Source organism: Gadus morhua, chromosome 16, assembly GCF_902167405.1.
Source record: "Gadus morhua chromosome 16, gadMor3.0, whole genome shotgun sequence".
Taxonomy (NCBI): Eukaryota; Metazoa; Chordata; class Actinopteri; order Gadiformes; family Gadidae; genus Gadus; species Gadus morhua.
Window position 1 is genome coordinate 12331262 of NC_044063.1, and position 210503 is coordinate 12541764.

At 42.4% G+C, this 210503-nt stretch overlaps 18 protein-coding genes and 2 long non-coding RNA genes across 20 annotated transcripts in view; 10 read left to right on the forward strand and 10 right to left on the reverse strand.

The window, feature by feature from the left end:
- The first annotated feature begins 325 nt into the window (after positions 1-325).
- Positions 326-6617, forward strand: LOC115561391 (extracellular calcium-sensing receptor-like). Its single transcript, XM_030381425.1, has 11 exons — positions 326-359; positions 995-1037; positions 2864-2992; positions 3197-3491; positions 3638-3724; positions 3832-4101; positions 4446-4652; positions 4777-5055; positions 5180-5407; positions 5491-5614; positions 5704-6617. Exons 3-11 carry the CDS (start codon positions 2883-2885, stop codon positions 6615-6617), a joined length of 2514 nt encoding a protein of 837 aa, XP_030237285.1. The 5' UTR covers positions 326-359; positions 995-1037; positions 2864-2882.
- Positions 6618-13485: 6868 nt separating this feature from the next.
- On the forward strand, positions 13486-21317 carry LOC115561159 (extracellular calcium-sensing receptor-like). The gene is made up of 13 exons (XM_030380979.1): positions 13486-13763; positions 13811-14168; positions 14231-14494; positions 14579-14694; positions 17790-17945; positions 18043-18337; positions 18485-18571; positions 18677-18946; positions 19100-19306; positions 19433-19711; positions 19837-20064; positions 20155-20278; positions 20370-21317. The coding sequence occupies exons 1-13, from the start codon at positions 13486-13488 to the stop codon at positions 21281-21283; spliced, it is 3576 nt and encodes a 1191-aa protein (XP_030236839.1). The 3' UTR covers positions 21284-21317.
- Positions 21318-30534: 9217 nt separating this feature from the next.
- LOC115561164 (extracellular calcium-sensing receptor-like) lies at positions 30535-34022 on the forward strand. Its single transcript, XM_030380990.1, has 9 exons — positions 30535-30538; positions 30650-30930; positions 31082-31168; positions 31333-31602; positions 31737-31943; positions 32088-32366; positions 32566-32793; positions 32891-33014; positions 33136-34022. Exons 1-9 carry the CDS (start codon positions 30535-30537, stop codon positions 34020-34022), a joined length of 2367 nt encoding a protein of 788 aa, XP_030236850.1.
- Positions 34023-35694: 1672 nt separating this feature from the next.
- On the reverse strand, positions 35695-37460 carry LOC115528792 (piggyBac transposable element-derived protein 4-like). Its single transcript, XM_030337101.1, has 2 exons — positions 36482-37460; positions 35695-36359 (listed from the first exon to the last, which is right to left on the reverse strand). The coding sequence occupies exons 1-2, from the start codon at positions 36737-36739 to the stop codon at positions 36033-36035; spliced, it is 585 nt and encodes a 194-aa protein (XP_030192961.1). The 5' UTR covers positions 36740-37460; the 3' UTR covers positions 35695-36032.
- Positions 37461-54158: 16698 nt separating this feature from the next.
- Positions 54159-54822, forward strand: LOC115528793 (uncharacterized). Its single transcript, XR_003973375.1, has 3 exons — positions 54159-54272; positions 54358-54431; positions 54688-54822. It is a non-coding gene; the product is annotated as an uncharacterized LOC115528793 (long non-coding RNA).
- Positions 54823-68606: 13784 nt separating this feature from the next.
- Positions 68607-70254, forward strand: LOC115561166 (extracellular calcium-sensing receptor-like). Its single transcript, XM_030380992.1, has 5 exons — positions 68607-68610; positions 68720-69000; positions 69164-69250; positions 69402-69671; positions 69807-70254. The coding sequence occupies exons 1-5, from the start codon at positions 68607-68609 to the stop codon at positions 70125-70127; spliced, it is 963 nt and encodes a 320-aa protein (XP_030236852.1). The 3' UTR covers positions 70128-70254.
- Positions 70255-81038: 10784 nt separating this feature from the next.
- On the forward strand, positions 81039-91376 carry LOC115561167 (extracellular calcium-sensing receptor-like). The gene is made up of 15 exons (XM_030380993.1): positions 81039-81274; positions 81469-81763; positions 81925-82011; positions 82166-82435; positions 82547-82753; positions 82893-83171; positions 83332-83559; positions 83657-83780; positions 83882-84075; positions 88502-88588; positions 89123-89335; positions 89475-89747; positions 89913-90140; positions 90238-90361; positions 90463-91376. Exons 1-15 carry the CDS (start codon positions 81039-81041, stop codon positions 91374-91376), a joined length of 3759 nt encoding a protein of 1252 aa, XP_030236853.1.
- Positions 91377-94748: 3372 nt separating this feature from the next.
- Positions 94749-114980, forward strand: LOC115561171 (extracellular calcium-sensing receptor-like). Its single transcript, XM_030380998.1, has 15 exons — positions 94749-94915; positions 94997-95291; positions 95460-95546; positions 95704-95973; positions 96122-96328; positions 96467-96745; positions 96880-97107; positions 97204-97327; positions 97422-97615; positions 112181-112267; positions 112777-112989; positions 113119-113391; positions 113522-113749; positions 113848-113971; positions 114067-114980. The coding sequence occupies exons 1-15, from the start codon at positions 94749-94751 to the stop codon at positions 114978-114980; spliced, it is 3690 nt and encodes a 1229-aa protein (XP_030236858.1).
- A 2414-nt stretch (positions 114981-117394) lies between these two features.
- LOC115561172 (extracellular calcium-sensing receptor-like) lies at positions 117395-124556 on the forward strand. Its single transcript, XM_030380999.1, has 9 exons — positions 117395-117539; positions 121350-121630; positions 121781-121867; positions 121948-122217; positions 122353-122559; positions 122685-122963; positions 123096-123323; positions 123422-123545; positions 123661-124556. The coding sequence occupies exons 1-9, from the start codon at positions 117395-117397 to the stop codon at positions 124545-124547; spliced, it is 2508 nt and encodes an 835-aa protein (XP_030236859.1). The 3' UTR covers positions 124548-124556.
- Positions 124557-125207: 651 nt separating this feature from the next.
- On the reverse strand, positions 125208-129088 carry LOC115528929 (extracellular calcium-sensing receptor-like). Its single transcript, XM_030337352.1, is given in 9 exon segments — positions 125208-125441; positions 125444-126013; positions 126095-126218; positions 126303-126524; positions 126633-126838; positions 127648-127943; positions 128096-128385; positions 128483-128777; positions 128946-129088. Coding segments are annotated over 9 exon segments (2238 nt in total). The 3' UTR covers positions 125208-125349.
- Positions 129089-130643: 1555 nt separating this feature from the next.
- Positions 130644-134462, forward strand: LOC115528928 (extracellular calcium-sensing receptor-like). Its single transcript, XM_030337351.1, has 9 exons — positions 130644-130849; positions 130960-131254; positions 131405-131491; positions 131622-131891; positions 132134-132340; positions 132492-132770; positions 132968-133195; positions 133283-133406; positions 133555-134462. Exons 1-9 carry the CDS (start codon positions 130683-130685, stop codon positions 134460-134462), a joined length of 2565 nt encoding a protein of 854 aa, XP_030193211.1. The 5' UTR covers positions 130644-130682.
- A 10757-nt stretch (positions 134463-145219) lies between these two features.
- LOC115561654 (uncharacterized) lies at positions 145220-147285 on the forward strand. The gene is made up of 2 exons (XR_003979949.1): positions 145220-146780; positions 146944-147285. It is a non-coding gene; the product is annotated as an uncharacterized LOC115561654 (long non-coding RNA).
- A 5312-nt stretch (positions 147286-152597) lies between these two features.
- On the reverse strand, positions 152598-157123 carry LOC115561173 (extracellular calcium-sensing receptor-like). Its single transcript, XM_030381000.1, has 12 exons — positions 156855-157123; positions 156391-156632; positions 156210-156301; positions 155908-156087; positions 155575-155763; positions 155232-155482; positions 154946-155174; positions 154599-154808; positions 154401-154524; positions 153959-154152; positions 153115-153396; positions 152598-153020 (listed from the first exon to the last, which is right to left on the reverse strand). Exons 1-12 carry the CDS (start codon positions 157121-157123, stop codon positions 152598-152600), a joined length of 2685 nt encoding a protein of 894 aa, XP_030236860.1.
- A 1699-nt stretch (positions 157124-158822) lies between these two features.
- On the reverse strand, positions 158823-162237 carry LOC115561655 (extracellular calcium-sensing receptor). Its single transcript, XM_030381807.1, has 11 exons — positions 162076-162237; positions 161838-161929; positions 161553-161732; positions 161243-161431; positions 160860-161133; positions 160603-160817; positions 160258-160467; positions 160045-160168; positions 159708-159901; positions 159329-159610; positions 158823-159245 (listed from the first exon to the last, which is right to left on the reverse strand). The coding sequence occupies exons 1-11, from the start codon at positions 162218-162220 to the stop codon at positions 158823-158825; spliced, it is 2328 nt and encodes a 775-aa protein (XP_030237667.1). The 5' UTR covers positions 162221-162237.
- Positions 162238-163863: 1626 nt separating this feature from the next.
- LOC115561174 (extracellular calcium-sensing receptor-like) lies at positions 163864-167755 on the reverse strand. The gene is made up of 12 exons (XM_030381001.1): positions 167463-167755; positions 167107-167285; positions 166865-166956; positions 166554-166733; positions 166251-166439; positions 165938-166149; positions 165622-165817; positions 165245-165454; positions 165029-165152; positions 164740-164933; positions 164370-164651; positions 163864-164286 (listed from the first exon to the last, which is right to left on the reverse strand). Exons 1-12 carry the CDS (start codon positions 167753-167755, stop codon positions 163864-163866), a joined length of 2574 nt encoding a protein of 857 aa, XP_030236861.1.
- A 1203-nt stretch (positions 167756-168958) lies between these two features.
- On the reverse strand, positions 168959-172975 carry LOC115561175 (extracellular calcium-sensing receptor-like). The gene is made up of 12 exons (XM_030381002.1): positions 172683-172975; positions 172336-172511; positions 172091-172182; positions 171770-171949; positions 171465-171653; positions 171147-171358; positions 170831-171026; positions 170450-170659; positions 170235-170358; positions 169900-170093; positions 169466-169747; positions 168959-169381 (listed from the first exon to the last, which is right to left on the reverse strand). Exons 1-12 carry the CDS (start codon positions 172973-172975, stop codon positions 168959-168961), a joined length of 2571 nt encoding a protein of 856 aa, XP_030236862.1.
- Positions 172976-174120: 1145 nt separating this feature from the next.
- LOC115561176 (extracellular calcium-sensing receptor-like) lies at positions 174121-178063 on the reverse strand. Its single transcript, XM_030381003.1, has 12 exons — positions 177771-178063; positions 177440-177615; positions 177200-177291; positions 176890-177069; positions 176588-176776; positions 176275-176486; positions 175965-176160; positions 175588-175797; positions 175372-175495; positions 175083-175276; positions 174649-174930; positions 174121-174565 (listed from the first exon to the last, which is right to left on the reverse strand). The coding sequence occupies exons 1-12, from the start codon at positions 178061-178063 to the stop codon at positions 174143-174145; spliced, it is 2571 nt and encodes an 856-aa protein (XP_030236863.1). The 3' UTR covers positions 174121-174142.
- A 1660-nt stretch (positions 178064-179723) lies between these two features.
- Positions 179724-184938, reverse strand: LOC115561177 (extracellular calcium-sensing receptor-like). The gene is made up of 12 exons (XM_030381004.1): positions 184646-184938; positions 184319-184497; positions 184081-184172; positions 183770-183949; positions 183466-183654; positions 183148-183359; positions 182832-183027; positions 182463-182672; positions 182248-182371; positions 181913-182106; positions 180230-180511; positions 179724-180146 (listed from the first exon to the last, which is right to left on the reverse strand). Exons 1-12 carry the CDS (start codon positions 184936-184938, stop codon positions 179724-179726), a joined length of 2574 nt encoding a protein of 857 aa, XP_030236864.1.
- A 1143-nt stretch (positions 184939-186081) lies between these two features.
- Positions 186082-194540, reverse strand: LOC115561179 (extracellular calcium-sensing receptor-like). Its single transcript, XM_030381005.1, has 13 exons — positions 194245-194540; positions 189936-190163; positions 189564-189739; positions 189324-189415; positions 189014-189193; positions 188747-188935; positions 188434-188645; positions 188118-188313; positions 187586-187795; positions 187370-187493; positions 187081-187274; positions 186647-186928; positions 186082-186562 (listed from the first exon to the last, which is right to left on the reverse strand). Exons 1-13 carry the CDS (start codon positions 194538-194540, stop codon positions 186140-186142), a joined length of 2802 nt encoding a protein of 933 aa, XP_030236865.1. The 3' UTR covers positions 186082-186139.
- A 909-nt stretch (positions 194541-195449) lies between these two features.
- plch1 (phospholipase C, eta 1) overlaps positions 195450-210503 on the reverse strand; it is a gene marked incomplete in the record, with an annotated part of 54645 nt that continues 39591 nt past the window's right edge. The window contains 12 exon segments of the mRNA XM_030382010.1: positions 195450-199302; positions 200366-200762; positions 201325-201384; positions 201570-201649; positions 202678-202824; positions 203703-203787; positions 204592-204716; positions 205141-205248; positions 206007-206186; positions 206875-206972; positions 208180-208274; positions 209674-209736. Of these exon segments, the coding sequence (XP_030237870.1) occupies positions 196520-199302; positions 200366-200762; positions 201325-201384; positions 201570-201649; positions 202678-202824; positions 203703-203787; positions 204592-204716; positions 205141-205248; positions 206007-206186; positions 206875-206972; positions 208180-208274; positions 209674-209736 (4221 nt within the window).

The window sequence follows — 210503 nt, forward strand, 5'->3', positions numbered from 1 at the left end:
TATGGCAGATCCAGAGTGGCAATGGGCAGATCCATTAGTTTTAAACTTTAACAGACGCCCGCCTTCAAGTGAGTTAACGTTTGTCAATTGAGTAGGTCCAGACTCTCTGTACAAATGAAATGAAGTACGAGAGTCTGGTAGGACCAGGCTAATATGTGGCGACATGTCTCGTTTAAAATACTATTAAAAAATCTTTACAGATCTATGATAAGAACAGCAGTTCTTTTGAATAACTAAAATTATAAGTATGACCAACATCCGTCGAAAGAAAGAATGAATCTTGTTTTCAACATCGTAATGAGATTTCTTATTTTTCTCTATTTTGAAAGCTTCTTCCCAAGTTTCGTTGGTGATGAGTGGTATGAGCCCCAATATCCTAGCCCCCGTTTTCTATCCGCTTCTCCTTCACTCAGCATATCAATAGAACACTGAAATCAAATCAATTGCACTAAGTTGCCACAGTATGGGCAGGTTGGATGCGCACCGGATCAGCTGGGGGGATTGGGCCTGATTGCGGGCACCTGCTCGCAATCAGGCCAATTAGGGAGTGTGTATTTATGTGCCTGCTTTGTTTGGTAGTGGAAGGATCGGGAGCAGAGATGAAGGACTGGAGTACATGGACTACCATTGTGAGAAAGTCTCTTGGAACGCTCCCTGTGACCGCGGCGGCGGGTTTATGATTTCTGGATTGATGGAAAATAAATACATGGAAATAAATTCATGGAAATAAAAGACTTGCTTGTGATTCAAAGCAACCCGGTGTCCATTCGCTCTGTGAACCTGCTACAAATACAAACGGATATATATTAGCCAAATACAGATTACAATTTGTTTGGAAGTATTGTCACCCAAATTGGGGACTCTTTGACCAAGAACGGACTCTGAAGGGCTCCCGAGGCCACCCATTGAACCCAGCAGTGTTAAAAGACAGCCACCTCCCAGCACTAGCCCTTTAACCAATGACAGTAAAATTCGTTGGTAGTGCCCAGCGGAGGAAGCACAGCATAGTCCAAGAGCAGCAGCTTGCAGCTAGCACAGCAGTCCAAGGCCCCAGGCTACCAGAAGGAGCTGGAGATTATGCCCTGTCATCTTGGTTGAGGGTGGCCCTACATAGGGCTGTTCCAGGACCTCAGTTGAGCTTTCAACAGGGTAAAGCCTCCTCCCAGACCGTCCAGAAGCCATGCAATGGCCAGACTCAGCAACACCTACGTCAGTCAAGGCACCAGGCCTCCAGTCTCAGAGATGGAGGGGGAGGGCGGTTGGCTTGTCAGGCTGGGGAGGTGTGGGGACAGTGGCAGTTTGGGGTTGTTTATGCTAGGAATGGTATCATTTTCAGAGTTCAGTGCATAGTATTTTTATACTTTTTTTGGTGAGGGGTATTCGAAGTATGTGTTGTTGATGGCTGGTTTGAACTGCTATACCTGGGCCAAGTCAGACTGATTAGACACTCTGGCTAGGTGAGGCTACACACCAGTAGATTTGAGGCAATCAAGGCACACAGGATGAATCGCATATTTCCACCCACACTCAGGACGATAGATATGACTAGGGGTGGGAATCTCTTGGCACCTCACGATTCGATTCCGATGAGGTCAACAATTCGATTCTGAAGCAATTATCGATGCAAAAAAAAAATCATGTACTGTTCCATGCGTGATTTTCAAAAATATATACATACATCTGGGTTTGCTACTCAAAGTTTGCTAATCACTTCCTACTTTTGTGATGATCATTAAAGACATCAACAGATGAATTAACTTATTTAATATTTTATAAGAGAGAAAGCTTTTGTCACAAATATGACTTTCTATGAACAATGCAATAATCAATGCAGCTTGCATTATAACACAATATGGAAGCATGCAAAAAACAGGTTTCAGTTTTATTTTCTTTCTAATCTTTCTTTTCTATGTCATTAAAGGAAAAGGTGCTCTTGAATCAGAAGGAGTTCTTGTGTCTGGCTGTGAGTTTGCGTGCATGCTATGCGTAGGCTGAATCACAATCGTGTCAAGACAAATCAGATTGGCCAATACACACCGAAGATAAATTCAATAATTTTAAAATTACAAAGATTATCTCTCTCTGGCGAACAGAATGTTGCAGCAGGCAAATTATATATATTTTTTTTAATTCCGATTATTAATTTATCTGTATCGAGACAGAATCGTTCTAGCGAGAATCGCGATGCATCGCATAATCTATTATTTTTCCCACCCCTAGATATGACATGTAAGTATTCAACACCTGCTATGCATGCAATAAACCTGTTTTTCGACAACGTCTACCTGTGGCTTGGTGACAGAAAAAAAAAAAAAAGCAAAGGTGTAAAGCCACCTAGGTAGGTAGCCGGGTCAATTTATACAATATCCAAAAAGGTATGTGGACCAAATAAAACAATTCAAGAATTCCTCATCCTAAGAAGCTCTAGATTTTTAGACTCTTCAAAAAATGTCTATCATTCAAAAGACAATGCACACCAAAAAAAACAATTAGCCTGTTTTAGTGCAGAAAAACAACATGAAATGGAATTATACAAGATAACGAAAAAAGCCTTTCAAATTTTTAATTTTCGTATGTTTAGAATTGTTATAATAATTATGTTTATTATTTGGTCATAGAATCGTGATGGTGTATAATTCCCACCCCAAAATTTCTGCTTTGTAGTGATAGGCTCAGTAAAAAATAAAATTAAAATAAGGGGAGGGCATTTGAGTGTTCATAAAGCTGTGCTCTAGAAAATCATATGTTTGAGAAAGGTGGGTTCAGATTGGAGGGCAGTCATGTTCATATGTGTATGTTTGTTTGTGTTCTCTTTCTCTTCCCATATGTCTTCAACAGGACCCTTCAATTGTACATCCAAGAGAAAATTAAATCGAGATGGAATGCACAAGTTTGGGGATGTTATTCTAGGAGGGATCTTTCCGATAAACTATTACACTGCATCTTCTGAACAGTATTTTACTACAGAGCCTAAAGATCCAATCTGTTATGGGTGAGTATATTGAGGATTGTTGAATAAGGCATTTTAACTTTTAAAAATTGTATGTTTAACAATGTTTTTATACTGTTTATTTTTTAATGATCCCATGTGCCATGGGTGAGTCCGTCTAGGATGGTTTTGCTCAAAGCTATTTACTATCCGATGACATGTAATACTTTGCTTATACACTGATTTTGTTTTATTATTATTTTTCAGCTTTGATATTCAAGGTTTCAGACAGGCCCAGACCATGGCCTTTGCTGTGGATGAAATTAACAGAAACTCCAAACTGCTTCCTAATATATCGTTGGGATACAGCTTATATGATAGCTGTGTCAATCTAGGGATCTCATTCCATGCAGCTCTGTCTATGACCAGTGGCAGAGGAGAGCCGTTTCAATTAAATGAGCGCTGTTACGGGTATCCTCCGCTGTTGGGTATTGTGGCAGGATCTACTTCAACGTATACTATTGCCATTTCTAGTATCCTAAGCTTGTACAGTTTACCAATGGTAAGTCAAATTTTTGAAAAGCTTCTAGTTGATAATGTCATAACCTGTTCAATTATGAATCTGAAATGTTCAACATGAAGGGTTAAAAATATGTTTGAAATTATAAGTATCGGCCATGACAATAAATTATATCTTTGCTCTCAAAGGTCAGTTATTTTGCCACATGTTCTTGTCTGAGTGACAGGAGGCAGTTCCCATCATTCTTTAGAACTATTCCAAGTGATGCATTTCAGGTACTTTAATTACCACAGGAACATTATTTGTCTACATGTAATGCTAATGAAATAAATGTTTCTCCTAAATGTTCCAAAATGTATTTTTCAAAAAAATGTTGAACTAGGTGCGAGGTATTCTCCAGATTCTGAGGAGGTTTGGCTGGACCTGGGTTGGTCTTGTGATCAGTGATGACGACTACGGTCGCCACACGGCCCAATCATTCCAGTCAGACCTGGCCAAGTCTGGTGGAGGCTGTCTGGCTTATCTAGAGGTTCTGCCCTGGGGACACAATGTTGCTGAAATAAAGGAGATTGTTGGCAGAATAAAGAAATCCACATCCCGTGTGGTTATTGTTTTTGCACATCCAAGCAACATGCTTGATCTCATGGAAGAGGTTATTAATTTAGTTATAGATAGTTATAGGAATGTAGCGCAAATTTTTCAATGCTAGAATAAAATTAGGGAAAAAACATGAATGTTTCCATAGATGCAATATATATATATATATATATATATATATATATATATCTTGTTAATGTATATATATATCTATCTTGTTAATGTATATATATATATATATCTTGTTAATGTATATATATATATATATATATATATATATCTTGTTAATGTGTGTATATATATATATATATATATATATATATATATATATATATATCTTGTTAATGTATATATATATATCTTGTTAATGTATTATACTTTGTACAATGTGTTCAACAGGTTGTAAAACAAAATGTGACCGGCCTACAATGGATTGCCAGTGAAGCCTGGAGTACAGCCAAAGTGCTCCATACTCCCAGCTACATGCCTTTTCTTGCAGGCACTCTGGGCATTGCCATCCGCCGGGGGGAAATACCAGGACTCAGGGACTTCCTATTGACCATACGCCCAGACAATGACACACTCAGCACCCAGGAAAACACCTTAGTGCGGACACCTAACAGACTGAGTCTTTTATCTGCCTTGTAGAAACAATCAATATAAATGTGATCTCAAGGCTGCTTATGTTTGCTCATTAGTCCCCCTTATTTATGAATCCCCCCTTCATTAGGTGAAGCAGTTTTGGGAGCACATATTTCGGTGTAAATTTGTATCTGGTTGGATGGAGATGGAAGGTCAGACTCAAGAACGACTATGTACAGGGAATGAGCTTCTAAGGAATGAAGATACTGAATTCTTGGACCTGTCTAACCTCAGGCCAGAGTATAATGCGTACAAAGCTGTATATGCGCTAGCACATGCCCTACATGAACATCTGCAGTGTGTTCCAGGGAGTGGGCCTTTCAAAGGGCAAAGCTGTGCCCGTTTGCAGGGACTAGAGCCATGGCAGGTCTGTTTTCTATTGAATTCCATTATATTATTTATTTTCCTGTGATTTATTAAAATGTAGTTTTCTGAGCTCAATAGTGCAATCCTGATGTTTTCACTCTTTATACTTCTGTCCTGCCGTTTAGCTTGTATATTATTTGCAAAGAGTCAATTTCACTACAGATTTTGGGGATCAAGTGTCATTTGATGCGAATGGTGATGTTTTACCAATCTATGATGTGATGAACTGGAGGTGGATCTCAGACGGAAGCACAGAGGTTACAAATGTGGGAGACGTTAAACAAATGGCTGCAAAAGTCATTGATCTTAACCTTGATGAAGACAAAATCTTTTGGAATTTTGAATCAAAAAAGGTCTGCTTTCAAACTATTAATTGCCAGTGATATGTTTTATAATAGGAATTTGGTTTTAATTTAATCAAATTGTTCCCCATTAGCCTCCCAGGTCAGTGTGTAGTGAGAGCTGTCCCCCAGGCACTCGCATGGCCATAAAGAAAGGTGAACCTGTCTGCTGCTTTGACTGCATCCCCTGTTCAGATGGAAAAATAAGCAACGTGACAGGTTTGTTTGCAATGTATATATTTATAAACTGTACATCTTTTTGAAAAAGCCCTGACAAAAAGTATGAATGACTTCTGAATGTTTGTTAGATTCAACCGAATGTACAAGCTGTCCAGAGGATTTTTGGTCCAACATCCAGCGGGATCAATGTGTCCCCAAAAGCAAGGAATTTCTTTCCTATGTTGAACCCTTGGGAATCTCCTTCACAACAGCATCATTATTTGGAGCACTCTTATGCACCATTGTTTTGGGAATATTCACCAATCATCGGACCACGCCAGTGGTTAGGGCTAACAACTCAGAGCTTAGCTTCCTCATTCTGCTGTCACTCAAATTATGCTTTTTGTGTTCCTTGTTTTTCATTGGTAAACCAAGGCTGTGGACTTGCCAGTTGAGGCATGCAGCATTTGGGATCAGCTTTGTTCTGTGTGTTTCGTGTATCCTGGTGAAGACCATGGTAGTTCTGGCAGTATTCAAGGCCTCCAAACCAGGTGGTGACCGTGGCCTGAAGTGGTTTGGAGTAATGCAACAGAGAGGGACTGTTGTATTTCTGACTTTAATACAAGCAGCAGTTTGTATAACATGGCTTGTGTCTTCCTCACCAGCTCCTAATGAAAACACAGAGTACTACAGCGACAGGATAGTAGTTGAGTGTCTAGTGGGGTCCACAGTAGGATTTGGAGTATTACTGGGCTATATTGGCTTACTGGCTATTCTCAGTTTCCTGCTTGCATTCTTGGCACGAAATCTACCAGATAACTTCAATGAGGCCAAGTTTATCACCTTCAGCACGCTGGTCTTCTGTGCTGTTTGGATAGCCTTTATCCCAGCTTATATTAACTCCCCTGGTAAATATGCCGATGCTGTAGAGGTATTTGCCATTCTAGCTTCTAGTTTTGTGCTGTTACTGGCCCTATTTGGACCAAAGTGTTACATTATTCTCCTTAAGCCTGAGAAAAACACAAAAAAAGCTTTAATGGGACGAGGCTCACCAAGATCATAGAAACAGTGCATTGATTTGTCATGGTTGTTTTTCATAAATTCATTGAGTCAGTGAGATATATAGAATTAAGACAACATTGCCTGCATTTTATAATAACTTAATATCCTCAATCAAATTGTAGCAATTTTAAATGTTAATCAGATAGTTTGTCCAACATATATGTTATCGTGAATAAATAAATACACATTTATTTGGTTTTACTGGCTCTTTTCTCAAAGGACAATGCAATAATACTTGATGTTTCATTATGGATAGGTTAGATAGAATATCTCAATAATGTTCTGCAATCTCACCTTTTTCTCCTTGGCCTACATGCATGAAGCAGTCTAGAAAGTGGCCGGGTGACTGGGTGAAATCTGTGATAGTTACGTTGTATAAGAAGGGTGACATGGGTGAATGCTCAAACTACAGAACGTTAAGCATGATCTCGCACTGTTCGAAGATCATTCTTTGGATCATTACTAGAAGGATGTCTGGAAAGATCAAGGAGGAGCTTAGAGACACTGAGTGCGGCTTTAGGGCTGGTCTGGGGACTAGAGATCAGATCTTCAACCTTGGCCAAATTGGTGAGAAATATCTTGAGAAAGGTAAAAGTGTTTCCTCGACTATTCCAAAGCATTTGATTCAGTCAACCACAATAAGTTGTGGGAAGTTTGGGTAGTCTTGGTTTCTCAGAGCACATGATTGACGTCATTCGAGGCCTCTATACGGACAGTACGGTGATCGTAAAACTGACGTGTGGAGAGTCAAGCCCAGTTGAGATCAGGAAGGGAGTCAGACAAGGGTTTCTGATTTCACCTTCAATCTTCAACTTATACACCGAGAAGGTGCTGAGAGACAGTGCAGACGTGTCTGGTATCGGGGTTACAGTCTCGGGGAGAAGGATAAGTAACCTTCGATACGCAGATGACATTGTTCTAATGGCTGAGAGCCAAGAAGAGTTGCAAGAACTAGTGGATAGTGTTAACAACAAAGGGAAGGAATATGGTCTGAAGATCAACTCAGGGAAAACAAAGGTGATGACTTTTTCGAAGGCTGGAGATCTAAGTTGTCAACTTACGGTCGATGGCACTCTTATAGAGTATGTTGATCGCTTTGTATACCTTGGAGCGGTATTTTCCGCCAACATGGATGGCAGAAACACCATACGAACCAGAGCGGGGATCGCGAAATCTAAGTTCAGAGATTTTGATCACGTCTGGAAAGACCAAAGCCTGTCGTTGTCCCTGAAGAAACAATTTTTAAAGGCGGTCGTGTGGCCAGTTTTTACTTATGCATGTGAGATGTCTACCGGAGGATCCTAATGGTACGGCCACACCAACCGCGTTACTCGCGTTGGATAACGCGAGTAACGCACCTAACCTGACGCTTGATCAGTGTGGTGGTTCAACGCTTCCAACGCGTCAAAGCGCCAACACAGCTAGATGTGTCCATGTCCATGCAGGTGAACGGAGCGTTCCCTCTTCGTCATAACTATCAAACTGATGAAGAGAAAGTTCTCTCGCGGACACGTCGGACAGCGAAATATTTGATTTAATCTTAAGGCATGATCATTGGAAAAGTACTGGCAGCAAAGTTACCAAGGATACATTCGACGAGACAATAGATTCACAAGATTCTTACAGGGAACGTTTTCATTGTGGGTAGGGAGTGGGAGTTACCTTAGGCCAAGTAAATTTGTAATACAATAGGTGGATATTGGACATGTCTGCAGGTCTGTAAGACATGGCTGTAAACAAGTTTACACAACAAAGAAGTCAGTCGATTGGCCTGATCTCAATACCAGACTGACTGGCTCCAGTGGGAACTAAAATCTGAATTACCTTAACCTCTCTCAGTTAAAAAGAGAGGAAGGGATTTGTTTTAAGATACAGGGAGAATGAATACAGTTCCTTCTAATGTAATAATTATATAAACAAGGTTAATATAATTTGTATGTGATTGTATATTTATAGTTATGATTGATATTTCCACGACACAAACCAAACATCCTTCACATTCACAGAGCGAACATTATGAAAGTAAAATGCACATTTCTCGCTAGGCTGAACAATGAAAAAAATAATAATTGGCAAAGCATTTATAAAGTGTAAATTTATAAAGAATCACACTTGCTTGTATGTGTTGGTTTGTTTCTGTTCTCTTCCTCTTCCCATACGTCTTCAACAGGTCCCTTCTCATGTACATCCCAGAGACAATTTAATCTGAATGTAATGCACAAATTTGGGGATGTTATTCTAGGAGGGATCTTAAATATGAACTTTAACACAAATTCTTCTGAACTATATTTTACTTCAGAGACAAAAGATCCAAACTGTTATGGGTGAGTATATTGAGGAGTGTTGAAGGCATTTTAACTGTTAAAAATTGTGTTATGTGTAACATACAATTGTTGTTTATAGACAGTTTTTATTTTTCTAAGATTTGATGCTGAAGCGTTCAGACGGGCCCAGACTATGGCCTTTGCTGTTAATGAAATTAACAGAAACTCCAAACTGCTTCCTAATGTATCTTTAAGATACAATCTTTATAATATCTGTGGCAACCTAGAGATCTCATTACGTGCAGCTCTGTCTATGACCAGTGGCAGAGGAGAGCCATTTCAAATAAATGAGCAGTTACGGGAATCCTCCTGTGCTAGGAATGGTGGGAGAAACTTTCTCAACACGTACTATCGCGATTTCTAGCATAGTAAGCTTGTAGAGAGTACCAATGGTAAGTTGTGACACATTTTCCAATGAGAGTAGGCTTCTGGTAGATAATTGCCTTTACTTTCAATTGTCACAAACGTCTTGCACATAGGGAGACACACACCCCGGCAGCCATGAACACGGCTGGCTCCAATTCCCTCATTAGGACAGTAACACTCTAGCTCCTCCTGCAGGCCAAAGGGAACAGTACCAGACCCAAACAACAATATACAACAATATCCCTATACCCTACAGGGAGAGGGAGGAATTGTCACATCACTCCCCCCCATAAGACAGGAGACCATATCCTGGGCTTCTTGGAAAACATTTCTAAATCCCAATCACCACAACTTATTTTATACTTGCACACATAAACCCCAAAAAACACATCGTTTTGTACACAGACATATAGGCCAACAGTCAAACAGCCTACACAGTCTTACTCACAACCCTATTACCGCCTCCACTCTCTTGCATACCCGGCACTTGGATACACGGCACACCTTAAGCAGAACAAGACATGAGACGGACAGACATTCACCCTCATTCCAATCCCTCCGTGGCTCGAGAAAAGGCGTCAGCCACTACATTTTCCCGGCCGGAATCGGTTTTGCATCTCCCACCCTATATCGTGGTCGATCACGCTGGTACAGGTCGGCGTGTCAGAAAATAAAGATGAAAACTCAAAAATTATCTTTTCAGTTGTCCCAGTTGTTCAACGTCCAAATGGCCGAGAAGACTATCCAAACCAGCTAGCATTACACTCTTATCTAGCCGAGCGTGCAACACTGCATCATCCGACCCACACACGCCATCCTCAGTTGCCACCTGAGATATTTCGGGTGTGGCCAGCCCCGCTGCAAACCCTACTGGTTTCAGCACTGCCCCCTTCCCCTGTAAAGACGAAGAGAAATAAGGCTTGAGCAGGTTGACATGGTAAAGCTGTGTTTTGCGTCTTCTTTCCGGAGTTGACGCAACATAATTTGTATCTGAGACCTGGCGGTTGACAGTGTACGGGCCCAAGTACTTGGCCTCAAAAGGTGAACCTCGTATTGGCAGCAAGGCAAAAACTTCATCACCTGGGCTAAAAGCCCTTACGACTGTCTTACGGACATGAAGTGTCTTCATTTACTTTTGAGCATGACCCAGATTTTCGCTAGCCATCTTCCATGCAAGGAACATTTTGCAAGAAAACCTTGAACGTGGTCGGCCAAGCTCTCTGGTGGTTCTGTACTGCCCAACTCACTGCCCAAGACAGACAGAGGTGTCCGCACCTTGTGGCCAAAGACGAGGTCATTAGGACTAAACCCAGTTCTTTCCTGCACGACTGCACATGCCGCCAGCAAGAGCCATGGTAAGCCCTCCTCCCAATCTCGCTTTAACTCAATAGAATAGGCATGCAACAAAGACTTCAAGGTGGCATGAAAACGTTCCAGCGCCCCCTGGCTTTGCGAATGTTACGCGCTGCTGAGAATGTGCGTAATTGTTTCAACACCTCAGCAAAGGTCTTAGATGTACAATTTTTACCACGGTCGCTCTGGATCACATTCGGCATGCCAAAAATGGAAAATAACTGAGTCAACGACTTCACTGCAGCCTTTGTGTTAATCGACCTCGCTGCATATGCTGCAGGATACCGGATAGCCTGGCACATTACCGTGACCATATACTCCATACCAGACTTTGACTTTGGCAGGGGTCCAACGCAGTCAATAATCAGGTGCTCAAAAGGAGTACCAACAGATTGGATTGGCTTCAAAGGTGCAGGTTTAATTGTCTCATTGGGCTTCCCTGCGACCTGGCAAACATGACATGATTTGACAAATCCTGCAACATCACGTTTGATGCAACGCCAGTAAAAATTTTGCAACACATGTTTAGACGTTTTCTTTACACAAAAATGTCCGGATGTTTTCCCCATGAGTGGCCTTCAATACCAGATCATGATATTTCTCAGGCATTACCACCTGCATCACTTGACCGGTCACGTCAGTACCTGCAAAAGTCAACCAACTGCGAAGCAGCATCCCACCTCGGACAAAATAATCATGCTCCACACCCTGATTATCCAGAACCATTGAAAAATACTTTTTCAAAGTGGTTTCATCTTTCTGAGCCTCAATAACCTTACCCACAGATAACGGCGCTGGTAACTCTGGAATAAACAATTTGGAGAATGTCACAGGAACACCTGATGAACCCTCTACCTGCGCACGAGCCCTAGCACGAGTCACCATGCAGGCAGTGAACACCTCTTGGAACTCCTCAAAACACTTGTCAGACTCAGTTGACAGTTCCACTCCTGTGGGCCTACTGACCACAGGCGGTGGCGGAGATTGAAAAGGAAAAACAGAATCATGTCCCAAATTATTGCCTAAAATCTAATTCAATGCAATCCACAGGCAGCGAAGGATGAACAGCGATAGTCACTTCGACGTTTACAAAACCGGAATTTTGTGCACAATATTTTGACTGGCACTCTACGTGAGTCACTAACAAACGGCATGTAATCAGCGTCAGGAATAGTCCTAGGCACCACACACACAAGCTTTCGCCTTCACCTGCTACAGTAGAACACCCGGAATGTAACAGTTTGCCCGTATCTGCATTAGCACTTTTCACGTGAGCAAAACTCACAGAGGACACACAACCAACCTCTCTCGTGCTGACCGTAGGCTGTTTACGGGCCAAATCAGGACAATTACGTCTGAATTGCCCTGGCTTATGGCACTCACAGCAAATGTCAAAATGACCCTCCTTATTTTTTCCCCCAGATCCGAACTTAAACCTCAGTTGAGGTCCTGTGTTAACATGACTAGAGCGCTGCTGTTCTCGCCGATAATAATCTTTGCGCGGCGAGAATTCATGCAGGTTACTCTTGTGTGTTAAAATATAACCATCGCCAAGAGAGACAGTTGGCGATGGTTATATTTTAACTGTTCAGAGACAGTTTTTACCTTATGTTCGTTTACATAGGTAGCCACCTTTTCGGGCAAGATGTAATCTGCTCCACAATCATTAAATTGCACAACGAATCGAAATCAACAGCCTCAGGTGCGAGCCAACGGTGGAACAAACTGGACTGCTCCCTGGCTGCCTCAGCATATGTTTGTTTATCCGACTTTCGATGATTCTGAAAACGCTGTCGGTAAGCCTCAGGGACAAGCTCGTATGCTTTCAGCACTGCTTCCTTAACAGTTCTATAATCTTTCCGATCGGTAGTGGACAGAGCGACATAAGCTTCTTGGGATTTCCAGTATAAGGCAGTCTGTAACAATAAAACTTGGTCCTCAACATCTTCTGGGTCCCGATTATTGAACTTCGGGAGAAACTTAACCATACTTGCTAGGCCCGATGGCTGCTTGGAATTTCCGTACTTCCCCTCTGCCATCAGGTCCAGTCGAAGACGTTCCAACCGTATTCTTTCCTGCTCCAACAAACGTTCCTGTTCCCCTTCCACCGCGTCAAATCTCTTCTGCTGAAGTTGCATTTGCAAAATATTTTTTTGCTCTTCAAAAGTTAGCACACTGTAAGCCATAGCGGACGCTGTAGCATCAGATGTTTGACTGGGCGACTGCTCCATAACCGGATTAACAATCGGAGAAAAAAGGGCGACACTTCTTTTGCCTTTAAACTCTCGCAAATGAAATCGAGCAAACGGTCCTTCCTGGCAGTTTTAGGCAGTGTAATCTCAATAGAAAACCGTTCTGTAACTTCTATTAACTCTCAGATAGAGCATCCCAAAACGCATCCAATGCGCTCATAACCGGCCTACCATAACCAAATGTGAACGAAAAAGAAATCCGATTGAGGCGGGACGTTTGACGTCTGGCCTGCAGGGGGAGTATGGGCAGGTTGGGTGCGCACCGGATTGGCTGGGGGGATTGGACCTGAGTGCGAGCAGGTGTGAGCACTCAGGCCAATCAGGGAGTGTTTGTACTTATGTGCCTGCTTTGTGTTGTAGTGAGGAGAAAGGAATCCGGGAGAAAACGGACCAGAGAGATCCAGAACGGACCCAAGTGATCCTCTGAGAGAACCTTGTTTATAGTTTAAGTGATTTTGTTTGGCTTTAAAAGACATTAAAACGATCTCCCGCTGAGGGTTGACAACTTTGCCTGCTCGCACTCATTTGGAACCTGCTACAGTGGAGCCCAACGTGGGGCTAGTGTGCAGGAAAAATGGACCAGTCCCCATTGGGAAACGTACTCGGGCACCTGGCCCAGATGGCGGAGAGACAAGGCCAGTTCCACCAGGCGCAGAACGAGGTGCTCTCGGACCTGGCCCAGTCCTTGGCCGCCGATCGGGCCATGCTCCGGGAGCTCCTCGCCTCCGGCGGACGAGGCGAAGGACCCCGAGGGGCGGGAACTGCAGCGCACATACACGTCCCGAAGATGGGCGAGGCAGACGACGCGGAAGCCTTTATCGAGACTTTCCAGGGGGTGGCCGAGGTCTCAGGGTGGCCTCGCCCGGAGTGGGCGCACCGTCTCCTGCCACTCCTAACAGGAGAGGCGCAGCTCGCGGCCCACAGTCTGCCGGCCAGGCCCAGCGAGACTACGACTCCATCACCAGGGCCATCCGAGACCGGCTGGGCCTCTACCCGGAGGAACATCGACGGCGGTTCCGGGCGCTGGCCTTCAGTGAGGGGGACCGACCCTTCGCCTTCGCCCAGCAGCTGAGGGACCAGGCAAGGAGGTGGCTGGTCCCAGACCGGAACACGGCGGAGGACGTGGTGGAGCAGGTGGCCCTGGAGAGGTTCGTGGAGGGGCTGCCGGCTAGGACCTCCGCCTGGGTCCGATACCACCGTCCCGAGAGTCTCTCCGCCGCGGTCGTCCTGGCGGAGAGCCACCTGCAGCCACCACCAGCAAGCCAGCGACCACCGACACCGAGCCCACGTACCGGTGCGGCTGCCCCATGGCGGGATAGGCCAATCCCGGTGCCGAGGGCGAGAGGGAGATTCAGTATCTGGGGTTCCACCTGGGGCGGGGGAAGGTCCGGCCGCAGGTCGGAAAGACCACGGCGGTCGCCGCCTCCCCTCGGCCCAGGACCAAAAAGGAGGTGAGGCGGTTCCTGGGGCTGGTGGGCTACTATCGGCAGTTCGAGCCGAACTTCTCCGACCTGGCCAGCCCCTTGACCGACCTCACACGTAAGAGGGCCCCAGATACAGTCCAGTGGTCGGAGCCATGTCAGGTGTCGTTTGAGGCTATTAAAACAGCCCTCTGTGGAAAGTCGGTCCTGTATGCTCCTAACTTTGATCTCCCTTTCTCCCTGCAGACGGACGCGTCGGATAGGGGGTTGGGCGCGGTCCTGACCCAGCAGTTGGAGGGGGTCGACCGCCCGGTGCTGTACCTGAGCCGGAAATTATCAGACCGGGAGGGTCAGATGGTCCGGTGCGTGTTTGCCTTAACACCCAGCGCGGAGGCGCTCTAAATGGGGACAGCGTTTGCTCTTGTAACTAGCCGCCCAACTATGAAAACCACGATTTCACCCCGCAAAACAAAACCGATTGGACAGTTGAGTCGAGAACTCAAAATCCCCAACGTGCCTAAATTAACGTTACCACTTGAGACAGCGTAGATCTCCCCAAACAACCAGGCGAGTATACAGCAGACTCAAACCACGCCCACTACTACAGCTCCACTCACAAAAACCCTCGCCAGTTAGCAGCACTAGACCTACTCACCTCACGTCACAGGCTCACAGGCCGTGGAAATCAAAGTAGTCTAGCCTAATACACCGCACGTCGCTATCACAGCCAACATGAGCCTTAAACAAGGAAAAGAATGGATGAGCCCCCAAATGTCCCAAACGCCTTGGCTCGAAGGCGTTGCACATAGGGAGACAGACACCGTCGGGTAACGTAAATTACAATAATCTGCATTTATTCACAGGTATTTCCATAACGCAACATAGAAGGTAACGTGCAATGCACAACGCAGAAAAGACATTGCGATCCGCTGCATCCAGCCGTCAAACCTCGTCTATCAGAGAGAGAGAGAGAGAGAATGGACAGGACACCGCCTATATCCCCGGCAGCCATGAACACCGCTGGCTCCAATTCACTCATTAGGACAGGAACACTCTAGCGCCTCCTGCAGGCCAAAGGGAACAGTACCAGACACAAACAACAATATACAACAATATCCCTATACCCTACAGGTAGAGGAAGGAATAGGCCTAGTGCTCAAGCCAGGGCGTCACACTCATGATATGTATTCATGTCAATGGACAAGCGAATCAATTTTAATTAATTTCAGGCAGATGGATCATAAGCATTATTTCTGACTTTACGTTGGACAGGTGAGTTATTTTGCCCTATGTTCCTGTCTAAGTAACAGAAGGCTGTTCTTTAGAACTATTCCAAATGATGCCTTTCAGGTAGAGCGCTTTCCTTACCCCCTGAATTATTTTAGCGCTCATGAAGCATCATACATTATCTGCATGCATGTTATGGCTTTACAATGTGAATAAGATATTCATAAATGTAGGAAAATGTTCCTACTAGATTTTCCAAAAGCTATTAATTTTATTCTACCAGGTAAGAGCTATGCTCTAAATTCTCAGGTGGTTTAACTGGACTTGTTTTTGCCTGTTAATCAGTGATGACGACTACGGACTAAATGCTGCCCGATCCTTCCAGTCAGGCCTGGCCCAGTCTGGGGGAGGCCTGACTGGAAGGTTTTTTTATTAAAATGTTTGTATTTGATACAATTAATATAAAATACAAACGGATATATATTAGCAATTTTTGATTACACTTTGATTGGTAGTATTTCATGTCACACAACTTGGGGACTCTATGACCCAGAACGGACTCAGAAAGGCTGCCGAGGAAACCCCTGGAACCCAGCAGTGTTAACACACAGCCAGCACCAGCCCTTTAACCGACGACAGTAAAAGTCATTGGTAGTGCCCAGCGGAGGAAGTAGATCATAGTGCAAGAGCAGCAGTCTGCAGCTAGCGGCTAGCACAGCAGTCCAAGGCCCCATGCTCCGAGAAGGAGCTGGTGAATATGCCCTGTCATCTTGGTGGAGGGTAGCCCTACATATTGCTGTTCCAGGACCTCAGTTGAGCTATCAACAGGGTCAAGCCTCCTCCCAGACCGTCCAGAAGCCATGCAATGGCCAGACCCAGCAACACCTACGTCAGTCAAGGCACCAGGCCTCCAGTCTGAGAGATGGAGGGGGAGGGCGGTTGGCTTGTCAGGATGGGGAGTTGTGGGGACAGTGGCAGTTTGGGGTTGTTTTTGCTAGGTAGGGTATCATTTTCAGAGTTCAGTTTATAGTATTTTTATACTTTTTTTGGAGAGGGGTATTCGAAGTATGTGTTGATAGCTGGTTTAAACATCTATACCTGGGCCAAGTCCGACTGATTAGACTCTCTGGCTGGGTGAGGCTCCACACCTGTAGTTTTTGAGGCAATCAAGGCACACAGGATAAATCGCATATTTCCACACACTCAGGGCGATAGATATGACATGTAAGTATTCAACACCTGCTATGCATGCAACAAACCTTCCAACTCTGCAATAAACCTGTTTTTCGACAACATCTACCAGTGGCTTGGTGACAGAAAAAAAGCAAAGGTGTAGAAGAGCCACCTAGCCTGGTCAATTTATACAATATCCAAAAAGGTATGTGGACCAAATAAAATAATTCAAGAATTCCTCATCCTTATCAACAAAAGCCTATGTGATAGAGTTGAGGGAGCTCCTATATAGAATTATATAACTGTTAATACGGACCCTCCCATAAATGCTGACTCTTAAGGGCGACGTCATTTACTGCTTCAGTACATTTTATGTGTGTGGAATCCCCTCCCCAACCAAACAAAATAACAATGAAAGATAATCTACTTCCTGTGTCCAGTACATTTGTCATGGTGGTTCACAAGAATGCTTTTAAAATATGTGAACATTTTGGCAGATCTATGGGGGTGGCCTGTTGATGTCTAGATGTAACAAGATATAAATTACTCATTGATTTCTAGATGTGACAAGATATAAATTACTCATTACCTACACTGTGGTAGGTAACTGAGTAGCTCTATATATAGAGAGACTCTTTAAAAAACAATACAAACAAAAAAGAATTGCCTATTTTAGTGCAGAAAATCATAAAAATGAAACTATACAAGATAAAGAAAAAAGCCTCTGAGATTTTTAATTCAGGGCACTTTATAATTTTCAGCAGTTTAGAATTCTTATAATAATTATGTATATTATTTAGTCATAGTATTATGATGCAGTATAATTTCCACCCCAAAATGTCTGCCCTGTCGTGATAGGCTCAGTAAAAGAAAATAAAGAAAAAATAAGGGGAGGGCATTTGACTGTTAAAACACATAAATTTGTGTTCTAGAAAATCATTTGTTTGAGAAAGGTGGGTTCAGATTGGAGGGCAGTCATGAGAGCTCATAATGAATCACATTTGTTCATATGTGTATGTTTGTTTGTGTTCTCTTTCTCTTCCCATATGTCTTTAAGTGGACCCTTCAATTGTACATCCCAGAGAAAATTGAATCTGGAAGGAATGCATAAGTTTGGTGATGTTATTCTAGGAGGGATCTTTGCTATAAACTATTACACTGCATCTTCTGAACTGTATTTCACGTCTGAGCCGAATGATCCCATATGCCATGGGTGAGTCCGTCTAGGATGATCAAGGGTATTTACTATCCAATGACATGTAATACTTTTGCTTACACACTGATTTTGTTTTATTATTATTATTTTTCAGCTTTGATATTCGAGGTTTCAGACAGGCCCAGACCATGGCCTTTGCCGTTGATGAAATTAACAGAAACTCCAAACTGCTTCCTAATATATCGTTGGGGTACAGTATATATGATAGCTGTGTCAAACTAGGGATCTCATTCCGTGCAGCTCTGTCTATGACCAGTGGCAGAGGAGAACCGTTTCAATTAAATGAGAGCTGTTACGGGTATCCTCCTGTTTTGGGTATTGTGGGAGATTCTTCCTCAACGCGTACTATTGCCATTTCTAGCATCCTGAGCTTGTACAGTCTACCAATGGTAAGTCATATTTTAGAAAAAGCTTCTTGTTGATGATTGTCATACCTGTTCAATTATGAATCTCAAATATTCAACATGAAGGGTTAAAAATATGTTAGAAATTATAAATATGGGTCATGACAATAAATGATATCTTTGCCTTCAAAGGTCAGTTATTTTGCCACATGTTCCTGTCTTAGTGACAGAAGGCAGTTCCCTTCATTCTTTAGAACGATTCCAAGTGACGCATTTCAGGTACTTTTATTACCACATAAATGATTTGTCTACATGTAATGTTATTGAAATATATGTTTCTCCTAAATATTACAAAATGTATTCCTCAAAAAATTGTTAAACCAGGTGCGAGCTATGCTACAGATTCTGAGGAGGTTTGGCTGGACCTGGGTTGGTCTTGTGATCAGTGATGACGACTACGGTCGCCACACGGCCCATTCATTCAAGTCAGGCCTGGCCAAGTCTGGTGGAGGCTGTCTGGCTTATCTAGAGGTTCTGCCCTGGGGACACGATGTTAATGAAATACAGAGGATTGTCGGCAGAATGAAGAAATCCACATCCAGTGTGGTTACTGTTTTTGCACATCCAAGCAACATGCTTGATCTCATGGAAGAGGTTAGTGATTTAATTATAGGTAGCTATTGGAATCTAGTGCGGATTTTTCAATGCTAGAATAAAAGCAGGGGAAATACTTAAATGTTTCTGCAGATGCAAAAAAAAAAAAAAAGATCTTGTTAATTTATATACTTTGTACAATCGAATCAACAGGTAGTAAAACAAAATGTGACAGGCCTACAATGGATTGCCAGTGAAGCCTGGAGTACAGCCAAAGTGCTCCATATTCCAGGCTACATGCATTTTCTTGCAGGCACTCTGGGCATTGCCATCCGCCGAGGGGAAATACCAGGACTCAGGGACTTCCTATTGACCATACGCCCTGACAATGACACCCTCAGCACCCAGGACAACACCTTAGTGCGGGTTTCACCTAACAGACTGAGTCTTTTATCTGCCTTGTAGAAACAATCAATATAAATATGATCTCAAGGCTGCTTATGTTTGCTCATTAGTCCCCCTTATTTATGAATCCCCCTTCATTAGGTGAAGCAGTTTTGGGAGCACATATTTCGGTGTAAATTTGTATCTGCTGGAATGGAGGTGGAAGGTCAGACTCAAGAACGACTATGTACAGGGAATGAGGTTCTAAGGAATATAGAGACTGAATTCTTGGATCTGTCTAACCTCAGGCCAGAGTATAATGTGTACAAAGCTGTATATGCGCTAGCACATGCTCTGCATGAAAATCTGCAGTGTGTTCCAGGGAGTGGGCCTTTCCGAGGGCAAAGCTGTGCCCGTTTGCAGGGACTGGAGCCATGGCAGGTCTGTTTTCTAAAAAAAATTCCATTATATCGTTTTTTTCCTGTGATTTATTATAAAGTTGATTCCTGAGCTCAATAGTGCAATATTGATGTTTTCTCTCTTTACACTTCTGTCCTGCCATTCAGCTTGTATATTATTTGCAAAGAGTCAATTTCACTACAGATTTTGGGGATCAAGTATCATTTGATGAGAATGGGGATGTTTTACCAATCTATGATGTGATGAACTGGAGGTGGCTCCCAGACAGAAGCACAGAGGTTACAAATGTGGGAGACGTCAAAGAAATGGCTTCAAAACTCATTGATCTTAACCTTGATGAAGACAAAATCTTTTGGAATTTTGAATCAAAAAAGGTCTGCTTCCCAACTATTTATTGCCAGGGACATGATTCATTCATCATAATAGGAATTTGATTTTAATGCAATCAACTTGTTCCCCCATAGCCTCCCAGGTCAGTGTGTAGCGAGAGCTGTCCCCCAGGCACTCGCATGGCCATAAGGAAAGGTGAACCTGTCTGCTGCTTCGACTGCATCCCTTGTTCAGATGGAAAAATAAGCAATGAGACAGGTTTGTTTGCAATATATACATATTTGTATACTGCACATCTTTTTTCAAAAGCCCTGACCAAAAGTATGAATACCTTCTGATTGTTTGTTAGATTCAACCGAATGTACAAGCTGTCCAGAGGATTTTTGGTCCAACATCCATCGGATTCAATGTGTCCCCAAAAGCAAGGAATTTCTTTCCTATGTTGAACCCCTGGGAATCTCCTTCACAACGGCATCATTATTTGGAGCTCTCTTATGCACCATTGTTTTGGGAATCTTCACCCGTCATCGGTCCACACCAGTGGTTAGGGCCAACAACTCAGAGCTTAGCTTCCTCATTCTGCTGTCACTCAAATTATGCTTTTTGTGCTCCTTGTTTTTCATTGGTAAACCAAGGCTGTGGACTTGCCAGTTGAGGCATGCAGCATTTGGGATCAGCTTTGTTCTATGTGTTTCGTGTATCTTGGTGAAGACCATGGTAGTTCTGGCAGTATTCAAGGCCTCCAAACCAGGTGGTGACCGTGGTCTGAAGTGGTTTGGGGTAATGCAACAGAGAGGGACTGTTGTATTTCTGACTTTAATACAAGCAGCAGTTTGTATAACATGGCTTGTGTCTTCCTCACCTGCTCCTCATGAAAACACAGAGTACTACAGCGACAGGATAGTAGTTGAGTGTGTAGTGGGGTCCACAGTAGGATTTGGAGTATTACTGGGCTATATTGGCTTACTGGCTATTCTCAGTTTCCTGCTTGCATTCTTGGCACGAAATCTACCAGATAACTTCAATGAGGCCAAGTTTATCACCTTCAGCACGCTGGTCTTCTGTGCTGTTTGGATAGCCTTTATCCCAGCTTATATTAACTCCCCTGGTAAATATGCCGATGCTGTAGAAGTATTTGCCATTCTAGCTTCTAGTTTTGGGCTGTTACTGGCCTTATTTGGACCAAAGTGTTACATAATTCTCCTTAAGCCTGAGAAAAACACAAAAAAAGCTTTAATGGGACGAGGCACACCAAGATCATAGAAACAGTGCATTGATTTGTTATGGTTCTTTTTAATAAATGCATTGGGTCAGTGAGATGTATAGAATTTAGACAACATTGCCTGCATTTTGTGATAACTAAATATCCTTGATCAAATTGTAACAAAACTTTAAATGTAAATCAGATAGTTTGTCCAACATATATTCTGAATAAATTAATACACATTTTATTTGTTTTTGATGGCTCTTTTTTCTAAGACTATGCAATAATACTTGACGTTTCATTACAGATAGGTTAGATAGAATATCTAAAAAAAATTCTGCAAACTCACGCTAATTTAAACAAATCTCACCCTTTTCGCCTTGGCCTACCTTCATGTGAAAACAAAATGTTTTTCTCGCATCACGTTTTATCAACAACAAAGTCCACACAAACGTTAAAGGTCCTATGGCATGAAAATCTCACTTCATGAGGTCTTCTAACATAAATATGAGTTCCCGTAGCCTGCCTATTGTCTCCCAGTGGGAAAAGTTGTTTTTGGTGTAAAACGAGCACTAGGTGTTCTGCTCGCCTTTGAAAAAACGGAGGCTCAAGCGCACTGATTTGGAATGTGGTCCCATATGTCGTCGTAAAAGGATCTAAGCTCCTCCCCTTTCTCTGCCTTGAGAATTTGTCCCGCCAATGAGACACGACCGTGTGAGCGCCACGCGTGTGTGTGATTACACACACTGTGACGCAAGTGTTTGCTGTTGGTGTTATGGCGCATAAAACGTCGGACTCTCGCCTGTGGTATTTCCACAACGGGAGTGTGGGTTATCTCAGCCATGGTTGAGAATGAATCCGGGGAAAGGAACTTTGGCTTTGACTCCCTGAAGTACATGAACCACGACATGGAGGGGAAAGGGATTGTTGGCCGCGAATGTCTCCCGCTTGAGCCCCGCATCCCGCTGCCGAGGGACTACCGCCTCGGCGCTGCAGGGGGCCGTGGTGCCTAAGGGCAGCGAGGCTCCGGCGGGAGTCAACCGCGGTCAACAATCGTGGGCAACAATCCCTTTCGCCTCCATGTCGTGGTTCAGTCTACTTCAGAGGGGTATTCCAAGAGTGGAGTTTTAACAAAGAGTTAACGCTGAACTCTAGGTTGATTGACCCTGTGCCAACTAAATCAGAGTCTTCGGTTCCACCGCACGGGTTATGCATTAGTTCAATCAACACGGGGTTGGTTAACACAGGGTTGTGTGCGTCCACGCCAAACCTATAAAGACGTGATGTATGGATCATGGAAACCCTGATCGAAATGGCGAAACGGGCCTCTTATTTCAATGAAATGGAACTCCAGGTTCTCCTGGAGAGCTATGACGAGGAGAAGGACATTATCACGAGAAAAGGGAACATTAAAGCCTCTGCAACCCAGAGAACCAAAGCCTGGCAGCGGATCGCTGACCGCGTAAATGCGTAAGTTACATGTCAAAAGCATGATCCATAATATTTGAGCCATGAATCTATTAATATCCCAGTTAAGCATTCTTAACGTTCCTACCACATAACCCTTTTCTTCTAAAAAAATATGTACTCCGATGGCTCCAAAGCGGTCAGCGGATCAAGTAAAAATGAAGTATAAAAACATCACACAAATGGGTAAGCTTTTCCTACCATCGTATTGGCCTACATAGGCTATATTTTGTCAGTCCAGCATTTAAATTGTCATACCATATTTGTCACTCCTGCATTTAAATAAGCCCTTTTTTTTAAGCCAATTGAAAAAAAGGCTGACAGTCGGCAGACTGGATCTGGCCCTCACATTGTCTTGACCCCGGTGGAGGAGCTGGAAATAGACATAAATTCAGGGCTCCCTGGCATGGAGGGGGTGACAGGAGGTACCTCCTCGGAGAGTCAGGGGCCATGTGAGGGTTCCCACTGGTTGAATGTAGGTTTTTCTGTTTTTCTTGTATTTTAGATTTTGTTTGTCTTCGAAGTAACACATGCAAACCCAACCTGGTCTCACAGGAATCCGTGAAATGACTACGGTCGGACGCTTAACTCGAAATCCGTGGACACATCACGGAAACACGCCGATTTCCGTGATGTGGCCACGGAATTCGCTCCAATGCAAGTTAATGACGCTGATGTTCCGTGGCTCACACACGGATCCCCGTTTCAACGAGCGAGTCGACCACGGGGGCTTAACTCAAAACCCGGTGTGGTCTCACTGAAACACTTAAATTGTCCTTGTTGTGTCCACGGAAGTTGCTCCAATGAAAGTAAATGACAATGATATTCCGTGGCACACACACAGATTCCCGTTTCAATCTGTGTGCGTGCTCCCGTTTCAATCTGTGTGTGTGCCACATTTGACCACAGCGGGGGCTTAACTCAAAATCCGCGGTAGTCTGACGGAATCACTTCAATTGTCCGTGATGTGGCCACGGAAATTGCTCCAATACAAGTAAATGACGCTGTTATTCCGTGGCTCACACACGGATATCGGCGTGTTTCCGTGATGTGGCCACGGATTTCGAGTTAAGCGTCCGACCGTAGTCATTTCACGGATTCCTGTGAGACCATGTGGCAAACCGTGTGCGTGCCACAGCGCAAATGTTCCAAATGTTTTTTTTTGGTAACTGGGCAGAAAACCTAAAAGTGACAATTTATCAACTTCACAGATCAAGATGGATTAGTGCTTGTAATGGAGCTGCCAGCTACGATCGAACATTCTCCAAGGGATGTACAGTCAGGCCCATAAATATTGGGACATCGACACAATTCTAATCTTTTTGGCTCTATACACCACCACAATGAATGACAAAAGCAGCAGGATGAATTCTGAAGTGTTTCGGGCAATATTATCTGCTCATATCCAGCCAAATGTTTCAGAACTCATTGGACGGCACTTCACAGTGCAGATGGACAATGATCCGAAACATACTGCGAAAGCAACCAAAGAATTTTTTAAGGAAAAGAAGTGGGAATGTTATGCAATGGCCAAGTCAATCACCTGACCTGAATCCGATTGAGCATGCGTTTCACTTGCTGAAGACAAAACTGAAGGGAAAATGCCCCAAGAACAAGCAGGAACTGAAGACAGTTGCAGTAGAGGCCTGGCAGAGCATCACCAGGGATGAAACCCAGCGTCTGGTGATGTCTATGCGTTCCAGACTTCAGGCTGTAATTGACTGCAAAGGATTTGCAACCAAGAATTAAAAAGTGAAAGTTTGATTGTTAATTTGTCCCATTACTTTTGGTTACTTAAAAAGTGGGAGGCACATATACAAACTGTTGTAATTCCTACACCGTTCACCTGATTTGGATGTAAATACCCTCAAATTAAAGCTGAAAGACTGCAGTTAAAGCACATCATGTTCGTTTCATTTCAAATCCATTGTGGTGGTGTATAGAGCCAAAAAGATTGGAATCGTGTCGATGTCCCAATATTTATGGACCTGACTGTAAGTCCGTTAGGACTATTTTATACTTTATGTTGTGACATTTTGGAACGGAGAACCTAGGGTTAGCCGCAATGTGAATATGCGGCATATTCCAATATTAAGTGTGCCAGTGAAAAGACGAATGAAATACTCAACCTATATGGTCTAAGGAAGACGAGTTTTTGGTCTGTCCTTTCACCAAAACATTCAATGTATTAAGAGGATTAAATTATATTGGAGGATTACTTTTTAATCCAAGTGTTAAAAAGTGGAGCTAATGACTGCGAATGAGGGGGAATTGATAAGTGGATTTGTTGGTGGCGTCATTTTCCCTGTTCAATAACTAAAATAGGCTATCACCCTTTTCATAGAAAGTTGGCATCCAAAAATAAACTATCGATACACCTTCATGTTATCAAAAACAACCTATATTCACATGCCTCGTTTCAAGTAAACATTAGCTTGTAGCATTGACTGCTATCGAGATGAATGATCAATACATGTAACAGATAGCGATAATTATAGGTCTATGATTGACGTTTAACAATATGATGCAGGCAAAACACTGTTAAGAAACGTAAATAGGCTGTTACCTCCGCCATGATCTATAACTTGTACAGTAGCCAGGATGACCATGACAAATAAAGCTGAATATGATTGGTTATATGTACATATCCGCTGGCGAGCGCCATAAAGAAATCTACCTCAAATGAATGTCGCCATTTGGCAAAAGGAAAATTTAATTGTTAGTTTACAGACTTCCATAAATTGTTATTTTAAAGGAGACATATTATGGTGTTTTCCCAACAAGTAAAAATAGTATATAAGTTCCAGAAAACATCTTATTTTAGCTGTTTGCTGGAAATAGACTACTGCTATTCCCCTCTGTTTCAGTCACTTCAGAATGCGCTGTTTCTGGTGTTTCTAGCTTTAATGCAAATGAGCTGCCCATTGAACAATGAGCTTTCAGAGTTAAGAAGAGAAGAGATTGTTGCCGTTTGCGGACTCCCGGATGTCTTTATCTATATAATATAATTTAATATAATAATAATAATAATATTCTATAACATATGTATGTATTTAGGTCCTCTCCTGGAACCGTCACCTTATCGTGGTGGAGAGGTTTGCGTGTCCCTGTGAACCTGAGAGCTGTGTTGTCTGGAGCCTTGTGCTCCTGGTAGGGTCTCTCTTGGCAGAGTGGTCTCAGGTGAGGGGCCACACTAAGAATGGTTCAAAAAACTCCAATGAATAACGGAAAAAGAGGAGATGTGACCAGACCCGGAGGAAGCCCGGGGCCCCCGTCTGGAGCCAGGCCCAGACGGAGGGCTCGATGGCGAGCGCCTGGTGGCCGGGTTTGCCACGGAGCCCGGTCGGGCACAGCCCGAACAAACTACGTGGCACCCCCCCCTCTCTTCATCCCATGGGCCCACCACCTGTGGGAAGACCCGTTGGGGTCGGGTGCGCAGCCACATGGGTGGCAGCGAAGGTCAGGGGTCTCGACGGACCAGACCCGGGCGGCAGAAGCTGGCTCTGGGGACGTGGAACGTCACCTCGCTGTGGGGAAAGGAACAGGAGCTTGTGAGGGAGGTGGAGCGCTATCAGTTAGATCTGGTGGGGCTTACCTCCACGCACAGTCTCAGCTCTGGTACCGTACTCCTGGATAAGGGTTGGACTCTATTCTTCTCCGGAGTTGTCGAGGGCGTGAGGCGCGGGGATACTCATAAATCCCCGGCTGAGCGCCGCAGTGTTGGAGTTTACCCCGGTAGACGAGAGGGTCGCCTCCCTGCGCCTAAGGGTTGTAGGGGGGAAAACTCTGACTGTTGTTTGTGCGTATGCACCAAACAGCAGCTCAGAGTACTCGGCCTTCTTGGAGACCCTGAATGGAGTCCTGTATGGGGCTCCAGTAGGGGACTCCGTAGTTCTGCTGGGAGACTTCAACGCCCACGTGGGCAACGATGGAGACACCTGGAGAGGCGTGGTGGGGAGGAACGGCCTCCCTGATCTAAACCCGAGCGGTCGTTTGTTATTGGACTTCTGTGCTAGTCATGGATTATCCATAACAAACACCATGTTCGAACATAAGGGTGCTCATAAGTGTACCTGGTACCAGAGTACCCTAGGCCGAAGATCGATGATCGATTTCGTGATCGTGTCATCTGATCTGAGGCCGCATGTTTTGGACACTCGGGTAAAGAGAGGGGCGGAACTGTCAACTGACCACCATCTGGTTGTGAGTTGGATCAGGGAATGGGGGAAATTTCCGGATAGACCTGGTAAGCCCAAACGAGTAGTGCGGGTGAACTGGGAACGTCTGGAGGAGGCCCCCGTCGTAGGTATCTTCAACTCACACCTCCGGCGGAGCTTTTCTGGCATTCCTGTGGAGGTTGGGGGCATTGAGCCGGAGTGGGCGGTGTTCAAAGCCTCCATTGCTGAAGCTGCGGTGGCTAGCTGTGGCCTCAGGGTCTTAGGCTCCTCAAGGGGCGGTAACCCTCGGACACCGTGGTGGACACCGGTGGTCAGGGAAGCCGTCCGACTGAAGAAGGAGGCCTTCCGGGATATGATATCCTGGAGGACTCCTGACTCGGTTGCAGGGTACCGACAGGCTCGAAGGGCTGCAGCGGCTGCCGTGTCGGAGGCTAAGCAGCGGGTGTGGGAGAAGTTCGGAGAGGCCATGGAGAAGGACTTTCGGTCGGCACCAAAGTGTTTCTGGAAGACTATCCGGAGGAGGGGGAAACGGGGAGCCATCCAAGCTGTGTACAGTAAGGATGGGACTCTGTTGACCTCAACTGAGGAGGTCGTCGGACGTTGGAAGGAACACTTTGAGGAACTCCTGAATCCGAATAACACGCCCTCTATGTTGGGGGCAGAGCTCGAGGTTGATGGTGTTTCGTCGTCAATTTCCCTGGTGGAGGTCACTGAGGTAGTCAAACATCTCCGCAGTGGCAAAGCCCCAGGGATTGATGAGATCCAGCCAGAAATGCTAAAGGCTCTGGGTGTTGAGGGGCTGACACGCCAATTCAACATCGCGTGGGAGTCGGGTACAGTGCCAAAGGAGTGGCAAACCGGGGTGGTGGTTCCCCTGTTCAAAAAGGGGGACCAGAGAGTGTGTGCCAATTACCGGGGTATCACACTTCTCAGCCTCCCTGGTAAAGTCTACTCCAAGGTGCTGGAAAGGAGGGTTCGGCCGATCGTCGAACCTCAGATTGAAGAGGAACAATGCGGTTTTCGCCCCGGACGTGGAACTACGGACCAGCTCTTCACTCTCGCAAGGATCCTGGAGGGGGCCTGGGAGTATGCCCATCCGGTCTACATGTTTTGTGGATCTGGAGAAGCCGTATGACCGGGTCCCCCGGGAGAAACTGTGGGAGGTGCTGCGGGAGTATGGGGTAAGGGGGTCTATCCTCAGGGCCATCCAATCTTTGTACTCCCAAAGCGAGAGCTGTGTTCGTGTTCTCGGCAGCCAGTCAGTTTAGTTCTCAGTGGGTGCTGGTCTCCGCCAGGGCTGCGCCTTGTCACCAATCCTGTTTGTGATATACATGGACAGGATATCGAGGCGTAGTCGTGGTGGGGAGGGGTTGCAGTTCGGTGGTCTGAGGATCTCGTCACTGCTTTTTGCAGATGATGTGGTCCTCATTGGATCATCGGCCTGTGACCTTCAGCACTCACTGGATCGGCTGGCGGCCGATTGTGAAGCGGCTGGGATGAGGATCAGCACCGCTAAATCTGAGGCCATGACTCTTAGCAGGAAACCGGTGGATTGCTTACTCCGGGTAGGAAATGAGTCCTTAGCCCAAGTGAAGGAGTTCAAGTACCTCGGGGTCTTGTTTGCGAGTGAGGGTACTATGGAGCGTGAGATTGGCCGGAGAATCGGAGCAGCGGGGGCGGTATTGCGTTCGCTTTACCGCACCGTTGTAACGAAAAGAGAGCTGAGCCACAAGGCAAAGCTCTCGATCTACCGGTCGATCTTCGTTCCTATCCTCACCTATGGTCATGAGGGCTGGGTGATGACCGAAAGGACGAGATCGCGGGTACAAGCGGCCGAGATGAGTTTTCTCAGAAGGGTGGCTGGCGTCTCCCTTAGGGATAGGGTGAGAAGCTCAGCCATCCGTGAGGAACTCGGATTAGAGCCGCTGCTCCTTTACTTAGAAAGGAGTCAGCTGAGGTGGTTCGGGCATCTGGTAAGGATGCCCACAGGGCGCCTTCCTTGGGAGGTGTTTCAGGCACGTCCAGTGGGGAGGAGACCTCGGGGAAGACCCAGGACTAGGGGGAGAGATTATATCTCAACACTGGCCTGGGAACGCCTCGGGATCCCCCCGTCAGAGCTGGTCAATGTGGCCCGGGAAAGGGAAGTCTGGGGCCCCCTGCTTGGCTGCTCCCCCCGCGACCCGACCCCGGATAAGCGGATGACGATGAGGATGAGGATGTATTTAGGGATTTATATAGTATTATATCTAATATCACGGCCAAAAGCTATGTGCGCCTCGGATGATATTAGGAATCAAAAAGACTGCATCTGATGTCTCTGGTACTTCCACAACAACAAGTTATCTCGGTCATGGTTGAGAAGAATTGGGGGAAAGGGACTTTGGCCTTGACTCTCTGAAGTCCATACTGAACCGCGACATGGAGGAGAAAGGGATTGTACTCCCGGAGCTGAGCTGCCGGATTGCCGCCAAACTCCCCCCGCCGAAGCTGCCAAGCCGGAGCTCGGCGATGCTCCCCCGCCGGAGCTGCCGGACTGCCGCCAGAGCTTCGGCGGCAGTCCGGCAGCTCCGGCGGGGGGAGCTTAGTGGCAGCTCCGGCGGGGGGAGCTCGGCGGCAGTCCGGCAGCTCGGGCGGAGAAAGGGATTGTACTCCCTCAGCTGAGCTGCCGGACTGCCGCCGAGCTCCCCCTGCCAGAGCTGCCGGACTGCCGCTAGAACTTTGGCGGCAGTCCGGCAGAATCCCTGCCAGTCACATGGCAAACAGACTAATTAGATATCTATTTTTGTGTGGAATATACCTGGTTCTGAATTGCGCAAACAACTCCGCCCAACGCCCGTCCGCTGGTCTACAAAATCTTAGCTATTTTCGGATTGGAGGGGGCTGGGGAAGTGGGAGGTAATAATCAAATGTGCCCTCTTCCTACGTAGAAGGGGGCGCCGAAACGGACTCGCTCGTTTGGTTACTGTAGGCGGGGTACTTTCAGAAATGCATATCTCACTCAAAAAATCATGTGGAGTTTTTTCAAAGTTTGTATGTGTCTGGGAGCAGCAAAGACCCAAATCCCAGGAAAAGTGTTGTTTTTGTAATGTGTCCACTTTAATGTTGTTTGAAAAATCGCAAAAGAAAAATTGCATTCAATTTAAAAGAACCATCCAATGCAAGTTTAGATTCAGTGCTCTCTATCACCACAGAGATTGCAGCTAATTATAGTTAATTCATATAATATCCTATTCATGTTGAGAATTTTTATGTAAATAATGTATATTATTCTGTCATTCGTGCTCTTCGTATCGTAATGCAATTCAGTTCCATCCCCCAAATTTCTGCCTAGTTTTGATAGGCTGAACAATAAAAAATAAATAAAAAATTGGCAAAGGGGATGGCATTTATAAAGTTGTGTTTGAGAAATGTTGGTTCTGAATAGAGGGCAGTCATGAGAGCTCATAGAGAATCACACTTGCTCGTATGTGTTGGTTTGTTTCTGTTCTCTTTCTCTTCCCATACGTCTTCAACAGGTCCCTTCTCTTGCACATCCCAGAGACAATTTAATCTGAATGGAATGCACAAATTTGGAGATGTTATTCTAGGAGGGATCTTTAAAATGAACTTTTACACAAAATCTTCTGAATTATATTTTACTTCAGAGCCAAAAGATCCAATCTGTTATGGGTGAGTATATTGAGGAGTGTTGATGAAGATATTTTATCAGTTAGAAATTGTATGTTTAACAAGTTGTTAATATATATATATTTTTTCTTTTTTTAAGCTTTGCTCCTGAAGCGTTCAGACGGGCCCAGACTATGGCCTTTGCTGTTAATGAAATTAACAGAAACCCCAAACTGCTTCCTAATATATCTTTAGGATACCATCTTCATAATAGCTGTGGCAACCTAGGGATCTCATTACGTGCAGCTCTGTCTATGACCAGTGGCAGAGGAGAGCCGTTTCAATTAAATGAGAACTGTAACGGGAATCCTCCTGTGCTAGGAATTGTGGGAGATACTTCCTCAACACGTACAATCGCTATTTCTAGCATAGTAAGCTTGTACAGAGTACCAATGGTAAGTTGTCAACCATTCTCCAATGAGAGAAGGCTTCTGTTTGATGATTGCCTTTACTTTTAAAATGACTCAAATAGACACGACCAAATTAATTATATTTAAATTCAGGCAGATGGATCATAACAATTATTTCTGTCTTTACATTGGACAGGTGAGTTATTTTGCCACATGCTCCTGTCTGAGTGACAGGAGGCTGTTCCCATCATTCTTTAGAACTATTCCAAGTGATGCCTTTCAGGTAGAGTGCTTTCCATACCCCCTGAATGATTTGAGTGCTCATGAAGCATCGTATATTATCTGCATGCATGTCATGGCTTTGCAATGTTAATTAGATATTAATACATGTAGGGAAATGTTCCTACTAACTAGATGTTCCACAAGCTATCAATTTTATTCTTCCAGGTACGAGCTATTCTCCAAATTCTACGGCGGTTTAACTGGACTTGGTTTGGCCTGTTAATCAGTGATGACGACTACGGACTACACGCTGCCCGATCTTTCCAGTCAGGCCTAACCCAGTCTGGGGGAGGCTGTCTGGCTTATCTAGAGGTTCTGCCTTGGGGAAGAGATGAAAACGAGCTCCAGAGGATCGTTGGCATAATGAAGAAATCCACATCCCGTGTGGTTATTGTTTTCTCACCTCAAAGCGACATGCTTAAACTCATGCAAGAGGTTAGTTATTTTTGTTATGAAAAGGAACATAGGGACATTTTCCGCAAAATTAAAATTTAAAAGCATAAATATTTTAGAGTAGATACAATACTGGAGGTAACACTTTATATATTTTTTATACATTACATCCACAGGTAGTGAGGCAGAATGTTACAGGCCTGCAGTGGATTGCCAGTGAAGCCTGGACTACAGCAATTGTTCTTCAGACCCCCAGCTACATGCCTTTTCTTGCAGGCACTCTGGGAATTGCCATCCGCCGGGGAGAGATACCTGGACTGAGGGAATACCTACTGCAAATACGCCCTGACATTGACACACTCAGCAGCCAGGAAAACAATTTAGTGCGGGTTTCACCTAACACATCGATTCAGAATCGCAAGCAAATATATTGTAGGAATACTTTTCAATGTATATGTGACCTATACATGAACTTGATACTGATGTTTGCTTATGAATCCCCTTATTCATGATTTCCCCTTCATTAGGTAAAGCAGTTTTGGGAGCACGTATTTCAGTGCAAGTTTGTAACCCCTGACATGGAGTTTGAAGGGGAGACTCAAGAAAGACTATGTACTGGCAATGAGAGTCTAAGGAATATAAAGACTGAATTCCTTGATCTGTCTAACCTCAGGTCAGAGTATAATGTGTACAAGGCAGTTTATGCCCTGGCACATGCCCTACATGACATTCTGCAGTGTGTTCCAGGGAGTGGGCCTTTCCAAGGTCAAAGTTGTGCCAGTTTACAGGGACTAGAGCCATGGCAGGTCTGTTTTCAATAAAATTCCATGATATTCAGTTTATTTCCTGTGATTTATTATGTTTATTATTATTATTATTATTATTTATCGCTATTATATTGTTATTATTTATATTATTGTTTATTATTTACTATGATGTAGATTTGAGAGCTTAAAACTGCAATGTCAATTCTTTCACTCTTTACTCTTCTTTCCTGCCATCCAGCTTGTATATCAATTGCAAAGGGTCAATTTCACTACAAATTTTGGTGATACAGTGTCATTTGATGAGAGTGGGGATGCTTTACCAATCTACGATGTGATAAACTGGATGTGGCACTCAGATGGAAGCACAGAAGTAAAAAATGTGGGCGAGGTGAATGAATTGGCTTCAAAAATCGATAATCTTAATCTTGACGAAGACAAAATCTTTTGGAATTTCGAACCTAAAAAGGTCTGCTTACAATCAACCTATTGCCCTTGACATGTTTATTTATCATCACATGAAATGGGAACAATGTTTGAATGCAGTGACATTGATCCCCATTTAGCCTCCCAAGTCAGTGTGTAGTGAGAGCTGTCCCCCTGGCACCCGCATGGCCAGAAAGAAAGGTGAACCTGTCTGCTGCTTCGACTGCATTGCTTGTTCAGAAGGTGAAATAAGCAATAAAAAAGGTTTGTTTGATACAAATATTTTTCTACATACACATCTATTGTACATGTATTGTCAAACTCAACAGCTGAACAATAACTTTGTGTCGTTTGTTAGACTCAACAAAATGTACCAAATGTCCAGAGGAGTTTTGGTCCAACCACCAACGTGATCACTGTGTACCCAAAAGCATGGAGTTTCTTTCCTATATTGAACCCCTGGGCATCTCCTTGACCACTGCTTCCTTATCGGGAACGCTTTTATGCACTATTGTTTTTGGAATATTCACTTATCATCGTACAACACCAGTTGTTAGGGCCAACAACTCAGAGCTTAGCTTCCTCATTCTGCTGTCACTCAAACTATGCTTCTTGTGCTCCTTGCTTTTCATTGGTCACCCAAGGCTGTCAACTTGTCAGTTGAGGCAAGCAGCCTTTGGGATCAGCTTTGTGCTGTGTGTCTCGTGTATCCTGGTGAAGACCATGGTTGTTCTGGCGGTGTTCAAGGCATCCAAACCAGGAGGTGGTGGTAGTCTGAAGTGGTTTGGGACAATGCAACAGAGAGGGACTGTTGTATTTCTGACTTTAATACAAGCAGCAATATGTACAACCTGGCTTATGTCATCCTCACCAACTCCTCATAAAAACACACAGTACTACAAAGACAAGATAATAGTTGAGTGTGTAATTGGGTCAACAGTTGGTTTTGGAGTTTTACTAGGATATATTGGCTTATTGGCCATTCTCAGTTTCTTACTTGCTTTCTTGGCCCGGAATCTACCAGATAACTTCAATGAGGCCAAGTTTATCACCTTCAGCATGTTGGTCTTCTGTGCTGTTTGGATAGCATTCATCCCAGCTTATATCAACTCCCCTGGAAAATATGCAGATGCTGTAGAGGTATTCGCCATTCTAGCTTCCAGTTTTGGGCTGTTACTGGCCCTATTTGGACCAAAGTGTTACATTATTATCCTGAAGCCTGAGAAAAACACAAAAAAAGCTTTAATGGGACGAGGCACATCAATGTCATAAAATCGTGGTCATCTGGAAATCTTTTTGAAAGAAGAGATTTAGTCTGAGTAGAATTACTACATTACCAACTTTCTGTAATGCCTTCATTTTAAATTTTAGTTTGAAATCATTACAGACATATAATTAGAACAGCAGTTATTTTGTAGATCTGTAGGATTAGTTTGACCAACATTTATGTGAAAAGAGAGAATATATCTTGTTTTCAACATTGTCACCACTTATTTTTTACCAGATTATGCAAGCCTACTTTTTCTTTACATTTCTTTAGAGACTGATATCCTAGCCCACAGGCTGAATCCTTCTCTCTCCTTTACTCCTGTGCATATCCATTGAACACTATAAACAGCACTGAGCTGTGGCTGCTGATGGTATTTGAGGTCTAATTAAAATGTGGCATCTGAGGCGCACACACAAACTAAACTTTTTCTGTACTCGATGTGAAGAAAAGCTACAAAGTCCAGTCTGGATACCAACATCTTTGACAAAGTGGACGTTATGGTTGAAAATTGTTTAGCTGCTGTAGAAATACATTTGTTAAAATATTCTTCATTGTACTGCATTTTGCCACTCTTGAATTAGTTTCTCTACGAGTGTAGACAAATATCTCCTTAACAAAATAATAAACTTTACGTATCTCCTCCCCTCCACTTGTTGGTTCTCAGCAAAGGCACAGTGCAGTTTTCCTCCAGGAGTTCAGCTATAGCATTGTCAAACTTAAGATCTGAGAATATGGATATAGTTTTGATGGTAGCTCAAGCATTGTTGAAGGAAGCTCAAGCATCTTGGAAGTGAGTCCAACTGAAGCTTTACCAGTCGAACGAAATACGAAAACAGAAGAAACTGGGAAGGACAACCAAATATCTCAAATGTTTTCTCAAAATCTCACACTAACATAAGCAAATCTCACCCTTCTCTCCTTGGCCTACCCACATGTGAAGATGAAATGTTTTTCTCATATCACGTCTGATAAACAATAAACAATACACCAATGTTAAAAACTGTTTACATCAGCCTCGAGGCACATATGCGTCATATTCCAGTAACAATCGCATCAGTTAAAAGACGGATGGAATACTCAAAATACATAGCCTATTGAAGACGAGCATATGCTCCACCCTTATATCCTATGATTATTATGATCCTTATTTATTTATTTATTTATTTTTTCCACAATGTCTTGCTTTTTAAAAAATGTATGATGACTATATGCTCTGTAAGGTGACCTTGGGTGTCTTGAAAGGCGCCTCTAAATGAAATGTATTATTATTATATCCTATGAATTTAGAGGATTCAATTATACAGGAGTTTTACTTCTCTTCTAAAAAATAAAGTTGGTATTGTAAAAACAAAACACCTGCACACATTCATGTTATCTAAAGCAAGCTATCTTCACATACCGCAATGCAAGTATGATAAGATATAAAATGAATGATCAAACCAAATAACAGATATCTATGATTCTAGTTTACCACTATATCTGAACTAAGAACACAACAAGCCTTTTTGTCGTGTTTGTTTCTCCCCCCTTACTTTGGTACTCCCAGTCAAATTTGACCGGCCTGTTATTATAACTGCCCTGACATTAACACAAAAACCATTGATCTTCACCAAATTTTATTTAACTCCCTTTTAACCTGTAAACAACGTCTCAGACTACTGGTTAACGTGAATAACTGCAGTGAATAGACACAGAAATTTAAAGTTGTATTCCAAAATTAACATTTATTGTAAAAAATGACAGAAAAATCAAAACAGAGACCAAATTCACAGAAAATCTGAACATCTACATGAACACATCATGTGTGTGTGTGTGTGTGTGTGTGTGTGTGTGTGTGTGTGTGTGTGTGTGTGTGTGTGTGTGTGTGTGTGTGTGTGTGTGTGTGTGTGTGTGTGTGTGTGTGTGTGTGTGTGTGTTCACACACACAGGAGAGGCATTTTGCAATCAGGTCGCAGTGTGCCTTGCAAACGTAGGCATCACATTTGAAACATGTAAGACCTGTCTTATTGTCGCTAGGGGCACAGAACTAGCATCTCTTCTGTTTCTGCCCCTGTTTTGGGGGGAGAGCGGCCAGGGCAGTGGCTGGGGCTTGCAGATTCCTCACCAGACTGCCAGAGGCTGGTGTGCGGGGAAAGTGCTGGTGCCGTTAGAGGAGTCACTAAAGCCTTCCCAAGCTCTGCCAGGAAGAGTCTCCTCTTGAAACATTTCCCCTGATACCAGGCTGGGTCGATCGCTGTCCACACCGCATATGCATTACATGCAGACACGTCAAGGATGTTGTGGAACACCGGCACAGGCCAACGAGCTGTCATTCGCTTGCAGGTGTATGTACCAGTAAGCTGCAATGAAAGAAACAATAATGAATAGATTGGAAACAATATTGAACATGTCTTACACAAAATGCAATGTTTCACATGAATACAAGTAAATCAAATGCTTGACAGATGAAAATATATATGACCTTATCAAGGCAGTCAACGCCTCCTTTGTTTCGGTTGTAGTCCAGGATGATCTGGGGCTTTCTGTGCTCTGCTTCGCTGACAGCGGAGTCTTTGTGTAGAGTGCTCATCAGGATGACATTCTTATTTTTCTTGGGCAAATATGACACAAGACTGTGTGTGTCATTAAAAGCAAATTTGGATGAGAGTGACTCTCTCCCTCTGGTCGACAACAGTGCAGGGGGAAGTTGAGGCTTGTTCATCCTCACTGTCCCCACCATGGTGAGCTTTCTTTTCAGCAGCTACTGACCAAGCCCATGTGATGTGAAAAAGTTATCACATGTGATGTTATGCCCCTTGAGACCGGCTGTCATGTCCAACACAACACGCATGCCTTGTTTTTTTTCTGGCATTCCAGTAACGATCAATTTTATGATTGAACGAAATGGAAATCAGTCAGATTTGACCCGAACACAAGGCTAGTACAGTATCAGTGGTCACTACGACAAAGATGCTCGATTGTGATTGGTTAAATGGATAAATTGCTGACGAGAGCCTTAAAAAAAATCGACCTTTGTGCGATTAAAATTCATGTTGTCACGTTGTATGGGTACAGTCCATTTCAAATCAATGATATTATTTAATTGCCATGAGAAAAAAATCGCACCTAACAATCGCATTCAATGTAAAAGGTCTTTACACCAAGAGTCGTGAGTCAGTGTTCTATATCACAACGAAAACGCGGCAAATTATATTAACGCTGTCGAGCGGCAGTGTTAATATATTAACCTTTTGTGCCTATTACTTACTTGTCAAGAAAGAAATTTTTATTGCTGGAATTCCCTCTAGTGGGCAGAATGTTTAATAGTGGCATTGGCCATGCATATGCCTTTATATGCAGTGAAAAGGAACATGGTAAGCCTTAATACCTGAGCATTAAAGGAGACATATTATGGAGTTTTCACAACAAGTAAACATAGCATTTGAGTTCCAGAAAACATGTTTTTGAAGCAGTTTGCTGGATATAGCTTTTAGGAAAAAAAATCTTCCTACCGCTATTCCCCTCTTTTTCAGTCCCTTCAGATTTTTTTTTCTTTGGCTCAAAACAAAGAAGCAGTAGCCTGACTGCTATGTTCAAGGCAGTATGTTTGTATGTTCATCGTTTAATTGCACTACAGGCTTTTTTTTGTATCTTCCTGTTTTGATCAGTATATGCCAATGTTGTTATCAATAAAAAAACATTTGCACAAAGCAAGCCGATGCACTTCTCCATGTTGATAAGAGCATTACAATGAGAACAATTAATGGGACAAAGAAATCAAGGGATTTTTAGCATAGAAAAAAGATTTGCGATTAATCGTGAGTTAACTATGACAATAATGTGATTAATCGCGATTAAATATTTTAATCGCTTGACAGCCCTAAATATAATATAACAATACTAATATTATCTATGGGTATTTATATAATGTTATATCTAATATCACGGCCAAAAGCTCGGATGATATTATGAATCACAAAGACTGCGTCTGAAGTCTCTGGCCCTTCCACAACAAGTAAAGACTCATAGTGGGGGATATCTCGGCCATGGTTGAGAAGAATTGGGGGAAAGGAACTTTGGCCTTGACTCACTGAAGTCTATGAACTGCGACATGGAGGAGAAAGGGATTGTACTCCGGGAGCTGAGCTGCCAGACTCTCCTCCATGTCTCCTCCTCCGGACTACGGCGGCAGTCCGGCAGCTCCGGTGGGGGGAGGCAGTCCAGCAGAGAAAGGGATTGTACTCCCGGAGCTGAGCTGCAGCCAAGTTCCCCCTGCCGGAGCTGCTCGTCCGCTGGTCCACAAAATCTCTGGCCCTCTCTCAACAGGCTGACCCAAGGCTGCTGTGTGGCGCTGCGGACGCTACTTCCGGGTAGCCGGCTTGGTTTGGTTAGCAGGACGCTTAAGGTCTACCTGCTATTTTCGGTTTATATCTATTTTTCCGCTATTTATATCTGCGTCCTGTTCTGCATACTCTGTATTGTATTCGCTATTTCCTCGTTGGAGCTCTGTCTGCATCAACCAAGGTAAGCATGGACTCCGGTTGCCATTGTTCCGCCTTTCCCATAGATAAGATAGCTCTGTAAGAGAGACATATATGTCAGTTAGAGGATGAAAGGGTAGCGAGCATAAAGAAACGAGATACTCCAGAAAGTATAGAGAATGGAGCCGCCAGGCGGACTTGTAGAGCTAACGCTATCGTTAGCAGTGACACCGTCAAGGCAACCCTGTCGGCAGGACCACTTGCAAAGGCGGACAGCAGCCTGCCTCACAAGTCTTTTTACTGCGGTCAAGTGAGCCGCTATTCGTTCATCCGCGGTTAAGCCAGCCGTCACACAAAATCTTCGTGCGCCTTTACTCTAAACATCCTTTGGTTGGTATCTCGCAACGTTTTCAAAATAAAAGCCTTCACCTACGTGCGTAGATATATAGAACACTAGCTGTCTTACGGCGGCACTTGCGGACATCTTGCCAGTCAGCTGCTCACCCATAACATTGTGTTGGTAGTGGTACATGTACTTTTTAAATAACCATAACTTGCTACATTTTCAAACGGTTTACCAACGGTTTGGTTTCTTACAAACATTATTAACGTGGTTATAATATTGTACCTATTTTAGAACATTTAAACTTCTTAAAAAATCTAACATAATTATTCATCAGTATGAAGTATACAGTGCCGTAACTACATCTCTGATGTTTATAACAAAACAAACTGTTTGAAAATGTAGCAAGGTGGTTATGGTTATTTAAAAAGTGCATGTACCACTACCAAGTCAACACAGTGTTATGGGTGAGCAGCTGACGGTGGCAAGTTGGCCGCCAGTGCGGACCTTCGAATCCATTGACCAGCAGAATATGCATGCGTACGTTTTTCAAATGACATTTTCTCTAAATCTATACAGTAAAATCAAATGGTTCCTTGTGTACAAGTAGTCGGTACACCAGTTAGTATGGTCATATCAGTCAGTGCCTGAACTTATGTGAAATTCGGTCTTTAGCTCACTTCAAAGTGCTGACATGATGCAATAAGGTGAGAATATGCATGTGTACATTTTTCAAATGAATATTTCTCTAAATCTATACAGTAAAATCAAATGGTTCCTTGTGTAAAAGTAGTCGGTACACCAGTTAGTATGGTCATATCAGTCAGTGCCTGAACTTATGTGAAATTCTGTCTTTAGCTCACTTCAAAGTGCTGACATGATGCAATTTGCAAAGGTGAGAATATGCATGTGTACCTTTTTCAAATGACATTTTCTCTAAATCTATACAGTAAAATCAAATGGTTCCGTGTGTACAAGTAGTCGGTACAACAGTTAGTATGGTCATATCAGTCAGTGCCTGAACTTATGTGAAATTCGGTCTATAGCTCACTTCAAAGTGCTGACATAATGCAATTTTTCAATGGCGAGAATATGCATTTGTACGTTTTTCACCTAATGTTCTAGGTAATTGTCTGCTACTGACTTCTCTTTGCGGACCTACATTTCAACAGTAATGGCAACATAGATGAAGCTCGAACCATTGAGGAGGCACGCTACGCTGTTTGCTATTCGCGGTTTCAGAAAGGTGGCTGGGTAGTCCGCCCCATCAAGGAGAAACCATCTTACGGTTAGTCGTTTCACTTAGTTTCTCAATATCTTTTATGTCAATCTATCTTTTTTTATGCAAGTCAATCATGTTCCTGATTGTGTTCTTAACATTTCTCTCCTCAAGGATATGCAACAAATCTTATGGTCTCTCTGGTAGAGGAATACTCTAGATCACCACAGGCCCTACTAGAAAGCAGTGCTGTCTTGTCTTGTGCTGCCCCGCCCCCCCTCACCACTTCCCTCCAGAAGGTTGCCAAGGATGAGGCAGTCAGGCTCCATCTCGCACGACACTCGCGTTTTAACGTGTAATAAAACATACGTGAAAGAAATTGGGAGAAAACGGGTATCGGTACTCTTTAGTTCGTTTATTAGTTACAATGGAACTGAGTTGATGGTATAGTGTATGATGACAACATCAGTGAATGAGATGATGAGAATATATTTTTGGACTATTTATTATGCTACCTTTCTTCTTTTTTAACGACTCCAGTGTGTGAGTGCATTGAATTTCCCGTGCAATGACAAATAAATCGAATCTAATCTAATACATTTTACCAGTACAGTTTTTCACTATGAATTTAGTCATTGTCTTCCAAACGGGGCAATTGGAAACCTTTACATGCTCGTCTTTCTCTTGCAAACTTCCTTTTTGCTGCAACAACACATGAAGGTATGGCTTTAGAGGTAGGATCTTCCTCCCTCTCCTCAATGGAGAAGCCTCCACTGCCGTAACCCTTTAAACACAGCGGTGAGCCCCGTGCGTATATGCTGCACCATGGCACCAGTACCGCGGGAAGTAGGGGTGTTGGGGATGCTGTAGCACCCCCTGTCTGAGGCCCTGTCTTATCACCGAAAACGATCATTTCTAAAAACTCCGGCCCAAGTGGAGATTTCTGAAAACGCCGGTTATGTGTTGTCGTGTCAACGGGGAGAAACGGGATTTTGGGTTCTGAAGAGTCACATTATGCACCAGGAAATGCTTAACGTCATGTGAGCGCCCGCTGTACCGAATTGGTCCGAATATAAACACAAACCCCATTGTAAGACGACCTTTAGGCCTATTTGGAAAAAAGATTTGAGGACCAGATCTTGTTTTTATAAATAAATAAATTGCATTCATTGAAATAATATACGAAAATAAAAAGGCATAGAATAAAACACTGCATTGCCACTAAACAGTAGTGCCAATCGGCCTTAATGATGTGTACACCAAAGACTATTCCTGACCAGACCCGGCGCCAGAGCAAATCTATACAGGGGGCACGTAGATTTTGTGGGAGGGCCCACATCTATATTATGACAGACAGGTGTAGCCTACAAAAAACTCAATTGCAACAGTCCACAGCAGCGCAAACACATCAGCATGGCCAACAACAGCATTGCCTTAAGACGCACGCAGTTCGCAAATAATAGCCTACATTTTAACACAGACAAACAGCCAAATACAAATCACATTTGCATTGTGTGCGCGGCGGCACATTAAATACCACAGACACCAACAGCAATATTCCGCGCCACGCAGACGAGCAAATAAACATAAACATACAAAACTTTCGCAACATTGCATCATGTGCTCGGCCAAAACACTGTCGCATAATCCAATGAAAGCGCCGGTCGGGACCCATGACGTCGGCATGTGAACAGACTCTTTTCACCAGAATTTGTAGGAAATGATTGGTGGAGGCGAGGAGGAGGCGGAGGGTGTTGTTACTCCTGGCGGGTCGGAGTGAGAGGTAAAAGGCGTCTCGGAGGAGAGGGCTAATGGCGGCTGCGTTGTTACAGCTAGCGGCGGGAACTCAAATCCAGCTCCAGCAAGAGGCTCAGCCCGGTCAGGGTTAGAGCTAACTTTACTTGCAGTAACTGCAGGGTTTTTTCCGGATAAGTAGGCCAATTAGTTTTTAACCAGCGTCTGATATCCATTTTCTTTTTAAAACACCAGAGCAGGCTAGGCTACTAATTTGAATTTGCCGGTTAATGCCGTGTTCGGTGTGACGAATTCTGAATAGCGATAGGTTTACACATATGTCAATCACATCTCTATTTTCTACACATTTTTTATTTAGTTTAACAATTATTTTTTGAGATTTTAAATAGTATCTGACATCATAAATATCTTAGCATAAAAAATAAAATAAAAAAGTAAAATACATTTTATTTTTACAAGGGCAAAGACATCAAGTGGGCGGGGGCAAAGACATCAAATGGGCGGGCCCGGCCCGGTCTGGCCCGCCCTTGGCGCCGGGTCTGTTCCTGACACTCCTCTGCCCCGCTGTGTTCGCTCTGGCTGTGGTCGCTCCGCACTGTTTCGGCCCGTGGCAAAGCGAGTCATCCTCGCTGCTGTCCAAGGCATTTTGAGACGCAGCATTTATTTAATGCTCATATGACCTAGTGCTGAAAAAAAGTTAGATGAAAAAGTGTGAGGGGAGCGGTGGTGCGCTAAACTTGTTCTGTGAGCATCTGGATGTGAACCATGGTGTGAACACAACGATCGATGTTCGACTGTGCGCGCATGCACTGGTGTAATTGAGCTGCGCTGCTTTATATCTTTTTTTTATCAATGTAGCGAGTTGCGAGTCTAGTGCAGGCTTTTTTTCCAGCACCCCCTGCTGAGAATACGTTCCCGCGGCTATGCATGGAACTGCAGGCACTGCTGGAGGACCATGCAAATGGCAGGATTTGGAGGGAGAGGGTATTCAGGGGCCATATCGATTTATTGGTACATAAAAAACGAAAAAACGGCTTGTTTTCTGGTTTCTGCTAGTGTCAATTATTCCCAGAAAACAGAGTAGCCTAATAAAACGTACCCTGCTCATTTATGTAGCCTACACGTTCATTCACAGGGGTCTTGAACTTGAAACATGGGCTCCTACCAGGAAAGGCAACCAACAGCAATCATGAGTAATTTCGTTTATTTTTTTCAACTCCCAATTTTTTTACATTGGTATGCTAGACATCCTAAACAATTAAAAATTAATAAAGATATTAATTTATGGATGTCCATTTAAATTAATCAATAATCCCAAGAGGCCGCTTATTGGTCATGGGAGTTGTTTGATGCGATGCGAATTTGGTTTGAAATTTAAACTGTCCGATATAAAACCAACGCTGATCAATGTTTACCAACATTACCAACGGATTGTGCATGGAGCCTCAACGCCACGGTTCGCTGAAAGCTCAAGAATGCCACCTAAAGGGTAAGAATACAATATCATATTTGAGCTTGTATGGTTTTGTCTATGCTTTACTTGAAAGTGCTAACATCGTGCAATTTGCAACAGCTAAAATATGCAATATGCATATTTTTATGTAGCCTAGATGTAGTGTAAAATCTGTACCCGCACGCACTCACTCACTCTATGAAATGTGTATGATGTAAATCTGTGCAATTGGATTTTGAAAAATAAAATCCATTGAAATATAAGCACTGAATTTGTAGGCCTATGCATTGAAATCTGTATTTTGTGCCTCTGAATATAACTCTTTCCAATTTCCAATTTATCATTTTCGCCTTTATTTTTCAATGTTAAAAAATTCAAAATCAAATATTCAACGTTAAAAAACGTTTTTGCCGTGACGAGATAGGGGCCTACGCCTCGTGGCCCACTGCCTCCATCCTTTGACTGATCTCCATTGACTTTGAATGGGGACGGAGGCAGTGGGCACGAGGCGGTAAAAAAATGTCGAGCATTCAGTTACAATTAGTTGGGAGAGATAGCAACCGCTCCACAGGGCCTGCACTGAATCCAATGGCTTGTGTGGATAATTTGGTAAAATAGTATTTTCAGAATCGGGTTGAACAATAAAGAGATCCTCGCTGTTTTAGTGCAGAGCCACAGTGTGGTGTTTAGTGTAAGGACGCTGAAACAGTGTTGCCAATTTAGCGATTTTGTCGCTATATTTAGCTACTTTCAGACCCCTTTGGCGACTTTCTTTTAAAACGGCGACAAGCAACAAATCGAGGTCCTTTTTCAGCTGTTAGTAGTGACTTTTGGCGACTTTTTGAGGTGAAAGCACTATCGCTATTACTTCTTCACAACGAGCACCGGGTGCCTGCGCGGCCCCTCCCCGTCTCAAAGCACTTACAGGCAGCCCAGTCCTCGTGCAGCAGTCCCTCCCAGCTGCTCTGTTAGCAGGAGCTAACAGGAGACGTTCACGCCTCGGCATCCGGGCTGCAAATGAATCCGCGTCCCGCCCTGACGTACAGTCAGGGCGGGAAAATGACAATTTTCTTTGTCTTAATAAAATAATAAATCGCTGTGTTACATTGACTCACACTGCCTCAGGCTCAGTCACCTCGTCCACTGTGTGTGTGTGTGTGTGTGTGTGTGTGTGTGTGTGTGTGTGTGTGTGTGTGTGTGTGTGTGTGTGTGTGTGTGTGTGTGTGTGTGTGTCTTTACCATGTCGCAGTCAAAACTTTACCAACAAAAATAGCTTAATTTACTAGTCGTCACGGCAAAAATATTTTTTTTCTTCATGTGTTGCCCTAATACTCCGTCGTACCAAAGTCACCTGCAAAATTCAATGTATTGTAATGACCATGCATGAAAGCCACTCAGCATGCGTCTCAGCACGCGTTCTGAAGGCACTTCGGCGCGCGTTCCAGAACGTTCAGGAAAGTTCATGACGCTTTCCAGTTATATGCTAATTAGCTCCTCCTCTGGATTTCTAGCTTTGAACTTTTTTCACCCAATCATATGCATGGCTAAACACAGAGACACACTATACACTAAACCAGGGCTATTCAACCTCCTTAACAAGTGGGCCGAAAAGGAAAACCACTGGGGGTTCATGGGCCACAAAGTAAAACTATGTGAATGAATCGCTACAAATAAATCGTACTTAAAGTAGTGTTAATTTAATATATATTGTACTACTACATAGAATAAACTTGTCAGACGCATTCCTTCCTTTCAATCACTTCACTTTTAATCGTATTATTATAAAAGATTTTGCTCTCACATATTTTGGACACTTATTTAGAATTCAACAATGATCACAAAACAGAACTTCTGTACATATGAGACATTTTGAGCCAGTGAGTCAGTGAGAAAGATGCACTGCCTTGTTTGGCTCAGCCTGAGACACTCATGCAGCTTCTCATAGGTCATGGAGCAACGTGCCCTTGTTCTGATGGCATTCATATGAGAAAAGCTAGACTCAAACGTATCGGTTGAGCCAAACATTGTCAGAATAAGTGATGCCAGTTCCTGATTGTGGGGTACTGCTTCTAGCTAGTATCACCGGCTACACACACAAACCTGATTTGCATGCAACTATGTTTCTCCTTTATTTTATTTATTTTTTGCATGCAACCTCTTGCGGGCCAGAAAAAAATTAAGAGGGGCCGCATTTGGCCCACGGGCCGCTAGTTGAATAGGCCTGCATTAAACCATCACCATAAACAAGTAGGCCTGTAGTGTAGAGTAGGTAAGTTTGAGCAAACTTTGCAATAGGGAAGATTTGCGAAAGAAGATCTGTGGAATAGACTGATGTTGTCTGTGTGTTTAGCCACGCATATGATTGGGTGAAAAATGTTCAAAGCTATTGGCTTAGAAATTCAGAGGAGGAGCTAATTAGCATAGAACTGGAACGCGTTCTGAACTTTCCTGAACGTTCTGGAACGCGCGCCGAAGTGCCTTCAGAACAAGTGCTGAGATGCGTGCTGAGTGGCTTTCATGCATGGTCATTACAATACATTGAATTTTGCAGGTGACTTTGGTACGGCGGAGTATTAGGGCAACACAGAAACAGACGTGACGCGGTCTCACTCACGTGCAAGCCCCCACCCTCCTGTTCTTCCAAGGCCCTCCCCCAGCTGACCTAATGATTCGCCCCCACACTGATTGACAAGAAGAGGCCATTGCAATACATGCACATAGAACAACTGGCATAACGGACAACGAAATACAATGCAACATATAACACACAAACTATTTAAATGTCCCAGGGTTGCTACAGTATGGAATTGTGGGCTTCCATACTGCAGGCGAAACGTAGACGGCGTAGCCTACATGAGTTCTGATATTTTATAAAACGGGTGGCTTAAATTCAGCAATCTGATTGGTTCCTAACTGTATAAGATTCAGGATTCAAAGTGTTTATTGTCATTTGCACAAGAGAAACATGTGGGCGTTTACATAACTGCTACGACGTCCAATAATTTTTTGAAAGTTTGCAGAGATTCTTAGGTATGTAATAAATCGCTGTCTAATCAATAGGCCTACATCATTCACTGCTTCTTCCGTGGTCATTACAATATTATGAATCGACTGCGTCGGGTTCTCGGACGTCTCTCCCTCTTCCACAAATAATAACAAAAAAAAAAATTACTCAATTATTTAAAGTGATATTTTTCTTATATTCTTGCTATAAGGTCTGCTGGAATGTTAGAAAGTGTTCAGTATTAAATAAATCTTTTTAAATTGCTATATTTATTCTAGATATTATTGATGATGACGATGATGATGATAATGATGATGATGATGATGATGATGATGATGATGATGATGATGATGATGATGAACACAAGGGGCCCCCAGCGGTGTATTTGGTGCTCACACTGACAGTAAAACTGGTGCACAAAGCAGGAGTCAAAGTTATGCATCTTTTTCTTTTTCTTTTTAACTAGAGTCTTTCACTTCTCCACCTTTGGAAAGGTAAGTTTTAATACAGTTCCACATCCAGACATAATGATGAAATAAATGTCTTATAGTAGACAGTATTGCAATTTAATATAGGTGAAATGTTTCAAATTTAAGATAACAAATGCTATTCATTTCTATTCCAGTCTCGGAAAACGACCAAAACAGCCACATTTATAGTAAAGGCCATTGACCAGCTTATGCACTCCGCTGAGTATGCCCAGAGTGAGGAATTTTGGGCAGCGGCGTGCATGCACCTGGGAATTCCACTATCCAGAGGAAATAAAACGCGACTGAAGCATGCATACGAAATGCATAAAAAGGTATAGTTTAATGGAAAACTTGAATTGGATCTTAGATGGTAATAAAGACATAAAATTGTATATCTTCAACCTAAATATTTAGGAGTAACGCAGCAATGCTGTGTAGACAGCTACCCTCTCTCCCATATCAGTCTAGCATTAAAAAATTACATTGATTATGTTTTGACGTGTCATGACCTGATGACGTGTCAGCATTCCTACATAACATTGCTGCAAATGTTTTCTATCACTTATTTTATTTGCAGTGCATACAGTACTGTCCATCAACAATTGCTCACTGATGACCCAGCAGTGTATACAAATATGGCTGTTTCCCTGTGCCCCTTCTGCTCCATGTGACCCCTTGGGGTCTTTGACAGAAAGAAATCAGTTTGCTCAAACATTCACTCGTTCTGTTTGATCAAGAGGCCCTGGGCTACCAGACAAACACAGGCAAATGGGAGTCATGGAGATTACTGTAACCAATTATCATTTCAGAACAAGATATGATTTTTTTTTATGCTGTTATTCTTATGTACATCAGCCCCAGATGACCAAACCTGAGGTGATGACCACACCTGAGGTGACCACCTCCGGCCACACCAGCCCCTCTGATGGCTCTGCAGGGTCTCCTGCACCCTCCGGCCACACCAGCCCCTCTGATGGCTCTGCAGGGTCTCCTGCACCCTCCGGCCACACCAGCCCCTCTGATGGCTCTGCAGGGTCTCCTGCACCCTCCGGCCACACCAGCCCCTCTGATGGCTCTGCAGGGTCTCCTGCACCCTCCGGCCACACCAGCCCCTCTGATGGCTCTGCAGGGTCTCCTGCACCCTCCGGCCACACCAGCCCCTCTGATGGCTCTGCAGGGTCTCCTGCACCCTCCGGCCACACCAGCCCCTCTGATGGCTCTTCAGGGTCTAGTTTCAAGTTTATTTATTATCTCCTGCACCCTCTGGCCACACCAGCCCCTCTGATGGCTCTGCAGGGTCTCCTGCACCCTCCGGCCACACCAGCCCTTCTAATGGCTCTGCAGGGTCTCCTGCACCCTCCGGCCACACCAGCCCTTCTGATGGCTCTGCAGCGTCTCCTGCACCCTCGCCTCACTCCTGCAACACCACTTGCGCATTGTCACCAGCATCCTCCGCCGCCTTCAGCCCGGACAAATATTTCGTTGATTCTTTGCCTCAGTGTCCTGCCTTCCTTTTTGTTTCCAAAGAAGACTGGAAGGCATTGAGGAAGACCCAGGTGAAGCGGCAGTTCTCCAGCCTCGACTGGACTGCGGTGATGTCAAAGGGCATCAAGGAGGTCAACCCGTACTGCAGCTTTGCCTTCAAGCGGCATGCTGTGAAGACAGTGGGATCGAGGAGGCGTGGGGCCCTGTTCAAGGCTTCCGCGTATTGTGCCTTCGAAGATTGCCCTGTCCAGGTTGAGCTCACCATTGACGATGACTCCCTGAGGGCCAATTTGACCTTCTCAGGGGAATTTGTGAGGCACAGCAGGAGGCAGCTTGTACGCAGGCCTGTTCGTGCCAGCGAAAGGGAGGTCCTGGCGGAGGCACTCCAAAACAAGCTCCCTAGGAGCTTTTTTCTGGAGAAACTCCAGGGGCTTGGTGAGGACATTTATGAGTCAGGCTGCAGGGATGGAGTCCCAACAGCAGGGGTTTTGAAGACTCTGTCTTCTGAGAAGAGAGGACACAATCGCCTGCATGAAGACGACATGCTTTGCTTAAAAATGATGGCGGAGGAGGAGCGGGGGACTGAGTCTGCTGTAATACAGCAGATCTCACAGAAGCCGAAGGCTGTGATGCTCTGGTCTGCAAAGACCATCAATGTATACTTTGACCAATGTAAACACGACATTGTTTACATTGATGCCACTGGCAGTGTGGTCCACAGGTCAATGGGAGACCCTAAACCATATTATAAATATGAGATAGTGGTGAGACACCCACATAAAGGGTCTTCCCCCCTCCCTGTGGCTACATTTGTCACAACTGACCAAACGACAGCATCAGTCTCCCATTTCATTGCAGCCTTCCTGACTGATGCTGTGAGGCAGCATGGGCAGGCAGTGCGAAGAAGGCCAGTGATGGTCATGTGTGATGGCTCATCAGTCCTTCTCCAGTCACTCTCCATGAATTTCTGTGGGATATCCCTCCCAGAGCTCCTGAAGAGGTATTCAATTATACTATACGTACTTTATTCATCCCCAGAGGCAATTTTCAGTATTCACACAGCCATAAAGACAGATTCACAAAACAAATATATATATATATATATATGTAATATAAAAACTGTTTAAATTTAAATGTGCAAAAAATGTAGAGGAATACGGGTGCAATCAAGCTCTGTGTTTTACTCCTCTCCTAGGTATTATGGGATTGTGACTAATAAAGGGACAGGCAGATTGTGCTGAACTCCCCATTCTTCATAGATGCCTAAGCCACATTATGAAGAATGTGAAGAGTCTCTGCAAGAAGCAGTGAGTAACAGTGAAATTGATCATTTATTCTGTTGTATTGTGATAGTGTATTCTTTGTTATACTAATTGCACACGCTTTTCTTTACAGTGCTAGCAAACATTACCATCTAGCCATGCATGTGATCGGGAGAATGACTCAAGCCCGAACCATGCATGAGCTTGATGATGTCTTCATTAGCGCAGCTGTCGTCTTCTCCAGCCCTTGCAGTGCAGTGAATGTTGAAAAACATTTTCAAAACCTGCAGGTCCATCTGCAGGGGATAGACCTAGCCATAGAAGAGGCCAAGATTGAGGAGGAAGAATTTGGGGTATGTACATGAATGGCGGCACCTTTGCGGAGGGCAACACCTTAGGAGAGAGGAGGAAGAATTTGGGATATGTAAATGGCTGGCAGCAGCACCTTTGTGTCTTTCCTAAGTTGGGTATTGGGAGGTGCAGAGCATTTAAGCAACCGATGAGGTCACTCAGATTACATTAAGGTAGAGGGTCTAAGAGAAACCAAAAACAACACTTGAACCAACTGTTACGAATGTTGCATTAGGTCATGTAACAACAACAAGTCCATTATAACACATGTTGTGTAAACATGGTATCAGTAAAAATTGTTTGCTTATCATATCCAAATTAATTAATTGGAGGTGATGTGTGAATTTGCCAAAGTTATCCTAATATCCATTTTTCCTTTTTATAACAGAGTGAATTGGTGCAATCGCCATTTCTTCTGCATTTCCAAAATTTGCTAAGAAATGCAAATGGACAGAGATGGTGACCCAAATCTGTATCGATGCCCAAGCATTATTCCCACTCTTCTGCAGAATCTCCTCCCTCAAGCTCCTTTGTGGACTGGCCTCCTCCTGGGTTAGTCTGTAGTAAACACAGCCTGTTCCCAATTAAAGTCCAAAACCTTTTATTCTAGCTCTGTGGTGTCCTCTACATAAATTCCAATGCATAAATTGGGGTTATTGTCCCATAAATTCATTTCTTTCCCACCTACCCTATCCTCAGGTGACCTGGGACGCCATGGGAAAGGGACAGTTTATTTGCAGCTGTCGAATAAATTTGAGAAAGCAGCAAGTACAGCGAAACAGGTATAATATCAGATCAAAGTTGATAAAAATGTCATCATGTTGCTCATATAGGCATGTTCCTTATGAAATACTGTAATATTATTGAACATGCCACAAGCACAACCACTGCTCCAGTGCTCCCTTTGAGCTGCACTGTGGCTGCCCACTGCTTTGGGTGAGCCAGTGTGTCCTTAATAATGTCACACCTCCGAGTGTGTGTGTTCCAGAAAGGGTGGAAAGCAGAGAAAGCCTCCCCCCCACACCCCTCTTCTTAATTTATTCCTAGTCCTCATTTAGTGTGGGTGCATTGATTTGATGAAAGGGGCGAACATACTAATTATTGACCAAAATGTTTCAATTGGGCACAATTTCTATGTGTCAATCCAGAACTACACACAGGACAACAGGACCCAAGGGATCATGGAGAAGAGCCAGTGGGACTTGAAGAAAGTCAGGCTCCAGGGCAGGCGCTTCAAGAGGATGGACGATTTTGTGGCCATTCATAAAGTCAGCACCAATGCCCTGCTAAGGGAATATGCTGACTCACTGAAGGAAAGGAGGAAGCAGAAGGTGATATGCTATTTCTACTTAAAAACTTATGCATACACTCAGTCTCTGACTCACTCACGCTCACTTACTAATTAACTCACTGGAAGAGGCAGTTTTTATGGACTCATCATACCACTGTAGATGTTTGTATATAAAGCATATAAAGTATGTGTCTATTTCACATGAATGAACACAAAATCCTTGTATGCATGTATTTATGTGTAGACAATGAAATGTGTGTGCAAATTCTAAAGGTTAATTCTGTGAAACCGGCCATTCAAATCCTTGATTGGTTTTGTAGAGACATCAGGTGGAAACTGAGAAATGGAAACACAGAAGCCAAAGGAAACGGGGAGTGTACGTGGCACCAAGGAAGAAGGCATTTACCTTTCAGACAACAAAGGTAAATTAAAAAGTCATTGAAAACATTAGTGAGCATCCCTCCTAAGGATACCAACAATTGTCTTGTGACTCAGTATGCCCATATATTTTTGAAATAAATACAGGCATGTCGGAATCACAGAGTAGTGTAATATTTAAGGAAAGGAATATTTCCCTTAGAGTTTTTTCATTGTTGTGTTCTGTACACTAAATCTCAGAATGCTGAACCTTTGAGCACTGCTGACTGCCCATCTGAAAGCCGCCCATCCTCACCCCTCGGCCCTGTGAACGTCCTTCACCTGTCTTCACCTGAACATGCAAGTGTTCAGGTGAATGCTGATAGGCCAGGTGAAAGCCACTTGTCCTCATCTGACCTGCACGACCAACAGGTGAGGATTAGTACAATGGCATGGAAGGTAATGAACAAGACAGAGCTTACTAGCGCACACACAGACAGACAGACTATATATTTGTTTGCACCTTCACTTTGATTTTTCCCCTAACCCTAAACCTAGGCAGAAGAAAATGAGGATGCAATATAATTGCTTATTTTTTATAGCAGCTCTCATTTCAAATCATACACCATGGATCATAGACCTTAATTGCAGCATTGATTAAATGTTAATCCTGACTTTCAGTTAACCTTACTGTGGAGAAAGAGGTCGACAGAGGTGGTTGTTGCGGTACTGCCTTCTCAAATTAAGGGTCGGAGCATCTATGTACACCACTCAGAGCTGCGTTCACTACGGCCACACCTGTGGTTGACAGGAGAGGTAGGCATCTTTAAACCTCTTCCTCTCACTGCTTGTCTGCACTGCTTACACGCTTAGCAATAGCAATCATACTGACGGGCGAACTAGTGAATAGTTGTTATAAGTAATAAAAGGAAAGTTGTTGGTTGCTGTACAGCTGCTACTCTGAGTGAGTGGTGCGCTCATAATAGGCCAAATACTGTATATATGCCAGAATGACGTTATTTATTTCAATGGCCAAAAAAGTGGTTTGCTTTCATGTGGTGATGCTGTGTGTTAATGTTAATCAAACATTATGTTGTGTTCATCAGATAATTCATGGATTGATGCATCTCAGTGCCTACACACACAATGTGGTAGACACCATCTACCTGATGGACCATTACACGGCAGGTGTGATTTTGTCTGGTGACAGGGCCACAGTACGCCGTCAAAGCTTACCTAAGGTAATATGTTCAGTGTCTGTTTGTGCATGTGATGGTATGTTGTGTGATGGGAATACTTACTATTAGGGATGGGCATAATTAATCGATGATCGATCATTGATCGTTAAGAAATGTGTTGATCAATTTATATTGTTATCGATCAAAAGGACGTTTTTTTATTTGGCATTGAGAAAACCTGTGTAATAAAGCAGACTACACCAACTCTTCTATTCCACATGGAATTCTATTCCGATTGAGCTGTTGTTCCACTTCGAATCGGACCGGAAGTGTCCATAAACGCGGGAGAATTAACAATCAATTTCCATTGCATTTTGAATATAGCATATAAATAGTTAATTTTAATATAAAAATATTAACAAATTATCGATTAATTGATCGTTAATTCTCCCGACGATCAACTAAGACAATTTAATCGAATGCCCATCCCAACTATACAGTCATTCATGAAATAGCTGGGACGAGAAGCTTCAAGTCCACTTCATAAGGAAGCACTATGTATTTTCACTGTCTGAAAGCTTTCTTGTCCATGCCAACATTTCTAACAAATATGGTACCCAAGATAGACATCATGATACTCATAGGTAAACAATTGACTTACATGTTCATTAAATCATCATCAAACATTGTTTTTTCATGCTGTAGGTAAACTTTGAAAACTATGAAGCGATGCTGTCATTCATCCATGTGAATGGGAATCATTGGAACATGCTGGTTTGTTGCCTTCTTAATTTTCACTCAGTAAGATGTTTGTTATCACATCGTGAAATAAAGTATTAATTACAGTATACCCTCTCTTCTTTCACAGTACATTCATGCAAAGTCTGGCACAGTCTTCCAATTGGATCCATCACCAGCATCCTCTGAGCTTGAGGACTCTGCACATGCCGCCACGAAAATACAGTAAATATTCAAGCTAGAATTCTAAACATTTGAAGTCAGTCATGTTCACATTCAACAATGGCAGCTGTTTCTTATTGTATGACCTCAGTAATCAGTGGTATGTTTGAAGATCTGTCCATATGCCTTATAAGTGAATACAAACTTTGCTAAAATGTATCTGTGAATGAAAAATGTTTTGGTAGTGCCTAAAGAAATTATCGCAACATCACGTTTCTTCAGGGAATACTTCAAGATGAGGAGAACATCCCATGGGAAAACGGACTGGGTTGATGTTGAGTGGAAAGGAGGAGTAATGCCCCACCCAGTGCAAAGGGATGGTTGCAGTTGTGGCGTTATTGTTGTTGAAGTAAGTTGAACTATGTATAGTGGAAACATAATGTTTCTTTCATGTTTGCAGTGGTAGAAATAAGGTTCCTTTTAGGTGTTTCTGCACACATGCAAGATTTCTGTAAACCCTCCCCGTCATGCATGAGTTGACATATGCTTAAGTTATCGTTTAAAAGAGGAAGACAATTTTCAATAACTACAGTGTTGTTTATTTAGATGGCCAGAGCAGTAATGGGAGCCTTCCCTCAGTTGCCCCAAATGCAATTTGAAACCACCAGGAAAGCCATGGGAGAATCTAGGAGGAATATGGGTCTCCAAGTCCTTGAGGCATCAGGTACAATAACTTAAATAATGAATAACTTAAAGGCACTCCACTTGAATTCAGATTAAATGTATTATGCAAATACACTTTCTTTCAGTCTTTGATGAAGAGACATGTGCAATGTGTGGAGCTGACAGGCCCCCTGGAGAAGCACCTGCCAACACAAACTGGGTGAGTTGTTGTGAGCAGCAGTTCAATGTGGAATCGTGATGTGACATACAGTGTTAGTAGCAACTTACTAAGTTACTGTAATAAAATTACCCCAATGGTTAACAGCACTTATTCCTCCATGAGTTATATGTAATGCACTACCTTTCTTAAGTGACTTCACCGACGCTTGTGATATACCAGTTAAACTTAAGTGTTGCTACCAACTGACAAAATCATGTGCATGAATAAATCATGAACTCATTTTTTAATCCAACAGATCCAGTGTGATAAATGTGACCGGTGGTTCCATGCCGTCTGTTTAACCATGGACCCCAGGACACTTCAAGAGCTGAAGCAAAAGCAATGGCTGTGTGTGCTGTGCAAATAAATATTTTACCTGTTACCTGTCCTACAAGTGCCTCATGACCTTTATATTACCTTTACATTTCTCTCGTTCCGCTGCTGCAACTTGCACCACATCCCATGAGCCCCAGCCAGCATGTCTCCTCCCCTTCTCTTCGCTGCTGTGTTGGCCTTAGTGCTGTGTGCAAGGCACCGACTGATATGACCACATTAACCGGTGTGCTGACTACGTGTACACAAGGAACCATGTGCTCTTGTGGTCATCCTGAAAAACTAAAATACTATCAACTTTTGGTAGACTTGTACAACTTTACCCTGTAAATAAACACGACAAATTACAAAAAATATTGGCTAAACTTTTATTAAGTAGGACAAATCACAACAGCAGCCGTCTATTCCTGAGACTGCCCCAACGGCTCACTGCCTTGTCAAAATCAAATTGAGCAATTGCAGGCCCCTCAATACTGATCCTGAGGAGGTGGTTCAGGGTAGCGTTAGTCATGGTAGACCTCCTGTGCCATGCCTCTATGGAACAAGTTTTGGGGCTCTAGAGTCAATAATGGCGACGCTATAGAAATGTTACTATTGTTGTCGTTTTCAGTTTTGCACTTTGCAGACGGTCCCTAAGCTCGCGGCTGAAAGCCGACTGCTCGTAGAAGCCAATGCAATTCAGTTTTGCACTTTGCAGACGGTCCCTAAGCTCGCGGCTGAAAGCCGACTGCTCGTAGAAGCCAACGCAATTCACCGTTCGCTAAAGACGGCTCGTTTGGATGAAAACTATGTTGTAGCTGGTTCTCTGGGTTACTACACTTTTATTGGGCTAATTCGGCCGTGCAGCTGCCATTTAGTTCCCTGCTACGGGTTCCCTGGTAACAGGGAACCCTGTTCGACTGTTCGTTTTGCTCTCGCAAAACTCTTGATCAACACTCAGCATTTGTTTATTTCTGTCGTTCATTGAAACCGCTTTGTGCAGAGAGAACTGGAATGGTCTTGTATACTTGCTTAGCATCTTAGCGCCTAGACCAAAAACCCATTCAAATACATAGTAGCTAGCTAGCTTGCTGCTAATAACTTTAACGTTAGCATGTCGACTCGGTCTGGGAAACTCCAATTCGGATCTGAATATTTTTGGAGTAATTATAAGTTATTTGAGGATCAGACACATTGTCAGGTGTTGGTGTTGGGATATTTTCGCGGAGAAAAGATCGTTTTGAGAAATAGTGTATGTTGTACAGCAGCATGTAAGTACAGATCCAAGTCTGACAGGTTCAGTCGGCATTTCGGTAGGATGACGCACGCCGGGAGTATCGGGGCGCAGCGCCCCTGTTCCCTTGTTTAGAAAAAACCCTGTACTGTATAGATTGTGAGAAATTTTCATTTGAAAAACGTACACATGCATATTCTCGCCTTTGCAAATAGCATTATGTCAGCACTTTGAAGTGAGCTATAGACAGAATTTCACATAAGTTCAGGCACTGACTGATATGACCATATTAACCGGTGTGCTGACTACTTGTACACAAGGAACTATGTGATTTTACTGTATAGATTTTGAGAAATGTTCATTTGAAAAACGTACACATTGCATATTCTCGCCTTTGCAAATTGCATTATGTCAGCACTTTGAAGGGAGCTATAGACAGAATTTCACATAAGTTCAGGCACTGGTTGATGTGACCATATTAACCGGTGTGCTGACTTCGTGTACACAAGGAACCATGTGATTTTACTGTATAGATTTTGAGAAATGTTCATTTGAAAAACGTACACATTGCATATTCTCGCCTTTGCAAATTGCATTATGTCAGCACTTTGAAGGGAGCTATAGACAGAATTTCACATAAGTTCAGGCACTGGTTGATGTGACCATATTAACCGGTGTGCTGACTTCGTGTACACAAGGAACCATGTGATTTTACTGTATAGATTTTGAGAAATTTTCATTTGAAAAACGTACACATGCATATTCTCGCCTTTGCAATATTGCATTATGTCAGCACTTTGAAGTGAGCTATAGACAGAATTTCACATAAGTTCAGGCACTGGTTGATATGACCATATTAACCGGTGTGCTAACTACTTGTACACAAGGAACCATGTGATTTTACTGTATAGATTTAGAGAAAATGTCATTTGAAAAACGTACACATGCATATTCTCGCCTTTGCAATATTGCATTATGTCAGCACTTTGAAGTGGGCTATAGACCGAATTTGACATAAGTTCAGGCACTGACGGATATGACCAAATTAACCGGTGTGCTGACTACTTGTACACAAGGAACTATGTGATTTTACTTTATAGATTTTGAGAAATGTTCATTTGAAAAACGTACACATGCATATTCTCGCCTTTGCAAATTGCATTATGTCAGCACTTTGAAGTGAGCTATAGACAGAATTTCACATAAGTTCAGGCACTGGTTGATATGACCATATTAACCGGTGTGCTGACTACCTGTACACAAGGAACCATGTGATTTTACTGTATAGATTTAGAGAAAATGTCATTTGAAAAACGTACACATGCATATTCTCGCCTTTGCAATATTGCATTATGTCATCACTTTGAAGTGGGCTATAGACCGAATTTCACATAAGTTCAGGCACTGACTGATATGACCATGCTAACTGTCGTACTGACTACTTGTACACAAGGAACCATGTGATTTTACTGTATAGATTTAGAGAAAATGTCATTTGAAAAACGTACACATGCATATTCTGCTGGCCAATGGAGTCGAACGTCCGCACTGGCGGCCAACTTGCCAGTCAGCTGCTCACCCATAACACTGTGTTGGTAGTGGTACATGTACTTTTTAAACCATAACCACCTTGCTCCATTTTCAAACGGTTTGTTTTGTTCTAAACGTCAGAGATGTAGTTAAGGCACTGCATATTTGATACTGATGAATAATTATGTTAGATTCTAAAAAAATTGAATAATGTTCTAAAATAGGTACAATATTATAACCACGTTAATAACGTTTGTAAGAAACCAAACCGTTTGTAAACCGGTTGAAAATGTAGCAAGTTATGGTTATTTAAAAAGTACATGTACCAATACCAACACAATGTTATGGGTGAGCAGCTGACTGGCAAGATGGCAGCAAGTGCGGACGTTCTAGACGCCGCCGTAAGACATCTAGTATTCTATATCTCTAGTCTACACACGTAGGTGAAGGCTTTTATTTTGAAAACGTTGCGAGATACCACCCAAAGGCTGTTTAGAGTCAAGGCGCACGAAGATTTTGTGTGACGGCTGGCTTAACCGCGGATGAACGAATAGCGGCTCACTTGACCGCAGTGTCTTTTTCGGGGGTAAAAAAGCTAGTCATAGGCGACTCTGTTACACGTAAAGTTAGACTCGCCAGCGAAAGTTATTTGCCTACCCGGAGCCAGCCTTCCCCCTACTGGTCAGGCGTGACTCATCCACTCACAGCATGCTGGGTTGCAGGAGTTTAGCAAACCTGCTAGCAACATGATAGTTTACGTTGCAGAGTCTAGAACAGCAGGTGGGTTAGCTGAACCAGTTTATCAGGATGATGTATCGATTGCACCAACCCTTTCAGAGCTTAGTGTTAACTGGACGCCCTCTGAAATTAACGCTGTACCTATATGTGCGATGGTACAAAATTGCATGTCAAATCGCATGTTAACAACGCTTTCAGAACAGAGTGTTAACCGGACTCCCTCTGAAAATAATGCTGTACCTATATGTGCGGTGGTGCAAAATTGCATGTCAAATCGCATGTTGAACCGCATGTCAAGTCGTGACACTGTCACGTTATTTAATCTATTGAAACGTGATCAGGATCACGTATTTTCAAAATTTTCGTGTTTTAAAGCACAAATTTCCGGCCGTGGTGCAAACAATATTATTCAAGAGTTATAATCAAGCCCAACACATCAATATTAGTGACAACCCATTAAATACGATATGATTTCTAGATGTCATGGCAACGTCCGCTCGCGACACTGGACTTGCGAGGCGTCGACGCGGACTTTCATTCACATAACCAAAAACAAGACAGTAGATGGCTAGATAAAATAAACATCAAGACATACAGCGCACCTGCATTTAATATATCCGTGAATTGTCACAATTTCTCAGAATCAAAGGTGAAAGTAGAAACGGGTGGCCTAAAGCTGTCATATTGTTCACAGACAAGTTTAAGTAGAAATGGGTGGCCAAAAGCTGTCATATTGTTAGTTATCATTGACTTGAAATACATGGGTTTGAAATTTGTGCTGTAAAACACGAAAATTTTGAAAATACGTGATCCTGATCACGTTTCAATAGATTAAATAACGTGACAGTGTCACGACTTTTCGTGAGACCGGGTTGCAACCTAACAACCCTTTGGAACCGACTCCCTCTGAAAATAACGCTGTACCTATGTGTACGGTGGTGCGGCCTCGCGCTGTCTCGAGGTGTAAAACGTGCAGGCAAAGGCCGCGACCAGTATGTTGAAATCCCTGACCGCTTCAGAGCTGAGTGTTAACCGGACTCCCTCTGAAAATAATAAAATGGAAGCACTTGAGTAGGTTTCAGGAATATAAGGTTGCTTTCATCTAAAGCGCTCTTGATCCAGGACCTAATTGTTGGTAATAAGATTGACATACTGGGCTTTTGTGAAACCTGGTTAAAACCAGATGAGTTTCTAGTCCTAAACGAAGCTACTCCCCCCTATTACGTTAGCGCACAAGTATCTAGAGAAGCAAAGAAAGGTGGTGGAGTAGCCCTGATATCTAATCCTAAAATTCATTTAAAGCCAAAGAATAGATATATATTCAGATCCTTTGAGGTGCTCGCGTTCTGCTCCTCAGTTCCCCGAAAAACAAAACGAGTTCTAGACTCTTACGTGTTAGCTGTTCTATACCGTCCCCCAGGACCGTATTCACTTTTTGTTGAAGAGTTTTCTGATTTTGCAGCTGATCTGGCTACATATTCAGACAATATTTTGCTTATTGGGGATTTCAACATTCATGTTAATAACCCCTCTGATGCCCTTGCAAGGGCTTTTCTGTCCATTACAGATACGCTTGGCTTCAAACAGCTCGTTCAGCACCCAACCCACATCGGTGGAAACAAGCTGGACCTCGTTTTGACCCGCGGTGTAGATATTTCAGACCTAATGGTCTCTTCCTACACCTCAGCTTTATCAGACAATTTTTTGCTCATTTTCCAGGTGGTGGTATCCTGCCCCTGCGACGATCAGCAGGCTACTTTCAGCTGTCGTCGCATCACCCCTGCTCACCTTACAGCTATGGCAGATAAGTTACCCCGTTCACTTGCTCCTCTTTGTAACTATAGGGGTTCTGTAGAGTGCCTTACTGACTTACAGTAAGGCACTTACTTACTTGTAATTAAAAAACAATCATTGAAAAAACCAGCTCCCTGGTTTAATGCAGAAACGCGCACCCTGAAGCGAAACTGCAGAATCCTTGAACGCAAATGGCGCTTGACTAAACTTGAGGACTTTCATCTTGCATGGCACAACAGTCTGCTCACCTGCTTACAAGGGTGCACTGACTACTGCCAGAAACGCCTACTCTTCCAGTATCAAAAACTTGTATAGAAACAATCCCAAGTTTCTTTTCGATACGGTGAAGAGTCTGACTCAGAAACAGACTCGTAGGCATCTCCCTCTTGGCAGGTCAATTCATGGATTTCTTTGAAAATAAGATTAGAGAGGAAATTTATGCTTGCCGTGCAACTTGTCCTACACATCCTGTGGGGCAGGATGGGGTCTTGCAGAGTAGGATGGGGAACTCTTGAGCAGAGTTCCCGATGTCCGCTAATTACCGTTCTTTGACCGGAAAAAAATGAGTAGGACCGAAAATTCTAAATGTCTCCGGTCAGAATGACTGATTGGAAATAAGGCCCCGTCCACACGGAGCCGAAACGGGCGAAAACAATCCGGTTTCGTTTTATGCAGAATATTCAAGGCGCTGGTTCTCCACGGAAAAAGTGGATCGAATCAACCCTGCGCGCATACAGCATGCGCGCTGTATACAAACATTCAGTCACAAGGAGATTCAAACTTTTAAATTGAGCAGAAATACTTTTGAATGCGTTCATTTGAATTGTGTTTAAATATGCTACAGTGGTCATTTGTTTAGCAAATTCATGTAAAACAATGAGGGTTTTGATTGTAGCGTAGCCTGTGTGATAAAATATTTGTTACATTTCGTGCACTCGCTCAAATTGATCGCTATAGAATACCCTAGGTTTATGAAATAAACGGCGGCAAGCTAGCGAAAACCGGCGGCAAGCTTTGCGGAGTACCGGTATTTAACAACCATGGCGAATCAAAATATGATCACACACTTCTTCTTCTTCTTCTTTATACAGCCTGCCTATCAATTTTCTTAAGTGCAATAAACTCGGACGATATTTTTTTCCAATTTGACCGGTAAAATGAAACCTTCCCGGTCACATGACCGGCACCAATTTCTTCTAGCGGAAACACTGCTCTTGAGGCAATTCTCCTGGAGTTCAAGACAATTCGTCTGGTTGAACTTGAAAAGGTGATAAAGGCATCGAAGCCAACAACTTGTATGTTGGGTCCTCTACCTTCCAAGGTTCTGAAGGACCTTCTTCCCACGGTGGGGCCTGCAATGCTCTCGCTCATGAATCTCTCGCTTTCGACAGGAATTGTTCCCTAGAATTTCAAGGCTGCGGTGTTAAAACCACTACTCAAAAAGCCTATCACCCTTTTCGCCTTGCCCTACCTGCATTTGAAAACGAAATGCTTTTCTCGCATCACCTTTTATGAACAATAAAGTCCACACGAACGTTAAAAACTATATAAATCGGCCACAATGGGAATATGCGGCATATTCCAATAATAATCACGCCAGTGAAAAGATGAATGGAATACTCAACCTATATAGTCTAGTGAAGACGAGTTTGTGCTCTGTTCTTGCACCAAAATATTCAATGTATTAAGAGGATTGAATTATACTGGAGTTTTACTTTTTAATCCAAGGGCCCTATCTTGCATCTGGCGCAATTGACTTTGTACACTGACGCATGTGTCATTGCTAGTTTGCAACTGGTGCAGAGCGTTCTTTTCCCTCCACCGCCACGCGCTTGTAAATTAGGGATTGGTCTTGCGCCCCAAGGGGCGGTTCGGCGAAAGGAGGAGGCGTGTTCTGGCGCAAATTTTCCCTGGTGCTATTTTGCAGTTTCAGAAAACATTTGCGCCACAAACCAGGATATACCTGGTTTAGTCAGTGGCGTTGTTCAGATGCTACTTTTAGGGCACATGCATAATGTTGCTTGTGCACCTCGCGCACACACTTTGCTTCTCTCATCTACCTAGCCACAGTACAACTTATTACCGTTGTATCAGCTGTTCTTTCCCAAATAATTTCCCAAGAATGTTTTAAATCAATGCCTCTGCAAACACCGTACAGCAAACACATATTTTCTTGACACAGACATTGTGTACAAGCCCATGACTTTTAGGATCATCTGTTTAAACACACGCAAACTAAAGACGTAACTCATAATACAGACCATGGCAATGTATATTAACGGGGGGACACGTGCATATTAGGAACACAAGTCGATAACGATAATGCATACAATACTGGTAAGAAACGATGTTTGTTAATGTATTGCGTACATCATTAAATATAACCACAGTTACCGCATATCATATGTGTTTTACGTTTTCTTTGCCAACATTTATTTGAGGACTCGGTGTTTGTATAAACTGAGCCATTTGAAGTTTGAAATTCATGTGGCCATGCATATGTCTCATCGGAGACTGCAAACACGATGTCAAAATATCAACTCTTCAGATTCAAATGCGCTCATGGCTCTTAAAGGGGATGGGAGATGGCACTCTCATTGGTTTATTGCACGTTACGCCCAAACCACACCTACGGGTAATTAGGCTACTTCAGACCAACCCTTTTTAGATTTGCGCCGGGCGCAAGAGTCATTTATGCGCCGGTAAAATAGCAACATCACCATAGAACCTCCCACGAAGCTGCGCTTGGGGCTTCTCACTTGCGTTCCTGACCGTAAAAATAGGACCCCAAGTGTTAAAAAGTGGAGCTAATTACTGTTCGCGAATGGAGGGGGATTATGATAAGTGGGTGTGTTGGTGGCGTTAGTTTCCCTGTTCAATAACTAAAATAGGCTATAACCCTTTTCATAGTAATTTGATATCCAAAAATAAACTGTTGCGATAGACCTTCATGTTATCAAAAACAACCTAGTTTCACATGCCACATTTCAAGTAAATATTGGCTTAAAGCACTGACTGCTATGGAGATGAATGATCAATACATATAACAGATAGCGATAATTATAGGTCTATGATTGAAGTTTAGTTGCTCACAGAGAGCAGAGAGAGAGGTCATGTTTCCCGATGTTTTCATCGTTCAGATCTACTTTATCTTATTTTATTTACCTAACAGTATATAGTTTGTTTCCGTCGTCCTCAATCGCTCGATTCAACAATACATTTTGGCACTTTTTACTCCCGGATCAGACCGCAGAAAAAGCCTTGGACTTTCCTATCGCCAACATGCCTCTGTATTCGGATATTTCAGGCACGGAGACTGGGAAATGCACAGACTGCGCCAAACTGAAACAGACATTGGCTTTAATTGAAACGAGACTAGCAGCAGTAGAAAAATGCAAAGGACTATCACAGGATACAGTGCCGATGGGTGAGTTTGCTGAGCTCACTCAGATACAGCAAGATGATCAAAGCTACACTGTATCCTTCCCGAAGCTGGACAAGAGAGAGACAGTTCCAGCTGCGTCTCACTGGCTCAGAGTCGGCGCTAAGCCAAAGCAACATACCAAAGTGAATCAACAAGTTCACTCAACACCAAATGCTAAGCTACCCAAAGCTAAAGTTACATGTATCAGCCGGATTAGCCCGTCACTCAAATCAACCCTGCCACTGAAGAACCGGTTCCTGCCACTTCAAGAGTTCACGAACGCGCCTGTCACCGATGCACCCCTGAGCCCCGAGATGCGTCCGGACGGACAGTGCGGACAGAGACGGAACAACCAGTCGCCACGGAGGCGGGCTGCGCATGTGTCTGCCACCGTCCAACAAGGGCCCATCTCAGAGAAAGCAGATGAACCAGACACTCTGATTATAGGAGACTCAACTATCAAGGATATAACCGGTAAGAAGATCAAAACATGCATCTTCCCATATGGAATGGTTAGTGATATCAACCATAAACTAGCCAAAGTCATATTGGAGAACCCCAAAATCTCACAGATTATTGTGCATGCAGGATTTAATGATGTTCAAAGAGAACAGTCAGAACTTCTGAAGAGGGATTACACTGATCTATTGGATACACTGGACAAAATACACATCAAGTCTTCCATCAGTGGACCCATACCAACAGTTGACAGGGGAATAAACAGATTCAGTCGTCTACTTGCACTGAATACATGGCTTTCCAGAGTCTGCAATGAAAGAGGAAGGGACTTTATTGACAATTTCAACTTATTCTGGGGGCGCAAATATCTTTTCAGAGCAGATGGCCTACACCCAAACAGGTTAGGCTCAAAACTGTTGAGGGACAATCTTCTCTTCTCGCTTTACGCACAGGCCACAATCTTGCCATGGTCTGACGCACAGGCCACAATCAGAGCACAGGTTGAGAAGAAGCGAGACTACAGCCTCCCCCACACAACTACTCTGCCACTATCTGACACACAGATAGCAGACAGCCCACAGACCTTGAAGAGAGACAACAGCCCGCCTGACGCCATCAACACTGTGCCCTCCCCCATCGCTGATGCTGGCTTGGCGAGGAACGGCCACCCCCCTCCTCTGCATTCCCCCATCGACGATGACCTCCAGCCTCATCTCTCCCATAGCCACAACAACAACTCCAGCTCCAATGACTCCCTTTGCGATTTTCCAGCCGAATTTAAGAAACTGGAATATGCTGGCATCAAACTTGCATCTGTGTCAATGATAGCATCGCCACGTCATGGCCGCAGGATGCTAACACCCAGGAGGATGGCGCCCCACCCCCACAACCGTACTGATAGTAGTCCTGAGTATTACTGAGACAAAAAAGGGTTCAGCCGTAGACACAGTATAAAGGAAGTTTCTCATAATCTGCTGAACCCAAGGTTGCCTACGTCAAAGCAGGGCAACTTTCGCATTCATGCTGTAACCACTAAGAGAGTAAACAAAGGGAAACTTAGACACACTGCTAACCTCACAAATCTCATATCTATTGCCTCCAAACCAAAAACAACCTTAAAGCCTATCAACAGCACCATCGGGATGGCTCTACTTAATGTGAGGGCTCTTAATAACAAATCATTTTTAGTTAATGATCTTATTAACACTTCTAAACTGGATTTTATGTTCTTAACTGAAACATGGCTGGAACAAAATAACAGTGTAACCGTTCTGATAGAGACAGCTCCTCCCGACTATAACTTTTTTGATGCATGTAGATCTGGAAAAAGAGGTGGAGGGGTTGCTGCTATATTTAAAAATGTATTTCAGGGGAAACAGATGCTATTTGGTGATTTTCCATCGTTCGAATACCTTAGTGCTGTATTGAAATGCTCCCCCAGAGTTCTCCTATTAATTATTTACAGGCCACCCACATATTCTGCAAATTTTTTCGATGACTTCACAGAATTATTGTCTAGCATCTCCACAGAATTTGACTGTCTAGTTATAACTGGTGACTTCAATTTTCATACTGATGATTTGAATGACAAGTGTGCAAAAAAACTTTTTACCATTTTGGACACATTTGAACTGTCTCAACATGTGAAAGAGGCTACTCATTGTAAGGGGCACACTCTAGACCTGGTTATCACAAAGGGCCTCAATGTTTCTGATCTCTCTGTGACTGATCCTTCCTTGTCTGACCACTTTTGTGTTTTCTTTAACATATCTTTTATTCCCGACATACAGACAAAATCAAACACTGTCAAAAAACGGTATATCAATGAAGATTCTAATGTACTTTTTAAAAAGGCCATCTCCTTGCTACCACCTCTAAACCCATGTTCTGCTGATGATCTTGTAGAAAACTTTAATTTGAAAATTTTGAAAGTCATAGATGTCATTGCACCTTATAAGGTTAAAACGATTTCTGGAAAGCAAAAGGCACCCTGGAGAAAAGCTGCTTCTGTAACAGCACAGAAAAAAGAATGAAGGAAGGTTGAACGCATCTGGCGTAAAACAAAACTTCATATTCACCATGATATCTATAAAGAGAGCCTCCGTGCCTACAATTTAGACTTAAAAAATGCTAGAGAAACATTTTTCTCCAATATCATTGAAACCAACACTAATAATGCAAAAACCCTATTTGCAACTGTTGACAGACTGACCAACCCCCCAACAGAAATTCCACCTGATCTCCATTCCACGCAGAAATGCAATGACTTTGCAGCTTTTTATATTGAAAAAATTGAAGGTATCAGACGCGCCATCAATATCTCCACGTCAAACAAAAATGTTGGACTACCACCCTGTTCAGGCAAAAATTACGTGGCAAGGATGGCATGCTTTGATGTTATAGACTCTCAAAATCTTGTGGAAACTGTGACACAACTAAAGCCATCCACCTGTTGCCTTGATACTATACCTACCAACCTCTTTAAGAATGTTTTCGACTGCCTAGCAGTAGGCATATTGCAGATAGTTAACAACTCTCTCCAGTCAGGCAAGTTCCCAAAAGCTTTGAAAACTGCAGTTATTAAACCCCTTTTAAAAAAGCGGAGCCTAGATGCCTCTATTATTAACAACTACAGACCAATATCAAATCTACCCTTCATAAGTAAAATCATTGAGAAAGTCGTCCTCCAGCAACTAAATCACTTCCTGGCATCAACTGGTTGCTATGACACCTTCCAATCAGGATTTCGACCCCTTCACAGCACTGAGACCGCCCTTATTAAAGTTGTAAACGACATCCGTCTTAACACAGACTCTGGCAAAACCTCAATACTAATGCTACTTGACCTCAGTGCTGCATTCGACACTGTAGACCATACATTACTTCTGGAAAGTTTAGAAAACTGGGTGGGGCTTTCAGGCACTGTCTTAAATTGGTTCAGGTCCTACCTACAAAATAGGAACTACTTTGTTTCCATTGGCGACTTTGTATCAGAATCAACCAACGTGACATGTGGAGTCCCACAAGGTTCGATCTTAGGACCCTCTTTATTCAACATCTACATGCTCCCACTAGGGCAAATCATGCAAAATAACAATATTGACCATCATTGCTATGCTGATGACACGCAAATCTATGTATCGCTATCACCAAATGACTATCGGCCCATAGATCTGCTGTGCCAGTGCATTGAGCAAGTGAAGGAATGGATGTGCCGAAATTTCCTTCAACTAAATGAGGACAAAACAGAGATAATTGTATTTGGTTCTAAAATGGAAAGGCTTAAAGTAACCCAACACCTTCACTCTCTGTCCCTGAAAACCTCAATCAAAGCCAGAAATCTAGGGGTTATCATGGATTCAGATTTACATTTTGACAGTCACATCAAATCAGTTACAAAATCGGCATATTATCACCTTAAAAATGTAGCAAGACTTAGAGGGCTCATGTCCACCGAAGACTTACAAAAACTTGTACATGCCTTTATCACTAGTAAGCTTGATTACTGCAATGGTCTCCTCACAGGTCTCCCAAAACAAACTCTGAGGAAGCTTCAGCTTGTTCAGAATGCTGCTGCTAGAGTTCTAACAAAGACCAAAAAAATTGATCATATTACACCAATTCTGAAATCGTTACATTGGCTTCCTGTAGGTCAGAGAATTGATTTTAAAATCATGTTGCTAACCTATAAATCCCTACATGGTTTAGGCCCAAAATATTTAACTGATATGCTTCCACTACATCAGCCTTCTAGACCACTAAGATCCTCTGAGACCAATCTGTTAATTATCCCCAGAGTAAACACAAAACATGGGAAAGCAGGATTTAGTTACTTGTGTATGAAAAGTGCTATATAAATAAAGTTGCCTTGCCTTGCCTTTACCAATATGATGGAGTAAAAACATTGTTAAGAAATGTAAATAGGCTGTTACCTCAGCCATGTCCTACAACGTGTACAGTAGCCATGTTGACTATGACAAATAAAGTTGAATATGATTGGTTGAACGAATATATACGCTGGCGAGCGTCATTAAAAAAAAACATCAAACTCAAATGAATGTCGCCATTTGGCAAAACGGAAATTGCATTGTTAGTTTAGAGACTTCAATTTATTGTAACTTGAATGTGTGAAAAATTACAAAAGAAAAATTGCGTTCAATTTAAAAGAACCGTACAAGGCAAGTGTAGTTTCAGTGCTCTCTATCACCACAGTCATTGCAGCTCATTATAATTAATTTATATAATGTCCCTTTGATGTTTAGAATTGTTATGTTGATAATGTATATTATTCCGCCATTCATGCTGTTCCATTCGTAATGCAATCCAGTTCCATCCCCCAAATGTCTACCTAGTTTTCATAGGCTGAGCAATGAAAATAATGAAATATTGGCAAAGGGGATGGCATATATAAAGTAGTGTTTGAGAAAGGTCGGTTCAGAATAGAGGACAGTCATGAGAGCTCATAAAGAATCGCACTTGCTCATATGTGTTGGTTTTTTTCTGATCTCTTTCTCTTCCCATATGTCTTCAACAGGTCCCTTCTCTTGTACATCGCAGAGACAATTTAATCTAAATGGAATGCACAAATTTGGGGATGTCATTATAGGAGGGATTTTTAATATGAACTTTTACACAAAATCTTCTGATTTATATTTTACTTCAGAGCCAAAAGACCCAATCTGTTATGGGTGAGTATATTGAGGAGTATTGATGAAGATATTCTAACAGTTAAAAATTTTATGTGTAACAATGTTGTTTAATTATTATTATTTATTTTTTTAAGCTTTGCTCCTGAAGCGTTCAGACGGGCCCAGACTATGGCCTTTGCTGTTAATGAAATTAACAGAAACTCCAAACTGCTTCCTAATATATCTTTAGGATATCATCTTCATAATAGCTGTGGCAACCTAGGGATCTCATTACGTGCAGCTCTGTCTATGACCAGTGGCAGAGGAGAGCCGTTTCAATTAAATGAGAACTGTAACGGGAATCCTCCTGTGCTAGGAATTGTGGGAGATACTTCCTCAACACGTACTATCGCTATTTCTAGCATAGTAAGCTTGTACAGAGTACCAATGGTAAGTTGTCACTCATTTTTCAATGAGAGGTGGCTTCTGGTTGATGATTGCCTTTACATTTAAAATGACTCAAAGAATGAATCAAAGGACTAGACCAAATCAATTCTAAATAAATTCAGGCAGATGGATCATAACAATTATTTCTGTCATTACATTGTGACAGGTGAGTTATTTCGCCACATGCTCCTGTCTGAGTAACAGGAGGCTGTTCCCATCATTCTTTAGAACTATTCCAAGTGATGCCTTTCAGGTAGAGCGCTTTCCTTACCCCCTGAATTATTTTTGTGCTCATGAAGCATCATACATTATCTGCATGCATGTCATTTCTTGTGAATAAGACTGTACATGTAGGGAAATGTTCCTACTAGATGTTCCACAAGCTATTCATTTCATTCTTCCAGGTACGAGCTATGCTCCAAATTCTCAAGTGGTTTAACTGGAGTTGGTTTGGCCTGTTAATCAGTGATGACGACTACGGACTACACGCTGCCCGATCTTTCCAGTCAGGCCTAACCCAGTCTGGGGGAGGCTGTCTGGCTTATCTAGAGGTTCTGCCTTGGGGAAGAGATGAAAACGAGCTCCAGAGGATCGTTGGCATAATGAAGAAATCCACATCCCGTGTGGTTATTGTTTTTTCACATCAAAGCGACATGCTTAAACTAATGGAAGAGGTTAGTTATTTTTGTTATGAGTAGGAACATAGGGACATTTTTCACAAAATTAAGATTTAAAAGCATAAATATGTTGCAGTAGATACAATACTGGAGAAAAAACACTTGATATATTTTAGACATTTCAATCCACAGGTGGTAAGGCAGAATGTTACGGGCCTTCAGTGGATTGCCAGTGAAGCCTGGACTACAGCAATTGTTCTTCAGACCCCCAGCTACATGCCTTTTCTTGCAGGCACTCTGGGCATTGCCATCCGCCGGGGAGAGATACCAGGCCTCAGGGACTTCCTACTGAGAATACACCCTGACAATGACACACTCAGCAACCAGGACAACAATTTAGTGCGGGTTTCACCTAACACACCGATTCAGAATCGCAAGCAAATATCTTGTAGGAATACTTTTCATTGTATATGTGGACTATACATGAAACTTGTTAATGATGTTTGCTTATGAATCCCCCTTATTCATGATTTCCCCTTCATTAGGTCAAGCAGTTTTGGGAGCACGTATTTCAGTGCAAGTTTATAACCCCTGGCATGAAGTTTGAAGGCCAGACTAAAGAAAGACTATGTACAGGCAATGAGAGTCTAAGGAATATAGAGACTGAATTCCTGGATCTGTCTAACCTCAGGCCAGAGTATAATGTGTACAAGGCAGTTTATGCCCTGGCACATGCCCTACATGACATTCTGCAGTGTGTTCCAGGGAGTGGGCCATTCCAAGGTCAAAGTTGTGCCAGTTTACAAGGATTAGAGCCATGGCAGGTCTGTTTTCAATAAAATTCCATGATATTAAGTTATTTTCCTGTGATTTATTATAATTTGGATTTCAGAGCGCAATAGTACAATATCAATTTTTTCACTATTCTTACGTCTTTCCTGCCATCCAGCTTGTATATTACTTGCAAAGGGTAAATTTCACAACAGATTTTGGTGATCATGTGTCATTCGATGAAAGTGGGGATGCTTTACCTATCTACGATGTGATGAACTGGATTTGGCTCTCAGATGGAAGCACAGAAGTAAAAAATGTTGGAGAGGTCAATGAATTGGCTTCAAAAATCGATAATCTTGTTCTTGATGAAGACAAAATCTTTTGGAATTTTGAATCTAAAAAGGTCTGCTTACAATCTAATTAATAATGTCTTTGACATGTTACATTTTTCATAATATGAAATGCAAATTTTTTTAATGCAACCAACTTGTTCCCCCTTTAGCCTCCGAAGTCAGTGTGTAGTGAGAGCTGTCCCCCTGGCACCCGGATGGCCAGAAAGAAAGGTAAACCAGTCTGCTGCTTCGACTGCATCCCTTGTTCAGAAGGAGAAGTTAGCAATGAGACAGGTTTGTTTAAAATACATATATTTCTACAATGCACATCAATTGTTCATATATTGTCAAACACAACGGCTAAATAACGATAATTACTTCTTGTTGTTTGTTAGACTCAACTCAATGTACCAGTTGTCAAAAGGAGTTTTGGTCCAACCGCCAACGTGATCACTGTGTGCCCAAAACCATGGAATATCTTTCCTATACGGAACCCCTAGGCATCTCCTTGACCACTGCTTCATTATCTGGTGCACTTTTATGCACTATTGTTTTTGGAATCTTCACTTATCATCGTACAACGCCAGTGGTTAGGGCCAACAACTCAGAGCTTAGCTTCCTCATTCTGCTGTCACTCAAACTATGCTTCTTGTGCTCCTTGCTTTTCATTGGTCACCCAAGGCTGTCAACTTGTCAGCTGAGGCAAGCAGCCTTTGGTATTAGCTTTGTGCTGTGTGTCTCGTGTATCCTGGTGAAGACCATGGTTGTTCTGGCGGTATTCAAGGCCTCAAAACCAGGAGGTGGAGGTAGTCTGAAGTGGTTTGGGGCAATGCATCAGAGAGGGATTGTTGTATTTCTGACTTTAATACAAGCAGCAATATGTACAACCTGGCTTATGTCGTCCTCACCAACTCCTCATAAAAACACACAGTACTATAAAGACAAGATAATAGTCGAGTGTGTAATTGGGTCATCAGTTGGATTTGGAATTTTACTAGGCTATATTGGCTTACTGGCTATTCTCAGTTTCTTACTAGCTTTCTTGGCCCGGAATCTACCAGATAACTTCAATGAGGCCAAGTTTATTACCTTTAGCATGTTAGTATTCTGTGCTGTTTGGATAGCCTTCATCCCAGCTTATATAAACTCCCCTGGAAAATATGCAGATGCTGTAGAGGTATTTGCCATTCTAGCTTCCAGTTTTGGGCTGTTACTGGCCCTATTTGGACCAAAGTGTTACATAATAATCCTGAAACCTGAGAAAAACACAAAAAAAGCTTTAATGGGACGAGGCACACCAATATCATAAAATCATGGTTATCTGGGAAAAAAAGAGATTTAGTCGGAGTGGATTTACTACATTACAGACTTTCTGTAATGTCTTCATATCAAATTGTAGTTTGAAATCATTACAGACATATAATTGGGACAGTAGTTATTTTGTAGATCTGTATGATTAGTTTGACCAACATTTATGTGAAAAGAGAGAATAAATCTTGTTTTCAACATTGTCACCACTTGTTTTTTACCAGATCATGCAAGACTACTTTTTCTTTACGTTTCTTTAGAGACTGATATCCTAGCCCGCCTGTTGATTCTTCCTCTCTCCTTAACTCCTGTGCATATCCATGGAACACTATAAACAAATGAACAGCACTGAGCTGTGGCAACTGATGGTATTGGAGGTCTAATTAAAATGTGGCATCTTAGGCGCACACACAAACTAAACTTTGAAAATCGTTTAGCTGCTGGAGAAATACATTTTTAAAATATTCTTCTGAAACCTCCATTTTGCCACTCTCGAATTAGTTTCTCTACAAGTCCAGACGAATAGCTCCTTAACAAAATAATAAACCCTACGTAACTCCACCCCTCCATTTGTTAGTCCTCAGCAAAGGCACAGTTTAGACTCCCTCCAGTAGTTCAGCTATAGCTTTGTCGAACTTCGGATCCGAGCTCATGGCTATAGTTTTGGACAATATTCTTAATTTGCTTGAAAAATGTGGAAACATAGCCAAATAATATAATTGTGTATGATACAATTCACTCACATATTTGCTAAACACAATTTCTTCTCGGTTTGGTAATATGTTATGACGCCCAACGTAGGACATCTATGACCCAGAAAGTCTTCCTGGGAAAATACTGAAATACAGCAGTCAACCAGCTACCTCCCACCAACAGCCCTTTCCAAGACGACAGTTGCTGGTGGTAGCCAGCGGAGGACAGGGGAGGCATTATAGCAACTGCCAAGAGCAGCCGCCTGCATCTAGAACCCCTTGGATCATTAACACAGCGGCCCAGTCCCAGTCGCACTTCTGCCAGCAAGCACAGCATCTCAAGGCCCTATGCTCCGAAAGGGGGTCTGAGGAACGCCCTGTCCTCCTGGTGGAGGATGGCCCTACTGAGTGCTGTTCTGGGCCCTCCGTGGAGCTACTATGGTAGAAATGAACCTTACATTCTGTGTTAAACTATGATTATTATTAGGCCTACATGTCATATAGATACTTTAATAGTGGAAAACAGCTGATCACCTTTAGCCTAGATGTTATGTGCCATGTGGCACCAGTGAGTGAGTCCAGTCCATTCCCATCTGATGTTCCATGTGGCACACCAGTGAGTGGGTCCAGTCTATTCCCATTTGATGTACTCTCTGAAGACAATGCTTACATTTACACGTGTGCATCATCTCTGTTTGTATAAGGATAATATATGTTCTAAGGTCACATTGGGATCCAGAAGACATGAGAATATGCTGACATCCACACAGTATGATCCAGAAAAACATTCTATGCACATCAATATTTGATGAAAGTCCAACTTTGTATTGTGTAAGGATTGGGGATATAAGGAGCTGTACGGGATTCATTCAGGAGTGTATTCGCGGATACCATTCAGCTTTGTTGTCTCTCGTTTGCGGGTGGCAATAAACTCTCCATCTATACTTGACCTGGACTCTCCGATTCCTCTTGCCTATAGCTAGTTGAAGTGAATTAGATAAGTTGTTATTATTAATGCTACCACACTACCACCAGGGCCCAGCTGTCAAACCTCCTCCCAGCCCATCCAGAAAACCCTGCAATGGCCAGCCCCTCCACCAGCCAATTCAGCCACCGAGGCCTCCAGCCTCAGAGATGGAGAGGGGGGGTGGGGGGTTGAATGCTCAGACTGGGGAGTTGGTGTTGATTTTTTGCGCACTGTTAAAGAGTCTGGTTGTTTCTGTTAGTTATGGAACCCTGTTTAAGTCCAGTTTATAGTATTTAATTAATTTTTGGAGGGGGGTATGTTGAGTTTGTTAAACAGCTTCATCTGACCTGAGACAGACTAATTAGACTCTGGGGATGGGTGAGGCTGCTCACATGTGGTGCTTTTGGCAAACAAGGCACACAGGATAAACCTTCCATTACCACATACACTCATGAACAACATTGTCTCTCATGCGAGACGTGGCAAAAATTGACAAAGTTAGTGTATATTTACGTTCGTTTTGGATCTGACATTACTACAAATCTCTATGTTCAACACAAAATGATGACCAGGTTACTATCTTCAACATAAAAATCCCATGATGCATTCTGATGTACAAGATGTTGGTCGAGAAATGAACCAAATTTCTGGGCAATTTTTCGGGACGCTGGAGTAACTTAGTAATTGTTTTTAGGGGTCCAAGCCAACAGGTTGGATCCCTATTGTTTTTGTAAGGATTATTATTATTATACTATACGCCTTAGAAGTGGTACCACAGCCCAAACCGTAAATGGTGCCGACACGGCAATTGCATCACTAGATCCAGGTCCGGCACCGCTACTCAGATAACCAAATCCAGACACGCCGGCCACTAGGTGGCGCTATACCAAGGACAGACGCGTTTGGGGCTATAACTCCCACACCGAATCTCCCACATTCAAAAACTTGTACGCACAGATTCACTGGAGTCTGCTGCATCTTTTGGCATAGGCCACGCCCATTTGCGTCTAGGAATATTTTTCGCTAAATCGCGAAAACCGCAATACTGTTTTTTCGCTACTCCTCCCACATTTCTCGACCAATTGACACAAAACTTTGCACACGACATCTTCAGACCTACACGAAAAGAATTCCTGCATTACTTTTTTGATCCGACCTTCGACGACGAAACGGTAGCGTTTTGAATATTGGTTTATTAGCTAAATTAGACGTGGAAAATCCAAAATCCCCAAAAATTCAAAATTACACATCGGATCGACTCCAAGTTTTACACACATGTTGGTGCTAACCTTAATGTCGTACGATAAAAAATTCGGAAAAATTCGCCATTAGGGGGCGCCATAAACAAGGAAATTGTATATCTTCCACATTCAAAAACTTGTACGCACAGATTCACTGGAGTCTGCTGCATCTTTTGGCATAGGCCACGCCCATTTGCGTCTAGGAATATTTTTCGCTAAATCGCGAAAACCGCAATACTGTTTTTTCGCTACTCCTCCCACATTTCTCGACCAATTGACACAAAACTTTGCACACGGCATCTTCAGACCTACACGAAAAGAATTCCTGCATTACTTTTTTGATCCGACCTTCGACGACGAAACGGTAGCGTTTTGAATATTGGTTTATTAGCTAAATTAGACGTGGAAAATCCAAAATCCCCAAAAATTCAAAATTACACATCGGATCGACTCCAAGTTTTACACACATGTTGGTGCTAACCTTAATGTCGTACGATAAAAAATTCGGAAAATTTCGCCATTAGGGGGCGCCATAAACAAGGAAATTGTATATCTTCTACAAAATTTACCCGCGAAAACGCTACACTGACTTCTCGCTACTCCTACCGCAGTCAAATCCTTTGTATCCACAGGTTCAGGGTAGCGTTTTGAACACATGCTTCGCGTTGTGCCGGCGAAACGCACATTTCTTGTCGCGTTGTGCCGGCGAAATGCACACTTCTTGGACCCCTGCATAACTGCTTGCAGTTCTAGTTTTTGTTTATTTTTCAGTAATATTGGTTTTTCAAATTTAAAATTACACTGTTTCCCCTATAATTCTAGAGGACTGGTGGGACGCCATGACAAAGAGGACCCCTACCAGGCCCCCCAAAAATATTAAAACCAAAATAATATATGCAATAAAAATAAAGCAGCGTTATCTTGACACCAATGCAAGGGATTTTGAGTCCCTTTAAATTACTGCGGAGTGAGAGCAAGGGAGCGAGAGTGCAAGCCTATCAAAGACAAAAGGCTCTTACAAGTCATACGATGGGATTCAGGTAGGGATGGATGTAAGATAACATGACATGGCCCCTAATAAGTGAATAGGGCGGGACGGATAACCAAATATTTAGAAAAAATCTCAAACTGTTAAATAACTGATAAAATAACTGATGTGGAAGAAGAGAGAGGGACAGAAGTGTGATAATTGAGAGGGGCGGTTGGAGAGGGGAGGACCATTGATGGTATTTCAATAATTGTTGAAGCAAACTCAAGCAACTTGGACGTGATGCTTTTCTCATGTCACGTCTGATAAACAGTTAAAAACTGTTCATATCAGCATCGATGCGAATATGTGTCATATTCCCATAATAATCGCGTCAGTGCAAAGACGGATGGAGAACTCCAAATACATAGCCTAGTGAAGATGAGCATACTCCGTCCTTTCACCAAAATATCCTTTGTTTTTTCATAGGATTCTGTTATTCAGGATTTTTACTTTTTAACCGAAGAGTTAAATAGTGTAGCGTTGGCTGTTCGAAGATGAGGGGGATTAGTAAGTGCGTTACCCTGTTCAGTAACTAGAATTGGCTATCTCCTAAAGTTGGTATTAAAATACAACGCTGTTGCGATACACCTGCACACATTCATGTTATCTAAAGCAAGCTATATTCACTTACCACAATGCAAGTATGAGAAGATATAAGATGAATGACCAATACATTATGGGCCCTATCTTGCATCCGGCGCAAGTGACTTAGTCACTGGCGCATGTGTCGTTGCTAGTTTACAACTGGCGCAGAGCGTTCTTTTCCCACCACCGCCACTCGCCGGTAAATTAGGGATTGATCATGCGCCCCAAGGGGCGGTTCGGCGGAAGGAGGAGGCGTGTTCTGGCGCAAACGGTATTTTGCCGTTTCTGAATACCATTGCGCTACTGACCAGGAAATACCTGGTTTAAAGTCAGTGGCGCGTTGTTCAGATGCTATTTTAAGGGCGCATGCATACATGCGCATGCGATGCATACGGATTGCTTGTGCACTTCGCGCATACACTTTGCTTCTCCCATCTACCTAGCCGCACATTCTTGGTAAATTATTTGGGAAAGAACAGCTGATGCAGCGGTAATAAGTTGTACTTTTAAATCAATGCATCTGCAAACACCGTACAGCAAACACATATTTTCTTGACACAGACATCGTGCAGGCCTACATGCCCATAACTTTTAGGATTGATGAGTATTTGATCGTGAAAAACATTGTTTTACCGCGAGTGAGTGTTAAAAAGAATGAATGAATGAATGCGGGCGCGCGTGTGTGCTCTGTTTAAACACACGCAAACTAAACACGTAACGCATAATACAATCAATGGCAATGTCTATTACCGCGGGGACACATGCATATTAGCATAGCATACAATACTGATAAGAAACAATGTTTATAATGTATTGCGTATATCATTAAATAGAACCACAGTTACCGCATATCATATGTTATATCATATACGTTTTCTTTGCCGAAATTTATTTGAGGACTCAGTATTTCTGAAGTTGTGGAAGAAAACCCCTTATTCCATGTGTGAATTAGGCCATATTATTTGGCAATAAACTGAACCATTTGCAGTTTGAAATTCATGTGCATCTGTCTCATCGGAGACTGCAGACACGCTGTCAAAATATCAACTCGTCCGATTCAAATGCGCTCATGGCTCTTAAAGGGGATGGGAGCTGGCACTCTCATTGGTTTGTTGGACGTTACGCCCAAACCACACTTACTGGTAACTAGGCTGCTTCAGACCAACCCTTTTGACACTTGCGCCGCGACGCAAGTGTCATTTATCCGCCTGTAAAATAGCGATAGCGCCGTAGAACCGCCCACAAAGCTACTTGCGCTTTGCGCTTCCCACTTGCGTTTTAGACCGTTAAAATAGGGCCCTGTAACAGATATCTATGGTTTTAGTTTACCACTATGGCTGCACTAAGAACACTATGGGCCCTATTTTAACGGTCTGAAACGCAAGTGGGAAGCGCAAAGCGCAAGTAGCTTTGTGGGCGGTTCTACGGCGCTATCGCTATTTTACAGGCGGATAAATGACACGCGTCGCGGCGCAAGTGTCAAAAGGGTTGGTCTGAAGCAGCCTAATTACCCGTAGGTGTGGTTTGGGCGTAACGTCCAACAAACCAATGAGAGTGCCAGCTCCCATCCCCTTTAAGAGCCATGAGCGCATTTGAATCGGACGAGTTGATATTTTGACAGCGCGTCTGCAGTCTCCGATGAGACAGATGCACATGAATTTCAAACTGCAAATGGCTCAGTTTATTGCCAAATAATATGGCCTAATTCACACATGGAATAAGGGGTTTTCTTCCACAACTTCAGAAATACTGAGTCCTCAAATAAATTTCGGCAAATAAAACGTATATGATATAACATATGATATGTGGTAACTGTGGTTCTATTTAATGATATACGCAATACATTATAAACATTGTTTCTTATCAGTATTGTATGCTATCCTAATATGCATGTGTCCCCGCGGTAATAGACATTGCCATTTATTGTATTATGCGTTGCGTGTTTAGTTTGCGTGTGTTTAAACAGAGCACACACGCGCGCCCGCATTCATTCATTCTTTTTAACACTCACTCACGGTAAAACAATGTTTTTCACGATCAAATACTCATCAATCCTAAAAGTTATGGGCATGTAGGCCTACACGATGTCTGTGTCAAGAAAATACGTGTTTGCTGTACGGTGTTTGCAGATGCATTGATTTAAAAGTACAACTTATTACCGCTGCATCAGCTGTTCTTTCCCAAATAATTTACCAAGAATGTGCGGCTAGGTAGCAAAGTGTATGCGTGAGGTGCACAAGCAATCCGTATGCATCGCATGCGCATGCATGTGCCCTTAAAATAGCATCTGAACAACGCGCCACTGACTTTAAACCAGGTATTTCCTGGTCTGTGGCGCAATTGTATTCAGAAACTGCAAAATTTCGTTTGCGCCAGAACACGCCTCCTCCTTTCGCTGAACCGCCCCTTGGGGCGCAAGATCATTCCCTAACTTACCGGCGAGTGGCGGTGGTGGGAAAAGAACGCTCTGCTCCAGTTGTAAACTAGCAACGACACATGCGCCAGTGACTAAGTCACTTGCGCTGGATGCAAGATAGGGCCCTATATGATGAGAAACCTAATTAGGCTGTTACCTCCGCCATGTCCAACGACTAGTACAGTGTACACTATGGTCAATAGGAAAAAAGATAGCCCGTTGTGATAAGTTAAATGGATATATTTTGCTGGCAAGAGCCATAAACTTTTGTGCGATTAAAGACCACTGCTTCATTAAAGTCTTCTTTTCGCAAAACGGAAATCGTGTTGTATGTGTAAAGTCCATTTCAAATCAATGATATTATTTAATTGTCATGAGAAAAAAAACAATGCACAATCAATGTAAAAGGACATTACAACGCAAGTTGTGAGTCAATGCTCTATATCACAACGACAACTAGGCTAATTATATTAACGCTGTCGAGAGGCGGTGTTAAAGGTCCCATGGCATGCTACTTTAAGGATGCTGTAATTTAGATATTAGTGGGCCCCTAACACAGTATTTGAAGACGTTCCCGAAATTCAGTCGTGGTGCAGAATTACAGCCACTACAAGCCAGTCGCACATTGAGCTTTCCCCCCAAACGCGCCGTTTCGGTGTCTGTAGCTTTAATGCAAAAAAAAGTGTTTACAGCTTTTTTTGTTTACAGTGGAAGTATCACAAATGGCGAGGCACACACAGCTTTTGGCCGTGTTCTGTAAATATTCTGGAACACTCCGGGTGCTCTGGCGGGAGTCCTGGAGCTCTATATCTAAATAATATCATATTGTACATAGATATCTATATCATATAATATATATTATCACGGCCAAAAGCTGTGTGCGCCTCCGGACGATATTATGAATCTCAAACGACTGTATCGGGATCTCCGACGTCTCTAGTTCTTCCACTTCCACATCAATCTGAAGTTGACTGAACCGCGACATCGAGGAGAGAGGGATTGTTGCCCGCGATTGTCTCCCGCCGGAGCCCCGCTGCCCACTGTCGAGGAACCACCACCTCGGAAGCGGGCAGCAGGGCTCCTGTGGGAAACAAACGTGGGCAAAAATCCCTTTCTCCTTCATTTCGCGGTTCATGTACTTCAGGGTGGCAAAGCCAAAGTTCATTTACCCCAATTCCTTCTCAACCATGGCTGAGATAACCCCCACTACGTGTCTCGTTGTGGAAATACCAGAGACGTCAGAGAACCTGACATGTTATGCGCCATAAGAACAACAGCAGAACGGTTATCCACATAACAAAGAAGTGTACAACACTTCCGTTAGAGAGTGTGTATTCACACACACACACACACACACGTGGCGCTCGCATGGTCGTAGCTCATTGTCTCTATCGCAATGGCGAGGCGCACACAGCTTTTGGCCGTGTTCTGTTAATATTCTAGAACACTCCGCGTGCTCCGGCAGGTGTCCTGGAGCTCTATATCTAAATAATATCATATCATACATAGATATCTACATCATATAATATCTATTATCATGGCCAAAAGCTGTGTGTGCCTCTGTGTGATTGGTTAAGCAGATATATTCACAAGTGAGAGCAGTAACAAATCAAACTTGGTTTGATTAAAATTAATGTAGCCATTTCACATTGGCGCACAGCCGACCATGCCAATACGCACGTTTTGATAAAACACTGAATTTTATAGTTCAAAAAACACTATACATGCAAGAAATACACATACACGCCCCCCCCCACACACATGCACCTGTATTAATGCTAAACAACCGAATGAAAGTAGAAGTACACAAGATATTTTCTAAAAAGCCTCAAGAAGGAAGCTGTAGAAATGTTGGATGTTTAGAATTGTTACATTAATAATGTATAATATTGAGTGTTTTGTGCTGTTATTATCGTGATGCAATACAGTTCCATCCCCCAAATGTGTGCCTAGTCTTGATAGGCTAAACAATAAAATAAAAAAATGTATTGGCAAGGGGGATGGAATTTGACTGTTTATAAAGTTGTGTTTGAGAAAGAATGTAGTTTGAGAAGGGTTGGTTCATATTACAGGGCAGTCATGAGAGCTCATAAAGAATCACACTTGCTCATATGTGTTGGTTTGTTTCTGTTCTCCTTCTCGTCCTATCTGTCTTCAACAGGTCCCCTCTATTGTAAATCACAGAGACAATTTAATCTGAATGGATTGCACAAGTTTGGAGACGTTATTCTAGGAGGGATCTTTAAGATGAATTTGTACACTGCATCTTCTGAACTTTTCTTTACTTCAGGGCCACAACATCCCATGTGCTTTGGGTAAGTATCTGAGGAGTGTTGAGGCATTCTAACTGTTATAAAATGAAAGCGTAACAATGTTGTTTAGATTGCAAAATTAAACAAAAAAATTCTGCTATGGCTAGGATTTTGTCAATTAAGGCTATTGAACTATTCAGAAAGTACAATTCTGTTTGTGTACAAAGATTTTGAATAATTTAATTATTGTTTTTTAGCTTTGATCCTGTAGGTTTCAGACAGGCCCAGACCATGGCCTTTGCTGTTGAGGAAATTAATAGAAACTCCAAGCTGCTTCCTAATATATCTTTAGGATACCATCTATATGATAGCTGTAGCAATCTAGGGATCTCATTACGTGCAGCTCTGTCTATGACCAGTGGCAGAGGTGAGCCGTTTCAATTAAATGAGAGCTGTAACGGGAAACCTCCTGTGCTAGGGATTGTGGGAGACACTTCCTCAACACGTACTATTGCCATTTCTAGTATAGCAAGCTTGTACAGGCTACCATTGGTAAGTTGACACCCATTTTTCCGATCAGACAAAGCTTCTGGTTGATTATTGGCATTACTTTTAAAATGACTAATAGAAATTTGTCAAGTCAGTCAAGACCAAATCAATTCTAATAAATTCAGGCAGATGGATCATAACAATTGTTTCTTTACGTTGGACAGGTGAGTTATTTTGCCACATGTTCCTGTCTGAGTAACAGGAGGCTGTTCCCATCCTTCTTTAGAACTATTCCAAGTGATGCCTTTCAGGTAGAGCACATTCCTTACCACAGCAACGATTTTAGTTTTCATGAACCATTATCAAATATCTGCATGCATTTTATGGCTCTGCGATGTGTATTAGATATTCAAACATGTAGGGAATTTTCCAATTAGATGTTACACCGGCTATTCTTTTCCACAGGTACGAGCTATACTCCAAATTCTCAGGCGGTTTAATTGGACTTGGTTTGGCCTGTTGATCAGTGACGACGACTATGGGCTCCACGCCGCCCGATCCTTCCAGTCAGGCCTGGCCCAAAATGGGGGAGGCTGCCTGGCTTATCTAGAGGTTCTGCCTTGGGGAAAAGATGAAGAGGTGCTGAAAAGGATTGTTGGCATAATGGAGAAATCCACATCCCGTGTGGTTATTGCTTTTGCACATCAAAGCAACATGCTTCATCTCATGGAAGAGGTTTGTTATTTTTCTTATGAGTAGGGATTTTCGCAAAATTAAGATTGAAAAGCACAAATGTGTTTCAGTAGATAAAACAAATGGATACATTTTATACTTTCCAAAACACAGGTGGTAAGGCAGAAAATGACAGGCCTACAGTGGATTGCCAGTGAAGCCTGGACTACGGCAATTGTTCTTCAGACCCCAAGCTACATGCCTTTTCTTGCAGGCACTCTGGGCATTGCCATCCGCCGGGGGCAGATACCAGGACTCAGGGACTTCCTACTGAGAATACGCCCTGACAATGACAGACAAAGCAGCCAGGACAACAATTTAGTGCGGGTTTCACCTTACACACCGATTCAGAATCGCAAGCTAATATCTTGTAGGAATGCTTTTCAATGTATATGTGACCTATTCATGATGCTTATCTTTGCTTATGAATCCCCCTTATTCATGAATTCCCCTTTATTAGGTGAAGCAGTTTTGGGAGCATGTATTTCAGTGCAAGTTTATAACCCCTGGCATGGAGTTTGAAGGCAAGACTAAAGAAAGACTATGTACAGGCAATGAGAGTCTAAGGAATATAGAGACTGAATTCCTGGATCTGTCTAACCTCAGGTCAGAGTATAATGTGTACAAGGCAGTTTATGCACTGGCACATGCCCTACATGACATTCTGCAGTGTGTTCCAGGGAGTGGGCCTTTCCAAGGTCAAAGTTGTGCCAGTTTACAGGGACTAGAGCCATGGCAGGTCTGTTTTCAATACAATTATATGATATTAATTTCTTTCCTGTGATTTATCATGTTTATTATTTATTAGTATTATTATTGTTCATTATTTATTATGACGTAGATTTGAGAGCTCAATACTGCAATGTTAATGTTTTCACCCCTTCTTTCTCGCCATCCAGCTTGTATATCAATTGCAAAGGGTCAATTTCACTACATATTTTGGTGATCAAGTGTCGTTTGATGAAAGTGGGGATGCTTTACCAATCTACGATGTGATTAACTGGATGTGGCACTCAGATGGAAGCACAGAGGTTAAAAATGTGGGCGAGGTCAATGAATTGGCTTCAAAGATCGATAATCTTAATCTTGACGAAGACAAAATCTTTTGGAATTTCGAACCTAAAAAGGTCTGCTTACAATCAACCTATTGCCCTTGACATGTTTATTTATCATAACATGAAATGGGGAAAAAAATTGAATGCAGTGACATTGTTCCCCTTTCAGCCTCCCAAGTCAGTGTGCAGTGAGAGCTGTCCCCCTGGCACCCGCATGGCCAGAAAGAAAGGTGAACCTGTCTGCTGCTTCGACTGCATCCGATGTTCAGAAGGAGAAGTCAGCAATAAAAAAGGTTTGTTTGATACACATATATTTCTACAATGCACATCTATTGTACATATATTGTGAAACTCAACGGCTAAACAGTTATAATTACTTCATGTTGTTTGTTAGACTCAACAAAATGTACCAGCTGTCCAGAGGAGTTTTGGTCCAATCGCCAACGTGATCACTGTGTACCCAAAAGCATGGAGTTTCTTTCTTATTTTGAACCCCTGGGCATATCCTTGACCACTGCTTCATTATCTGGAACACTCTTATGCACCATTGTTTTTGGAATCTTCACATATCATCGTACCACACCAGTGGTTAGGGCCAACAACTCAGAGCTTAGCTTCCTCATTCTGCTGTCACTCAAACTTTGCTTTTTGTGCTCATTGCTTTTCATTGGTCAACCAAGGCTGTCAACTTGTCAGTTGAGGCAAGCAGCCTTCGGGATCAGCTTTGTTCTGTGTGTCTCATGTATCCTGGTGAAAACCATGGTAGTTCTGGCGGTATTCAAGGCCTCCAAACCAGGTGGTGCCGGTAGTCTGAAGTGGTTTGGGGTAATGCAACAGAGAGGCACTGTTGTATTTCTGACTTTAATACAAGCAGCAATTTGTACAACATGGCTTATTTCATCCTCACCAACTCCTCATAAAAACACACAGTACTACAAAGACAAGATTATAGTTGAGTGTGTAGTGGGGTCCACAGTAGGATTTGGATTATTACTAGGGTATATTGGCTTACTGGCTATTCTCAGTTTCTTACTAGCTTTCTTGGCACGGAATCTACCAGATAACTTCAATGAGGCCAAGTTTATCACCTTCAGCATGTTGGTCTTCTGTGCTGTTTGGATAGCCTTCATTCCAGCTTATATAAACTCTCCTGGAAAATATGCAGATGCTGTAGAGGTATTTGCCATTTTAGCTTCTAGTTTTGGGCTGTTACTGGCCTTATTTGGACCAAAGTGTTACATAATAATCTTGAAGCCTGAGAAAAACACCAAAAAAGCTATAATGGGACGAGGCACAACAAGATCGTAATAAAGGGTTATCTGGGTATTTTATGAAAGAAGAGATTTAGTCAGTGGCTAGAGTCATTATGATACCTACTTTCTATTATAACCTAATTTTCAATTGTAGTTTGAAATCATTACAAATCTATAATTATATCCGCAATACTTTTATAGATCTGTAGGATTAGTTTGTCCAACATATACGTCAAGAGAGAATAAATCTTGTTTTTAACATTGTGACGAAACCACTTAACTTTTACCAGATTATACTAGCCTAATTCTTCTTTAATTCTTTAGAGACTGATAAGAGCCCCGATATCCTAGCAGCCTACCAGCTCAATCCTCCTCAATCCTTCTCTCCTCAACTCCTATGCATATCAATGGAACGCTGTAAACAAGGGAACAGCACTGAGCTGTGGCAGCTGATCGTATTGGAGGTCTAATTCAAATGTGGCATCTGATGCGCACACACAAGCTAAACTTTTTTAGTAGACAATGTTACTATAAGCTCCACTGTACAGTCCGGAAACCAACACACTTTGACTGATGGTTTTAAAATCTAAATCGTTTAGCCCCTGTAGAAATACATTTGTTGAAATAATCTTCTGAAATCTCCATCTGGCCACTCTCAAATCAAGTCTAGACAAATATTTCCGTAGCAAAATAGCAAAAAGAATAAACAAGCCACCAGATGGGGTGGTCTTGGGGACAATGATTTTTTATTTTAGGTACGGTAAAAATGTTAAGCGTCTGGTTGTCTTGTTAGGTATGGTATTGGTGCCTAGCCTGGCACCGCCCACCTACCTACTTCCGCTCAATTTTCATTTCACTTCAGTAGTCAGTCTGGGTCTAAGGCTACGTTTACACGATGACGGTCTGAACAGAAGACGCAAAAGTGGCGTCGCGTCTTCACTTTTTATAGTCTAGTGAAGACGAGTTTGTGCTCTGTTCTTGCACCAAAATATTCAATGTATTAAGAGGATTAAATTATACTGGAGTTTTACTTTTTAATCCAAGGGCACTATCTTGCATCTGGCGCAATTGACTTTGTACACTGACGCATGTGTCATTGCTAGTTTGCAACTGGTGCAGAGCGTTCTTTTCCCTCCACCGCCACACGCTTGTAAATTAGGGATTGGTCTTGCGCCCCAAGGGGCGGTTCGGCGAAAGGAGGAGGCGTGTTCTGGCGCAAATTTTCCCTGGTGCTATTTTGCAGTTTCAGAAAACATTTGCGCCACAAACCAGGAAATACCTGGTTTAGTCAGTGGCGCGTTGTTCAGATGCTACTTCTAGGGCACATGCATAATATTGCTTGTGCACCTCGCGCATACACTTTGCTTCTCTCATCTACCTAGCCACAGTACAACTTATTACCGCTGTATCAGCTGTTCTTTCCCAAATAATTTCCCAAGAATGTTTTAAATCAATGCATCTGCAAACACCGTAGAGCAAACACATATTTTCGTGACACAGACATCGTGTACAAGCCCATGACTTTTAGGATCATCTGTTTAAACACACGCAAACAAAAGACGTAACTCATAATACAGACCATGGCAATGTATATTAACGGGGGGACACGTGCATATTAGGAACACAAGTCGATAACGATAATGCATACAATACTGGTAAGAAACGATGTTTGTTAATGTATTGCGTACATCATTAAAAAGAACCACAGTTGCCGCATATCATATGTGTTTTAAGTTTTCTTTGCCAAAATTAATTTGAGGACTCAGTGTTTGTATAAACTGAGCCATTTTAAGTTTGAAATTCATGTGGCCATGCATATGTCTCATCGGAGCCTGCAAACACAATGACAAAATATCAACTCTTCAGATTCAAATGTGCTCATGGCTCTTAAAGGGGATGGGAGATGCACTCTCATTGGTTTATTGCACGTTACGCCCAAACCACACCTACGGGTAATTAGGCTACTTCAGACCAACCCTTTTTAGATTTGCGCCGGGCGCAAGAGTCATTTATGCGCCGGTAAAATAGCAACATCACCATAGAACCTCCCACGAAGCTACTTGCGCTTGGGGCTTCTCACTTGCGTTCCTGACCGTTAAAATAGGACCCCAAGTGTTAAAAAGTGGAGCTAATTACTGTTCGCGAATGAGGGGGATTATGATAAGTGGGTGTGTTGGTGGCGTTAGTTTCCCTGTTCAATAACTAAAATAGGCTATAACCCTTTTCATAGTAATTTGATATCCAAAAATAAACTGTTGCGATAGACCTTCATGTTATCAAAAACAACCTAGTTTCACATGCCACATTTCAAGTAAATATTGGCTTAAAGCACTGACTTCTATGGAGATGAATGATGAATACATATAACAGATAGCGATAATTATAGGTCTAGGATTGAAGTTTACCAATATGATGGAGTAAAAACATTGTTAAGAAATGTAAATAGGCTGTTACCTCAGCCATGTCCTACAACTTGTACAGTAGCCATGTTGACTATGACAAATAAAGTTGAATATGATTGGTTGAACGAATATATACGCTGGCGAGCGTCATTAAAAAAAAATATCAAACTCAAATGAATGTCGCCATTTGGCAAAACGGAAATTGCATTGTTAGTTTAGAGACTTCAATGAATTGTAACTTGAATGTGTGAAAAATTACAAAAGAAAAATTGCGTTCAATTTAAAAGAATTGAACGCAAGGCAAGTGTAGGTTCAGTGCTCTCTATCACCAGTCATTGCAGCTCATTATAATTAATTTATATAATGTCCCTTTGATGTTTAGAATTGTTATGTTGATAATGTATATTATTCCGCCATTCATGCTGTTCCATTCGTAATGCAATCCAGTTCCATCCCCCAAATGTCTACCTAGTTTTCATAGGCTGAGCAATGAAAATAATGAAATATTGGCAAAGGGGATGGCATTTATAAAGTTGTGTTTGAGAAAGGTCGGTTCAGAATAGAGGGCAGTCATGAGAGCTCATAAAGAATCGCACTTGCTCATATGTGTTGGTTTTTTTCTGATCTCTTTCTCTTCCCATATGTCTTCAACAGGTCCCTTCTCTTGTACATCGCAGAGACAATTTAATCTAAATGGAATGCACAAATTTGGGGATGTCATTATAGGAGGGATTTTTAATATGAACTTTTACACAAAATCTTCTGATTTATATTTTACTTCAGAGCCAAAAGACCCAATCTGTTATGGGTGAGTATATCGAGGAGTTTTGATGAAGATATTCTAACAGTTAAAAATTGTATGGGTAACAATGTTGTTTAATTATTATTATTTATTTTTTCAAGCTTTGTTCCTGAAGCGTTCAGACAGGCCCAGACTATGGCCTTTGCTGTTGAGGAAATTAATAGAAACTCCAAGCTGCTTCCTAATATATCTTTAGGATATCATCTTCATAATAGCTGTGGCAACCTAGGGATCTCATTACGTGCAGCTCTGTCTATGACCAGTGGCAGAGGAGAGCCGTTTCAATTAAATGAGAGCTGTAACGGGAAACCTCCTGTGCTAGGGATTGTGGGAGACACTTCCTCAACACGTACTATTGCCATTTCTAGTATAGCAAGCTTGTACAGGCTACCATTGGTAAGTTGACACCCATTTTTCCGATCAGACAAAGCTTCTGGTTGATTATTGGCATTACTTTTAAAATAACTAATAGAAATTAGTCAAGTCAGTCAAGACCAAATCAATTCTAATAAATTCAGGCAGATGGATCATAACAATTGTTTCTTTACGTTGGACAGGTGAGTTATTTTGCCACATGTTCCTGTCTGAGTAACAGGAGGCTGTTCCCATCCTTCTTTAGAACTATTCCAAGTGATGCCTTTCAGGTAGAGCACATTCCTTACCACAGCAAGGATTTTAGTTTTCATGAAACATTATCAAATATCTGCATGCATATTATGGCTCTGCGATGTGCATTAGATATTCAAACATGTAGGGAATGTTCCAACTAGATGTTACACCGGCTATTCTTTTCCACAGGTACGAGCTATACTCCAAATTCTCAGGCGGTTTAATTGGACTTGGTTTGGCCTGTTGATCAGTGATGACGACTATGGGCTCCACGCCGCCCGATCCTTCCAGTCAGGCCTGGCCCAGAATGGGGGAGGCTGCCTGGCTTACCTCGAGGTTCTGCCTTGGGGAAAAGATGAAGGGGTGCTGAAAAGGATTGTTGGCATAATGGATAAATCCACATCCCGTGTGGTTATTGCTTTTGCACATCAAAGCAACATGCTTAATCTCATGGAAGAGGTTTGTTATTTTTCTTATGAGTAGGGATTTTCGCAAAAGTAAGATTGAAAAGCACAAATGTGTTTCAGTAGATAAAACAAATGGATACATTTATACTTTCCAAAACACAGGTGGTAAGGCAGAAAATGACAGGCCTACAGTGGATTGCCAGTGAAGCCTGGACTACGGCAATTGTTCTTCAGACCCCCAGCTACATGCCTTTTCTTGCAGGCACTCTGGGCATTGCCATCCGTCGGGGGCAGATACCAGGACTCATGGACTTCCTACTGAGAATACGCCCTGACAATGACAGACAAAGCAGCCAGGACAACAATTTAGTGCGGGTTTCACCTTACACACCGATTCAGAATCGCAAGCTAATATCTTGTAGGAATGCTTTTCAATGTATATGTGACCTATTCATGATGCTTATGTTTGCTTATGAATCCCCCTTATTCATGAATTCCCCTTTATTAGGTGAAGCAGTTTTGGGAGCATGTATTTCAGTGCAAGTTTATAACCCCTGGCATGGAGTTTGAAGGCAAGACTAAGGAAAGACTATGTACAGGCAATGAGAGTCTAAGGAATATAGGGACTGAATTCCTGGATCTGTCTAACCTAAGGGCAGAGTATAATGTGTACAAGGCAGTTTATGCTCTGGCACATGCCCTACATGACATTCTGCAGTGTGTTCCAGGGAGTGGGCCTTTCCAAGGTCAAAGTTGTGCCAGTTTACAGGGACTAGAGCCATGGCAGGTCTGTTTTCAATACAATTATATTATATTAATTTCTTTCCTGTGATTTATTATGTTTATTATTTATTATGTATAAGTATTATTATTGTTCATTATTTATTATGACGTAGATTTGAGAGCTCAATACTAACATTAATGTTTTCACCCCTTCTTTCTTGCCATCCAGCTTGTATATCAATTGCAAAGGGTCAATTTCACTACATATTTTGGTGATCAAGTGTCGTTTGATGAAAGTGGGGATGCTTTACCAATCTACGATGTGATGAACTGGATGTGGCACTCAGATGGAAGCACAGAGGTTAAAAATGTGGGCGAGGTCAATGAATTGGCTTCAAAGATCGATAATCTTAATCTTGACGAAGACAAAATCTTTTGGAATTTCGAACCTAAAAAGGTCTGCTTACAATCAACTTATTGCCCTTGACATGTTTATTTATCATAACATGAAATGGGGAAAAAAATTGAATGCAGTGACATTGTTCCCCTTTCAGCCTCCCAAGTCAGTGTGCAGTGAGAGCTGTCCCCCTGGCACCCGCATGGCCAGAAAGAAAGGTGAACCTGTCTGCTGCTTCGACTGCATTCGATGTTCAGAAGGAGAAGTCAGCAATAAAAAAGGTTTGTTTGATACACATATATTTCTACAATGCACATCTATTGTACATATATTGTGAAACTCAACGGCTAAACAGTTATAATTACTTCATGTTGTTTGTTAGACTCAACAAAATGTACCAGCTGTCCAGAGGAGTTTTGGTCCAATCGCCAACGTGATCACTGTGTACCCAAAAGCATGGAGTTTCTTTCTTATTTTGAACCCCTGGGCATATCCTTGACCACTGCTTCATTATCTGGAACACTCTTATGCACCATTGTTTTTGGAATCTTCACATATCATCGTACCACACCAGTGGTTAGGGCCAACAACTCAGAGCTTAGCTTCCTCATTCTGCTGTCACTCAAACTTTGCTTTTTGTGCTCATTGCTTTTCATTGGTCAACCAAGGCTGTCAACTTGTCAGTTGAGGCAAGCAGCCTTCGGGATCAGCTTTGTTCTGTGTGTCTCATGTATCCTGGTGAAAACCATGGTAGTTCTGGCGGTATTCAAGGCCTCCAAACCAGGTGGTGCCGGTAGTCTGAAGTGGTTTGGGGTAATGCAACAGAGAGGCACTGTTGTATTTCTGACTTTAATACAAGCAGCAATTTGTACAACATGGCTTATTTCATCCTCACCAACTCCTCATAAAAACACACAGTACTACAAAGACAAGATAATAGTTGAGTGTGTAGTGGGGTCCACAGTAGGATTTGGATTATTACTAGGGTATATTGGCTTACTGGCTATTCTCAGTTTCTTACTAGCTTTCTTGGCACGGAATCTACCAGATAACTTCAATGAGGCCAAGTTTATCACCTTCAGCATGTTGGTCTTCTGTGCTGTTTGGATAGCCTTCATTCCAGCTTATATAAACTCTCCTGGAAAATATGCAGATGCTGTAGAGGTATTTGCCATTTTAGCTTCTAGTTTTGGGCTGTTACTGGCCTTATTTGGACCAAAGTGTTACATAATAATCTTGAAGCCTGAGAAAAACACCAAAAAAGCTATAATGGGACGAGGCACAACAAGATCGTAATAAAGGGTTATCTGGGTATTTTATGAAAGAAGAGATTTAGTCAGTGACTAGAGTCATTATGATACCTACTTTCTATTATAACCTAATTTTCAATTGTAGTTTGAAATCATTACAAATCTATAATTATATCCGCAATACTTTTATAGATCTGTAGGATTAGTTTGTCCAACATATACGTCAAGAGAGAATAAATCTTGTTTTTAACATTGTGACGAAACCACTTAACTTTTACCAGATTATACAAGCCTAATTCTTCTTTAATTCTTTAGAGACTGATAAGAGCCCCGATATCCTAGCAGCCTACCAGCTCAATCCTCCTCAATCCTTCTCTCCTCAACTCCTATGCATATCAATGGAACGCTGTAAACAAGGGAACAGCACTGAGCTGTGGCAGCTGATCGTATTGGAGGTCTAATTCAAATGTGGCATCTGATGCGCACACACAAGCTAAACTTTTTTAGTAGACAATGTTACTATAAGCTCCACTGTACAGTCCGGAAACCAACACACTTTGACTGATGGTTTTAAAATCTAAATCGTTTAGCCCCTGTAGAAATACATTTGTTGAAATAATCTTCTGAAATCTCTATCTGGCCACTCTCAAATCAAGTCTAGACAAATATTTCCGTAGCAAAATAGCAAAAAGAATAAACAAGCCACCAGATGGGGTGGTCTTGGGGACAATGATTTTTTATTTTAGGTACGGTAAAAATGTTAAGCGTCTGGTTGTCTTGTTAGGTATGGTATTGGTGCCTAGCCTGGCACCGCCCACCTACCTACTTCCGCTCAATTTTCATTTCACTTCAGTAGTCAGTCTGGGTCTAAGGCTACGTTTACACGATGACGGTCTGAACAGAAGACGCAAAAGTGGCGTCGCGTCTTCACTTTTTATTCCGCATTTAGATAAGCGTTTTTGGGAGGAAATCTGCGTGCATACAGTGACGCAAAGGTGTGTGGAATTCAATTGGGTATGCATGCCAGGCATCTAGGTGGTGCTGTGATACACTATCACACAACACCGCCATGTCTGAGCGCATGCGTAGAATCTTCCTTCTTCTCTTATCCGTGCCCCAAAAACCAAAAAGATCCTTCTCTGTTCAGTAATACTATCTGTACATATCCTGTACATTTCGTGGAAAGACTCCTGTACGCTTGTTAGAGCTGCCAGAGCAGCTTGAAGGTCCGACGTATGGAAATAATCTGACAGGTTTGTTTATTTCCTTGTACTGGCACATGTATGGGACGTAAACGCGTACGCGACGTGAGCAGATCTGAACAGTGTTTTGCGTCTTGGCAGTGTAGACGGAAACGCTACGGCGGAGCAGATTCAACTTTTCCACTCTGGAGGGTGGTTTCAGATTTATGCGTTTTCATGCCCCAAAAACGCCGTCACCGTCTAAACGAAAGGCACTTCCGATAAAATATTTGGTCGTTTTTACCCGCAAGCGTCATCGTGTAAAAGAGACCTAAGGTATATTCATGGCTTCCTTCGAAGCCTGATTTTTGGCGGTCCAATCAGCGAACAGAGGGAGTGGCTGAGAACGATGACGTTAAAGTCAGCTCTCGTTGACGGACATCTTTACGCACAGTGTTTGGTTTGTTTACAGCCTGTGCGCAACGTGATTCCCGGCCAAACGTTAGCGATTGGTTATGGCAGATCCAGAGTGGCACTGGGCAGATCAAATAGTTTTAAACTTCAACAGACACCCGCCTTCAAGTGAGTTAACGTTGGTCAATTTAGTAGGTACAGACTCTCTGTACAAATGAAATGAAGTACGAGAGTCTGGTAGGACAAGGCTAATTGGTACCCTGTTCGAAGTTCAGTTTATAGAGTTTGTATTTATTTTTTGGAGGGGGGTATATCGAGTGTTTGTCGATGATGGTTGGTTCAAACAGCCTCACCAGACTTGAGAAAGGCTAATAGACTCTGGGGCTGGTTGAGGTAGCACACCTGTGGTGATTTGGGCAATCAAGGCACACAGGAAAAGCCAGCCATTACCAGATACTCAGGAAGATAGATCTGGCATGTCAGCATTCAATTCCTGTTCTGCTTGCAACAAACATTCCATCTCTAATAAACCGTTTTCCTACTATATTTTCTTGTGTCTTTGCGTATGAGAAGCCCGTGTGGGGGGTCAACTGGAAAAATATCCAAAAAGGTATGTGCACCAAATAAAACAAAAACAGAACTACTAATCCTGTTTCTACATAGGCCTTTTTGATAAAGATGAGTTGGCTCCTACATAGAATTTTAAAAACGTATCTATTGACTCCAATAGGGTCATACGGTCTGTCATTTACTGCTTCAGTACATTTTATGTGTCTAGATCCACTCCTTAACCAAACAAAACAATAACAATGAAAGATAATCCACTTTCACTGTCCAAAGGATGTGCCATTGTTATTCATAGGGTTGCATTTAAAATATGTATATAACTTAGATGTATATTAAACTATTTTACCCTTTACTACTTTATCATGGCCACTCGGAGCTGGAGGCGTGTCTGACAGCAGTAGACCAGTCCGGTCTGCCTGGTAAATCAAGGCCTGGATTTACCAGCACAGTTTTCTCCCGCGGATTCTGTGGACCCTGCTTGTGTACGAGTTCCCAATAACAGCAATGAAGGGGTTTGAGAGGAGGATCAGCTGTTACTTCCGTTGATGGCTGGGCCTGCATGTCGGGACTTGATCAATCCCGGCTGGGTCGCCGGGGTTAGGCTGTATGATGTTGAAAGACCCGAAACACCCAATGACCCAAAGTTCCATCACTGATGATCTGCATAAGTGCATCAAAAGATGTATATTAACCTAGGAGATCTATATAGACTTGGTTGCCAATTTCAGAGCAGACACCAACCAGGTGTGGTGGAAGAAAATCCCCTTCATCCTATAATTATAAGATTAAACCAGTTGAATAAACACATTATTGTAATTACCTTTTATATGATGACTTCTTATTTTTCCTACATTTAAAAGAACAAAAGGGCTTCTACAACGTGCGCATTTTTCATGCGAAAGGGGCACTTCAAATGAGAGTTCACAAGATACCTATAAAAAACACTGTATATTCAAAGCTTTTTTCTTAAGTAAGCAGTAGAATTGTTGTATGCTCAGAATTGTTATCCATTCTTTAATGTAATTATGGTAATGAAGTCCAGTTCCCTCCCCAAAATGTCTGCATAGCCTTGATAGATACAGCAAAAAAAAAGTAAATTGGCAAAGGGGATGGCATTAAACTGTATATAAAGATGTATTTGAGAAATCATTTAGTTAAGAAAGGTGGGGTCAGATTGGAGGGCAGTCATGAGAGCTCATAAAGAATCACACTTGATAATTTGTGTATGTTTATTTTTAGTCTCTTTCTCCTCTCATATGTCCTCAACAGGTCCATCCTCTTGTACATCAAAGAGACAATTTAATCTGAATGGAATGCAAAAGTCTGGTGATGTTATTCTGGGAGGGATCTTTAGTTGTAACTTTTACACTGCATCTTCTGATCTGTATTTTACTTCAGAGCCAAACGATCCCATTTGCTTTGGGTGAGTATGTCTAATATTGTGTTGATCAAGGCATTTTAATAATATAACAATGTTGTAATGCATAATAAATTTGTTTATTAGATTTAGTCATGTAGGTTTCAGACAAGCCCAGACCATGGTATTTGCTGTTGACGAAATTAACAGAAACTCCAAACTTCTTCCTAATATATCATTGGGATACAATCTATATGATAGCTGTGGAAACCTATGGAACGCATTGAGTGCAGCTCTGTCTATGACCAGTGGCAGCGGAGAGCCATTTCAACTAAATGAGACCTGTTACGGTTATCCTCCTGTGCTAGGAATTGTGGGAGATTCTTCCTCAACACGTACTATTGCTATTTCTAGCATAGTAAGCTTGTATAGGGTACCAATGGTAAGTTGTAACCTAATTTATGAACAGACAAGGATTCTGGTTGATGGTTGCCATTACGTTTAAAATGATTAATCGAAGATAATTAAGTCAAATGCCAAAGCCAAATCAATTCTAATGTAATTTAGACAGATAAATGATAACAATTGTTTCTATCTTTACATGGGACAGGTGAGTTATTATTCCACATGTTCCTGTCTGAGTGACAGGAGGCAGTTCCCATCTTTCTTTAGAACTATTCCAAGTGATGCATTTCAGGTAGAGTGCATTCCTTACCGATTTTTGTATCCATGAAGCATCATAAATAATCTGCATGCAACTCAAAGCTTTGAAATGGGAATTAGATATTGAAACATGTCAAAATTATTGAGAATACATGCTCTACAAGCTATACATATTTTTTGTATTCAACCAGGTGCGAGCTATGCTCCAAATTCTGAGGCGGTTTAAGTGGACTTGGTTAGGCCTGTTAGTCAGTGATGATGACTACGGACTCAACGTTGCCCGATCCTTCCAGTCAGACCTGGCCCTCTCTGGGGGAGGCTGTCTGGCTTATCTAGAGGCTCTGCCTAAGAGTAATGATGTAGATGATCTGCAAAGAATTGTTGGCATAATGAAGAAATCCACATCCCGTGTGGTTATTGCTTTTGCACATGCAAGCAACATGCTTAAACTCATGGAAGAGGTTAGTGATTGGTGTTATTGAGAGGGGTGTAGTGAGATTTATTTTTTGCACATTCTGTAAGCAAATCATTCAAATATGACTGAAATTTTTACAGTAGTTGCATTACAGATGTTTAAACCTGATATACTTAATGCATTAAAATCCACAGGTGGTAAGGCAGAATGTTACGGGCCTACAATGGATGGCCAGTGAAGCCTGGACTACAGCCGTTGTTCTTCAGACCCCCAGCTACATGCCTTTTCTTGCAGGCACTCTGGGCATTGCCATCCGCCGGGGAGAGATACCAGGCCTCAGGGACTTCCTACTGAGAATACGCCCTGACATGGACACACTCAGCAACCAGGACAACAATTTAGTGCGGGTTTCACCTTACACACCGATTAAGAATCACAAACAAATATCTTGCATGAATACTTTTAAATATATATGTGACCTATGCATGATACTTATGTTTGATTATGAATCCCCTTATCATGAATTCCCCTTCATTTAGGTGAAGCAGTTTTGGGAGCACGTATTTCACTGCAAGTTTATGACCACTGATATGGAGTTTGATGGGAAGATCCAGGGAAAACGTTGTACAGGGAATGAGATTTTAAAGAATATAGAGACGGAATTCCTGGATCTGTCTAACCTCAGGCCAGAGTACAATGTGTACAAGGCAGTATATGCCCTGGCACATGCCCTACATGACCTTCTACAGTGTGTTCCAGGGAGTGGGCCTTTCAAAGAGCAAAGCTGTGCCCGTTTACAGGGACTAGAGCCATGGCAGGTCTGCTTTCAACTAAATTCCATAATGAAATAAAAATGACATCATGTTACCCTTATTTAATATATTGTCGTTGTGACAACTCAATAGCACAACGTAGATTTTCTCACTCTTTACTCGTGTTTCCCACAAAACAGCTGTTAAATTACTTGCAAAGGGTCAATTTCACAACAGATTTTGGTGATCAAGTCTCATTTGATGAAAGTGGGGATGTTTTACCAATCTACGATGTGATGAACTGGATGTGGCTCTCAGATGGAACCACAGAGGTCAGAAATGTGGGAGAGGTCAACGAATTGGCTTCAAGACTCGATAATCTTATCCTTCAGGAAAAGCAAATCTTTTGGAATTTTGAATCTAAAAAGGTCTGCTTTCAATCATCCTTAAGTCCCTGACATGTTTGATATATCATTGAATGAAAAGTTAAATATTTTCATCATATCAACTTGTTCCCCCATTAGCCTCCCAAGTCAGTCTGTAGTGAGAGCTGTCCCGCAGGCACACGCCTGGCCAGAAAGAACGGGGAACCTGTCTGCTGCTTCGACTGCATTCCTTGTTCGGAAGGACAATTTAGCAATAAGACAGGTTTGTTTGCACAAATACATTTCTACACTGCACATTTATTGTACGTATATTGTGGGAGGCAAGTAATACAACTATTTTAATTATTTCCGGTTAGATTCAACACAATGTACCAGCTGTCCAGAGGAGTTTTGGTCCAACCCCCAACGTGATCACTGCAAACCCAAAATCATCGAGTTTCTTTCCTATATGGAACCCCTGGGCATCTCCTTGACCACTGCTTCATTATCTGGCACACTTTTATGCACAATTGTTTTTGGAATCTTCACTCATCATCGGACAACGCCAGTGGTCAGGGCCAACAACTCAGAGCTTAGCTTCCTCATTCTGCTGTCACTCAAATTATGCTTCTTGTGCTCCTTGCTTTTCATTGGTCACCCAAGGCTATGGACTTGTCAGTTGAGGCAAGCAGCCTTTGGGATCAGCTTTGTGCTCTGTGTCTCGTGTATCCTTGTGAAGACCATGGTTGTTCTGGCGGTATTCAAGGCCTCCAAACCAGGTGGTGGTGGTACTCTGAAGTGGTTTGGGGTAATGCAACAGAGAGGGACTGTTGTATTTCTTACTTTAATACAAGCAGTAATATGTACAACCTGGCTAATGTCGTCCTCACCAACACCTCATAAAAACACACAGTACTACAAAGACAAGATAATAGTCGAGTGTGTAGTGGGATCGACAGTTGGATTTGGAGTTTTACTAGGATATATTGGATTACTAGCTATTCTAAGTTTCTTACTTGCTTTCTTGGCCCGGAATCTACCAGATAACTTCAATGAGGCAAAGTTTATCACATTCAGCATGTTGGTCTTCTGTGCTGTTTGGATAGCCTTCATCCCAGCTTATATCAACTCTCCTGGAAAATATGCAGATGCTGTAGAGGTTTTTGCCATTCTAGCTTCCAGTTTTGGGCTATTACTGGCCCTATTTGGACCGAAGTGTTACATAATAATCCTGAAGCCTGAGAAAAACACAAGAAAAGCTTTAATGGGGCGAGGAACACCAATATCATAAAAACATGGTTATCTGGCAACCCTTTTAAAAGATTACTACATTACCTTCTTTCTATTATAACTTCATTTTAAATTGCAGTTTAAAATCATTTGAGATCTCAAATTATAGCCACTTATTTCATTGATCTGTATTATTAGTTTGACTAATCAACATGTATGTTCAAAAACAATAAATCTTGTTTTCAACATTGTGATGAGACCATATATGTGTATATGTGATTACATATTGTTATTCTAGGGTTTGGGTATTATTATTCCGGATTGGTGATGTCTATATCTCTACTTTGGACTGGTCAACAGTTTTCAAATTTGGGGTATATTTACATATTTGTGTCTCCAAAAGGTTTGGTGCCAAAATTTGTTGGAGATTGGTAAAAAAAATCTAAACTTCATGTACATGCCGCATTTTACATTTTGCGAAAATGTTGTCTAATCCTTCAGAACTAAAGCATGAAATTACTCACAGTTTTAATATCCAGGATCTATGGACTTGTCTGATGATCTGGGAAATGGTACAGATTTAGCAAGAGAGGGGCCATGATCCTGACCAGGTGTATACAAAGTGTGTGCCGATAGCTCAAAGACTGAGGTCACAGCGCCAATGTGAATAATTTGATAAAATGCTCAACTAAGTGCTAATGCTCCTTTTCCATCATCGCAAGTCTGTGTAAGAGGGATGCAGGAACTTGAAACTTTCCAGGAACATAGAGGACCCCTCCCTTAACATGTGTACATAGTTGGTGTGCCTCTCTCTATCTCTGTGTGTGCCTGTCTCTCTGTATGTATGTGTGTGTGTGCACACGTGTGAGTAAATACCATTTATAAGATTTTGCTGACGCTTTTATTGAAAGCAACGTACAACCATTCATTCACACATTCACACACCGACGGTGGAGTCAGCCACGCAGGGCGAGAGCCAGCTCGTTGGGAGCAGTCAGGGTGAGGTGTCTTGCTCAGGGACACTTTTGCCACTCAGCTAGTAGGAGCCGGGGATCAAGCTAGCAACCTTCAGGTTACCAGTCATCCCACTACCTCCTGAGCTACTGCCACCCTCCACCCCTGCCGGACTCTGAATACCTTGTGTGACTACCTGTTTTTCTTTATGTATCTTTAGAAACTGGCAAGAGCCCTGGGGCCGTATTCACAAAGGATTTTAGGGCTAAAAGTAGGTCCTAACTGGCGAATTTAGGAGTAACTCCTAAAAATAATGGGCGTGTCACTCTTAAATTTAGGCCTCCTAACTTTTTTCACTAAAAGCAACTCACAAAGTATTTTAGGCCTAAAAGTAGCACCTAAGTCTAGGAGAGCTTAAAAGTCCTCAAGAGGTCTCCTAACTCAGTAAGACCTATTCACAAAGAATCGTAAATGCCTGCGAGACGAAATGTTAGGGTATTAAACTTGTTGTGGAGTTAATCGCAATGCAATAACATCCCCGACTAACAGGAATAATCCGATTAGTCCCGAAATAAAATGTTTGGCCACACTACGTTATTTAGCAACAGGGCAACAACTTTGCAATGCCGACGATTTAAAAATATCTCAACCATCAGTCAGCCGTGCCATAAACTTTCCTTTGGACATTCAACAATTACACAGGATCAAAGCCAACTTCATGGCAATTGCAGGTATGCCCGGTGTGGTCGGTGCTATTGACGGGACGCACATAAAAATAATTGCGCCATCAAAAGACGAGGACGTGTTCGTCAATAGGAAGAAAGTGCATTCCATCAACACGCAGGTTGTTTTTGATGCAAATTTTAACATAGCCTACTGGATGTTGTTGCAAAGTGGCCTGGATCTTCAGCAGGGCTCCAGACTAACTTTTTCCTTGGGTGCACTGGTGCGCCTAAATTTTTTATTTGGGTGCACCAGCACGTATTTATGGTGCACCCAAGTTTTGAGTTGTTGAGGGGGGGGCGTTGGACCGTGCCTGCCTTGCGCTGAGTTGTTGACGGGGGGCAACCGGGCAGCTGCACCGGTTGCACCGTCGATATTTACGCCATTGATTAATAATATTTTGACCATTAAATAAATGCCTTAAATAAATGCCGAATCTGTATCTCTCATAAAGAATATCGTCAGACAATGCCAAGGGATCGGTTCTGTCCCGAAAAACCCTCTGTCTCCGGAGAGACGCCTGTACGATAAGTGCGCAGAGGTCCATGGGAACACCCACAAATGGTGACGCCATTATCGGAGGAGGGGCTAGGAAGCTGCGCACGCCGATATAAGTAGCCGATCTCCGGGTAGACTCGCTGAAAAGCTGCTCCCGACCAGGTTTGGTTGCGAGCGTAAATCACCATGGTGATATAGCGACGCTTAAAGAGATCGACGTTCATGGTACAGCTAACCCAGGCTTTCAGCTCAACATACCTCGCTAACCCTCTAATCGAGCTTCGTAGTACAGGCCCGGGGCCCCTGGATTGGGCTTTGCGGGTTTGTTTACCGGCGTTGCTATTATTACCGGTCTTGCATGTTCCAACGGTTTATTAGGTATCTAATAAATCGCTGTCTAATCAAAACTTCATTCACTGCCTCTTCCGTGGTCATTACAATATTATGAATAGACTGGTATAATAATAATAATTATACCAGATACATTTTCAGTCGCACCGGTGCGCCCAAATAAAATATTTGGTCGCACTACCCCGAATTCTAGGCGCATGTGCGCCCAAATTAGGCGCACTCTGGAGCCCTGTTCAGCTACCCATGATTCGCGCATTTTAATGGAGAGCGGTCTGAGGCAGCTTTTTGAGATGTAGCCTACCAGTTGGGTGTCACTTGCTGGGAGACAGTGACTATCCATGCAAGACGTGGCTCTAGACACCCTACCTCAATCCACAACTGGGAGCACAGTTAAAGTATAACATGTAAGTGATTACGCATATTACGCTTAGTCCTACGTGTAAAACACATCGTATTGGCTCTTTGACGCCTTTTATTTGTTGAATCCATATTTATTATTGTTTACTGATTTCTTCCATATATGCTAGAGCACACAAACATACACGAAATGTTGTGGAGAGAGGAACTGGGCAGATGAAACGTCGGTTCATGTCCTCCACGGCGAAATGCGCCTCACCCCAGAGAGGGCAAGCACAGTCATTACTGTATGTGCCATTCTACACAACCTCTGCAAGCGGAGGAACATTCCACAGCCAGACGATGATGATGATGATGATGATGATGATGATGATGATGATGATGATGATGATGATGATGGCGATCAACATGACAATGAATTTGGCCGTGTGGAACCGAGTGGACTGGCATTTAGGGATCACTTTGAAAACACATTTTAGATAAACACCTTGGCACAAATCAGTCAACACAAATTTTACGTGTTTTTATTGTTTGCTTTCTCTCTCTCTTGAACGTGCAGGCTACAACGTCATTATCGTGGTCTGCACAAAATTGTCATCATGCATGTATTCTGCTAACTGCACTATAACTACTTAATAGGAATTCATTTCTAGCCTAGGCTATTTCCTTGTTTTTCGGTGATTCAGTGGGCTCGTCTGAACAACCAATCACCGAACTGACTGCTTCTAAACTCGTGCACGAGAATTGACGTAATCCATAGCAACGGCGCGTCACTCTTAGTTCACTCTTTGTGATTTATCCTTAGTAAGAGTAGGTCTCAGCGGCTTTGTGAATAACTTTTAAGAAAAAACTCCTACGTAAAATGTTTTAGCGCGAGTTAGGAGCACTCCTAGCGGTAAGATAAAATGCTTCGTGAATACGGCCCCTGAGATCCAAGCCCCCCGTTTCTTCACTACCGTGCATATCAATGTAACACTGAAAAAAAATTAACAGGAATGAGCAGTGGCAGCTGATCGTAATGGAGTCCTAATTAAAATATGACATCTGAAGCACACAAACTTAACTTTTGCTGTTGCCGATGTGTATACAAGCTACAACATTCAGTCCAGACGCCAGCGTCTAAACAAAGTTCTGGATCCGAGATAATGGCAAATGGGATTCATTTGTTTAGTCCCTTGTTATTTGTACACATATATACACATATATATAAATCAAAAAATATATATATACTGTCCGTCTGACAGACGGACAGACATAGATATAAATATATAGATAAACATACATATATTTATATGTATACAAAAAAAGTATGTGAAAGTTTTTTATTTTGTACTGTTCATATGGAAACAGGGCTCCTGCTTCTGGCTTATTGCTGAGTTAACCTACCTAAAAAGAAGCATATTGCTCTGATTGCATTAGATAAGTGTACATATTATATGCAAGAATATATGCAATATTCTACATTGTTAAGGCAAGGCAATGCAAGGCAACTTTATTTATATAGCACTTTTCATACACAAGGCAGACTCAAAGTGCTTCACATATAAACATTGTCATACAATAAAATAAAATAATAGATAAGTAAAAGAAAACATATGCAAGAAATGAGTAAAATAGAAAGTGCAATGTATTTAAGAGAAAATTAAATTGAAAGTTAAAAAGGCTTTTTAGTAAGTAAAAAGTTAAAAAGGCATTTTAGTAAAATAAAGGTAAAATAGAGGCAAAGTTAAAAAGCTTTTTAGAAATTGCAATGTATTTAAGATTTTAGCAGAAGGCTATAGCAAACATAAAAGTCTTCAGTCTTGTTTTAAAGGTGCTCAGAGTTGGGGCAAGTCTTAAATCCTCTGGGAGTTTATTCCAGCTATTTGTTGCATAGTAACTAAATCCTGCATTCCCATGTTTTGTGTTTACTCTGGGGATAATTGACAGATTGGTCTCAGAGGATCTTAGTGGTCTAGAAGGCTGATGTAGTGGAAGCATATCAGTTAAATATTTTGGGCCTAAACCATGTAGGGATTTATAGGTTAGCAACATGATTTTAAAATCAATTCTCTGACCTACAGGAAGCCAATGTAACGATTTCAGAATTGGTGTAATGTGATCAAATTTTTTGGTCTTTGTTAGAACTCTAGCAGCAGCATTCTGAACAAGCTGAAGCTTCCTCAGAGTTTGTTTTGGGAGACCTGTGAGGAGACCATTGCAGTAATCAACCTTACTAGTGATAAAGGCATGTACAAGTTTTTGTAAGTCTTCGGTGGACATGAGCCCTCTAAGTCTTGCTACATTTTTAAGGTGATAATATGCCGATTTTGTAACTGATTTGATGTGACTGTCAAAATGTAAATCTGAATCCATGATAACCCCTAGATTTCTGGCTTTGATTGAGGTTTTCAGGGACAGAGAGTGAAGGTGTTGGCTTACTTTAAGCCTTTCCATTTTAGAACCAAATACAATTATCTCTGTTTTGTCCTCATTTAGTTGAAGGAAATTTCGGCACATCCATTCCTTCACTTGCTCAATGCACTGGCACAGCAGATCTATGGGCCGATAGTCATTTGGTGATAGCGATACATAGATTTGCGTGTCATCAGCATAGCAATGATGGTCAATATTGTTATTTTGCATGATTTGCCCTAGTGGGAGCATGTAGATGTTGAATAAAGAGGGTCCTAAGATCGAACCTTGTGGGACTCCACATGTCACGTTGGTTGATTCTGATACAAAGTCGCCAATGGAAACAAAGTAGTTCCTATTTTGTAGGTAGGACCTGAACCAATTTAAGACAGTGCCTGAAAGCCCCACCCAGTTTTCTAACCTTTCCAGAAGTAATGTATGGTCTACAGTGTCGAATGCAGCACTGAGGTCAAGTAGCATTAGTATTGAGGTTTTGCCAGAGTCTGTGTTAAGACGGATGTCGTTTACAACTTTAATAAGGGCGGTCTCAGTGCTGTGCAGGGGTCGAAATCCTGATTGGAAGGTGTCATAGCAACCAGTTGATGCCAGGAAGTGATTTAGTTGCTGGAGGACAACTTTCTCAATGATTTTACTTATGAAGGGTAGATTTGATATTGGTCTGTAGTTGTTAATAATGGAGGCATCTAGGCTCCGCTTTAAAAGGGGTTTAATAACTGCAGTTTTCAAAGCTTTTGGGAACTTGCCTGACTGGAGAGAGTTGTTAACTATCTGCAATATGTCTACTGCTAGGCAGTCGAAAACATTCTTAAAGAGGTTGGTAGGTATAGTATCAAGGCAACAGGTGGATGGCTTTAGTTGTGTCACAGTTTCCACAAGATTTTGAGAGTCTATAACATCAAAGCATGCCATCCTTGCCACGTAATTTTTGCCTGAACAGGGTGGTAGTCCAACATTTTTGTTTGACGTGGAGATATTGATGGCGCGTCTGATACCTTCAATTTTTTCAATATAAAAAGCTGCAAACTCATTGCATTTCTGCGTGGAATGGAGATCAGGTGGAATTTCTGTTTGGGGGGTTGGTCAGTCTGTCAACAGTTGCAAATAGGGTTTTTGCATTATAAGTGTTGGTTTTAATGATTTTGGAGAAAAATGTTTCTCTAGCATTTTTTAAGTCTAAATTGTAGGCACGGAGGCTCTCTTTATAGATATCATGGTGAATATGAAGTTTTGTTTTACGCCAGATGCGTTCAACCTTCCTGCATTCTTTTTTCTGTGCTGTTACAGAAGCAGCTTTTCTCCAGGGTGCCTTTTGCTTTCCAGAAATCGTTTTAACCTTATAAGGTGCAATGACATCTATGACTTTCAAAATTTTCAAATTAAAGTTTTCTACAAGATCATCAGCAGAACATGGGTTTAGAGGTGGTAGCAAGGAGATGGCCTTTTTAAAAAGTACATTAGAATCTTCATTGATATACCATTTTTTGACAGTGTTTGATTTTGTCTGTATGTCGGGAATAAAAGATATGTTAAAGAAAACACAAAAGTGGTCAGACAAGGAAGGATCAGTCACAGAGAGATCAGAAACATTGAGGCCCTTTGTGATAACCAGGTCTAGAGTGTGCCCCTTACAATGAGTAGCCTCTTTCACATGTTGAGACAGTTCAAATGTGTCCAAAATGATAAAAAGTTTTTTTGCACACTTGTCATTCAAATCATCAGTATGAAAATTGAAGTCACCAGTTATAACTAGACAGTCAAATTCTGTGGAGATGCTAGACAATAATTCTGTGAAGTCATCGAAAAAATTTGCAGAATATGTGGGTGGCCTGTAAATAATTAATAGGAGAACTCTGGGGGAGCATTTCAATACAGCACTAAGGTATTCGAACGATGGAAAATTACCAAATAGCATCTGTTTCCCCTGAAATACATTTTTAAATATAGCAACAACCCCTCCACCTCTTTTTCCAGATCTACATGCATCAAAAAAGTTATAGTCGGGAGGAGCTGTCTCTATCAGAACGGTTGCACTGTTATTTTGTTCCAGCCATGTTTCAGTTAAGAACATAAAATCCAGTTTAGAAGTGTTAATAAGATCATTAACTAAAAATGATTTGTTATTAAGAGACCTCACATTAAGTAGAGCCATCCTGATGGTGCTGTTGATAGGCTTTAAGGTTGTTTTTGGTTTGGAGGCAATAGATATGAGATTTGTGAGGTTAGCAGTGTGTCTAAGTTTCCCTTTGTTTACTCTCTTAGTGGTTACAGCATGAATGCGAAAGTTGCCCTGCTTTGACGTAGGCAACCTTGGGTTCAGCAGATTATGAGAAACTTCCTTTATACTGTGTCTACGGCTGAACCCTTTTTTGTCTCAGTAATACTCAGGACTACTATCAGTACGGTTGTGGGGGTGGGGCGCCATCCTCCTGGGTGTTAGCATCCTGCGGCCATGACGTGGCGATGCTATCATTGACACAGATGCAAGTTTGATGCCAGCATATTCCAGTTTCTTAAATTCGGCTGGAAAATCGCAAAGGGAGTCATTGGAGCTGGAGTTGTTGTTGTGGCTATGGGAGAGATGAGGCTGGAGGTCATCGTCGATGGGGGAATGCAGAGGAGGGGGGTGGCCGTTCCTCGCCAAGCCAGCATCAGCGATGGGCCCAGTGTTGATGGCGTCGGGCGGGCTGTTGTCTCTCTTCAAGGTCTGTGGGCTGTCTGCTATCTGTGTGTCAGATAGTGGCAGAGTAGTTGTGTGGGGGAGGCTGTAGTCTCGCTTCTTCTCAACCTGTGCTCTGATTGTGGCCTGTGCGTCAGACCATGGCAAGATTGTGGCCTGTGCGTAAAGCGAGAAGAGAAGATTGTCCCTCAACAGTTTTGAGCCTAACCTGTTTGGGTGTAGGCCATCTGCTCTGAAAAGATATTTGCGCCCCCAGAATAAGTTGAAATTGTCAATAAAGTCCCTTCCTCTTTCATTGCAGACTCTGGAAAGCCATGTATTCAGTGCAAGTAGACGACTGAATCTGTTTATTCCCCTGTCAACTGTTGGTATAGGTCCACTGATGGAAGACTTGATGTGTGTTTTGTCCAGTGTATCCAATAGATCAGTGTAATCCCTCTTCAGAAGTTCTGACTGTTCTCTTTGAACATCATTAAATCCTGCATGCACAATAATCTGTGAGATTTTGGGGTTCTCCAATATGACTTTGGCTAGTTTATGGTTGATATCACTAACCATTCCATATGGGAAGATGCATGTTTTGATCTTCTTACCGGTTATATCCTTGATAGTTGAGTCTCCTATAATCAGAGTGTCTGGTTCATCTGCTTTCTCTGAGATGGGCCCTTGTTGGACGGTGGCAGACACATGCGCAGCCCGCCTCCGTGGCGACTGGTTGTTCCGTCTCTGTCCGCACTGTCCGTCCGGACGCATCTCGGGGCTCAGGGGTGCATCGGTGGCAGGCGCGTTCGTGGACTCTTGAAGTGGCAGGAACCGGTTCTTCAGTGGCAGGGTTGATTTGAGTGACGGGCTAATCCGGCTGATACATGTAACTTTAGCTTTGGGTAGCTTAGCATTTGGTGTTGAGTGAACTTGTTGATTCACTTTGGTATGTTGCTTTGGCTTAGCGCCGACTCTGAGCCAGTGAGACGCAGCTGGAACTGTCTCTCTCTTGCCCAGCTTCGGGAAGGATACAGTGTAGCTTTGATCATCTTGCTGTATCTGAGTGAGCTCAGCAAACTCACCCATCGGCACTGTATCCTGTGATAGTCCTTTGCATTTTTCTACTGCTGCTAGTCTCGTTTCAATTAAAGCCAATGTCTGTTTCAGTTTGGCGCAGTCTGTGCATTTCCCAGTCTCCTTGCCTGAGATATCCGAATACAGAGGCATGTTGGCGATAGGAAAGTCCAAGGCTTTTTCTGCGTTCTGATCCGGGAGTAAAAAGTGCCAAAATGTATTGTTGAGGAAGACGGAAACAAACTATATACTGTTAGGTAAATAAAATGAGATAAAGTAGAATTAAGTTGTTTTTTCCAATGCCTAGCGGAGCTTCGGGAAACATGACCTCTCTCTCTGCTCTGCTCTCTCTGCTGATCATTCTTAAATTGTTTAACTATTAAATGTGTAAGGTGTTATAAAAGTGTTGCAGGAAACAAGAAAGAAGATCTGGTTTAAGGCCAGGTCCGGGCCAAGTTTTTACTGTCTTGTCTACGGAAAGGCCTTTTTGTTAAAGGGCCACATGTTCTTTAGAGGTAGAAATATGTGAAATAATTAAGATTTTTTTGTTAATTTATGATTTGCTGTTTGCTTAAAAATAACATAAAATAAATAACAACAAATAAATAAAATCCAACTCAGTACCGTATTGAGTTGTATAGCATCTTATCTTGCATCGTGTTGAATCACATTGAGTTTATTCAAATCGTGTCGAATCACATTGGGAGCTATTCGACACTACCAATGTTTCTTTAATGAATCGAATCATTGGCAATGCATCGAGATGCGCATACATGTCCCCCGTTGGCCCCAGTGATGGGTGCACATTCCTACTGCCTACCCTTTGGCGTGGAATAAAGGGCTTGCGGTTCAAGTCCTTCAACAGAATCCTGAAATCTTCCAACGTTTTGAATGCCATGACAATCCAGGCTGTAGATGTTGAAAATGTTTGGACACTACTTTACACATGTTATAGTTCAATGTCTAAATTCAATACATGTGTCTGATACAATTCACTCGTAAATTAACCAAATGCACTTTTTGATTAAGCTTGGTCTGGCAATATCTCATGTAACCCATGAGGCCTCTATGACCCAGAAGGAACACAGAAAGCACCTCCAGTCCCCTCCGCCAGCAATGGCAGCAGCCCAGGTTTCCGGTCTCAGAGATGGAGGGGGAGGGGGTCAAACTGGGGTGTTGTGGGACAATGGTGGTTTGAGTTTTAATTTCTTTATTTTAGGTTTTGCAATACCGTTAAGTGTACCGTTTGTTTTTGGTAATTATGGTAACATGTTATTGAGTGTGTGTGGATTGGTTTAAAAAGTGTCAGCTGGCCTGAGACGGACTAATTAACCTCTGGGGATGGCTGAGGCTGCACAGCTGTGGTGCTTTGGGCAATCAAGGCACACAGGATAAACCAGCCATTAACACACACACTCAGGAAAATAGATCTGGGCCCAGTTTCCTGAAAGCATCGTTAGCCTAAGTGGATCGTGAAGTGCGTCGTTCGAGCATCGTACAGTTTTCACACCGTTTTCCGAAAGCATTGTTGGTAACGAACGTCGTGAAAACGCTCATAGCAAACAAGGTCTCCAGGGTTACTCGTAGGATGCTAAGAGCATCGTTAGCCTACTATAGCCTCAGTGGCGTCACCAGCAGACATTCCGGGTATTGGATGGGTTTTATTAAAACTCTCTCTCTCTCGCGCTGAATATATTACTCATAGACTGCTGTTAGATTTAAACAGCAAAGATAGAGACATGTTAGAAGTCAACAACAACATCATTTATTGCAGCAATTAAAATTCCAAAAATACATGCACAGCCGAAATGTACCGATCAAACGCCACGTCACAAGGCATATAATAAAATCAAATGATTCCATTGCCCTTGTGTGGGAGGTTGTTTCGAGCTTCACTTGCTGTCTCCCTCTGATTTTAATTCAACCATCGTGGTTAAAATGTCCTCATATTGATCAATGACAGAAGACAGGATACTGTAGACATGAATCATGCTGAGACCAGCGGGTGTCGGATAATTTCTGCAGGCGTTTTTTGTTGCGATTGTTTGTATTAAGCGCTGAAGGCGCTTCGGTGAGGCTGTGATGAAGTTCACTATTTATTGGACTGTGTCTAGACAGTAACAAACATCCCTGACCATAGTTAATCGAGTTTGTAGTCTACACTCAGCCGTGAACTCATTATTGCATGCAGGTGTCTTCATTCATAGAAAAATGTAAACATTCTGGAGTACGCAATACTACAAATTATTCTAAAGAGGTCTAGACTCCGTGCGCAGTCCCGCCTTCTCCAGTGAACCAAGAAAGCCAGTGCCGTGACGACCGGGGGTTGACCCCCTCGGTTCTACACAGTAAACTTGAGATAAGAAGGTGAAATTGCCGGGCGTGCCAAGCTGCGACCGAACCGGCTTGGCGGCGTAAAAAGACCTATAGCCTACATCCTCCTGCCCAACAATATGGGCAGGATCTAGACCAAGCTCTCCTAATCGGGTCAGCAATAGCCGTGTGTCAATGCCTAGCCTCTGCGTTTGAATGATAATGAATGAATGGAGCGTTGCATTTTTAGTCTACAAATATTCTAGACTAGAGAGTGCGCGCCAATCAATGAAACCTTATGCGGAATCAGATAAAGTCGGCTCTCTTTGCTGCGCAAAGCATGCTTCAGAAGTCAACACCTAGTTGTCACACAAGCTTATTTTGATTTTTGTAATATCGAAGGGGGGAAAATGCCGTGAAAAAATGTACGCATTAGGATCGATATATATGTGTCGGCCTAGGCCTAAACAATTGTGTTTTAATATCTTTAGCATTGCAGTCTATTTTTTTTGAAGGCTACTCTGCTGTTGGCCTTGATGGGGAGATATTTTAACGCTTTTCAACACCATTTTCCTGCGTCTCCCTCAGTACGGGGCCCATTTCAGCACCGTGTCAGCAGACAGTTACAATCCTACGAACGTCGTGAGTGCAGTGAAAGCGCGTTCCTGTTGCCGGGAAACGCTCCAAAGAAATTCACGATTCGCACGAGCGAAGATCCATCGTTATCGGGAAACGAGGCCCTGGCATGTCAGTATTCAACAGCTCTCGTGCTACAAACCTTTCAACTCTGTAATACAATTACAAATAGGGCATTTAGCAGACGCTTTTATCCAAAGCGACCTACATCGTTTTAAAACACACATTGACACAGAGTAATCCTCGTCAGGAGCAGTTAGGGTTAAGTGTCTTGCTCAGGGACACATCAACAATCTGCTAGGAGGAGCTGGGGATTGAACTAACAACCTTTCGGTTACAAGACAACTGCTCTACCTCCTGAGCTAATCCCATTTTCTACATATCTTTGTATATGAGAAGCCAAGTAAAGCCAGACGCCTCAGTGGCGTGTGCATGGTCAACTGGTACAATATCCAAAAAGGACAATAACAGAACTCCTCATCCTTTTTCTACACAGGCCTATTTGATAAAAATGAGGTGGCTCCTACATCAGTTTTTACAAGTTTATATAGACTCCAAAAGATATTGACTCTATTACAGTCTAAGTCATTTACTGATTCAGTAATCCCTGGAATCCACTCCCTAACCAAACAAAATAAAATAACTATAACAATGTAAGATTCACTTCCTCTGTCACTTAAATGTTTCATTTAACATTAATATAACTCTCTCAGTTCATCACAAAATACTCAAAAGAAGACACTCCCAAACTAAATATCTCATGATTTTTTTACTGTTATAAGTTTCTGAGTGGCTCTAGATTTATGGCTTTTTCGGAATGTAAAATTGCATCATCAATAAAACATTATGCATGTGCACAAAAAAGATAACACACGACAAGATATCTAAAACAGCCTCTGTAAAGTTAAAGCCATTTCATCAACGAAGCAGTAGAATTTTCGGAAGTTTAGAATTGTTATTTTAATTCTTTCTTATTACTTTAATGTTACTATGGTAATGTACTCTAGTTCCCTCCCCCAAAAGTCTGTCTAGTCTAGATACATACAGCAATAAAAAAAAGAGTAAATTAGCAAAGGGGATGGCATTATACCGCATATAAAATTGTGTTTGAGAAATAATTTAGTTCAGAAAGCGGGGTCAGACTAGAAGGCAGTCATGAGAGCCCATAAGGAATCAAACTTGATAATTTGTGTTTGTTTGTTTTTGGTCTCTTTCTCCTCTCATATGTCTTCAAAAGGTCCCTTCTCTTGTATATCAAAGAGACAATTTAATCTGAATGGAATGCACAAGTTTGGGGATGTCATTCTGGGAGGGATCTTTACTTTCAACTTTTTCACTGAATCTTCTGAACTTTATTTTACTTCAAAGCCAAACCATCCCATTTGCTTTGGGTGAGTGTCTATGAATGTGTTGACGAAGCCATTTTAACTATATAACAATGTTGTTTGTGAATAATTTCCTTTTTTTTTTTTAGCTTTCATCCTCTAGGTTTCAGACAGGCCCAGACCATGGCCTTTGCTGTTGAGGAAATTAACAGAAACTCCATGCTGCTTCCCAATATATCGTTGGGATACAATCTATATGATAGCTGTGGAAACCTATGGAACTCATTGAGTGCAGCTCTGTCTATGACCAGTGGCAGCGGAGAGCATTTTCAATTAAATGATAGCTGTTATGGATATCCTCCTGTGCTAGGAATTGTGGGAGATTCTTCCTCAACACGTACTATTGCTATTTCTAACTTAGTAAGCTTGTACCGGGTTCCAATGGTAAGTTGTGACCTCATTTTTAAACAGACAAGGTTTTTGGTTGATGATTGCCATTACGTTTAAAATTACTTATCAAGAAGAATAAAGTCAAAGGCCAATTCAAAAGAAATTCAGGCAGATAAATCGTAACAATTGTTTCTCCCTTTACATTGGACAGGTGAGTTATTATTCCACTTGTTCCTGTCTGAGTGACAGGAGGCAGTACCCATCCTTCTTTAGAACTATTCCAAGTGATGCATTTCAGGTAGAGCACATTCCTTACCCCAGGGAATATGTAGGGAAATGTTCCGCAAGCTATTTTTATTTTATTTTAAATTTCTAAATTGTATTTTTCATTCAACCAGGTGCGAGCTATGCTCCAAATTGTCAGACGGTTTAAATGGACTTGGTTAGGCCTGTTAATCAGTGATGACGACTATGGACTCAACGTCGCCCGATCCTTCCAGTCAGACCTGGCCGAGTCTGGGAGAGGCTGTCTTGCTTATTTAGAGGCTCTGCCTAAGAGAAACGATTTAGATCAGCTGCAAAGGATTGTTGGCATAATGAAGAAATCCACATCCCGTGTGGTTATTGTATTTGCATATGAAAACCACATGCTTAATCTACTGGAAGAGGTTAGATATTTTCAAAAAACAATGAAAATTGTAGGTGTCTTTTAAGTAAATGCAATTTAAAGTGAAAAGCAAAACTATGTTGCAGCAGATGAATCACTTTGTTTACTTTTTAAAAAAATATATACATTCCAATCCACAGGTGGTGAAGCAGAATGTAACGGGCCTACAATGGATGGCCAGTGAAGCCTGGGCTACAGCCATTAATCTACAGACCCCCAGCTACATGCCTTTTCTTGCAGGCACTCTGGGCATTGCCATCCGCCGGGGAGAGATACCAGGCCTCAGGGAATTCCTTCTGAGAATACGCCCTGACAATGACACACTCAGCACCCAGGACAACAATTTAGTACGGGTTTCATTTTACATATATTCAGAATCAAATATCTTGTAGGAATACTTTTAAATGTATATGTGACCAATAAATGATACTTATGTTTGTTTATGATCCCCCTTATCATAAATTCCCCTTCATTAGGTGAAGCAGTTTTGGGAGCACATATTTAAGTGCAAGTTTGTATCTCCTGGAATGGAGTTTGAAGGGCAGACTCAGGAAAGACTGTGTACAGGGAATGAGATACTAAGGAATGTAGACACTGAATACCTCGAACTGTCCAACCTCAGGCCAGAGTACAATGTGTACAAGGCAGTATATGCCCTGGCACATGCCCTACATGACCTTCTGCAGTGTGTTCCAGGGAGTGGGCCTTTCAAAGGTCAAAGCTGTGCCCGTTTACAGGGACTAGAGTCATGGCAGGTCTGTTTTCATTCAATTCAATAATGAAAATGAATTGACATTTTCCCAAGATTTTAAATAATGTTCATTTGAGAACTCAATAGTAAAACTTACTTTTTTTCACTATTTACTCCTCATTCCTACCATACAGCTTATATATTACATGCAAAAGGTCAATTTCACAACAGATTTTGGTGATCAAGTGTCATTTGATGAAAGTGGGGATGTTTTACCAATCTACGATGTGATGAACTGGATGTGGCTCTCAGATGGAAGCACAGAGGTTAAAATTGTGGGTGAGGTCAAAGAATTGGCTTCAGAAATAGATGATCTTATCCTTAAGGATGACCAAATCTTTTGGAATTTTGAATCTAAAAAGGTCTGCTGACAATCTATCTATTATCCTTGACAAGTTGAATTTGTCATAGTATGAAAGGTGGAATATTTTTAAATGCATTCAACTTGTTCCTCCCTTAGCCTCCCAAGTCAGTGTGTAGTGAGAGCTGTCCCCCTGGCACTCGCATGGCCATAAAGAAAGGTGAACCTGTCTGCTGCTTCGACTGCATTCCTTGTTCAGAAGGAAAAATAAGCAATGAGACAGGTTTGTTTGCAATAAATGTATTTCTTTAATGCAAATCAATTGCACATATATTGTCAAACGCAAAGACTAAAACTACTTTTGTTATTTTATGTTAGATTCAACACAATGTACCAGCTGTCCAGAGGAGTTTTGGTCCAACCCCCAACGTGATCACTGCAAACCCAAAATCATCGAGTTTCTTTCGTATATGGAACCCCTGGGCATCTCCTTGACAACTGCTTCATTATGTGGTGCACTTTTATGTTTAATTGTTTTGGGAATCTTCATCAATCATCGGACCACGCCAGTAGTTAGGGCCAACAACTCAGAGCTCAGTTTCCTCATTCTGCTGTCACTCAAATTATGCTTCATGTGCTCCTTGCTTTTCATTGGTCACCCAAGGCTGTCGACTTGTCAGTTGCGGCAAGCAGCCTTTGGGATCAGCTTTGTGCTGTGTATTTCGTGTATCCTTGTGAAGACCATGGTTGTTCTGGCGGTATTCAAGGCCTCCAAACCAGGTGGTGGTGGTAGTCTGAAGTGGTTTGGGGTAATGCAACAGAGAGGGACTGTTGTAGTTCTTACTTTAATACAAGCAGCAATATGTACAACCTGGATTATGTCGTCCTCACCAACACCTCATAAAAACACACAGTACTACAAAGACAAGATAATAGTCGAGTGTTTAGTGGGATCGACAGTTGGATTTGGAGTTTTACTAGGATATATTGGATTACTGGCTATTCTAAGTTTCTTAATTGCTTTCTTGGCCCGGAATCTACCAGATAACTTCAATGAGGCCAAGTTTATCACCTTCAGCATGTTGGTCTTCTGTGCTGTTTGGGTAGCATTCATCCCAGCTTATATAAACTCTCCTGCAAAATATGCAGATGCTGTAGAGGTGTTTGCCATTCTAGCTTCCGGTTTTGGGCTGTTACTGGCCCTATTTGGACCAAAGTGTTACATAATAATCCTGAAACCTGAGAAAAACACAAAAAAAGCTTTAATGGGGCGAGGAAAACCAATATCATAAAAACATGGTATCTGGCAATCCTTTAAAAAGAAAATAATTAGTTGATGAGTAGAATTACTACACTACCTACCTTCTATTTAAAGTTCATTTTCAATTGTAGTTTGAAATCATTACAGATCTCAAATTGCAACCACAGTTATTTCGTTGATCTGTATTAGTTTGACTTATCAACATGTATGTTAAAGAGAATAAATCTTGTGATGAGACCTCTTCTTTTTTCTACCAGCTTAAAGGGCAACTTCACCCATTTCACATAAGCTTTGTATTTTTAGAACCCCCCGCATATTTTTGAATGGTCTAGCATCATTCCCTTATTTTCTGGAGACTGGAGAGATCCGTATCGACCTCCAACACTTCCTGTTTTCAATGACGCAATATGACGATTTTTGCGTACAAGAAAATAGGAAGTGTAAGAGGGGATGATTCTCGTAAGACTACAACCACTAGTGGGCACTAGTGGGTCCCATCCCCTAGAGGGGGGTGGGACCCACTGACGCTACAGACCTATTAGAGCAGTGCCAGTGGGTGGGACTTCACCAGCAGAAACTAACATCCACAGCGTCTGAAGCTAAGATAACAGAGGCTGTTGATAAAACTGAAGTACATTAGCGGAGGGTACTGGATCTGACATAGAAGATGGCTCCATGCAAAAGTTCACCATTTCGAAAGAAATACAAACGAGGACTACCGTATTTTCCGCATTATAAGGCACACCGGATTATAAGGCGCACCTTTAATGAATGGCCTATTTTAGAACTGTTTTCATTTATAGGGCGCACCTTATTATAAGGCGCATAGAATAGAAGATACTACAGTCAAACGTTTGACTGGGGTTGCGTTATGCATCGTCTAGACCGAGCTGTGCTAAAGGGAATGTCAACAAACAGTCAGATAAAGTCAAACTTTATTAAGCGTTCTGACAACTCCGGTCACTCCCATGGTAACGATGTTCAAACGTTAATGTGCATATTAACAATATCTCATCAATATCTGATCAATATCAATATCTCTTAACAATAAGCTCACTTTTCAGTTCATTCCCCGTCTACGAATCCCTCGAATTCTTGTGTGTCCGAATTGAACAGTTGGGCGAGTACGGCATCCAACATGCCCGGATCCCTCTCGTCATTATCCGAGTCAGTGTCGCTGCTGTTGCCTGGCAGTTCAGTGATTATTCCTTCCTTCGTGAAAGCTTGGACCACAGTTGAGACTGTTATATCAGCCCAGGCATCCACGATCCATTCGCAGATAGTGGCATAAGTCGCCTGGCGCTGTCTTGGTGACTTGGTAACGTGATGTTCGCCTTCTTGGCCCCGTCCACACGAAGCCGATTTTTTGGGCGAAACCGCATAATGCTACGGCCACACCAAACGCGTGTAACGTGCCTAACTTGACGCTTGATCATTGTGTGTCACAAAAATGGTTCAACGCGCCAACGCGCCTGTGGCTGCGCTGGATTTAGGAGTCCGAGGTAGGAAACCCAAACGCCGCCATGTTTGGGTGCATGATAGAGTTTAGATCGGGTTAGATTAAATAATCTCGGATATAAATAACAATAATCGGGTTAAATAACTTCACATGGTGTGTCTTGTGTGTTTCCAGCATTCGTAGTGTTGATCAGCAGATAGTCCGCCAAGACGTTGAGGTTGCTTAGCAACCGGAGACGCTGTCCATGCAAGTGAATGGAGCGTTCCCTCTTCGTCATAACTATCAAACCAAACATCCTTCACATTCAACGAGCGAACATGATGAAAGTATAATGCACATTTCTCGCTAAAAATGTTTACATAAACGCATTTAATGGCGTAACTATGTTACTATTTCCACCCAGAATAAAGAAAGATGTCGGCCGTATGCTTCTGTGCAAGCGTCACTACTCTCTGCCAGTGACGTCGGGTCAAGCTCCACGCTGATTTGTTCCATTAGTAGATGGAACAAGGAGGTGTCCGATAGGCGGAGATGATCAGCGGGAGTGGCCGCCAGCGAAGCTGTGCATGGTGGGAGTTGTTGTCTTCAATCTACAAGCGCCAAAAAGTCACTTTCTGCCTTTTCTCGGTCAAGACGGCACCAAATTAGAATTTTATTTTATTATTCGACTACATATAGGACCCAATTTCAATACATATTCATGCCTCCACCGGTGAAATGCTCCTTTAAGCAAGCCTAATTAGGTATTCTCAGTGTATCTGTGGATACATATTGTTAATCTAGGGTTTGGGTATTATTATTATTCCGGATTGGTAATGCCTACATCTCCACGGAGGACTGGACAAAAGTTGTCAAATTTGGGGTATACATACATATTTCAGTCTCCAAAAGATTTGGTGCCAAAATTTGTTGCCCATAGGTAAAAGAAATCTGAACTTCGTGTACATGCCTCATTTTGCATTTTGCATTCTGTGAGCATTTCAGGGATGGTAGGAGCCGGGGATCCCAGCCGAGGATTGAGCAACGAGCTCTACATCCTGAGCTACTGCCGCCCCCCACCCCTGCTGGACTGTGATTCGCTACTAAAGGGCTGCCGCTGGGATGGGCTGTCCGCCCCCCGTTTCCTGTACTGTAATTAACGGCCTTAAATATGACTACTTTAATGCCTCTGTATATGTAATGTTCGTTTCCCTTGGTAAAGGGACATTAGCACCCCCTATCGCCTATTGACAATTATTTCAGGGAGGACGTTCCTCCCTCACCCTACATTGACTCCCATTCATTTCCTGTGGAGCCCGCGGCCGGGCAGGGCTACCCGTGGCCGGGCTGTGGAGCCCGCGGCCGGGCAGGGCTACCCGTGGCCGGGCTGCGGAGCCCGCGGCCGGGCAGGGCTACCCGTGGCCGGGCTGCGGAACCCGTGGCCGGGCAGGGCTGCCCGCAGCTGGGCTGCGGAGCCTGCGGCCGTGTTGCCCGCTGCCGAGCTGTGGAGCAAGGATTGACTTGATCTATAAATGAAGTCCCCTCAATCTTAATTTGCCTAACACCTTGACCAACATTCTGAAACATCCATTAACATCCACATTTGCCTCAAACAATGTTTTGAAATAATGTTCTTGTTGTTCTTTTAATTGTTTGTTACTCTGACCATTCAGTTTGATATCCTGGAAAGAATGTTAGTGAATGATTCAGAGCATTATGCATTTTAAATGGCATCACTTTTGGTCTTGTGTCTTCGTTTTTCTTAAAACAATTGTAAAAAAAAATAGGCCCAATGATAGGCCCTGATTTTATTTAGCTTTACCAATCAAGAGTAGGTCCGATTTGACTAATTGGCTTTGCATCCATTCCTTCTGCACTTGTAGTCCAAGACATGCTGCCCACCAGCTTTCAAAGTACAATGCTGCCACTAGTGGATTTGTATCAATTCACATAATTATCCCTCCCTGCTATTTGGTAGTTCACCAAAACCCCCTGAAACAACTTGAGTCTCACAAACTTATGCCACCATATGCCACTAACAGTGCAAGCAGTCCAATGGCAACCAAGCACGCAGTCCTTCCTCCCTCACATTAGAAACCAACAGCCGCCATTGCTAAAAGAAGCACATCCCACTGCTTGCATTAGTTGGAGTACATTGCACTATGTTTCATTGTTAATGCAGATCATTCTTAAATTGTTTAACTGATTAATGTGTAAGGTGTTATAAAAGTGTCGCTGGAAAGAAAATCTGGTTTAAGACCAGGTCCGGGCCCAGTTTTACTGTTTTGTCTACGGAAAGGCCTTTTTGTTACAGGGCCAAGTGTTCTTTACAGGTAAAAAAAGTATGTGAAATAATTGTGAACTAAAAATGAAACTTTTTGGGTTAATTTATGATTTTCTGTTTGCTTAAAAATAACCAAAGAAATAAAATCCAACTCTGTATCGTATTGCATTGCATAGCATTTTATTTTGCATCTTATTTTGCATTGTGTTGAATCTCATTAAGTTTATTCAAATCGGGTCGAATCACATTGGTAGTTGCTTCCTATGTTTCTTTAATGTATCGGATCATTGGCAATGCTTCGAGATGCGTATGTCCCCGGTTGGCCCCAGTGATGGGGGCACATTCCTACTGCCTACACATTGGCGTGGAATAAAGGGCTTTCGGTTCAAGTCCTTCAACAGAGGCCTGAAATCTTCCAACGTTTTGAATGCCATGACAATCCAGGCTGTAGATGTTGAAAATGTTTGGACACTACTTTACACATGTCACAGTACAATGTCTAAATTAAATACATGTCTGATACAATTCACTCGTAAATTAACCAAATGCACTTTTTGATTAAGCTTGGTCTGGCAATATCTCATGTAACCCATGAGGCCTCTATGACCCAGAAAGCACCTCCAGTCCCCTCCGCCAGCAATGGCAGCAGCCCAGGTTTCCGGTCTCAGAGATGGAGGGGGAGGGGTTCAGACTCGGGTGTTGTGGGACAATGGTGGTTTTAATTTATTTAATTTAGGTTTTCTAACACTGTTAAGTGTCCAATTGTTTTTGTTAATTATGCTACCATGTTAGACGTTCAAGTATTTGCAGATATATTTTTAGAGGGGCATAAACAAAACAAAACAGCCTCAGCTGACCTGAGACGGACTAATTAACCTCTGGGGATGGATGAGGCTGCACACCTGTGGTGCTTTGGGCAATCAAGGCACACAGGATGAACCAGCCATTAACACGCACACTCAGGGAGATAGATCTGGCATGTCAGTATTCAAATCCTGCTCTGCATGCAACAAACCTTCAAACTCTGCAATAAACCGGTTTTCTACATATCGACCTCTGTCTTTGTGCATGAGAAGCCCAGTAAAACCACATGCCTCAGTGGTGTGTGGATGATCAACTGGTACAATATCTAAAAAGGTATGTTACCAAAATTAAAAAATAACAGAACTCCTCATCCTTTTTCTACACAGGCCTATTTGATAAAATTGAGGTGGCTCCTACATCAGATTTTACAAGTTTATATAGACTCCAAAAGATATTGACTCTCTTACAGTCCAAGTCATTTACTGATTCAGTACTCGTCTCCGGAATCCACTCCCAAACCAAACAAAATAAAATAAATACAACAATGAAAGATAATGCACTTCCTTTGTCCCTTAAATGTTTCATTTTTATTCAGGGGACTACCTCTGAAATGCGTATACATGTGGGATATCTATGTAAAATTGGTTGCCAATATCAGGGCAGACGCTACCCAAGTATAAGGGAAGTCTGACGAGTTGCATAAACACATAATTGTACTTGTACAAAAGTACTTTTTGCATTATGAAAACTAATATATACAGGGCTTGTACATCGAGAAGTCACTTTGCAATGACCACCTCAGTTTTGGGAAGAATAGGAACATAGAAATGTTGTCGTTACTTAGTAATCAATCGTAACATTTCGCTATATGGGGTGACACTGTTGCGTTGGTAAATGTCACAGAATTTCTTATGCAGGGTGGCAAAATAAGCACACGTTAAAGAATATTTACATTTATTATTTAATTAACATTAATACAACTCTCTCAGTTTATCACAAAATACTTAGCAGAAGACAGTCCCAAACTAAATATCCCATGATGTGCTTCTTTTGTTTTACTGTTATAAGTTGAGTCTGGATTTATGGCTTTGTCGGAATGTTGTGCCATAAATATTTGGCCTGTTAAGCCCTTTGAGATTGTAATGGTGATTAAGGGCTATACAAATATAATTGAATTGAAATGAAAAATGTATGTAAAATTTTATAATTAAAAAATTATTATTCATGTGCACAAAAAAATACCACATCAAATGAAAGTTTACAAGATATCTAAAAAAGCCTCAGTCAAGTTAAAGCCATTTCATCAGCGAAGCAGTAGAATTGTTGTATGTTTAGAATTGTTACTTTAATGACATATATTATTCAGTCATTCTGTATCGTTCTATGGTAATGCAGTCCAGTTCCCTCCCCAAATAGTCAGTCTAGTCTCAATACATACAGCAAAAAAAAAATTTAATTGGCAAAGGGGATGGCATTATATCGCATATAAAGTTGTGTTTGAGAAAAAGATTGTTCAGAAAGCGGGGCCAGACTAGAGGGCAGTCATGAGAGCTCATAAGGAATCACACTTGATAATTTGTGTTTGTTTGTTTTTGGTCTCTTTCTCCTCTCATATGTCTTCAACAGGTCCCTTCTCTTGTATATCAAAAAGACAATTTAATCTGAATGGAATGCACAAGTTTGGGGATGTCATTCTGGGAGGGATCTTTACTTTGAACTTTTACACTGAATCTTCTGAACTTTATTTTACTTCAGAGCCAAACCATCCCATTTGCTTTGGGTGAGTATGTCATAGAATGTTGATAAAGCCACTTTAACTATATAACAATGTTGTTTATGGATAATTTCATTTTCTTTTAGCTTTCATCCTCTAGGTTTCAGATTGGCCCAGACCATGGCCTTTGCTGTCGAGGAAATTAACAGAAACTCCATACTGCTTCCTAATACATTGTTGGGATACAATCTATATGATAGCTGTGGAATCCTATGGAACTCATTGAGTGCAGCTCTGTCTATGATTAGCGGCAGCGGAGAGCCATTTCAATTAAATGAGAGCTGTTATGGATATCCTCCTGTGCTAGGAATTGTGGGAGATTCTTCCTCAACACGTACTATTGCTATTTCTAGCTTAGTAAGCTTGTACAGGGTTCCAATGGTAAGTTGTAACCTCATTTTTAAAAAGACAAGGCTTTTGGTTGATGATTGCCATTACATTTAAAATTAATAATCAAAAAGAATGAAGTAAATTCTAAAAAAATTCAGGCAGATAAATGGTAACAATTGTTTCTACCTTTACATTGGACAGGTGAGTTATTATTCCACTTGTTCCTGTCTGACTGACAGGGGGAGGTTCCCGTCCTTCTTTAGAACTATTCCAAGTGATGCATTCCAGGTAGAGCACATTACTTACCACAGGGAAATGTTCTGAAAGGCATTTTTATTTTGTTTTAATTGGATTTTTCATTCAACCAGGTGCGAGCTATGCTCCAAATTGTCAGACGGTTTAAATGGACTTGGTTAGGCCTGTTAATCAGTGATGACGACTATGGACTCAACGTCGCCCGATCCTTCCAGTCAGACCTGGCCGAGTCTGGGAGAGGCTGTCTTGCTTATTTAGAGGCTCTGCCTAAGAGAAACGATTTAGATCAGCTGCAAAGGATTGTTGGTATAATGAAGAAATCCACATCCCGTGTGGTTATTGTATTTGCATATGAAACCCAAATGCTTAATCTAATGGAAGAGGTTAGAAATTTTCAAAGAACAATTACAATTGTAGTTTTTTGTGAAATTTGAAGTAAAAAGCTAAAATATGTTGCAGTAGATGCATTACTGTGCTTACTTTTTTTTAAATATATATATATACATTCCAATCCACAGGTGGTGAGGCAAAATGTTACGGGCCTTCAGTGGATGGCCAGTGAAGCCTGGTCTACAGCTGTTGTTCTTCAGACCCCCAGCTACATGCCTTTTCTTGCAGGCACTCTGGGCATTGCCATCCGCCGGGGAGAGATACCAGGCCTCAGGGACTTCCTCCTTAGAATACGCGCCGACAATGACACACTCAGCAACCAGGACAACAATTTAGTACGGGTTTCATTCTACACAGATTCATAATCAAATATCTTGTAGGAATACTTTTCAATGTATATGTGACCAATACATGATACTTTTGTTTATGATCCCCCTCATCATGAATTCCCCTTCATTAGGTAAAACAGTTTTGGGAGCACATATTTCAGTGCAAGTTTGTATCTCCTGGAACGGAGTTTGAAGGGCAGACTCAGGAAAAACTGTGTACAGGGAATGAGATTCTAAAGAATGTAGACACTGAATTCCTTGATCTGTCCAACCTCAGGCCAGAGTACAATGTGTACAAGGCAGTATATGCCCTGGCACATGCCCTACATGACCTTCTACAGTGTGTTCCAGGGAGTGGGCCTTTCAAAGGTCAAAGCTGTGCCCGTTTACAGGGACTAGAGCCATGGCAGGTCTGTTTTCGATCATTTCCATAATGAAAAAATGAATTGACATTTTCTAATGATTTTATGTAATGTTCATTTGAGAACTCAATAGTCCAACATACTTTTTTTCACTATTTACTCCTCATTCCTACCATACAGCTTTTATATTACATGCAAAAGGTCAATTTCACAACAGATTTTGGTGATCAAGTGTCATTTGATGAAAGTGGGGATGTTTTACCAATCTACGATGTGATGAACTGGATGTGGCTCTCAGATGGAAGCACAGAGGTTAAAAATGTGGGTGAGGTCAAAGAATTGGCTTCAGAAATAGATGATCTTATCCTTAAGGAAGACCAAATCTTTTGGAATTTTGAATCTAAAAAGGTCTGCTGACAATCTATCTATTATCCTTGACAAGTTTAATTTGTCATAGTCTGAAAGGTGGAATATTTTTAAAGGCAATCAACTTGTCCCTCCCTTAGCCTCCCAAGTCAGTGTGTAGTGAGAGCTGTCCCCCTGGCACTCGCATGGCCATAAAGAAAGGTGAACCTGTCTGCTGCTTCGACTGCATTCCTTGTTCAGAAGGAAAAGTTAGCAATAAGACAGGTTTGTTTGCAATACAAATATATTTCAAATCAATTGTACATATATTGTCAAACGCAAAGACTAAAACTATTTAATTGTTTTCTGTTAGATTCAACACAATGTACCAGCTGTTCAGAAGAGTTTTGGTCCAACCCCCAACGTGATCACTGCGAACCCAAAATCATTGAGTTTCTTTCCTTTATAGAACCCCTAGGCATCTCCTTGACCACTGCTTCATTATTTGGTGCACTTTTATGTTTAATTGTTTTTGGAATCTTCATCCATCATCGGACCACGCCAGTAGTTAGGGCCAACAACTCAGAGCTCAGCTTCCTCATTCTGCTGTCACTCAAACTATGCTTCATGTGCTCCTTGCTTTTCATTGGCCACCCAAGGCTGTCGACATGCCAGTTGCGGCAAGCAGCCTTTGGGATCAGCTTTGTGCTGTGTGTCTCGTGTATCCTGGTGAAGACCATGGTAGTTCTTGCAGTTTTCAAGGCCTCCAAACCAGGAGGGGGCAATAGTCTGAAGTGGTTCGGGGTAATGCAACAGAGGGGGACTGTTTTATTTCTTACTTTAATACAAGCAGCAATTTGTACAACCTGGCTTATGTCGTCCTCACCAACTCCTCATAAAAACACACAGTACTACAAGGAAAAAATAACAGTTGAGTGTGTAGTGGGGTCGACAGTTGGATTTGTAGTTTTACTAGGCTATATTGGCTTACTAGCTATTCTCAGTTTCTTGCTGGCTTTCTTAGCAAGGAATCTGCCAGATAACTTCAATGAGGCCAAGTTTATCACCTTCAGCATGTTGGTCTTCTGTGCTGTTTGGATAGCCTTTATCCCAGCATATATCAATTCTCCTGGAAAATATGCAGATGCTGTGGAGGTATTTGCCATTCTAGCTTCAAGTTTTGGGCTGTTACTGGCCCTATTTGGACCAAAGTGTTACATAATTATCCTGAAGCCTGAGAAAAATAATAAAAAAGCTTTGATGGGAAGGGGCACACCAAGATCATAGTAACATGGCTATCCTTTTGAATACATAGAAATAATCAGTGGAGGTCTATGATTGTAGCTAATGTAGATGTAAGTAAGTTATAGATGTTTACTGAATAGTTTGACCAACATATCGGAAGCGAATAAATCTTGTATTCAACATTGTGATTCCTGCATTCATGGTGTTTTATATTGCACAAAGCAAATTTTACTTTACCCAATATCCCATTCCCAACTTCTTTCTTCAGTAACATGGGTATCAATAGCTTTAGAAATTACATGCAATAATGGAATGCTTCCAATTACAACAAATGTTGCAATTAGGACTTTAAACATTTTAGGCATGAATGAATGGCACAATAAATCTTTATTTGAAATTGATGTATTCGTACAATACACTCAAAATCCAACTTACTTATGTTATCTATTAAACAATCGATGGCAGACTAAGTACAGAAATATGCCTATAATACCAAGAAGATCAAAATAAAAAAACGTTTTAGTTATATTATAAAGTTTGCATTCTTTCTTGATTAATTTCTTGATTAATTAACAAAAGCTTGTTAATTAATCAATGAAAATCAACCAGTTATTTTTTAGCCATTACATTTTTCTTGGTGTTTTTCTCTGGTCTAAACAAAATGATAAAACATTTTGGAACAAATATACAGAATATCAACCCAAAACTAGAGGACAATATGGCAAAGATCTCGACAGCTACAGTGAACTTTCCAGGGGAACTGATATATGCTGGGATAAAAGCGATCCAAACAGCACAGAATATAAGCATACTAAATGTAATAAGCTTAGCTTCATTAAAATTGTCAGGTAGTTTTCGGGCCAGAACAGCTAAAACAAAACAAAATACAGCAAGGAGACCGATGTACCCAAGCACAGCCCAGAAACCGATCGCTGAGCCTAATGCACATTCTAGAATTATTTTCTCATTGTAGGTGGTCAGGTTTCTAATAGAGAAAGGAGGCCTAAGAACCAACCAAATAATGCATATCAAGACTTGAACAAATGTAAAAGATACTACAGTCATTCTCTGCTGTGTAGGGCCAAACCATTTAGCAATGTTGCTACCTGGAAGTGTGGCTTTAAATGCCATTAACACAACTATAGTCTTTCCCAGAACACAAGAAATACAGAGGACAAATGTTATCCCAAAGGCTGTGTGGCGAAGCATACAGGACCAGTCCGAGGGACGACCAATGAAAGTAAGAGAACACAGGAAACACAAAGTCAAGGAGAAGAGCAAAAGAAAGCTCAGTTCAGAGTTGTTGGCCCTAACTATTGGAGTATACCTATGATGGAAGAAAACTATGGCTGTAACAATGGTTAAACATGCTCCTCCAACTGAAAATGATGTCAAGATGATTCCCAAAACCTCATGAAAAGAAAGAAACTCAACAGGCTTAGGAAGACATAAGGTCTTCTCTGCATTGGGCCAGAACTCCTTGTGACAAGACAAGCAGTCAGATGAATCTAAGAAAGAGAAATATATAATTAGGGAAGGTTTTGCAGTATGTCTATAGTTGACATTAGGATTAATACCATTGCTTATACCTGAAGTATTACTTATTCCTCCTTCAGCACATGGTACACAGTCATAGCAGCAAATTGGCTTCCCCTTCTGCAGAACCTTGCGTGTTCCTGGTGGACAGCTGTCACTGCATATGGATACAGGCACCTGAGGCATACATAAACATATGAATACCCATTGTCGGTTTTAAAAGTTAAAAGTAAAAAGGATTCAAAGTATACTTCTCCCTGCCTGTGTGCTACTGTCTGTCCAACGGATTTCCCTTTTTATAGTAAACTTCTGTCCAGGAGAAAGAGATTCATCGTAGTTTCCCACTGTTACAAACTCGAGATCCCCTTTTCTATTTTGTTGCCAGTTAATCAGCTCATAGAAGGCCACAGGGTCACCATTGTTATCAAATGAGACGTGGTAACCATTACGAGAGAAATTCACAATTTTCAACTGATCAAGGACCTGTTCAGATGAACATAATAAACAAAACATTTTTTTGTGAGTAAAGTGTGTATCAATGGTAAATGGTTTCATTTTCAATTATCAAGGTACGATATGAATGATAATGACCTGCATTGGCTCTATTTTGATAAATCGGTCACATTGTACTGTGGAGTTTATCTTCTTACACACAATATTGTGTACAGCGTGTGCTATTGCATAAACAGCTTTGTAAACCATGTTTGTGATTCTGAGCTGAGAAGTATCAGTGTATGGGTTTTGGAGCTTCTGTAGATCTTCAGTTCCATCACATACTTTTTCCACTAAGCCAGCTTCTAGAAACAGAGAAACGGGACAATGTGTTGTGACAATAAAAACAATAAAAGACATTGAAAGTATTCTTCTTTCAATAGATAGAATAAGGTAGATTAGGTAGTATTAGGGCAACTATGTGTAAGATTCAATTTAAGATCAATAATGAAAATCAACCAGTTATTTTTTACCCATTACATTTTTCTTGGTGTTTTTCTCTGGTCTAAACAAAATGATAAAACATTTTGGAACAAATATACAGAAAATCAACCCAAAACTAGAGGACAATATGGCAAAGATCTCGACAGCTACAGTCAACTTTCCAGGGGAACTGATATATGCTGGGATAAAAGCGATCAGAACAAAGCAGACTAAATGTAATAAGCTTAGCGGGACAATGTGTTGTCACAATAAAAACAATAAAAGACATTGAAAGTATTCTTCTTTCAATAGATAGAATTAGGTAGCATTAGGGCAACTATGTGTAAGATTCAGGCCCTCCCAGTTAGTAGCCAACCAGAGTACCTTTTCTGGGTGATGTGAGTGTGAGGGGTTTGGGCAAGGGCTGGCCAGGATTTGCATTTTGTTGAATTCATCCATTATAGGATGCGATTTTATGGATATAATTGATATCACTATAGATCAGCATTGAATACAAATGTTTCCAATTAATTTTAAGCTACGAGCCTGTTGAAATGTTACACATTAAAGCTTTAATAATGAAAAAAAACATAACGTTATGCTAATATTAGCTTTTACTCAATGTATTATTTGGTTTGCATTAATTATATATATAGAAATGAAGGATTCTGTTAGGAAGTCTATTTCTCACGTTTTTTTAGCTTGCAGTTGAATGCACCCTCCCAGAACTTGGTAAGCAAGTGGGAAGCAGCCACTTTAGCAGGAGAAAGATCCATAATGTATTCTCTAAAACCTGGTATGACAGATTGTGGAATAGCAAATCCGATGGCTCCTGCACAAATCCTGAAACTCTGAACTTCCGGATCGGTTACCCAGGCCTCACTGCCAATCCACTGGCGAGGAGGAGAGGGATTTCGAGTCAGCTCCTCCAGTAGAAACTTCAAATCACCTGTGGCTGTAAACAATACGACAACCATGGCTGTGGACCTGTAGAAATGTCATAATGTTTAAATTAAATTATAACCCAACTCTTTTTTTCTATGCAACCTACATTTCACAAAGTCTTATGAACATTACATTTGTCAAATTGACATTCACCTTAATATTCTGAATATATTAATAGTATAAAATGTATAAACCTGCGGATAACGTCGGCAACTTGTTGAATTTTGCTTGCTGGATCATTTCGATTGAATGATTCAGAGTATTCCACACATATACCCTCTTTGTGCGCTGCTCGTAGGAAGGACGCCATACCATTGTTGCCATAGTCTGAGTTAGAGTGGACAGTTCCAATCCAAGTCCAACCAAAATATTTCACAAGTTTTGCAAGTGCATCGGCCTGGAACTGGTCACTCGGGATGGTTCGAAAAAATGTTGGGAATTGAGTCTTTTCAGACAAACAAGCGCATGTAGCAAAGTGACTGACCTAAGAAAAATAAATAAACATAGCACATGATTCGTTTTTACTCTAGGCCCTGAAATAAAGATTACATAATTCTGCAGAATAAAAATATATAGCCTACTAAGGGGATGTCAAATGGCGCGACAATGCGTGAAATGCTGATGCACTGTGTGGATCCAGAATCACCAATAATAGCCAGCACGCTTCCAGTTTGTGAACACACTTTACTGTTGTCAGACAACAGCTGAGGGGGATTGGTAAACTGGAATGCCACCTGGACCGTCAATGGAACTGAGGCACAAGTGTCATGGATTTGGTAACCGAGTGTAATGCCCGGCAGAATGCCAGAGCTTTTGTTAATCTCGTCAATGGCAAAGGCCATAGCCCGAGAAATGCGCAGTTCTCGGGTATCCATGCTGCAGACAGACACATACAAATTGAACAGCTAATGTTATATAATTTAATTAATTCAAACTAACTGCACTGAATAAATTGTGCTTTGTATGGTTAATAATATCTATAATCAAAATGTATATATCAGCAATACAATTTTCTTGATCACAGGTCTTTGTCCTCTAACTCACCTCCCTGTACATTCTATGGGCTCTGGTAGGCTGGTGTAGTTATGCTTCACTGTTTTCATGTAGTAATGTATCGAAAAGGCACCTCCTATTAGATAGTCACCGTCCAGTGTGAATACAGGGGGTTGAGGAGTGCCTCGAAGCATACATTTAACAGAATTAGTAGAATTCCCTGTATCAGAAAAATCCCCTATCCCAACCTTACCACCATTCTCAGGTCCTGTAGTGCCAGTTCTCTGTAGATGGCCAACTGCAGACTCATGCAAAGCAAGAGCAAGCCAGAGCACAACCAAACCCAGAAAAGGGGTTGGCCCAGAAGTAATGGTAAAACTGGTCATTCTTAGAATGACCCAATATGTGTTGTGGATCAGGCAGCTCTTCGGTTTAGTTTATATAGACTTTCTAATAGATGCTGTGCCTCTCTTAGAGTATATACGTCATTTAATGCTTCAGTGCTTATTTGTTCACCATCTTGAATCCTCCTTATTATTGTATTAGTATTCTCCACTTCCAATCGCAAGCAACCAGTCTGGTTAAGAAAAATTATGTGCATTTCAACAAACAAAACAAAGATGCAAGAAAATTCATTATTATTACTATTGAGGAGATTACAGGGACGTTGTTTGTCCAATATATTTGCTCAGGGCCGTTTTAGAGTAGTATTTACATAAACCAGGTTGCTTACATCTAGGTGGATGAAGAAAAATCAAGGAAACCAGTTTCTCCTTATTTCCTAGTTTAAAAAAATTATATGTCTGCTGCTTACGTTTAAAAGTAGAAAAGGTCAAACCGTGTTCAAATTATTATCGTTATAACTGATAACAATATAAACCTGGTTTATTTTGGAAAATTGTTAAGTGAATAGGGTTTAACATTGTTTTTACCCTTCATTGTTGTTTTGCCTATTACCTATCAAGGTGGATTGAATAAATAAATATAAACAAGATAGGGCTGTATATCTTGCTGGATAAGAAAGGAGGAATAAAAGGGCAAAGGTCATGACCAGGCTAACCACGAACATAGGAATACAGAGCAAAATAATTTACACCACAATTAAATCTGTAATACACCCATCTAGTGGGAATATCTCTGGATACATGTTGATGACCATCGACCAAGTATGTGCAGTTTAAAAATAATATGTTTGAGATGGAAATGTTTAATCAGGAGGCAATACAGGAAATGAATTAGTGCACATGGATAGTGAAATATTGGAGCCGTCTAACCCCCTGTACAGCCTATTATCACATATATAGATCCCCACCCTGTTAGTTACTTGCTTGGTGCACAATAACAAGAGCTGAACATGTTAACCGAAAAGGGACGACACATAATCAGTGTGATACTACCATCTAGTGGTCATTGCTTGAATGACGGGTTTCTGACTTCAGTTCAAAAGCAATTCAAAGTGAATTTATTTCATAAGACAAATTGGAGCAACTTAATTTCACAAAGCCTCTAATATTTAAATATTTTATATTGTGACTATGTTGAATGGCACTGGTATAATGCAATTCAAGCTCCACCCCTAAAATGTCTGCCCAGTCGTGATAGGAGATGGGTATGATATTAAATAATGACGTCAAATCGCAAAGGGGTTAAACCGTTTATAAAATCAAGTGTTTGGGAAAAAAACATTAGAAGAGGTGGGGAGCATATTAGAGGGCAGTTATGAGAGCCCATAAGGAATCACACTTGCTTATATGTGTATTTTTATTTTTGTTCTCTTTCTCTTCCCAAATGTCTTCAACAGGTCCCTTTTCTTGCATGTTACAGAGACAATTTAATCTGAATGGAATGCACAAGTTTGGTGATGTTATTCTGGGAGGGTTATTTGGAATCAACTTTTACACAACATTTTCTGAACTATCCTTTACTTCAGAACCAAAGGACCCCATCTGCAATGGGTGATTGCTTTGATGAAGATATATTCAGAAAAAAATTTGACACACTCATAATTATACAATAATAATTACACAATAATTATTGTTATCTTGTTAACTTGTCTATTTTACAGCTTTGATGTTCTAGGGTTCAGACAGGCCCAGACCATGGCCTTTGCTGTTGATGAAATTAACAGAAACTCCAAACTGCTACCTAATATATTATTGGGATACAGTCTATATGATAGCTGTGTCAAACTAGGAATCTCATTCCGTGCAGCTCTGTCTATGACCAGTGGCAGAGGAGAGCCCTTGCAATTAAATGAGAGCTGTTTCGGGAAGCCTCCTTTGCTAGGAATTGTGGGAGATTCCTCCTCGACACGTACTATTGCCATTTCTAGCATCGTAAGCTTGTACAATCTACCTTTGGTAGGTTTCTAACCATTACAAATAGACATGGCTACTGTAAAAAAAATAAGAAGAAGAATCTGGTCAAATGAATCCTTATCAGTATGGTGCATGAGTTGCAATAACAAAAAGATGCAGATATACGATGCTAATCATCTTTGCCTTCGACAGGTGAGTTATTTTGCCACATGTTCCTGTTTGAGTGACAGGAAGCGTTTCCCATCATTCTTTAGAACTATTCCAAGTGATGCATTTCAGGTAAAGCGATTCCATTAAAACAATAACAATATCATCTTCATGCATAAGTCAAGAACCCTGTTCATATTTTAATTAGAAACATGCAGGAATATGTTACATAATCCGTTTCAGATTGTTTTTGTCCAACCAGGTGCGAGCTATGCTCCAGATTCTGAGGCGGTTTGGCTGGACCTGGGTTGGAATGTTGATCAGTGATGATGACTATGGCCTCCACGCTGCCCGATACTTACAGTCAGACATGGCACAGTCTGGCAGAGGCTGTCTGGCTTATCTGGAGACTCTGCCAAGGAAGAATTACCGAACTGAATACGAAAGGATAGTTGGCATTATGCGGAAATCTACCAGCCGTGTGGTTATAGTCTTTGCACATGAGACCCACATGCTTAATCTTATGCAAGAGGTTAGGGTTTAAGATATTCCAAAATGTGATTTTGCTTAAGTAATTTGTAAGATCAAGCCCAAAGTTAATTTGGGCTCATGGCATTATGAAGTAGTGATACAATTGATTAAGGAATGACACAATGTGGAAGCCTACTTGGATATTTTTTTACTGTTATCCTATTCAGATATATTACAGTAAAAAAGCATGAAATATATTCATTCTTTTGATTGACATTTTGAATTACACACTTGACTCCTCAGGTGGTAAAGCAGAATGTTACAGGCCTGCAGTGGATCGCCAGCGAAGCATGGACTGCTGCCACTGTGTTACAGACCCCAAGCTATATGCCCTTTCTTGCAGGAGCTCTTGGCATTGCCATCCGCCGGGGGGAGATACCAGGACTAAGGGATTTCCTACTGAGAATACACCCTGACAATGAAACACTCAACAGCCAGGACAACAATTTAGTGCGGGATTCCTCTTACAGACTGATTCAGAATCTCAAGTTTTACACACTGCCTTTAATATATCTCGTAGGAATACTCTTATGTATTCCTACGAGAATCTTATATGTGATTTAAATGCTATTTATGTTTGATTCGATTCCCCATTTATTAGGTGAAGCAGTTTTGGGAGAATATATTTCATTGTAGGTTTGTATCTGCTGGAATGGAGGTGGAAAACCCGACACAGGCAAGACAATGTACAGGGAATGAGGATCTAAGGAATATAAAAGATGAATTCTTTGATATGTCTAACCTCAGGCCAGAGTATAATGTGTACAAGGCAGTATATGCCCTTGCACATGCCCTACAGGACATGCTGCAATGTGTCCCAGGGAATGGTCCATTCAAAGATCAAAGCTGTGCCAGTTTACAAAGTCTAGAAGCATGGCAGGTCAGAGTTCCGCTTTCATTAAACATAACATTAGTACATTTTTGAAAGATTAAATCATCTTTAATAAATTTTACTTTAGAAAAAAGTTATTTTTCCAGACATTGAAAGATTAAGAAGTCAATTATATACCATGGTTTCCAGTTTGCAAAGAGTATTATTATTCTCTATGTATTACCCTTTGTTCTCTTACCTCATAGCTTGTACATTACTTGCAAATGGTGAATTTCACCACACAATTTGGTGATCATGTGTCATTTAATGAAAATGGGGATGCTTTACCAATCTATGATGTGATGAACTGGATGTGGCTTCCAGAGAGAGTCACACAGGTTCAAAATGTAGGAGAAATCAAAGAATTGGCATCGAAAGTCGATGATCTCATCCTTCATGAAGACAAAATCTTTTGGAATTTTGAATCTAAAAAGGTTTGCTTACATTTGGTCAGATAATTATGCTATCTCCGTCATATTACTATGAAATAGTAATAATGCAATAAACTTATCTCCCCTTAGCCACCCAAATCGGTTTGTAGTGACAGCTGTCCCCCTGGCACCCGCATGGCCAGAAAGAAGGGTGAACCCGTCTGCTGCTTCGACTGCATCCCTTGTTCAGCAGGAAAAATTAGTAATGAGACAGGTTTGTTTTCAATACATTGCATGCATATTGTAGATATCTATTTATCTATCGCGAGACACAAACACAGAGATCGACAGAAAGTGACAGACAGAGACGGATATATTATTACGTAATATATACCTGATAGAACCTTGCTATTGTTTGTCAGATTCAACAGAATGTACCAACTGTCCGGAGGATTTTTGGTCCAACTCACAACGTGATCACTGTGTTCCCAAAAGAATGGAATTTCTTTCCTACTTGGAACCACTGGGCATCTCCTTGACCACTGCTTCATTATCCGGTGCACTTTTATGCACTATTGTTATTGGAGTCTTCACCTATCATCGTACCACCCCAGTGGTTAGGGCCAACAACTCAGAGCTCAGCTTCCTCATTCTGCTGTCACTCAAACTGTGCTTCTTGTGCTCATTACTTTTCATTGGTCAGCCAAGGCTGTGGACTTGTCAGTGGAGGCATGCAGTATTTGGGATCAGCTTTGTTCTATGCGTCTCATGTATCCTGGTGAAGACCATGGTAGTTCTGGCGGTATTCAAGGCCTCCAAACCAGGAGGTGGCGGTAGTCTAAAGTGGTTTGGGGCAATGCAACAGAGGGGGACAATTGTATTTCTGACCTTAATCCAAGCAGCAATTTGTACAACCTGGCTTGTGTCTTCCTCACCTATTCCTCATAAAAACACCCAATATCATAGTGACAAGATAATTGTTGAGTGTCTTGTAGGGTCCACAATTGGATTCGGATTATTGCTAGGATATATTGGCTTACTGGCTATTCTCAGCTTCTTGCTTGCATTCTTGGCACGGAATCTACCAGATAACTTCAATGAGGCCAAGTTTATCACCTTCAGCATGCTTGTCTTCTGTGCTGTTTGGATAGCCTTTATCCCAGCCTATATTAACTCCCCTGGAAAATATGCAGATGCTGTAGAGGTATTTGCCATTCTCGCTTCTAGTTTTGGGCTGTTGGCGGCACTGTTTTGTCCTAAGTGTTATATCATTTTGCTTAAACCTGAGAAAAATACCAAAAAAGCAATTATGGGTAGAGGTAAAAACTAAATCATACAATAAACTTTTCTCAAAGAGCCCGGATATTATAACGCAATTGGTTAAGCACACCGATGAAGTTATGATGACAGGTTATTAAGGACTGATTGCAACTTTTCTGAATCAGGCCATCTTAACAGCACCAGCGATGTGACCAGGGCTAAGTTCCCATTTGATTGTTCTCCAAATTGCTGAAAATGTAAGCATTAAATTCAACTGCCCTAATTTGGCAACTTACTTTGTATTTTGGTCACCCTAGGCTTGTTTAAGGATCTCAGGTTTAATGTATGCTGTATATTACTAATGATATATTAGGACTGCAGATACTGTAGTGTTTGATAAAACCATGACAGAACTGTGGATCATACGATAGCCATGTGGTGTGTCCTCTTGTTTTTAAAGAAAATCTTGAAATACTTCACTAAAAAGATGTAACTGATGCATTTTTACTTACAGAAAACAGTTTAGCATAATATAGATAAAAAGGTATATAGGTAACTGCATTTCAACCACCTAAGAAGCAATGCCCTAGTAGCAACCATAGTGCCATAGAGCTGGTTGGGCCTCGGATTAGAGTGGAGCAAGGCAGTGAGCATTTGAAAAAAGAAGATGCATTTTATGATTCAATAGATGGATAGGAAAACCGGACCCAATATCCATCCTAGTCAACTTTAACCTTCAGGCCATTGTCATTATATGGCAATGAGTTGACACATTTACACAAATGTCTACTGTACCTCACAATGTTAATTCAGGTCAACCCATTGACTGTATGGGTCCAACTAAATATTAAATATAGAAGAAATGCTAGATCTGCAAGAACTTTCCTTTTGTTATTCATACTTATCCATTAATTTATTAAATCCGCTACTCAAAACTTTAGCAGAACTGAGTGTTGTTTTTTCAAACTATGGTCGTACAGCACTTCCCCACCCTCTGCTGGACCTAAAGAGTTCAAACACAACATGCCACTATCATGTTCAGACACATTGGCTCCTCCCCATCTAGACAGCCGTTAATTGTGTTTTTCACCTCTGGTCTTACATGAATGGATTACATTTGAGTTAGAGACAGGTTGAGACAAACCGCACAATCTTGTTCAGATGCCAAATAATATTTTAATGAACAACGTTTCGGCCTGAGGCCTTTTTCAAGTTTCACACCCAAACAGTGAAAGAACACACCTTTTATGGTGGACCCTTGTTGTTGATTGGTCTGAAACAACCTGTAATCAATTAGCGCCATAATTTGGTTTCCATTCATCTATACATACAATATACACAATATAACAACAGTCCAACATGATAATTCAAGTAACTTCTAATGTCAATAATTCATTTAAATGGATTAAGTCAGGTAAAAAACATTACAAGTAGGTTAGATTCTTAACAATAATTCGTTCATGTGGAAGATGGTATTCTGTAATGAGTAAGGGTGTTCATCAGTAATTCAACACATTACAATTGTGTTCCTAACAATAACACACACACACACACACACATATATATATATATATATATATAAAGTGCAGTTATGTGCAGTCAAGTGCATATAAAGTGCATTCAAGTGCATATAAAGTGCAGTCAAGTGCGGTCAACAATCAGGGGATATTCACCAAAATCCCTTAAGCCAAAGAACAATGTATGAAAATACCCAAAGAAGTTTATATATTTAAAGGATAATGTACAAGCACATTAGAAGTGACAAGATACATTACTTGTGGTATATCAGGCCACTAGAGGCCGTCATAGACAGTGCAATCTTGTCCAACTAACTAACTGATGATCAAGAGTAGGACCAGGACCCGTAGAAGTAACAGTTTTGCATATTTAATAATCAGAGAAAACATTTCAATTCAAAATCCACGTTTAGACCAAAAGGAGTAAGGGTCTTTAGAGAATGAATATAAAAGTTTGTTTTTACATTTGAGTTATAACAGAGTAAAGTATCGAAGGAAAAGTACCGTTGGGTACTGGTAGCGAATGTGAACGGTACCCAACCCTGCTAACCCATGACATAGCTCAATTTACTTTATTGAGGAATGCATAAACTATAGTTGAAGCAGCAATAACAAAAATAAATCGTGCATACCCATGAATAGCCCCAAATATGAATAACCTCAAAACATAGCATTGGAAGATTTCAGGATTAAAATAACAGAAAAATCGACCTCTACATTAACTAGTCAGATCTATAAAGGAAATGAAGGCGCTCAGATTAGCATGGTGATGGTGAGCCTTTGATCCCCAGCTTCCCCAGCCTTTGGTGCTGGTACCATCGTACAGGTAATTCTTAATTTAGCCTTGCCAAACACAAAAGCATCCATTTAAAAAAATGTATCACAGCAGCATACACATTAAGACATAAAGTACACAATAAAGAAGGTACTTTTAAGTCTTACTGTTCTTTAATCTGAACTACTGCAACATGCGAGACCTGGGTAAATTATTTTAGCTGTTTCTTGTTTTCAGATTGGTACTAACTGACCAGAATATGGTTTCCAAAATGTATTCGGTAGGATGTCTTTCCAAGGCAATAAATCACTGCTCCGCTATTTCGATTTTACACAAGGTGTTAATAGTACCAAAGAACATTAGCAGTACAGATAGTTACTAGTAAGAATAATACAATTATACTTGCCATATTCAGGTGCTGGCTGTTTGAAATATATGGACCGATACAGCATTCAGCAAAATAGAAATGCCAAATCCCTCCACTGTAAAAGGTTTTGCAGCCTTCGATGAATGCTGCATCTACGCAGCAGAAAATGTGCATGCAAATAAAAGGCAGTTCTGTATGCAGCGAGAACTGTCAGTAAAATTTCAGGACAATGCAAGAAGAAATTAGGCAATGCATACAAAATGTCAAATGTGTGCATATGAAATGTGCCCTTTTAGTTTTCGGTACTAGTATGTTTTGTCTGGCTAATGCCAGCCATACTGAGACCAACTCAAGTGATTGACTATATTTTTGGTGGCATGGTGGCACATTCCTGCCTCACACCAAGAAAGTTCCTCCCCCTTAATGCTCACCTTAATGCAATCTACCATCCCCTGAAGGATGCAAAAGACCTTCCAGACTGGAGTCATTCTATTCCAGTATGAACCAACCAAGCAACAACAAAAATAACCACCCCCTCACCTTGAGTTGAACAACGGAAGATCTTGTCATCCTTTGATCATCTTCTCATGTCAAAACACATCCAACAGACTTACCTTTAAGTAGTTTTTTTACTGTTTGTTTTTTGTACTATTCATTTCATTATGACTCTCATGTTTATTTAACAAATAAAAAAGCCAACCATATTACAACATTAACTAAATCTAAGAGTCAACATTTAGAGTTGACAATTTATAGATACTGAGCGGTTAAGAGAAAGATTAGTGTGTAAGTGTGTTTGAGAGAAAATAATAAAAATCATATTTATAACCATATTTCCAGAACTCCTATCTTCCTGATTCCTGCAACCATCGTCCTGATTTACAGAGCTATTGACTATACATGCTTCTCTGATCAAAACCCTTTGTCCCTTTCTTCAGTAGCTACTCTCAAAAACCTTGAAGCTACATCACATGAATGTTGCCATACTTTTGGCAGTATGGTTGGAGTTACCAGAGATTCAGGCTGGGATAGGGTGCTGGCTAAAGTTTGGATTTCTTTAAACGTGCCCATCAGCAAAACCAAGAGTTCAAAAGGCAGTTGTGACTAGGTCTTTATCGATACCACTATCGATACTTTTCTATTAATTGGTGGAAATACTATGCGTTTTTAGTGATGAGGAAAATATTTAGGAAATAAATAATTGTATTTTAAATTTAAATTAAAAATCAGTAGTTTTTATTATTACTAAAATGATTAGAGCACTATACAACTGTATTAGTAATACGGAAACATGAGTAGTACAGTATTACTCATGTTTCTCACCAAGAACTCAATTTACCGTTTCTCGTTACATTTGAATGCATCACGATAACGTAACAGTCGTTTTACTGAGCCAACCTCAACACATCATAACGCAGCACATCTGAAACTTTATTTACTTTTTAAAATAACTAGCTTGTACGTTGCCGATACAACACAGATTTCATAATTTGATTATTATTTTTAACTGACGCGACTAGCGAAAATGTCTGTGTGTGCGATTACCGCTAGTACTTTGAGGGGATGATTAAGAGGGGCCCGTCTGGGGTGCGACAGGAGAAGGAGGAGACAGGAGTCTTTTAGCCTCGGAGACAGTCGAAGCTACTGCAATTGGCCTTTATTTTATGCACAATGCTATTGTGCTTGGCCATTGAGGTTGTGTTCCCCCCTTTACAATAAATGCTTTTCACCCTTTGCCCGTTCAGCCATCCTCGCGAGCAAAGTTAACTGCCAGACTTCACTTGTTTTACTTGTAACACCTATTTGCTTACAATTCCATTCAAAAACATTGGTGGACAAGCTGCAGTGATTGGATTGATTTGACTTAAATGCCGTGAGGCAACTCGAGGGACACAATATTACGTTACAGGACCTACCGGCCAAAAAAATGGGGGGGGGGGGGACTCGATAGTGTTATCGATAACAGTAAGACTCTGTAAGGTTGCTGCGTTAGCATTAGCGAATTTGAATCCGAATCGGACGCTCCCCGGAAATTATCATGGCGGCTGCCTTAGTAGGGAGCACCGCTCCGTTCGACAGTGAGACGCAGACGTGGGAAGAATATTGTGAGGTTCTCCACCATTTTTTTTAAGCTAATGAAATCACAGATGCAATTCGGCAGAAAGCTATATTGCTCAGTTCAGTGGGAAGTCAGACATACAACTTTGTGAGGATTCTTGTCAGTCCCGCCAAGCCCGGAGACAAGGCGTTTGCCGAACTGGTTAAGATTTTAAAGGAACAGTTCAACCCCAGACCCAGCGAGATTGTGCAGTGGTTCAAGTTCAATTCCAGACATAGGAAGCTTGAGGAAACAGTAATGGAATACATCGCTGTGCTAAGGAAGTTAGCACTGGATTGCAACTATGGAGACAAGTCGTCGGAGATGCTACGCGACAGACTGGTTTGTAGGATCGGAGATGATTGCATTCAGCGCCGACTGTTGTCAGAGCCGGATTTGACCTTTGAGAAAGCACTGCAGCTGGCACAAGCCATTGAGACACCCACAAGGATGTAAAGGAGATACAGTCTCTGGAGTCTACACCCTCACACATGAGGGCACCTCAAGCAGTGCACAAAATGTCTACAAAGCAGTTCTCCACTAAGCAGCTGCACCAGTATAACGCTTGTTACAGGTTTGGAGGTGAGCAGCACAGGGCTGGGGACTGTAGGTTTATTAAGGAAACCTGTCATAAGTGTGGTAAAATGGGCCACATTCAAAAAGTGTGTAGGTCAGGTGGCTCGGTTAGCGCTTCACAGGCTAGAGGGGGTGGAGTACCAACAGGGAAGTATGTGAAAACTCAGGGAACACATTATGTCAGCCAGGGGGAGGGCGACATGGACGAAGGTGAAGTCATGTTCACACTGCACAAATTAGATGACTAGACATACCAGCAGAGGAGCCATTTATACAGACATTGTCTGTTAATGGGGATAAACAGCAATTTGAAATGGACTCGGGGTGTGGGGTAACAGTAGTGAACCACTCTGTATGCAAAACCTTATGGGGGAAGAAGGTGTAGATGTCGATGTAGAGTGAGATTAAAAACATATACAGGACATAAATTAAATGTTGTGGGAGCAGCAGTGGTTAAAGTACAGCATTAGGGCTGGCCCGAATTATTCGAATATTCGAATACTCGTTCGGAAAATGAGTATTCGAAGCTTAAATCAGTATTCAGAGTTTCGTTTTTTTTTTTCACATACGTGACGTTACCAGAGCGAGGGGGGCAAACTATTAGCGTCAGCGACACCAAGCAGAGAAGCGGGAGAGGTGGAGGAAGAATAGATATCTTGTTTCCCTTTACTTTATAACACAACATTAGCGGGATCTCTGGAGGAAAAGTAATACTTAGCGAAATGCTAACCTTAGCTTAGTTGTGTGTTTACGTTCGCTTTACAGCGCCGCGCAAATCAACTGTGACTGGCTTGCTGCAGAGCGTGAGCATCTTGGGAATACCCGGTCAATATAATGGATATCATATGGACACATAAGACAATCAATATTCGGTATTTGTTATGGATTTATTGTACAAATTCCCTGAAAAGCACGTTCCAGAATGAATTGAAAAGCTCCCGTAAGGGCTGAGATGGCAGAGGACAGCTGATTTGGAACGGAGCAACAGCTGTTCGCTTTCACGGGGAAAAACTAAGGAATTTCAACCTACTTAGGCCTACTAATTAACGTTCAAAAGCTATTAAATCTTCAACAAAATATGCAGATACTGTCAATATTCGAGTATTCGAATATTTGCTCAGAAAAACCAACGAGTATTCGAAGCCTGAAAATGGCATTCGGGCCAGCCCTATACAGCAGTAGAGAACTTACCATTGGTAGTGGTGGCAGGTTCAAGCCCTAGTCTAGTAGGCAGGTACTGGATTAGGAGGTCAGGTTTACAGTGGAGACCAGAACCACAGATCCACCATGTTCGGACAGAGACCCCAAAGATGGCACAGCGGAGACCAGAGCCACAGATACTTCAGGTTAAAGACGAGACTTTGGGGGAGGTACTGGGGGAGTTTGCGGAGGTTTTCAAAGAAGAACTAGGGAAAAATATATGTGGACAAGGAAGCAGCCCCCAGGTTTCTTAAAGCCAGACCCATCCCATACGCCGTGGGAGGGAGAGCTGAGGGTGAACTCGACCGTCTCCTTGCCGGAAAGATAATTTAACCAGTAAAATATGCTGAGTGGGCAGCGCCGGTGGTCCTTGTGTTGAAGCCAGATGACACAGCAAGGCTATGCGGAGACTACGAACTGACAGTGAACCAGATCTCAAAACTGGACCAGTATTCAATCCTCAAAATTGAGGACCTGTTTGCCATTCTTTCAGGTGGACAGAAATTTACAAAGTTAGATCTGAGTCCCGCTTACCACCAGATTCCATTTGATGAGGAAGCAAAAAAGTATGGAACTATAAATACACACAAAGGCTTGTTCACATACAGAGTGCTACCTTTTTGCGTTTCATCATGTCCGGCTATTTTCCAATGTACCATGGACTGCTGCAGGGCATCCCTCGTGTGGCCATCTTCCTGGATGACATCCTGCTGACGGGAAAAGACGAGAAAAGAGCACCTGCAGACTCTGACCATGGTGCTGAAACGGCTACAGGAGGCCAGTCTAAGGCTCAAGAGGACCAAGTGTGTGTTCATGAGTGAGGAAGTGATTTTTTTGGGTCACAAAGTGGATGCAACAGGACTGCACCCAGTGCATGAGAAGGTGGAAGTGATCAAAGAGGCACCCTCACCGTCAAATGTGACAGAGTTAAGGCATATTTGGGACTGTTAAACTATTACAACAAGTTCCTACCAAATCGGTCTACTGTCCTTGCTCCAGTGCACAAACTGCTACAAAAAGACACAAAGTGGCAGTGGGGAGATGCACAACAAGCAGGCTTTGAAAAATCTAAAGAACTCATGCAGTCAGCTCAGGTGCTGGTGCATTACGTTCCAGAGAAGGACATTGTGCTGTCATGTGACGCGTCACCATACGGGATGGTGCCGTACTGTCACACCACATGCCAGATGGAACTGAAATCCCCATAGGTTTTACCTCACGAATATTAAACACAGCAGAGAAAAAATAGTCACAAATGGATAAGGAAGGGCTTGCTGTGATGTTTGGAATACAACGCTTCCACAAGTACATTTATGGACGGAAATTCACTATAGTGACAGACCGAAAGCCCTTGTTGTGACTTTTCAAGGAGATGAAAGCAGTACCACAAATGGACTCGCCCAGGATCCAAAGGTGGGCTAGGAAGATGGCCACACGAGGGCTGCCCTGCAGCAGTCCCTCCATGGTATGTTGGAAAATAACCGGACATGATGAAACGCCAAAAGGTAGCACTCTGTATGTGAACAAGCCTTTGTGTGTATTTATAGTTACATACTTTTTTGCTTCCTCATCCAATGGAATCTAGCCCACTGAGAGCCTACGAATATTAGTGTATAAAGGAGGAAAACATTACAGCTATGCAGACGCTCTCAGCCGCCTTCCTTTGCCAGATACAGCTAAAGTGGAGACGTCGGAAGAGAGGGTTCTCATGCTGGAGAGCTCTGACATCACACTTGTGACAGTTGATCAAGTGAAAGCATGAACAGACAAAGATCCAGTACTATCGAGAGTGCGAGAAATGGTTCACAACGGCTGGTCAGCAAAAGAAAAAGGGGAGGAGTTTGCCCCTTATGAGGTGAGGAAACTTGAACTTAGTATTCAAAATGGCTGTGTGATGTGGGGGTCGAGAGTGGTTGTGCCAAAACCAGGCCAAGGAAGTGCCATGAGACAACTTCATCAATGCCACCCCGGAGTCTCCAGGATGAAAGCATTGGCTAGGATTTACGTATGGTGGCAGAGGCTTGCCAAGAGGTGGAGGATATGGTAAAGGCCTGTACAACATGCCAGGAGAATCGCAACGTCCCGGCACCAGCTCCGTTACGCCCCTGGGATTGGCCTGATAAGCCCTGGAGTCGTATTCACGTGGATTATGCCGGAAAGTTTTTTGTGCTCATAGATGCACATTCAAAATGGATGGACGTATATCCAGTGAACTCTGGCACTTCAGCCACCACAATTGAGTGCCTGCGTACCAGTTTCAGTAACCACAAACTGCCTTAGTTGTTGGTGTCTGATAATGGCACTTGTTTCATCAGCACAGAGTTCAACGTGTTTCTAAGTAAAAATGGAATCCGTCATGTGACCTCTGCACCCTACCATGCCTCCAGTAACGGGTTAGCAGAGAGAGGGGTACCAACATTTAAGAGAACGATGAATTTTTTTCCAGAAGGCACGCTGACAGCTAAAGTAGCCCGAGTGTTATTCAGCTACAGAGTGACCCCTCACACTACAACAGGCCTTTCACCAGCAGAGCTGCTTCTCGGGAGGAAGCTACGTTGCACTTTGGATTCAATCCACCCAGACCTAAACAATAGAGTGCAGAAAATTCAGTGCTGACCCAGAACTTCAGTTTTGGGCCCAAGTGGATTCCAGGAATCATTGAGTCAGTGACGGGACCAGTGTCATATAAGGTGGTGCTGGGTGATGAGAGGATAGTGAGGAGACATGTGGATCAGATTCATGCTCACCACCAGAGACCAGAAAGAGGCAATGCAAAACAACAGACTGTTTCAACTCAGTCCAACAAAAAAGACGAAGCATGGCTGGGTGCTGAGGAGGCTGTGCTCAGTGGTGACCATTTGGAAGAGCCAGCAGCAACAGAAGCTGTAGGAAGTTCAAGAGCTGTGCAAACCAAACTCCGGTGAAGAGACTGGCCAAAAGGGAAACTAAGTTGCCCAGTCATCTTAGAGACTTCCAGTTGAACTAAGAGAAAGAGACTCATTGATAAGTGGGTCTTAATATGGACACCAAATCAAACAAGAAAAGAAACTGATGTGTTTGTATTGTTAGAATGTTCCTTAAAAAGAAAAGAAAAGGGTATATCGTTTTTTGTGTATAATCTGTTTAAGGAGGGAGGGATGTGATAACTGGAAAGAGTAATTAAAACATGTGAATCCGGTGGTCCACTAGGTGGCAAAAACTCTCTGTTGTTACGTTTTAGTTAGCCTATAGTAAAGCGCAGAACAAGTTCAGTCAGTGAGTTAAGTCAGTTAAGTTAAGCTGCACACTGTGTTCGTCAGGAACGAAATAAAGCTCCTTCAATGTGCAATAAGAAGCCTCCCGTGAGTAACTACAGGTAGCAACTGCCGAGCTGTGCCGAGCTCAATCCCTGAGGAAAAGAGAGCCAAAGAAATCGTCCTGGGTCAAGTACACTTACCAGTAGAAAGAGCATTGGGAGTGCAATGGAACGTGGAGGAGGATACATAAAGGTTTCAAGTGAACATAAAAAACCAAACATCCACAAGATAGGGCTGCACAATTGATCAAATATTTAGAACTTCTTACCAAAAAAAAGTAATAAAATTACCTAATTAAAATAGAACTACTAATTTACTAATCCCAGGCACCAACAAAAAGCCTTACTATTCAGATTAACCCTCTCCCAACATGTCAATTCAACCATCCATGAAGCCAACAAACATGAACAGGCCCAAACATGATAATGGAAAATGGTGACTTACAGTTCGCAGTTTCTTCTTCATAGCCCAATTGTGTGACTCACAGAATCCAAGTTTCTTCTTGAGGTTGACCTAAGGAGGGTGCAACAAGCAATATTAGTTTTGGAGCTCACACACACACACACACACACACACACACACACACACACACACACTCTCTCTCTAACACACACACACACACACACCCCTCAGTCTGAGAATTATCATATGTCCTAATTACATAGGCATTATTTGAATACTCTGTAGTAATTTGACATCTGATGTCCAGTATGATAATCAGCGAGACCAACAAAGAAAGACATAAGTTCGTAGATATACTTTGAAAAGTCTTGTAATCAACCTGCATAAGAGAGGAACATTTTCTACATACTAGGGATGTCAACAGTTAACCGGCTAACCGCCGAGAATATTTCTGACCAGTTGCGCATGTTGGCATTTTTCGGGGTTTTCATTTTTACCTCACAGTTGCGTCACATTCGATATTGTTCGACATTCAACATTGGATAGTGCCAAAACTAAGGCTAACCTGGAAGAGGCGAAGGAGCAGTCTACCCTACGCCGCCGTCAGAACGTGTGAAATTTTGAATGGGATTGATTGGGACTGCAGACGAGAGACCAGCAGCGACGCCACGGCGACTGCATGGAAGTTCCGTCCACCGGCAGCGGTGTCACGGCGACGTGCATACGGAAATTCAGACAAAATGGACGTCTACTCATGGACGTCTGAATAAGTTAGTCGCCACAAAGACGCCTGCTGACCTACCTCGCCGTGAGAACGCCTGAACTAGATATGTGGCCACAAAGCGCTTCAGATTTTATGACTTAGTTTAGGATTTACTAGTGTTTTATACAACCAGCACATTTATATCACTTGGTACAGCAATGTATAATGGTGTAGGACAGATAACGTGTTGTTTAAATGTAGGCTATTTTGATGGTGCCTGTTTTGATACTGTTATTCACTCTCAAAGTAGACCTATTATTGTTTTAGTTGAGATAATGAATTGCTTATTTGTTTGGGTAATTTACTGTAATTAAAATGGGTAGGTCTACAGACTTAGCATTAAACACCACTGAAAGTGTTATCTATTACTACAGTATATCTGTAACATTTATATTTAAAATGTATATTAATGTAATTATCTGCAGGTGTATTATTTTAAGGTGTATTTTGGTTATTGGTTATTGGGTTTATTTATTCAGATTCATACAGAAGAAATTGTGTCGATTATTTATTGATTGAGTAGTTAATTTTGATAACAATGCTAAGAATATCTGATGTGGTGTAAAATAAAAGAGATGACAATGGCAGCCAACATAACCAGTGTTAAATCTCCTTTCTTGCCTGTTTTCATATTTCCCTGTACACACAGGAGACGATAGATCTACCAACACAACAATTTATCATCTGTACAATACCAAGAATCAACAGATGTTCACGAGTATATGATTACATTCATGAATACAATTTGAATTAAGCTCACACTCACAAACAAATATTTTCTAAATGAATACTCTGAGCAAGCATGACAATACTGCAAGCCATTACATCATGTCTTGTACTTGCACTAATGCTACTCAATACCTTTGCAAATACTTCGCAGGAGGGAGAAGCCCAGCACAGTGACCTGACTGCAATCGTGTGTTTGAGGCACTTTTCATCCAACTCTACGAGCAGTACTGTGGATCAAGGCAAGATGTTGAGTTTATAAACACTTTACCCAGCCAATAATAACCTAGTATCTGTGCCATTTCCTGTGTAGCCATGTTGTCATCTGATATTATGCTTTGTTATACAAAAAAGGTAATACTTTTAGGCACTGCACAGGGGAACAAGCACAGGAGAACTACTGTCGTGAGCCCAGAGAGGCTCCATCTTCTGTTCTGAGGCCGGTTCCTGAGCTTCCTCTCCCGTCAACCAAACCAGCACTTCAACCACTTGCCCACACCTCCACCTCGTTTTCCTATTGAAGTAGTAATGTCACTAATACAATCTTCTGGAATTTCTTTAAAAGATTGCGGCAACGGCAAGGTTTGGGGTGCTTGGGGGTGCTGCAGGAGGAAGCACTGAAAGGATCGCAGAAAGGATTTTGCAGGCACCAACAAAGCTCCCCTGCGGTAAAATATTTGAAACATTGTAAATTCATTTGATTGAAAGTGTTGTTTAGAATTTTTAGGTTGATATATTATTCTGTAATGATTATTTCCGGCTAGGTGAAGTGTACAAAAACATTTGCCTTGAGTCATTGTATTGACTTAAGTCCTATCTTTTACATTGCAGGTGGAGATGCTGCATTGGTGTTGGAGGACACAGAGAACAGAGTGACGCTGAACCAGCTCCTCATGTTTGTCACAGGGGCGGACAGAGTTCCTCCCCTACGATTCCCAGGAGAGCCAACATTAAACTTTTTGCACACTGGCACTGTCTTCCCGGAAGCAAACACGTGTGCACTAATTCTGAAGTTGCCTCTTCACACCACCTATGAATCATTAAGTGATTCCATGATTTCAGGAATCATCCAGTCCCCCTGTTTTGGGTATGCTTAATGTAACACTTTTTTTTTGCATCTTCTTGCTTATGTTTTGCATCTTCTTTAAATAAAGAATGTTCCAGTGCCACGTTTTTATGCTTTGCCAGACTCTTATTGGATGACTACAATCAAAGCTTTTGTTTGGCCGTCTGCCAAAATAATACATGTTGGCTTACAACTAGTGTCTCTACAATCAAGCCTTTTATCCGCCCAATAATGTTTTTCTTCTTTCTTGCCTTCTCAAATTCAACATTTGTATGGTTAATTATCTGCTGTCAAAGCACGGATTCTGTTGAATGATGGTTGCTTAAAATTTACTTTGAAACACAGATAAATGCGGTTGTTAATTCACTAATGTTTTCTGTTTCATCAAAGAAATTCCATTGTGATCATTTACATTGTTACATTGATTTATATATAGAGCCCGACCGATATATCGGCAGGCCGATATTATCGGCCGATATTAGGCATTTTTCAAACTATTCGGCATCGGCATTTATAATGGCCGATAAATGGATATAAAAAAATTAAAAAGTTTGTCCACCAGAGGGCGCTCTAACGCCCCAAACCCGCTGATTTAGGCAGAGTGAATGACGGAGATCGACGGAGATCATCGGTGTTGTTCATGTGTGCAAGTGTGTTCATGGTAAGTTGGCAACTGTCATGAGACATACATTGCTTGAATAACAATTAAAAGAACATCCCCATCAATTCTCTAAAGTCGATAAGCATGACTTAATTCATGACTACCATGTCCAGTTTTGCTGTTTTACGTGTTAGCTGAGAGTGAAAAGGATTTAAAGGATAACTACAAATAACCAATGTTAGGGAAATCTGTTTGTTTGTGGCGCGTTTCTGGATTTTTTTTTAATATATATATATCGGCCGATATAACGGCATATCGGAATTTTAAATCACAAAATATTCATATCGGCCTTAAAAATCCTATATCGGTCGGGCTCTAATATTAACTACAACTTTTGAAAAAGAAAGTGAATAATATAGCCTAGATAGAAAACAGAAAATGTCATAGGCCTGCCCTATGAAGTGACATCATGCCCATACAATCATCAAAACATTTTTGAGATCTGTTTTAAAACAGTTTTCGTCTTTTTGACACATAAAAACTAACGTTTTTTATAAAATTGCATCAACTTATTCATCAACAAGTAATTGGATATATTAATACCAGAAAAAAAAAAAAAATAAAAAAAATAAAAAGATTATATATTGTGGCAACCCCACGCCATTGGCCAGGGGCCAGCCGCTTCAGCAAGCTCCCCGTGGACGGGTGGTGGAAGGAAGGTACCTCAGCTGCACGAGAGGGAACCTCAAGCGGGCCCAGGCAATCAAGAACATCGGGAGCACCTGGGGGACGGGAACGAGAGAGGAGCTTTAAGGGCTGGGGACGGGGCAGACCGGGAGGAGGGCTGACCGGGAAGAGACGTGTAGTTGACCCGAAGTTACTTAACAGAACGTTTTCCCAACCAGGAGTAAGCCGGAGGCGTCGGATGCTGTTTCCCAGCAGACCCCGAGGAAGGGCTGGACCAGGAGGTCCCGCACCCTTATTCCCGATTACGGAAGAACCTTAGTTTATGTATGATTTCCCTTTTGTGACTGGACTTATAATAACACCTGTTGCACCGCAACCCTGCTTTAGTCATTAAAGGTTGGGTAGGTGATTTGCGAAACGCCAGCAGATTTTGAAAATACACAACTCAAATGGTCCTACCCCCTCTCCTTCAACGCTGACTCTGACTCCACCCATTCCAAGTACCTGGACGCGCAATCATGCACGAGCGCGAACAGAGATGCGCGAGAGCGAGCCAGGCTAGCGTAGGTTTTCGTTTAACAACATGGCACTACATTCAGCTGTAAGTTGCACCCAGTACCGCGGGAAGTAGGAGTGCTGGGGGTGCTGCAACACCCCTGTCCGAGGCCCTGTCTTATCACAGAAAACGATCATTTCTAAAAAAACTCCGGCCAAAGTGGAGATTTCTGAAAACGCCGGTTATGTGTTGTCGTGTCAACGAGGAGAAACGGGATTTTAGGTTCTGAAGCGTCACATTATGCACCAGGAAATGCTTAACGTCATGTGAGCGCCCGCTGTACCGTATTGGTCCGAATATAAACACAAACCCCATTGTAAGACGACCTATATTTGGAAAAAAGATTTGAAGACCAGATCCGTTTTTTATGAATAAATAAATTGTATTCATTGAAATAATATACGAAAATAAAAAGGCATCGAATAAAACACTGCATTGCCACTAAACAGTAGTGCAAATAGGCCGTAGCCTACTGATGTGTACACCAAAGACTATTCCTGACACTCCTCTGCCCCGCTGTGTTCGCTCTGGCTGTGGTCGCTCCGAACTGTTTCGGCCCGTGGCAAAGCGAGTCATCCTCGCTGCTGTCCAAGGCATTTTGAGACGCAGCATTTATTTAATGCTCATATGACCTAGTGCTGAAAAAAGGTTATATGAAAAAGTGTGAGGGTAGCGGTGGTGCGCTAAACTTGTTCTGTGAGCAGCTGGATGTGAACGATCGATTTTCAACTGTGCGCGCATGCATGCACTGGTGTAATTGAGCTGCGCTGCTATAGGCCTACATCTTTTTTTATCAATGTAACGAGTTGCGAGTCTAGTGCAGGCTAAGTTTTTTTTTTCCCAGCACCCCCTGCTGAGAATACGTTCTCGCTGCTATGGTTGGACCAGATGTTATAAACATTAAACGGTCACATAAATCATTACTATTTTTAGAAAATGTATGTTTGTTTCATATAATTGTATTGGAAGTCCTGGTTTTCACTAGGGTTGCCGCGGTGTGGACATTTTCACACCGAGTAATACACTCGTCTCCACACCGGTATTACCGAGTATAAACGGTATAAACTTTGAAACTAGGTCAACCGCCACACAAGCATCGGTTTTTTAGGATTATTCTTGATTTCAGTTTTTCTCTTTCAGCGTTTTTATTATCAATTACTCTCTGAAAAAGAGTTTTCCTTCTCTTTGCTGGTGGTGGTGGTGGGGATGGTGGCGTCTTGTCTGCCATGGAAATTGTCTTCTACTGCTAGGTCCAAATGTGGATTAACTAGTTCCAGTAGCTACCGCAGGATAACAACAAACAGGAGCTTGCTCTGGGTCACGAGCTCTGGGTCACGAGTACTGCACGAAGGGGTCGCGCGCGGGGCGCGGGGGAGGGGGAGTGCAGTACGACCGTTTGATTGACGTACTTACTGTCCAATGCAACTCGGTGGCAATGGAAATGATTGGCTGGAGTTTTTCGAGCCCTGCCCGTTCCACAGATGATTGACTTGTTTAATTTTCATGTCAGTACTTCTAACTCAGTGGCTGTAAGCGGGTTATGATAAGGATTTCAAGTAATTTTGCAAAAATGGCCAAAAAAGCAAATCACCTATCCAACCTTTAATTCCCGAATCCCCGCCGCCGACGAAAGGGGTTGCCACCATGACCCAAAATAAATAAATAAATAATGGCGACCGCGTGCGTATCCTCTCTGTTATCCTTCTCTTGGTAATCCTGGCACTATCCACTCGCAATATGAATCGGCCTTAAGGCTCCTCTCACCTGTGTCCGCTGTTGGATTGAGGTATTCTCTGCCCCCCCTCTGACATTCACCGCATGTACCTCCTGCTGCTACAGTGGTTAGCTTGTTCGAAGCAGCCAGGTCCAACTTACTCTGGATGCTGAACTTATTTTACATGCTCAGATGTTTTATAATATATGATATATATATATATATATATTAAATTACAACTAAAGCGTCGCCTTTTACAATTCAACTGTGGTATTCTTCATAACATATAAATATAATTCTAATTTGTTCAGGTTCCTAGGATACATGTCTTTCTCCAGACGTGTTCGGCGGCAAAATAATTATGGCAGGGTCCGAGCGGCGCGAAAACTACTATCGCCCGGCCAGTAGAAATGCGCCGCGAGGCGTGCTCGCGCCTCGCGGCGCTTTCCGTTCCACCCACAAAATAAAATGTTACCATCTGTATCTCTGTCATCTAATAAAATGCCTAAACATTGCCATTAGTTCACTTTATGTTTAGTTGGTTATCGGGGTGAACTCAATAAGTAGAATGTATAGAGAGAGGCTTATTCCTACATTTTCATAAGACTAGATGTTGAGTAAACGATGAGGTCTGAAATCGTATATCAAACAAAATAAATAATTATTGTAAGTGAAGGAAATGGTATCCCAATATAGGCTCAAATTATGCAAAGTAGAAAATTGGCTAATATTCTATTTTATTGACGATAAAGTGGTTACTTTTTTGTTTACATAAAGATGCCAGCAGAGACCGCCAGAACTGCATGCTAAATGACAACGCAGTAGGAAGCAGTGATCGACAGAAACGTACATAACGATTGAAGCAAACTATGTATATTGCAAGTCTTTAAAGGCTTTTCGATGAACAGCAATGTGGCTGTAAACTGTACTGTTTGACAACATGTGCGATGTGCAATCACTATATTCTTTGCACATTTCACATATTATTTTTTTACATCATTTTGTTGACGATACTCCACCACTTCAAGAGGATTACAAGCCGTTCCCCACTCCCACACACCACCTGAGTGTCTTAACTAGGGATCTGACATCTGGACACAAGTTGAGGTTGAGAAACCAGTTTATTGTAGAGTTTGAAATGTTTAAAGGTTTGGCCGGCCGAGCAGGTGTTCCATAATGATATTCTCTCTCTCTCTCTCTCTCTCTCTCTCTCTCTCTCTCTCTCTCTCTCTCTCTCTCTCTCTCTCTCTCTCTCTCTCTCTCTCTCTCTCTCTCTCTCTCTCTCTCTCCCCCCCCCCCCCCCCCCCCCCCCCCCCCTGGATAGCCTTACATGGACTCTAGAAGGCTGTTCTACACTCTCCTTAGCCGTATAGTACCATGATCACATCGGTGGTTAAGCACACATTTTCAATTTCAAATGATGGGCTGACTTAAATTAATGTTTTATCTAATTCATAATTTTTTATTGTAATTGAATATTTGCAACATATTCCTGCTTTTCGGTTTTTCTCTATGAACTGTCAATTATAATATTTTACAAAGATAACAAAGACATAGGGTACATTTTTCAGAAGCTTTAATCACATTGCCTTTAAATATAAATTAACATTTTGCATCAAAAAAGTAATGTTACACTAGACGTGAGCACACTATTTTGGTCACAAGCTTTTTTTTTAACAGCAATAATTTATGAAACTAATGTGAGTAAGGATTTGTTTATTTTATGTATTTAAACAGTAAAGATGGATTTAAGCAACAAAGATGGGTCCATTTTACAAAGCGATAAACAGCACATGAATTAAAGATGATATTTGTAAAATATTTTGGTCTTTGCTCTTTGGAAAGTCTAATCTATATTTTTCTATCTGCCCATCAGGTGTTTCTTGGTATTTCTCTCAGGTTTTAAGAGGATGATGAAGCACTTTGGAGCAAAGATGCACAGCAGCAGGCCATAACTAGAAGCCAGGATGGCAAAGATCTCCACAGCCACTGAGTACTTCCCTGGAGAGCTGATGTAGGCTGGAACAAAGGCCACCCAGACAGCACAGAAGATCAGCATGCTGAAGGTGATGAACTTGGCCTCATTGAAGTTATCAGGTAGTTTCCTAGCCAGGAAAGCAAGGAGGAGACAGAGGCAGGCTAGGAAGCCTATGTAGCCTAAGACAACTGCAAAGCCCACCACTGAACTCATGGCACACTCTAGGTTAACCTTTGACCCCTGGAAACCAAGGTCACGATAAGGCACAGGAGGGCTGAGGGACAGCCATATGGTACAGATGATCACCTAATAAAAATACAAACATCAAACTAGTTAAAAACATTACAATATATGTACTTGTACTTATATTATTTTATATTAAGCCTTTCATACTGCTCACCTGTATACAGGTGTAGAAGCAGACGCTACCCCTCTGCTGGCCTGTGCCAAACCACTTCATCAGGCCTCCAGCTCCTGGCCGAGCTGAGCGGAAAGCGGCCAGGACCACTATGGTCTTCACCTGAAGGCAGGAGACGCAGAGGACAAAGCTGATCCCGAAAGCTGCCTGCTGTAAGCGGCAGGACCACACGGAGGGACGACCAATGAACACCAGCGCACACAGGAAGCAGAGCTTGAGTGACAGGAGGAGCAGGAAGCTCAGCTCTGAGTTATTTGCACGCACCTGGAGGTGGATTATGAGAGAAAACAAGATTAACATGAATTAAAACAATTTGTGATGTTTGTCTCAATAATAAAACATTCTTGCTTATGGGATACGTTCTAATTAGTTCACTTGTTTCCTCATTCCCTTTTATGGAAATTAGTGTTTGGGGTATTCAGTGGAAAAAGTTTGCCTTATATGTAAAGCTCATTCCAGTAGTGAGTAAGCTTATTTATTATTCCAGTAGCTTATTTGATGGTGCATTATTGGTATTAGGTAGTGCACCACATGGAGGACACAATGGGTGTGTCCACTGATATCACAAATACTACAAAATAGTGACACCCTAAATAATCCTCAAAATGGGTCAAAATAAGACCAATTCAAACAGGGCCCATGTGTGTGACTTGTGCAAACCATACACCTTTACATCTGCCACCTAGTGGAAATGCATGTAAATATATATAAACATAAAACCCTACACTCAAAATGAATGTGAGGACCTGCACCTGGTGATGATTTGAGGAACCTACGGGGATAATGAGTAACATACAATACCGGTTGTGTTACACAAGGCTCTCACCACAGGAGTGTGTCGATAGTGGAGGAAGACGATAAACACAGCTGCCGTCACCACAGCACCAGACACAGCTGCTGTTGTCAGGACGATACCCATGGTCTCATTAAAAGACAGGAAGTCCACTTTGCGAGGAATACAGGCCGTGTGCCCCAGGTTGGACCAGAACTCAATAGGACATCGCCTGCACTGATGAGAACCTGAGATGACATTGATCAAATTTAAGAGAAAAACATTGCATACATTTTTTGATTTGATATGTGACATATTTGACATATTGTAAATAAATACCGGTACAGTGAATATATATATGTATATATAGTTTGTTATATATATATGCATAGATTTTCATTGACGACACTGCACATACATTACATTACAAGATAGCTGAGTTAAAGCCCATTGGCCTATGCCAACAATGAATCTAAAAAATATAAACCCGCCTTACCAGTCTCATTGTTGACCTCTCCATCAGTGCAGGGGATACAGTCAAAGCAGCAGACAGGCTCTCCTTTCCTATTGGCTCTTCGGGTTCCTGGGGGGCAGCTCTTACTGCATACAGAAATAGGCACCTAAGCCGTGAAATAAACAAATTAATGGTATTCAGTGGAAAATGTACTTGACATATTTTTCTTATTTTTACTACCTGAGTGGAACCTGTACTCCACTGAATGGCTGATTCGTTGAGATGGAGATCAGATCCAACCAAGCGACCAATTGTAAACATTCCCAGTGACCCAGCAGGGGTGCTCTTCCAGTTGACCAGGTCATAAACAGCTGGAATGTCGGCTCCTTCAAAGAAAAACTTCTCCCCGTGTGGAGTAGTGAAATTCACCTTGTTCAGGTGTTCCAATAACTGAAAGGCACATGTTTTAAATATATAAATTACTGGGAAATGTATTTCAACATTATTAACACGTCAAAATAAGCATCACAAAGGGAAATAATATTTAACAGCTTTGTGTCATTTAAAGTCAATTATTTGTCCTATACCTCTTTTGGTGTAATGTTATAAGGTGAGCTACAGGTGGAGCTGTTGTCTGTTGGATCACTGCCTTCATCTGGGCACGACAGAAGGCTGTGCAGGCCGTGGGCCGCAACATACACAGCAAGGTAGGCATTATATGCGGCTCTTAGGTGGGAAGTGTCAGTAAAACGTTTCTTTACGCCTTCTAGGGTCTCTCTGCCACTGCACAGCGGTATGGAAGCTGCCAGTGGAGACCTGTTAGCATGAGACGCAGTCGAGATATTTGTTTTGGTTGAACTGTCAGACATGGACAGAGCTGTAACTTTCGATTGTGTCATTGAAAGGCTACAGCCAAACTCCTTTTCCCAGAATTCCCTTAAAAAGAAATCACTCGGACGATCAGAAGGATGCAACCTTCTCAGAAATTTTTCAAATCCTGGTATATCTGCACTGCGAATAGCCACCCCTAACACACCACTTGCAACTTTAGAGAGGGCAACATTGTGTAAAAGATCAGTGGCGGTGCTCCAAGCCTCGCTGGCTAGGAACTGTCTGTCAGTCACCTACGGTGAGGACAGAAACGTTATTAAACATCCAAAACAATGGAAAACAGTTTTTCCCAAAAAAATATGTGCATTTAATAATAGTGTCTTACATTTATCTTTGCAAGTTGTAGAAACAACTCTGCCACGTCTGTGTACCATGTAAAGATCAGTATCACTCTTGCAGTGGAATGCTGGATAGTGTTTGCAACACGTATTGCATCTTCCTCTATAGTCTCCCTGCTAAGGATTTCGGAAAATGCCACACACACCCCTGACTCCTGAATTTCCTCCTCAAATACCTAGAAACAGTGGCAAAATTAGTTTAAAAGGGAGAAAATAATTTGAATACAATAGGACAATGGATGAACATATGTGATGGTGATGAGAAGAAGAAGTGTTTAAAAAAAAATATATATATATCATATAAAACTTTACCAAGTTACCTGGATGGCCAGACGGCCATAGTCATTATCTGAAAGCACAGCTCCAATCCAAGTCCAATTAAAGCGTATGGCAAGGCGGGCCATGACCTTAGCCTGGTTGATGTCACTGGGAATGGTCCGGAAGAAGTTAGGATACTGTTGTCTGTCACTAAGGCAGGGACAACTAGCAAGGTAGCTGATCTAAAAAGAGAAATGCAAATAAATATAATTTAATATAGACTTAAGTGTAGCAATATGTTTTTGCCAAACATCACACGTTCCTGCATTTATGTAATAAGGAGGCTATCGATGGTGGTTCTCACCATAGGTATGAACAGAGGACCTAGGGTCCGAGACAGAATCATGGCTGATCGGGATGCATCTCCATCAATGATCACAGGGACAGATTGGGCCTCTGATGGAAGCATTATAGGCAAAGTGAGGAAAAGCTTATGTGGCAATCAATGCATTAAGCAACGGGCACAAAACATTCATATTGTATACCTGTCCTTTGCCAAGTTTGGTTCAACCACACATGAGATGATCGCAGAACAGGCATTGTGTTACAGGTCGAGCGGTCTCCCCCGACCAGTGAGAAAGCTCCTAGGAGGGCCCAGGGGTGTCGCCCACAGCTGTCAAGGATACGGTGGCTGAGTCTAACGCCTGGCAGAAGGGAGGGGTTGCTGTTGATTTCCTCCAGCGCAAACTCCATGGCGTACATAGACATCAATGGCTCTATTTGCAAACTGACGTTGCGTGGGAAAAGAATAATTTAATGTGAATATAACTCATCACTCATCATCATCAGGGGGCTTGAAAACAAAGTTTCTCGATCCCACAGCAACAGATGTAATCGTTTGTGGTATGAATACACAGAGACAAAGAAAAGTCCTAATGGTAAATTCAGTATTTGTAATCAATTTGCCAAACTGATTGCACACTAATGCATACAAATAATCAGATTTTACCCAGTGCATGGATTGAAGTGTGGAGGCTTAACAAAATCAATGTCTAAATCCGGCGGTTGGTAATGGAGGGTGAAGAGCCCACCGAGGACAATGTCTCCATCCTGCCCCAGGTTGCTCTCTTCCATCGGTGAGCCCGTGCGAGAGCACATGGAGGTCTGCACCCCCTCCAGACCCACCCTGAGCCCCACATCCCTGCTCACCATCACAACAAGCAGCAGGGAGGGAGACCTGGAGGACCACGCAGTCAAGAGCAGAGACGCCCAAGACATGGAGGCTTGGTGGAAAATACACATTGAGATTGATATTTCAGTAGTATAATAAATTATTGAATGAAGGAAAAACCTGTTCAATTAGACCTAAAATCACACGTAAACACATGAATCCACCAAAAAATCGTAATTGACTAAAACTGCAAATCCATAGAAGAGTTTGCATGTGTTGGTATACGGACCCCTGCGTGTAGAGAAAACTTGCAATTTAGGTGTATATGCATTTTTTCCATTTCATAAATATTCAAACCAGAAGTATCTAAACTGCTACCTCTAAACCCTATGAATAATCAACTATTGGGCTGCCTTTTTATAAACATGATTTAGCCTGAAGCTGTATGACTCTTGGACACGATGCCATGCACAACATCTCTCCAGAGTGAAGGAACAGTTGCATGCTACTCAGTCATTATGTGTAATTATTAGTCAACTCCCAATCCAGTGGTTATGTGTTCAATTCCCTACATCCATGGGTTACCTGGATGCATCCTTAAGCAAGATTTCAAACCCTGTTTATGGAAAGTATATTAACTCAAGTGTCTGCGAAATAGAGAATAGTAAACAATTAAAATAGCAAACATTATTTTAATATACTGTACACTTATACTGTAAACAATGTAAATTTCGCAGACACTTGGGATCATATACATGTCGGGTTATGTTGGGTTATTTTTCGCATTGTATAGTATTGGTATCAATACATTTACACACCAGATGTTCCCTAATTGTAGTTACCCTGGCCAGGGCCATCTCAAAGAGGAGTGGCATGTGAAACACATGGCCTTCTCATTCATGAATCTGGATGGCTTGGCTTCGATGGCGAGGTCCAAAGACTTCTATCCTGTATGAAAAGCATAACATTGTCCCTAGAAGGTTGTTTTGGACTCTCTAAAGCAATATAGTACGATGATCACATCATATGTAAAGGAAAAAATCAAGATAATATAGAAAGTCGAAAGAGTCTGACTCAGCCGGTTGAACCAACCACCCACACACATACCCGTTATTATTTGAATTTATTCGATAACGGAATGCATCATTCTTAAAAAGTCTTTATTTTATACTGTTCACTATGCACTATGTACATTATATTATTTTATAAAGACCTTACAGAAATAGTATTTTTGTCAGAAATGATCGAGCAAGCAATTTTACATGTGAGCACATCATTTTGGTGATAAGCATTCTCAATAATTTAGTTAACTGAACTAATTCAATTAAATTCAAATAACTTTATTTTTCCGTTAGGAACTTCAGATGTGGAGGAGCAGCAGGGTGTGTCCATACCCAACAGTACATACAATAAACACGCACACGCACACGCGCACAACACACCATCAGCCCCGCAAAAAAATCCTTGCCTATGGCTAATGAATGAATAGTATTACCTCCATAGTGGAGGAGAAATAAAGAAATAATTAAAAAAGATTCCAGGCATTAAAACGAGAGGATACAGTTCAAAAAGATTCCAGGTATTAAAATGAGAGGATACAGTTCAAAGAGTGGTTCAACCATTCAAAAGACTCATGGATGTGACTAAGAATGTGTATATTTTTTGTATTTAAGCAGTAAAGATGGATTGTTTTTTACAGTTGAGTTCAGGGCAAAATGAGAGAAATCGATAAACAGCACATGAATTAAAGATGATATTTGTAAAATATTTTAGTCATTGCTTTTGGAGAGTCAAACCTAAACTTTCCTATCTGCCCATCAGCTGTTTCTTTGTGTTCCTTTCAGGCCTCAGAAGGATGATGAAGCACTTTGGAACAAAGATGCACAGCAGCAGGCCATAACTAGAAGCCAGGATGGCAAAGATCTCCACAGCCACTGAGTACTTCCCTGGAGAGCTGATGTAGGCTGGGACAAAGGCCACCCAGACAGCACAGAAGATCAGCATGCTGAAGGTGATGAACTTGGCCTCATTGAAGTTATCAGGTAGTTTCCTAGCCAGGAAAGCAAGGAGGAGACAGAGGCAGGCTAGGAAGCCTATGTAGCCTAAGACAACTATAAAGCCCACCACTGAACTCATGGCACACTCTAGGTTAACCTTTGACCCCTGGAAACCAAGGTCACGATAAGGCACAGGAGGGCTGAGGGATAGCCATATGGTACAGATGATCACCTAGTTAAAAAAAACACATGCACCTCAATATATCTCACACAAAGTATACTATTTTGATGATTAATGGTGTACATATTGCCCACCTGTATGCTGGTGAAGAAACAGACACTGCCTCTCTGCTGGCCCGGACCAAACCACTTCATCAGGCTTCCAGCTCCTGGCCGAGCTGAGCGGAAAGCGGCCAGGACCACTATGGTCTTCACCTGAAGGCAGGAGACGCAGAGGACAAAGCTGATCCCGAAAGCTGCCTGCTGTAAGCGGCAGGACCACACGGAGGGACGACCAATGAACACCAGCGCACACAGGAAGCAGAGCTTGAGTGACAGGAGGAGCAGGAAGCTCAGCTCTGAGTTATTTGCACGCACCTGGAGATTAATTGTGGGACAGAGATGAAAGATATAAAACAGAGGTATTATAGGAGGTTTGTTTGATTTTTGATTAGATCTTACACAAGGCTCTCACCACCGGAGTGTTTCGAAAGTGTAGGAAAACCGCAAACACAGCTGTCGTTACTGCAGCCCCGGACACCGCTGCAGCTGTCAGGATAATTCCCATTGTCTCATTAAAAGACAGGAAGTCCACTTTGCGTGGAATACAGGCCGTGTTCCCCGGGTTGGACCAGAACTCAACAGGACATCGCCTGCACTGATGGGAACCTGAGAAGATCATACAGGAAAGACAATAGAAATAGGATGAGACACATACAGATACATTTATTATGTGGACAGTTAGAACTCTTCAGTAACATTGCATTTTTTGGGTTATCTGAAACAATTAAATCTGTTTTTACTCTCCTTACCAGTCTCATTGCTGACCTCTCCATCAGTACAGGGGATACAGTCAAAGCAGCAGGCAGGCTCCCCTTTCCTATTGGCTCTTCGGGTTCCTGGGGGGCAGCTCTCACTGCATACAGAAATAGGCACCTAAACAATTAAATAAACTCAATGAGTCAGGTGTAAATATTGGATTGTTATTGTAATATTATCCTATTGATGTCAGTTACTTTGACTACCTGATTGGAGCCTGTAGTCCACTGAATAGATGTTTGGTTCAGGTGTAATTCCAGGCCATCCACTCGACCAATCAGAACTAGTTTCAGTGACCCATCAGGGGAGGTCTTCCAGTTGACCAGGTCATAAGCAGCTGGGATGTCGGCTCCTTGGAAGAAGAATTCCTCCCCGTTTGGAGTAGTGAAGTTCACCCTGTTCAGGTGCTCTAACAACTAAGAACAACAAATGGATAATAGTCAAAACGTTTTTTTAGTGAAAAATAGCTTTTATTCTTAAAAGTCCATGACACCAACCTATCCTGAGTAATCACAAGAACTATAACCTATAAAGCACATTCATAATTGCACCTCTTTTCGCTTAATGTTAAAAGGTGAGCTACAAGTGGAGCCGTTGTCTCTTGGAGGACTGTCCTCATCCGGGCACGTGAGATGTTTATGGAGAGCGTGGGCTGCAGCATACACAGCCAGGTATGCGTTATACGTGGCCCTTAAATGGGTAGTGTCAGTAAAAACATTCTCTACCCCTTCGAGAGTTTCGCTCCCACTGCACTGTGGTAGGGGAGCTGTCAGTGGAGACCTGTAGCCAGAAGATGGGCGAGAGATACTTGCTGTAGTTGAACTCTCAGACATGGACTGAGGATGAAATGGTGTCATTGAAAGTCTACATCCAAACTCCTTTTCCCAGAATTCTCTCAAAAGCAGGTCACCAGGACGATCAGAGGGTTTTAAGTGCTGGAGAAAACTTTTAAATCCTGCTATCCTTGCACTTCGTATAGCAACACCTAACACACCACTTGCCACGTTCAAAATGGCAACATCTTGCAAAAGATCGCTGCTAGTACTCCAAGCCTCACTGGCAAGGAACTGCCTATCAGTCACCTACGAAGAGAGAAGATGAAAAATCAACTAAACAGAAAACCAAAGGAATTTAACATCCACACATATTAGTCCATCACATGTTTGTGGGTATTTCATAAAAGCCTCTCACATTTCGCTTGGCCAGTTCAAGAAACAACTCCCCCACGTCTGTAAACCAGCAAAAGATCAGTATCACTCTTGCAGTGGAATGCTGAACAGTGGTAGCTGCACGTTTTGCATCTTCCTCAATAGTCTCCCTGCTAACAGCTTCTGAAAAAGCCAAACAAACCCCTGATCCCTCAATCTCCTCCTGAAATGTCTGAAAAATAGCAAAGAAAATATTAAAAATTACCTTAAAATATGACGAAAATAAAAACAAATGGAAAAAGGTGCACCTCAGATTATATCTTAAATACAAATAATGCATCAATTATATTGACCTGAATTGCCAGTCGGCCGTAATCATTGTCTGCAAAGACTGCTCCAATCCATGTCCAGTTGAAGAGTATTGCAAGTCGGGCCATGGTCTTAGCCTGGTAGACGTCACTGGGAATGGTCCTGAAGAAGTTAGGAAACCGATGTCTGTCACTAAGACAGGGACAGCTAGCAAGGTAGCTAATCTAAGAGAAATAAAACATCACAGTTCTTCCTTATCAACTTTTAAGCAACATTTCGAAATAGACAAGGAATGGGACTCTTTCCATATTACTGACGATGAAACTCACTACTGGAACAGAGAGAGAGGCCAGTGTCCTAGACAGTATTATAGCTGTGGTAGAAGAAGCCCCACCGATGATCAGCGGTACAGATGGGCCCCCTTATGAAAGTAATGCATATAAAGTACAGACAGAAAATCATTCAACAATACATGAGGAGGAGACCTCATCGCAATAATCAGTTTACCTCTCATAGATGAAGATGTTCCAGATACATGTGATTGTGGCGTGATGGCTGTGGAGTTACAACTCTCCATCTCTCCCCCAACCAGCGAGAATGCTCCATGCAGCACCCAGGGGTGTCTTGCACAGCAGTCGAGGATTCTGTAGTTGAGCTTCACACCAGGCAGAATGAGGGGGTTTCTGTTGATTTCTTCCACTGCAAACTCCATGGCATAGGCAGCCTTCAGTGTCTCCACTTGCAACCTAATATCACAAGAAGGAGGCTCACCACCAGCTATTTTCTCAACCAAGCACTGTTCAGATGTATATGTATATACAATAATTATTCAGTATTTAAAGAAAAACAGACAGATCATCAAATGCACCAGATTGATGAATGTTTAAACATATTAACAAATCATTTGAGGTGAGTGCCTTTACCCAGTGCATGGATTGTAGAACGGAGGCTTAATGAACTCCTGGTCTATAACCGGCGGTTGGTAATGAAGGTTAAAGAGCCCACCGATGACAACATCTCCATCCTGACCTTGGTTGAAGTCCTCCACTCTAGAGCCCCAGCGAGAGCACATGGAGGTCTGCACCCCCTCCAGACCCACCCTGAGCCCCACATCCCTGCTCACCATCACAACAAGCAGCAGGGAGGGAGCCCTGGAGGACCACGCAGTTAGGAGCAGAGACACCCAAGACATGGGCGGACCGGAAGCCGAAAACATCAAGGAGCACTATTGAGACTGGAGACTCAATGTCAAATTATGCATCAAACATAATTGGAACTGAATTGTAGAATAGAAAACATGCAGCAGATGTTTCACCTTCTGAGAATAAAAAATATATTATTTTGTATTGACGTCTAAAGCTGTGGCTGTAGAAACATTGAAAACAAGAAAGTATGTAAATATGCAAAATAAATGTGTCTCTCTCAATTCAGAAGTGGCAAATACTTTTCACCATAAAATCCAGTAATATCAAAAGGAGATAAAATGACACTAAATTTAAACCTAAAAGTGAAAAAATGACAATTTAAGCGTTATTCTCATGCTGTATTTAAAAAATAAGGCAATGGCATCTATTGTAACATACAGCAAGTCTGTGCAAATTCAAACTGCCGAACTGGGTATTATAAATGTGGTAACGCCTGGAAGCTTTGTAAACAAGACGATATATTCGCATACATGTAAAGCCACTCCCCTCTCTTTAGAAAAAACAATTATGTCACCAAGTGATTCAGCAGGTGACGATGTTATGTGTAAGAAAAAATGAATCCATAATAAACATCATAACAATGCACAGAACGCTGTTGGAACAATGTTTTGAAAATCAATACATTTTTTAAAGCAATTTTTTAAGAAGTTGAAAACATAATATCCTTTAATATGAGAGTTGAAAGAAATGCAGCATTAACTATTGTGTTGAACCATGTCAATACATAAAACTAAATTTTCTAGGTAAGAAACTTTTGCAAGTCATCATTTTGTATCATGTCATCAAGTACAATTGATAGGTCGGTAAATAATGAATGAAATTTGCGAAAAAAATTAGGTTTTTGTTGACAGCTAACGATATCTTAATAAATGCAACATGTAGTTGCACAATTTTGGTTGGGAGCATCCATCTTAAGAAACAGCGGTACATCTTAAGAAACTAATACTAGCGTTAATTAGAATTAAAATTAAGAATGTGAACAACTATTATTGAAACAATTAAGATGAAATACATTTGACTACATAATAAATAATAGGTCACAAAAATGAATATTTGGAGTCTACTTTTTGAGTCCCTTGGGATCCATGAAATGAGGATTAATTTGCGGCCTTCCCTTGAGCATATGCATATGTGAAATATGCACCTTTTTCTATCTACCCATCAGCTTTTTCTTGGTGTTCCTCTCAGGCCTCAGGAGGATGATGAAGCACTTTGGAGCAAAGATGCACAGCAGCAGGCCATAACTAGAAGCCAGGATGGCAAAGATCTCCACAGCCACTGAGTACTTCCCTGGAGAGCTGATGTAGGCTGGAACAAAGGCCACCCAGACAGCACAGAAGATCAGCATGCTGAAGGTGATGAACTTGGCCTCATTGAAGTTATCAGGTAGTTTCCTAGCCAGGAAAGCAAGTAGGAGACAGAGGCAGGCTAGGAAGCCTATGTAGCCTAAGACAACTGCAAAGCCCACCACTGAACTCATGGCACACTCTAGGTTAACCTTTGACCCCTGGAAACCAAGGTCACGATGAGGGATCGGAGGGCTAAGGGACAGCCATATGGTACAGATGATCACCTAGTTTAGAAAAACACATACACCTCAATATATCTCACACAAAATGAAATATTTTGATGATTAATGGTGTACATATTGCCCACCTGTATGCTGGTGAAGAAACAGACACTGCCTCTCTGCTGGCACGGACCAAACCACTTCATCAGGCCTCCAGCTCCTGGCTGAGCTGAGCGGAAAGCGGCCAGGACCACTATGGTCTTCACCTGAAGGCAGGAGACGCAGAGGACAAAGCTGATCCCGAAAGCTGCCTGCTGTAAGCGGCAGGACCACACGGAGGGACGACCAATGAACACCAGTGCACAAAGGAAGCAGAGCATGAGTGACAGGAGGAGCAGGAAGCTCAGCTCTGAGTTATTTGCACGCACCTGGAGGTGGAATATGGGCGACAACATGGTTAACATGAATAACTTATTGTTTGAAGGTAAAACATTGATGTATGCACTGAGCCCTCACCACAGGAGTGTTATGGTACCATAAAAATATGACAAAAACAGCTGTAGTGACCACAACCCCAGACACAGCTCCAGTTGTCAGGATGATTCCCATCGTCTCATTAAAAGACAGGAAGTCCACTTTGCGTGGAATACAGGCCGTGTTCCCCGGGTTGGACCAGAACTCAACAGGACATCGCCTGCACTGATGGGAACCTGAGAGGGTCATACAGGGAAGGCAACTAAGAAATGTGAAGAGAGCCTCCTGATTTTCCTGAAAACACACCAGTTGAAGTGTTTTTGTCCCTCACCAGTCTCATTGCTGACCTCTCCATCAGTACAGGGGATACAGTCAAAGCAGCAGACAGGCTCTCCTTTTTTATTAGCTCTTCGTGTTCCTGCGGGGCAGCTCTCACTGCATACAGAAATAGGTACCTAAACAATTAAATGAACTCAATGAGTCAAGTGCAGATATTGTATTTTTATTACATTATTATCCTGTTTAAGATGGCTGTACATTTGACTACCTGATTGGAGCCTGTAGTCCACTGAATAGATGTTTTGTTCAGGTGTAATTCCAGGCCATCCACTCGACCAATCAGAACTAGTTTCAGTGACCCATCAGGGGAGGTCTTCCAGTTGACCAGGTCATAAGCAGCTGGGATGTCGGCTCCTTGGAAGAAGAACTCTTCCCCGTTTGGAGTATTGAAGTTCACTTTGTTGAGGTGCTCTAACAACTAAGAACAGTGTATGGACATCAGTAGGATAAAATAGTTTAATAAAACCTTTATGAGATTTCTTTAGATATTATGTGAAACCAATGTGTCCGACATTCAAAGCATAAACCATGCTATTATAAATCCCCACCCTGTGAAAATCATGCTTGGTGTCAAGTTAATAATACCTCTTTCTGTGTAATGTTATAAGGTGAGCTACAGGTGGAGCTGTTGTCTCTTGGGGAACTGTCTTTATCTGGGCATGAGAGAAAGCTGTGAAGAGCGTGGGCTGCAGCATACACAGCCAGGTAGGTATTATACGCGGCCCTTAATTGGGCAGTGTCAGTAAAAATATTCTGTACGCCCTCAAGTGTCTCTCTCCCAGTGCACAGTGAAAGAGTAGCTGACAGTGGAGATTTGGTGGCATGAGAAGCAGTCAAGTTATTTGTAGTTAAACCATCAGACATGGGCTGAGAATTCAATAGTGTTGTTGAAAGGCTACATTCAAACTCCTTTTCCCAGAATTCCCGGAGGTGAAAATCGCCAGGGCGATTTGAGGGTTTTAAGTCCTGGAGGAAACTTTTAAATCCTGGTATCCTTGCACTTCGAATAGCAACACCTAACACACCACTTGCCACGTTCAAAATGGCAACATTTTGTAAAAGATCGCTGCTAGTACTCCAAGCCTCACTGGCTAGGAACTGCCTGTCAGTCACCTACGAAGAGAGAAGAGAATGTCATTCAAAAAACAGAAATTTATGAAGCATTGGTTTTCACATTAACAAATTTATTTGGACATTTCATTATAGCCTCTCACGTTTATCTTGGCCAGTTGTAGAAACAACTCCCTCACGTCTGTGTACCAGGTAAAGATCAGTATCACTCTTGCAGTGGAATGCTGAACAGTTGTAGCTGCACGTTTTGCATCTTCCTCAATAGTCACCCTGCTAACAGCTTCTAGAAATGCCAAACACACTCCTGATCCCTTAATCTCCTCCTGAAATGTCTGAAAATAGCAAAATAACTCAATGTATTAATAGATCAAGGATTCCTTCCAAAGCTTTCTCTAACATTGCTACAAATAAAACATTTTCTAAAAAGTAATAATAAAAATAAAAACCTGGATTGCCAGACGACCATAGTCATTGTTTGCAACTACTGCTCCAATCCAAGTCCAGTTGAAGAGTATTGCAAGTCGGGCCATGGTCTTAGCCTGGTAGACGTCACTGGGAATGGTCCTGAAGAAGTTAGGAAACCGATGTCTGTCGCTAAGACAGGGACAGCTGGCAAGGTAGCTAATCTTAATGGGTGAAATATAAAATGTGAATAGCATAGACTTGATTCAATTGTTGAAGTAAATTGTCATAATCAAACTCAAGCTTAGGAAATATAATTCAACGTTCTTCCTATATTATGGATTGTGAAACTCACTACTGGAACAGAGAGAGAGGCCAGTGTCCTAGACAGTATAATGGCTGTGGTAGAAGAAGCCCCACCGATGATCAGCGGTACAGACGGGCCCCCTGATGAATGTAATGCATACAAAGTACCGGCAGAATATCAATCATCAATAGATGAGGCGTAGACCTCACCGTACCAATCTGTCATTGTACCTCTCATGGCTGAAGATGGTCCGGATACATGTGAATGTGGCAGGATGGCTGTGGAGTCACAACTCTCCGTCCCTCCCCCAACCAGTGAGAATGCTCCTTGCAGCACCCAGGGGTTTAGGCCGCAGTCGTCGAGGATTCTGTAGTTCAGCTTCACACCAGGCAGAATGAGGGGGTTTCTGTTGATTTCTTCCACTGCAAACTCCATGGCATAGGCAGCCTTCAGTGTCTCCACTTGCAACCTAATGCCACAGGAAGGAGGCTCACCACCAGCTATTATCTCAACCACGCACTGTTCAGATGTATATGTATATACAATAATTATTCAGTATTTAAAGAAAAACAGACGGATCATCAAATGCATCAGATTGATGAATGTTTAAACAGATTAACAAATCATTTGAGGTGAGTGCCTTTACCCAGTGCATGGATTGTAGAATGGAGTCTTAATGAACTCCTGGTCTATAACCGGCGGTTGGTAATGAAGGTTAAAGAGCCCACCGATTACAAGGTCTCCATCCTGACCCTGGTTGAACTCCTCCACTCTGGAGCCCCAGCGAGAGCACATGGAGGTCTGCACCCCCTCCAGACCCACCCTGAGCCCCACATCCCTGCTCACCATCACAACAAGCAGCAGGGAGGGAGCCCTGGAGGACCACGCAGTCAGGAGCAGAGACGCCCAAGACATGGGTGGACCGGGGGCCGATAACATCGAGGAGCACTACTGACGCGACACTCAGTGTCAAATTATGTAAACCATTATTGTAACTGAATTGCAGAATTTAAAGAATGACAGATAACATGCAGCAGAAGTATATCTTTCTGAAAATATAAAAACAGATAAGTTTGAATTGATGTCTAAATCTACAGCTGTAGAAATCTAGAATATAAGAAAGTATGTAAATATGCTAAATAAATTTGTCTCTTTCAATTCAGAAGTGACCAGTACCTTTTCACCCACAAATGCTAAACTTTAAAAAGGAGATAGAAAAAGACCCCACATTTAAACCTAAAAGTCAAAAAATTACATTTTAAGTGTTATTCTAATGCTTTATTATAAAAATAAGGCAATGGCGGCTATTGTAACATGCCGCAAGTCTGCGCAAATTCTAACTGCCGAGCTGGGTTTTATAAATGTGGTAACGCCTGGAAGCTTCGTAAACAAGATGACATATTCCCATACATGTAAAGCCACTCCTCTTTAGAAAATACATTCTGTCACGAGCCATTAGCAGGTGACGAGCTTGGTGTGTAAGAAAAGGAATACATTATAAACATCATAAAACTGCACAGAACACTGTTGGACAAATGTTTTGAATTCTCTAACTTTTAATCAATTATGTTAGAAGTGCAAAATATTGGGCACTCAATAACTTGAGAGAACAACTTCTAAAACATAATATCCTTTAATAGAAGAGTTGAAAGAAAAGCAACATTAACTATTGTGTTGAACCAAGTCGATACGTAAAGCTTAAAGTTACTTTTCTTGAAGCTGACATTTAATATGTTATCATTACATTTGATATGTCAATAGAAAATGTCCTGGTCAGATCATGACATTTTAATGAAATTTCATTTACGAACAAATATAGATTTTTGTTCACAGCTAAAGATATCTTAATAAATGTTACATTTGGTTGCGCCACTTTGGTTGGGAGAATCCCTCTTGAGAAACAGTCATACATCTTAAGAAACTAATAATAGCAAAGATAGGATGTAAGAATTCTAAACATTATTATTAAAACAATAACGATGGAATACATTTGACAAGGTACTAAATAATACATCACAAAAATGAATTTAGATATTTGCTAATAATTCAACATTTTGCTCCTTGGAGTCTACTTTTTGTGTCCCTTGAAATCCATGAAATTAAGAATCATTTGCTGCCTACCCTTGTGTATGTGCACATTTTCTATCTACCCATCAGCTGTTTCTTGGTGTTCCTCTCAGGCTTCAGGAGGATAATGAAGCACTTTGGAGCAAAGATGCACAGCAGCAGGCCATAACTAGAAGCCAGGATGGCAAAGATCTCCACAGCCACAGAATACTTCCCTGGAGAGCTGACGTAGGCTGGGACAAAGGCCACCCAGACAGCACAGAAGATAAGCATGCTGAAGGTGATGAACTTGGCCTCATTGAAGTTATCAGGTAGTTTCCTAGCCAGGAAAGCAAGGAGGAGACAGAGGCAGGCTAGGAAGCCTATGTAGCCTAAGACAACTGCAAAGCCCACCACTGAATTCATGGCACACTCTAGGTTAACCTTTGACCCCTGGAAACCAAGGTCGTGATGAGGGATTGGAGGGCTGAAGGACAGCCATATGGTACAGATGATCACCTAGTTTAGAAAAAACACATACACCTCAATATATCTCACACAAAATAAACTATTTTGCTGATTAATGGTGTACAAATTGCCCACCTGTATGCTGGTGAAGAAACAGACACTGCCTCTTTGCTGGCCCGGACCAAACCACTTCATCAGGCCTCCAGCTCCTGGCCGAGCTGAGCGGAAAGCGGCCAGGACCACTATGGTCTTCACCTTAAGGCAGGAGACGCAGAGGACAAAGCTGATCCCGAAAGCTGCCTGCTGTAAGCGGCAGGACCACACGGAGGGACGACCAATGAACACCAGCGCACACAGGAAGCAGAGCATGAGTGACAGGAGGAGCAGAAAGCTCAGCTCTGAGTTATTTGCACGCACCTGGAGGTGGAATATGGGCGACAACACGTTTAACCTTTATTAAACTGATTGTTCCAAGGTAAAACATGGAGGTGGAATATGAGAGACAACATGGTTAGCATGACTAACTTATTGTTTCAAGGTTAAAAATTGATTATGCACGGAGCCCTCACCACAGGAGTGTTATGGTAGCACAAAAAGATGACAAAAACAGCTGTAGTGACAACAACTCCAGACACAGCTCCAGTTGTCAGGACGATTCCCATTGTCTCATTAAAAGACAGGAAGTCAACTTTGCGAGGAATACAGGCCGTGTTACCTGGGTTGGACCAGAACTCAACAGGACATCGCCTGCACTGATGGGATCCTGAGAGGGTCATACAGGGAAGGCAACTAAGAAATGGGAAGGGAGCTTAACTGTGTCTAAAGACATTAACCTACACTATTGTGCAGTAGCAGTAGAATTAGTTTCCTGAAACACACCGATTGAAGTGTTTTTGTCCCTTACCAGTTTCATTGCTGACCTCTCCATCAGTACAGGGGATACAGTCAAAGCAGCAGACAGGCTCTCCTTTCTTATTAGCTCTTCGGGTTCCTGCGGGGCAGCTCTCACTGCATACAGAAATAGGCACCTAAACAATTAAATAACTTAATTAGAAAGGTTTAAGAATAGGAATGTTATTGTTTTATTATCCTATTTAGGATGGCTATCACTTTGACTACCTGACTGGTTCCTGTAGTCCACTGAATAGATGTTTTGTTCAAGTGTAATTCCAAGCCATCCACTCGACCAATCAGAACTAGTTTCAGTGACCCATCAGGGGAGGTCTTCCAGTTGACCAGGTCATAAGCAGCTGGGACGTCGGCTCCTTGGAAGAAGAACTCCTCCCCGTTTGGAGTAGTGAAGTTCACTTTGTTCAGGTGCTCTAACAACTAAGAACAACGAATGGTAATCAGTAGCATAAACTAGTTTAATAAAACCTTAATGAGAACTATTTCTTGAAATAGTATGTGAAACAAATTTGCTAAAATTTGACAGTCTCATCAATTAGATTTTAAGGCCCCACACTATGACATTCATGCTTGGTGTGAAGTTAATAATACCTCTTTCTGTGTAATGTTATAAGGTGAGCTACAGGTAGAGCTGTTGCCGCTTGGGGAACTGTCTTTATCTGGGCACGAGAGAAGGCTGTGCAGAGCGTGGGCTGCAGCATACACAGCCAGGTAGGTGTTATACGCGGCCCTTAAGTGGGCAGTGTCAGTAAAAATATTCTGTACGCCCTGAAGTGTCTCTCTCCCAGTGCACAGTGATAGGATGGCTGACAATGGAGACCTGGTGGCATATGAAGAAGTTGAGATATTTTTAGTTGAACTGTCAGACATGGACTGAGGTTTTGACGGGGTTGTTGGAAGGCTACATCCAAACTCCTTTTCCCAAAATTCCCGTAGAAATAAATCGCCTGGACGATTTGAGGGTTTTAGGCCCTGGAGAAAACTTTTGAATCCAGGAATTCTTGCACTTCGAATAGCAACACCTAACACACCAGTTGCCACGTTCAAAATGGCAACATCTTGTAAAAGATCGCTGCTAGTACTCCAAGCCTCACTGGCTAGGAACTGTCTATCAGTCACCTACGAAGAGAGAAGAGAACGTCATTCAACAAACAGAAAATTATAAAGCATTTATTTTCTCATCAGTCCAGCACATTTATTTGGATATTTCATAACAGCCTCTCACGTTTCTCTTGGTCAGTTGTAGAAACAACTCCCTCACATTTGTATACCAGGTAAAGATCAGTATAACTCTAACAGTGGAATGCTGGATAGTCGTGGCTGCACGTCTTGCATCTTCTTCAAAAGTCTCCCTGTTAAGATATTCTGAAAAGGCCAAACACACTCCTGATCCCTCAATCTCCTCCTGAAATGCCTGAAAATAGCAAGAGGAGTAAATATTTTAAAAGATCTTACCAAATGAATGAGGATTCTTATCAAAGCATTCTCTTTTATCGCTACATACAAGAAATGTTATCTGAATGTAATAACCTGAATTGCCAGACGACCATAATCATTGTTTGCAATGACTGCTCCAATCCAAGTCCAGTGGAAGAGTATTGCAAGTCGGGCCATTGTCTTAGCCTGGTAGACGTCGCTGGGAATGGTCCTGAAGAAGTTTGGAAACCGATGTCTGTCGCTAAGACAGGGACAGCTAGCAAGGGGGCTAATCTAAAACGGGAAAGATGAAATGTAAATAGCAAAGACTTTATATATTAATCAACTGTTGAAGTAAAATGTGTCAAATTCAAGCTTAAGATTATGAAATAGAAAATGTAATGTTCCTCCGATATTATTCATGGTGAAACTCACTATTGGAACAGAGAGAGAGGCCAGTGTCCTAGACAGTATTATGGCTGTGGTAGAAGAAGCCCCACCGATGATCAGCGGTACAGACTGGCCCCCTGATGAAAGTAATGCATATAAAGTACCGGCAGAAAATCAATCAACAATACATGAGGAGGGGACCTCATCATATCAATCTGTTATTGTACCTCTCATAGCTGAAGATGGTCCAGATACATGTGATTGTGGCAGGATGGTAGTGGAGTCACAACTCTCCGTCCCTCCCCCAACCAGTGAGAATGCTCCATGCAGCACCCAGGGGTGTAGGCTACAGTCGTCGAAGATTCGGTAGTTCAACTTCACACCAGGAAGAATTAGGGGGTTTCGGTTGATTTCTTCCACTGCAAACTCCATGGCATAGGCAGCCTTCAAGATCACTGCTTCCAACCTAATATGACAGGGAAGAGGCTCACCACCAGCAATAATATCAACCATGCATTAATCGGATGCATCTACATTCATCTTTCAGTATTTAAAGAAGAACATACGGATCTTCAATTGCATCAGATTGATGATTGTTTAAACAGATTAACAAATCATTTGTGACGAGGGCCTTTACCCAGTGCATGGATTGTAGAAGGGAGGCTTAATGAAAGCCTGGTTGATAACTTGCGGTTGGGAATGGAAGTTAAAGAGCCCACCGATGACAACGTCTCCATCCTGACCCTGGTTGAACTCCTCCACTCTGGAGCCCCAGCGAGAGCACATGGAGGTCTGCACCCCCTCCAGACCCACCCTGAGCCTCACATCCCAGCTCACCATCACAACAAGCAGCAGGGAGGGAGCCCTGGAGGACCACGCAGTCAGGAGAAGAGACGCCCAAGACATGGGCGGACCGGAGGCCGATAACATCAAGGAGCACTACTGAGACTGGACACTCAATGTCATATTATGTAAAGCATAATTGTAACTGAATAGCACAATTTAAAGAATGACAAATAAAATGCAGCAGAAGTATTTCTTCCTGCAAAAATAAAAGCAGATTAAGTATGAATTGATGTCCAAATCTACAGCTGTAGAATTATAGAAAACAAGAAAGCATGTAAATATGCTAAATAAATTAGTCTCTCTCAATTCAGAAGTGGCCAGTACCTTTTCACCCAAAAATGCTAAACTTTGAAAAGGAGATAAAAAAGACCCCACATGGAAACCTGAAAGTAAAAAAAATACAATTTAAGTGTTATTATAATGCTGTATCATAAAAAATAAGGCAATGGCGGCTATTGTAACATACCGCAAGTCTGTGCAAATTCTGACTGCCGAGCTGGGTTTTATAAATGTGGTAACGCCTGGCAGCTTCGTAAACAAGATGACATATTCCCATACATGTAAAGCCACTCCTCTTTAGAAAAAACATTCTGTAACCGAGCCATTAGCAGGTGACAAACTTGGTGTGTAAGAAAAGGAATACATTATAACCATCATAACACTGCACAGAACAATGTTGGACCAATGTTTTAAATTCTATAACTTTTAATCAATTATGTAAGTAGTGCAAAATATTGGGCACTCAATAACTTGAGAGAACAACTTCTAAAACATAAAATCCTTTAATAGAAGAGTTGAAAGAACAGCAACATTAACTATTTTGTTGAACCAAGTCTATACATAAAGCTCAAAGTTAATTTTCTTGATGTTTACATTTTTATTATGTTATCATTACATTTGATATGGCAATAGAAAATGTCCTGGTTAGATCATGAAATTTTAATGAATTACATTTACGAACAAATGTCGATTTCTGTTGACGGATAAAGATATCTTAATAAATGTTACATGTGGTTGCGCAACTTCTTCATCTTAAGAAACTAATAATGGCTATAATAGGACGTAAGAAATCTAAACATTATTATTAAAACAATAAAGATGCAATACATTTGACAAGGTGTTAAATAATGCATTACAAAAATGAATATAGATATTTGCTAATTATTCAACATTTTGCTACTTTTTGTGTCCCTTGAAATCCATGAAATTAAGAATCATTTGCTGCCTACCCTTGTGTATGTGCACATTTTCCTATCTTCCCATCAGCTGTTTCTTGGTGTTCCTCTCAGGCCTCAGGAGGATGATGAAGCACTTTGGAGCAAAAATGCACAGCAGCAGGCCATAACTAGAAGCCAGGATGGCAAAGATCTCCACAGCCACTGAGTACTTCCCGGGTGAGCTGATGTAGGCTGGGACAAAGGCCACCCAGACAGCACAGAAGATCAGCATGCTGAAGGTGATGAACTTGGCCTCATTGAAGTTATCAGGTAGTTTCCTAGCCAGGAAAGCAAGGAGGAGACAGAGGCAGGCTAGGAAGCCTATGTAGCCTAAGACAACGGCAAAGCCCACCACTGAACTCATGGCACACTCTAGGTTAACCTTTGACCCCTGGAAACCAAGGTCACGATGAGGGATCGGAGGGCTGAGGGACAGCCATATGGTACAGATGATCACCTAGTTTAAAAAAACACATACACCTCACTATATCTCAGACACTGTAAACGATTATGATGGCTAATGTTTTAAATAATGCCCACCTGTATGCTGGTGAAGAAACAGACGCTGCCTCTCTGCTGGCCCGGACCAAACCACTTCATCAGGCCTCCAGCTCCTGGCCGAGCTGAGCGGAAAGCGGCCAGGACCACTATGGTCTTCACCTGAAGGCAGGAGACGCAGAGGACAAAGCTGATCCCGAAAGCTGCCTGCTGTAAGCGGCAGGACCACACGGAGGGACGACCAATGAACACCAGCGCACACAGGAAGCAGAGCTTGAGTGACAGGAGGAGCAGGAAGCTCAGCTCTGAGTTATTTGCTCGCACCTGGAGGTGGAATATGAGTGACAACACAGTTAACCTGAATTAAAATGATTAATCCGAGGTAAAACATAGAGGTGAAATATGAGAGACAACATGGTTAAGATGACCAACTTATTGTTTGAAGATAAAACATTGATTATGCACTGAGCCCTCACCACAGGAGTGTTATGGTAGCACAAGAAGATGACAAAAACAGCTGTAGTGACCACAACCCCAGACACAGCTCCAGTTGTCAGGATGATTCCCATTGTCTCATTAAAAGACAGGAAGTCCACTTTGCGTGGAATACAGGCCGTGTTCCCCGTGTTGGACCAGAACTCAACAGGACATCGCCTGCACTGATGGGAACCTGAGAGGGTCATACAGGGAAGGCAACTAAGAAATGTGAAGAGAGCCTCCTGATTTTCCTGAAAACACACCAGTTGTAGTGTTTTTGTCCCTCACCAGTCTCATTGCTGACCTCTCCATCAGTACAGGGGATACAGTCAAAGCAGCAGACAGGCTCTGCTCTCCTATTGGCTCTTCGGGTTCCTGGGGGGCAGCTCTCACTGCATACAGAAATAGGCACCTAAAAAATGTGATCAACACAATTAGTAAGGTATAAATATTTGATTGATATTGTATTATTAACCTGTTTAAGGTGGATGACTCTTTGATTACCTGACTGGAGCCTGTCGTCCACTGAATAGATGTTTTGTTCAAGTGTAATTCCAGGCCATCCACTCGACCAATCAGAACTAGTTTCAGTGACCCATCAGGGGAGGTCTTCCAGTTGACCAGGTCATAAGCAGCTGGGATGTCGGCTCCTTGGAAGAAGAACTCCTCCCCGTTTGGAGTAGTGAAATTCACTTTGTTCAGGTGCTCTAACAACTAAGAACAACGTATGGTAATCAGTAGGATAAACTAGTCTAATAAAACCTTGATGAGATTTCTTTAAATATTATGTGAAACCAATATGTCTGACATTCAAAGCATAAACCATGCTATTATAAATCCCCACCCTGTGAAAATCATGCTTGGTGTGGAGTTTATTATACCTCTTTATGTGTGATGTTATATGGTGAGCTACAGGTGGAGCTGTTGTCTCTTGGGGAACGGTCTTTATCTGGGCATGAGAGAAAGCTGTGAAGAGCGTGGGCTGCAGCATACACAGCCAGGTAGGTGTTATACGCGACCCTTAATTGGGCAGTGTCAGTAAAAATATTCTGTACGCCCTCAAGTGTCTCTCTCCCAGTGCACAATGAAAGAGTAGCTGACAGTGGAGACATGGTGGCATGAGAAGCAGTCAAAATATTTGTAGTTAAACCATCAGACATGGACTTCAACAGTGTCGTTGAAAGGCTACATTCAAACTCCTTTTCCCAGAATTCCCGCAGGTGTAAATCGCCAGGGCGATTTGAGGGTTTTAAGCCCTGGAGGAAACTTTTAAATCCTGGTATCCTTGCACTTCGAATAGCAACACCTAACACACCACTTGCCACGTTCAAAATGGCAACATTTTGTAAAAGATCGCTGCTGGTACTCCAAGCCTCACTGGCTATGAACTGCCTATCGGTCACCTACGAAGAGAGAAGAGAACGTCATTCAACAAACAGAACATTATGAAGCATTGGTTTTCACATTAAGAAATTTATTTGGATATTTCCTAATAGCCTCTCACATTTCTCTTGGCCAGTTGTAGAAACAACTCCCTCACGTCTGTGTACCAGCAAAAGATCAGTATCACTCTTGCAGTGGAATGCTGAACAGTTGTAGCTGCCCGTTTTGCATCTTCCTCAATAGTCTCCCTGCTAACAGCTTCTAGAAATGCCAAACACACTCCTGATCCCTTAATCTCCTCCTGAAATGCCTGAAAATAGCAAAATAACTAAATATATTAAATTATGAAGGAGTCTTTCCAAAGCTTTCTCTAACATTGCTACAAATTAAACATTTGATAAGAAGTAATGATAAAGTAACAACCTGAATTGCCAGACGACCATAGTCATTGTTTTCAATGACTGCTCCAATCCAAGTCCAGTTGAAGAGTAATGCAAGTCGGGCCATGGTTTTAGCCTGGTAGACATCACTGGGAATGGTCCTGAAGAAGTTAGGAAACCGATGTCTGTCACTAAGACAGGGACAGCTGGCAAGGTAGCTAATCTAAAAGGGGAAACATAAAATGTAAATAGCATAGACTTGAATCAATTGTTGAAATAATTTGTCATAATCAAACTCAATCTTAGGAAATATAATTCAATGTTCTTCCGATATCATTGAAGGTGAAACTCACTACCGGAACAGAGAGAGAGGCCAGTGTCCTAGACAGTATTATGGCTGTGGTAGAAGAAGCCCCACCAATGATCAGCGGTACAGACGGGCCCCCTAATGAAAGTAACACATATTAATTACATTAGAAAATCATTCAACAATACATGAGGAGGACACCTCATCATACTAATCAGTTTACCTCTCATTGCTGAAGATGTTCCAGATACATGTGATTGTGGCAGGATGGCTGTAGACTCACAACTCTCCGTCTCTCCCCCAACCAGTGAGAATGCTCCATGCAGCACCCAGGGGTGTAGGCTACAGTCGTCAAGGATTCTGTAGTTGAGCTTTACACCAGGCAGAATGAGGGGGTTTCTGTTGATTTCTTCCACTGCAAACTCCATGGCATAGGCAGCCTTCAGTGTCTCCACTTGCAACCTAATACCACAGGAAGGAGGCTCACCACCAGCAATTATCTCAACCACACACTGTTTAGAAGTATATACATTAATTATCATTGTCAGATCATCAAACGCATCAGATTGATGAATGTTTAAACATTTTAAGAAATCATTTGAGATGGGAGCCTTTACCCAGTGCATGGATTGTAGAACGGAGGCTTAATGAACTCCTGGTCTATAACCGGCGGTTGGTAATGAAGGTTAAAGAGCCCACCGATGACAACATCTCCATCCTGACCCTGGTTGAACTCCTCCACTCTGGAACCCCAGCGAGAGCACATGGAGGTCTGCACCCCCTCCAGACCCACCCTGAGCCCCACATCCCTGCTCACCATCACAACAAGCAGCAGGGAGGGAGCCCTGGAGGACCACTCTGTCAGTAGCAGAGACACCCAAGACATGGGCGGACCGGAGGCCGATAACATCAAGGAGCACTATTGAGACTGGAGACTCAATGTCAAATTATGCATTAAAAAATTATTGAAACTGACAAATGACATGCAGAAGATGCAGATCCTTCTGAGGAAATAAACAGATTAGTTTGAATAGATTTCTAAAGCTACAGCTATGGACACATTGAAAATATGAAAGTAGGTAAATATAGCAAATTAATTAGTCCTTCTCAATTCAAAATTGGCAAAAGAAAATTTTAATTTTTTAAAGAGCATAAATAGATCCGGCATTTAATCCTAAAACTGCAAAAATATATAATTTAAGACTTATTCTCATGCTGTATTTTCAAATTGCGGGGCAATGGTATCGATTGTAACGTACCGCATGTCTGTGCAAATTCTAACTGCCGAGCTGGCTTTTATTAATGTGGTAACGTCTGGAAGCTTCTAAAACAAGATGTCATCTTCACATACACGTAAAGCCACTCCTCTTTAGAAACAACAATTAGGTCACTGATTAGCAGGTGCCAAACTTGGTGTGTAAGAAAAGGAATCAATAGTGAAAATATCCTTGTTTTGAAAATCATTTACTCTCTTCCAAAAAAAGTGTACCACGGTTATTGTGCAAAGTGCAAAGTATTATTCACTGAAAAACTTGAGACAACAATTTAAAAATAATATCCTTTAATATAAGACTTGAAAAAACAGTAAGAAACCTTTCTATATCTTAAGAAACTAATACTAGCGATAATAAGACTTAAGAAAGTGAAACATTATTATTCAAACAATTAAGATGGAATACATTTGACAACATGTTAAACTAGAAAATACATTTCCTGCACAAAATGTGGTGAGTGCTGTAATGCAAAGTAAGGTTGAAAATATATTTTAATACAGCCGCATAGTTTAAAACTGAAAGAAATGTTTAATGGCTTAAATCAAGTGAAAAGATTTGAACAGGGTTCAAAAGTCTAAATGAAATGAACAATGTAAACATGCATACCATTTAAAGAATGCAAAATGTTTGGAAACAAATAAAGTGAAGAGTAAAAAACATTGCCTATGTGATCAAATTCGAATACATTTGAGATAAAATATAGAATAGCTGAGCTCTTAAACGTGTTCAAGTTTGGAATGGTTGAATCAAGTCAGTTTGACGGTCAAATGTTTGTGTGTGTGTGTGTGTCTGTATGTGATCACTTGTTGTAACCAGGAAAAGTGTTATCGACGTTATTCTTTCTCATCTAGTTCATCGAGATAAGCTCACAAAATGAAACGACCAGTGAAACAAGAAATACCGTAAGCGTTGAAGCTTAGCATTGTGTTTCTCGGTTAAATGTTTACATTGTTAGGCTCAGGAAAATCAGAAATGGTTAGCGTTTGAGATAGCCACAAGTGTGGCTATTACAATTCCAAGCTAATATGATTTCAAGCTAATATGAACATTTTAAAAGTGGAATGGATTCTCTAGGGGGAAATTGTGGAAGGAATAGGGTCACAGATTTTTTGAAAGAAAGAAGAAAGCTTAAGAGGAACATAGTTGAGGGCTGCATGTAGCACTCTGCAAATATTACATTGCATGAGATTTTATAGATATTTGCTAATTATTTTACTTTCTTCTCTTTTGGTGTCTCTTGAGAAACATGACATTAGGATCGCTTTGCTGCCTATCGTTATGTATATGCACATTTTCCTATCTTCCCATCAGCTGTTTCTTGGTGTTCCTCTCAGGCCTCAGGAGTATGATGAAGCACTTTGGAGCAAAGATGCACAGCAGCAGGCCATAACTAGACGCCAGGATGGCAAAGATCTCCACAGCAACAGAGTACTTCCCTGGAGAGCTGATGTAGGCTGGGACAAAGGCCACCCAGACAACACAGAAGATCAGCATGCTGAAGGTGATGAACTTGGCCTCATTGAAGTTATCAGGTAGTTTCCTAGCCAGGAAAGCAAGGAGGAGACAGAGGCAGGCTAGGAAGCCTATGTAGCCTAAGACAACAGCAAAGCCCACCACTGAACTCATGGCACACTCTAGGTTAACCTTTGACCCCTGGAAACCAAGGTCACGATGAGGGATCGGAGGGCTGAGGGACAGCCATATGGTACAGATGATCACCTAGTATAAAAGAACACCTAAACCTCACTATATCTTAGACACTGTAAACGATTATGATGGCTAATGTTTTAAATAATGCTCACCTGTATGCTGGTGAAGAAACAGACGCTGCCTCTCTGCTGGCCCGGACCAAACCACTTCATCAGGCCTCCAGCTCCTGGCCGAGCTGAGCGGAAAGCGGCCAGGACCACTATGGTCTTCACCTGAAGGCAGGAGACGCAGAGGACAAAGCTGATCCCGAAAGCTGCCTGCTGTAAGCAGCAGGACCACACGGAGGGACGACCAATGAATACCAGCGCACACAGGAAGCAGAGCTTGAGTGACAGGAGGAGCAGGAAGCTCAGCTCTGAGTTATTTGCACGCACCTGGAGGTGGAATATGAGCAACGACATGGTTAACCTGAATTTAAATGATTGATCCGAGGTAAAACATGGAGGTGGAATATGAAAGACAACACGTTTATCTTGATCAACATATTGTTTCAAGGTTTAAAGGTCCCATGGCATGCTACTTCATGAATGTTTTTATAAAGCTGTTAGTGGCCCCATAATAGAGTACTTGAAGATGTTCAAGAAATTCAGCCGTGGTGCAGAATTACAGCCACTACGAGCCAGTCCCACATTGAGCTTTCCACAAACGTGCCGTTTTTTAGAGGCGGGTCAAGGTGGAGGATGGGGATGTGGCCCTGAGCAGCTTGCGGCCACGGTACCATGTGCTCATGTTTACAGTGGATGTATCGCAATGGCGAGGCGCACACAGCTTTTGGCCGTGTTCTGTAAATATTCTACAACACTCTGGGTGCTCCAGCGGGAGTCCTGGAGCTCTATATCTAAATGTCACATTATACATCGATGTCTTTATCATATAATATATATTATCACGGCCAATAGCTGTGTGCGCCTCCAGACGATATTATGAATTATTATGACTGCGTCCGGTTCTCCGACGTCTCTGGTTGTTTCACTTCCATATCAATCTGAAGTAGACTAAAACGCGGCATGGAGGAGAAAGAGATTGTTGCCTGCGTTGTTGACCGCGAATGTCTCCGCCGGAGCCCCGCTTCCCGCTGCCGAGGCACCATCATCTCGGCAGCGGTCAGCGGGCAGCAGTCAGCGGGCAGCGTCAGCGGGCAGCTGGCAGTGCCGAGGCAACTCCGCCCCGCGGAGGTAGTGCCGAGGCAGCGGGCAGTGGTCAGCGGGCCCCGGGGCTCCGGGGGAGACAATCGCGGGCAACAATCCCTTTCTCCACCATGTTGCGGTTCATGTACTTCAGGGAGTCAAAACCAAAGTTCCTTTCCCCCAATTCCTTCTCAACCATGGCTGAGATAACCTCCACTACGAGTCTCATTATGGAAATACTAGAGACGTCAAAGAACCTGATGTTTTATGCGCCATAACACCAACAGCAGAACGGTTATCCAAATAAGAAAGAAGTGTACAACACTTGCGTTACAGTGTGTGTATTCACACTCACAAATGTGGCGCTCGCATGGTCGAAGCTCATTGTCACATTGGCAAAGCAGAGAAAGGGGAGGTAACTTGTCCCTGTATGACGACGTAAGGGGAAAATTCCAAATCAGCGCGTCTGAGCTTTGTTTTTGCAAAGGCAGAACAGGACACCTAGTGCTCGTTTTACACTTAACGCCATTTCAGGCTGCAGGGGGACCATAGGCAGGCTAGGGGAACTCATATTGATGTTATTAACCTCATAAAGTGAATTTCTCATGCTAAAGGACCTTTAACATTGATTATGCACTGAGCCCTCACCACAGGAGTGTTATGGTAGCACAAAAAGATGACAAAAACCACTGTAGTGACAACAACTCCAGACACAGCTCCAGTTGTCAGGACGATTCCCATTGTCTCATTAAAAGACAGGAAGTCAACTTTGCGAGGAATACAGGCCGTGTTACCCGGGTTGGACCAGAACTCAACAGGACATCGCCTGCACTGATGGGAACCTGAGAGGATCATACAGGAAAGGCAACTAAGAAATGGGAAGAGAGTCTAACTGCTTCTAAAGACATTAACCAACACTATTGTTCAGTAACAGTATCATTCGTTTCCTGAAACACACTGATTGAAGGGCTTTTGTCCATTACCAGTCTCATTGCTGACCTCTCCATCAGTACAGGGGATACAGTCAAAGCAGCAGACAGGCTCTCCTTTCCTATTGGCTCTTCGGGTTCCTGGGGGGCAGCTCGCACTGCATACAGAAATAGGCACCTAAAAATTGTAATTAACACAATTAGTAAGGTATAAATATTTGATTGTTATGTATTATTAACCTGTTTAAGGTGGATGTCACTTTGACTACCTGATTGGAGCCTATAGTCCACTGAATAGATGTTTGGTTCAGGTGTAATTCCAAGCCATCCACTCGACCAATCAGAACTAGTTTCAGTGACCCATCAGGGGAGGTCTTCCAGTTGACCAGGTCATAAGCAGCTGGGATGTCGGCTCCTTGGAAGAAGAACTCCTCCCCGTTTGGAGTAGTGAAGTTCACTTTGTTCAGGTGCTCTAACAACTAAGAACAAAAAATCGTCATCAGAAGAATAACCTAGCTTAATAAAACATTTTAATTGAAATACAATGTGAAATTAATTTGTACGAAATTCACAGCATCAACCATGTAACTTATACCCCTACACATTGGAAATCATGCTTGGTGTGAAGTTAATAATACCTCTTTCTGTGTAATGTTATAAGGTGAGCTACAGGTAGAGCTGTTGCCGCTTGGGGAACTGTCTTTATCTGGGCACGAGAGAAGGCTGTGTAGAGCGTGTGCTGCAGCATACACAGCCAGGTAGGTGTTATACGCGGCCCTTAAGTGGGCAGTGTCAGTAAAAATATTCTGTACGCCCTCAAGTGTCTCTCTCCCAGTGCACAGTGATAGGGTAGCTGCGAGTGGAGATCTGGTGGCATGAGAAGCAGGCGAGATATTTGTAGTTGAATTATCAGACATTGACTGAGAATTTGACAGTGTCATTGAAAGGCTACATTCAAACTCCTTTTCCCAAAACTCCTGTAGAAGTAAATCTCCAGGGCGATTTGAGGGTTTTAGGCCCTGGAGAAAACTTTTAAATCCAGGTATTCTTGCACTTCGAATAGCAACACCTAACACACCACTTGCCACTTTCAAAATGGCAACATCTTGTAAAATATCTTTGCTAGTACTCCAAGCCTCACTGGCTAGGAACTGTCTATCAGTCACCTACGAAGAGAGAAGAGAACATCATTCAACAAACAGTTAATGATGAAGCATTTCTTTTCGCATCAGTCCACCACATTTATTTGTATATTTCATAATAGCCTCTCACGTTTCTCTTGGCCAGTTGGAGAAACAACTCCCTCACATTTCTGTGCCAGGTAAAGATCAGTATAACTCTAGCAGTGGAATGCTCAATAATGGAAGCTGCACGTCTTGCATCTTCTTCAAAAGTCTCCCTGTTAAGAAATTCAGAAAAAGCCAAACACACTCCTGATCCCTCAATCTCCTCCTGAAATGCCTGAAAATTCCAAGAGAACTGAATATATCAAAAGGTCTTACAATATGAATGAGGATTCTTATCAAAGCTTTCGGTTTTATCGCTACAAATAAACATGTTTTCGAAAAGTAACAACCTGAATTGCCAGACGACCATAATCATTGTTTGCGATGACTGCTCCAATCCAAGTCCAGTTGAAGAGTATTGCAAGTCGGGCCATGGTCTTAGCCTGGTAGACGTCACTGGGAATGGTCCTGAAGAAGTTAGGAAACCGATGTCTGTCGCTAAGGCAGGGACAGCTAGCAAGGTAGCTTATCTTAATGGGGGAAATATAAAATGTAAATAGCATAGACTTGATTCAATTGTTGAAGTAAATTGTCATAATCAAACTCAAGCTTAGGAAATATAATTCAATGTTCTTCCTATATTATGGATTGTGAAACTCACTACTGGAACAGAGAGAGAGGCCAGTGTCCTAGACAGTATCATAGCTGTTGTCGAAGAAGCCCCACCGATGATCAACGGTACAGACGGGCCCCCTGATGAAAGTAATGCATATAAAGTACCGGCAGAATATCAATCATCAATACATGAGGAGGATACCTCATCATACTAATCAGTTTACCTCTCATAGCTGAAGATGTTCCAGATACATGTGATTGTGGCGTGATGGCTGTGGAGTCACAACTCTCCCTCTCTCCCCCAACCAGTGAGAATGCTCCATGCAGCACCCAGGGGTGTAGGCCACAGTCGTCGAGGATTCGGTAGTTGAGCTTCACACCAGGCAGAATGAGGGGGTTTCTGTTGATTTCTTCCACTGCAAACTCCATGGCGTAGACAGCCTTCAAGATCTCTGCTTCCAACCTAAAATCACAGGAAGGACGTTCACCACCAGCAATAATCTCAACAACATATTATTCAGATGTATGTATTTACATTAATTATTCAGTATTAATAAGAAGAAAAGAGCATATTATCATGTTAACAAATCATTTGTGATGAGTTCCTTTACCCAGTGCATGGATTGTAGAACGGAGGCTTAATGAACTCCTGGTCTATACCAGGCACTTGGTAATGTAGGTTAAAGAGCCCACCAATGACAACATCGCCATCCTGACCCTGGTTGAACTCTTCCACTCTTAAGCCCAAGCGAGAGCACATGGAGGTCTGCACCCCCTCCAGACCCACACTGAGCCCCACATCCCTGCCCACCATCACAAGAAGCAGCAGGGAGGGAGCCCTGGAGGACCACGGAGGCAGGAACAGAGACACCCAAGACATGGGCTGACCGGGGGCCGATAACATCAAGGAGCACTATGAGACTGGAGACTCAATGTCAAATTATGTAAACCATATTTGTAACTGAATTGCAGAATTTAAAGAATCACAGATAACATGCGGCACAAGTATATCTTGCTGAAAAAAAAAAACAGAATACGATTTTGAATTGATGTCTAATAAATCTACAGCTGTAGAAATAAAGAAAATAAGAAAGTATGTAAATATGCTAAATAAATGAGTCCCTCTCAATTCAGAAGTGGCCCGTACCTTTTCACCCAAATAAGCCAAACTTTAAAAAGGATATAAAAAAAGACCCCACATTTAAACCTAAACGTGAAAAAATAACAATGTAAGTGTTATTCTAATGCTGTGTTATAAAAATAAGGCAATGGCGGCTATTGTAACATACCGCAAGTCTGTACAAATTCTAACTGCCGAGCTGGGTTTTATTAATGTGGTAACGCCTGGAAGCTTCGTAAACAAGATGACATATTCACATTCATGTAAAGCCACTCCTCTTTAGAAAAAGCATTCTGTCACGAGCCATTAGCAGGGGACAAACTTGGTGTGCAAGAAATGGAATACATTATAAACATCATAAAACTGCACAGAACACTGTTGGACCAATGTTTTGAATTCTCTAACTTTTAATCAATTATGAAAGAAGTACAAAATATTGGGCACTCAATAACTTTAGAGAACAATTTCTATAACATAGCATCCTTTAATAGTAGAGTTGAAAGAACAGCAATATAAACTATTGGGGTGAACCAAGTCGATACATAAAGCTTAAAGTTACTTTTCTTGATGCTTACATTTTTATTATGTTATCATTACATTTGACATGTCAATAGAAAATGTCCTGGTTAGATCATGACATTTGAATGAAATAACATTTATGAACAAATGTAGATTTTTGTTGACTGCTAAAGATATCTTAATAAATGTTACATGTAGTTGTGCCACTTTGGTTGGGAGGATCCCTCTTAAGAAACAGTCATACATATTAAGAAACTAATAATAGTGATAATAGGACATAAGTAATCAAAACATTATTATTAAAACAATAAAGATAGAATACATTTGACAAGGTATTAAATAATGCATCCCAAAAATTAATATAGATATTTGCTAATTATTCAACATTTTGCTACTTTTTGGGTCCCTTGAAATCCATGACGTTAAGAATCATTTGCTGCCTACCCTTTTGTATGTGCACATTTTCCTATCTGCCCATCAGCTGTTTCTTGGTGTTCCTCTCAGGCCTCAGGAGGATGATGAAGCACTTTGTAGCAAAGATGCACATCAGCAGGCCATAACTAGAAGCCAGGATGGCAAAGATCTCCACAGCAACAGAGTACTTCCCTGGAGAGCTGATGTAGGCTGGGACAAAGGCCACCCAGACAGCACAGAAGATCAGCATGCTGAAGGTGATGAACTTGGCCTCATTGAAGTTATCAGGTAGTTTCCTAGCCAGGAAAGCAAGTAGGAGACAGAGGCAGGCTAGGAAGCCTATGTAGCCTAAGACAACGGCAAAGCCCACCACTGAACTCATGGCACACTCTAGGTTAACCTTTGACCCCTGGAAACCAAGGTCACGGTGAGGAATCGGAGGGCTGAGGGACAGCCATATGGTACAGATGATCACCTAGATAAAAAAAAACACTTACACCTCAATATATCTCACACAAAGTAAACTATTTTGATGATTAATGGTGTACATATTGCCCACCTGTATGCTGGTGAAGAAACAGACGCTGCCTCTCTGCTGGCCCGGACCAAACCACTTCATCAGGCCTCCAGCTCCTGGCCGAGCTGAGCGGAAAGCGGCCAGGACCACCATGGTCTTCACCTGAAGGCAGGAGACGCAGAGGACAAAGCTGATCCCGAAAGCTGCCTGCTGTAAGCGGCAGGACCACACGGAGGGACGACCAATGAACACCAGCGCACACAGGAAGCAGAGCTTGAGTGACAGGAGGAGCAGGAAGCTCAGCTCTGAGTTATTTGCACGCACCTGGAGGTGGATTATGAGTGACAACACGGTTAACCTCAATTCAAATGATTGATCCGAGGTAAAAAATGAAGGTGGAATATGAGAGACAACACTGTTAACATGACCAACTTATTGTTTCAAGGTTAAACATTGATTATGCACTGAGCCCTCACCACAGGAGTGTTATGGTAGCACAAGAAGATGACAAAAACAGCTGTAGTGACAACAACTCCAGACACAGCTCCAGTTGTCAGGATGATTCCCAGTGTCTCATTAAAAGACAGGAAGTCCACTTTGCGTGGAATACAGGCCGTGTTCCCCGGGTTGGACCAGAACTCAACAGGACATCGCCTGCACTGATGGGAACCTGAGAGGGTCATACAGGGAAGGCAACTAAGAAATGGGAAGAGAGCCTCCTGATTTTCCTGAAAACACACCAGTTGAAGTGTTTTTGTCCCTCACCAGTCTCATTGCTGACCTCTCCATCAGTACAGGGGATACAGTCAAAGCAGCAGACAGGCTCTCCTTTCCTATTGGCTCTTCGGGTTCCTGGGGGGCAGCTCTCACTGCATACAGAAATAGGTACCTAAAAAATTAAATGAACTCAACGAGTCAAGTATAGATATTGTATTTTTATTGTTTTATTATCCTGTTTAAGATGGCTGTAAATTTGACTACCTGACTGGTTCCTGTAGTCCACTGAATAGATGTTTTGTTCAGGTGTAATTCCAGGCCATCCACTCGACCAATCAGAACTAGTTTCAGTGACCCATCAGGGGAGGTCTTCCAGTTGACCAGGTCATAAGCAGCTGGGATGTCGGCTCCTTGGAAGAAGAATTCCTCCCCGTTTGGAGTAGTGAAGTTCACTTTGTTCAGGTGCTCTAACAACTAAGAACAACAAATGGTCATCAGTAGCATAAACTAGTTTAATAAAACCTTAATGAGACCTATTTCTTTCAATAGTATGTGAAACAAATGTGCCAAAATTTGACAGTCTCATCAATTAGATTTTAAGGCCCCACACTATGACGTTCATGCTTGGTGTGAAGTTAATTGTATGGTCATCAGTAGGATAAACTTGTTTAATAAAACCATTATGAGATTTGTTTAAATATTATCTGAAACCAAGGTGGCTGACATTCCAAGCTAAACCATGCTATTATAAATCCCCACCCTGTGAAAATCATGCTTGGTGTGAAGTTTATTGTACCTCTTTATGTGTAATGTTATAAGGTGAGCTACAGGTGGAGCTGTTGTCTCTTGGAGAACTCTCTTTATCTGGGCACGAGAGAAGGCTGTGCATAGCGTGGGCTGCAGCATACACAGCCAGATAGGTATTATACTCGGCCCTTAAGTGGGCAGTGTCAGTAAAAATATTCTGTACGCCCTCAAGTGTCTCTCTCCCAGTGCACAGTGAAAGAGTAGCTGACAGTGGAGATTTGGTGGCATGAGAAGCAGTCAAGTTATTTGTAGTTAAACCATCAGACATGGACTGAGGATTCAACGGTGTCGTTGAAAGGCTACATTCAAACTCCTTTTCCCAGAATTCCCGCAGATGTAAATCGCCAGGGCGATTTGAGGGTTTTAATTCCTGGAGGAAACTTTTAAATCCTGGTATCCTTGCACTTCGAATAGCAACACCTAACACACCACTTGCCACGTTCAAAATGGCAACCTTTTGTAAAAGATCGCTGCTAGTACTCCAAGCCTCACTGGCTATGAACTGCCTGTCAGTCACCTACGAAGAGAGAAGAGAACATCAGTCAACAAACAGAACATTACGACGCATTGGTTTTCACATTAACAAATGTGTTTGGATATTTCCTAATAGCCTCTCACATTTCTCTTGGCCAGTTGTAGAAACAACTCCCTCACATCTGTGTACCAGCAAAAGATCAGTATCACTCTTGCAGTGGAATGCTGAACAGTTGTAGCTGCACGTTTTGCATCTTCCTCAATAGTCTCCCTGCTAACAGCTTCTAGAAATGCCAAACACACTCCTGATCCCTTAATCTCCTCCTGAAATGTCTGAAAATAGCAAAATAGCTTTCTCTAACATTGCTACAAATAACACATTTTATAAAAAGTAATGATAAAAGTAACAACCTGAATTGCCAGACGACCATAGTCATTGTTTGCAATGACTGCTCCAATCCAATTCCAGTTGAAGAGTATTGCAAGTCGGGCCATGGTCTTAGCCTGGTAGACGTCACTGGGAATGGTCCTGAAGAAGTTAGGAAACCGATGTCTGTCGCTAAGACAGGGACAGCTAGCAAGGTAGCTAATCTAAAAGGGGAAACATAAAATGTAAATAGCATATACTTGAATCAACTGTTGAAGTAAATTGTCATAATCAAACTCAATCTTAGGAAATATAATTCAATGTTCCTCCGATATTATTGATGGTGAAACTCACTACTGGAACAGAGAGAGAGGCCAGTAACCTAGACAGTATTATGGCTGTGGTAGAAGAAGCCCCACCGATGATCAGCGGTATAGATGGGCCCCCTAATGAAAGTAACACATATTAATTACATTAGAAAATCATTCAACGAAACATGAGGAGGAGACCTCACCATACTAATCAGTTTACCTCTCATTGCTGACGATGTTCCAGATACATGTGATTGTGGCAGGATGGCTGTGGAGTCACAACTCTCCATCTCTCCCCCAACCAGTGAGAATGCTCCATGCAGCACCCAGGGATGTCTCCCACAGCTGTCGAGGATTCTGTAGTTGAGCTTCACACCAGGAAGAATGAGGGGGTTTCTGTTGATTTCTTCCACTGCAAACTCCATGGCGTAGACAGACTTCAGTGTCTCTACCTCCAATCTATTAAGACAGGAAAGAAGTTATATGCAGTATTAGGAAGGATCATGAAAGTATACTTGTAGAGCATTCTTCAGATGAATGCCCATAATTGTGTATCCGAAGAAGAACAGACAGATTCTCAGCATATATCTGATTGATGACTGTTCAAACAACATCTATTAAACATTCAAATATACTATTGGACGAGTTCCTTTACCCAGTGCATGGATTGTATAACGGAGGCTTAATGAACTCCTGGTCTATAACCGGCGGTTGGTAATGAAGGTTAAAGAGCCCACCGATGACGACGTCTCCATCCTGACCCTGGTTGAACTCTTCCACTCTGGAGCCCCAGCGAGAGCACATGGAGGTCTGCACCCCCTCCAGACCCACCCTGAGCCCCACATCCCTGCTCACCATCACAACAAGCAGCAGGGAGGGAGCCCTGGAGGACCACGCAGTTAGGAGCAGAGACACCCAAGACATGGTCGGACTGGAGGCCGATAACATCACGGAGCACTACTGAGACTGGACACTCAATGTCAAATTATGTAAACCATGATTTTAACTTAAATGCAGAGTGTAGAAAAACTGTTTACAGCAGATGTATATCATAATAACAATTATTGGATTTGGTTATAATCGATGCCTAAAGCCCAATGAGAATGCCACAAAATAATCTCACGATTCAGTAGAAGCAGATTCATTCTTACCCCCAATCAAAGAACGGCCCCATAACGTAACATACCCTGAGTCTCTGTCAACCCTAACTGCTGAGCTGGGTTTTATAAATGTGGGGAAGCATTGTAGTGGAGGCTTGGTAAACAAGATGGCATTCATGTCATCTAGCTGTGAAAACCACTCCCTTCAGAATTCAGATCATCAATCATTCACCTTTGAGTCAATTGAGCGATTAGATTCAGCCATTTAGGAATCCTTATTTTTTGTGATCAGTAATGTGTCGAAAATAAAGTGAGTTACTCAATAATTTTGTGTGAGCTGTAAAAATCGAGATTCAAAATAATAATTATCAAATTTGCTTTCCTGGATTAATAAAGTAAATGCTATCTGAAATGTACATTATGGTGCCGATTCCTAATTATTTTATTGATGATGTGTTAATATCTACACCATATTAACTTGCCGCCTCCCTTGGTCTGATGGAGTTATGAGTTAGTCCCATTAGTTAGCACCTACCAGTCACAGCATACTGGGCCTGTAGTATGAAGCGATATTAAATGATATTCATCTACAACTTTCTAGCCCCATAATATTGCCAAACGCGTTTGCCTTTAGTGACACGATTTGAATGATTGTTGAAGTAAAACCAGTTCTCTGAATCCATACTGTTTTTCATCAGCAACACCAGAAATGGAATCCAAACCTGCCTAAACGCTAAAGTAAAATGCTTTTGTTGTGATGTTCTGGATACATCAGGAGTGAGGTATACCCTGAAGGACCGCTGTCCATCCCCCCTGTCCAACCATGTCAAACCATGACCCAGGTCCAACCATGATCCCTGTCCAACCATGATCCCTGTCCAACCATGTCCAACCATGACCGCTGTCCAACCATGTCCAACCATGACCCCTGTCCAACCATGCTCCCAAGAGGGCTTGTACATTTTGACCCCACATGGTATTGCCCGTCTCAATGTCCCGGATGTATAGGAGCATAGAAATGTGACTGGTAGTGATGGTGTTTTTGTTATCGTTTAGTAATAATCTGTAATTATGGGGAGACATACTTCCACCTTCCACCATTTATCGAGGATTTTACACTGTTACAACTCTCGAGTCTCGAGTCCCATGATGCACTCTGATGTAAAAGCCCTACACGCGGTTCCCTGACTCCACAGCACTTTGGACCGACGGTTTCAGCGTTCTTCAAGATACAAGATACAAGATTGTTTATTGTCATATACACAATGGAAACATAGTTTACACTGGGCAATGAAATTCTTAATTTGCAAGTTCCCTTCACACAAAATGTACTTAAAATAAAAGTATAATAAACTAAACTACTAAAAATATCTGTACAAAGAGGAGGTTGTCCTGGGGTGTCGGGATTCTTTGGGAGACCCTTCACAGGGTACACTTGTACCCTTTAAAGGGGAGAGGTGGCATGGCCGATGCCAGGCAGATCAGCAGCAACACAATGGATAGACCCAAACACTGACATGAACTCAGAGAAACAAATAATTACAAAAAAACTCAGATCACGTGCCACGATTTAGCCCAGAAAAGAGTTACAACTTGGAAGAGAGACTGACAAAGGTCCATGAAAACCATTTAACAAACCTACAAGGGTTGACACTGATGATGAAATGAGGTGAAGGTAGGAAGATTGACGGGGGAGCTCAGGTGAGAGGGATGAAGTGAATGCAGATGTCAGATGGGAGTGGCAGGGTCTGTAAAGCAAGGGGCAGGGTCCGAGGACATCTGGTTGGCAAGTGGTGAATGGAAACTAAAGAACATGGAGACAGACTGTGACAAAAAGTCAAATCAATAGGCAAATCAATAGTCATGCCGAGTGATGCTGACCTTTTCCTAAGATGAAGAAATTCTATCATGATGGGGTGGTCTCGAGGAATCGCTAAATGGTTTGAGGAGTATAGCCTACAAATGATGTGATTCAGATGTGATGGCCTTCAGACTCACCAGATCTCAACCCGATCTACCCCCTATTGAAGAAACGTAGAAAAGGAAAGGGAACAAATTAAAGTCCTTGGCTCAGAGCTGAGACAAATTGATTGGTTCCCGTTGAAATTCATGGTCCAATTTAGGGAGGAAATCAACGCTATTTGAGACGATTGTCATAGTTGACCAAATTATAGTTTGGTAAGAGTTATTATTCAAACTATGTATGTCAAATAAATCTTAATAGCGAGCTCAGACTCAACAGCCTTGGGAACTTTCCCTATACATGGTCAATCAGAGGACAGCAAGTTTACCACATAACAATCACTGTGCAACTTGGCCTAGCTGACATGTTCAAAGGGAACACAGCTGAGGAAACGTATTGCTGCAGGTAAACAGTTCGGGACATTCGGAACACCACCAAACATAACAAGTCAATTATGGCCCCAGTAAACTTATTTGATTGATTCCTCAGAGGATTCCATCAGGTTGGAGAGCTGGGTGAGCACAGCCGCAGGTGTGCTGGTTTCTTACCTGAATTGCCTTTCATTTCCAGGCAATTACACACAATTACCCTCATCAAGTTGCATCACAGGTGGGAAAAGCTGTGTGTCCTTGAATACAAAACATGTTTTCATGTTGCATTGTTTCAATGTTTTTCAGTCAGCAACACGTCAATGGAATAGAGACAATTATTGATTCATTATATTGTTTTGATAGGGGAAGCCTGGGACAGCTGGTAACCAATCAGTAGATTCTTTCTTCAGGGTTTGGCCTGTTTCACATTGGCTATGGTGCAGGCCAATTAGCAGAAAGAGCAGGTGATGCCCACAACCAATCAGTGGATTCATGATGTAATTCTTAGCTATGGTGTAAAAGAGCAACGTTACATTCGAATAACCTTAGCTCTTGTGATTTGATCAACGTTCATATTACAAATGTGAAATACTAGCAACAGCCAAATACGTAATATAAATATACAAAGGTTAATGTTTATGAAATGCTCTAGTCATTTTGTCAAATTATATTGGTAACGAATGTTACTAATAATGAGTGAAGCAAAGAGACGGTTTCAATGATTTGATCACCAAGACCAGTATGACCCTTCAATGCTTCCTCAATGACATATCTAGTTTCTATAACTGTAATGGAATACCATTGTTAAGCAACCCGCACATACAAAATGTTAAATATTTTTGTAAGTTCCCACAAGCTAGTTGTTTGCATGGAAACTGTTATTTTCTGTCATGTTATTTGTCGTTCTTAAATTGACAGAAAAGAGTAGTTTATATACTATGTGTGCTACCACCCTCTAGTGGACTCTAGTATAAGGTAGATCCAGTGTATCATCTGCATTAATAAGTACAATCACAACGGCAAAAGTGCATCAAGAAATGAAATGAGTGTATGTATTTTTTGTAAAATAAGGCTTCACTTTAAAACATCTTATTTTGCACTATGATTTATTTCTTAAGGTTGTATAAAGTATAAACCATGCTCATCTGCAATTGATAAGTGACTAATAAAAATACCTAAAACGTGTTACTAGCTAAAAAGGAGTTCCATTGTTACCATTTTTTTAATAATGCAGGTTTCAAATATACACAAATTTAGAAATGTCATGCAACAGAATGCATACAAAGGATAGTTGTGGCTTGATGTATTTTGCATTCTTTAAAGCTTAACTGGTGCAGGAAAACAAGTTATTAAAAGCAATTTTTACTCAGATTGAGTATGTTTTGTTTTTTGATGAATCATAATACTCACACTCTACAATATAATCATATTAGGGAAATTATTCAGTCATTAATTGGTCTGTTTTTGATCGGTTTAATGTACTTGAGACATTGGTCAGCAAACTATCTGTTTCCATTTTTTAATTTGGACATCAGCTGTTTCTTGGTGTATCTCTCAGGCCTCAGGAGGATACAAAGCAGCAGACCATAACTAGAAGCCAGGATGGCAAAGACCTCCACAGCCACAGAGTACTTCCCTGGAGAGCTGACGTAGGCTGGGACAAAGGCCACCCAGACAGCACAGAAGATCAGCATGCTGAAGGTGAGGAACTTGGCCTCATTGAAGTTATCAGGTAGTTTCCTAGCCAGGAAAGCAAGGAGGAGACAGAGGCAGGCTAGGAAGCCTATGTAGCCTAAGACAACTGCAAAGCCCACCACTGAACTCATGGCACACTCTAGGTTAACCTTTGACCCCTGGAAACCAAGGTCACGATGAGGGATCGGAGGGCTGAGGGAAAGCAATACACATGCACATTCATGCACACACACATGCATACACGTACACACAAGCACGCACACACAAACATGCATGTAGACACATTCACGCACACACAGTATTATTACACATCCAAATTACACCTTTCCAGTGTGCTTGAAAAACAACGCTAGAATGACCCCAAGCAAATCTGTGTATGTGTGTGTGTGTGTGTGTGTGTGTGTGTGTGTGTGCGTGCGTGCGTGCGTGCGTTCGTGAATGTGTGCGTGCGTGCGTGCGTGTGTTTGTATGCTTGTGTGTGCTTGTGTGTGTTCATGTGAGCGACAAACCATTTATAAATAAGTAAAAAGTGGGTGTCCTTTCTGTTTCTGGCAAATAAACATTGATTGATAAATTATCAATCAATATATATTTGTTTTGATCCTATAGTATAACATCATACAGTTCACTACATTAGGGGAGTACATGAGTGCAACCCCATGTGTGCCATTAGTATTCTGACTATCAAAATAAGATTACAAGCAATTATAACAAATTACTCGCCCGGAGAGGAGGAACTCAGGAGGAAATTATGTCCAAGTACAAGCTTTGTTTTTTTGCCAATTAGTTTTCTTTTGTAATTATAAGTGGAGTTTTGTATTTTCCAATTTTAAATGTAGTTGTAATTGGCGTAAAGCTATCCAGTAGGTTATTCATTAGGTAATAGTAGGATTGTACCACATTAAATAAATTATACAGTTTGATATAATAACGTATAGCCCCCCAATCCCATGGCTGTCATAATAAAGACTTATATTCTCAATTTTCGTATGTATTTATGACATTCTTTTGCGAAGGACAATACAGGCAAGGATACATCATTGTTTTCCTCAAATCAAGTGATTTGATATTTTATTGCATTTGTAGGGAAATGCCCATAGTACTCTAATGAGTAATAATACACAGACGATAGGTCCAACACTGAAAAAAATATTACAAAAAACTGTAGTTTAGCCCAGTCTAAAACTCTCTATTTGACTCCTGCGTCTCCTGTATGCGTATCCACTTAAACCTCAGTGTAGTGACATGTCAAGTTACCACTTCCAAGGATTGATGTATTTATGCAGTCAGTATCAAAGTAATTATAAAAATACAATGATTAATACAGTGTTTTTGATTCCTACGTAAAAATGAACATACTATAGGCAAGCAAGTCTATGTACTGTATTGCACCTAATGCAAGCAAGTCTGTGTCTTTATTTCACACATTGTTCCAGGTAATTCTTGACGGGCATCGCAACATCAACTGAATAGGTTTGTGCATAGTCATGCTCGAGATGTCCAGTCTACATGCAGAAAACTAAAACATTTGCAGGCCATTCTTAACAAGAAACCGTTGCCAAATCGATTCTATCATGGGAAACAAAACTGAAATATTTACACACAGCCAGTATATACACCTAGAAGTAATACTGAAAAGGAAGACTTCAAGGAGATCTTTGATAAAATAGACCTCATTATGTAAAAGTGTCTGTTTGAAATAAATTCACATTCAAAAGATACAAGGGTCAAGGAATCTGCTTCAACAGTACAGATAGTTCTGACGGTACGTTACACAAACAGAGCGAACAGTGTTGTGCAGTATTCTAGAATGCATTTTAAAGTACTTTCACAGACCAAACAGGACAAAGACACTAGGCTACATTGCCACGACGGTTGGCGCCATGAAAACTCCCACTTTATTGAACTGTGGTCATCTCATACAGGAAGTACATGCTTTCTGGTCCAACCATAACACACTGTACATACCACCAGCTATATTGTACAAAGGATACACTTTAGAATAAGGAAATCTAAAAGTGTGCGTGTGGATGAGGATTTCCGGTGTAATTGCACTTCCTTCAAGTATGTATGTGTCCACCTCTTCTTCTCATTCCCGCAGGTGTTGGCGCTACAATCTGAGCAGGAAGTACACCTCAGGCTCCGTGGAGGCGTAGGAAGAGTCCGCCGGCATCGGGTGTGAGTAGTTACCGTAGTACCCGTCCCCGTAGCGGTCGGCGTATCCCTGCTGCAGCGGGGCACACGACCCCTCCGGCAGGCCCCTGTCCTCCAGCTGCCCCAGATACCCGGCGATATAGGAGCCCGTGGAATGTCTGTTCGGCGCCGGCGTCTGTGACACGGGTTTGCTGCGCAGCACCACCCCGCCGCCGCCGCTCCCGCCGTTGCCCCCCAGCTCTGACCGCGGCTTGAGCGCCTCCTGCTGCCTCTCGCGGGCGCGGCTGTTGATGTGGCGCACGCGGCTCTGGCTGCGCGAGGACAGCCGACGGGTGAGCGGCGGCGGTGAGCCATCCACGTCCACGCCGTGGGCGGAGGACGCGACCGTGTCCCGGGGCTGCGGCGGAGAGGGCGGTCGCTGGGTGGCATGAGGCGGCTGCGGAGGCTCCGTCCCGGGAACGGACTCTTCGCACTCGACGGCGTCGAGGTTCAACAGCCTGCGTAGCTGCTGGGTAAGAGGGTCGGAAGACTGTGCTGGGGGCGCGGGTCGCCCCAGGGTGCCGATCCTCTTGCGGTCCCTCATGTGGGGGGTGATGAAACTGCGGCTGATGATGTGGTATTTACTCTGAAAGTTGCAGGAGATGTCCTCCGATGTCAGGTCTCCCAGGGATTTGGATTTGCTGGGACCGGTTGCCTGGCTGCTCACTGGGCCGGACTGGGGGAGCGATGGGAACGGCTCTAAGCGTGGCTCTGAGGGAGGCCGTGTGGCGTCAGGCTGACGCTGCTGCGCGTCGTTGAGATGGGAACACACTTCCCGCGGAGAGGTGGTTTGTCTGGGTGTCTGCGGATGGCTTGGACTCGTGAAGTTGACGTAGTGTGATTCAGGCGTGTGGCAGTCCGTATCCAGCTGGCCGTGCGCCCCGTCGGAATAAGGGGTGGGCGAACACATGGCTCTTTCTCTGGAGAGAACGCGAGATACCACTGACTTGGCAGGGAGAAACTCTGAGGCAGAAGGGCTGCTCTGGAAGTGTCCTACCAACTCCCTCTCTATTGTGTTGCCCGTCTCCCTGTGGAAGCCATTCATGCCATTGCTGCCGTTGTAGTTTCTCTGTTTTGCAAAGTCTTTGTTGTTGACGTAGGACTCTGGTTTATACTGCGGAGATGGGTAGCTGTTCTGGCGAAGGGGGCTCTGTGTCATCAAAATTTGAGAATTGTTCGACCTTTGATAAAGAGACGGCTGGGAGTTTGAAACAAGCTGGCTTTGTTGCGGCTGCTGAAAATAAGGTTTGGACACAGGGGAGGAACGTTGCGAATATTGAGATTTGTGTGGCGAGCTTTGGTGAGCGTTATAAGAGGAGGAAGGCTGTATCTGGGGCAAACGGTGCAACTGAGCCGAGTCGTTGTTCTGGTAGATAGCGTGACGTTTGGTCGGGCTGGTGAGCATGTGGACATGCCGGGACGGGGGCAGCATCCTTTCCAGAGGATCCTCGTCCACGTTTATCTCCACCTCCTTATAAGCACACCCAGCCATGTCGCGGGAAAACTGGGACGTGGGGCGATCCACAGAGTAGCCGTTGTAGCTGCATGCCACCCCACGGCCCGGCTCTAGGATGGGACCCGCTGGGTCATACACCTCTTCATACACACTTTCCTCTACCTCCATAGGATGGCCTCCCCTCCATTCTTGGTCAACACACCGCCCCATGCCATCCTCTGACCCCAAACCTCGGGACAGCTTGGATGGGGAGAAGCCCAGGCCGTTTGACGTTTGAGTGCTTCTCATAGAGTCCAGGGCCTGGAAATGAACCGTCTGTTTCTTCAGGTTGTACATGGAGGTAGGGGACAGCACCTCCTCATCCAGGATGGTGTAAACCTCCTCCTGCTCCGTCGTCTCGGGGCTGTGGAAGGAAGCCGGAGCAGGGGGAGCAGGTTGGTCGGCCTGGGAGATCTTCCGGGGTGAATAGAGTCTTGTGTTTGGAGAGTCTGACTTTTGAGCCTTTTGAGGACTAATTGGACCTTTTATGCTGATTTGGCCATTTGATGAACCCATGCAAAGAGGAGACATGTAGTCCTGCAACCCTTTGTGAGGGATGTTGGACTGGTTCGGAGTGCTACAATTTTGAACAGAAAGGTTGAGGAAGCCGTTAAGCCTCTGATGTTCGTTCTTCGCTCCCCCATTAGAGGTGGTCGAACGATTGCTTTGATCAACAGTGTTGTCAAACTGACCAATCAGAGCAGAAATGGAGCCACGGGTGTCATTCTCGTTGCCTAGGGAGACGGCGTCGATGAGCCTGGAGAGGGTACTGTCCTGTAGGGAGTTGGGGCTTCGCAGATTGTTGGAGCGGTCCATGTTCACCGGGCTCAGGGGAGTCCCAGAGGAGGGGGCGGAAGGTGCTACCGTGTAGGTGGTGCCGTCCGAAGACGTCTCCGTCGCCTGCCGCCTCCTCTGCGAGCCACCAAACGGGGACCTCACGCATATCCTCTGTGTCCCCGTGAACCCGCACCCCATCATCTTTCGTTGATTGGGAAGTTCCTGTGATTGTTCTTTGGAATAATCCTTTCCGCTTCTTTCATCCTCTTCGCCGATGACAAGATGAGAGGTGTCTACTGATTTGCTGCGCTGAGTGATTCTATCCGTACATGTCTTTGAAGGGGTTGAGAAGCTCAGTTGATCTGTGGCAGATGATTCGATGAGGAGACCCACAGACGTAGACCTGGGCCGGTCTAAGGGACTCATTCCTGTTGACAGAGAAGAGGCAGTGTAATGAGCGAATGCATACGTTGTACCAATGAACTGAGAACACCAAGCCAAACAGCCAACAATGAACAACCTGTAGCCTAGCCAACGACAAAGCACTTGCAATACACAGACAAATGGAAGAATGCACCACCAAGTAAAACCGTGGAAGGGGGGCTTGGGAAATGAAGTCGTGAAGGCAAAAAACTGAAGCATCCAAACAGTGAACCATTTAGTTAAGGCATGGTCGGATGGGTTCATTTTTGGCCGAGTGGGGGGTAAAAAAAACCGCACAACAAAAATTGATCCCCAAATGGCAGCAAAGTACCAGACACAATACATTGGATGGATGATTCACCAACCTCCAAGTAATAGGTGCTTTAGATTACCTGCAGGGAAATCCTAGTCAGAGCTCTACTACAAAGAAGCACAACAGGGTGAAGAAGGAACAGAAGAAGCGAGTTAACGTATAAGAGAGCGACACTACCTTCAGTCTCCAGGTGAACAACAATGAAAGGTTAAAAGTGGAAAAACTGCCTAAGGTTAACACAGAGTGCAGACAGGCCAAGCAAAATGCCGTTGAAAACATTGTAGCAATAAAGACAAGGGGGACAGGAGGCATTGACAGACCATATTAGGTGCCTGAAACAATCTTTTCTAAGCACAAAGCAATTTGTTGTGTGACTATATCGTTTACGTAGATCCTCCATCTTGCATGCATGAGTTCACTGCATCCTCCTGTCTATAAAGAGCTGCTATTCAGTTAGTTCTTAAGACTCCAGGCAGCCATTAATACATTTACATTTACATTACGGGCGTTTAGCAGACGCTTTTATCCAAAGCGTCTTCCAATAAGTACATTTGTCAGAAGAAAGATAAACTATATATTGCTGTCGTTACAGTTAGGATGTTCATAGAACCAAGTGCCGAACTCTCACAATCATTAGATTAACCCCTTCCCCGTACACAACAAATATAGTATTACTATTAATAGTATGGTATAGTAGTAGCATACTATTTCTAAGTGCAAGGACGTACAACCTGCAATAAGTACGTAACACCCACCGATGACAGCATCTGCGCCCAGATGATGGCGCCCCTTCTCTGAGGAGCAGAGGCTGAGCTGGCCCTCCAGGAGACGGTCCAGGGGCATGGAGATGGGCCGGTGGGTGAGAGAGGGACGGAGCTGGGGCCGCTTCTCCATCGCCCCCTCGGGTCCCTGCACACTCTCTCCCGCTGGGCCCACCGGCCGGTCCGGGCTGGGCCTCGGGTCCGAGATGGAGGCCATGGACTCGGTCAGGGCCAGCTTGGTCTTCTTGCGTCCCTTGGCGGGGGCGCTGGCCGTGCGCCGCAGCAGGTGGTCGCTGATGGAGCGGGTCTTCAGAGCGGCGGGGGAGTTGGCCTCCACAGAGGACTTGGAGGAGCGACTGAAGAAGCCCCTGATGCCCCGCAGCTGGTGACCCTGTAGGCGGGGAGGAATGGACCAATGAGATCGCCGGGAGAACCGACAAAAAGGAAGGAAATGGGAAAAAACGAAGGAACTACAACAAGAACAAAAAGATAGCCACAGGGTGCCAGCAAGATGCATATCAAAGGACAACTGAAAGGAAGTACTTGGATATAATTGGGTATGGGGAATATCAAAAGCCATGCAGTCATCTAATCTTCATTTACACTTCAACCATAAACAGCTTGAACCCATAGAGGGCGCCACAACCTCTCACAAGTCATCAGACAGAAAAAGATCAGCCTTCAAAATCTGTTTTAGGTAATCGTGCATGTCCTATTCACATTTCACAAATGTACTTACACAGCCACATGCAAAAAAAACAAAGGCAAAAGAAACACATTACATCTGCAGCACATGTTACATGTGAGCATTGCCAAAGTGCTTAGCATCAGGCACAAAGCAACCCACTGAGAACACATCGCACACAACAGCACAACACAACGGCCACCGGTACCGCGCTCATGCTGCACGGCGTCATGCGATGCGTCACACAGACTCCCCGGCACCCGACTACCTTGTTAGATCCTAGAAAGTGCATTATGGTAAAGCTGGGGTTCAGGATTAGGGGGCTCCACTGGAAAAACAAAGGGTTTGGAAGGAGCTTAGCTAGAATGGACCATTGGATTGAGAGAGAAACAAACTCATTCTGCCCCTAATTGGTTTGTGGGTTCTTTAACAGCGTGCCTGTGTAGTAAATATCACTGTGGAAGAAGGGGGACTCCTTACAGGAAATTATAACGTGAAATTTGACATTCTTACCTTTCCGTAGATTTCATGTACTGATATATGTACAAAAATGGAAGCCTCGGTCAAACCCTCCAAATATATATGTCTGTAACCTGAGAGAGAGACAGAGAGAGAAAGAGACAGACAGACGGACGGACGGACGGAAAGACAGACAGACAGACAGACGGACAGACGGACGGACGGACGGACGGACGGACGGACAGACAGACAGACAGACAGACACAGAGACAGAGGCAACACTTTAGACTCTTGCATTTAATGGCGTAATATATAATTCTCTTTAGATTTCAATGTTGCATCACAAACTGGACAGACACCTCCAATGTCTAAGTCACTTAGACATTAATGCATGAATTAGGGTGAATAATTACAGTGTACATTTACTGTTAATTATATTTTATTATAAGATTTGTAGACTACTTATTATATTGCCTAGTCCCAGGAAATAGTTTGACTAGCTCAATCCCAACCATTATCCAATATATAGCCTTACATTTTTACTTTTGATACAACACACATTTGTATCATGTTGTATTTTTGACGATTTCATTGTAATGTGTTTTTTTTACTATTATTTTGTATGTCATAGTTTTTTTAATTTTGGCAATGCAAATGTACGTGCTTCATGGAGTCTTGAATCTTGAAATAGGCAGCGAGTGAACAAGAGAGAAAGAGAATGAGTGAACAATTCCAACTCGAGCTGACTGCCTGACCAAATGACTAAGTCGAATTGGGGAATTAGTAAGTGAGGCGGCAGTAAACGGGTAAATCAGCAAACAGCTCGTTAAATGGGTTAGTGAGCCTGTAGCCTGTTAATGCCTGAGGACAGACTGTGATGAGTTAGAGATGAGTTCAGACATGGCTCTATTGCAATGGGATAAGAATGAGCTATAGTTCCATATCAGCTCTTCACATAATATTTTTAATATATTAAAACATCTCATGCTAAAATTATTCTTTAACAAAAAAAGTTTCTAATTTTACGGTTGTAGAAATGCCACAATAAAGTCACCTGTATGTTTGTAAATGTAAAAAGTCTGAACATTTATCGAAGGCCTGATGAGGACATGCAACCTGTTCTAATACTGTGAACATTAACATTACTGGAGGGGACACCCACCAGGCATGAGGCTGCTGAAGGCCACAGTCCGCTGCCCAACAAAGTCCCGTCCGATGGGGTCGTGGTCCCAGACCAGGAACCGGACCAGGGCCACCTCCGCCATGTGGAGCGTGAAGGACAGGGTCTCCTCCCAGACCGGGTTGAAACCTACACACACACACACACACACACACACACAGATGCACACACACAAACACACATGCACACACACACACACACATACACACACACTCACGCAAACACGCACACATACATACACACACACACACACATGCACATACACGCACACACACACAGAATTTAACAGTGGAAACATGGACATGTACCCAGAGCTCATAAAGGTGATGGATGGCCCAGGTAGGAAGGAACTGTCGGAGGATATACTTAGTGCTCCCCAGTGTACCCAGTGCTATGATACGAACATCACCGTTTCTCAACTGTGCCTCTATAACCTACGTGGAACACACCCACACATGGACATGCATATCAACGACACACATGTGCGCACACATGCGCACACACACACACACACATACAAACTATAATGGAGAGCAAGGCGAGGGGGCGACCCCGACGAATTTCAGCCTCAGATTCCTTGATGCGAACTGGTATAACACATACACAAACGCACGCATAAATGCACACACACAAACAGATGAACCCTCACACACATACGCGGGATTGGAAGCGACATCACATATAATTTGCCACAAGCGTCGTTGAGGTCTAATTGTGCTTGGCTGCAGAATGTATTTATGTAGCGCCTTTTGCAGTGAGTGACGCTGTGTGTGTGTGTGTGTGTGTGTGTGTGTGTGTGTGTGTGTGTGTGTGTGTGTGTGCGTGTATGTGTGTGTGTGTGTGTGTGTGTGTGTGTGTGTGTGTGTGCGTGTATGTATTTGTGCATGTTTATGTGTGTGTGTGTGTGTGTGTGTGTGTGCATTCGTGCGTGCATGTGTGCGTGCGTGTGTCTGAGTCTGTCTGTGATTGTGCGTGCGTGTGTGTGTGTATGTGTGTGTGTCTCCCACCGTTGTCGTCAACCACCCGTGTCTGCTCCTTACAGCAATCAGCAGGAAGGCCGATGATCTCCACCTCCACGAACGGGTCGATGATCTGCAGACCCAAGGACGACCCAATCAGGAAACGTAGGCCAGTATTATGACGTGTGAAGTGGTGAATGGGCTTCTCAGCGGCGGACATGGGGGGACAACATCAGTTTGATTGATTGTGTCTGTGTGTGTGTGTGTGTGTGTGTGTGTGTGTGTGTGTGTGTGTGTGTGTGTGTGTGTGTGTGTGTGTGTGTGTGTGTGAGTGTGTGTGTGTGTGTGTGTGTGTGTGTGTGTGTGTGTGTGTGTGTTTGGATCTCCGTCTCCGTATGCAATATATGTGTTTGTGAATAGATCTGTGTCTGTGTATGGGTGTATTCATGCATGTTTGTGTTTCCATCTGTTGTGTGTTTCTGTGTATATTTCTATGTGTGTGTGTGTGTGTTTCTGTGTATCTTTATATGTGTGTGTTTGTTGGTGTTTCCGTGTATCTTTATGTGTGTTTCTGTGTATGTGTGTGTGTGTGTGTGTGTGTGTGTGTGTGTGTGTGTGTGTGTGTGTGTGTGTGTGCGTTTCTGTGTTTCTGTGTATCTTAATATGTGTGTGTGCTGGTGTGGGTGTGTGTCTCTGTGTGTGTTTCTGTGTATCTTTATATGTGTGTGTGTGTGTGTGTGTGTGTGTGTGTGTGTGTGTGTGTGTGTTTTTGTGTATCTGTATATGCATGTGCTTGTGTGTGTGTTTCTGTGTGTGTGTGTTTCTGTGAATATTTCTGTGTGTGTGTGTTTCTGTGTATCTTTGTGTGTGTGTGTGTGTGTGTGTGTGTGTGTGTGTGTGTGTGTGTGTGTGTGTGTGTGTGTGTGTGTGTGTGTACCTCGCCCCGATCCCCCAGCATGGAATCGGGGGGCTTTGGCAGCTGCTGTCCACTGATGATCTTGAGCATCAGCTGCTTCTTGGGGTACGCTGGCAGAGGGTCATCACAGAAAGGGTTGAGAGACCCTTACAGAGAGAAAGAGAGAGAGAGAGAGAGAGAGACAGAGACAGAGAAAGAGAGACAATTTCGTCATCAGTCCTGGGGTATATATATCTGTATGTGGGTGGCATATGTGCTTGCTTGTGTGTGCTTGTGCATTTGCGCATGGTTATGTTTGTGTGTGTGTGTGTGTGTGTGCATGTGTGTGTTTGTGTGCATGTGTGACGTTGTGTATAGACACAAATATATACAGTATATATATATATATATATATATGTGTGTGTTTGTATGAATATGCACGTGAGTTTGCATGTGTGTTTCTTTAAATGTTTTTGTGTCTGTTAATTCATGTGTGTGTTTGTGTGCGTGTTTGTGTATATGTGTTTGTGCGTATGATGTGCACCCGTGTTGATGTGTGGTAAACACATCAGCCCGTAGCTCCTCCTCTACCTTGGCACATGGGCGGCGGCTTAAGGACGTAGCCGCTGCCACCGTTCACCATGAACTTGGCTCTGTTCAGCTGCATCATGCGACCCTCCGTCTGGTAGTTCAGGGCGACTGAGAACACAACAGGACGTGGAGCCTTAGTGACGAACAACCCTAATTAAATGATCTGAGCGATGGGGGCATTCATCCTCGTATCCGTTACACAGATGAAGATAAAACACAGTGGGGCAAGATGGTATCTCGGCCAGGGTCGACCTCAAAGGGGTCCGATCCCAGATGTCCGCGATATGCCTGAAGGCAGCTGTGAGCAGGGTCTTCGTGAGCAAGATGCCCTAAGTCCCCTAGAAAGGGACCTGATGCTTGATGACATGTATGGTCGCTCATTGTGGGTCCCTTTGGACGAAAGCATCTGCTGACAGGACCATTGGTGGCCTAGGACCATGTGGTCATTCATCTAAAATGCCTTCTGTTCGTTATTCATTACTTGACTCATTTTATTCAAGTATTCATTGGCTAAATTAAAGTAAATGGGATTGAGGATGAAGAGAAATTAGAAAGAAAATATTCTCCAGGCTTTCAGTGTGTGTGTGTGTGTGTGTGTGTGTGTGTGTGTGTGTGTGTGTGTGTGTGTGTATGTGTGTGTGTGTTTGTGTGCGTGTGTGTGAACCTGTGTTTATGCTATATTTAAAATAAAGTTAAAGGCAATGGACCTAAAGAAACACTCCATCATTACAAATACCTAACACCCTTCATCTTAACGTTACAGTGATACACATTCTTCAGAGTCAGGGAGGATTTCACCACTCATCATCTCTGGGCCAAACACACATACATATACACACACACACACACACACACACAGGTCTCACCCAATTGGCAGCCAACGTTCCAGTAGAACTGAGGGTTGAAGTTGGAGGAGTCGATGCGATAGGCCGAGGGGTAGATGCGGGACAGCTGCCTCTGGTTGAAGGCCAGGAACTGGGGGGCCCGGTGGTGGACTAGTGACTGGGCCCGGGCCTCGCTGAAGGACAGCACGTCCCCTGGAGTACCTGGAGCCAGATCACAGAGTCAACGCCGTTGTGTGGTTGTGCGAGGTGTGAATGTTTGTGTGTGTGTGTGTGTGTGTGTGTGTGTGTGTGTGTGTGTGTGTGTGTGTGTGTGTGTGTGTGTGTGTGTGTGTGTGTGTGTGTGTGTGTGGGGGAGTATATAGTTTGTTTGTGTGTTTGTATAGGTGTGTGTTTTTATGTGTGTGTGTGTGTGTGTGTGTGTGTTTGTGTGTGTTTGTATGGTCGTGTGTTTGCATGTGTGTGTGTGTGAGTTGTGTGCGTTTAACAAGACAGAACCCGGTATCCTACTGAATTTTTGCATCTGTTAATGTTCACGTTGAAGAAAGACTTGCCCTATGTCAACATAAACAAAAGTATTAAATGTGTTTATGTGTGAGTGTGTGTTTGTGTACGTCTATGTGTGTGTGTTTCTTTGCCATCAGTTAATGGCGACGACTTTGATACTGGTCTGTATTTTACAAAAAAAATAATTTTTCACCTGCTTAAAAAAATATTGCAATTTACATAAGCATAAAATCTCTCAGAGATGATCTTTCAAATCTCAGAGGATTACATTTACATTCCTCTTATGATCTATTCAGCTGTTCAATCTTTAATTTCTGCGTGGTGGCTGCAGTCTCAGTGGAGTACCACGGTGTCAGAGATAGGAAGGAGACAGCGGGAGGAATACCTTCATCCAGGCACTCCTGAGAGGCCATGGAGTTGGTGAACACCACCAGGTCTGACAGATCTCGGCTGAGCTTCATCGTCTTCCTCTTCCTCCCCCCCCTGCCACACCAAAGGAGCAGATGTGAAGGAGAGAGATTGGAGAGTGAGAGGGAGAGTGGGTGGGAGAGTGAGGGAGATAGAGAGAGAGAGCGGGAGAGAGAGTGAGCGTTAGGGAGAGAGAGAGAGAGAGAGAGAGAGAGAGAGAGAGAGAGAGAGAGAGAGAGAGAGAGAGGAAGGGAGAGAGATAGAGAGATGCAGAGAGAGAGTGAGGGAGAGAGAGAGGAGCTGTCATCCCAAGGGAATGGTAAAGTTGCAACAAACAGACTAAGGCACAGACATACAGAGTGAGAACACATGCACGCGCACACACACACACACACACACACACACGCAAAGACACACACCCACACAGCAACCATATACACAATATACTGTATGAAAGTCACACACAAATACACACACACACAAACACACACACACACACAAACTCCAACACCCACACCCACACAGCAACCATATACACGATATACTGTATGAAAGTCACACGCAAATTTGGACACACAAATACACAAACACACACACACACACACACACAAACACACACACAAACGTCTTCTCTTAGATCCACATAAAATGATGGTGAACTGATTGCAAGATCATAAAGATGTGCGTCACGAGCGAAGACAGCGACAGTGTTTTCTGAACAACGTATGGCCATGCCCATATATGGAAATCTATCGCTGCCCAGCCAAAGCCTGCCTCGTGTTCTCTGGGAATCGTGAGCATCAGGCTGGTCTCATGAGGATACTGTACCCGGGTTAAAACATATGTGGGGGAGCTAGTTCGACTGGATATGTTGAATAATAATACAAACCATAATTATTCCTCTCAAGACCTTCGAGGCAAAAGCAACCCTCACCTTGAATCGACTTCCAGACGTATGAATCTGATTTTCTTCGTAAATAGTGGTCCATTATGCCGTCTCGTTGGTGTGTTTGCTTTTAGATTCAATCACTGCTTAAATTCATGCTTGTATAATTAATTCCGGACGAATAATTAAAATAGTTTTGCATTCCGGTGCCTCCCCAACGAGGGTATTTAGGGTTCTCCAGACGGATGCATCGGGTTCCGCCGCATACATCTGGAGAACCCTAAATAGCCTCGTTGGGAACCATGTCTCTGGGGGGGAGATGGGGGGGGGGCATGGGGCGTGGCCAGTTAGCTGTAAGCGTGTGAGGTTTGTAAACAGACAGGAAGTGAAGGTCACCTGTTGAACTGTCCTCCAGCTTCTCTGTAGGCGCTGTCCTGCTCATCGTCATCCTTCTCCACACTCTGGCACGTCAGTCTGGACTTGGAGTGCCTCTGGACACACACACACACACACACACACACAGACGCACACACACACATGAACGGACACAGACACACACATGGACAGGAGCACATAATCAAATTCAAAGCAGCTGCAGGAAAAATATATTATTGTCCAGAAAGATGTAACAACAATCTGGCCCCCACAAGAGAGAGAGAGAGAGAGAGAGAGAGAGAGAGAGAGAGAGAGAGAGAGAGAGAGAGAGAGAGAGAGAGAGAGAGAGAGAGAGAGAGCGAGAGAGAGAGCGAGAGAAAGAGAGAGCGAGAGCGAAAGCGAAAGCGCGAGAGAGAGAGAGAGAGAGAGAGAGAGAGAGAGAAAGCGAGAGCGAGAACTAGAGAAAGAGAGATAGAGAGATTGAAATTGAACTGAAATTGAGAGAGGGAGTGTATGTCCTTCCAGAGTCTGTCTGTTAGGTGCAGAGTGTGCGCCCAGTAATTATAAATAGAGTGTGAGTTTGTCGGAGCAAGTCTTCCTGATGATGCAAAAGCTCCTCTATAAGTGGTGTTGAAGAGAGGGTCTGGGGTCACTGTAATTACAGGCTTATGGGTGCGTGCCAACACATACACACACACACACACACACACACACACACACACACACACACACACACACACACACACACACACACACACACACACACACACACACACACACACACACACACACACACACACACACATATGTCACATACTCACAGGCAGACACACACCAGATACACACATGTAGGAGGATGTTGAATGAATAGAGAAAACATTTTAAGCAAACGAGGAGAAACACTTAAAGGCTAAGAAGAGGAGAGGAAATGCAAGAGGAAAGATACTGAAGTAGGTTATATGTGTGTGTGTGTGTGTGTGTGTGTGTGTGTGTGTGTGTGTGTGTGTGTGTGTGTGTGTGTGTGTGTGTGTGTGTGTAAGTGTGTGTGTGTGTGTGTGTGTGTGTGTGTGTGTGTGTGTGTGTGTGTTAATGCATGTGTGTGTGTGTGTGCGTGTGTGTGTGTGTGTGTGTGTGTGTGTGTGTGTGTGTGTGTGTGTGTGTGTGTGTGTGTGTGTGTGTGTATGTGTGTGTATGTGTGTGTGTGTGTGCGTGTGAAATAGTAAAATACACATTGAAAGGCTGAGCAGAGGGGGCCATTTACCCCGTTATAGACAATTCATCCTGCAGGAACGTCATGTACACAAAGCGACCCTACCTTTGAAATAATAACATGCCGTAATGCTACATTTACTGAAAAGTTTTCAATGAATGCAAATTTTTCATTTGTGTATTTTGGAATCAAATCCCAGGCACCCTCTGCAGTACCGTGGCGTACCATCAGTGGCATCAAACCGCAGGGTGAAAAACACTGGTGTAGATTGGAGAATGATGTGTTTAGCAGAAAGGATGCCTTACCTTCTGTTTGAGCGTCGTGATGAAGGACCGACTTTGAGACTTCCTCAACACTCCTTTTGAACTCTGAGAGAGAGAGAGAGAGAGAGAGAGAGAGAGAGGGAGAGAGAGAGAGAGAGAGAGAGAGAGAGAGAGAGAGAGAGAGAGAGAGAGAGAGAGAGAGAGAGAGAGGGAGACAGAGAGACAGAGGGAGAGAGAGACAGAGGGAGAGAGAGAGAGAGAGAAATATCTGTTATAATGTTTGTGTGCGTATGCGTGTTGTTTGTATGTGTATGTGTACGGCTAACTGAATGCGTGTGTATGTGGGTATGTGTGTTTGTATGCATGTTTTTGTGTGTGGGTGTGTGTGTATGTGTGTGTGTGTGTGTGTGTGTGTGTGTGTGTGTGTGTGTGTGTGTCTGTGTGTGTGTGTGTTGTGTGTGTGTGTGTGTGTGTGTGTGTGTGTGTGTGTGTGGACATGGCCGCCGGTGTGTGGCTGCATGCTCACGTGTCGTGTGTTGAGGGGACGTTCAACAACAGCAAAACACCCAATGAGTCACTCCCCCCCTCAGGCCACCACAACTGGCTAATAGACAGGCGACCAGGGAGATGAAAGAGGGGGAAAGGGGGGAGAGACAGAGAGGGAGAGAGAGGAGAGACAGAGAGGGGGAGAGAGGAGAGAGAGGGGGAGAGAGGAGAGAGAGAGTGGGGAGAGAGAGAGAGAGAGAGAGAGAGAGAGAGGAGAGAGAGAGAGAGAGAGAGAGAGAGAGAGAGTGGGGGAGAGAGGAGAGAGAGAGAGAGAGAGAGAGAGAGAGAGAGAGAGAGAGAGAGAGAGAGAGAGAGAGAGAGAGGAG

Bases quoted from the DNA above. Each gene is read 5' to 3' on its own strand.
- LOC115561177 (XM_030381004.1), bottom strand. From the start codon at position 184,938: ATGTTATCGGCCCCCGGTCAGCCCATGTCTTGGGTGTCTCTGTTCCTG. The intron at 183,950-184,080 runs GTGAGTTTCACA...TCCCCCATTAAG, and splicing joins CCTCTCTCTCTGTTCCAGTA to ATAAGCTACCTTGCTAGCTG. The intron at 180,147-180,229 runs GTGAGCATTATT...CTTTTATACTAG, and splicing joins GTTTCTTCACCAGCATACAG to GTGATCATCTGTACCATATG.
- LOC115528792 (XM_030337101.1), bottom strand. From the start codon at position 36,739: ATGGTGGGGACAGTGAGGATGAACAAGCCTCAACTTCCCCCTGCACTG. The intron at 36,360-36,481 runs GTCATATATATT...CTTTCATTGCAG, and splicing joins GCGTTGACTGCCTTGATAAG to CTTACTGGTACATACACCTG.
- LOC115561166 (XM_030380992.1), top strand. The intron at 69,001-69,163 runs GTAAGTTGTCAC...ACATTGTGACAG, and splicing joins GCTTGTACAGAGTACCAATG to GTGAGTTATTTCGCCACATG. The intron at 69,251-69,401 runs GTAGAGCGCTTT...TCATTCTTCCAG, and splicing joins TTCCAAGTGATGCCTTTCAG to GTACGAGCTATGCTCCAAAT.
- LOC115561173 (XM_030381000.1), bottom strand. From the start codon at position 157,123: ATGTCTTGGGCGTCTCTGCTCTTGACTGCGTGGTCCTCCAGGTCTCCC. The intron at 154,809-154,945 runs GTATAGGACAAA...TGTGCCTTTCAG, and splicing joins ATAACATTACACCAAAAGAG to TTATTGGAACACCTGAACAA. The intron at 154,525-154,598 runs GTAGTAAAAATA...TTCACGGCTTAG, and splicing joins GGAGTACAGGTTCCACTCAG to GTGCCTATTTCTGTATGCAG.
- LOC115561655 (XM_030381807.1), bottom strand. From the start codon at position 162,220: ATGGAGTTTGCAGTGGAAGAAATCAACAGAAACCCCCTCATTCTGCCT. The intron at 161,134-161,242 runs GTGAGAGGCTTT...CTCTCTTCGTAG, and splicing joins TTGAACTGGCCAAGCGAAAT to GTGACTGATAGGCAGTTCCT. The intron at 159,902-160,044 runs GTAAGGAGAGTA...TGATCTTCTCAG, and splicing joins AGAGGTCAGCAATGAGACTG to GTTCCCATCAGTGCAGGCGA.
- LOC115561391 (XM_030381425.1), top strand. From the start codon at position 2,883: ATGCACAAGTTTGGGGATGTTATTCTAGGAGGGATCTTTCCGATAAAC. The intron at 5,056-5,179 runs GTCTGTTTTCTA...CCTGCCGTTTAG, and splicing joins AGGGACTAGAGCCATGGCAG to CTTGTATATTATTTGCAAAG. The intron at 5,408-5,490 runs GTCTGCTTTCAA...GTTCCCCATTAG, and splicing joins GGAATTTTGAATCAAAAAAG to CCTCCCAGGTCAGTGTGTAG.
- LOC115561172 (XM_030380999.1), top strand. From the start codon at position 117,395: ATGGTAGGAGCCGGGGATCCCAGCCGAGGATTGAGCAACGAGCTCTAC. The intron at 122,964-123,095 runs GTCTGTTTTCGA...CCTACCATACAG, and splicing joins AGGGACTAGAGCCATGGCAG to CTTTTATATTACATGCAAAA. The intron at 123,546-123,660 runs GTTTGTTTGCAA...CCAGCTGTTCAG, and splicing joins AAAAGTTAGCAATAAGACAG to AAGAGTTTTGGTCCAACCCC.
- LOC115561179 (XM_030381005.1), bottom strand. From the start codon at position 194,540: ATGAGTTCAGTGGTGGGCTTTGCAGTTGTCTTAGGCTACATAGGCTTC. The intron at 188,314-188,433 runs ATGTAGCCTTTC...TTCACTGTGCAC, and splicing joins TTCTGGGAAAAGGAGTTTGA to TGGGAGAGAGACACTTGAGG. The intron at 187,796-188,117 runs GTACAATAAACT...TGTTGTTCTTAG, and splicing joins ATAACATTACACATAAAGAG to TTGTTAGAGCACCTGAACAA.
- LOC115561159 (XM_030380979.1), top strand. From the start codon at position 13,486: ATGGACCAGTCCCCATTGGGAAACGTACTCGGGCACCTGGCCCAGATG. The intron at 14,495-14,578 runs GTGTCGTTTGAG...TTCTCCCTGCAG, and splicing joins AGTGGTCGGAGCCATGTCAG to ACGGACGCGTCGGATAGGGG. The intron at 17,946-18,042 runs GTGAGTCCGTCT...ATTATTTTTCAG, and splicing joins AATGATCCCATATGCCATGG to CTTTGATATTCGAGGTTTCA.
- LOC115561175 (XM_030381002.1), bottom strand. From the start codon at position 172,975: ATGTTATCGGCCTCCGGTCCGCCCATGTCTTGGGCGTCTCTTCTCCTG. The intron at 170,660-170,830 runs GTATTATTAACT...CGTTGTTCTTAG, and splicing joins ATAACATTACACAGAAAGAG to TTGTTAGAGCACCTGAACAA. The intron at 169,748-169,899 runs GTGAGGGCTCCG...TTCCACCTCCAG, and splicing joins GCTACCATAACACTCCTGTG to GTGCGTGCAAATAACTCAGA.
- LOC115561171 (XM_030380998.1), top strand. From the start codon at position 94,749: ATGTCCTCAACAGGTCCATCCTCTTGTACATCAAAGAGACAATTTAAT. The intron at 97,108-97,203 runs GTCTGCTTTCAA...TTCCCCCATTAG, and splicing joins GGAATTTTGAATCTAAAAAG to CCTCCCAAGTCAGTCTGTAG. The intron at 113,972-114,066 runs GTTTGTTTGCAA...ATTTTATGTTAG, and splicing joins AAAAATAAGCAATGAGACAG to ATTCAACACAATGTACCAGC.
- LOC115561167 (XM_030380993.1), top strand. From the start codon at position 81,039: ATGAGAGCTCATAAAGAATCACACTTGCTCATATGTGTTGGTTTGTTT. The intron at 89,748-89,912 runs GTCTGTTTTCAA...CTTGCCATCCAG, and splicing joins AGGGACTAGAGCCATGGCAG to CTTGTATATCAATTGCAAAG. The intron at 90,362-90,462 runs GTTTGTTTGATA...GTTGTTTGTTAG, and splicing joins AGAAGTCAGCAATAAAAAAG to ACTCAACAAAATGTACCAGC.
- LOC115561174 (XM_030381001.1), bottom strand. From the start codon at position 167,755: ATGTTATCGGCCCCCGGTCCACCCATGTCTTGGGCGTCTCTGCTCCTG. The intron at 165,153-165,244 runs GTAGTCAAATGT...TTAATTGTTTAG, and splicing joins GGACTACAGGCTCCAATCAG to GTACCTATTTCTGTATGCAG. The intron at 164,934-165,028 runs GTGAGGGACAAA...TGACCCTCTCAG, and splicing joins AGAGGTCAGCAATGAGACTG to GTTCCCATCAGTGCAGGCGA.
- LOC115561176 (XM_030381003.1), bottom strand. From the start codon at position 178,063: ATGTTATCGGCCTCCGGTCCGCCCATGTCTTGGGTGTCTCTGCTACTG. The intron at 176,487-176,587 runs GTGAGAGGCTAT...CTCTCTTCGTAG, and splicing joins TACAACTGGCCAAGAGAAAT to GTGACCGATAGGCAGTTCAT. The intron at 174,566-174,648 runs GTGGGCATTATT...TTTTTAAACTAG, and splicing joins GTTTCTTCACCAGCATACAG to GTGATCATCTGTACCATATG.
- LOC115528928 (XM_030337351.1), top strand. From the start codon at position 130,683: ATGTCTTCAACAGGTCCCTTTTCTTGCATGTTACAGAGACAATTTAAT. The intron at 132,341-132,491 runs GTGCGGGATTCC...CCCATTTATTAG, and splicing joins ACAGCCAGGACAACAATTTA to GTGAAGCAGTTTTGGGAGAA. The intron at 133,407-133,554 runs GTTTGTTTTCAA...ATTGTTTGTCAG, and splicing joins AAAAATTAGTAATGAGACAG to ATTCAACAGAATGTACCAAC.
- LOC115561164 (XM_030380990.1), top strand. The intron at 30,931-31,081 runs GTAAGTTGTCAA...TACATTGGACAG, and splicing joins GCTTGTACAGAGTACCAATG to GTGAGTTATTTTGCCACATG. The intron at 32,794-32,890 runs GTCTGCTTACAA...ATCCCCATTTAG, and splicing joins GGAATTTCGAACCTAAAAAG to CCTCCCAAGTCAGTGTGTAG.